Source organism: Micromys minutus (assembly GCF_963924665.1).
Source record: "Micromys minutus genome assembly, chromosome: 24".
In the NCBI taxonomy this organism is placed as follows: domain Eukaryota; kingdom Metazoa; phylum Chordata; class Mammalia; order Rodentia; family Muridae; genus Micromys; species Micromys minutus.
Window position 1 is genome coordinate 11,285,240 of NC_137959.1, and position 288,358 is coordinate 11,573,597.

The 288,358-nt window shown below is 44.4% G+C and overlaps 3 protein-coding genes across 6 annotated transcripts; 1 reads left to right on the forward strand and 2 right to left on the reverse strand.

Moving 5' to 3' along the window:
* Positions 1-16,482: 16,482 nt before the first annotated feature.
* On the reverse strand, positions 16,483-79,054 carry LOC308436050 (ATP-binding cassette sub-family C member 12; the record flags this gene model as incomplete). 4 transcript variants are annotated; one of them, XM_080936833.1, is made up of 29 exons in its annotated part: positions 16,483-16,569; positions 16,664-16,828; positions 18,125-18,238; positions 19,032-19,110; positions 20,275-20,434; positions 20,861-21,050; positions 23,217-23,306; positions 27,296-27,452; positions 35,168-35,305; positions 37,507-37,733; positions 38,416-38,613; positions 40,753-40,856; positions 41,775-41,864; positions 44,650-44,718; positions 44,815-44,890; positions 44,996-45,130; positions 48,027-48,230; positions 49,915-49,987; positions 52,371-52,495; positions 55,545-55,616; positions 60,273-60,551; positions 62,165-62,272; positions 64,659-64,807; positions 68,793-68,940; positions 69,379-69,552; positions 70,797-71,033; positions 71,314-71,461; positions 74,100-74,255; positions 78,936-79,054. In XM_080936833.1, 29 exons carry the CDS (start codon positions 79,052-79,054, stop codon positions 16,483-16,485), a joined length of 4,071 nt encoding a protein of 1,356 aa, XP_080792959.1. The 4 variants fall into 4 exon arrangements, with proteins under 4 accessions (XP_080792959.1, XP_080792958.1, XP_080792957.1 ...); XM_080936832.1 differs by having other exon boundaries at positions 27,296-27,482; XM_080936831.1 differs by having other exon boundaries at positions 16,483-16,587; positions 27,296-27,482.
* A 41,102-nt stretch (positions 79,055-120,156) lies between these two features.
* On the forward strand, positions 120,157-199,976 carry LONP2 (lon peptidase 2, peroxisomal). Its single transcript, XM_080936972.1, has 15 exons — positions 120,157-120,471; positions 129,286-129,520; positions 130,879-131,010; positions 133,050-133,172; positions 134,507-134,670; positions 135,897-135,991; positions 139,761-140,019; positions 151,882-152,023; positions 156,977-157,127; positions 158,690-158,816; positions 160,792-160,925; positions 191,552-191,694; positions 195,882-196,089; positions 196,458-196,648; positions 198,887-199,976. Exons 1-15 carry the CDS (start codon positions 120,239-120,241, stop codon positions 199,106-199,108), a joined length of 2,559 nt encoding a protein of 852 aa, XP_080793098.1. The 5' UTR covers positions 120,157-120,238; the 3' UTR covers positions 199,109-199,976.
* Positions 199,977-204,615: 4,639 nt separating this feature from the next.
* On the reverse strand, positions 204,616-225,312 carry SIAH1 (siah E3 ubiquitin protein ligase 1). The gene is made up of 2 exons (XM_080936973.1): positions 225,126-225,312; positions 204,616-206,631 (listed from the first exon to the last, which is right to left on the reverse strand). Exon 2 carries the CDS (start codon positions 206,627-206,629, stop codon positions 205,781-205,783), a length of 849 nt encoding a protein of 282 aa, XP_080793099.1. The 5' UTR covers positions 206,630-206,631; positions 225,126-225,312; the 3' UTR covers positions 204,616-205,780.
* Positions 225,313-288,358: the final 63,046 nt, after the last annotated feature.

The window sequence follows — 288,358 nt, forward strand, 5'->3', positions numbered from 1 at the left end:
CATACTTCAATTGCGGTGTGGAAATTGAACTAAGGCCTTGTGAATTCACACTCCACACACAACTTGAGCTGCTCTGACAGAGTTAACCCTTCTGCATTGAGTCTGCTGTGAGAATTGGTACCAACCCCCACACCACACGATACTGACAGGAAAAGAGACTTTGGAACCGAGTGATTATGTTGGGAGAGTCAACCTCTGAGAGGAATGGAAGGAGGCAGGGGACCTCTCCTCAACCACTCAGTTAGAGCAAGACTGATTCTAGGCCTGGGAAGTATTCAAGCGATGTAGTAATGCCTGCAATATTTCAAAATAGGATGGTTTTTGTAGTGGGAGATTTTGAAATGTGCCCTGCTGTCAAATCGCAGGCCGTTAATAAAGGTGGTTGAGGATATAAGAAATCACCCATGAAACACTGGGCCAAACCCACATTAGGATTCCAGTCACCGGCAGCATACACCACCCTCTGAATTTCAATGTAGTCTTGGATTCTTTGCCTCCAGAAGGACATGGAAAGTGTTTCTGCAACAGTGCACTGAATTGTCCCAGGAAACCTCTGTGGCAGTCCACAGCATGCACAGAGTTCTGTCTGAACTCACCATACACATGCTTGGGCTTCCCATTTTATATGAGATGGGATGTGATGGGTTTTGTTGTTGTTGTTTGTTGGTTGTTTGGGTTTTTTTTTAAGATTTATTCATTTTATTTATATGAGTACACTGTAGCTGTCTTCAGACACACCAGAAGAGGGCATGAGATCTCATTATAAATGGTTGTGAGCCACTGTGTGTTTGCTGGGATCTTAACTCAGGACCTCTGGAAGAGCAGTCAATGCTCTTAACCACCGAGCCATCTCTCCAGCCCGGGAGAATGAAAGGAGGCAGGGGACCTTTCCTCAACCACTCAGAGCAAGACTGATTCCAGGCCTGGTGTTTCTAAGGAGAACTCTCCTAACCTTTTCTGGTGTTCTTCCTACTTCTGAGCATCTGTGCTGGGATGACCCCTGCCCCTCCAAGAGGCCATTGCATAACAGACAGCTCTTTAAATCAAAACCCAGAGAAAAGAGGAAGCAAGGGAAATAAAAGAAGCAGAAGGAACTAGGAATGCTGGGGGGAGGAGGGATGAGCCTGAGGTGCTTCAAGGGCTAAGAAAAATGAAGGAGAGAAAAAGAAGGGATATGCTGGTGTGGCTGAGGTCTACATTTGTGCTCCTTGTGTTTAGAGATATATGTGTCAAGGACAGGCATGACGGCCTTAGGATGACTTTTGATGCTGGGCTGGATTCTCTTTGCCTCCATCTCGCCTTAGGGCTGGTTGTTGAGGATCAGAGTATCAGCTTTAAAAGCTGTATACTCAGTGGTACATCTTGGTCTGTAAGCAACTCTACCCACCCACATGCAGTGTGGCTAATAGCCAGTAGAAATGGGCTGGTGACTTCCAGCAACAACCTGTTCCAGATTGTCTTTGGGCCTTCCCTGCTCTTTACTGGCAAGCCAACTCCAGTGTGTTCCGGCTTCTTCTCAGTGGTCTTCCCCTATACTCTGCAGCAAGGGCTCATCCACTGTCTGTTAATTCCTGGACACAGGATGAGTTTTAGGTCTCAGGCTGGGGAAGCATTAGTAAGAACTGAGATATCTGGAACTTACCATCAAGAAGATGAAATGTATTAACAGAAATTCCAGACAGTCAGAGAGACTCTTAGATAAATTAAAAATGCCAGAAAAGACTTTTTTGGTCAACAGCCAACACATGGTGATTTGACACAGTCAGAAAGCCTATGGGACTCCAGGACCTTACCACAATGAACTGTGGTTCCTCATACACTTCAAAGGTCAATCTCTTCTTGGCTCAGTTGATTTCTTTCAAATGGGCTGGATCCCTGGGCACCACCTTTCTTGCCTCTACATTAGTTCTAGAGACTGAAGCCACAGAACACAGACTTCTTTAGGTCTGAGATAAAATCTTCAGTGGCTTTTAGTTGGTCTACTCCCCTTCCTGGCCATCTTTTCAGATGTGCTTTCAGTACTTGTTCTTGGGAAATGCCGCCGCTGGGCTCTGGAAACACACTGACAATGACTGCTCTGGAAAGGCCCCGGTACAGCAGGGAAGACTGGTAAAACCGAGAAAATGCTATTAGGACAGGAACTCAGAAGCTACCTGAGACAGAAACGAAGTCAGGGGAAGGTGGGAGGAGTGGGGAGAAGAGGTGGGAAAGACTTTCTTGGAGAGTGATAGCTAAGGTAATTTTCCATGGTTTGTAAAAGGTTTTAGAGCAGGAGAAAAACACAGAGAAGACTCTAAAGTCTTGAATGTTTCCTAAGCCTTCTTTACTTACTAAATTGCCCTCCCCAAGCAAACCCAAAGAATGTTACTTCTAAGGGGGTCTTCACTATCCCTATCCACTCTTAGGCTTCTGGAATGAAGCTCTTGGCCCTTCTGTAGAAACGTCTCACATGTTATTAGTATGTTTCTATAAACCTGCCTCCTGGATGATGGGGAAGGTTCTGTATCTGGATCATCTCAGGGACCTAGTGAACCACAATGCCCAGAACTTAGTAGCTTCCCCAGTACCTATTGGATTTAAGTTATCAAATCTTGAGACAGCTTCCTGGTGTCATGACTTCTTTTCAAGTGTCAGCTTGGATAGTGAATGGCACTTGCTATGTGATGTATGACTTAGAATTTGTCAGGCTATGCTATTGAGACCAAGTCTCTACCCAAGAAAGATAATTCTTAGGAAGGTGGGAGTTCACCTGTCAAGAATGTGTTTCCTCTCCACTCTTCTTATCAGTCAGTAATAGAATAAAGAGGAAAAGAGAATTCTTAGACTGCCTACTCATAAGCTCTGGAGGTTGGGACTCCACCATTTAAGATGTCTGTGGCCAGAGTAGAAGATATCTGTGGCCAGAGTAGAAGAGTCATCGAGAAGGGTTCAGAATGGCTCTTCCTCATGACCATCAATGATAAATTGTCATTTACTTGAGCCTTACAAAAACTTGCAAAGAAGTTGCAAAAAAACAAAAACAAAAGACAAAAACAAAAACAAACAAAAAACAAAACCCTCTCCTACCAGCAAGGGTGGGGTGGTGGGGTAGATGGAGTGGCCTGTGGAGTCTACAGGTAGGAATGTCAGTTTGTCTCTCTTCTGGAAGCAGAGGAGTCACCAACTGTGCTGTCTGACCTGGGACTAATTCATTGTTCTGGCTTCAGTGAAGTCACAGGAAACTATGAGACCTGGAGATGACAGGAAGCACTGTGATTCCCTCACCGCTCCATGGAAATGCTGTAGGGCCAGCCCGAATGGTCCTGCTTCCTTTCCCTAGTAATGGTACTGTTGCCATCAGCAACACGGCGCCACAGTGCCGGGCCAGTACTTCCCACTCCTGCGGGTATCCGACCCTAGGGACCATGCTGCAGAGATGAACTGTAAGGCATGATTATGTGGTGCCATATTCACTTCCTGTCCACATTTTCTTTTGTTCCCAGCCTTATCCTCTCTGGTGCCAACTCTGAATTACTGCCACGTTCTGTGTTTTCATTTAATCAGCTAGCTCATTGTGGAGATTGCTGTCACCAAGGGCTTCAACTGAAGAGCTTTAGATAATCATTCTCAGTGTCTTCCCACCTCTCCCTAACACCTCTTCCCACCCACCTATTATCCTATGCATCTTCTTCCTGCCCCTAGATTTGGACTTTTTTTTTTTTTTTTTTTTTTTTTGAAAGTCAATTTAGTTTGCTTTCCGCTTGGGCCTACAAATGCAATGAATTTCAATGCTACTGCCTTTATTAATTCTAGGCATGCTACAGACTGACTCAGGAGATGCCTGTCCACCCACATGGTTCACTTTTCAGAAGGGAGAGAGCAGTGCCTGGCTTCTTGATGTTTCTGCTGATTTCCCTTCTCACTATCTACAGCGTGTTAAGCTTCACTTCTGTAGTTTCTCTCTCTAACCTCTTCTTGCCTGTTTGCCTTGGCTACGGTCTCTATGATTCTGCTTGTTAACAATAGGGGTAGTAAACTGCAGCAGCCTGTCTGTCTGACTAATGGAATACACCGCTCAAATCTCTCATGGAGTCTCCCAGTCTATAAAGGGCAGGGGAAGACAGGAGTCCTCTGCTCGCCGATGTAGGAGCCCTTATTGCTCCCTGGAGATACTGATCTCTGGATCATGTTCTTGCCTTTCTCCTTGGCCTTGTGTTCCTTAAAATGTTAAGAAAACTTAAAAATCCTTTTGACATTTCAGTGTGAGCTATGTGGGTTTTTTTATTATTATTATAACCAAAATACATGATAAAACTGCTCAAGATGGGAAGGACTTATTTCTGGTCATGGTTTCGGGAGACTGAGTCCACCGTGATGGGGAAGGGAGTGGCAGGGCAGAGAAGCTAACCGCACGGTGGACCAGGAAGCAGGAGGGAGGGGTGCAGTTCTAGACTAGCTTTTTCCACATTAGTCCACGGGACATGGGATACTGCTACTCACTTTCAGAGTGGACCTTCCCTCTAAGTTAATCCTCTCTAGAAATGCCCTGGGAGACGCACACAGAGGTGATCCTGAAGCCGAATACGTTAATAATGAAAATTAACTATTACAAGCTGGCCTCTGTCAGAGGGGACTGTAGCTACTGTGTATCTACTCAGTTACCTATGAATTCAGGGGAAAGTTATTTTCAGGCAGGAAATTGGGGAAAAGTGGAGATGGGGAGGGGGAAGAGACAGAGAGGGAGGGGGAAGAGACAGAGAGGGAGGGGGAAGAGAAAGAGAGGGAGGGGGAGAGTATGAATGAATTCAGATAAATACTGGCCAGAAATGTAGAATAAGAGGTATGGGAAGATTAAGACTCCAGACTCCAACCTCCTTCTATACAAATGTCTCTCCTCTGTGAGATGCTGCCTGTCATGAAGTTAACAGATGTGGTGGAGAGTACGTAGCCGCACACTTTCAAAATTCCTTTCACTTCTGAGCTTTTATCGCTTTATAAGTGAATGCTAGCTTTGAGAAGTTTGACTATGGGCAACTTATTTTTATTATTTACATTTTTAAACACTAAGTGAAGGACAATGATCTCAATTCAAGAAGTTGCTGTGGTATAAGAGGAAAGAAGTAAAAGAAATGAAAATGTTCCCTAGTATTTTTTTAAGAATCTGAGCTGAGCTGAGTTACTGAGACTATCCGTCTGTTCCACCCTGTTTCTCTGTCCAGCCTGTAATGAAATAAATAATGCATGAAAAATAGAACTGTATTGTTCAGGGGTCCAGAGGCTGGACATCTAAGATCAAGACAAACTGGGCCTATGTCTGATATGGATTCTTCTTCATAGATGATGCTGCCTACCAGCTGTCTCGTGGCTAAATGGCAAATAAGGTTTTGCACAAGGGTAACTATGTGAGTTACTTTTATGTTGTACTGATAAAAATGCCTGGCATACATACCGTGAAGGCAGACTGATTTTAGCCCATCATTTTGGTTGCCTCAGTCCATCATGGCAAACTCTATTGTGTCTGGGCCACGTAAGCATCACAGCATGAAGGATACAGAGGAGCACAGTCAGTGACCTCACAGAGAATGAGGCCAGGGACCAGGTACAATCTTCAAGAGCATGCTTCTTCCTCCAGCTACGCCCTTCCTACCTCCTGGATTTCCTACCATTACCTAAAATAGTGCCACCTACTGAGAAACAAGTGTACTTTGTGTGAGCCTGTATATTTTATATACAGAACACAAATACCTATCCCATAGGTGAGGGAAGACAGGAATGTTCAGCGTGACTTCAGATAGCAGCACAACACCCTCACCCATCAGCAAAGTCCACACACTCACTGCACTGCTCTGAGAATCAATGAGGTGATCTAAAACAGTGTCTGATGATGGCAAGACCTTGGGGGTACGCCAACAGCCTAAGCAATGCCCTAAGATAATCAGGGAAGGGCTGAACCTGAAACTGTACTTAGCTCCCCCCGGCCCCATTAGCTGACCTAGGCATCCAGTGAGGGTCCTTTTCCCCATTCAAAGCACAAAAGAACAACATGCTCTGGCATGGTAATGGGATTTGGTACATGTGGTTGGGGTCAGCAAGCTCCGGGGAGTCACCCTGAGTTAGCATCCTGGGACAAACCAACAGCAGCAAATCCACAGGCTGGATATTGAGTATATAAAAGGGCCAGTATATTAAAGGATTAGTTCTTAGAGTTACAGTGTTGAGAGTAGAGTTATCTTCAAAGGTAGAGGCAGATAGAGGTCTTTAGGTCAGTGAGGAGGTGCCCTTGAAGGAGTCTGTGGGTCTGTGATTTCTGTCTACCATTTTTGTCAGTTTCCAGACCATTAAGTTAACAGTTTTGCTCTGTCTTCCATCCCCAGCCATGACCGACTGTTGCTGTACCAGCAACCCAAAGCAACAGAGCCAACCAGCCATGAACTGGAAGCTCCAAGGTTATAAGCCAAAATAAACATGTTCTCTTCATTAATCGATTGCCTGTGGCATTTTGTTGTATTGATGAAAAGGTAACACATCTGCCAATGAGAAAGGTACTATCTTTCGAAAAAGGAAGGAAGTCCAAGGTGCACAGTAACACATTCTGGCTTTCTCTACTGTGCTTTCTTCTGTGTTGGCCTCATTTTTAAACAGGTTGTGTCCCTGTGACATTAAAAGTGGCATCTAGAATCTCAAGGCTTATAAAAAAAAGTCTAATTTATCCACTATCCAAAAGGGTTAATTTATCTCCCCTTCTTAGTGCTAGATAAGGTCTGTTTTTGACAGATAGCACAGCATGGGTTTTATGTTCAGCCCAAATTTTTCATGGTGCCACAGAGATATGACATTCTAATTGGCCTGGTTTAGATCCCAGGCCCACTCTAAGGAAAGCTGGTAGTGTCGGCAACCCAACTTCAAGCCTAGAGATGGGCAGTGATCATCTCCAAGGTCCTAGAAACTTGGAAATGGTGGGTGTGAGTTGGAACTCAGATTTCTTTGACCGCCCCCCCTCCCAAGACAGTTGAGAGTTCCCTGAAATACATTTTATAGTTTTATGGTCATAATTTATTGACATATCCTTGGGGGGGAAATATTAGGAAGGATCAGGGCACTGGAGGACTAGGAAGAGGAAGAAGAAAATTCTAGAAAGAAAACAGTTCCATGTCTAATTAGCCTGATCCCACAGAAGAGTCTAAGTGGAAATTGCACTTTACTATTATCCCCAAATTCGGGAGCCAAACCAGTGTGCTGGAGGTGCCCTGCAGAAACAGGGGTGTTTAGGCCTACCGCCTCCCCTGGGAAGAACTGAATGTTCCCAACCATAAGGATCATGAGTGCACTAAAGCACACTGCACCAGAGGCGTGGAACAGAGGGCCACTCGCGGTGTTTGCTGGAATCACAAAGCCCATGCCTTCTGCTCCATGCCCTGCTTCCCGGGCTCCCGTTCATCCGTCTAGACAGAGATATGTTGTCTTTGCCCAGAACGGGGACACTTGGCTCTACAATCCCTACACCAGAGAACGCCGGGGAATTTAATGAGGATTGTAGTGCCATTATGACCACTTCAAATAATCCGTTTGGTTGCCAAGGCAAATGCACTCTCAGTGTAGAGTGGCCTGTTGTTTCCTAACAGATCCTGCCATGCAGATGATCTTTGATTCGGTCACTGCAGAATCAAAGCAGGAAACTGTTTACATGGCTGCACGCCCCAGGGGGGATTTGGCTCTCCTGTCTTTCTACCACAAGCTAGTCAAGAATGTCTTGCTCCACAGGGGTGATGGCATGCACCATTAAGGACTGACAAGTGCAGTTCTGATGTCTCCCTCCACCAGGCTCCCAGAGCTTCTCCAATGCCTCTCTTAGCCAGGGACAGGCTTTTCCAGCCCTTGTCACTTACAAAGATGCTTCTCCTTTTCAGAATCCTACCAGTGTCTTCTGGCCTTATCATTCTCTCTGATTGTTTATTTAAAGTGCTAGGAATCAAACCCAGGACCTTGTGCACCCTAGACAAGCACTCTGTCCCTGAGCTACATCTCTAGTCTCACACCTCCTTTTAAAAACGAAGGCAAGAGGCGGGATCAGAAAAGCAAATGATCAAGCACAATACTACATGAGTGAATAAATAAATAAATAAATAAATAAATAAATAAATAAATAAATAATCGACTTTAACCATCCTCTGACAATTTGCTGCATATGCTTTGACACCTGAAAGTCATTTATTTGATATGAAAGGTTGCCTAGAGAGAATTGTTCTGTTCCATTCTGTTTTGTTTTCTCCCTTCTAGAGAGCAGTCTGAGGCAGAGATTTGTGGGAACAACTGTAAACTGAAGGCTAGGATCCTGCTTCTCCCTGCCAGTCTTTGAATGAATTTGGGACAGTTTCCAGGTTAGAGAACCATCTCCCAACTAAAAGTGGTACCAGCATACCATCTCTTCAAAGAAAGGGAAGAATCATCGGTCCCTCCGTGCAGTTGTTGTTTTGTGTTAGTTAGTTGTTGATTTGTTTGGGCTTTCTCTTCTGTTTTTCCTTTTTGAGGCAAGGTATCGTTCTATATCCTGGGACAGCCCCAAACTCATAGTCCCCCTTCCTCAGATTCCTGAATGCTGGAATTACGGGCCTGCACCAGCATGCCTGGTGCCCACGAGCTGTTTTAAAAACTTAATCATAGGCCTCTCAGGTTCTTTGCCCACAGCTAATAATTACAGTTTGTATTTAAATTGACATCATGAGAATGTTCTTTAAGAATGCTGCACACAATTTCTCTTTAAAAGCAATCAAAGTGGGGGAACAATGTGTATTGCTGCTAGTCATTAAGGAAACACAAGTCAAGTCATGGCTTCACTGACCTCTGGTCAGCATAGTCTGAGAAACAAAGGAAATCCTGATGGAGGCACAGCGAAGTGAACCTTAAAGATACCTTGATAACTGAAACAAGCCAGGTGTAAAAGGACAGACATTGTATGATTCTGTTCACCTGAGCAATTAGACTTCAAGTTCATAGGGACAAGAAGTACAGAGCACCCAAGTAATGATATTTATTTTCTATAGCTACAACTAAATGCCAGAAAATGAACAATTTACAAAGAATAAATGTTTATTCAGTTCATACTTGGGTCAGAGAGGGGGCACATCTATTAGAGGGTTCCTTGTTGATGGAGACATTGCAGTGATCTATTAAAGAGCAGAGCCTTCCTGGCCTGCCTCTTGAAATGAAAGCATGGGATTAAATTTCAACATGACACCAGCCGGGTACCGGCCTTCAAAGCACAGCCTGCAGGGGACATTGACTGGCGGTCAGGGTTTAAGTACAATGAAAGGCTTTGAACATGTCTGAACAACAAAATAAACTTAGTGCTGCTGAGCTGCAGTGCCTAAAATGATTGAAGTCCCACACATTTCACAAGAACAACTTAGGGGCTATTTAAGAATCCTCGAGCATGCTTCTAGCTAGATAAAGGAGGCTGGAAGATCTAGATGTCCATGAAACATAGGGTCAAGACCAATATGTCCACGTCTTGCATTAAGATGGCAGGAGCTGGTTTGACTTGGCCCCTTCATGCTGTTCCCACCACAGCTCTTCATCACGAGCCACGAGCACGCACGCGGTGACATCATGTGGGGCGGCTCTTGTGGAGAACATCATTTATTTGAAGATCTTAGTGTTCCATTTAGCCTCACCCAGAGGTGACCTTCCGCACAGAGCCAGAAGAAAAGTGATTTCTTTGATCGTCCATCTGACCCAGAGCTGACCTCTTGCATTTTTTCAATTCATTTTAAATCATGCTGTACTGGCCCATGTGATTCCAACTCCTAGCAAAGAACAGCTCATAGTTTTGCTGATGATCCTGGGCCAACTTCAGAACGGTGTTCACTTGAACAGGAGAAAATCTGAGCTCCAGCTCTCTGACCAGGGGCAGTGGGGAAGGCAGAGCAGGGAAAGGGCAGAACAAAATTTTTGGAGCGAGCTATGAATTGATGTTAAAATGATGCCCCTTTAGGCCACATCTAAGTTGGAAGAAGCCAAATTTAACTACAGAGGAGCTGTTGTCTTTTTTTCCCTCTGGTCATGCTCAGCAAAGTCCAAGGAGGGACCTCCAGAGTCCTCTGCATTGTTTATGATCCTTGGAGCTGCATGAAGTCTAACCTGAGGTAGCTTGAGTTTTGGGGGGTTTGTTTGTTGTTGTTGTTGTTTTGTTTTTAATAACAAGGCTGGAGGTAGGGTGACCGTGTGGTTGATAATCAGCTTGTCAATGTCATATACAAGAGCCTGTCCCATTGCTCCACATTCAGAAACTTCAGATCATGCAACAGCTTCAGAAGCCCCACGTGGACTGGGTAAGAGAGGGCGAGCCTTCCATGACTCTCCCCCACAACCTACATGTCTTCTCACATGCTTAAGCCAGGAGTCAATGAACACACTTCAGAAAAAGCATAAGAGGAAAATGCTTTGGCTTTGAGGTCCTACACTTGGTATGAGCACCATATTCCTCATTGCTCAAAGCTGTTGGAGAGATTACAGCTAAAAACAAGTTTGGATGCTTTCCAATAAATCTTCATTTCTATAAAATGTGATCAGCTGCTGTTGGCCCGTGGCTGTTACTTTGCATCCCTGTCCAACTATCCTCAAACATGAGATACAACTGACCACAAGCCACCTCAGGAGCCATTGGTTACTAATTTATGATGACAACGTAAGTGGCTTTCTCCATTCTCTGTTGGCTTCCATTGAAGATATTCAAGGTTTGCATTCATAACCCAGTTGGCAGATGAAGAATTATATGTTTCAGCATTCTAAAGCTGAAACACCAAGATAAACAAGAATAAGATTTCACAGAACTTACTTCTTAATGAGCATCCAAGTAGATGCCAGGAGAGTGCAAAGAACTTGGCTCAACTTTGTTCAAATTTATACATTCGATTGGAGAAACCATGGATTGCGGCGAGTGGGGACAATGAGCCCTCTGTCTAAATCCGTGCTCTAGAAATGATCCTCATTTCTTCTAAGTTGAGAGTCAAGACTGAAGATATGGACACCTGGCCAAACCCTTTTACTTCTGCTCAGAGAAGGATATCACAGAGGTACTGTAGCAGAACCAAGACCCAAACCTAGGCTGAGGTAGGTTGTGATACTGTTTGGGACTTTTGCTGCGTCTCCAAAGAAGAGCACTGGTTCTAGAACCTCCTGCAGGAGCAAGCTAGGTTTCTGGGACCCACGGTCCCGCAGGTGGAACATGTGCCATACATTCATCAGAGTGGCTCAGGAGTGGCCTCATGACTTGGGTTGCCCATAAAATGGAGCTATAGTGCCACATCTTGTTCCTGATTATCACACCTACCTGTCCTCTGCCACAAAACTCATGATATTCCAAGCAGAGTCTTCTCTGTCAGCCTGATTGTCAACAGTGAAGAAGATAAAGGACAAACGTCTCTGACCTTTGGTAGACATGCCACATGAACAAGACATAAGCCATCAGGATATGGGGTCGTTTGTTACCGCAGCATAATTGAATCTGAACGATGCGTGGGCTTTTCACCTCGGAACAGTGATTTTCGTCAGCTGAAGGTCTCAAGTTGCCAGCAGAATAAAATGGAATTTAACAGAACAGATGCCACAGTGTGGATAAGTAAGTTCCCTAATGGGTCCATGGTTTGAACAGTTGGTCCTCTCAGTTGGTGGAAATATTTTGGAAGGTTCTAGGACTTCAGAAAGCAGGGACAAAGCCACAGGAAGTGGGTCTCTAGGACTGGTCTTTATGGATATATTATTCCTGGATATTCACTTCCTTTCCTCTCCTGCTCTCTGCTCCCTGGCCTGCTGTGAGGGGAACTAAGATGTTCCACCGCACCTTCCACACAATGATAGACTTTGATCTAAAATCAGCCTTTCCTCCCTTAAACTATTCCTGCCATGTATTTTAAAACAGTGATAAGAAACATATTTAGTAAAACGTGTTTCAGGGCAGCCTGCTTGGGATTCAAATTCTAATAGTGGGGCAATCTTGGTGACTGTATCAGTTCCTCAGCTTCCTCCTCAGTAATATAATTCTAGTACTGCTTATTTTGTAATAACCGAACACAATAGACTAGATCATTTATAAACAGCAGAAATTGATCACTCATAGTTCTGGAACTGAGTGGTAGTGCCAGATAGGGCTTTCTGCCTTATGATGTTGACTTTCACATGCCTTTCATGGTTAAAATGGTGAGCCAGCCTTTCTTGTACAGACACTAATCCCACCCATGAGGTCTCTGCCCTCATAAGCTAATCTCCTTACATGCCAAGGCTCTTAATATCATTGTACTTCTGATTAGGTTTCAAGGGGCATTAACTTCAGACCATGGCAGGTAGATATATATCCCTCAAAGACATGGTAAGGATTCAAGAAAGCACACCTATTCTGAAGACCATGGGATAGTCAGCATAGTCTGACCCTAGATAATATTTCAGTGAAAGTAAGTGGTGGAGGTCAAGGGCTTTCATGGAAACCATCCCATGTTCTATATGCCAACAACCACATTTGCAGAAGTTACCCCCTGACCTTGTGTGATCCTGACAATTGTCACTGTCTCAGAGCAGGCCAGGAAAATGGGCAAGAGGGCTCAGGAGCAAAGCCCCTGGAATCAGATTGACCAGCATTCAATTGCTACCTCTGCCCTCTCCTTCCTGTGTGCCTGGAGCTAAACTCCTCTCCTCGGGAAGCCTCATCTTGCATTTCACGAGGTGAGGTAAGGATTAGGTGAAATGATTCATAAAAAACTGCTTGTCATGGTGTCTGGCACACTGCAGAGGCTCGGCAAACATCGGGATCAATATCAGTATTCTCTCCTGCCAGCACAACAGGAAGAGCTTGGGCAGACGGGAGCCACAAGGCATGAGTCATTGCTTACAATGTCTAAGTGAGCTACTGCCCTGGACCTTGAAAAAAGCCTTCCTTGAAGTCATAGGCACACGGTCAGACTGACTTGGAGAGAACAATCAAGCATCCTTCATCCACATAACGTGCCAGTTATGACTGGCATGGGTTCCCACAGCCACCAGGAATGGCCCAGTCAGACTATCATGTCTAAGAAGTTACTGGGTATCCATCAAGAAGCTATGCAGCCTGTCCAAAGCCCTGTGAAACTAGTGTCCCTTTACAGGAGGGCCACAGTTGTCATAAAGTTGTCTGTGAAAGGAATCACCTAATTGTGTCTTTTTCAGCCCCCTTCTTTTTAGCGTGCCCTACCTGCTGATGGTAGGATTCGATGGAAATGCCTGTCAAGGGTTTTAACATGCTTGATTAAGACCTTTACCTGGACCCAACTGCACTGGCTTTCCCTCTAGTCTAGCCTGTGGCCTGTCTGGACATCAGATGCAGAATTGCTGGGTGGAGGTAAACCACCAGCTTTTTGCCACAGTGGTTGTTAGATTGGGTATTATTTACTCTTCTCATTGTGACCAAAATACCCAGACAGGAAGTAACTTAAGAAGATATATAGTACATTAGAGTGAAGAACACATGGACTCAGAAAGCAGAGTCAGGGAAGCCAGAAAGCAGAGAGATAGTGAACTACAGCTCACAGCATGTTTCCTTCTGGTTCAGTTCTGGGTCCCAACCTGTGAGTCATTGCCCCCTACATTTAGGATTTTTCCATCTCAATGAACTCAATCCAGAAAATCCCTGTCACACCCAGAGGTTTGCCTCCTAGATGATCTAGATCCTATCAAACATGACATTGACCATCACAAATCTATCCTGCCGACTGATACTCCTTTGATCCCTGGCCCCAATAGGCTCACTATCATTTCATTATGCAGAATTCATTCATTTCAACTTCAAACATCCCCATAAGTTTTGAAAATTACCAAAAAAAGAAAGAAAGAAAGAAAGAAAAAGAAGTTCAAAGTCCAACTCTTTAGAGATTTAAGGCAATCTCTTTATTCTAAACATAGCTCTTAACTCTGAACCATGCAATGGTTGCACTGACTACTGAACATGACTTAGAGCCACCTGGAAAGGGTAAACCTCAGTTATGAAACTGCCTTGGTCAGACTAGCTAGAGGCAGGATCTGGGAGGACTTACATTGATTGAGGATTGGCGTGGGATGCTCCAACCCACTATGGACAGCACCTTCCCTAAGCAGACGGTCTGGCTCTAGAAAAAAGCTACAGAAAGCAAGACAGGGAATAAGTGATTGAGCAGTGTTCCTCCTTGTGTTTCCTCTCCAACTTCTAGCTGTGATGGAAAACCCATTCCAGATGAACAAACAGCATCGCCAAGTTCTGCTGCCAGCTCAAGATGAAGCCTGGCCCCACTGGGCCACAGTTTCAGTGGCCTCTGGTGCTGATCCTAGAGATACTTCCCTAGGCAGTTGTTTGAGCAGGAAGCCCCTTCAACATTCTTTTCAATTCATGTGCTCTCCTTTCAAATGAATGTTGTTTTCACATCTGTCAATTTTTCTTTTCTTTTCTCCATGCAGAGCATGTATTTTGCTTTACTAGTGTTTCGTTTTGTTTTGTTTTGTTTTTTACGAATTAATGCTGCTTTCAGCTGCTTTATCTCCAAGTTTGAGCTCACCCCTTTCCCCTCCGGTAACCTGCACATTTTTCATGTATTTCTGCTCTATTTCTGTTTCTCTTTCTCACTGTAGATGTAGATAAGGGCAGTAAATAGTAACCATGCCACAGCATGAATGCTACCCTTTCTTAAGAGTCTTTCCATTAAACAAATCAGTCCATTACTTTCTGATCCAATCTCATCTAAGTTCTTAGGGAACACATACAATGCATGATTCGTCTTTGCCTCTAGCCCAGTTCTCTGAACTTCCATATACTGTGCTCCTTTGTGTTGACAGCCTGGTCTTCCACATCCCCACTGGGCTGTCCCATCAAATTCTGCTTACTTCATTCCAGGCTCTCTCTAACTCCAGATTCCAAATTCTTCCACATCCCTCCTACAAACCAGTTCCAAAAACCAGCAAATGACATGGTCAGAACTATCCCTGAAACGGTAGCTTCAAATTCTCTGTATTAGCTCCTTATCTCATTGCTGTGAACAGAACACTTAGCAAAGCAACTTAAAGAATCAAGAATTTATTTTTGGCTTGTAATTTTAGGGGATGCCACTCATCGTGGTAAGAAAAACACAGCAGCAAGGGCGTGGGGCAGCTGGTCACGTCTTCAGTCAGGAAGTAGACTCAGATGGAAGCTGGTACTCACCTACCTCTCTCCTTTTTATTCAGACCAGATCCCCCAAGGCCCATGAACTGTTGTCATTGTGTTTAGAGTGGGTCTTCCTGCCTCAGCACCTACCTGATGTAGAGTTTCTGTCACAGGCACTCCCAAAGTCTAACTCCTAGATAAGTCTAGGCCCTGTCAAGTTGACAACCATTAAGAACCATCACAGACTGTCTGATGGAAATTCCTAGATTAATCTTCTACCATGCTGGTGAACTTGAATGGCAGACATAGCAGGCCCACTGTGTTTCTTGAAGGTTCCTAAGTGCTAGATGCAGGGTAGTGTGTGGCCAAGGTTGAAAAGGAGCTTTGTTAACCACACTGCTACGTGCTGTACCTGAGGTGTGGTCTGAGGCTGGAAAAGTGCAGGGGACCTCATGCAAACATCACAAGAACCTGTCGTTCTCACCAGAAATATAAAGAGGGCCTTCAATCCAAGGAGTGGCAAATGCCACTCTGAGTTAGTAGTATTCACACTGGGACTACTGCCTAGGTCCTTCCTCCGATCCTCATAGAAGACCTTGAGGCTGGTGAACAACTGCATAGATTCATTGCCGAGCCAAGGGAGAGGGCAGTGGGAGGTCTGCGAGAAGGCATCATTTAAAGAGAGACAATGTCAGTAAAATAATTGCAAGGCAACAATTCAGGGTCACTTGGTTTCTTACTGCATTTTAATGATGGATAAAGAAGATATAAAAATGTCATTCATTCAGAAACCCTAGTGTTTTGCTTTCTGGTTATTTTAACAGATCAACTGCAACATACAATATGATTTCTTTGGGAAAAAAAATCTCATGCCAAACACTATCATCAGTCTTCCAATGCTATAGATCTGTGCAGTTACTGCTTGCCACATAGTTAGCCAAGAGTGGAACGAAATTAAACAGAAAGAAAACCCTTCTCTTTTGTCTGGTAACAAAAGCGAGGAATGCTGTCATCTCCAGCCTTGGGCGTTTTTTCAACTCGTTTGCTTTTACTGCTTTTGGACAGAATGTTAGAATGTTCCCATTCTCGGGCATTAAGCAGCATTGGTGAGGACCATGAGGGACCCTTGGGGTTTTCAGAAGTGAGAGGCAGCTTCCAACCCACCAGCTTCCTCTGCACTCTTCCCTGTCCAGAACCAACCCTGAGTCTGCCAAGGGAGGTGACCAGAAGAGCAAGGGACACATCTCAGCCCCAGCTCACCCTGCCCTCCATGGGTGGGAGGGGCTATGGCCAGGGCTGCTTGACGTTGCCTTCAGGCTGCTACTCTCACACATCCATCGTCTCCTCTCACATCAACCATGGAACCTTTACAGTCCAACTTCTGCAGCTAGTAACATCGCAAATGCAGAGTCAGACTTCTCAGCAAGGACTTCAGGCTTGTCAAACTCAACCACCTGAAAATCAGAGAAGAACTGAAGTTTTCAGGGAAAGAAAATGGACACACCATGACGCCCTAACTGGGGAAGGCATTGAGGAGGGGACGCCAACCTTTCCATTTTCCATGACCAGGACAAGGTCACAGTTGAGAACCGTGTTCAGTCGATGAGCGATGGTCAACACTGTGCAGCTCTTGAAGGCCTCTTTTATAGTGCTCTGAACAAGGCTGTCTGTCTTGGAATCCATGGAGGCTGTAGCTTCATCAAGGAGAATGATCTGTTAAGGAAGAAGCAATGTAAAAGCCAAAGCTGTGCAAAGAGGAAAATGTATAGCCTTGGATCTAAGAACCTGGGAATCCTGCAGTTGAGACTGAGGGCTGCACCCCTTCTGCCTATTCCAGCATCTGCAGGCCACCTGCATTCCCCAGCCAGAGACCTTCCCTGTGTCACATCTGCAGCTCTCTTAACTCTACTGCTTGCTTCTTGTATAGACAAGTGGGAACACGCCAGGCACTAGACCTACCAGATCCAAGACAATTCTCCTATTTCAAGATTTTTAATGTCCTTATACAAATTTAAGGTACGTGACAAGGAAACCATTTTGGGGCTAAGGGGACCATCTTTCTGCTTACCAAAGTGCTATTTGGATTTTACAGTTTGGAGGTTTAACCTCAACCCCAAGCTTTACATAACCTCGCCCACTTACCTAATTTCCTCACATGAGAAGGGTCCATGCCTTACACAAAGCCACAGAGCTCCTTCACAGTGAGTAGTGTTACCACTGGCCTTAAATGGTTCCTCTCTCCTCCTGTGGACACCTCTTAAACCCCACAAAGTGCATTCACCACTATGAACCTCAGCTAAGAGGATTTCTTTCTTCCTCTCAGTTGCTATGTTGTACATGCATGTGTCTTTGTGTGCGTACATTCATACACAGACCCAAGTGCAGACAGAGTCCAGAAGAGGGCATCAGATACCCCGGGCTGGAGTTACAGGCTGTCATGAGCCACATGGTATGAACACTGGAAATCCAGGTCCTCTGGAAGGGCAGCAAACATCCTCAGCCACTGACCCTCTCTCCAGCCCCCAGAAAGTGAGATTTGTTATAGGTTGGGGCTGGAATTTTTTTCTTCCTCAGAATCTTTAAGTAAGGATGGTTAAGTCACTTGGAAAAGTATATATAAAAATTTCAAATCTTATATCCTAGAATTCTGGTGGCTTTCTTGGATGTTCTAGGTACTGTGCCTGAGGATTCATAATTATCCAGGGACAAAGAGAAACAGCTGAGAGCAAATTTTTCAAACTCAAGTCTCCTAGGAGTAGAAAGAATACGTAACTGGGACCTGCCACGGCGAAGCCCAGATAAGGAAGGCGCTGCTCCAGGAAATGGCTGTTATTTTTCCATTTTTACCCCTCACAACTTTGTCTTACGAGAAAGTGATCGGCTTTTAAATTACTGCAATGTTCTGCCTTTGCCGAAAAAGACAAACTTGTGTCTCTGCCTCCTGGATTGAGCCGCACTGCAGGGAATATCCAAAATTTGACCAATCCATTTTCCAAGCTGTTTCCTTACTTTTGAATTACGAAGAAGTGCCCGGGCCATACAAAGCAGCTGGCGCTCCCCTACTGAGAAGTTTTCCCCGTTTTCTGTGACTTCTGCCTGTAATTTCTCTGGGAGTTTCATTATCTGTAAAACACAGAAAATGATGCATTTATCTTGGTGATCTATAAACTCATCCTATACTGTCTTATCGATCGCCCCCACCCACCCCTTGCATTCATCAGCTTGCTTTATTTTACAATGGGAAAGAAAGTACAAAATGGCAGTCACTTCAATTCGGCAAACAAGCAGCAGAGAAGGCGAGCGAAATGTTAGTAATGTAAAGCCACTGTGACTCACGGAGAAGGACAAATCACCCGTATACTTCTAGGGAACATTTAGGCAAATGGAAATGGCCTGTGGGGTTGCAAGTCTTCATGAATAAAGCACAAAGGAAATGGAAGAATTTTCGGGAAGGCTGAGACAAAGTCTGTCTATCTTCAACAACTGACCAAAGTAGCTCTGGGAGATGTTTGCCTTGGCACCTTGGGGACACTGACCTCAGTGCTTAACTGGACAAGCTCTTATGTCCCAGAACTCAAACCAGCCACACTTGCAACAATCCCAGAACAAGCTATATTTATCACTCTTCAGCTCATCTGCTCTGATAAAGCCAGTGAGGGCACAGACCAAGTCATCCACTGTCCATCACTTTGGACAGGGACAGACCTGGGTTCGAATCTCCATCCCGCTACTCACTGGCATGGACACATTACTTCTTTTGAGCTTTAGTTTTGACAATCAGGAACAGGGAAGAATTGAAATTCACTGATGTATGTCACTCATGCAAATAAACCTGGCCAGGTGCTGGCCCTGGGGACAGGTATCTGGAACAGTGGTGTTGGGAACGGACTCATGCTGAACAGCCCCAGAGACCTACTGTGTCTCTCATGAATGTTCTCTCCAAAACATGCCAGAGCATCTCGTCGGTATGACTCCCCAAGGGATCCAAGTTGAACCTGAAATGAATCAAAGGAAAGCACGTTGGATCCTCAAGGATGATGCAGTGAAGAGAAGAAAAAGAGAGGATGAGAAGCAGACAGGATATCTGGAAGCCCATAGTGGCTCTCAGATGCTGTAAAAGGTAAGAACACATTCTCTTCCCCATAGCATGTTGGGAGACAAGAAGAGGAGGGGTGGAAAGAGCCTATTCAGGCCAGACCCCAAGACCAAGGACCCACACACAACTCTGTGGTGGAGCAAAGACCTTGGAGGCAGGCAGGAGTGAGGAACCCCAGCAGGCAGCAGAGCAAACACAGCCACACCATGGTCTGCTGCATCAGTGTAGAGCAAAGCAGTTCTTGGCAAAGAAAGGACAAAAGGAAGAAATTTGGCCCAGCATGCCTTTCAGCCTCAGCATTAAGAAGCAGGGCTCCAGATTCCAGGCCCCACTGAGGGATGTGAATTGAATGTTTTGGGATGCATCCCTCATGTGATCAGCTTTGAGTAGGTACCGTCTCCCTACTATATCCACTGCCCAATGAGAGGACTTTTCCGTTTCCCTAGACAGTTCAGACACTCGGATTCCCCTGTGCTTAGACACCAGAACTTGAGACTGTGTAAGTCACAACCTTCATCTTCTTATACTTGATCAGATTCTGTTCTGTAGTGGGAATGAATTAATGCACTTGCCGAAAGCCTGCTGCACACACAGGCCAGGGAGCCACTTAGTCCACTGTGCACGCTGGGGCACTTTTCAGAGTGCTCACTGCTAAGCCTGGTGTGATGCTGGAACACAGGCATAAAATAGAGCTGCTTGGGCCAACTGTGCTATCTGCTCACTCTATGTGTAATAAAATTACAAATACTGGTATTACAAACATTATTAAAGCAATTAATATCACTACTAATTATGTGTTGGTGCTAATAATGTAATGATATAGTGATGATGTTATATTAATAATGATATAATGTTTTAATAATATAGCTTCTGAAATGCCAGCAAGGCTCAGGACACTGTTCCCCAGCTCCTTCTAAAGCTTTGCTGAAATCCAGACACCAGCATCCCAGTTCCCTGAGCTTAAGACTGCCAAGAACAACCATGGCCCAGCAATTTCTCAACTACTGTTTGGCTCAGTGTCACCGTCTCCAAACAGGGATGTGCAATGATTGACAACAGCTACCTTACTGTACCTACAAACAGGACAGGATCCTGGGGGATCATGGTCAGCTTGGTTCGGAGGTCTTCCAGACCCACGGTGCAGATATCCACCTCGTCAATCAAGATGGTACCGGAGGCTGGTTCCACCAGGCGGAACAGGGCCATGCCCAGTGATGATTTTCCTGGGGACAATAAGAGCAGGAACAATGGATCCAAGACCAGCTTTAGCCTCCATCACATCTAGGCATTTAATTAAGGGGATTTTTAATACAATGAAACTGGCTCTATGTGGATGACGCTGCAAAGTAGACATTGCTTATGCTGGGGGACAAGGCTGCCCTAACACTATTAACCTGCCGGTCCCTCTAGCACACAACTCATCTTCTGGGCCCCATTCCTCCAGAATTATTCTCATTTAATTAATCTAAAAACTACTGTGTATTTGCTTCCGACTCTCCACACCCGTTCAGCCTGAAACCCTAATTTACAGTAAAAAGATTTGTGGGGGAAATAGCAGTCCAGCACTCATTCGAGTTGCTCTGAAATGGCTTAAGTGGCACATGGAGAGCAAATCCAAACAAAGACACAAATGAAGTATCTGTCCTCACCAGAGCCTGTTCTTCCCACAATCCCAACTGTCTGCCCACTTTGGATGTTCAAGTTCAGCCCGTCAAGAACGAGAGGGGTGTTGTCTCTGTATCTCATCCGATAATCCTTGAACGTTATCTCCCCACGGCTGGGCCAGTCCTTGGGACAGGTCCCCACTTTGTAGGTGTGAGTGTGTTCAGGAACACAGGTCTGAAAAGCAGAATTAGAACCACTGACCACCTTGACAGACACTTGTTTCCACTGGCTTAACTCACTAATTCCACAGCCGTCAGCACTGCTGCCTGTGGCGGTAAATGAGAACCCTGTACTCAAGAAACAGGGCTTCTGCTCAGCGTGGTGCTAAACGCTCGTAATGATAACATCCAGGAAGCTGATGCAGGAGGATTGAGTTACAGGACAACAGAGGGTACATGAGATACTCCTCACCAAAAAAAAAAAAAAAAAAAGGTCACATCTCAATGGGAGCACATCAGGTAATACAAGAGAGTGTTGTGGCCTAGGCAGGGTGGTACACTCTGAGTCTGAGGTCAGCCAACTCTACAAAGTGAGTTCTAGGACAGCCAGAGCTACAGAGAGAAACCCTTTCTCAAAAATCAAAACCAAAACCAAAACAACAACAGGGGAAGTATTGTAATAAAACACAAAAGGTGACTTATAGGGCAGGTGGCAGCAAGTAAAATGAAATTATTTAAGGGCTGAAGAAGGCATCTCTGAGGGTATGATCCTGGAACTGAGGCCTGGAATACAGAAGAGAGAACAGCTACCAGGATTTCTGTCCAGAACCTTCCAGACAGGAGAGATGAAATTGCAAAGGCCCGGAAGCCACCACAACCTTGACTGACCCCAGGAATAAAAAGAAAAGTCATGTAGACCTGGACCCTAATGAAGGATGAATAATGTGGGGAATGCCAGACGGCTTGCACTGGGCCTTGTGGACCCGGGTTGGTTATCAGCACAGTGACCGTGAAAATGTAGGACAAGTCCAGGCGAACACTGAGACGTACAGAATTCAGTCTAATCTCAGTGTCTACAAAAGCCATTGTGGTGCTAAGAACAGGAAGATGGCAAAGAATGCAGAATGCCAAGTTCAAAGATCTTTAGACATAAAAAAATGAACTTCTTCCTCTTCATAAGCATTGCTAAAACCCCACAATCTAATGAATACAAAGTGGGCTCTGTTAGGAGACCAGCCCTTCATTTCATGTTCTGATGACTCTCTCAACAACAAGGAGTCCCCAGTGCTCCACGGGGCACCTGGCCAACCCAAGGCTGTAGTTAATAAGTAACCTCAATTAGCTGAGAAAAGATTTGCCTTCTTAAGGGAGAATTGTAACCCTTAAAAGATTTGGAATTTACTAAAGTAAACATAATGAGCTGGAGAGGTGGCTCAGCGGTTAAGAGCACTGACTCCTCTTCCAGAGGTCCTGAGTTCAATTCCCAGCAACCACATTGTAGCTCACAACCACCCACAGTGAGATCTGTGATCTGCTGCCCTCTGCTGGTTTTCTGAAGACAGCTACAGTGTACTCACATACATAAAATAAAAAATAAAACATATTTTTTAAAGAAACCAAATCTCACTAGCCATGTCTTTAAGTTTGAAGAATCTGCTTATTTTATGCCCTAAATGTTTGTAGTGTTTGTGAATTAGTGCCTGAGATTTAATTTAAAATGTATACTTGAATAACTAGTTTAAATGTGATTTTAATTCAAACACTTTTCTGCTCATATAGGAAATGGTCATGGGGATTTCAAGCCCCTTTGCCTTCACAGTGAGACGTATGCACACCAGGAAAGTCTGTGCATTAAGCAGATCATGGAGACATGTTCAAAGAAAAACTATATGTGTTGAACTCTAAATGTTTTAGGGCGTTGCATCAACACTGCCCAAAGGCCCACAACGGTGGCTGCTGTGTTCAGGTAGACTTCTTTTCTCAAAACGATTGCATTCCAGCACTGTGCCAGAAAGTGCCCATGAGGAAGGGTGGAGTGACCTTCTTTCACTATTTTTAACTTTAATCAAATATTAATTTTCAGAACTTGGGCTTGGATTATAGATTCAGATTTTCAGTGGGCGGGTGGTAGATCAGGGTCCAGTTACTAAAAGAATCTCATCGCAAACTGAAAAAAAGAGGAAAAGTGCAAAGTAGGAGCTGAAGGAATAGCTCAGTGGTCAGGAGAGTGCACTGCTTTTCTAGAGGACCAGAGTTTGATTCTCAGCACACACACACTCACACACACACACTCACACACACACACACTCACACTCAGACACTCGCACAAGCACTGAATTTAGATAAATTTTTAGAGAACTATCAAGACATGCCAGTTTCCCACTGTTCCCTCATTCCTTACCGAAATGTACTCCCTCAGGAGCTCTGCAGAGGTGAACTTGGCTTGGGTCTCTGTTCCTGTTCGCACACACACTTGAATCAGTCCACTGAGCTGTTGGGAATAAACAGGTAGCTAGCTATTGGGGTCCCTTTTCCTCCTTGGCCCCTGCTGTCTTCCACTTCAAATTACTGCTGGGCTCAGGCAATGTGGGAAAGAGGCTGGCACTCCCAGCCGAGCACACAGAAGGCCACAGTTCCTGTTGGGATGTTTTGGGTTTAAACACTTCCTTTGTATTTAAAAACAAATGGTATTTACATTTTCTCTCTCACTCCAGATGGTGAGAATCATCCCACCACCTTGATCACTCCTGTGAGCCAGTCCCAACTGCCAGGGAGAGGAGATGCCTGCTGAGAGCCCAATTTCAAGGGCTTTGCTCCTTGCTGCCGCCTGGTGGGTTCCTGAACCCTGCTCCTGCACCTTAACCCACCACATCCGGGACAGAATGGAGACTGAAAACCTCCAGCAGAATCCAGAGAACCATTGCACGCACCTGATCTGGATGTAGGTACAGACCGGGAAAATGGTTTGCCAAGGGGACCCTCTTTAGGCCACGATCTCACAGAATCTAACTCCAAGATCTGAGTATAAGTCAGCAAGTGGGCAGGTGGCAGTATGCCTCCTCTCCCACTGCAAAGGACATGTCTGTACCCAACATCTCTTGAGCCCAAGGATGTTAGCCCGTTTGGGTGGGCAAGGGGGCGCCTCCAGGACCCCAGAGAGCTCCTTTGCAGCTATGGTAAGCACCCTGCAAACCCGGTTGGCTCCTACCAGTGCCCCAGTGAAAGACAAGGGAAAGGTCCATAAAATAAGGGGGAAAGAAGGCAGAAGCACAATTAGACCAGTGCCATTCCAACCTCTAGAAATGTCCCGAACCTCTGAGAGCTGATCAAAATGTGTGATTGTTCCGTGGAGCCCTAAGTAGAAAAGCAACCTTGAGAACAAACACTCTCCACCTCCAACACTGTGAGAGAATGCGTCCCTTTTGTCAGTCACCAAATTCATGGGGTTTGTCCCAGTAGATGAGCAGAAAATGGCTACAGACTGTTAGACCACAGAGTACGGGAGCAGGTAGGAGAAAGTGGGGAAGAGAAGGCTACTGGGGTGTGCTTCTGAGAGTTCAGCACTGTAAACCGCTGAGGCCAGTCTAGGTGGGGACTTCTGCAAGACTATTCAGGTGCACCATGGCTGGCCACTGAGACCGAGAGCTTCACAGTTGTCCCTTGGCATTTTAGGGACTGGGATCCGTGACACCTGGCGCAGCCACCATCCTCTTCCTGATACCCAAATCTACAGATGCTTGAGACTTGAGTGTGAAACGGCATCATGCTTACACAGAAAAGAACCTAAGAAAGTGCGGCCAGAACAGGGGTGGGAGGAGTAAGATGGGGGTGGGGCCCATCCAGGACCTTGGAGAGCTCTCCGCGGCCCCTTACCACCTTCCCTGCTTAGTTAGCATAGGTCTAGGTCTTCCTATTTCTTCTGGAGCAATAGGTACCTGGGTGATTTTCCCCCACCCCCTCCCTCAGAACAAGATGTTCTTCCAGCTGTGTGCTAGAACCTAAGGCCTGGTGGGCAGAAAGCACCCAGATGGCAAAAAAGCACAACCCCTGCCTCATGACAGCTGGTCAGAATGGAACTGTTCAGTGCTTCCAAGAAGGGCACAGATACATTCTGCTAAAGGTGAGATAATCAGCTCCTACGTGCCTAGCACTCCACTTAGGTCTAGAACTCCCACCTTGGCTCAAATGCAGATCCAAGTAAGCTTGAGTTTACTACTGCACCAGAGACAAGCTGCTGATGTTGCACAGCAATTTCTCATCCCTCTAGAGGGGTTTCCTCTATTCTCAAGTGAAGCTTTGCCACGGTGTTTCTGTGTTCTCTGGACAGGACTGATGTCAAAAGGGCCCACAGCCAGCCAGAGAGCAAATATTAACGCACCTCAGGGCATGCAAATTCTTCTCTGGCCCTGCAGGGGTGTTTGGCAACCTTCTCCTGGAAAGTCAATAGTATTGTCCAAAAGTGTGCCCTTAGTTGAGGCAAGCTGATTTTCCAGTAATTAAGGCAAATCTTTCATCTGTTTGATAATTTAGAAGCAACAACGAAGGCATCCACTACCAATGGGGGAATCTGACGGTGTCTCTGATAGGTTCAGAGGAGTCCCAGTTTCCCAGACCCCAAAAGTCAGTCCAAATATACAGAAACTATCTCAACCGGCACAGTAGGAGGGTTTCTGGTTGTCCCATAAAAGCCAGCACTCCTGGGGAACCTGTGAAGCTGGTTGCACATCTATCAAAAGGGGTCATTTCCCTCACCTCTGGTAGAAGAGACACGTGGATACCTGTGGTAACTATTGGCATACCAAAGCCCATGGTGGCATTCAGGCCCCCTCAGAATCACATGTTCCTGTTGCACATTTCAAAGTAAGCCCTAGCCCCTCCCACATCCTCTCCTCCCCTTAACTTCTTCCAGCTCTTGTCTGTCATATCTGCAATAAAAACCTTCCCCTTAACCGTACCATGGGGTGGTCATGTTGTCAGTTTGTATACTCTCTAGAGCCTCCGCCCAAACACACTATTAAAATGATACTGTGGGTGTTTAACAAGGAGACCTTCCACATCCAGTAGATGAGGGAGATCCCAATGCGCGTAAAAGTCGCGCATTTCTGCCAGAGCATCAGATGAGAGCCTTTGCTAAGATGGAAGCAAAAGGCACCAAGTGTGAGAAGGGGCCACAAAGAAGCAGGATGGTAGGCTGGTGCTGCTCTGTCTACAAACAGCTGCTTCTGTGGACCCATCTATGCCTTTCCTCATCTGCCTTCCAACCTCAAATATATGTGGTTCCCCTAAGTGTGTGCACAAGAGCTAACAACCTGAAGAATATATGTGGGGTTCTAAGGAAAAACACACTTTAGTTCTAGTGTTTGGTGCCTATGGCCTCATTCCTACTTTGGAAAAGGGAAGCAATTGTATCTAAATAAATGAATAAAAAAAATTTTCATCCCCCAGCACCTGCAGAGTTAGAGAATATTCCAGAAGGGGCACCACAAAGCCACACCATGAAAAGCCAAACCATCTCCAATCCATAAATAGAAATGAGCTGAGAGATAAAAGAGCCAAGAGCGAGAAAGAGCAAGAACTGGACAAACAAGAGGAAAAACTGATCCTGGAGAAAATAGATAGCAAAATAAAGAAGAGAGAAAAGGGTTTTGGTTGTGGTGGGATTTTTTTGTTTGTTTGTTTGTTTTGGGGGGGTCTGGTATCTGATAATTAGTATTAATATTCCTAGAAAAATAAGAACATATTTCAGCCATTTTACAGAGTCTTTATAGACTTTATGAGAGCATGTGAAAACTCGATACATGAGTACTCAGTTGCCACACTGAAAATTCAAAAGAATGGCTGAGTCACAAAGCTGAGGGAAATTCAAAGACAAAGCGGAAGGAAAGGCCCAAATGAGGAAACAAAAGGAGAAGACTGGGGCCCAGGAGACGGCTCAGCAGTTTTGAGCTCTGGCTGCTCTCCCAGAGGACCTGGGTTTGATTCACAGTCACCTGTTAACTCTGATTCTGGAGCTCTAATGCCCTCTGCTGGCCTTTTCAGATACTGCATCGAATGAGGTCCACAAACATACATGCAAGCAAACAGCCATACATGAAGAACAGTGAAGGGAGTCCTTTATTGTTCCTGAAGGCCAGGGGAATGCTGTGTCCTTGCCTCTTGCATTACTATTATTAAGACCCAAGCAGCCAAGAGCCAGTCAGAAGCTATATTTGTCTCTCCTAGTCCCACTATACTGGGAGCAGCTGTGATGGGGGGGGGGGGGAGGAAGACTGGGGTTCCACACCTTGTCCCAAATGAATCATTCTTCTCCCACCAAACCAGCAACGAGTTCCTGGATGCCCAGCCTACAACTCAAGGCAGTAAGCATGCGTATGGTCAAAGCTGTGTTTTCCTTAACCCTTCTCTGAGTCTCCTGTTACACCCATCTAAAAATATTCCTAATACGCCAGAGGCCAAGCTCAGCCATGCACCAGCGGTTACCTGGATGATGTAAGACAGTGACAAGCCTTTGGATGAAGCGCTGATTGAAGAGAAACTCAGGGTCACCAGCAAGGCCACAACAAAGGTGACAATGTTCATGAGGATATCCATCCTGAGGGCAAACCACCTGAGCGCGCAGTTGAAGTACAGGAGGTGGCTGGAGTTTTCATCATTGAGCGTCTTAAACCTAAGGTCGAAAAATCAGAGGAAGTAAGAGCTCGGGTTTCTGCAACGTTTGACAGGAGGTTGGCGCTACTAACAGAACCAACGCAAGGCGCGTTGAGCTCCTTCCCACAAGGTGACTGCTGCAAAACTGAGCATGTGTACCGAGCCCCTGCGGCTGCTACGGGCATCTATGATTCGCACACATTCAGAGAAATTTCATGTGTCGGTCGACAAGGATGCTGAGTGGGCCCTCTCTCTCTCTCCCAGAGCCCACAGCTAAGACCAAAACGCCAGAAAACCCCACCTTATAGCTTCACCAGCCTTGAGGAATCTATAAATGGCTCCTCTGATCCTAAAGGCAGGGGTAGCCAATGGTGATGGTGGTAGATTAGCGAGGGAGGGCTTTCACGTCCCTTCCACAATCTCCCCTCGCCAAGGTCAATGTCATCATTTGAGCCTGGCAGATACACACACACACACACACACACACACACACACACACACACACACACACACACACACACACGGGAGGGTAAGGCAGAAGGATCAGAAGCCCAAGGCTAGCCTGGACTACATGGCAAGATGCCATTTCAAATCCAACCAATCACCGCTTAAAAAGTGCTGTGTGTTTGTGTGGGGGCAGGGGGAGGTAGATCTCTTCAAAGACAGGAAACTAATATCTTGTGTCCCTGTTTCGTGTCCACTGGATCCCCGGGATTTGCATGGGACAGAATGACAGGGGGAAAAAATGCCATAGCCAGTGGATCCAAAGCAAGACCCGACCCCGAGGCACCCGTTCCCATTCGTTCCCCGGACACGAGCAGGGTGCGTCCTGACAGTCCCTCCGGTTGAGCTGAATGTACAGAGAGAGCACGGCATTCGCGCTGCCTCTGAGACAGGGTGCAAAGATGCTGCCACAGCCATGAAAAGTGCAGTGGGGTGCTGCCCAGCAGAGTGCACCAGGACGTTGAGAAAATACACCGCGAACAGCAATGCCAGGCAGAGCTGGCACTGGGTTGTGTTGGGGCGGGCCTTCACCGGGACACACTGCATCTGTATGGGGAGCTGGGTCAACGGGGAAGAGCGGCAGGAGGGGAGAATGGAGTGTGGCAATGCTCCTTCCTGGTGCTTTCCTTAGTTCCCTTTGTGGGAGCTTCAGAGAACGGGGCTCAAAGAAAAGAAGGTGTTTAAAAGCAAAAACAGAACACCTCCCAACTACAAACACATTTAATTCCCATCACTCGCTAGCACGCATGCGCCCACACACACACACAGGCGTGCGCGCAGAGCACAGCCTACCTGCCGTGCGGATCCTCCAGGCAGAAATTATCAGACTGAAAATTTAGGTGAGCTATGAGAGACATCTCATCCCTTGACCCAGGGACGATTGGTGGGAATTTTGGGAAGAAAGGGAAACGCTTTTCCGAGTGTAAATCCCTAAGAAGACACACGGCTCCTGTTTCCATTCTGATTACTGTTTGGGTTTTGTTTGGTTTTGTTTGCACCAGGGCTCGGTCAGCATGCTTTCCCAGATAGCATGATCTTTCTATTAACATGGTGGAAAAGTACAGTACATCAGATGCCGGAGTTCTCTCAAAGGCAAGCACTACAGGAAGGGCGAGCCTGTCAGTCACCGTGAGGCTGTCTATGGGTGGCTCTTCCCGGAGGAGAAACTATGAGGAAACAAGTTTTGTTTGTCAGAGGGCAAAGAGTTGAATGACTCGATGGACATTCTTTATATTCCAGAATGTACTCCAGTGTATTTATGATGCAGGACTCTAGACCGATAGCATCAGGGAACGAATAGACCAGCGGCGGTGGTGCACACACCTGTAATCCCAGCACTCAGAAGGCAGCGGCCAATAGATCTCTGAATTTGAAGCCAGTTTGTTCTATAAGAGTGAGCTCCAGGACAGCCAAAGTTACACAGAGAAAAAATCCTGTCTCTACTTCACAATAAAAATAAAAAAGGAAGAAAGGGAAGGAGGGAAAGGAAGGAAAGAGAAAAAAGAAAGGCAAAGGAAAGGAAAAGAAAGGAAAAGAAAAAGAATCAAACAAATGAATAACAGGACTAACTGCTGACTAAAGTCAAGATGCAAAGTCCTCAGTAAAGGTCTTTGTCTGAGGGGCCCTCCGTGAGGAGACACTGAGGTCTCAGTTGAGATGAAACTGTTAAGTGTACATCATTAGCCCCTCCTCGACACACTCACCTCTTCCTCCTCCTCTCCTCTTCTTCCTTTACCTCCTCCTCCTCTGCCTTATCCTCTTTTCTTGGGAGACAGGGTATTGTTATGAAGCCAAGGCAAGCCTCAAAATTTAGAATCCCGCTGCCTCGGCCTCAAACGTATTGTGATTACAGGACAGAGCCACCTTGCCCAACATCGATTGTCTTTCCAAGGAAGGGAAGCATCAGTGTGGTGGAGAGACTGAAGGGTTTTCAGATTCCCTATCACTCCCCCATTGACACAGAGGGACTGCAGTCCCCAGGGCCCTGTGCAGTTAGGTAAACCTGTGCAGCTGAAATCCTGCCATTGGGTTTGCAGAAAGCCTGTGTCTCCTTGCTGGGGTGAGCCATGAAGAGTTTCCATGGGGGTCTTTCACTTTCCCTTCCCAAGGCCTTTGAGAAGGAAAAGCAGAGTAGCTCTAACTCCAGATGTGAAAAGAACCCTGTCCCCTGTGTCGTGGACACGCATTAACTTGTGACTTGAGAGAGAATATACATGTATTGTGTTTGGACCAAACTCCTCCACATTCTCACCGTGTATTTGTTCCCAAGACCGGAAAAACTGCAGTCAGGGTGATCACAATGGCCCCTGTCCTTGTTGATTGGTCTTTATTTTGCTTCTTTCGTTTGGTTGGTTTTTTTGGTTTGGTTTCGTTGTCGTTTGCCAATCTGACACAAACTAGAGTCATCTGGGAAGAGGAACCTAGGTTGGGGAAAGTGCCTCTGCATCCGATTGGTAATACGAACCACATCCGGCGATCAATGCTAACCCTCACAGCTTACCCTTGTAATTGCCATGTCCTCTTGAGACATAGGTCCTTTTTCATATGTGGCTTTGGCATTATCTTTGGCTAATATCCACTTCTTCAACAGATATGAGAGTAACTACGCCAGCTTCTTTCCTACTTTCATTCACTTAGACTGGGTTCCACCCCTCAAACTTCAGCATGAGGTGTCCTTAATGGTGAGGTGTGTTTCTTGGTGACAGCAAATAGCTAAGTCTAATTTTCTCAGGGATGGGGTGGTGGTGGCAGTGACGATTTTACTTCTTGTTGTTACTTTGAGATAGGGTCGCAAGTAGCCGAGGTTAACCCAGGGTGACCTTGAACTTCTGCTTCTCCTTCCTCTGCCTCCCAAATAAATACTAGGATAGCGCTGGTGCTGCTGCTCCCATTTGATTCTAATTTTTTAAAAATCCAGTCAGTCATTCTGAATATTTTAATTCACAAGTTGAGGCCATTTGCATTGAAGATTATATTATCAACAGATGTTTAGCAATTCCTCTGATTTTTGAGGCCATTTTTTTCTAGTTGTTTGGATTTTTTTTTCCTCTACTAACTAGTACTGGGATTCATTCATCTATGTTTTCAGGACTCTTTTTGTGGGGAAAGGTGAGATAGGGTTTCTTTGTGTAGCAATAACTCACTCTGTAGACTAGGCTGGCCTCAATCTCAGAGATCTGACTGCTTCTGCCTCTGGGAGAGCTGGGATTATAGGTCTGAGCCACCATTGCCCAGCTGATTACTTTTTTTTTCTAAATATGTTTTTCTTTTTTTTTTTAATTATTTGTTTCATGTATTCTTCAGACACACCAGAAGAGGGCATCAGATCCCATTACAGATGGTTGTGAGCCACCATGTAGTTGCTGGGAATTGAACTCAGGACCTCTAGAAAAGCAGTCAGTGCTCTTAACTGCTGAGCCATCTCTCCAGTCCCCCCCCAGCTGATTACTTTTATTATATTTATATCATTTATATTACTTATAATATAAATGTTTATAAAATATAATAAAAATATTATAAAATAAAATGATATGTTATTTATAAGTTATGTTTATTTTATTTGGCTTAGACCGGCTTTCCCCTTCCTTTGCATGTACCATTCTTCTAAGCATCTTCTGTAGTGTTGGCTTCTCTGTCGGATCAGTCTTAAAGATAGCTTTCAGGACATGGCAGTGTTGGCCAGAGGTCGCTTGCTTTGGAGGCTGGGAGCGCAGCATCCCCTGCTTCCCCAGCACAGGCTGCTGACGTGAAACCTCATGTTCCTCTTGTGGTTAGGCCTTTGTAGGTGAGTTGGCATTTTTGGCATTTTCCTCTCACAAGTTGCAATGTGGTTCCTTTGCTTTGTGTTGAAGTCCTTCAGCGGTTATATCATCTGGGGTTTTGACTCGATCTTGAGTGTAGATGTCTGTTTCCTCCTGGATCAGAGGAATCGTTTAATTTGATCTGTTGATAGCATCCCAGAGCTCTTGGCTGTTCTGGCCATGATCACTCACTATTGCTTTCCTTATTGATCTTAAGGATTTGCCCATCCTTGACCTCCATCTCTCAAGCTCCCTTCCTGCCTCATCATGTCTGCCGGCAAGCCTTTCCACCACGCTCTTATTCTGGCCTGTCTGGTTTCTAATCTTGTTTTCTTGACGAATGTCTCTTCCTTATTAGTAACCTTTTCACCCGTATTGCTGGTTTTCTCGGGCCATTTCTTTCTCTCTTTTTCCCTCTAACTGACCTCTCTGTCCCAGCTTGACTTCATCGGCTTGTTTGTGTCCTCTGCTGAGTAGTTTATTACCTGTTTTCCTATCTTCAGAGGAGGAATTCCAACCTGTGGCATCAGGATGCCAAGCAGTATCATGTCCTCTTCTGTTTCTGTGGTGACAGTTGCATACCTAAAATCTTCTCATTTTATTTGTGGATCTTCATGTGGAACAACTGATTTTTTTTTTTAATTTCTTTCTAGGTTAGCAAACACATAGTACATTTCATTACGGCAGCTGTGAAGATAATGCATGTCCTGACCATTCATCTCCTATGCTCATCCTCCTAACTCAGCAGCCAACCGTTGACGGCTTCAACCCCAATGACAACTTTAGGGAAGTCTTTCCTTTTCCCCTGCCACCACTAGGAAGCCCTGTGACCAGGGTTGTGTCTTGGTAGTTTGCGTTTTGTGGGTCACCACCCATCCTTCTCTTTGTACATCCCAGAGATCCTGTCTGGCGTCCCCCTCTGCTTTTTCTGCTGTAAAAAAACAAGTTCTTGCTCTGACCCATCTTTTCCACAGGGTTGCTTGCACAGCGGCGGCAGCTTCTAGTTGGAAAGTAGCGAGATATACATTTTCTTTCCTCCCCCCCCCACATGGGTATATAAAGCTATTTATTAACAGCAAAGGCCCAGAGACCCATTTCTTCTTGGACACACCCACAATACAGCGCCCCTGCGGCCAGTCCTGGACACAAAGACCCCGAAAGTGGCGCAGCCCCCTATGGGCTCGAATTTTCTTCAGGCGCTCCAGGTCCTCACGCAGCTCGTGGTCTAGACCGTTGGCCAGAACCTGGCTGTATTTCCCCATCCTTCACATCATTCTGTCTGTCCAATAACCAGTCTGGGATCTTATACTGTCGTGGGTTCTGCGTGATGGTGGTGCTCACACACTCCACCTCATCCTCCGTGCATTCTCCGCCATCTTGGTGAGGTCAGTGTCGGCTTTCCTCAACACCACGTGATCATAACTCCGCCCCACATCTTTAATGGCTGTGATGGCTAAGGCTAGTTTCCACCATCCGTCGATGTTGGTGTTGAGTACTCGCTAGATGCCCTGGAACCTCCCAGGGATCAGATCACTAGAGATACGGCGGCAGCACAAGCAGCGGCGTGTTGGCCTTCCTTCTGTGGAAGAGACCCTTTCTTTCTTTCTTTCTTTCTTTCTTTCTTTCTTTCTTTCTTTCTTTCTTTCTTTCTTTAAATTAGTGGTTGTTTTTAATGTTTAATAAATGAACAACATAAGCAGAACTTGATTTAAAGAAAAGGGAGGAGTGGAGAAAACTCAAAGCTGCGTGTGTAGAAGGGCAATGGGAGGTGTGGGGGATGGGAGGACTGAATAAAAATATATTGTATGAGATTCTCAAAGAACTAATGAAATATTTTTAAATGTGTTTATTTCATTGCTATGAAAGTCATGTTCAAAATAACTTTTGAAAAGAAAACATTGTGAGTTGAAAAATTAAAGAATGGGAAGAAATGTAAGTATCCTGTCTGGAGTGCTTAGGACCAGACATCTAAGTATCCTGTGTGAGATGCTTAGGGCTACATATGTTTCTAACCTGGGACTTTTAAATTTTAATTAATTAATTAATTAATTAATGTATGTTTTTGTTTTTGTTTTGCCTGATTTTATGCATGCATAGGGTCTGTGGAGGCTGCAAATGCTTCTGAGATCTAGATCTGCAGCTGCAAATGCTTCTGAGTTGCCATGAGCTGGGAATCAGAATCTAAACTGGGTCCTCATGGAAGGGCAGCCAGTGTTCCTAAGCCATTTCTCTAGCCCTAGTTGGATTTTGTTTCAATTCTGAAATGTTTGTATATGCAGAATGACATGACTTGGAAATGTAGAACAACTCCATGCACAGAACTGGCTCAGGTGTGGTAGCCTGCAGGCCATTCACTTACTTTATTCTATCTCACAGCACTGGGGAATCGAAGCAGGGTAAGCAACGCTCAAACACTGAGCTGTGTCCCTAGACCTTTTCCTTAATTCTCTTAGACTCTCTCTCTCTCTATTCTCTCTCTCTCTCTCTCTCTCTCTCTCTCTCTCTCTCTCTCTCTCTCTCTGTGTGTGTGTGTGTGTGTGTGTGTGTGTGTGTGTGTGTGTGTACTGGCTTTGAGCTCACTCTGTAGCCAAGGGAAGATCCTCTTGCCTCAGCCCCATAAGTAGCTGGGACCACAGGTTTGTGCCACAATGTACAGGCATCTGCAGATCTCTTTCATGCATACTTTTGTTGTACCTGTGTCTTGACTACAGTAAGTCACATGAGGTCAAGTGTGAGATTTATCATGAGGTGAAGTATGAGATTTTTCCCTTTACAGCATGGCAACCAGTATTCAAAAGATTTGAGATTTGGGAGCTTTTCAGATCTGGGATTTTCAATTTATGATTATGCATATAATGTGTACATGAAAATACGACGAAGACTGGGATTTGAGGCCTATAAGTGATTTTTGTGTTTGTTCTGTTTTTTGATATTCTCCTAAATTGAACCCATTTAGCAGGAAATGAAATATATAAAGTTCTACAGAGTTAAAGGTATAGCTCAATAGTGAACTGTTCACCTAACATTGCACAAGGCCCTGGCTCATCCCCAGGATGACACATGCCTGTCTTCTCTCTCTTCTCCCTTTCCTTGTCCCTCTTCTTGTTTCTTCCCCTCACCTTCTCTTCATGTCTCTGTCAGTCCGTCCATCTGTCTGTCTGTCTCTCTCTCTCTCTCTCTCTCTCTCTCTCTCTCTCTCTCTCTCTCTCTCACACACACACACACACACACACAGAGTCATTTATCTTTAGGGGTCCCGAATGCTAGAGATAAATCTCCTGATTCTGCCAGCTCTTTACCTGTCCCCAACATTCCCCCTCTCAATCACAAAGCGGCCGGGGACCTCCCATCTGGGCTGGGCTGTGGAGTGGGCAGACCCTGCCTGGGCCCATCAACTCACTTGCTGATGCAATCTTCCTTTTTGTCATAGGCGTGGATGACACCCAGACCCTGCATAGAGGAGGTGATGTGAGAGAACCAAGGCGACCGGCTGATGTTCTCCACCTGCTTGAGCTCCTGGACCCCTCGATGGAAAATGCTGTGGGGGAGGGGTAAATGAGAGGGTCCAAGAGGGTCATAAGGTGTAGTCCTGGAGAGCTCTCCCTCAGCACAGACAGTTCAGCCACACCTTCCACGTGGCAGTTAAGTCAAAATTAGGGTGAAAACTGGAAGAGCCTGCCACTCCTCTCCAGAATGTCCCGTCTGCTGTGTGAGGGAGAGTCTACTGAGAAGTTTGAACACCGTTACTTCATTTGCCTTCAGACCAGAGTAGTTCCTGTAGCAAGAGTGACACGCATCACAGTAGACAGTTCTAAACTTTGACGAGCCAAGTATTTTGCACAGTGCAGCCCCTGAACACAAGTCAACTAGTTTTTGGTGACCGTGATGGTTTGTATATGCTTGGCCCAGTGTGTGGCACTATTGAGAGGTGTGGCCTTGTTGGAGTAGGTGTGTCACTGTGGGTGTGGGCTTTAATACCCTCATCCTAGCTGCCTGGAAGTCAGTCTTCTGTTTGCCTCCGGAACAAGGTGTAGAACTCTCAGCTCCTCCTGCACCATGCCTGCCTGGATGATGACAGAACCTCTGAACCTGTAAGCCAGCCCCAATTAAATGTTGTCTTTGGCCATGGTATCTGTTCACAGCAGTAAAACCCTAACTAACCAATCACTGAAAGAGGGGTCTGACCTGGCTGCCAGTGTGCAGCCCTCCAAAGATAATTTTGCACATACAAGATAACCTCAAGAACTGTATCTCTGCACCTCACATGGAAGCCCCAAGAGCCCTTGAGTGTGCACATTTGCTGCTATCCTCCAAAGAGGGACCGTAACCTAATTATCCTGTGCTTTCAATAAACCCACTGAGCTCTGAGCTTTCCTCGTTCTGTGGTCGCTCCTGTCTTTACAGCAAAGGATTGAGTATGTGGGGTGGATTTCTTTTAAGCTTTTACTAAGTCAATCAATAGCAATAGAGGAGACAGAAACCAAAGTGGTCAAACAAAGGTACAGCAGGAGTAGATAGAGGTATGAGGGGTCCACTAGAAGCTCTGACACCCATGACGTGCTTTGTATATGTGATGGGCTCTCAGAAAACAGTTTTGACTGGTTATCACAATAAACCCTTGAGTTTGCAAATGTGTGCTTTCCTCGGTGACACCAAGGGTACTGGAGTGAGAGCCAGCTCTGCTGAATCCCAGAGCGCGAGTCTTAATTCTCATGATCACCCCACTCTGCTCGGGTACCCCAGCCACAGTTCACCCCTCAAACATCTGCCATTATCACTGCCTCAGACTTGGCGCATGAGTCTAAGCTGTGACTACTCAACTGTCTCTCTGCTCAGACCACCTTCCTCCGCATACTGTTGTTCCACCATCTTGCGTTGTCCTTTGTTGTACCAATTTCCCTGACACCCAAAAGTCTCCCCCCCCCCCCCCCGTGAAACCCAGATGACACTGTCTTGTAAACACCCCTGTCTTCACCATGGCCACTCATCTCTTCTCCCACCTGCTCCTCTGACACAGGCAACACACATATTTTCATGACTGAGAACTTTAGGGGAAAAAGAACAGGTGCAGCTTTTCAGGGTTCTCCAACTAGCTTCCTGGCAAAGCTGGAATTCTGGCACAAACCTTTCAGACTTAGAGCTCTTTGTTCCCTCTCACTACTCCTCACGGTGTCTGATGAGAAATCCTGCTTCCCCTCACCCCCCCCCCACTTGCAGCTTCCAGTGTCCCTGCTGATGGGTGAATACACATTCAGGAGCCATCCCCACTCCTTTCCACATGTCTCTGAACAAATCAATCCTTAGCTGCAGTGAGAGCTGTTTCTCAAAATTCGAAGTGGCTGGAGATGGAATCCTTGGAGCCAATGGTTAGGAATGAATCGGAAGACAGATGGCAAACCTGCTTACTAGATTCCTGAACCTCCTAATAACTGACCCACCTCCCAGCATTGCCCTGGGGCCAAAAAGCCAGCCGGATGCCAGGTACTTACCATAGCACCTGGTGTGTAACAAGTGCCAAGAATCTAGGATTCTCCCGTCGAGAAGAAAGCTGGTATTCAACATCACCTGCCTCCCAGATGATATATATGGATGCATGCATATACATATATGTATATGTGTGTGTGTGTGTGTGTGTGTGTGTGTATGTACCATCTCCCACCCCCACTCAGTGTGTTTGTGTTGTTGTGTGTGGGGGTGTTAGTTGGGTATTTCCCACTTTCAAACTGTGCATAGTCCTACCGTAAAAGGATGAGGAAGATTACAGCCAGGCCAGCCAGCACCAAAAGAACAACAGGAAACACAGCAGCCATAATCACCAGGATGAACACCACCATAAAAAACTGCTGCAGGAAGTTCTCAGCGTGAAACGGCAGCCTCACATCCAGCTCATCCATATCTTTAGAGAAACGGTTCATTAGCCGGCCTGTGGGAGTTGTGTCAAAGAAGCTCATTGGGCTTCTGACGATCTGAGGAGAGAGGCAGAGTGAACTGCATTGGTGAGTGTTCTGTCCCCATCCCTGCCTCCGGCAGGGCAGGAAGGTGAGAGAGCAGGGCCACTAGACCTGTTTCTCCAAAGCACAGGCCAGGGGAATCAGGTGAGCCTTGAAGATGGAGGGCGGTGCTCCCCATCCTTAGATCACCAACATGAGTGAATTCTGGAAAGACCCTGCCTATGGGTGTTCCTTCCTCTCCGAATCTCAGGTGCCTCCTGGGAGAGGAGAGCCTGGGACTCTCGGAGGAAAAGGGGATTTGGGGCCGCAAGCAAACAACATGCCAAGTCTACTCCAGAAGTGTGGAGCATACCTGTGTGCTCCGGTAAGAAGCCTGGCAACCAACCACTGCTGCCTGCCGCAGCGAAGGACAGCACCAGCCCATTTCCAGACTGCCGCCAGCTGGGGCTCTTAGAAGCAAGGCTTGCATGTCCCCATCCTTCTGGCCCAAGAGTCCATGACGTACCCCTATTGCTCTCTGAAACTGGCTTCCTTGTATGGTACTCAAACAAGTGGAAGACGCCTTGAAAACTAGATGGCAGCCCTCCAGGAGAGCCATCCTGTCCCCAGAGTCTGACACGGTGTTTGCTATGGTGTACGGGCCTGCTTAGCCCTGCGGACTGCAATCCAGTGGGCCTGCAGCCCTCAGTGCCACTACCTTGTTAAACACTCTGTTGTGGAGCGAGGAGGACGCCATCAGGGTGGTGTTGGTGAAGGTAAATCCTTTGATGATGCCAAACATCAGCACAGACACCATGCTTGCTATGTAAACCAGCTGGTACATGTGGTGCTCGGTGTCCTGCAGGATCTGGTCAGTGTTGCAGGCGGTCTTATTACTCTGGGGTGCACAGATGACCTGTAGCGAAACAATAACAAGGAAGTATCAAGAACGGCATGCTATTGGGAGGAGGGGGGCTATTTCAGATATTCTTTCTGAAGAGAAACTCAAAAGAGGCACATGGCTGTTAAAAATGAATCAGGTAGGACTGGAAAGATGGCCCCGTGGGCAAAGTATTTGCCACACATGCATGAGGACCCATGTTCAGATCCCTAAAAACAAGGCATGGTGGCACAGGCCTATACCCCCAGCATCAGGATTTGAAGGAAGATGGGTAGATCACTGGGGCTCAGTGGCTAGCCACCATCGACAAAACAATGAGCGCTAAGACCCCACCTTAAAAATTAAGGTAGAGAGGAATAAGGGAAGATACTCAAAGTCAGCCTTCATCCTTCACTCACTCACACATGGACAAGTGCCTACACGCATGCATAGAGACAAACACATCTTAGGAGAATAAAATTTAAATTCACACCAACAATGAGACACGTAGGTAAAATCAAGTCAGGTCCCTCGGGGGGACTGTCTGAGCTTTGCATGCCTCTACCACAGAGGAGTACCCGAGTGATGGTGGGGAAAATGCAGGTGTGGGCAGCTGTCCCAGAAGCCACCTGTGCCTCAGGAGACCTGCAGTGATACAAGGCCAAGAAGACACAGAAGCAAGGGGGACCTCTGGACTCTAAGAAGCTGGCCTGGCTCCTCCTTAGACAACCCAGACAGGGCAGAGAAGCAGAGACTTGTCCTCCCATCTGCCAAGCTACCCAGAAGCAGCCACCACCTAGTGAGATTCAGGGATCTCTATGTGGGGTGATCCAGTCACTCAATTCTCTCCCCTGGCTTGTCTCTGAAGCCCAGCTGTGGGGGTGCAGCTGCCCTGCTCTGGAGTCCCTAGCAAGAAAGAGGAAGCCTAGCAAACCCAAGGGACTCTCAGATGATTCAACAAATGATGGCTTCATCCCTCCGGGCAAGGGGACACAACATCACCAGCATTTCTGGAGAGAGGCCATCTTCCTCCTGTTGTCGAGAAACTGACAGTTTCATTTTTCTCTGGTCTGTGTGCTAAAAAGTCAAGGATGCCTTTGGGGAGCAGACAAACATGTTTCTTCTAAATGCCACTCTGCTGATTACAGTAATGGGGGAAATGTAAACCAGAGGTTGCTGATGGATGAACGCCTGCAGAGGCAAAAGCATCCCTGGGGGGCGGGGGTTGGGTGATGAAAGGCTCTGCTTTGCAGAGCAGCCTTTGCTGTGCTGTTGGTTGTACCCACAGCATCCAGGGTCAGGAAGCATCACAGAAGGCACAGCCCTGTCGCTGCATGTTCAGTGGCCTGTTGGGGAAACCCAGAGTCTAAGGGATAGATCCACCTGACCCTACATCTGAGGTCCTCTGAGGAATGGACAAAATCTTCATGAGCAGACGTAGAAGAATACACATGTTTGAAAAGCAGATCTCGATTTATTTGCACAGAGCAGGCATCTCACTGCCCTATGATGTGGGAACAGCCTCAGGAAGCTGTATCAAACAGGCTCTCCCCTCCCCGACACACCAAGTCTTACTTTGATGTCATAGCAACAAGGTGTAATCTCAGTGTAGTCTTGGAAGATGAGCAAACACCCTAACACCCACACTCAGCAGACTCTGGAACTCCAGGGCAAATTTTGAAACCAATGATCAACAACTGGGGAAGGTTCCAGCAAGCTGGAGGGAAAGGAATAAATTGGTCCTGCCCAGAACGGGCCCTGGCCAATATGGAAACCCTGGAAGAAATGGAAGGCCCCCTAGCAGCCTTGAAGCACTTCCACAAGCTACAACTATTTCAGGTTCCCTTGCTAAGGCAAGTTGGGAGCATGTCCCTGTCCCTCCTCAGAGGAAAGTTCAAACTGATACTACCCTACCCAGGACACAAGTGACCACACACGTTGGAACTATCATTTTTCAGAACCTGCTTTTTAATTTGAAGATGTGTAAACTTTCAAGTGGTCTGTTTATTAAAAGAAAGAATGAATGAATGAATGGATGGATGGATGGATGGAAGGAAGACAGAAAAATATCTCAAGAAGTTGAATTATATGGTGCAGAAACTAGCCTCGGTGTCTCCAAAAGGGAGAAGGGGACAAAGGGTGCCACTAAGTGTCAATCTGTATTTTGAAACTCACCTGGGAGCCCCTGTCTAGCCAGAGCCCCAACCACCAGGTGCTGAAAGCAGAGCTGCCCATCATCAGGAAGAAGAGACACAAAACCAGGAAGGAGACCAGGTAACCTGCCGGAGAGATGGGGTTGCACGTGTCAGATCCAGTGGCCAATTTGCCTACCCTGAGCCCCATCCTTGGGATTCAGGATAGTCAAAGGATGCAGAGAAAAAGATCACATTCACGTGCTAGTAAGGACACTCATCCAGTGTTCCATTCATAGAAGCAATTCAGTATTGGCTAAAAGCAAGTCAAGAGTCCAGTGTGGTGGGACAAGTCTGTTATTCCACATTTGGAAATGCTCGGTTAGGTAAGTCACAAGTTTAAAGCCAGCTTCCATCTGCACATAAACTCCATCTCTAAATAAAAGAAATACCCAAATACCTAGTCTTGCTGGGAGAAACTTGACATGCAGACAGCTTCTTGTGTAATGAGCTGATTGCTGCTATGCTCAGCAATCAGACCATGTTCGTCTGTGTGTGTGTGTCTGTAAGTCTATGTGTGAGCATGTTTGACTATGTGAGTGTGTGTGTGTGTATGCATGCACAGGAGTGTGTGGGAACACATGGAAATGTTTATGTGTGAGTGTGTGTGCATACATGTAAGTGTGTGTGTACATACATGTAAGTGTGTGTGCATGCATATAAGTCTCTCTCTCTCTCTCTCTCTCTCTCTCTCTCTCTCTCTCTCTTTCTGTGTGTGTGTGTGTGTGTGTGTGTGTAAGAACCACCAATGGCTTCTGGCTGCTGCCCACTCAACTTCAACAAAACAGAACTTGGCAGCTTTAATGGAGATAAAAAATGGCTCCATTTAAAGGGCTGTATTATCAGACTTTAGGTTGTAGGGGAAATGAAAGCCCCGATAAGCAGTCCTAGCATAGCATAAAAAGAGTAATTGGTGATGGGATCATAAAAACACGAGCCCAACAGTTTAAAAACAGATTTTTTAAATGCAAATTAAATCAAGAAACCTGATGTTTTATACCAAACCTCCAGAAGCTTTAATATATGTGTGATATGTTTTCCAGGTCACGATTCCTTCTTGGGGGGATTCAATCTGGATAAGCTGGTGCACAGGAGCTGCAGAGACAAACGCAGGGCCATGAGCCTCGTGGCCCGTGGAGGGGCACACAGTGAGGCCAGCATGTCCCCTTTGCACCCTCCCTCTACTGCTAAGGTCCTTGTCCTGGTGTCCACATGCTTTCTATTTTATATTATGTGGCACTCCTTACAGCCCTGTGGAGCACACTATAAGGAGGGTCAAATAATATAAAATAAGGAGCCTCTTGACGACTATGGTATTCACTAAATGCTTAGCGCTGGGAGCCCAGGGTTGTGCTGGCTCCCAGAACTGAATGTCAGGCAGAAGACACAGATGGATATACACTGTGTCTGTGCCCATTGAGGGCTCCTGAGTTCAAGTTGGGCTGTGTACACTGCTCTGACGGGACAGATGGATGGGGCGACTTTGTCCATGGTCTCTTTTCTACCTCACAGATGCCTGATGAACAAAGTCCCATCATGCTCTGCCTGGGAGCCTGCAAATGTCTTTGGGATGTTCCACTCTCTCCTTAGCTGCAAAAAAAAAAAAAAAAAAAAAAAAAAAAACCCGAGGGAAAGGTGGCATTATGAGGGCACCCCAGGGCACAAATGGTAACTGTCATTTCAGCCTATCCAAGGGAGCCACTGGTAGCCTGTGCGTTTTTCCTGGGCTTGAGAAAATACGTCAGCAGTGGGTGATGGGAGGGCTGCCAGGCCTTCAGTGTGTGCCCTGCACTTTCAGAGCTACGCCAGGCACTTCCCAGCCCAGCGGCTACCCTTAGGACACAGGGTCTGTCTCCAGGATGTTTCACAGTCTACTTCCTTGTCCAGAGTAGGGTCGGTGGTGAGTAACGTGAGAAACAGCCGTCTCCTTCCCCACCCCCCACCCTGACAGGAGGTCGGGTGATGAACAGCCCGGAGCTCTGAGACTCACAAGCCATAAAAATGGGTTCTTTCCAAATGTGCACACGCCACAAGCAGCATTAGCAGTGACAGATTCCAGTGACTCAAGACTTCCTTCGTCATATTTTAATGTTCTAAAACCCAGATGTGCCTTCCACTTGATATATACAGTGACGGGAGCTTTGAAGACCAATAGTGACGTCAGTGTGCGGCTGTGTGGACTTGGCTTTTGTCATTCACTTTCTTGCTTTGCTTCAGAAACAGTATACGCCGTGGTCATCCAGGCAAACCTCCAACTCATCATCTTCTTGCCTCTGCCTCCCTTGTTCTGGGATTACAGGCTGTGTCACCATACCTAGCCAAATGTGTGTTGTGTGTGTGTGTGTGTGTGTGTGTGTGTGTGTGTGTGTGTGTGTGTTTCTTGCTACATATTATTCAGGGTCAGAACTCTTACAGGAAGCCACCCTATTGTGATCCCTGCCCCTAAACAGGCTGAAGCCTAGAGTTTGTGCCCTGGGAACAAGAGAGGACTAGCAACCCTCTAAGGATGAAAGGGTAGCCTCAACAGCTGGCCCTGATCAATCTCACTCTCATGTCTCCTTCCTCATCCTCGGAATGTTCTCACAACCTTACCTTCAAGCCCTCCACTCTCTCCCATCTTCTCATCACGTTACCAACAGTAAGCTCCTACGCATCCCTGAATGACCAGTGCAAAGATGGCCCTTCTGTGGAGCCTGCCCCGCCCCCAGCCTGTTACTCCTGCATCAGCTTCCTTTTATCTTTGCCCCACTTGCCACAGCTACTCATTGGCCGACAACCTCCACCAGGCTATACATTAAAACCTGGGAACAGAGTGCCTCTTCCCTCCCATGTTTCAGGTATTCGATGCAATGCTTACAGCCATGAACCTGATCCAACCTCAGTCCTTCTGCGGCTTTGTTACCTGTGAAGACTTGGGCTCTACATCATTTCCACATGCTGCTTTGACCTCCCAGGAAGGAGGGGACACTGTAGACCTGACTTCCGAACGTCACTATGTTTCAGGCACTTTGCAGGCCATTTCAAAGACAGTTTCTCGTTTAACCTTTGCAAGGCCCTCTCTGGAGTTAATTCTATCATGTCCCTCCTCTATAGATTAAGAAGCTAAGGTTAAGAGTATCCAGTTTTATGACCTGAATAGCGATGATACCAACGGATGGACCTGCTGTCATGGAAGGGGAAAGCTCAGAGACCTGGACCCTACAGAGAGCCACAGGCAACTCAGGAAGGCTGAGAGCAGGAGAAATCGCCTCCCCCAGGGAAGAGCATACCAGTGACTTATCCAGTACCAAATGGCCAGTCTGAAAACATGCATGCAAGCAACATTATGTGAGTTGAGAAGATTGTAATTTTACATTTAGAAATACACACACAACAACAACAACAACAAGAAAAGCAAAAGAGGTCACAAATTTGAAAGAGAATAAGTGTGGGGTGCAGAGGAGGTGTTAGAGGAAGGAAACAAATGAGAAATGATGTAATTATATTATAATATCAATTAATTAAAAAGAGGGGACAATTTCTTGCTCGTGGTGGCCACGAAACAGAAAAAATGAATGTGCTAATGGGTATATTCACTTCCCCCTTTTTTTCCATCTGGGTCTCAACTTAGGAGAGGGCACTGCCCTCATTTAGGATAGGTTTTCCTTGTTGGCTACTGTCTCTGGAAATGTCCTCAGAAAGAACCCAGTTGAGGGTTTTAATATTCAAGTGGCTTCAAAGCCAGATCAAGCTGGCATCATCATGCGTGAACTCACACTATGACATGCCACAGTCCTCAGTCCCCAAAACAATAACCACTGTGTTTCCACTCCTTGATGCAGATAATGGGTGCCTAGCTTGTACGCCCACGTACACAGCCAAGGGAAAAGATGGTAAATACCTTTTGTGTCCACAAATTCTTCTGTTTCGGGTTCTTTTCCTTCATCTTTCTCATCTCCTGAAGCCAAGACTAGGATGAGAAATTGTATAATCAATAGGTGAAAAGGTCTGTGTCCACTCAGGATCCAGGGGCAGTGAAAGAGAGGGGACTGTCATCTGACTGTACCAGTGTCTTCATCCCTCTGAGCTGGGCTCTCCTTCAGGGTCTCCACCATAGCTACATTGTAAATGTGCTCTGGATCCTGGAGATGAAATGAAATGACTTGTGAAAATGAGACGGCAGACCTCTCCCAGGCAGAAACCCATGAGGTGGGGCTCTTCATCCCACTCACCCAACTGAAGTTTACCTTGAATTGCAATCCCCGGAGGTTGTGAATCAGCTTTGCATAGCGCCCTCTCTCTTCCATCAACTCCTTGTGGGTGCCCTTTTCACAGATCTCTCCATCTTCTAACAGAATGACCTCATCACAAGACTCCAGGAACTGTGGAGACAGTACAACCGTCCACAATGCCACTGCTGTCCCAGGTACACTGAATTCCTGGGGTTTTCAATCCTGCCATTATTAGCATCGGGAGGCAAATAATTCCTTGTCTTCGGGGGCTGCCCTGTGCATTGTAGGCTAATTTCACAGTCTCTCTGGTCTCTATCCACCAGTAGAATGCCTTTCCACAGTTATGATAAGCTAAAATGTCTGCAAGCATTGCCAAATGCCCTTGGGGCTGGGGAGGGCGAGTGAGAGCCACTGAGCTAGTCCCCAGTCTCTTCAGTACAGAAGCTGGACTCTGGCTGCCTCAATGAGGCAACAGAAACTGTCTTTGCTTTTTCTCTCTAAATGAGCTACCCTGCTGAGAAATCTGATTGACTTGTGGAGGCCAAGGTTTGGGAAAAATAGAAAATATGATTTTTAGTCCCGTCAGAAGCCCCAGCCCACTGAGCCCATGGAATAGAAACCAAGTCACAGGCCACAGCCCACCTGCTTTGACATTACAGTAACTACGTGAGCGATATTACATGTCCCATTTTACCCAAAACTCTTCACCCTTCACATCCACACCAATCCTGGGATTAAAGAATTCTGCTGAGAGGGACTCACTTTAATTTTGGAAGAAGAAAGAGCACTCCTCGATTGATCCCCCCAACAAAAGGCAGACAGTCCCCTCCTAGAGGCAGGCATGATGCTGTAAGACTGAGAACCATTCCCCCTAAAGAAGTAAGCCATCCAAGCTGGGCCAGGGTCCCTGTTTTGCACTTCTCTGTTCAGGGCCAAATCCCACTTAGCTAAACTCAGTTCAAATCCTGAACACAAAGGGCTACCAATGATGGCTGTATGGGGTGGGTGGTGCCCAAATGCTGCAACCAGCACAGTGTTGGTAGCTTGAAAAGTTCTAACGTGTCTCCCCTATCCACAATTTGGACCCTTCTCCAGGCAGCCCAAACAGGGTTCTGTCCCCTATTGCCCAGTAGAGACACACCTTCTGCTTCTGACAGAACCTTTCCCTCTAAGACAGACTTGGGCCTTACACATCATCCTCTGGTGTTTCACAGCCTGATATTACATCTTATCTCCCAACCTCCGGCTACTCCCAGCTCAAAAGCTGGCTGCTCCGTCAAGCCATTGGTTCCTTTCACGTGAGGAGAGGAAGCACACAGGCCCACTACTTTCTGCCTGTGTGGGGTCCACCACCCAGATTTGGAAGGGCCCAGCAAAGATCCCTTTGGCCAGCCAGCTGTTGGCTCACTCTGGTGATGCCAGGTAGCTTTGTGTAGCAAGCGCTCAGGATGCTGAGCTCTGAGTAGATCCCAGCAGCTAGTCAGACTGCTGGCCTCGCTGTGTTTCCTCAAGTAAACAGATGCGTGGCTGTCCTGGCCAGCTACTCAAACGCATCTGAGGTCAGAGCAGCTAAGAAATGTTCTGGAAAGCCCCAGGGCTGCAGTTTGAGCCCTCCCCTCCCCCACAAAGAACAGATAAAGAGTGTGTATCAAGATTATGGTGCCACCTGGTGGCCTTCTTCATCTCCCAACAAGCAAAAAGTGAGCTAAAATGACCTTGGAAAGGCGTGATTGCTCAAGACCCTGCGAAAACAGATTGCCTAAGATCATACCACCCGCTAGTGAGTGTCAGTGATGGACTATGGTTTATCTTCCGTGAGGGATACTGGAGACCCCTCTGCCTCACACCCGTCGGGACCAAGGCATCATCCTCTAGGGCCCAGGATTCCTCAGGAAGACAGTTCTCTTGGGGGCAGGCTGATGCCACAGACTAAATCGTCACAGGCCAGGACTACGACTAACCACTCTTAGAAATTTAGCTAGGCCAGACAGAGACCATGTCTAGGTAAAACATGGGATTCCAGACTGAATCCAGTCAGCCTTCTCTACCTTGGCCCTGGCCTGCAGAAGACCTAGGAGTTCTGGTCCAACTAACCCGACTCAGTCTTTTCTAGAGTTGTGGCACACTTGCTAAAGAAATTGGATACCCTCGTGTACAAAATTCTGTGGAGGATGGGGGCCTGGGTTTCCTGGGTCTTTGAGAAGGCCCTCTCTCTTCAAGGTGGTCTCCTGGCCTCAGCCAGAGGGCAGCAACATACTGGCTGCACAGTCCTATAGTTATGGCAACCTTACTTCCTGTGTCAGCCTCACCAGCTCCATTCCCCTTCGCTGACAGGCAATGAGATCTATCTCCTGCGCCACAGCAGACCTGCTGAACAAGAAGACGGGGTCTTCTGCACCAGTGCCCCAACTGGTCACCTCCCAATGTCTGTGGGAGAACCCTGAATTATCTTGGGTAGAGAAGGGGCTCTAGATTCCCAACAAGCATTCAGAACCTGCATGTGGACCAGGTGCAACAAGGTCTGTGACCAATGTAGTCAAACCCTCCAGTTCACATGACATGAGCCCTGTCCCTTTCTTCAGCAAGATTCATCCTCCTAAGCCAAAGGGAGACTACCGTCTGAATGGGAACAGGCTCTAAGAAGGCAGGAGAGATCTGCAGACTCAGTGTTGCCTTCTGGTCCTGGCCCACAGAGCCTTTCCTGTGTTAGAGGAAAACTGGGAAGCTGGGGCCCCTCATCACGAGAGCCATGATTTTCTGGGTGAGAAAAGAAAACAGAGTTTTCATGACCCCCAGACAAGGAGCCGTCGACCTCAGGCCCATCAAGTCCCTATTGGGGAATGGGACTTGTCTCTGCCTGGCTCCCCAGTATCCCAGATCTCGGAGCCAACTGATCCTAAAGACTCCTCAGTGTCTCCTACCTTCCCCACCCTCTCCGTCCCCCGTCCAGGTAAAGCCCCTTTCCGCTGGGAAAGGCATATTTAGGCAGAATAGGAGTCTCTTTGAACATCAAGTGTTGCGCTCCACCCAAGCACGTCCCAGTCACCTGCAACTGATGGGTGACCAGCACCACAGTCTTCCCCTTGAGCGTCTTCTTAATGCACTCTTCAAAGACGTGCTTCCCCACGTGGGCATCCACCGCCGAGAGCGGATCATCCAGCAGGTAGAGTTGACGGTTGGCATACACAGCACGGGCCAGGCTGATCCTCTGCCTCTGTCCCCCGGAGAGGTTGACACCCCGCTCCCCAATCTGTAGACCGGGATAATGGAATGGCAGCACCCACCATTAAGTCTGCCTGCCACCCCAAGGTCTTTGTATACCAGGAGCTTCCCAAAGCCCCTCGGGATGCTGGGAGACGACACACGGGCCGGCAGTGTCCACACATAAGCACACTAGACAATGCTGACTGGAAGAATGCCATCTCCTCCACTTCACAGAAGTGCAGTGCCGACTGGGAGCAGCTCTCTCTGACCCTGAGTAAGGGGTGCCTAGCACATAACAACCACTCCCCAGTGCACAGTCGATATTGATTAATGACACAGAGGAGGGGGCTTTTGGTTGTCTGGTTTGGTTTGTGTGGTTTTTGGTTGGTTGGTTTTTGGAGCAGGGAACTTTGGAAGAATGTATAGTGGACAGTGAGAAGGAGAGAAAACGCCTGGGAGATGGACCAGGGACCCACCTGTTCATGGCTTTGTGTGCAAATGTGTGTGTGCCATGAAGACACCATCAATCCCTAAGACCCAGCAACAGATTCGAGGCATGGACTAGATGCTCAATAGACATTTACTGCAAGATGAAAAGTCTAGGTTATGTTTTTCTGGGAATCCCATTCTCCTGAGTACAGAGTGGATCCCACTGTGCTCAGATGCCCAGATACTGAGCTGGGTGCTGGGTGCTGAGTTCTGAGTACTGGATGCTGAGTGCTGGGTGCTGAGTGCTGAGTTCTGGATGCTGAGTGCTAAATGCTGGGTGCTTGGTGCTAGGTGCTGGGAGATGAGAGCTGGGTGCTAGATGCTGAGTGTTGAGTGCTGGATGCTGAGTGCTAGATGCTGGGTGCTGGGATTTGGGGGCTGGGAGCTGAGAGCGAGACAAGAAAAGTGACATGTGAACCAGGAGCCCACATTTTAGCATCGGGCACTAGACAGGCAATGCAAAACCAGCCCTCTACATATTCAAGTGCTACCCAAGAAGCATTAATTGCAGCACTTGGTGACAAACTGCTGCTCACTGTGGACCTCCCAAAGTCTTCCTCTGAGGAGCAGCACTAGCTCCTGAAAGTCTGGGAGGCGGCCGGACACCTAAGGGTCATATACCTAAGGTATATCAGGCTGTACGGATATAACTTGAAAGGGGAAGCCGGAGCCACACACTTGTGCTATCACGAAGGCCACCGGCTCCTGACAGGCAGAGTGAGGGACTAGAAGAGCTAGTTCTTGGAGATGTCACCATGGGGAAAGCTTGTCCAAGAGACTGGGAAGAGAGGGGGTGGCACAGACACTCTGGCTCGCCTGAGTCAGCAAGCTCAACCAGGACCAAGCCAGCACTGTGGACAAGCAGCCTAGCAGCAAGGTCTGAAGGTAGCTCGGCATTCCTGGGCTGCAGAGAGGCAGAGAGCAAGAAGGAGCCCTGTGACTCCAAACTAAGTGGAGTACTCCGGACCACTGTTTTGAGGAGAGAGATGGACCTTGAGGTTAGGGAGTGACTGCTCAGGAACTCTTCTTGAGGTTAGGAAAGGGTTGGAAGTGGTCTGTGGAAGTGACCATGAGGAGTCAAATAAAAGTAGGCTTGGGTCTACCTCCATTTGGTGGACACCAAAGAATCCATGATAGGCAGAAACCAGACTCGGGCAGCATCTCCATGGGGCTTTCTGCCTCTGTGATGTGTGGACACGGACCCAGGGTCAGCTGAGGAAATGGGGCTCCGGTCTGTTTACCTCAGTCAGGTCTCCATAAGGGAGGCTGTTCAAGTCCTTCTGGAGGCCACAGACATGAACCGTGTGCTGGTACCTGTGGGCACAGAGGTCAGAACAGTAAAGCCAGCACAGAGCACGGATGCCTAGACTGCTCCCGAAGGAACAACCATCATCGCTTGTACAGAACAAGGATCTCGCTGGCACTGTGCTCAGGGCTCTCAGGAAAGCTGCCTTGTCCCAAAGACCGTGCCTTCTTGACCCCTGAGGTGTTGTCTCCTTGATGTAGGGTTGGTCCCTCCCCTTACAGCATTCATGTCATGCAGGGGAAATGACACTAGTGACTACAAAACCCTGGGGGTGTCAACTGCTATCGTTGCTCTTTGAGTCAGAAGGGAATCAAGATGTGGGCTGAAGTTGTTGAAGATGGCATGGGGGTGGTGTAGGGGGACACAGAGCTGAACCAAGGCCAAGAGTGGAAGAGAGAGTGCATGTGATGGGGCAGCATAAGGTCACATGATTATAAATGTCAACCCTGGCATCTGCTAAGCCCCTCCTGCTCCGTAAGCAACTCTGCCCATCCATCATCTCTACCACGTTGGAGAGAATTAGATGTAAGCACAGAAGACGTCCCTTCCAGGGAAAGAGAAAAAGTGGGAAATGGACCCTAGCTCTGGAACTTCCAGGGATGTTCTGTTCCTCAATGTCACCCATTCACGAGCCTTGGAGTCAGACTTATAGTGACTTGGCTAACTCTGCCCACCCAAGCTGCTGGGACGAGTTCCTTGTTTGGCTGGGCACAGCTCCACTCGGCCCCTGGTAGAAGTCCACCTCTGGCACCGCAGTCTAGTTGTGACGCAGGGCTCCATGGTAAGAGAGAAACTGCTATTTGGCTGTTCCCGTTTCCTCTGTATCTCAACCCTAGATGTACTCACAGTGAGCAGACCAAGGTGTCTCCAAGGTGCCTTGGTGTCTCCAAGGCACCACAGGGGCCCACAGCCTCAGAATCTGGCCACTGCTCTGAACAGTGGGTTTTCCCAGCGGCACTCACACTTCAACCCCATCCGAGCAGCTACTTGTCCCTACACTGAGCGGGAGACCTTTGTCCCACTTGACAAGCTGTGCACCTCGACTAAGGATGTTTGGTGACTATGATATTCTGATAACAACCTTTGCCATATATCCCCATGACTACAACCTGCTCCACCGTGTCTTCCTTGCCCGAGTGGACTGAAAACCTCTGCAACCATGAGCCAAAATAAGTCTTCCCCCCACTAAGCTGCTTCTTTCTGGCAAGCCATCATACGACGACGCTACAGTAACTTGTACAACCACACTGGAAACATATCTGGGTTCTGTCTGGTGCCCTGCAGAAGGCAAGCACTTGCTTAATATTTGCTGTCTTCCACCTCCTTGTTGGTAAATTAAGTAACTGTCCTTCCAAGCCTGCTTCTGTGGAAACAAAAGGCATTCAGGTAGGGATGGCGCAGGAGACAGCAAAAGGGACTGTGGCCACAAGATGCTAAGCAGAGCGGTTTGGCTCCTGCCAAGGACTCCCACCCCTGATCACATGTGAGCCTTCTGCTGAGGTTATCACAGCCAGGAGAGAGGAGAAAATGTGTCCCGTCCTTGCTGGGAATGCCCTTGCTGGTCAACACCAGCCCACAGGATTCAGAGTCTGTGGGCTCAGATAATAAGAGAAGTACAAACTACAACCGATTCTGACTCCTTACTTCAGCCCCACAGTGTATGAGAAATTTTTGAGTGACCCTGCTGTGAGGTAGCCTCAATGTTATTAAGTGATACTGGAGCCAGAGCACAGGTCCAAGACTCAAGCCGAGTGGAAGTCAGTTTACACCTCTGAGCCTCAGCTTTCCCATCAGTAAAATGGGAATATAACACCTGGGTCTCCCTAAAGGTATGGTAATGGAACGTACCTCAGACCAGCTTGCCTAAGAAGTCACTGTTTTCCAGAGCTTAAAGATAATGAGCCAACACATATCAAAAATGTATTAACCAGAAGTTTGAGCTTATCTCATTAGATCGTTTGAGGACACTAGCAACGATATATCCGGATCGTGCCCGTGTGGACTAATCGTGTCAGGATAGACGAATTGCATGCCTTCTGCTCACGATCTCCAGCAAGGTCTTAGCTACTCAGCCTGACTCTAAATTGCAAGGTTCATTTTTCAACCAGGGAGGCAACATATGCCCTGCTACAGAGAACCTCGGAGCATATGGTACTCTACCCTGGAAAGGAAGTGACAACCACACCCTCTTCTCACCAGGCCATGAGGCCACAGGTCTGCAAAACATACCTCTTTTGAACTTTCGTATCAGAAAAAGAAATTCCAGTTCCTAGGCAGACCCCATGGATGCTTCATCAAAACTCATTAAAGAAACCTTTCCTCTTAGTAACCCATTCTTAGTGGCCCGAGAGTCTGAAGCAGATGGCCCAACACATCCCGGGTTAATAATACCTTTGGTGGTTGTACTTCTCTCCAAACAGAATGTTCTCCCTCACATTTCCATGAAAGATCCATGCTTGCTGAGAAACGTAAGCCAAAGGTCCATTGACAGCCACGACCCCTTTCTGTAACTGCATCTAGAGCAATGATAACCAGAGAGCCCTCAGAAAGCATGCTCTAGGGTTGTTCCCAAATGCTCTTTTACTGCACACGCATTAGTCACATAAATATAAAGAGGGGGGCTGAAAGATGTCTAGTACACACCCTGTAAGCCCAAGTGTGCTCTTGAGGGTCTCTAGGTGGGACACTTTCAAGGACTAGGCAGGAAATTTAGGGAGCAGGCAGTCATGAGTCTTGCTGCCAACTGGAGGGTACAGAGACTATACTTAGCCCACCCCTGGGCCAACTACAGCAAGATACCGTAAGAATGGATGAGCAACTAAAGGTCCCCTTCCACTAGGTGTGCCAAATAGGTCCATCTCTCCCTAGGCAGGTTCCTGGGAGCAGAGCACAGTCTATCCCCCTGGGTAGAGGCCCCAGAATGCCCCACTTAAAGAAGTAGCCCTGGTTCAGTCACATGGCAGGCCTTAAGGGGCCAGAACTCTTTTTTTTCCTCACAAAGAGTGGAAAATGCACATCCATGTGGTATTTGGGATTTTGGTAGAATTAAGCAACCCATTTAGAAAATACATGAGTTTGTGACACTGAGTGTCACATTTCAGCTGACCCTACAAAATGTGTTTCTGACAGTGGGGAACAGTATCAGTGATGTTAGAATCGAATGCTATCAGGAGAGGGCATCTGTAGGGCTGATGATCACGGGGTAGTGGCAGTGTGGCTGACCAGGGAAAGTGTCACATGATGCAGTGCTATCCTGTCAATGGAAATGGCTGGAGGGACCTCGAGTTAGACTTGGGGAAAAGGTGACATTAGAAAGAGCAGTTGTATGCATAGCATAGCAAGTGCCTCCCCAGGAGAGTGCTAAGCGGGCTGACACTGTAATTGTCCTGAGGACTCGGCTCTAACTAGCATGTATGATCCCTTTTCTAACTGTTCTTGGCCATTTTGTAGATGAATAAAACAAGGTCCGGTGGGGCTCAGTTTCTTTGTCCAAGGGAAGATGGTCAAAATGTGACTGAGACAAAGTGGTGGGTCCTCCCAGTCAAGGACCCCAGGTCAACCCCCCCAGGCCAACCCCCCAGGTCGTGGAAAAGTGACTGATCCCCTCACTGCTTCGTGGAAAATGGGTTCTGTTTTCTCCGGGATGCTCCCGAGGAATGAAGCAGAGGGCAGAGGTTAAAGGGAGGCAAGTTTCCTTCCATTACACATCAACACACTGAGAAAAGGAACTAGCTGGGGGCAAATGAGCTTCCCAGAGCATAAACTGGGCCATCTCTGACTTTGTTGAGAGACCTGTGCTGATAGAAAGTGGGGCTGGGTTCCAATGTGTCACTGACTCTAGGGCCCTCACAGAAACACACATGCGTAGCCCCAGAGCCTACCCAAACCAGGCCTTAGGAAGGAGAGAAGTAGTAACTCTCCTGCACAGGGTCAAGGGATGTAAGTTGTTGCGTTTATGTAGGAAAGCAGGCACAGGATAGAACGACGCGTGTCATTGGACGAGAGGGAAGGATGGGCAGGAATAAAGGTTTAGAGAGAGGAAGAGAGGAGAGGCAGAAGACTCGAGGAGAAGCCAAGATGGAAGCAGACGTAGAAGTTCCTCTCTGTGCATCTCTGCATAGATACAGGATGTTACGGATATTTTATAAGAGATGGATGTGTACAGGATGATCTGACTCGTCTAGGCATTATAGAGTTTATATCATACCAGAGTTTATTGCCTGGTGTTTTCTTCCACTCAGCGACTCAACGACAAGGGAATAGTGAGAGGGTAGCCAGCCACTGCTGGGACCAGGGGTAGCAATGGGGAACGTGAGAAGAGTTCCCAGTTAGTAGAGAGGCGGCCAGGAGAGAGAGAGAGATTAACCAAAGGGTGGCTGCCAATAAGATAAATATATTGTTAGTTCCATATGGCCTACAGGTGCTGGAACTAATAATGCCAGGGAGCAGTGTGGCGAGGTGCCATGGTGGAACGGCTTGCAGACTGCCTGGGTCAGAGAGTACCTTGGGGACAGCATGGAGCCGCTGAGATAAATTAATGTTAGTTCTAGATGGCGCTCCAGTGCCAGAACTAGTGTGGGGGAGACACAGCCAGGAGATATGCTAATCAGAGATAAATTAATGTTAGCTCTCATGGTCCTACGGTGCTGGAACCAATGCCAGGTGGCAACCGCGCAGGTCAGAGAGAACGAGGGACCAGCATGGAGCGGTGGCCGGTGGGAAACAGTTACACTCTTTGTACTGTTTGCTGCAGCAAAGGGATGCCAAAGAAGTTGATTGCATTGTCCCTTACAAGCTCGTGCCCCCCTTCTAGTGAGGCCTGCTGAGCCTGGTTTCTCTATTCCTTTAGAGGTTGCCCAAATTCTTTCAACAATGGAAGGTAACCCTAGTCAATCAATCTTTCCTTTAGGAACAATGGTAGACCAAAAGAGGAGATGGTTCTCCAATCTCCTCAAAATTTGTTTTATTCATTTAGGGTGAAGCTTGCAGAACACAGCGACATGTAGTCTCACAGCCAGATGCAGCAGAGACAGGACAAGACTTAGGAACCTCCCTCTTCCTATACAAAGTGTCACACTGCCCCCATGCATTCATCCAGTCTTCCTTTTTACAAGGCCCTTGGTCAGGTATCTGGGATTTTGGAAACAAGCAATCAAAAATTCATCAAAAGTCACCGTGAGTCCCAGTTCCTTCGTTCTCTGCCAAGCTGCTTTGCTGGATTTTATAAACCAGGACAGCCATGGGAGAAGCCACAGATGTAATAATGACCCAGCGTTCACTTATACCAACATGGAGCTGGGGGCAAGGAAGCAATTACTGTTTGACGCCTGTCCTCGGGAGGTAAACCCAAAGATGTGTGGAAAAATCCCAACCCATGTCAAGCCAGGCATGGAGCTGCCAAATGCATCAACCCAAGGGACTCACCAGCATCCTTGACAATGACCCCCGCAACTCCCCCCCCCCCCCCGTGCAGCAAAACCTGACCACCGTTCTACAGGCTGCCCTAGCCCTGCAAAGTCCACAGTCCTGTCAATGGAGTCTCTCCAGTTCTCACTGTGCACTCACCTGTCCTAGGAGAGCCGAGATGAGGGAACTCTTACCGCTTCCAACATTCCCACATATTCCCAATACCTTTCCCTGTCAGAGAAGTAGAGACAAGACAGTTACTCCCCCATATTCTTGGAGAGGTGGGTGGGTGGGCTCTATAGTGACCAGACCAGGCAGGACAGAGGCTATTACTTTTGCATCTACAAGGTGACAGCTGCAGCCTCCAGCCCCAAGCCTAGTGTGCACAGCTTGTAAGGATGCGGAGATGTGGGTCTTAATTAAGTGACCTCCCTCCTGCAGCCAGCAAACTACCCAGAGGGCTTTTGGAAACCTGGAAATCCTGCTCACACATCAATGTAAAACTGCCTTGTGCCAGTTTAGGAGACAAAGGCCCTGGGCACAAGGGTTGTCCTGTGCCCAGAGACCTGGAAGTCACTCTAACAGCAGGTAAAGGATATGACCCAGGGGAAGGGGGAGGGGCACATGGAACATCCTTCAAATATAGAGAACCGGGTGATTTCAGAAGTCTAATTTTTTTATGAAATCTTTCATCATAACAAGTCAATTCAGAACAGCAAGTCATTTCGCTTACTCCACCGGATGACTTTATAGCTGAACTTGTGTCAGCTCAGCGTTCAGGCTGTCACTGAGTACTTGTGATGTGCCAGGCATTGCTCTGAGCACCGGCAGTTGCCTCACCCTGACTCCAGGGTCCCGGAGGAGGCACTTTCGATACCAGTGCAGTCCTAGCCAGTCAGGATGAAGCCAACAGGTGGAGCCCGAGTTGGTCCCCACAGAGCTCGTGTGTTAGCTGGAAATGGACAGAAGGGGGGGCAACTGAAATATGCAATTTGTCAAACGTGTATTATGGAAGGGGCAATGAGTGGGCAGATATGGAGGCACGGGGGAAATTTACTCAGCCGGTGGGTGCATCTGCCGGTGCTGGCCTGAAAACACGAGCTGAGTGAGAATTCGGGGGAAGGCAGATTGTTTGGGAGGTGCAGGTAGCACCCGGGCGTAAAGAGCGTGCCCAGGTAAAGAATGACGTCATAAAGATAAAGCCCTTTCTGTTCAGTCGGCCCACACAAAAGGCAAATGAAGCTCCAGGCTTCTGGGAAGCTCAAGCCACTTCCGAAAAAGTGAGCTCAGGTCCGTACAGTACCCCAACACCCCCTTACTCCCTGCAGATGACTGTCAAAATCCTAGTACTCTAGGATGGAAGATGGGTGGCCACATTTAAAGGTCCCGGCCCACGGGCCCATGAACAGCACTTGTCACAGGTGGCCCTGCATAAAAAAGCTGAAAGAGGTAAGGCAGGGGTCACACAGGTCTCTGGGGTAACCGATAGCTTGTCGGCTTCTGTGTTTCAACAGAGGCTGCATATGGGGCACTCTAGAACATTTTCAAGTAGCCGCGATGCAACCCTGTAGAACAAAGACGTATTCGGTATGGGGCCAACGATGGCTCCTTTCCAACCCGCAGCTAGATTGGATCTGCTCATCACCTCTGGCATACCCAGCAGGAGGGTTGCTGTCTGTCAGCAGTTACTTCTCTGACTGGTCTTTATGGGATGCCACACATCATGCTAGGCAAACCAGGATCAGGACCGACGGAGTCACCGCCCTATGGACCCCACAGTGTTGGCGCAGCAGGTCTGTGAGGCTGACCCTTTAAATCACAGTAGCACTTCCAAAATGATGAGCCTAGCGACGCATGCTCAGTGGGGGCCAGCTTCATGTACGCTCCCTGTAAGCCTCTGCTGAGTCCGGGCCATTCCCTTGGGCCAGGCAAGAGCCTCCTAGGCCCATTCTTTTCAGAACAAACCCAGGAGTCTCCATCTTCTGGGCCGTTCATTATTATTTGCTCATTTGCTAAACATTATTAGCAGCCTGGTACCAGGCATAGGCTCCGGGCTAAGGGCGTAACTCTGAGTAACATCCCTGCCCCCATCTCATCCTGAAGAACAGCGTCTCGTGGAACCGTGGAGCTAAATTTGGAAAAACTTGGATGGCCTGAATTTAGAACTTTAGAGGGTGACACGTAATCTAGCCATGATTGTTAAGAGAGAAAGGAGGGCAACGGTTGCTAATGGAGTTGTAGCTTTCTATGAGCCGAGTGTTTTCTATGCAGTTCCTCTGTTCCCAGAACCACCTCGTGAAGTGGACATGGTCATGAAAGCCCGTGCAGCAGCCAAGGAGACAGACTCTTTGAGAGCTAAGGTAGTGTGCCCAAAATCAAGTAGCTGGTAAGTGGCTTGCATCTGGAAAGGAACCACGTCACAAAATTCGGCCTGCACCTCTGTCACACCAATCCAAGCATTACCATGCACGGAAGACAGGATAGAGCAAAGCTAGCGGAAGGCTAAGACGTGGCTTCCTTACATACCAATTTCGTGAGCCTGTCTGAAGAAATTAGGGTGCAGGCGCAGGGGAGGGGAGGCTAACAAGAAGGCAGTGATTTTACTAAGCAGGATACAACTGGGGATTGAGGTCAGCAGCACCCAGCTCACCAAACATTAGATACTGTTTTATTTGTTTTTTTTTTTTTTTTTTCCGGGGAGAATGTGGCAGATGGTTTCTGTAGCTGTAAGAGGGACCAGTCTCTGCCTTTGGGGCTTTGAGCACTTTGGCTATGGAGCCTCTCCATCTGCAGTGTGAGCATGGAGGAAAGAAGGCAGTGCGAAGGGAGATTACTAGGCACAAGATTAACGTTGAGCCTGCTGCAGCAATATCAGCAGCAACTTAGGGGTGCCCACCAGGCTCCCAGTGCAACAAATGCAGACAGGAGGGGCAAGAAAAGGCCAAGGGCTAAAGTCGCTTTAGCTAATGGTTCTGTAACTCCCTCTCTTGAGGGAAGGACGGACCATGGTACCTGGCTGGCCGGTGAGCACTGCACACACACACACACACACACACACACACACACACACACATGCATACTCACACACACTCTTTGGTGAGTAAGGGTATATAGGCAAAGAGGAGAGGGAGCAGAATACAGACGAGAGTCTGAGACGGGAAGATGATGAGTTGCTGAATAGCCTGGACTTCATAGTGAGATGCTGTCTTCAAACAACAACAACAAATACAGAGCTGGATACCATATGTGTGCAGTCTTTCTCCATTGCTGGCTATGTGACCTGGCCCTTGTTACTTAGCTACCTTGTGCCTCAGTTTCCTCAGACATAAAATGGGGTATGAGTGGAATAGCTTTTAAAAAGTTAAGTGTGTGATGGGTTATTGTCTCTCTTAACATTCTAATGTGAAATTAGAAACAAGTCTCAAGGGGCTGGAGAGATGGCTCGGTGGTTAAGAGCACCGACTGCTCTTCCAAAGGTCCTGAGTTCAATTCCCAGCAACCACATGGTGGCTCACAACCATCTGTAATAGGATCTGATGCCCTCTTCTGGTGTGTCTGAAGACACTGCACACTATAATATACTCATATGAATAAAATAAATAAATATATCATAAAACACCCTTAAACCTAGTCAGTTTGAGTCACATGAATTGGACCATCCATTGAAGACTGTAACTGGTAAGGGCTCAGGGTAGGGGCTTACATAATGCACAAAATACTTTGGATTCTACCTCCAGCATCTTTGGAAAACAAAAATTCTAACTAAAACAGTAATGGTTGTATAATCCAGCACTTGAGGCAAGAGGGTGATTAGTTCAAGACCAGCCTAAGTTACATAATAACACTCCTTCCCAACAACAAAATGAAACAAAACTACTGTGGTTCTAGACGCACAGAGAATGAGTAGCAATGGAAACTCTTTAAAGCTTGAGGAGGAAGCTGACATGCTCATGCACACTATGATAAAGTTGGACAGGGGAGACAGAAGACCTGATGGGAGACATCCCAGCTCAAACTGCATTTTATGGGGCTTGAGAAAGCCACCACTACATAGTACAAGGCAGGGTGGAGGCCTTTAAAACCCATACCTGCTGATGCAATTTGGATGCTAAATTCCCCTCAAGGGGGCATTAGTTCCTGTGATAGCTCTGTTACTGAGTAGTGTTGACTTTTAGGAGCAGGTACCCTATAGGGGTGTTAGGTCATTGTGGCCATGCCTTCAAAGGGGACTATGGAACCTCCATCTTTTTATTCTGTTTCCTCACACATGATGTAAGAGATTTGTTCACTACCCACCCCAAGCCATGATGGACCTTCGCTAGAGGTCCACAGCATGTGAACTGTATCCAAAACACAATCAAAATACTTTCTTCTCTCCCTCTCCCCCTTCTCTCCTTACCTTCTCCCTCTCCTTTCCTTCCTCTCTCCCCTCTCCTCCTTCTCACTTTCCTCTTCTCCCTCCCCTTCCTCTCCTCTCCTTTCTCTCCTACCTCTCTTCCCTCTCCCCTCCTCCCCCCTCTCTCTCCTCTCTCTCACCTCCATGTACATTCTCTGTGTAAGCCAGAGTGTAGTTTTTTTCCCTCACAGTCACCCTTTGCCTCATTTTTTGTTGATATGAAGTCTCTCATTGAACCTGGTCTGTCTTTACTGACCATTGAATCCCAAGGCTCCCTGTGTCTCTGGCTGCCCAGTGCTGGGACTACAGGTATGCACGGTGGTACCTGGCTATTTATGTCGGTGCTGGGGCTCGAAACTCAAGTCCTCAGGTTTGCATGACAACCACTCCATCATCAAGCCACCTCTCTAGACGCCCAGACCTTGGCCCTTCATAGATGAATTGCCCCAGGTATTTCATTATCACAATCCAAAGCTGACCGACACACTCACCCTTCTCACCACAAAGCTGATGTTGTGTAGCACTGACTTGGGGCTGCCTCTTTGCCTCTCTGGGCTGGCAACTCCCTGATCTGACAGACTCTGCTCACTGTATAGCTCTGGCCTCTGTTTCTTGAACTTGTGTCTCTTCTGATCTTGTGCCTTCAGTGGGTCACTTTTCCTGTTGACTTCTTGTTCCCATGTCAGGGTGGCATTTGCTAAAAGCAAGATAGTATCTGGGTCTTCTGGTTGGGTGATGTAGGATGGGGGACTTTTAGCTATGAGAATTTTCTAAGATTAAAGAGACAACAGTAAATGGGCAGATGTCATCCATTTGCAAGAATCCTCCCAAAATACCTTCTAATGACCCCAAATTAGAATCTTGGTATTTCTACCTAAAACTATCAGGACTGATCAGAAGTTACTCCCCAGGAACTCTGCAGCAAGAAGAGCCCATGGATTCAAACTGTCTGGGATGGGTATCTTTTAACCCTGAAGCCTAGGTGGGTTGCCCACATCGGAGAACGCTGATCCAACTATTTCTCATTCCCTCTGCAAGGCAGTGAGCCTTTGCCATGGGGAGTGGCCTTCAGCGTGGCAGACACACATGAAAACAAGGTCCATTTGTCCAATTTCTTTGTCCTCTCCCTGACTCAGCTCAACAAAAACACTCGAAAGTTGCTAAATGGTACACGGCAGACCTGGTGGGGTGTCGGGGCACAGTAGAAACACACATAAACAAGCATAGCTCTCGACCTTGGAAAGATTGTCTGTGAGAAGGGGGCATGCACAGAATCGTGCACTGAAGGATGACAAGAACACAACCTTGTAGTGACACAGAGAAGGGACATACGATTCCCCTTCCTCAAAGTCAATGTGTTTGGTACCTAGCTGAGTCTGTACGGGCAAAAAAAGAGGAGGAGGAGAGAGCAGGGAAATGAGAGTCAAGACCACAACATGGCAAACAGGGAAGATGCAGAGCACGGTCGGGTGATTTGGCACGGGGTGAAATAAGCCATGTGGGACGCTCAAGGCAGAAGTGGGATGCTGAACAAGGTTGGAGAAATGGAGGGGCCAGTGATAAGGGCTCAGGTGCAGTCCTGGGAGAACAGGGGTCCATAGGTGCTGATCAGGTGTGTGTTGGTGGGCAGGCCAATACTCTATCTAACAGGTCTTTGGGAACTGACTGTAGTAACGATCGAAGGATGACAGTTTTGGGAAAAGCAGACTGGCCTATAAATCACGCTGAGTTCAGAAGATGGAGACCTCAGTGAAGGTGATGGTTCAGTGCGGAGGCTGGGGATTCAAGAAATCGCGCCCTTCTCTGAATCCAAAATGCCTGTACTTGTTTTCTACTACAGGGATATACAGAGCAAACGAGGGACTGTTGATATGCCTGCCTGTAAGAGGCAACAGTCTATCTACATTCCAGTCCTGGCTTACAGGAGTGCTCTCCCTGTTGAAAAGACTGGGGTCTTCATAGGGCTCTACTCAGAAACAAGAAAATGGGGAACCCAGGATGCTTGATGTCACTCCACATTTCACAGAGAACCAAGCTGCCATTCTGTGGTCAAGAATGTCCTCATCACAAGACAAACCAGGGGCTGAGTCAGTACAGAGCCAGTAACACTTCTGGAGAAAATGAGAATCACACCTTGGATGGGTTGTGTGTGGAGGGGGGTTAGGAGCACAGTTTCTGTCATGTTTCCCCTCCAGAGCACCTCCTGAAAAACCTTGATCATCCATCCTCTCCTCTGCCCACCAACTCTCTCCCATCTTTGTGTCCACGCAGCTGCAGACATGACCCAGCCCTCAATAGATCTGAACCCCATCCCCATTTCCAAGCATCACCCACCCACCCCAAAAATGAGATCTCTTCCCTACTCACCCAACATTACTTATACCTTCATTCTCCTTAGAGAGACACTGGCTTCGGCCACTGCTTTGACCGAGAAAGGCAAGATTGCAATTGAAAACTTCATTACATTAAACATGGCAATCACACTGAATGCCTGAAGGAGGAAAGAGAATCCAGGGTTTAGGACTGCAAGCTGCTTTGGTTCCACGCTGCTCTGTCCATGGGGGTAGGGAGGGGAAGGTGGTAGGTATGCTTACTAACAGAAACAGAGGCACAGTTGGGATTCACAGAGGAATGCTTTTTTCATTTCATGGCTCAGAAACCATGGGTTGGCGAACTGGGAGCAGTAGCTTTTTAATTTATTTTGCTTTGGGAATTTTCACAAAAAAAAAAAAAAATGTAGGGAAACATATACCTGTTTGCTATCCAAAGGTAGACTGTCTCTCAAGTGAACAGCTTCATACCTAGCCATTTATACTGTATCCCTAATTCAAACCAAGACTGCTCATTCAAAGCCCTGTCCAGATTTGCCTAACTCACTTTCACCTAGGCCAGTCAGAGGCATCTGACCCTCCGGGTGCACAACACACAGCTTCAGAGTCACTGACTGTAGGGTTCTCCCCACTGAGCCTTATCCAGTATCCCTGGATATTGGCGCTCCTCGGCGAAGACACACATTCTTCTTTCGGCTGGTGCCCCGGGAGGCATGACTTCATCTCTCAGACACCATCTTCTCACGTGTCTCACTTCATCTAGAGGCCCCTTTCTACCCCACTTAAGAAATTAATAACGCAGCTTCCTCTGGCAAATCCCATGGCCGCTGCTGAACAGGCCCTGTGGACGCGTTCCAGGTTTGAGCTAATTCTACGCTGCTAAGGGGATAGCATCAAATGCTTCCATTGCATCTGCTCCTACCTCTCTAAATCCAAAAGTACCACCTTGGCACAAAAAACCACCACAACAAAAAACAAAAAACCAAAAGCAACTAGATCTCAGCAGACAGTACACAGGCTACCTGGCTGACCTGGAGGCCCAGTCTCAGGATGCCATGACCCTAACAGGGAAAGGGAGCCAAAAGAATTCTGAATTTGGGAGATTGATTTTGGATCTTGTTTTCTTCTAAACTATCATGTCAGAAAAATGAACACCATTTGGTTTTTTTTTTTTTTTTTTTTTTTTTTTTTTTTTTGGTTTTTCTTCGATGCGATAGAACTAGAGGGTGCATGTGTGCACAAGCGTGTTTGGGGAACATCAAAAGCAGTCACAATAATCGAGCAGAACTCTGCTCAGGACACTATTGCCACTCATGCTGGCTCTGGGCTCGTGACCAAGTCCAAAGCTATACAGTGAGAGTAAAATGGACCTGAAGAGCCTGGTGTGACAATGCCCCTCTCACAAACAAAAACAATGTGGGGGTCGATGGAACTAGCAGAGGATGGCCAAGCAGAAGCTCCTGATTCTCCTCACGATCCTCCACCCCACCCTGACATCCTTGCTTGGGGGTGCTATGTTTCTTCTAGGAACGTAGCTATACTTGATTCCTTGCCCCCCCCCATTCCTCCCTTGCTTTTGCTGACTCTCCTCCAGCTACTTGTCCTGCAGACGCTTGGTTTACTACCTTAGCTGTGTTTTTCTTCAATTAAATCCAAGAGCCGTTTTCCCTCTAGCTCAACATTCCTTTATCTTTGACTGTTCTGTTCCCTTGTCAAAAGCTCTCATGTTTCACATTCATCCCACTTCCCCTCAGAGGCGTCAGCCCACATCCACGTGAGCTGGGTGAAAGCAGGTAATGTGGAACCTCTGAGGGCCCCTAGGTCCCCATCCCCACGATTCCCAGAGCTTCATGCAAAGCTACCCACTCACCCCCTCTTCCCAGACACACTGACAGGAACTACTACCAGGCTGCTTATTGTCAATGAAGGCAAAGCCTGGAATGGCCAAAGGCTGGGGAGTAGGAGAGCCAAGAATTAAACAGATTAGGCCCAGCTCTCAAGCTTGGAAGAGCCCTGACTCTGACCCCAGCCCAGTCCCCCTGATTTCTCCCTACCAAAGAACAATCTAGAGTCCCTTGTTTATAGCACACACCACAAGAGGAGCCAAGGAGCCAGGTGCTCTCTAGGTCTCCTGCAAACCCCACCCCCACACCTGTGGCCCCCACACCTGTGGCCCCCACACCTGTGGCCCCCCTACCAATTTACCAGCTGTGCTCCACGCTTAACAACCACCTCTGCCATGCACGGACAGAGTAAGAAGAGTAGGGCAGATCCTCCTGAGCTCAGCCCCGGCACTGCTGTGCAAATTGGATCTGAGTGTGGCTTATGACTCAGTGGTGCAACGCTTACCTAGAATGGGCTCAACCCCTAGCACCAGACAATTAAATCTGAGTCTAATCAATGAATCCAGTGAAATATCCTGGCATCGTTTGGTATGTTGCAACTGGGGGTCCTGATGGCTAGCACAGAAGAGGTGGAGAGGGGTTTCTCACCAGGGGCTCACCAAAGAGAGGGTGCAGAGGTAGCCTGGTTAGAGGTGAATCTTACCACCGGGGCAGTGAGCTTGCGTTTCAGGAGCACGTGGCAGGTGAAAGTAGACACAATGGCTATGATGGACACAATTGGAGCCAGGGCCGAGTTCCCGCTTTGGACGTATCCAGCCTTTTCCAGTAGTTTTCTCTCTCTCTTCCTTATGTCTGCAAAGGAGAAGGCATACGGGGAGCGACCTCATTTTACAGGCCAATCCCAGCTTTAATAAATGCTCCCAGGCTGGGGGAAAGCCTCCGCAGGGAAAATGTTTGCCACAAAATTTCAAGGACCTGAATTTGGGCCCCCCAGAGCCCCCATAAAAGCTGGGTAGGAAGGGTCATTGACTATAATCCTGAAACTCCGGAGACAGATCAGGGATTCTCTGGGACAAGCTGGTAGCTAGACTAGCCAGAATCAGCAAGTTCCAGGTTCAGTGAAAGACCATGCCCCAATAGACTTAGTGAAGAGTGATCAGTGAAGGTGACATTTGGTGGCCACCTCCACATGCCTGCACCCATACATATACAAGCATGTATACATACTGCATGCCGCATACTTGCTTAAAGAGAAAGAAAAGTGTTTTTGCTTGAATGAGAATGGCCCCCATCGTCTCATATGTTTGAATGCTTTGTCTCTAGGTGACGGAACTGTTTGAGAAGGATTAGGAGGTGTGGCCTGCTTGGAGTAGATGTGGCCTTAGGAGTGGATGCGGCCTTACTGAAGACGGTGTGTCACTGTGAGTTGGCTTTGAGGTTTCAAAAGCCCATACCAGGCTTAGTCTAGCTCATCCCCTCCCTGCAGCCTACAGATCAGGATGTAACCTCTCAGCTACTGCTCCAGCACCATACCTGCCTGCCACCATACTCCCTGCCATGCCAATCATGGAAAAAATCCTTTGAAACTGTAAGAAGCAAGTTCCCAATTAAGTATTTCTCCTAAGAGTTTCCTTGGTCATAATGTTGTAGAAATAGAATAGCTAATGTTATTAATGAAAGTGTATGAGTTGTTTCTGCCTGATTTTGCAAATGAAGATGAAATAAAACATATTGGAACCCCAGGACATGAACCTAGCAGAACCAGGATCTCAGTGTTCCTAGCTGATGATTTCCAAGGTCCCTGCCAGCCCTGATACTCCATGGATTGAGTCACAAATTCAGATGCTACAGGAGTCAGACAAGGACTCTCCATGACAGGAATGAACACAGTGAGACAAAACAAGAGTGCAGAACACAACAGAATGGAAAGCTCACATGACTGGACCTTCAACTACCCAGACTCTGTGGTTGAACTGTTATGTGCTAGCTCCCTAAGTTTAGGTGCAGGGAAGGGATTGTAAGTATCTCAGAGCCACAGGTATATCTGGTAGCCTGGAGACAGTCCAAGAGTGGCCCCTGCCAGGAGTCCCAGGAACAGACACAAAACTTCAAGAGAATGCCTCCTCTTCACAAGTCTTCCCTGATGTTTATAGTAGTCAGCCTAGTTCTAGCCTCCTGTGCAGAAGCACTTTCACGTGGGCACTGTGGCAGCACAGCGTTCTTACATTCTTCTAACTACTGTGACAAGGAGAAGACGGTATGGTGCCCTCTGAACAGAACAGGACGCTCTCAGCAGGAGGCATTGTCTTCCTTTAAAGTGTTGAATCAAGGGCTCTACTGTCCATGTGCCCTTCTCCTAAAGAATGCACAGTGTCCACACCTTTGCTCCTACCAGGGGGGTTCCCTTGAGTCCTCACCCCCAAGCTTCCCTCAGGCCCTTTATGGTACTCTCCCAATTTACCTTACAGAATGGTCAATCATATGCTCAGTCATTTGAGAGGCTAGTTTGGGGTCTGCTGTGACAGGTGCTGTGCCAGTAAGCAGGGTCCCAGCCCTCTCCCAGTGAGGCAGATAGGTAATAAGGAAAAGCAGAAAGAATTGCCTGCAATTCCACCAACTTAGGAGGAAGACTTGGGGACAAGCATGGGCTTCAAAGCTGGCTCCAGGCTAGCCCAAAACACTGTTGCAAAAGAAAAACAGCAACAATGATAACAACTGAGTAAGATGATTTCAAATTGTGTCTGGTGATCAGAAAGAAATAACCAGAGCTAAGGGATAAGGGGACACTGGTTATAGGTGTGACCAGGTTTGGAACACTGGTCCAGGTGGCCTCTGGAAGTCAGAAATGGAAAGGGGACCCAAGATCAAAACGAAGTCAAAATGAGTGTCTAACAGAAGGCCAGTCAGTACAAAGGGCCAAAAGCAGGAGGGAACATGGATGCTGCTCTAGAAACAGACAAGGGTCCTCATGCCTGGAGTAAGGTGAACAAAAGCTACTAGAAAACAAAGTCCCCAGAGGTCAGAGCGACTGAGTCAGATGAGGGCTTCACTACAAAGATCTAAATGAGGAAAGAGACCGCTCAGGGATTTCTAGCAGGGGAGCGGCATCGGCCGCTTCTGCTTCGTCTCTGAGGGGAGACTGGCTTGGACCAGGTGGCAGTGGAGTGTGGAGAAGCAGATGGGATCTGGGTAAGTCTGGAGCTAGCAAACATTGGGCTATCTCCAAGCTTAGCCGGGCCATAGTCCCAAGCCTTCACGGCGGAAGCCCTTTCCTTCCTAGCCATCTGGGTAGCTCCCCTTTGTCTGCAAACAGTTGGAATTTGATCTAGAGTCACCAAACCAAAACTGACTTGCACCACACCGAGTTAGGCTAAGTTGAGCTAAGTCCAGTGGAATCAGAATAGAAATTAAATTATATTGAGTTAGGTTCAGAGTGTGAAGGAAATATTTCTGCATTCTTTAAAGAAGTCCTATTGAATTGCTGATGTTCCAGATAAGAGCTCTCTCATCTGTGAAGGAGAAAATACGTTTTCCATGTTTTAGGGGCAAGGTTTGGTTGTCTGGCGTTAGCTCTCTTTGTTTTAGTGTTTTGGGGAGGTTTTGTTTTGTTTTGTTTTGTTTGGAGTTGAGAGACGCAGTGTCTCACTATACAGCCCAAGCTGCCACAGACCTTGAAATCCTCCTGCCTCATACCCTGAGAGCTGGAAGTACAGACAGCACATGGGCTGAAGCAGGTTCTCTAGAACCAGTCTCTGAAACACAAACACAGATTCACCCCAAATTTGTGCTTATGAGTAAGTGTGAAGGTGTGACTCTGGTCCTGTGCTGATGCGTACGTGTGAAGGTGTGACTCTGGTCCTTGAGTGACCACCACCTGGAGCTACATCAGCAGTTCTGTAACTGTATCGGCAACCAGGATTCACATTTAGAGTTGATTGAAATAGTCTTTTTAATATCACCTCAAAACAAAACAAAACACTACCAACACAAAACAACCCTCAACTGCATCCTCATGCCAGCTCAAGAAACACTATGTGGGCCACATAAGTACAATGAAGTCACTGTGAACAAGGAGGAGATGGATCTGGAAGGGGGTGTGTGTGCATGTGCGCATTTGCATGTGTATATGTGAATGTATACATGTGAGTGTATATGTATGTGTGTACATATGTGTGCGTGTGTATATGTGTGTATGTATGTGAGTGACTATGTGTATGTATGCGAGTGAGTGTATGCATGTGTGTGTGCGAGTGTATGCATGTGTGTGTAAATATGTATATGTATATGTGTGAGTGTGTTTGTATATGTATGTGTTTGAGTGTATGTGTGTGAGTGTGTATATGTGTATCTTTGTAAGTGTGTATATGTGTATTTGAGTGTGTGTATGTGAGTTTGTATGTATGTGTGAGTGTGTGTATGTGAGTGAGTGTATGTGTATGTATGAGTGTATGCAAGTGTGTGTGTGTGTGTGTGTGTGTGTGTGTGCATATACGACTGTAAACATCTAGGTCAAGGAAGCAGCCTGACACAGCTTCTTCACTGTTCCAATATGTTTGTGGATTATTTTTGTAAGGGTAACTAGCCAGCACCAGGCTCCCTGTGCCCCAGAAAAAGTGAAACCATATGCCACTCACCCTTGGGTTCACTAGAACAGATGCCTGGGTCTATTACAAAATCACTGCAATCCTTGGGAAAAGTCTTTGACCTACAGAGCACCTTAGGAGGCCCCCTCAGCACTCCGCCCTGCTGCAAGGCCTGGCTGCAGCAGAACTTGAAGAACCCTTGAAAAGTGCACTCCATTCAAGTAAGTGCTTTGCAGAGCAGCTGCTCATCTTACCGTGAATGGTGTTTATAAAAGATGTCTCCCAGGCGTACATTTTAATCAGCTTGATGCAGGTCAGAAACTCATTCATTGTCTGAACCCGCTTGTCTGTCACTGAAATTGCTGATTTCCGGAAAGCTGAGTTGAGTTTGGCCATAAACATCTGAAATCGAGATACAAGCAACTGTGTTCAGGGAGAACTGCTGAACTGCACTTGGCCTAAAAACCCAGGGACCGGAACACAAGTGCCAAACAAAGTTCTGAGGAGACTTGGCTGAGAGCCTCAGTCCTTCCTCTGCATTATGGTGGCTGACTTGGCCTGCAGGAAACCACTGGGAATCTGTCAGGTGATATAATGACATGCCAAGATGCAGGGCAGGAAAGGAGGAACTTTGGCAGGCTGCATAAGCTTCCCTCCTCCCCCAGAACACTCAAATTCAAGTTCTCAGAGAGTGACAGTGGGCCAACTGAAGACAGAACACCTGTGCTCTTAGAGGGCTGTGTATGGGCTTCGGGTGTATTCCCTCAGTACAACTCAGCGAAGGCGTGTATGCCGGTTGCAAACGTCAAGTGTTCTGCATTGCACATCCCCAAAACTTACCTGGATCGGGATGAATATGAGATACACACATATCCCGACAAGAGCTGTGGACCCCAGAATGAAAAAGGCATACACCGCACAAACGACCATTAGGATCGGGATGGTGGCTGGCAAGGGACAAAACAAGGCAGCCTCAAACAAGGAATAACTATCACTTGATAGTATATTGAGTACCTAGGAGGAAAGCAAAGAGGTTCAGGCTTAGGACCCTTCACGAAGCTCTGATTGGCAGGAGGCGGGGTCAGTGTGATGAGTTGCCTGGTTTCTCTCTGGCATGACTTTGGAGGGCTAGTTTCTTAGAATAAAAGACCCCAAAGATGAGAGCTGCAAAGGCTTACAGGGGTGTTTGCGGTAGCATGCTGAGATGTGGTCTATGTCTTTATTAACACCAAATGATCGCTCTTCTGACGGGCATGGTGACGGAGGCATGTGAGCCCAGCACTCGGAGGTTGCAGCAGGAGGAACTTGAGTTCCAGGCCAACTTGGGCTCCACAGTGAGACTCTTGTCTCCAAATCAAAGAAGGAGAGAGATAAAGAAGAAAGGGAGGAGGAGGGGAAGGAGAGCTCTCTTCCAACTTTGTGCAAAGACTGTGGCCCTGTGGCTGAGGGATTGCAAGTAACATGTAAGCCAAAGTAAGGAACAGCGTCTGGGGAGCATGTTTAAGGAGAGCTGAGCTCAACCCTAAGGAGACACTTTTTTTTTTCTCCTTTCTCCTTCTGACTTTCTGGAAAGGGTTAGTTAGGGTGGTTGGATCTCTTACAACTGTCCTGAACCACTAGGAGAGACTTGTGGCAGGGAGGAAATGTTGAAGGAAGGGAAGTCCTCAAAGCCACCCTCCCCCAAGCCCTGAATTGCCTTCTTTCAAACTCCTTTCAGATAAAGGGAGATAAATTCTTCTTCTTTGCTATTAATTTTTTTATAGTCTTGTGTATCCCCAGCTGACCTCAGATTTGTTAGTGTAGCCAAGGATGACCTTGAATTTCATCCTCCTGCCTCTGCACCCTATGTGCTGGAGCATGCAGGCAGGAACCATCACACCTGGCTCACGTGCTGCTGGGGCGAAGCCAAGGGTTCTGTACATGTTAGGTGAGCACTCTGCTAACTGACCTCTGTCCCCAGCTCGTATCCTTCCATGCAGAATCTACTCTGTACAGTTTTCTTGCCCTTACAGGTAATCAAAGGGGTTGAATGATGCCACCCTCTTTCCCTGAGCCAGCTTTTCAAATTCCGCAGCTCAACGGTGAGCCCTCTTCTGTATGACTTCCTCTTGTGTTGTCTTCAGTCCATTACCTCGCTCAACAGGGGATTTGTTCACATCCAGGTAGGATGTGAACAGCGAAAAGGAGGCAGCACAGCCCACACACTCACAGAAACAGGACCGGCATGTCAAGTGTAAGCTCCTCCCAGCCTAGCTTACCTCGCCTGCAGAGATGTGAGTTAATGTCTTGAAGGACAGCAGGTTTTCGAAAATTAGCGTGGAAAGGGCCACCTTCAGTCGGATCGCCGTGCGGTAATTTATGGCCCAGGCAAGGGCCCAAAAGAGGACTTTGGTAAACTCGGTGGCAAAAAGGGCCAGACACAAGCAGATGCTGATCCCAACGTGTCCGGAGGAGATGCTGGTAATGTGCTGGAGGATTTGGTGAATAAGAACGGTCTGTAAAACAGTTCGGTGGAGAGAAGTGAGTGCCACTGGATGGAGCACCCAGGAGGCCCCCGGTGACAGACAGCTGACTTCACGGGCAGACAATTCTCATTCATTTCAGCCATGGCGGCTGCTCTTGACAAGAACTGGCTTTCTGGAAATTCACCCCCAAGGAACACAGAGATAAACATGATGAACTGAAGCCACTGACTCGGAGAGAAAAGGGACTGAGGACATACTTTGCCCAGCTGGGGGACCTGGGAGACGATTCAGAAGAGCCAAGCCCACTCACCGGCCCTAAGGCGGCCATGATGATGCACAGGATGTTGGCTACGACATCCATCAGCACTCGGGTCCTCTGGAACTTCCAGACCACACGGCCCAGAGAGGCCTGTTCAGGCCCTACCCTTTCTATTTCTTCATCCCAAAGGATTTGGAATCTGCAGTGAAAGAAAGGGGGAGGGGGAAAGGAACAGACAGTCTATGTCACCAATCAGCTGGAACAGCTTTGGTGGGCAAACTCTTGCAAGGGTGCATGGCTCAGCCCTCCACCCAGTAATTGATGCCTTTGGGAAACGCAGCATTTCTCTTTCTTCTTCCTCCGGATAAGTAAATTGTAGGGAGACTGGTGGAGGAGGGTGGTGCTCAGCCAGAGCTGTTGATAATATCTGCACTAGGTGCCTCCTCGACCTCTGGCTACAATACCCTCAGGCTACTTCTTCTTTCATAAGAAGACTAGGGAGCCATGTGGGGTCATCGTGATGACATGATTTGCATATCTGAAAGATTACTTGGTGGCTGTGAGCATGACTGGCGGAGTTAGTCAAGGCAAAAGAAAAGGATCAGACAGGACATGGGGGGGGGCGTCTGGCCAGAGGCACAGTGCTGGCAAGTTAAGAGGAGATTCAAGGACAGGTGGTCAGGGGGGTGACAACAGGACTTGGTGGTGGGCTAGATGTGGGAGGGAAAGAGACTGAGGACCAACCCTAGAGCCCAGTTTCCCAGTCTTAGCAACTGTGAGAAAGGAAGAGTATCTTGAGGTTTGGGCTGAGGGTCAAGAATGCCACTGTAAGCTCTTGCCTACTAAGTGTAGCTATAGAGTCAACACACAAGCAAAGAAAAATGAAACTCCTATATTCATATAAACCCAGATGGGATACCCTGCACTCTAGATACTGAAACCTGTGGGGTATCCAAGTGCTGCTGATGCTAGGCTTGTGGAATTCAGATCCCAGAAGAGAGGTCTGGGGCTGAGCTGGGCCTGCCAGTAAACAGCATTTGTTTGGTACTTAATCTCCTGGCCTGGGAGAAATCAGGCAGGAAGGCAGGGCAGCGTGAGAGAACAGATAATCTAAATTGATGTTGGGAAGAAAACTATTTTTTAAAAAAGCTTAATGAAAATCACTAGCTGGAAAGCTAGGATTAAAATCTAGCACCCCACAGACCCTGATCTAGCCCCTCAAAGCTCAGAAACCTTCTCAAGACTGTAGGCAAGTTAGCAATAACTGGGATTTCTTCAGAGCAGGGATGAGAGGTAAGGCAATTCTTCCCCCAGAATTGACCGCAAGACTTGCACTCAGCCTCTTGCGTATATATTCCAGCGTGTGCTATGCTTTGGACTATGTGGTCAAAGTTAGAGCGACCTCCAGGAAAAAAAAAAAAAAAAAAAAAAAAGATGGTGGCTTTGAGGACCTTCCCTTGGCCAAGACTTTAGAGGGCCTCAGAAGCCATTTCAGTCCAACTATTAGAAAGAATGAAGTTTAGGACTATTGAGTTGCTTGCAGTTAAAAGCACTGGTTGCTCTTGCAGAGGACCCAGATCTGATTCTCAGCAACCACGTGGCAGCTCATAACCATTTGTAACTCCACTTCTGGGGGACCTGACACCCTCTCCTGACCTCTTCTGGCAGCAAGAGCGTACAGGATGTTCATACACGTGCAGGCAAAACACTCACGCACATTAAAGGCAATGAGTGACTGAGACGATGTCTTCCTGCAGATGTGAACAAGTCTGTACATTTCCAGTCAGCCACACAGTGTGTTCAATTTTTTAATTAATTGTTTATTTATTTATTTGATGTGTATAGATATTCTGTTTGCCTGTTAGCTACACACCAGAAGAGGACGTCGGATCCTATTACAGATGGTTGTGAGCCACCATGTGGTTGCTGGGAATTGAACTCAGGTCCTCTGGAAGAGCAGTCGGAGCTCTTAACCACTGATCCATCTCTCCAGCCCCATGTTCTATGTTCTAACTTCAATATAAAAAAAACATAGCCTAGACTTGAGGAGGCAGAGGCAGGTTAATATCTCTGAGTTTCTAGGCCAGCCTGGTCTACATAGTGAGTCCTAGACTAGCCAGGACTAGACAACAAGAGCTTGTCTTATATTTTTTAAAAAGGAAAAAGAAAAGAAAGAAAGAAAGAAAGAAAGAAAGAAAAGAAAGAAAGAAAGAAAGAAAAAGAAAGAAAGAAGAGGAGAGAAACGAAGACATCTTTCTGCACACAATGACACAATGGTTGCAGGGATTAGAAAGGATCAGGCAGGGTCACCAACATATTAATGGTGTCGGCCTCTGGTAAAGGAACAGAAACATAGTTGGAGAATAGTTCCACTGTTTAAACATTACTAAATCACATCAATTAGTTGAGATCAATTGTATACTTTTACAAGTTAAAATTGGCAAATATGGGTATTTTGTAATATGGACATACAATGGTGACATTAAAAAACAAAACAAAAAATAAATAAATAAAATAGAAATGATTACCTAGAGCCTCATGCAACAGCCTAGGTAGGACCCAAACAGCACAGAGTAAAGCATGTCCCAAACTGCCTATCAGCCGTGGTACTCATACAGTGCCCCACCCTCCAGCCTCACATTATAGTCCTCTATGTCAGCATTTCCCCAGAGACTGAGCCAAAAAATGCAGGCAGTTCAAGCCACATCCCAATGAATAGCCACTGAAAAGAATCAGCAACCCTCATGAGGGTCTGTTTCCACGGGAGTATCAGAAGCAGGTGAAGGGACTCTTCAAACCCCTCGCTCACAATGCCATTCCCTTGCTGACCCTGGTACCTCTTGGCGTTGACATCAGATGAGTCATAAGGAGATAGTGGGGGCAGGGTGTCCACAGTCAGTGTGTGCTTGTAACTTCGAATCATCACAGGTGTGAGCCAGGAAAATGTGGCGAAGGACAGCAGCCCAGCATCATCCACAGGATTGGGTGCCAACCTAGAGCAAATTATACTCTCAGGGTCCTGGATGTTGGGCTCCCTGCCCTCATACCCTGGCTCTAATTTGTGGTCACAGCTACACATGGAACCTGGGACTTGCATTCATTAGCAGGAGAGCAGATGGTGAACGTTCAGGAAACACGCAGGTCAGCTGTTAAACACGGCCAATATTCAAAACTGAGTAACACACATTTAACTATAGTATCCTAAATCAAAGGTAATCATGCCCAAAACTTAGTGCTTCCTAATTATTTTACATTTTTGCTTATAATCCTTGTGACAGGACCTTCCCCAAATGAATAAAGATTTCAGGGGACCAATCACTGGGCGAGGAGTAGGTGGGACTTCCAGGTTGGAGAAGGAAAAAAAAGAGACAGAAAAAGGTGACTGGATTTTGGATGGGGGGGTGGGGGAGAGCTTGGAGGATAAGACTAAAAAGCAAGAGGCCCCTGGTTTAGATAGTGGATCTGCTGGGATTCAACCAGAGGATTTAACTGGGAATGGCCTACAAATTAAGATGATAGTTGCTGCGACCAGCAATTGTGTTACCTGTTGATTCTAAACTAAGATTGTGTGGTGTTTTTCTTCAGGCGGTGACTTGGCTGAGTTCCAAAGGGAAAGATACACAGCAAAAGGTAGGTTTGTGAGTTCACCCCAGCAAGTTGTGTGAATTTGGATGTGTGGGGCTGGTGTGGCAGCAACCCGCCATGGGGACATTAGCAAGTCAGGTGAAGAGATTTTGGATTTCTGGGTCTGTCCTCTGGCAGCAGTGTAGTCGCCTTTTCATTATTTCATGCAATAGATGGCACCCAACGTGACAGGCAAGAATCCACTTGAAATTTAAAATTCTTAGCTTTTAGTTAGAAATCTAGTTAGACATTTGGAAGTCTGGCTAGCAAAGTAGAGTTGAGTCAGTCACATGTTGACTTAAGATGGGGACCCTGAAACAAAGAGAGAGGGCTCTGAGGTCCCCCGCTGTGAGAAGAGACAAGATGGCTGCTCTGGGTCAGAGAGCCAGAGAAATGGAAACTGCCTACTTCTTGGGGCAGATATTGACTGAACTGTGAATTTATAAAATTTTGATTATTTGCTTTTAGGATAGACTGGTATATCTGAATCACGCGGGGAATTTCACCAATGGTTCAGAACAAGGATAGGGAAAATTAGTCACTGACTCCAAGTAGAGATTAGTGATAACTGCTGCTATGAACAGGTATTAATTAATAGAAGTCTGTGGCCCCAGGAAGAGAGCACAACAGGTAGATGGTATATTAAAGTCTGCAGGAAACTCATTCCCTAATGTGGGCTCCACAGGAATTTTGGGTTTATATCCTGGCATGACAAATTTAAAAGGCCTAAATGGGCTCATACGGTATTTGTTTAGCTTACTCCGTTTGCTTTCATTGTTTTTATTATTAAAATGGGTGTGATTTTGAGTATTGTGGTTGTCTTATTATTCCTTGGGGGGCACAGAGCAAGCTGACTTGGGAGAAGGGTTTTGTCTTTGTGTTTTTAGAAAAGGTTATTAGGCTCCAGACATCTTCCAGAGCTGTATGGATCGAACTTGATAGAGGGAGACCCCCGGAAGAACTAGATTCAAGAAAATAAAACAAGAAAGGAGCATAATTTTATCCTAACCAGTCTGTACACCCTACACAAACTGATAAAATCCATGTAGATATGTTGATGATACTTAAATGTTGTTTTGAGATTTATATATTGCAGAATGTCCAGCTTTGGTGAGTCTCATTGTCAGACACGATGAACCGACCTGCTTGAACTCCTGATCTCAGGGACTTTCAGCCAGATCCAGTCAGTACAGGCATCAGAGACGATAACAATCATTGGTGTGGCCTTCTTAAGGCCAAACAACTCCCCCATTTCCCTACCCCCCCCTCAAAGATATCACAACATGCACATACAGCTGGAAGTAGTTATGAAGAGTCATCGCCCCGGTTCCCTGGATTTGGGGCCTGGAGGTGGTTATTCTAATTTTTTAGAAATGGTCATAATTTAACAGGGAGAAATTAGACAAAATTGATTGTGCAGCCATAATCCCATTTGGCAGAAATAATTGCTACTAATTTGAAACTATAATTTCTCACATTAGTACAGAATTTTTTATTGGCATAAATTTTCTCAATTGTTACAAAATTTTTTTAAATTACAAGGTTTGGACCCAGTCCTTCTATAAATGACACTACAAACTGATCTGAGATGATTAAGCATATGAGTTAAGGGCCAGATAGAAAATTCTTGGCTCTGAGTTAATTACTAGGGTGTTTGCAAGATAATTCTGTTAGAAATAGCTAAATGTCGTTAATGGAAAACAATCCAGTTACTTTACATAGATAGTTTTCAAAAATGTCAGAAATCTGCAGAATGTGACATTTGATAGTATTTATTCATCTGTTGAGACACAGCTGCTCCTAACAGCTCCCCTTTTGTGGATTCAAAGAAGCAGCTGAGCATCTCCACCTCCAGGTGAGGTTGTACATTGTGGCCAGGTGTCCCCTAGGCAGAAATTGCGTGTTTCTCCTACAGACCTGTACTGTTCTTGAGAGAACACAAATTACAAGTTAGGACCGCTTAGTTGTGCTGAGACAGAATAAGCTAGTCCTTAATAATTCCTGTCTCACTAAGGTCTGTCAGATTCCTGGGCCAGAAGGCTAAAGACCGATGCTCCAAATTTCCTGACAATACAGGGGACTGCATAGGTAGGCAGCTGTCTCTACAACTTCTCTCAGTTCTGGAAGACGTGTTAGGCTCTCTAAATCTTCAGATAATATTAATCATTCTCAGATGGATTTCTGACGGGGTTGAAAGACTAGTTATACTCTCATAGCCAACCCAGACTATTTAACATCAAGAGAACATATTTAACTATATTGCTTTCAGATGGTATATAACATATGGATTTTAAGCCTTTCTTAAGTTAGGATAAATAAAAGAGTGTCCTATTTAATTGACAAAATTGATAGACGTGTGTTAGGTGTATTTTGTTCTTTGTAGATTACGGAGTGATAATGGTTGTACTCAGCTTATATTTAGAGAAAAGTTCTTTTTTAATTGGTTAGGAAGGGTGAGGTATGGTTGTGCCTTCCCCTAATGAATAAAGATTTCAGGGGACCAATTGCCAGGGAAGGAGTAGGCAGGACTTCTGGGTCAGAGAGGGGAAGAGAAGAGATGGGAAAAGGTGTCTGGGTTTTGGATGGGGAAGCTTGGAGAACAAGATGTAACAAGCAAGAGGCCCCCGGTTTAGATGTGGATCTGCCACTGGAGGATTTAACTTAGACTGGCCTACAAATTAAGATGATAGCTGCTGTGCCCAGCGATTGTGTTACATTTTGATTGTAAACTAAGACTGTGTGGTGTTTTCCTTCAGGCAGTGACTTGGCTGAGTTCTAGAGAGAAAGGCACGGCAGCAAAACATGGGTTTTTGAGACATAGGACCATAGTGAGCCAGGTGGAGAGATTTTTGGATCTCTGGGCCAGAGAGTCTGCAGGGATGAGAACAGGCCAGGCAGTGTGGTGACCTCCTTTTATTATTTCACATGACAAACCCTTAATTTTTTTATTGGACTGTATTTCACAAAACACAAAATGTTGCACGAATTTGCATGCCATCCTACATGGGGTCCACACTGACTGTCCTAATCTTTAACAAACCTACTGTTAACGCGCTCATTGGCATCGCTGTCTCTGTGTTCTTCGTTCATTCACCATCTTTGTTTTAATACCCAGGAGTGAGGGGCTACTGTACATCTCTCCTTCTTCACATTTAGTGGTCACGTTAATAGCAAGGATATGGTACTTACACCATAAAAACTCAAAAATATATGGAGTGAATATGGTCAAACTGGAGTGTGTGTGTGTGTGTGTGAGAGAGAGAGAGAGAGAGAGAGATAGAGAGAGAGAGAGAGAGAGAGAGAGAGAGATGGGGGGGCAGAAACAGACAAATGGACTGAGAAACTGTTGAAAACAAATAAAATTTAAGACATACTGTAAGTCCAAGAGATGCCACTTGGCCTTCTGTTACTCAGCAAAGGCAGTATTGTCTGGTGTTGTGGCTAATGCTATTTATTATAAGATAATAAATAGGCTGAACTGTTGAGCATATGTGCTTGGAAGTCACAGAACCCTCAGAAGCACGCACACCTTGCACAGCAAATGCCCGAGTAAACTTGCCAAGACGGTATGAGCTACCCAAATCATCGCAGCCCAGGTTGCTTTATTTTACTGTAATGTTACCTGTAAAATTGTAAGCTGGGGGGGGGGGGCACTGCTTTCTCTCAGATGGTAAGTGGTGAGGCAGTTTATTAAACATAGAGGCTGACTGCTGAGCTGCAGGCAAATGTTTTAACCTCTCTCCAGTTGCCTCCCCATCAGCTAAAGACGGTACCAGAACTTTTAGAGTGATTGTGAAGAATAAAGAAGCCGGACTAAATTAATTAATTAAAAGTTTATAAATGCCGTGAGCAGTCCAAGCACAAGAAAGGTTCCCATAACGTGAGCTGGTATCTCACCAACCGAAGGAAGAAGCAAGAAGTTAGTGATAAATAAACGAGGGGACAGGTGGATAAAAGGACAGACTTATGGAGCAGCATGTGACAGGCAGAGGCTGAGGACATCCGTGGGAGCCCTGCCCCCGCACACCCCACCTCTCCTCTTGGCTCACCTTGCATAGGGTCGAACTGGGATCATGGTTCTCAGGCTGGGATCATATCTCTCAGTGAAGGATCTCCGACGGCCTCTGCGGTCCAGGTCTGAGATAAGGTACGGCCCTTCACCCACCATCTTGATGGTGTCCTGGAACCCTAGACTCTTGGCTTTGAGATACTTTAACTCTGCAATCAAGCATAAAGAATGCCCCTGAGAGGTGAGGACACTGGAGGGAGAGCCAAAGGCCATTGTTTCAGCCAGACTTCTTTGCTTGCTTTGAGCCCTCAGACCTGATTTTATCCATTTGTCTCAATATCTAAGAAGAACTGTGGCCAGATACCACCAAAACCCTGTAACCTATATTTTGAGACCCCCTCCAGTTGAAAAATCACATGTCATTCCTCTTCTGTTTTTATGTTGAGTTGGCTGAGAACCGTAATTAAGGAGCAACCCATTGGGCAAGGCTGGTTCTCAGCCCAGCAAGACAGCCTCAGGAAAAATGGATTTACTTTCTGGGTTTGGGTGAATTCTGTTATACAGATGCCTTTCTTCGGATACATCCGTGTCCCCTCCACCTGGATACCCAGAGGTGCACAAAGAACTTCCACAAGGCCACCCCACAGGATTAACCATGACGAAACAAGTTCCCGCTGATTGTGTGGCCAGTGCCCCCAGTCAAAACCCGTAATCCAGATGGTGAGAACATATTCTGTGACTGCTGACCTACAAATCAACTGCCTCATTTGTGGAGTTTCCTGCAGCAGGTTTTTCATATCCTAAGGTCCACTCCTTTTCTGAGCCCTAGCTCTGTACTAGCCCTGAGTTCCCACATTTCTCGCCACAGATACAAGAAATAAATACCCCTTTATTGCTAAGCTATGTTGAACTTGTTTCTGACTGTCTTAAACAGAGGCTGTACCCATATTGTTACTTATACACAGGGCTCGAGTTTCAGTGATTTCTCCCTGGAAGTTCTCACGGTTAAAAAGTAATTCTCATCAAAGGTGTTAGTGACTGACAAATGACTGATAAACCATGGGATAACCTAAGCTAGAAGTGTCCCTGGGATGGACTCTTTTACAAACCCCTCACTATCATGGAGAGAAAACTGAGCCCAGGAAAAGGCCAAACGACCTCCTTACTCTGAGAGTGAGCTGTACAGTCCCATCTGTGACAATCCAGACATTGAGAAACTGAAGCTTGCTTTGCCCAAGCCTCCAGTAACCTTGGGAATTTTTCTTATTTGTCCTATATTACAAGAGGCATGCCTTTGGAACAATAAGATCCCCTCAGGAAAAAAAAAATTTAAACAAAGAAACCTTTTCTATTGAAACAGAAAAAAATCTGAACCATGAAGTCAGATGGGCGAGGCATATTCTCAAGATCTCTTCATTCTGTTAATGAGTATTAATGACTGGAATACCACAGACACAGCTCCGGAATCCTAATTCAACCAGGAGACAGAAGTTTCCAAAAATTGCTAAACCTTCTGCTGATATGGGCCCTGACCCCTCCACATACACAGAATCAAACTCCAGCCAGGTTAAATGTGTTCATGTCTCCTGAGCAAAGTGCCAGCCCCCACTTACCGCTGCTGGGCCTTTGTACACACACACACCTGAAGCAATCCAGTTCCTCCTTCCCTTGACCAAGTCCTGCTCAGATTCAGGTCTAAATCACAATTCTCCTTTGTCAAGGACTTCTCCTTTTTTAGCTAAAAAGCCTGTGGCTTCATGTCTGTCTGGTTAAAGGTGTGCTTTAACACCTAGCCCCTCCCTACACACATGTGGTACAGGTATGTCCACTGGGATTGATAGTGACAAGTATCTGAGAAGTTTAAAATAAAGGGAGGGAGGGAGAGATGGAGGAGGGAGACACTAAACATTAAATAGACTATCATACAAATACCTAAAAAGCAGGTATGGAGAAATGAGGAATGGAGAAATTAAAAAACAAACAAACAAACAAACAAACAAAACATAAGAGAAATAGAAGATAAAAAAACAAGCCAATAGATTTGAACCAAATCATACCACAAATTATATTGGCAATACATGAACTAAGCATCTCAGTTTTAAAAACAGACTGTCAGGCAAGAAATAAGATATGCTGTTATGAGAGACATGCTTTATACATAATGCCACAGCTATGGGTAGGGAGTGCCCATAATCTTTGGCTGTTTAGAAGGCGGGGGTAGAAGGATCATAGGTTCAAGTTCTCCATAACTTAGCACAGCCTTATTTCAATGTAAAAGTAACAACACCACCAACAAAGGAGACATAGTTCAGTGTGAGCGCTCCTTCCTAGCATGCCCTAGAGTTAATCCAAAGTACCACTGAATACATAAACACATAAGCAAAGCAACTAGAAAAGGAAAACTCCAATGAGACAGAAATATAGAGAAATGCATTAATGACTTTCAGAAAGGGAAGTATTTCTTAAAGCAAATGTAAAACATTAAAGTCTTGCCTACAGCCACTACCCTGAAATGACAAACTTGTTGATCAGAAGGCATCATTTGTTAAAAGGTAAGAAAAAGAGAAGCAAAGAGTCGGTGTAAGTACAAGCCTTTAACTATAAAACATTAGTATGCACCGCTTATCAAAGACTTCAAAGGCCAATAACGGATAAATACTCAATTAGGAAGGTAAACGGAAGATGTAGCTAGGCAGTTGGCAGAGGAGCTCACTTAGCACAGGAGCGGGGTGTTGTGGCACACAGCTGCAGTCCCACACTGAGAGGACAAGTCAGGACTCAGTGTGAGGTCAGTCTCTGCTACACAGTAAGAGCCTGTCTCAAAACAACAACAACAAAGTCTTTTGAAAACACACAAGAAAGCATGCCTGGCCCCAAAGTCACAGCAATGTTTAGAACTACGATACTAGCCATTTCTGATTCTTCAAGCAGACAATATCACACACAATGCCTAAAGGCCTTGGCACAGGTAAGGCACACAGCCACTCTTAAGCCCGGCTGGTTAGAAGGTAGAATGTAAATTGTGCCGATAGTTTACAGATCAATTTGGCATTACCTGGTTGGTCAAGTTCAAGACTATCTTAGCAACATAGCCAGTAACCTGGCATCCATATGGCAGGTGACACCGGCTCCCTGCTTACACAGTTGTACACAGAGTAGCCTACATTTTGCCGTCTGCTTCATTATCTCCTCGGAGTCTCTGACTCTGTCAGCCTTTCTTCTCTCATGCTTCTTGGTGTCAACACTGAAATGCAATAGAGAACACACACAGGCAAACAACCCACAGAGGGTGAAACCTCACGGGGGGGGGGGGGGACAACTTTGATGGCCTCTCCAAGAATGTTTGCAGCAGCTGTTTGACACTTGCAATGTACACAGATAAGAAAATAGCTTAACAAACTGTATACAGCGAACACAGTGTATGACCACTTAAAACTAAAGACAAATGAAGTAGACTAGCACACATGATAAAAGCGAGAGAGAGAGAGAGAGAGAGAGAGAGAGAGAGAGAGAGAGAGAGAGAGAGAGAGAGAGAGAAGGAAAATATGAGACAGTCTGAGCAAGCAAGTTAGCAAGCTGAACAATGCTAAAGGCTTGAGGCTTTCTCCTACTTTGTAGACAGACAGTGCCAGGGCCCTTGGGTGGAAGACCACGGATGCTTCCCACTAGGCTTCCCTTATCAGAAACCCCTCCCGTGGCAGCCTTTTCTACCTGAACGTCCAACTCTGCAGCACTCTCCTAACCGTTCTGGACTCACTAAACCCTCACGCTCTGGTCTCCTCAACCAAACCCAATCCAGCTCTGACCGAACAGAGAGAAGAGCCCAGGCCCTGGTGCCCCCTCTGTTCTTCAGCCACGCCCTTGTTCCTGCTACGGCAAGAGTGATAGTCATACCGAGTTCCCCAACTAACCACCTCCATGGCCTCTCAGTGGCTTCTTTCTGGGCCTTTCCCATGTCATTCCCTGCTCACAGTTTCCTGATTAAAAGGAGGAGAGCTTATCAGGGAAAGAAGACAAAAAAAAAAAGAAAGAAAGAAAGAAAGAAAAAGAAAGCAAACACCAAGAGCCCTGAAAGCAAGCAAGCGCCAATCATTTCAAGATAGAGAATTACAGACTCTAGGAACTGAGAGAACCAAGAAGAGACAGGCACAGCAAAGAATCCATGAGAACCCCCTCCTGGCCAAGGTGACATCCTTCAGTGACTACTCTAGACACCTCTCACATTGTGTTTATGTAGGAAATGTATAATCTGATCTAAAGGGATGCCCAGGCATACACATAGTAGCTCTCTGCAAAATCAGCCCAAGCTCTTGAGAATCTTGGCATCATGGACGATGAAGGAAGAAAGTGATGCTCCTGCTTAGAGGAAACCAAGGACAAGGGAGCCAGTGTGGCATGCTGAACAAGAAAAAAAATTAAAGGACATGAATGGGACAGCCGAGGACAATTGGCTGAGCTAATACTGTACAGCAACATTAGGTTAAAGTCAAATACCTCTATTTTGATTGCTGGATGATTGGAGATACTTATCATTTTGATGATTCTGGTTACGTAAGAATCCATATTCTTGAAAAATTAGTATTCAGAGGGAACGCAGCAAATTATGTGAGACTTTCAAATGTGTCAATAATGATAGTAAAAGCCAAGCATCAGGACACACACCTGCAGTTTTGGTATGGGGCACAGGCACGGGGCACAGGCACGGGGTCCAGAGGTCACAGACAGCACTAATAAATAATGCATGCGGAGAATATTAAAGTCATCCTGGCCTCTTGTTGTTTTGTCTGAGTACAGCTGAAATTTCTTATCATTATTCCTGTCATCTTTCTGTGAACTGAAATCATTTTAAAATGAGGAGGCAAATGCTTTAAGAAGTAATGCTAGAGGGAACGTGTTGTTTTCCTTCTGTGAAAACCGATTGCCATTTCCCTGTGAACCCTGGCTACGGTCTGAGGGATCGGGCAGACCACACACACACACACACACACACACACACACACACACACACACACACGCCTCTGCTTTTTGAAGGCAAATCTTTGTGTTTAGTTTCATCTTGTTTTCCTTTGTTTTCGGCTTATGCCCAACCTCTATTCATCTCTTATCCAGGCTCAACTTCTGCCTCTTCCATCTTGACCAGAGCCGTCATCCTGCCTTACACAGGACTTCTGGTTTCTTGTTCACCTTTTAAGTGGTGAAGGCTCCTGTCAGCAGCTAGTCTAAGAGGTCAAACATTCCACGATGCTCAACACAGAAGGCCATACATAGAAAATTGGTGCTGTGAGGTCGTTTCCTTGAACATCCCACAGGCACTGCCGAGTTACAATTTCCTAAGACAGCCTGGAAGCGCTGCAGCTGGAGCGGTATTTTACTAAAATTGGCAGCCCAGGGTGAGGGGGAGTGAGAGTCTTCAAATCAGGAAGTGTGCTTTGGCTAACGGCTCTCTCCCCCGTCTGGCGTGCCATCCTTTGCCAGGAGCAAGAAGCTGTGTAGAGTGAGGATTCTGCTTGCCAGCAGTCGCAGAGAGGCAGGAGCAGCTGATAGAACTAGGGGACAGGCAGCTCGCTGGTCAGGGACCCTGCAGCCTTTATTCATGATGGAATGGATACCTGGGGACTGGCAAGAGACTGAACCGGACTCTGAGCTCCCTTTCTGAATTCAGGTCAGGGTTCCTAACCTAACTTTAATATGCTGGGCAGGCAGAAGCAGAGAATGCTCTACTTAGAACAAAGAATGCAAGCATATATGATTGAGAAATCTGTTATATATGGTCAAAAAAAAGTATTAAGAGTAGCACTTAAAAAAAGAAAAAAGAAAAGACTTCCTGCTTTGCCAAAAATCTTAACAGCTTTCATGGCTATAATCAGACACTGCAAGAAGCAGGCACTGGTGCTTCGCTGAGCCACAGCCTACAGCTCTGCTGCAGGCCGCAGGCTCTGGGGTTCTGGGTTGCTTAACCTTTACTGTCTCATGAGCACCGTTGCTCTCCTCGTACTGGGTCCTTGACTCTGTTCAAAGTGGGGGGGAGAAAAGATATCTAGAGGGTGGCTTTATAGGAAACATCTACACCTACTCTTGTGCTCTCAGACTCCACCTTGTTTCTCTAGCTCAGACCTCTTACAAGGGCACACTTCAAGTTAGCGGTCTGGTGTTGCTTAGCATCCACAATGGCCACCTTCCTCGGTACTCCGTCCATCCTTTGCAGCTACAGCTTTTACCTGAAAACCCTCCCAGGATAAAAAGCTATGGTCCTCATGTCTCCCCATAAATTCTCTTCCACCTCTCTTCCTCCCTCCCTTCCTCCTTCCCTCCTCCCCTCCCTCCCTCCTTCCCTCCTCCCCTCCATGCCCCCCCAGTCTCATTTTCTGGTGCTAGGGTTGAATGCAATACTTTATGCGTGCTACCCAAATACACCCCAGACCAATAAACCCATTATTAATGTAAAGTATCTGATGCCTCATATCCCCGCTCTCAACTTCCTTCAAGACCTGAGCTACCTACATACAGTTCAGAAGAGACCCTTCAGGTAGCTTTCCTCAGATCTGGCCCCTCACTTCTTACTGCTCAGCCATATTGGCTATCCCCAGCACCCTATGGTTAGCCAGCCCACAGTGTTAACCTTGAGTAAAGAGGACATCACAGTTGGGGGCTGATGGGAGGAGAGCCAAGGGAAGGTGAGGCCACAGATAGGCAGTACAGAGGCCAAGGGAGGTCTTCTCAAGTCTGCTCAGCCCTAAAGGGCCGAAAATGGTAGCTGGTGGTGGAATCTCCGAAGGTCATCCACATAGAGATGGTCTACCACGACTGAACAAAGAAAAGAGCTCCCTCCCATTTTAACCCTATCAGAACCACACAGTAATGCCATGTGAAATCAAGATCTTTCCTCAAAAAAAAAAAAAAAAAATACTCTTTTGGTTAAATTGTGAACTGTGCTCTTTGAGCATGTATGTGTACCTGTGTGTGGTGTTTGAATAGGTCTGGCTCCCATAGACTCATGTGTTTGAATGCTTGGTCCATAAGAAGTGGGTGTGGCCTTGTTGGAGGAAGTGTGTCATTGCAGAGGTGGGCTGTGAGATCTCCTATGCTCAGGCTATGCACAGTGCGACTCGATCTGCGTATGAATGAAGATGTAGAACTCTCAGCTACTTCTCTAGCACCATGTCTGTCCACACGCTGCCATCTTCCCTGCCGTGACAATAATGTACTAACCCTCTGAAACCATAAACCAGCCCCAATTAAATGTTTTTCATTATAAAAGTTGTGGTCAAGGTGTCTCTTTATAGCAATGAAACCCAGACTAAGACACTGTGCATGCACAACTGAAAGATCTAACACAGATGCTCAAATCCTGTCTCCTTTTTATTTTTCTTTTACATTCCACACGGCTCCAAAACTAGAATTGTCCCAGGCCTCTTTCATCTCTGGAAACCCCAAGCCAGGGCAGACAAGGTCACACATGTGCGGCGCAGTCTGACCTAAAGATGGGTCGCAAAGGCCCCTCATGACTAAACAGAGGCCACTAGTTGCAACAGAGATGAGCTTTACCTACACAGGGAACGGACAAGTTCCTAGGATGAAATAGAGAGGAAGAGTGACCAGAGGCCATGGCCCTTGGCCCTTCTTACCTAGCTTCCTCCTCTATGGACCTCAGGTTTCCTTTCCCTTGTGCCACCTGCTGGGAGCCCGCCTCTCCAACTGCCCCATTCAACTGCCACTCCCACCACACCTGAGGAGGGAACTCTGAGGGAGCCAACATTCTCTCAGGCCCACATTAAAGGGCACTGCCCTATCCCAGGACTGATCTGTAGGGCACCAGGCTCCTGCGGGGAGCGTGAGAGCTCACAAGGCAGGCTGGCCTAGCCTCGAGTCCAGCTTGTCACAGCCTACCACTGCCTATGAGGAGATGAATCTTCCTCCAGCCCCGATCCCACCGCGTGATGAAACTGAAGAGCGGAGGTCTCCCACAGTGGCTCCAGCCCAGCTCAGCCCAGCTGAGGTCAATGCCTACATCCCCTTACTGTCAATCTAGGCCCTGCCCATTTCTGGCTCCTTGCTCCTCCCCCCGAAAAGACAACTGTATAGACCAAGAGGGAGTAAGAAACCAACCTATGAAACAGAAATTCTCATCCATTCATTGTTTTACTCATTCATTTAGCAGAAATCAGAGACAAATTGAGTCCACACCCCCCACACACACACTAAACAAATGCTCAGCCTGAGACTATACTAGCAGCTCAGTCTTGTGCCGAAGACTCTAGAGTGAGAACTATATACCTGAAGGCAACAGGCTTAGCGGATTCTTTGGTGGCTTTTGTATCTTGCCCAGAGCAGGCAACCAATCACAATGTTGCAGATGGGAGCAGCGTGGTATTGACAGGAGGACCAGAACCCCCATCTTAGAAACAGCACACCTCGATTAACCTTCAAGTGCTATTGGTCAGCTCATAAGACTTCTGCCAAGCACACTTGACCTGTAGGGACACCTCTTGCTGTGGTCCTGTTGTGGATTAGCTTTCCCAGCACTTCAGTCACCTGCAGCCAACTGAAAATTATTATTTTGGAAGACTCTAGAAGCAAACATTTCACATTTTCTTTTATCGGAGCCCGTTCTGAGGAGTGCGACGACGCTTGGACCACCCTGACTGCTGACATCGCTGATGCAAGACACTTAGTAACTGGTTCAGTTGCCAGATCAAGTGTCAACAGAGTCACCATGCTTATGTTCAAGGGAATTCTTATTTCGCTTAATCATGACCCAAAGTGCAAGAGCTGTGATGCTGGCAATTTTATTACAGTGCAAGAATCGTTCCATCGTATTATTACCCGTCGTGGTTATTCTCTTACTGTGCCTAGTGCCTGCATTTAATCTTTTCATGGAAAGGTAGAGGGGAAATAAAAGAGGGCTCAGGGCCAGGTGTTGTCTCGGGCTTCCACTGGTGGGATCTTGGAGCATTTTCCACAGAGACCACGGGGGTCCACTCTATGTAAGACCTGTCAGGTCTCTGCTTTGCTTATTAGCCAATTCCTCCCTCTGCTGGCTGCTTCTGGCCTCTACATTTCCTTCAGAAATCTGGTTGGATTTCTCTGCCGGCAATAAACCTGATGTTTTCCTCCGTGCCCTGAAGGGAGATGGAAATGTGGCCACCGGACAACTGGGCACTAAAATGGACACTTGAAGAGGAGCATGCTGGACCTGGGCAGGTTCTCTTTCCAGGTGCCTGGAGTACTTCGCTTCATGTGCCTCCCTCCCCTCTCTATGAATGCAAATTGCTGCTAATAATATCTCTTGACATTTATAAAGCCCTTTCCTTGATCTTCACACCAGCCTCAGAATGCCTCCTAAGCCCAGCCAGACTCCTTTTCAAAGTCTTCCAAACAGACCCAGATATGGCAAGCTTCCCAAAGGAAGATGCCCAGTTTACCTCCATCTCCACCGATTCTGAAGCAGAACGATACCGAGGGGGTGTGGATCTCTGCATAAAGGAGCAGAAGAGATGAGCTCCCACATCACTGAGCATCTGAGCTCTTCCAAGATCAGGGAGCAGAGACTCAGACGAAGGAGCATGCCTGGGAGAATGAGACAGATGAGAATGCATCTCGGATGGAGAACAGTCAGGCATCCCTGCTAGAGCCTGGCATGGTGGCACACACTATCTCAGCAAGAACTGGGCCAGGCAGGAAGATCATTAGTTTGAGGCCAGCTGGGATACAAACCAAGACCTTGGGATGAAAGAAGAGAGAACAAAAAAGGAGGGAAGGAGGCAGTAGAATTAAAAAAAAAGGGGGGGGGGATACAGAGAGGCAGAGAGGCAAGGACACAGGGAGGCAGGGAAAAGAGAAGAGAAAGTAGAAGGAAGGAAAGGAGGAAGACAACCTTGCTATATTTTCTCATCCTTTTAAAAATTCTAAATGTATACTGCTAAGCTAAAGATCTTAAGCCCAAAGATGTCTGGAATAAAAGGATTTGTCAACTGCTAGATACACTATCTAAAAAAAGAACCAGGTCCTGGACCAGTGTCTGAAAGTTTCCTAGCAGCAAGATAAGCATCCCCTGGAAAAATGTCTTCCATGCAGCAGAGTTGGGTAGATGACACAGAATGGGAAGCTTGGGAGCAGAGCATGGGTCCTTAGAGTTACCATTCCCCATATTTGATGTTTGCCTGTCCCTCTGGTCTTTTCTTCAGTTTTAGATTCAAGCTGCAGACAAGTCTGTTCAAAGCCAGTGATGGGGATCTGAGCAAGACACTACTTCTGCCAGAGTGGGGGTTCCTCTCTCAGAATTAGATGAATAGTATTGTTAATTTTTCCCATGCCATGGGCCTCTTTGATATTCTAATGTATTTTCAAAATATTTTCCTTTAATGTCCAGGACACAATATGTAGAATTACAGATAACCAACTATACTAAAGAAGAGCTATGATAAAACAAGGCTGATATTATGAAACATAATCGAGTGTGTTGACACTCTAAGTAACACAGTCTAGGAAGAGGCCTAATGACCGCCAAGAGTCCAAAGCATCGATGCACCTGAGGTTTGTGAAAACTGGGACAGCCAAATGAGGTGTTCGAATGCTTATTGAAGAAGCCATCCTCATGAGGGTCATGAATATGATGCATTTGGTTACCTCCATTACGGTAAAGGGGAGAAAAATGCTAAATTCCCACTAGTAAAAATAATGGCATAATTTTTCTCTGTTCTAGCCACAGACACATGAACGACAGGTCAGCTTCTAGACTGGCAATCTGTGAGGCTGTTCCCGACACTGGCATGGCTGGAGTCCACAGATGATCTAGATGAGACAAGGGAACAGAATGGGCATATGTTCGAGGTGTGTTAGGATTTTTTTTTCTGACCATCCCCGGCTATATTAGAACTCACTCTGTAGACCAGGCTAGCCTCAAATTCAGAGACATCCACCTGCCTCTGCCTCCTACCTGCTGTGGCTGAAGGCTCTGGGCCCCAGACCCAGCCTTGGGTTAGAATTTGACAGTCTGAAGAGTTGGCACCAGAGTAGCACATGGGTGGGAACTGCTTTTGTTTTGAGAGCTACCTGCTAGGCTAGCAGCCCATACATTTAAACCCCAGCCACATGAAAGTGAGGATTGGAGAACCACAAGTTCAAGGCCCACTTGGACCACATAGTGAGTTTGAAACCAGCCTAGGCTGCAGAGTGTACACACCCTGCTTCAAAAACACTGCAGGGTGTTCACACTCTGGGTGATTTAGCTGCTGCAGACTTTGAGAATAAGCCCAGAAGTAGAGACTGCTGGACGAGGTAGGGGCTGGGGGTGTAGGTGGAGCCCCATGGGTCCCTGGCAGTGGCCTCTTTTCAATCCTCTGAATTTCCAGTCCTGAGTCTACTGAGCCTTCCTGCATACATTACTGGGAAGAACCTGCCATCTGCTGGCAAACTAGAGGAAAACAGGATGGCTTCGTGATCTAGGCAGGGAAGGACGAGTAGGAAGCGTGAAGGGGGAGGACATTCTGTGGTAACAGAGACCATTGCCACAGAGTAGGTCTGGAATGGACAGATATTTTCTATTGACAGCTCTGGGTTGGCTCTAGAAGGACCCAAAGGGTTCCTCTTTGGGACTCAGAAAGTAACAAAGGGAGATAAAGAAGTTGAAGGGGAAAATAACAGGGCAAATAACTATTAAGAGAGAACAGGCGTTCACAGCCAGAAAACACCCTACAGGGAGAAACAGGTCTCCCTGGAGACATCTCCGGACAGAAGAGGATAAAAACGCTGCTGTCTTTGGTGTAGATGATGTTGTTTGGTTCCGAAATTATCTGGCCCTCTGACAGAGCTGTTCCTTCTATACTGACCCCATCCTTCTTACCCCAGTAAATGTTTGCTTGCTGCTGCTCTAGGGAACCTCTGCAGCAAGTCTCAGCTCAGCTCTTGGTCGACACCTCCTGGCACCGCTCTGGAACTGCCTGCTGACTTGCTTACTGTTTACTTAGTGTCTCAAGAGTCCAAACCTCTCAGGCAGGGTATCATTTAACCCTAACTCTATCCCAGTGTGAAAAACTGTGGGGAACTATTAGCTTAGTTAATTAGTTTTCCTTGTGGAATTTTAAGGTACTTGGTGATCACAATTTGAAAACAAATAAAAAATGCTTTGACACATTTTTTTCCCTAGAGATCTACCTAAAAGGTGAAAATCACTTTTTTTTCCTATTCCAATATCTATCGACACCCTTGAGGGACCTGCTCATAGCAGAAGCCTCTCTAAGTCTAGAGAGGGAACCCCTCCATCAAATCCATATGACTTGGAGCTGATCCTGTCCTCCCCCACAGGAATTAAGATTTGACTTGGCCTGGCAAATCCAACTTCTAATCGCTTAACATTCTTGGTTCAAAGATAAACATGTGACTGAGCTAACCCAATGAGAAAATACCATACCTTGAAACCTTGACTGGATATTTCTGAACTTGGTAGGCCATAGGCTTGGAGCTTGTGGTCACTGTGATGCCACCAAGAAGTGGACGGTAGCCAGAGTAGCCAGAGTGAAGCCAAAGGAAAGACGGTGTCTACAAGCTCAATGCCCTTTCTACACTGGCTCCAACCCAGAACTTTTCCTGAGAAAAATTCAGTGTGAGAGAGGGGTCTTCTTCAGAGGCTATTAACTGAACACACCTAAATGTGGGTGACACCATCCCATAGAGGGGCACCCAGACAAAATAAAAGGTGGGGACAAGGAAGCCAGCACAGTGCTGGCCTTCTTTTGTGTTTACTGTCTACATAACATGAGCTGTTCTGCTCCGTCGTGGTGGGCTGACATCTCTGAGGCGCTACAATCTAAAACAAATCCTTCCTCCCTTAATCTGTCTCTGGTCAATATGAGAGTTGTCTGGATGCTCATGATGGGATAGTAAGGCTACAAGGGTGTCATGAGGAATGGGACTAAGATAAACAGGCAATGGACATTAAAAATAGACCAATCTAAGAGCTACATCAAAGTCATACAATATGAAAATATATATTATAACCCTTTTCCAGGTGAAAAACAAGAAATGTCCTAAGCCCTTTATAATGTTCGGCATGCTAAGAATGTCTTTATGTGCCAGGGTCTAGGGACCTAGGTGGCTTCAAGATGGGAGCACTCACTGGAAAACCAAGGCAAGATCAGAGGGTCAAGGCTTCCAGCTGAACCCTGCAGCCTCCTGGAGGGGGAGACAAACCTGAGTCTGAGCTGATCATTAAGAGCTAAGAATAGGATTACCTATGCTACACACTAAAGCTTCTGCAGGAATCCAAAAGGCTAGGACTCTCAGGGAAGGATGGATGTAGAGCAACTTCTCAGAGAAGGAGTGGGAAGCCTACATTGCGTCCTATTCACCTGCCCTGGTCATGCTCATTATGAAGTGGTAGATACGGGTATTTCCCAGAGTTCCCTGGGGAAATTAAGGAAACGCAATGACAATTTTAAAGTAACCTCAATTTACAACGGTTGGTCAGAATACGGGCAACAGGTGATGCTTGTGATTGGCATCTGGGCTGAGAGCCCTGTTTGGCCAGGGCCCTCCATCAGTACAACCGCCACTCTCTCCAGAGTGATGACCTCAGAACTGAACCGGGTGAGAAAAGGCCTAGCCGACATCTTCAGGAGTGTCTGCAGCATAGCTAGCCCCTGGTGGAGTGTCTTAGTTAGGGCTCTATGCTGTGACAAAATACCCTGACCAGAAGCAGCTTGGGGAGGAAAGAGTCTCTTTCGCTTATACTTAATGCTTCTACATCATAGGCCATCATCAAAGGAAATCAAGACAAGAATTCAGAGCACAAACCTAGAGGCAGGAGCCATGGAGGGGTGCTGCTTACTGGTTTGCTCAGCCTTCTTTCTTCTAGGACCCAGGACCATCAGCCCAGGAGAGATATGAGTTCCTGTGGGTTTGATGACCAGCAGAGAAACAGCCCCAGTGATGTAAGAATAAAATTAGTTCAGCTTGACTTAGTTATCACTGCTTCAAACTTCGAGAGTCTGACACCAGATAACTAATTTCAGCCATATTTAAGCACAGCACAATTTTGGGGGGAGAAAGTTCTCTGATAACAGTGAACTCAGTCCCGTTAGTATAACAGAGAGTGAGACATGTTTACACAGTGATTCTTTACAAAAAGGAAACCTGACTTCTTTTACAAAGATGTTGACTCAGAGATAGTGCCCAAGATTTAGTGGGTCTATGGAGATGAGTGAGGTAAACATAAAGCCTGTGGGTGTTAGGAAGCCTAGGCTGTTCCTCGTAAAGCACAAATGATGTCTCTCATAAGGATGGGTTTTATGGCCTAGAAGCAATGCTCAGGATTTAGGTGGAAAGGATCTGGGATAAATAAAACATAAATTCTGGGGGATGTATGTGAAGCCTGAATCTACAGATAGCAAAGGCTGACCCAGTTGTAAACCACATTCTCTCCCGAGCATTCCAGAACAGATGACATCTTCTTTCTTTGGAGACGAATGTTTATCTTTTCCTGACTTCTCCAATGCTTATCTGTGTACACAAGAACTTTTGGCCCTCTACATGGCCCCGCCCACTGGAAGCTGGGCCCGCCCACACCAATCAATCATCAGCCGAGTTCTCGATGAACAATCAGGCTTGTTCACATGTCAGTTTGGGAGGAGCGTTTTCTCAACTCAAGTTCCTTCTTTCCAAATGACTCTTGTTTGTGTCAAGTTGATCTAAAACTAACTGACACATGGAGAGACCTCATATACCTCCAGGACACAAAATGGCAGCTTCTGTGTTCTACTGAGGGCTGGAGAGTCGGGAACATAGCTTGGTTTATGCCATGTCACAACAGAAGTCAACTCAGGCCTCCTAGGGAAGAAACATCCCTGAGCAGGAGCCTGAACAAATGTGAGACCTGGACCTCTGTCCCTCTCTGCAAGGTTGTGCCTCCACCCCATTGTGTACAGCTTTCTGTGATCTCTGCCTCTGGGCTCATGTCTCACACAGCCCCAGAGGATTTCCAGACACTAGCACATCTCTCCAGAGCCCTAAATGGCATCAGGGCAGCTTCACCCTGATGGTGTTTATGAGTGTGTTCATGTGTACAAATGTGTGAGAATCGGTATATGTGGAAGTTAGAGATGACAAATGGGAACCATCCTGAACCTACCTGTCTTCCTATGAAACATGGGCAAGATGCTTAAGTTTTCTCAGCCTGCAAGAAGGCCATGATTCAGGCTGCTATCCACGGAGCGCTTGGTCTTGGTGAACCTCTATTCTAAATGTTCTCTATGTCCCAGCCCTGATTTCTGTGTGAATCTCTTACAAGTCTAGGATTTCAGAACTTGAATTACTATCCTTGTTCAGTCGAGATCCCCAGCATAGAGTGATTGCAGATTTATCCCAAGTCACACACTTGGTAACAGTACATTACAGACAACACGTTCTTCACCGAATTGCTGGATCTCATGCAGAATGAATGGTAAGCATCGTTAACTATGCCAGGCTAAACCCTGGCTGGACAGCTCCTGGGAACCTTCAGAAACTAACTGTCCTGTGCATCTGTGGTCTTTGATCTAGTAGGCTTGAGATCTTGAGCCTCCACAAGCTTATTCTGTCCCCACAGTGGGGGAGTGACTTCGTGTACACAAAGGATTCTACCTCACTTGTCCAGCCTCTGAGCTTTGCCCTCCTGGGTCTCACCAGGACCCAGGCTGAGTAGACACTGCGTTAAAGTGCTTCTGGTAAACCTAGGTGTTGCCACAGTTGGATCTGAGTGTTAGCACAGAGTGTGTGTCTATGTGGCTGAATTCTGCGTGTGCAGGAGGTATGTGTTCAACAGGAGGCAACTGTGCAGACATAGTTCAGGGTCACGGCAGGGGGCTCCTGGGAAGCAAGGACACTGCTTTGGCACACCCAATAATTTCTCCATGCTGATGAGAAGCCAAATAGAGGAAAGGCCCCAAATCAGAGGTTAATGAGTAAACCTGAGGGGAGGTTACCCTGCAAGCCCCAGGGTGCTCTGCTGACAGCTGTACCATGGGATTCAGTGGACACTGACCCTTGCCTGGCCACTCTAATCTACGCCTCCTCTCACCTACCTAGCTCGAGGACATGGAGAAATTCAAGCCCCAAGGCACAGAGCTCACTAATTCCTCTCCTAAGGAACAGTAGCTAGAACTTCACTCCCCAACCTAAGCCCGGACTCTTGACTATGCTTCCCTAGTGTGATGCAAGTAAAAGCCAGGATTTGTGTGAGTGACACAGAAGGAAGGGATCCCTTGGGGTGAGAGCATAAGAGTCTGAAATTTGCTCCCATGGGGGGAGGGAGGCTGGGGGGGGGGCTGAGCCTGCTTGGGAGTCTTGAAGGTAGTGATGATGAAGTAACAGGAGCAGGCAAATAAGGGAGACCGTTGGTCAGCAGGTCTGAGGACCCTGGCTGAGCCCAAGGTCATTCCTCACTGCCAGTGCCTTCTCAAGTTTCATCATTTCTCCAAAAACAAAAAAACAAACAAACAAACAAAAAAAAAGGTCTGCCCCTTCCCCACCCCAGCCTCTTGTTATAGGCATTTTTAAGCTCACATGGGTTAAACTGCTGATTTAAGGAACATCTGATGGCCCTCTACTTAATTTGGCAGTTGCTAGTATGTTTGCTGTTTCCCAAGCCTCTTCTAAGCTCATGTGAATTAGTCTTTTTCTGACACTCCTACCTGGAAGAGACCTACTAGTCTGGCTTTCACATGCCACCCCTCACAATTTTCTAAATCAAAACACAGGTGACAGGGGTTCACTGTGTGGCCCCAGCTAACCCTGAGCTCATTATTCTCCTGCCTCAGCTTCCCACGTTCTGGCATGACGATCATGAAGCCATCATGCCTGGCTCCTATATATTGATTAATAGTGCATTTCCAATATTTGGGTTATGGTATTCTAGAATTAATACTAAAAAGAAGCCTTTATCTCACCCCTAAATTATACAGATGAGTCTGATATGTCAATTATATATTTTTCCTAAAAAAATCAAATAAACTTTTGTTTACTGAAACAGAAAGTGTTGGTCTGCAACCCAAACAAAACCATCTCACTTATAGTTAGAGTGGGCACAGGCCATCGGCATCAAGGTGCTTTTAAAGCAAACTCCCCCACACGCCTCTCCAGATTCTGTCAGACCCTTCCACGGTGATGAATCACCCCCACTTTGAGGCTTTCCCGCGTTTAACATGACATACGTGGCCACAGTGTAGTTTCTGTGTCAAGCCACTTGGCTGGCCTTCCTGTCCATGACCACACGTGTGTCTTTACATATTCCATTGCTTCTGTTTGACATGCATCTTCCCATGATTCATGCTCACTCACCAGGACCTCTCCTGAGTGTCCTATCCCTCATGGCAACTCCAGGTCTCAGCTCCAACCTCTCTCTGCCTCTCCTGCTGCTTTATGCCTTAGGCTAAGGACTGCACTTACTTGCTTGCCTGTCTGTCTGTCTGTCTGTCTTTGAGGCATCCCTGGCTGGCTGGCCAGTGCCTGGCCTGACTGTGTCTGCTAATTGGTAGGGGCTGAGCACATATCAGGGCCTCTGTAGAAAGAATATATAAATCTCCTCTGTACCACCCTGGTTACTCTCCTATGCCAACAGAACAGGAGCTGGGACTCTATGTAGCTAAGATTCACTGGCTCCCGTGCCCAAATCTGTTTATGTCTTTAAGAAAAAGAAAATCTAATTTCATTTTATCAATAGTCATTATGTATATATACATATATATAACCACTATATATTATAATATATATATTATGTTATATGCATTGGTGTTTTACCTGCATGTATGTCTCTGTGAGGGTGTAAGAAATCCTGGAGTTACAGACATGCGTGAGCTGCCATGTGGCTTCTGGGAATTGAACCCATTAAATAGAACTCTGAGCAGCCAGTGCTCTTAACTGCTGAGCCATCTCTCCAGACCCAAACAGCAATTCTTAAATATGCATATATAACATTATATGCACATGCCACAGCGTTTTTTAACCAACAGAGTTCCCATTTTTACTGTGCACATTCCTAAACAGAATTTATCATAAAAACAAACTTTATGTTCATTTGTTCACTACCAATAGTATAATCTTTTTCTTTTTTCTTTAACGTTACAACAGTTAACACAGAGGTATAGCTTGAAGAAAACCTTTAACGGTTTTGCAGGAGAGATTCATTCACTTTTGGGAGCCTGTGTGATGTATTCTTGCCATTTAGCATTTGCTGACTCAGTACATAGCCCAGGTTGACCATGAACTCTTGGTATTCCTTCTGCCTTGACTTCCTGAGTGCTGTACGGACTAGTGTGCACCACCATACTTGACCGAATGATTGAGCTTTTTAACTTGATTCTTGACACCCACCTATGCATTGGTCAAACCTCCCATTCTGTTCTTCCCAATCTCTCAGTTCCTTCCTCACATATCTGTTGGTCCCTCTGCCCCCACCCCAGTTGCTTCTCCTCTCTATCAACTCCCCTGTAAGATGCTTTTTTTTATTTTTTGAGACAATGTTTCATTGTGTAACCCTGGCTAGAACTCACGATGTTGATCAGTCTTGAACTCAATGAAGTCCACCTGCCTCTGCCTCCCACGTGCTGGCACTAAAAGCATGTGCCACAATGAACTGTGCTTTTCTTGTTTTAAAGATAATAACTTCACTGATTTTTTAAATCTTTTTCAAGGTTACTCCCAGTTGCACATTAGGTTTTAATAATCTTTTAAATTGTTTCAAAGTATCCGTTTTTTTTTTTTAAGTAAAAGAGTTGCGTTTATCAAGAATCAAGAATTTGGACACAGGTAAACAGTACATTTTTTAAAAGTAAAGTTGCTTTTAGGCTGGCCATGTAACTCAGACTTAGACCACTTAGCACACAAAGCTATAGCTTTGACCACCAGCACAACCAAGAAGGAGCTGAATAGTGTAGACAGAGGTAAGTGCTTTGAAAGGGCGTGTGAAATCATGACAGAAATGTGTGCACTATTCTAAAATAAATGACAAATGATCATCTTTGTTAGGACACTCGCTGGTCACCAAACTCACATGACACCTATGCTCGATTTTCTAGCAAATGCTAGCTAGCATGAAAGTGCTAGTCCATAGTCCTAGACCAGAAGACCCTGATCTACCACATGACCATGACAACTAAGGTGCCGAGGTGACAGACCCACAAGTACTCTTCGTGTTCACAGTTGCATCCATAAAGAAAAAGGTAGACAGACACAGAGGATGCCAGGATGCAGGTCCCTTCATTAGATAAGTTTTCTTTAGCAATTTATTACAGGTTCTTCCTGCTTCTAAATGACAGCCAGGTCTCCCAGAGAGGGAAGAGCCATTTCACAGAGGCCCAACCCTACGATCTCAGCAGTAAGGAGGAAGAGGAGCCGGGAGGTGGGCAGATCCTGGGGTAGAGGGCAACATGAGATTACCTCAACTCACTAAGGGTTGAAGATGTAGATTAATGGCAAACTGCACTGCAGTCTTTAACATTAGTAAAATAATAATTAAATGTACAACACACACTTTTACAAAAAAAAGGTCAAAATGCAACTAAAACAAATGTCTTATTAGTTGTTAAAAAGTCTGTGTGCCATTGGTACAACATAGCTCATGTAAATCATTTTCACTCTGACTGTACATGAAAAAGTCACAATAGAAAATAAGTCCATTGGGTTTTCTCTTAATGGCAGGACAGTTTTCCATGCAAGGAGAAGCTATGCCAAATATTTAAAGGTTTGGGGTATTGCTGTTGTTTTAAAATCCACATTTGAAAACATCTCGTTCAAGTCACAGAATGTTTCTCAGTAGACAACCCAACGCAGTTGTAATTAGCCGATTTAACTTAAGGAGACATTGTTTTTTTCTAACTTTACTGGATTTTGGAGGAGGAAAGAAGTCATAAGAATAAGAACAGGGTCTAAAAAGGGAAAGGGGAGCCGAGGAGATAAACAGGAGTCCCATCTCCTCAGCATCAATTAGCAGACAACCACTCAGCTCAGCCATGTCAACCACCAAGCAATACAAGGTTGAGTTGCTGAACTGTATCCAAGCAGCTCGTTTAGACAGTGAACTTGGCAACAGACCGGACTTGACATTGGACAAAGACTTCCCACTCCTCCGGCCTCTGAAGGGGTGTAAGATAAAGTCCAAACACTGCATAATAACAGGTGAGATCCTGCCGAGGCTCCGGAGTCCTTTTCTCTGGCCTCTTAGTCCACAGGAACCACTGCTGCCTCCTCTTTTGCTAACTCCTTGTTCCCTCAAAGTCTCCAAGCCCTCCCTGATAAAATGAGAGTGATATTTCCTAGAGTCGGGAGGCTTGTACAGCTCTGAAAGCACACTCAACCTCTAGGAGCTGTGCAGTTTTAAAAGGTCAGGACTATCATGTGCATGCCTCGTGTGACTAAGAGCAGCATGCTCACCCAGGCAAGCATTCTATCAGTATCAGCTCTCGGTATTTCCTACAGATAGGACAAGTCACGTACGGTTGCCCAAGACCAGTGGTTTCGACACCACCACCACAATGCCACAGAACCAGGGTTTGAGCAGTCTGAGCTAAATTTACCTGTGACTGCCCTGCCCCTTCTTGAGGCACATATCAATGTGACCTCTAATAGCCGGCAGCCAGGAAGTTACTGGAAGATCAGTGAATATTTCGCCCAAAAGGGCTCCAACCTAAGCATCTAGTTTGGTGTCCTTGTTCTACTGAAGTTAGAGGATGGAGAGAGGTTTATTCATTTACTTAAGGTCACTCAATAGGAAAGGTCACTACTATGACCTAGATAAGTCTCTCTTGGGTCCCCCACCCCATTACACCCCTTGTCTTCACAGGGGACCTTTCTGAAAGCCCATGGCACCAGATGACTAGCCACCCTCAGTTCTGCAAGTGTTTCTCAATCCATTGTGTGGGCGCTATGGGTTTAATAAATAAACACATCCTTCCCAGGCTCACGTGGAAAGCCTGGCTGGCAGAGGTGGACTCTTGGAAGTGACTGGATCATGTGTTCTTAGATCTAATGGGTATAGTCCTACCTTGATGGAGTCAAAACTTCAGTAGACCATTGAGGAGTGGGAAAGAATGCACGTGGCTCTGAGAGTGAGTTCTCAAAGGCTCTATCTCACCTTCCACCCTTCCTTTAATCTCACTATCTCCGCTTCCTGGCTGCTGTGATGTGGGCCACTCTGAACATTGTGTCCTTCCTGCTACACAAGTCTGAAACCTATGAACTGTGACCCAACACAAATAACTTCTCCCTAAAGTTGTTGGAGTCAAATGCTTTGTCACAGGGGTAAAAAGTCTGTCCAGGAGCTAGAGAGATGGCTCAGCTGTTAAGAGCACTGACTGCTCTTCTAGTGGTCCTGAGTTCAAATCCCAGCAACCACATGGTGGCTCACAACCATCTGTAATGGGATCTGATGCCCTTATCTGGTGTGTCTGAAGACAGCAACAGTATATATATATATATATATATAACAAATAATCTTTTTTTAAAGTCTGGCCAGCAGAAAATAGGAACAGAGAGAAGTTAGCAGCATCTATTAAGGCTAATATTAATGAAAAGCAGAGAGAGGGGTTTTGATTTAATACAAAAATACAGACTTGTTACTGTATTTAGAAGTGTCTTCAAATAGCTCCCTTTGAGAGTGTCCAGGTTCTATCAACCAAACAGAGCTCTCCTTTAAGTAGAGAAATACATGGGGGTCAGGAACAGTCTGCCTTGCCTCCTGATGCGTCCAAATGCATTTAGTTCAATTAGAATCATAGTTTTGTTTCTGGGATCTTTAAAAATACTTGATATAAAACAATCGGAAATTTCACAATCAGTAGAAGAAATTAAAAGGCAAACAAGCCGATCTCTCAGAGATTCCCCACATTCCTGGGACTTGGAAGCAGAGACACAAACCCTTGTCAGTTCTGCGTGTGGAGAGCCTGGAATGCTGAGGATTGGCCCAGTGAGGAGGGGCGGGAACTGCAGCTGCCTCTGGATAACAAACAGGAAAGATGAGTGGTTAGTTGGTTAAATTTTGCCTTTTTCCCCTCCCCCATTCTTGGAGTTAATTTTTCAGAGATTTACTTTTTCTTGTGATTATTTAAAACTATGAAGGCAATTTAAACATCAAAGACTGAAGAAAGGAAAGTATTTCAAATACAAAGCATTTTCTATTTGAAAGTTACTTAAACATCCCCCCGCCAAACTAAGATAACAGGGGTCATGGATTTGGACAATGGCTACTTTAGCATCTTAGTGTGGCGATTGGGGCTTCCTATAGGACAGGCCCAATAGAATGAATATATGTTAACAGAGGACTTATGGCTCTCCTCACACTGGACAGGCTGAGAACCCAGTAGTTGCTCAGCCCATGATGCCGAATACCTCAGTAGTCACAATTCAATGCTGAAGGCCTTAAAAAAAATCTCTGGAGACTTTCAGTCCACATCGAAAGGCTGGAAACTCTAGGTCCTGATGCCAGCAGAGGATGTCATAATGGGCAGCGGTGGCGGCGGCGGCAGCAGCAACAAGGTAGATGAGTTTCCAAACAGGATGAATGAACTCACCAAGGAGACCCAAAGGCAAGCAATACATAAAGAACAAGAAGCTTTTTCCTCTGACCTTACAACTGGGCCACCACTGAAAGGTGCAGTTAAGATTTAGGGTGGGTCTTTTCACTTTAATTGACCTAATCAAAAAATGCCTCACAGGCATGCCCAGAGACTAGTCTTTTAACTGACTCCAGATCCAGAGAAACTGACAACCAAGATTAACGTCACATACCACGAGGTCAACCTCGGCCACCAAGAACAGATGCCAACCCTAAGCCTCAGAGAGCATTTTCCCTCCTGCTCCTGGCTTGTCCGAGAGGTGATGAAAGTCTTTGCTTCATCCTCCCAAGACTGAACTTCACATCAACATAATTTGCATTCAGACTGTGAGGAACAATGGGTTCCCCCTTTCTTACTGGGAACCCTTCTCGGTGTACTGGGGTACCATGCTAATTACTTCTCTAGTGCTGTTATATAAAACATTGCAATCAAGGCAAGTTATAGAAGAACACGTTTAGTTGGGTGAACAGCTCCAGAGGGCAAGAGTCCAGGATGGCAGAGCTATGGAATGGAGCTTGAGCTAGAAGCTGAGCGCTCATATTGTGAACCAAAAACAGGAGACAGAGAGAACTGGGTTCCTCGTGAGGCTTTGAAACCTCAAAATCTGCCCCCAGACTTCCTCCACCAAGTCCACATGTCCTAGACCTCCCTAAACAGTGCCACTGCGTATTCAGATGGCTGAGACTACGCCAGGTGTTCTTACTCAAACCATCAATCCCTATTCCCCACCCTGGGCCGCAGTCTCCATTTGTTTAGGAAACGCTCTGCTTTTGTTTATTTCTAACTGAACCTTGAGCTGATCAATTTCCAATTTATCCTTCAAGGAGTCATTATCTCCTTCAAGTAGCCTTTCTCCACCCCCAACTTCCTTCTGCCGCCTCCAAATGGGGGCTGAGTATCTTTCCTGTTCCTGTTCCACGAGCTCTGTGCCATACCCAGTAGGAAACATATTCCTTAGTACATCAGCACCATCTTCTTTATGACTATAATAAGCCCACAATAGCCCAAGTCTGGTACTGCTTCAGTCATCACCATGAACCTAATGACCATCAAATCTGCCACTGGTAATAGTTGATGAGTGATAGTTTTGAGAGAAGGTGTGCTGCCCTGGACATCTCGATGCTATGACCACATCAAGGACATGAATTCTGACATAATACTCCTGAGACTTCAGCCTTCTCAGTTGTCAGATGCAGGCCTCACAACCCATGCAAATGGCACTTGGGGCAATTATAAGCTGCTATACATAACAGTGCTCAGCCAGGACATCATGCTGAGGAACACTGAACACTTAGCAGGAGAGCTCAGAAAAGCTGTCCCCGTTCTTATTTGCCTAGTAGCCTAATGGACCATCAGCAACTTGTGGTGCTCTGTAAAAGCTAAACTACAGACACAGAAAATCTGTCAGTGATTGACAAGGACCTGAGAGGAAAGAAGAAGAAGAAAAGGCCAAACCAAGCATTTTTAGGACAGTGGAGTGAGTCTCTATGATGTTACAATGGTGGGTACATACATTAGCCAAAATGTATATGTGAACTCTGGACTGTAACAGTAGACTGTTGTGATATTAGTTCATTGACTTTTTTTTTTTTTTTTTTTTTTAACAAATGTTCGTATTACTGCAAGATGTTGAGATGTTGAGAATAAAAGGGGAGAGCAGGGTATACAGAAATTATCTTACTTTCAATCAGTTTGTTCATAAAACAAAACCTGTTCCCCAAATAAGGTGTATTGATTGAAAAACAGAAGTTGTGGGAGGTTGGGAGACAGCCTGGGCTCAGCACCCACACCTGTATCACACCCTCAGAATTGTGCAAGGTGGTAGACACCCTTTCCATGGCCTTAGTGAAGGTTCCTGGGGAGCAGGTCTATGCAGATTGTTGACATGAGACTGAGGCTCTGTACCAGCTGGGAAAGGGACAGCAAAGGATTGCCCAATATACTACCCGGGTTTGCTGTCATCCTGGTCTCTTAGTTGCCATTGATGTTTTTTTAAAAGAAAAGAGTAGAGGGGCAGACCACATGCATGCAGAGAAATGTGGTGGGGTAGCATCTTTCTCCCTAAGGTCATGCAAGATGGAGGGTTTGGTAGCAGATGTAGACACACGCTGAGCCCGTAATCAGTGTGAGTGCTCTCTTCCCTTGCTTACTCTCTCCACTGCCCTGCCATGGACTAGGCCCCCACTGTGCACTTCTTGGATCTCAGTCGTGTTCTTTACACTGTGATACAAACAATGCAGAAATTCACGTCCCCGTGGCCCTTGTCAGTGCGCTTCCAGGTTAGAGCCTACCAAGGAGAGGGGCTCACAGAGAGTCTGAAAGGTGGAGGGTCGTGGAGAAGCTCTTATTCCTTCATGGCAACTGGAATGTGTGAAATGCAGTTTTGCCAGCTGGTGTCCATTTGTCCGTTTGCCACTTCAGCACACTCTCACCACTGACCACTGATGACCACATTCCATCTCCTCTATCCCCTCCAGTGGGAATGGAAGCCTCTCACTGGCAACGCTAAGTCCCTGGAAGTTCTAAATGCCTAATGTGACTTCCACTGTTGAAGGGGTCGGTTCTGAGGTTAAAGTCCTGTTCCCCAATTGGTTCTTGACTTGTCAGTAAAGAAAGCCAGGGGGAAATTGCTGGGCAGGGGTGGGGGGGGAGAGAGATGCAAGGAAAGAGAGGGGGCTTTGCTGCCATCCTTTGGAGGGAGAACACAACAACCATGTGGGGTCCCAGGGGAACATAGGGCCCATGGCCACCACTACAGGTGGTAGCAATTAAAACCACACACAACACAACACAACACAACACAGCACAACACAACACACTCTCCTGTGCATTTACTATCCAACCCCAAAGTTAAACTAAGTGGGAAGTATGGCTCAGAATGTTGTGTTTCTCGGGGTCCTAAGCCAGGGTCCTTGCCCTGTCTAGACACAATGCCCTCGGAGACAAAAAGAAAATAGTACCTACCTACTCTGTCATGTGGTCAGAAACATAAACCTGCCTGACACGGCACAGCACACCAAGCAAGGCTCTAGCCCTTTACCAGGGAGCACATTTTAAATGAAGTTCCCGTAAAGAGGCTAAGCCCAAGCTAAAGGGAGAATTTCTAGATCTCCTAATTAAATTGCTAAATTTCTGTTTGCCTAGAGTGCACAGTTCCCAAGTTTCTGTGAACAGAACCCTCCTGCTCATCTCAAGAGGACTGCGGTGGGGTGATGGCCTGTTCTGCAAAGCTGGAGGTCAGGGCCAATAGGGAAGCCAGGCATGTTTCAGTCCCAATAGCACTGCCGAAAGGGCTCAAGGAGTAAGAAATCTCCCCTCAAAAAGCCCCAGAGATGCAGCCTGCCTCATCATCTATGCCAGCCAGTTGCTCAGGCACTGGAAGCTGAAGGTGACAAGAATTAATGATCCCACCATGGGAAGGAACATTATGATGGATATGCAACCTAAGAGGAAGGTGAAGGGATGCATGGGTACCTCAGGAAGGAGGAAGGAGGAAGGAAGCTACTGAAAGAGATGCTTACCCTACTACACCAGGCTGTAGATCATTGGGTGAACCCACCCCATCCATCTTGAAAGACTGGGAAAAGCTGGACAAAGTCAAAGAGTCCTGAATTCACGTCTCAGCTCGGGGTCTGGCTCCCAGCTGTGTGATCCCAGATAAGTTATCAAATGTCATTGTCATTTTCCCCCCTTGCCTGTAACATGGTGACACCCCTACCAGGCTCACACCATATTGTAGACACTATGAGATAAAATGTATCAGGCCCCCTGATTTCCAGATGAGGTTGTTCCCCTTCCACAAAGTCTGATGGCTCACTTTTAGAAATGGGGATCAGCCACCCTTTCTGTGAGGGATGCTATGCACTCTTATGTGCCGTAATGCCTTAGAGAATGAGTCACAGTGATTATAAATGGTGGGTAATTTATGTCATCTAGAACACACATAAGAATTCTTACTTGACTAAGGATATTTTCACACTGTGGACACAACTCAAATGTTACCCACCAAGCTCTGCAGTTGAGTCTGCCCTTCTTAGTGCATCAGCTGCTGCTATGTGCAAGGACCCAACCTCTAATCTTCATTTTTCTCCCAATTAATTTCCATATAAGGATAAATATAGCCCTTTGTCTATTATTTTTCATTACATTTGTGTGTGTGTGTGTGTGTGTGTGTGTGTATACACAAATGTAGGCATATAATGGTAAGCATGTGGTTGACCTGCAGAATTTTACTTTTTCCTTCCACCACGTGGGAACAAACTCAGACAATGAGCTTGGCATCAGGTGTCTCTACCTGATAAGCAGTCTCACTAGGCCATTGATTATTTTTTTTAATGCCAGAAATTCTCGTCTCTGACTTTGAAAAGGCCTCTCTCAGCCCAAATGGGTTTTACCTAGGGACTAAGGTACTGGACGGTCTACGGTACAAAGGCCACTCTCAAATTATCATCTTTTGTCAATGAGGAGCTAAGATGCAGGTGGAGGAGGAGTGACCAGAGCAACAGAAGACTTCTGAGAAAGTGAGTGGAATTTCTGAGAATGAAGGCGTCTAAAGAAAGAGGAAAACCTCAGTGTTTCTTGCCCGGAGCTATGTAAAAGTTTATGGTAGAAACTAAACACAGACGGGGCAATTGCTATTGAAATTTCTTAGTTCTTGGGGCATATCATGAACTAAGCCAATGGAGGGGCACAGTCTGTGTGTCCCTCTGGCCCAGCTGAGAAGATGACCACACACTCACTGTTCACCCAATTAGGGAGGTGGTCACACTAAAGTTGTCGAAGCCAGATAGCCCCGTCTGTCCAGCTCTGACCTGTTCTCTTGGCTGCTGCCCCGGGTCACTCATAAGCCTCTGACCTTTGCTAGCCTTCCGCCTTGCTGTAGTTGCCGGTCTCCTCGGCTGATCTCATGCTGGAGCTAATTTAACAATGCTCTCTTTGTTCTCAGGTTTCTAGAACCATCTAATGGCTGTGCTGTTAACCTTTCGCCCATACTGCCTACAGAAGACTAACTCCTGCCTGCCAGCGTGGCTCCTGCGATGTCTCAAAAGGAAACAACCCCAAATTAGAGAGACTCTAGGTGAAAGGACATTGTTTGACAAAAAGTGAGAAAAATGCCGAGGCAAATCATAAGACACGCAGCTTCATTTGTGAGGCATTTTGTGTAAGTTTTCAAAGGTCTGTGCTTAGGACATGAAAAGCAAAAACCTGTCACCTAACTCAGCACATCTCAAGGATCATAGCATGAGGATAAAACAGAACAAGAGCAAAAGAGTCTGTCTCCTCAACGACAGAAAATTTCAAAGATAGATCCTATCATAAAAATTAGTTAAATGTTAGCATATTTAATGGCAAAAGGAAAGAAATCAAATGAGTTGGCGATGATGAGTTTATTGAGCAATGTGTGGATTGTGTAACAGAAGCAATAAGCCCTGGAAATGGAGGCTGCTTTATAACTCAGTTCCTTTTACTAGATGATGACCAGGCAAGGTGAGGAAACAGGACCAGGTATGACAGAAGCATTGGGGTAAAGTGACTAATTTAAAATTTTAAATTGTATGCTGTAATGACTGATGCCAGTATTGATGCTGCAAATGTGGATGGCTCAACTTGCCTCTAATCAGAGGCCTTGGTGGAGAAAAATACCATCACTGGATAGATAGCTTCTTTGGTGCTACTAAAAGACACTAGAACAAGAGATTTATATGAAGCAGTAAAAACCATGTTAAGGTAATTTTCTCTGTTCATTGCCAACATTTCTGACATAGTAACTGATGGTGCCTTGACGATAGGAGAGAAAAGACTTTAAACGTTAATAGATGGTACAATTGCTGCCCCGAACTCACATTTAATGAAGTTTTATTCTATAATGATCAAGGCAACACATGCGCAAAAGCATTCAACATGATAACGTTGTCCAGATCATCATCACGTCTGTGAATTTCATAAGAGCCAAGGGACTAGAGCATCTCTAAGCCTCACACTGCATAGTTGAGCTTCAGGTGCCAGGAGAGAAAGGCATCAAAATCTTCTGGTGGTGTGCCGTGGCTTCTTGTCACTTGTGAGGACTGGGGCTGATGAGCAGAGTGACATCAGCTGAGACAGAAGCACATGCTGACACATGGAGGACAGGTGATGTTTTGAGGGTGTATAAAAGAACTCGATGGACAGTGATGGAGGCTGAGCTAGGCTTGCTGGGGGAGCCGGCTGTGCAATGCTTGTTGGTCTCTTGTCTTCTCTGATCTTTGCTGAGAGAGGCATAGCTGAGAACTTCTCCTGGGATCCCTCCGGATCCCTCCCAGTTGACTCAAGCTGCGGCTGAGGTCTGGCTGTCTCTGCTGGGTAATGCCACCATTGCTGATTCGTGTTTGCTATCCCAACTCTACTGGACTAGACTGCTGCTGTATCTGTGGAGTGTCTGCAAGTGGAGCAAGCTGTTGCTGCTGACCTATGAACTGAACTGCTGATTTCCAGACAACAGACAGGGGTTGATCAAAAGAACCTATCTAAACAGGTCCACTTCCCCTATACCCTTTCTTTTCCACTACCTTTGAAGGGTGGTGGGCTACAAGGGAGGTTAAAGCATTTAAGAGCCATCATTAAAAGTAGACTTTGAAAACATGAATGTTACACCTAAGTAAAGTTGGGAGAGAGTAATACTGTAGAGAGAATATCTGTGTATTGTGTGGATGCATCACCTGCCAATTGAAATGCCTATGGCCTATGACTTGGCAGGACATAGAAGTGAGACATCTGGGAGGCAAAACAAACTCTGCGGTAATGCCAGGTGGGAAAAAGATATGGCAAGACCTGAGCACTGATAACTAGCCACATGGCAGAGTGTAGGCTAGAATAGATGAGATGCTTAAAGTTAGATCTACTCAGAGAAAAGCCGAGCTATATGGCCAAGGTACTTGTAAAGATATTTTGAGTCTGAACCTTATTTTTGGGAGCATGGAGAAAACAAGAACCAGGGCCTAACTTCTACATAATACTACTTGATCTTTCGAGAGGGATCTTATGTGGAGAAATCATCAGAAAAAAAAATGTCACAATGGGAAATCAGACTGCCTGTGTGGGGCCCTGGCTATGTTCCCACTGTCAGAGAACGTGCTGGTCAGAGGGACACCAAGCAGGACCTCCTTCCTGCTCCAAAGCTTCCCCAGCTCTGGTGGAGCAAGGCTGCCTCTCTCCTCCACAGCTCCCTCTAGAGCACAGCTTCCAGAAGGAGAGCCTAGAGCTTGCCCTTGAAGCAGTGCTTCTGGGAAAGACTTGACTGCTCAGAGAAGAAAGTGTGGTGCCCCTCCAGCTTCTAGGGAGGCAGCCTGACATTTGGCACAGAATCCAATCTGAGCTGCAGTGTTTTTCAGGCCTGATTTGGGAACAGCAGTGGAGAAACTAGAGGTGCTTAAAGGAGCAGGCGGTCTGGACTTCAGGCCACTGAAGCCCGTCCCAAGTACCAAAGAGAAAGCCAGAGAATTCCATGCCAAGATGCTTAGACTTGGTCTTGTGGGATAGTAAACACTAGAGGCCTTTTTCACGTCTTTCCTCCTTTCATTCTCAGTCTTCACATTGCTACTCCTTTGGGACCATCAAAAAAATAAGAGACATTTAATTATGGCAAAAGTACAGTTGTGAGGTAGCAATGAAAGTAATTTCATGGTTTGGGGGTCACCACAACATGGGGAATGGTATTAAAAGGTTGCAGCATTGGGGACTTTGAGAACCACTGTTTTAAACCAATTCGTACCATTTGCAAAGCGGTGAGCAGAAGCGGAGACACATTGAAAAGTTTCCCTCTCATCCTTGACTCTTAGCTGTTTCCCTAGGAAGCAGTCATCAGCATCTTGTCTATTTATTCAGAAACAATTTATCCATATATGTGTTTGATACAGCATATACATGTTTTTTTTAATTTTTTGTTAGACTTCGGGATTTTTTTTTTTTTTTTTTTTGTTCATTACTGTTTTGAATTTGAAATGGGGTCTTACTACATAGTGTAGACTAGTCTGCAACTTAGTATAAGCCCAGACTGCAATCTCCTCATCTCTGGCTCCTGAGTCTGGGGTTACAGGTGTGTACCATATATGGTTGGCTAATATTACTTTAATAGCACCTTAGAATTCTACGGTAAGGTGACACCACAGGTCATTTAACAGGTACCCTGGCAATGCACACCTGGTGTATGTTTAGCCTTTTGTCCTATAAGCAGCACAATGTGAATTTTCTTGGGTGTGGTTCTTTCCATTCTTGGGTGGAAATTTCTACACCATGAATATCTACCAGTAGATTTGCTGAGCCAAGAGCTTAATATGCTTTTATTTTTTAAGATATTTTAAAACTCCTCTATGAAATTTCTGAGTCCCCACAAAGCAGTGGCAAAGTGGGACCTGTGTTCTGAGATAATTTCCTGGAGACAGTGGGCAGGGTGGACCTGAGTAAGGTAGCAGGGACAGGGGCCTCAGGCATCTGCGAGAATCATTCAAACAAGATCACATACTGCCAGTGTCAACGGAGACTGGGAAAGAAGGATACAAGATAGATGACAGACAGATTTATTCAGGGCTGGACCAATTTAATGTGAAGCATCAGGAAGGAGCACTAGCCTTACTGGGGTGTAAGTTGGGGTGATCCTGTTAACCTGGAAGTGGCATAGGGAAAGAGAAGTGAGAGGCTCTGGCGGGACCAGCAGGTACTTGTGAGTTGGTACTGTACATGATTCTGTGGTGTTCACAGGACAATGGATGCCAGTTTAGGCACCTTATTCTAGGCCTTTCTATGTCAATGGAGGCCGCTTGTAAATCAAACAGTACTCAAAAGATCTGTGATCACTTGAGCTAGAGGCTCATGGCAGCATTCCAGACATAGTCTACAGGCTTCTGTCAAAACCTCCAAGTGCCAGTGAGCAGGCCAGCCCTAGGGGAACACAACCAGGAGCTGGGGGTGGGGGACCTGAGCACAAAGTGACCTGCAGTCCCTTGGCTGAATCCTTTCATTATTCCATTCGCCTACCTTCAACTCAGGGCAAGCCCTGCCTTCAACTAAAAAATGCAGACAAAGAGATGGGGAGATGGCCCAGGTGTGTGTCCCTAGCACCCTAGTAAAATTCGGTAACTCCAGGACTATGCCAGTAAAGGATGAGAGACCACTAGAGTTGCTAGCGACTAGCCTAGCAAAAATTATGGTGAGCCCCAGGGACAACAAGTTTTTTTCTCAAAGGAATAAGTCAGACAGCAACAGAGGAAGTCATCCAATTTCTTCTGCCCTCCATGTGATAATGTACAGGTGCAAGTACCTGCATACATGTATACATCACACACATACACACACACAAGAAATCAGAAATGACCATGTCACAGAGTGTATATAGATACTATCTTTTCAAAATTGCCTTTGATATTATGTGTTTCAGTATGAAGAAAACTTAACTATATAGATATAGATATTACATATATTTTATATAGATAGATAGATAGATAGATAGATAGATAGATAGATAGATAGATAGAAGTGGGTAGAAAACATGTCATTGTGACCTTTTTTATTCTACTCTCTGACTCCTCATACTACAGCTGTGCATTCTGGACAAGGATAGTCACTTTTTGCCAAAGTGTGACTTTGGATGGGATGGAGGGAGAGCAGCACCAGCAGCTACATGGGCCTTCTGTGATGCCAAAGGCAGAACAAAGATATTTGAACTAGTGCTAGTGTTCCACAGGCCAACTGAAATATGTAAGATGAAACCACCAGGGTAAACTGAAGAACCAACTAGGAATGAAAGCTGTACTTTGTTCTGGGTCCCAATATTGATTTTGTTGGGTAACAGCACAGTTACCTCCTGTAGGAACTCAGCTTTTAAAAAGTGGGAAAACAAAAGGGAGTTTGGTGATATACTGCTTACTCAGCTCACTGCTGTTCCCTTATGGTCTCCCACAGTGCCCAGCAGTAGGTTCTACAAGGTTCTTGCTCATGAACTACTTAATGAACAAATGAATGAGCATAAACAATGACTATCTCCCTGATGTGCCATAGGCTGCTGTGGAATGGTGGTGGAGGTGAAATGACTGACCGGGAATATAGAGCTGAAATCTGCTGCAGGTCTAGCATTTGTGAATGGTGGCCCTTCAGAGAAATTAACCTCTGGATATGGAACCATGTCACTCTTTGGGATCGAACCTACTAAACAGCAGATCAGTAATTAAGAAGTGACTCCTCAAAAACTAGGCTACTCTCTTGATAACTAAAATAGAAAGCAAGGCAGTATTGTAGAACTTCATTTAAAACAAATATGGCCGACGATGCACATCATAGAGCCCACTTGAGAGACTGGGAGCAGGGGGACAATGTCTGTATAGTAAACAGGGATTTACTTGCCTGCTCCTTTACTTCCCAAGCAATATAATGATTGTGTATACAATGTTTGCATTGCATTAGGTATTACAAGTAATGTGGAGAAGACTTGAAGTCCCTTCTAAAGATATATGTAGGGTAGGATTTTGGGTTTTTTGTTTTGTTTTGAGTAAGAGACTTGAGCAACCACCATTTTGGTATCCCTGTGTGATTGGGGGGTCAATGGTTTTGGGATCAATTTGATCTTGGGAATCAGAAAAGACTCTACTGTTGTTTTTAAAGTAAAACACAGGGTAGGTAGAAAGAGATTAAAGATGGTGCTTGTGATAAGTTGAACAAAGAGGGAAGCGAGACACACAGAAGATTGCATTTCTTTCCTCTTGTTGTAACCAAACACCTAACCAGAAGGAACTGAAGGAGGATTATTTGGGCTTACAGTTTGAGGGGATACGGCCACAAAGGTGGAGAAGATGTAGCAGAAGAAATGTGAGGCAGAGGGTTACATTGTGTCCTCCTGCAGGAAGCAGGGAGAGATGAACAGTGGTGTTCGCTGGTGCACTCTCCTTTTGTCAGCCCAGGATCTTCAGCGATGCTACAGCTCACACAAGCATGTCCTCCCACCTCAGCTAACAGAGTCTTGAGACTTTCTCATAGATCTGCCCAAGATGTGTCTGCCAGGTGAGCTTAGATTCTAAGACACAGTAGTAACAACTACAGGCAAATAGAAAGATGGGGGTAATGATCAAGGTCCAAGTTCCTATGCTGGTGATGATTTTAAAGACATGTACCACAGGTAGACAAATCAGAGGAATCCATGCTTTGTGCTTGGATGCGGTAGTAGAGATGGTCAGATGATTCGATAAGATGTGTCATAAGGATGCATTCGGCATCAGGGAATCGTGAAGGCCAGCATACACTGTTACCATAGTGTCTTTTACTCTTCTCTATACTGGGAATGTGCTTGGCCTCAATTCCCAAGCTCCAGGGAAATTACTTAGAGAACTTTTCTTTAACCACCCTGGACACGTTGCTCCCAGACTTACATCTTTGTGACAACTTTTCCTCACCATAGGCCTATCCATGAAGTCATATTCTCAGGTAGCCACAGGGGAAAAAGCCTGCCATCCCAAAACTTGGTAGGATGATGCAGGAGGCTTGGCTAGGCTACAAAGAACCTGGTATTTGCACCCAGCATTGAAGCCTCTGCAATTTACTTTTTGAGTCCTGGGATCTAGATACAGCCTTTGACACTCAGACTGGGTTATGCAGTAACCAGACAACAAACTCACATATTGTTTTGAGAGAAGATTCTCTGTCTTTATCCTATTCTACTCTTTTTTAACAAATCACAAAAAACTCTGGCAGACTTCAATTATGGAAGACTGAGATCCTGCTGTGGCATTAAGCTGTTTACTTGCTGCACAGGGGTAGAATGTGGGCCCTTCAGGAATGGTAGGTAAAAAAGAGTCCGTTTAGGTAAGAGACGTACTGTTCACTCTGTAAGATTTGGGGGTGGAGTTAGTTTTCTGGTTACATGCATAGCCTAGATCATAACACATTGAGGCAAAAACTGACATGACTCAACCCCTTGAAGCTCAACAGACTTACTACTATGAGGTTTGTTCACACACAAAGACGCGGAAGAAGTGGGGGACAGAGACAGAAAAGCCCAGATTGCAAGTCATGCTCCCTGGCAAGTTGCTGCACCCGTGGAACTTTGGCTAAGTGTGTCTGTAACTAACCTGAAAGTGATTGGTCATTGTCCTAGCATGCATCTTTGTGGCTGTGATAAAACACCGATCAAAAGAAATTTGAGGAGACGGGTTTTCTTTGGCTTCCAGATTATAGAGTTCATGGTGGAGGAAAGCCAAAGCAAGAGCTCAGGGCAGAAACCTGGAAGCAGGAAAGCCATGGGCAAGCGTTGCTTACAGGTGTGTTTTTCCTGGCTTTCTCACCTACCTTTGTTATTTATCCTGGGCCCTCCTGCTCAAGCGCGTGCCCCCCACATCAATAAGCAATCGAGAAAATGCCCCATAGACATGCCCAAAGGCAATCTCAGCTGAGGTTCTCTCTTCGCTGGCAATCAAGACTAGCGAGCCATCACAGTCAGCGTGTGCAGTCAGTCCAGTGTCAGGCTGCTTGAAACTTTGCCTCACATTAAGGAGCAAAAGTAAAATGCGAAAAGACACATGATGGTTGTATCTGCACTTGTCACTAGTACTACAACACTAGTAACTATTGAATACTTTCTAGTATTGAAGATCCCCCACAACTATTCACACGGTAGTTGCTGTAGACAACATTTCTAAATTTAATTTACGTTATTAACATTTCCTATACTTCCTGTTTAAGCCCACATGATAAACAAAATAATAATCAATACTTTCTGTGTACCCTTTACCAGTTCCTACATGTCAATATTCCCACAGTGACTGATTTCAAGGAAGCAATTAAACCCTAGTAAATGTAGGATAGGGAAGAGGTCCTCTACACTGTTACTATCATGTGGATGTGAGCTTCAAAACTACAAATAATATTTTACTATTAAGTAATTAGGAGAAGGTAAAATTTAAATATTACCTTTCATCCTGTCTTGGTTTTTGTTTTGGGTTTTTTTTTTTTTTTTTTTTTTTGTATGTTTGTCAACTTGACACAAACTATAGTTATCTGGGGAAATACCTTAATTGAGAAAACACCTCCATCAAATTGCTACAGGTAACTCTATAGGACATTTTCTTATTTAGTGGTTGGTGTAGAAGAGCCCAACCTATAGGGTACAGTGCCACACCTGGGCAGCTGGTCCTGACGTGTATAAAAAAGCAAGCTGATGTCTAGCAAGCTAGCACATGGCTTTACTACCAGCACTTGGGAGGCAGAGGCAAGCAAGAGTCAGCTTGGTCTACAGGGCAAGTTCCAGGCCAGCACAAGGCTACATAGTAAGACCTTATTTAGAAAGAAAAGAAAACTTGTTTAGGAAGAAAAGAAAGCTGAACAAGCCAGCAAGCAAAGTTTCCCCATAGCTCCTGCCTGAGTTCCCTTGGCTCCCGTCAATGAACTGTGACTGGTGACATGTACACCAAATGAACCCAAAATCCAGGTTGTTTCCGGTCATGGTGTTTATTACAGCAATAGAATAACCAAAGCTACCTTTGTTTTGTTATAGCTCTAAGTTTGATATAACTTACTTAAAAGTAATATTTGTATTATAAAACTAAACTGTCGAATTTCCTCATGTTTTGGTGACCAGTTTCCATGAGTCAAGGGAGGTGCACGCTGTAAACCTGAGCATGTGGTCAAATGCAGTAGTGTGCGTCTGCAGTCCCAACACTCTTGTTTCAAGATGGGAAGCAGAGACAGGAAAATTACCCAGAAGCTTGCAGACTAGCTAGCTTTCAGTATGCGCCACAGTGACAGAGGAAAGAGAGACCCTGAACTAACTGGAAGGCAGGAACACTCCTAAAAGTTACTTTCTGTCCTCCGCACGGGTGTGGTGGGCACTTTACAAATAGTATCTTTTAAGTTAAAAATCACTTTCATAATGTGATTTTCTTCCTTTTATCCAGACATCTTTCAGAAATGTGCTCTAAGTGCTCTATACACTGATACTGCTGTGCCTGCACTACAGTTAGCTTCCCTGAGGTATAGATGGAAGGAAGTCCCTAGCCGTGGCAGCAATTGGGACATGGAGGCAGGATGTGGGAATTCAATCCCAGCCTATGCAACAAGTTTAAACCAGCCTGTATTACAGGAGACCCTGTGTCAAACAAGAGAGAATAAAATAAATTCAAAGTATAAGCTAACCTAATGGATTATCCAGGTTGTGAACACCTGGGAATCATGGGAATGCCTTGGAAGGGATAGATTGTCAGCAGAGAGGGAGAGGTGAGGCCCAGCAATAACCAAGTGAGTTATTCAAAAAACAAAAGCCTTAGGGCTTTTACAGTCCCATATCCTCCTTGCGGCTTCCTCCTCCTGCCTGGGGATAAGGATAGGCCACGTTCCATTCTCCACCCACAGGAACATTCTAGAGTAAAGAAATCCTCAGAATGTACTGATTGACCCTCTGAAAAGCCCCAGGTAAAGTTCAAATGCATGTCATGCTTGCTAGCCAATAGATTTAAAGGTCAATATGCTTAGCCAATAAGTTTGAACCATAACCTTACTGATGTAACCTATGTAACCCTAAAAAGTATAAAAACTGTTTGTTATAGCCATTTGGTGTCATCTTCCAGTCACTCACCAAGAGGGGCTGATTGAGGGTTGACCCTGACGATCCGGAAAATAAAGTTCTTGCATTTGTGGTGTCTCATTCAAGGAAGTCTCCAGGTTTTTAAGGCTTGATTTGAGTCTTACAATACTTGAAATCCTAACCCTAGATCTTCAAAGACAATGAAGCCAATGGCCAGATGGACAAATCAACACCTGGATAAGACTAGGACCATAGGAAAAACTCAGGACCCTAGCTGCTCTGAGCCTGAACCTTTGCTCATTAGATAACAAAGTTAATTACATCACTGAATCAATAAAGGTCCTAGAAAGGTAAGCTTAGACCTTTATCTTCCTTGCATTAATTAACAAATAACAGATCACAAAGAAGAACAATTTCTTAGAGACCAAGTAAAATCAGAATTTCTTTTGCTTTTTAGCTGTAACAATTTGACAGTCTGATTTATTCCATCACCTGCAACAGCCACAAATGATAGTATATGCCTATAATCTCAGTGCTTGGGCACTGAGGGAAATCATTTCTCAAAACAACAACAACAACAACAACAACAACAACAACACACACACACACACACACACACACACACGAGTGATATAGAATATCCTGACATATTTGAATGGGAATATCATGATGATACCTATGGCTATGTTTGCTAACTTAAAAGGTTAAAGGCATGAGCAGTTTAGGATTAGATCTTGTCCTTCCTGTCACCTTCGGCCCACCACACTATCAACCTTTCTTGTTCTTTGGCACTGTCTTTTGCTATGTTCCAGAAGATGCTAAAAAAAAAAAACAAAAAAAAAAAAAAAACAAAACAAAAAAAACAAAAAAAAAAAAAACAGTGTCTGTCCATCTTGTTGCCCACTGAATCCTTGCGTATCAGTCTTTCTGGCTTCTCCTCTGTTCTAGGAACTGGGAAGCAACACACACACACACACACACACACACACACACACATACACACTGGCTCCTCTTATTACTACTGCATTTTTTATCTTTCTTTTACTTACTCTTTTCTGGAAGTGTCATTTATTTGTTGGCTTGTTTTTGTCAACTTTTATGGCATATAAGCACTTTGAAACAAACCTTGAGCCTTATCTATGCTGTTCACTGATGGATCCTTGCACCTAGCAGAGTACTCAGTATAGTGTCTCACAGATATTAGGTTATATATCTAATAACACACACTAGATAAATGATTGAAGTTCATGCAAATCCTGTTAAAGAAAGGGCCAAGAAAACCACGGTTACTAAAGACATCACATGTGGATTTCTGATGTTCTCTCAAATGGGCTAATGCACATCATTATAGAAACATGTGGACAAGCAAGCAACTTTAATGTGAGCCCCTTATGTGTATCAGCTACTTTTCTATTGTGATAAAACTCCATAACCAAAGCAACTTATAGAACAAAGGGTTTACTTAGGTTTCAGTTTCCAGAACATTAGTGTTCATGATGACAGAGCAAAGCACAGTAGCAGGAAAAGAAAGCTGAACGCTTACATCTTGAACCAGAAATACAGGCAGAGAGAGTGAACTGGGAAATGTCTGGGGTCTTTAAAGTCTCAAAGCTTGTTTCCAGTGACATACTTCCTCCAAGGCTCCCCCAAACAGTGCCATCTGCTGGGGACTAAGTATTTAAACAGTGGAGAGGAAGGGGGACATTTATCATTCAAACACTATGCTGTACCACACCATACCTTTATAGTGCAATGTGAATTTGCATTTTTCAAACGAAGTATAAAGTAGACACGATGGAACATCTATAATTCCAGCGCTTCTGGCTGAGATCGGATGACTTCAAGCTGGAAATGAATCTCGCGTAGAGAGACCTAGAGTGGAATGATTCATAGAGTCATTGTATCTAGGGTCAACATCAGAATGAAGTAGTCGTTTTCTGGAAGTATTTAGACCTTAAAAAAAAAAATCATTGTAGAAAATGGTGATTGTTTTTACAGCCTTTGCACGGCTTTAGTCACAAGAAGGTCCTGGAAAACCTAAAACATTTTGCATTGTTGGGTACAGCAAACAGTGCTGGATTTTGAAATTTGAAATTGCAAGGCTTTGGTGCTTCTTCAAGAAACACAGAGATTAAACATGGGTTTTGGTATGAAGAACTTGTTTTACTCTAAAAACAACTTTTGTGTGATAATCACATGCTTGTTCACAGCTGTTTGGGGTTCAGTCTACCAGAGGCTGGACCTCTCGGCTACCTGCAAGTCCGTATTTCATCCTGGAGTGACTCTATTTTTTTTTATCGTTTTGTGTGACTCAGATACCAACAAATACCTTGTCCTAAAAGACCAAGAAAATAATAAAAATCAATATAATTAATTTACTAAACATAAAATAAGTCCAACAGAACACGTTGTTGCTTCTAGAAAATCTGCATGATAAAAAGAAGTACACAAGTATTTTCAAAATATGCCCCAAAGTTTTTAAGATGGTCATAGAGTTTCCTCATAAAATACCTACCATGGTCCTATCCCCAGGACCATTTTAAAAAAGACACTAGGAGTCTCAGAGAGTATAGGGCCTCTCCAGATAAGACTCTTAATAAAAAGGTAAGCTTTTGTGGATCTGGGCCATGTATACTTTTTTCTTCATATCACTCCCAGAGTCTATCTCAAGATATCTACACAATGCATACACAAAAGGAATGATGAGTGTGTTACAACCAAGACTATTACCTACCAGTTCATCCTTCCTCTGGATCTCTGTGACTCAGGGTTGGGTTTCTGTAAATCCCACCCCTCAATTACCTGGCAGTAGCCAGGTATGCGCCGCCCCAGTGGCCTGACACTATAAAAGGAGCTGCTTGCCCCCTCCTCTCTCTCTTGCAGCCTTGCTCTCCCACTCCTACCCCTCCTCTTCCCTTCCCCCTCTGCCTCCATGTGCTCATGGTCAGCCTCTTCTCTACTCCTCTACTTCTCTCTCTCCTCTCCTCTCCTCCCCTCCCCTCCCCTCCCCTCCCCTCTCCTCCCTCCCTCCCTCCCTCCCTCTCTCTCTCTCTCTCTCTCTCTCTCTCTCTGCCTCTATTACCCTCTTAACTCTCCCATGCCTTGAATAAACTCTATTCTGTACTATAACGTTGTGTGGCTGGTCCCTCAGGGGGAAGGGATTCCCAACATGGGTCCCTCAGAGGCATCTCCCTTGACCCCAGGCCTCGCTGCATCTCCATGGGCCATATGTCCCCCACTTTCTTCATCCTTCTCCTAACATTGGTGCTGAAACCTGGGATATCATCTTCTAACAACATTCATGCCATGACTTTTCCTTTCAGTGACTTTTCCTTTCAATGGTGCCCTGTCATCTTTTCCTTACACTCAGACTACAACCTCAATCTATCATCCAAACTGAGACCTTCAAAATAATCGAATGCCCCTTTTAAAGTATGTTTAAGATATTAATGAAATAAAACAAAGATGGAAACAATATCACAGACAAGAAACCTAGGAGATAGGCAAAATGAAAAATTATGGATGATAGTAAAACACACAAGCTGGGAGGAAGGTCTGTGGATTAGGTAATGGTAATACTAATTTCCTGGTTTTGGTAATGAACCCTGGTTATGCAACATAATAGGGAAAACCGAGTGAAAGCTATATGGCACTAGTTAAAATATAAAATCTATTCAATAAAAAAAAAATTCCTAGTGCAGACGGTCTTTCTCAACATTCCTTTCGAATTTAAATGCAGGCAGTGTTCATGCTGACTGTCCACCAGGTTTTCTTCTTGACCTCTGTCATCACAGGTTCAGAGAGAAGGGCAGGGCGAAGCGACCGAAATTGGGCTATAGGGTCCACCGTATCTCTGGGCCAGCCGGAAGCTAGGTGTTTGATGTATTTGAAGTATAAGGTCCAGCTTGGGGATGCAGCCAGAAATTGAGGGGCCTGAGTCTGGGGGCGGAGCCAGAAGCCGCTACGTTTCGGCGCCGGAAAGCCTAGTCGCTCGGGCCTCGGGAAGAGTTGTGGGGGGGCCCGGAAGCAGCAGCACATGGGCTCGGGGGCGGGGCTGAAGCGGCAAGGTTTGAGCCTGGGAGCCAGGGGAAGGGGCGGGGCCGGAAGCGTCGGCACTCAGGCCTGGGGGCGGGCCGAAGTGTTCGTTCCAGTGGCCTTGGAGTCTGAAGTGTAGAGCTCTTCGCTCAAGTCCTCCTGCTGACTGGTGTGGTGTGAACGGCGGTGGCCATGTCCTCCGTGAGCCCGATCCAGATCCCCAGCCGCCTTCCACTGCTGTTGACCCATGAGAGTGTGTTGCTGCCCGGCTCCACTATGAGGACAAGTGTGGACACGGCCCGCAACTTGCACCTGGTGCGGAGCCGCTTGCTCAAGGGCACGTCGTTGCAGAGCACTATCCTAGGAGTCATCCCCAACACACCCGACCCGGCCAGCGACACTCAGGACCTGCCACCACTGCACAGGTAGGCCGGGCACTCGGAGGCCTCCGGGCCCCGCGCTCCGGAGGCCTGTGAGCATAGTTGTGTCTTAGTCTCCTCAACGTGAAAAGTGGGAGTGACGCTCTTCACCAGTGACCGTTACTGAGCCAGATAAGTCACAGAGCAGTACCTGACACGGGTAGAAACTCTGTGAGGTTTATTTCCCGCCTGTTGCTATTGATAATCTGATTTGAATCCAAGTTCTACAGGGCCCTCTTCACCGGCCAGCGCCCTTGCTGTTTACTTCCCCTCCCCCTCCCCCATCCCACCTTTCACCCTGTTCCCTTTCTTTCAGTCAGCTTCCTGTCCTGTCCTCCAGTTGAAACATAATCTAGAGATCCCTTCCTTTCCGGTTCATGCCTAAACTACGCAGCTAACTTTTGGGTGCTTTGCTTTATACTTTATGTTGGCATTTTCCTTAGGGGGTCCCCCAGTACAGCCTTCCTATCCTCTGTGGCTACTACAGTCACAGGTATGACTCATGTCTTTATTGGACAGAACTAGTCTACAGTATGTCTTAGCAGATGTCATCTTCAAGCTCTTCTCTCGCGTCCTTGGTTCCGTGTATTGTGCTGAAGGCTAGTGGGACTGACTACATTACTTTGACAACTTGTAGCATTTCTTCATGTTTTCAAAGGAGAGTGATAGCTCTTTAAAAACCAAATAAACAGTAAAACATGAAACAAACCCACAACTGGATAGTAGTTTACATTGTATCATCCTGAAAATAATTGACCCCCATTTAAACTATTCTTGGCTATTGCTTAAATAGGTTTGGACACTAAAGTTTCAATACTTTTCTTTTTATTGGATATTCTCTATTTACAAAAGTTTCAATACTTTATTGCAAAAAAAATTATATTTAGTACTAGTCTCCTAACATTACCTCAGTCCTTAAACATCTTATTTCTCCCATATTTTTACTTTTCATTTTGATACTGAGTCTCAGGAAGTACTCTGTGCTGACTTTGAACTTGTAGCTCACCCAAGTACTGAACCCTTGATCCTCCTGCCTCACCCCTCCAAGAAGTCAGTGTTTGTTAGGGTCCAGCCTCAACACAGGATCGGAGTTCTCAACTCGAAGCAGGGATATCTAGAAGGCGCATAATAAATAAACACAGGCTACTTTTGGATACAGACTGACAGGCAATTTTTCAAAGCTTAAGTTATTCTCTTCTCTCTGCTTTTTCTCTCTCAGTTGCTCACCCACAGCAGCTTGAGGCTGCACACACTGCCTTCTCTTGCACACTTTGCTTTTCTCCTTTGTGCTTTTCTTTTCTCGAACTCTCACACACACGTTCGTTCCCCTTTCACTCTCACACACACTCTTCACACACACCTCACACATTTCTCACACATACCACATGCACTCTCCTTTCACTCACACACACTCTTCACACACACCTCACATTCTCTCTTCACTCACTCTTCACATGTTCTTCTCATGCTCTCTCACACACACACACATACACACATACACACATGGTCACACATGCTCTCATACTTACTTTCTCTCTAGCCTTTCTCTTGCCCCAGTCTTTTGTTGATACTCCAAAAGCAGGTATTAAAAAAGACACTGTATAATCACTGTCAAATCAAACTCCAAAAGAATAACCACATCCCACAAGGAATCAATAATGACAATTGTTCCTCAAAGTTTCAAGCTTCTCCTATTCTCAGGCCTGTGGCCAAAATAATAATAATTCCAAACTCATCATTATTAAGTAACTTTTAACTTACTGTACTTCAGAGCTCCGAGGTCAGCTACTTGTATTTTCCTGTGACACTCTAATGATAAATGACATGGGCAAAGCTGCCAGGCCATGGCCAGAGAGAATCAAGTTAACCCTTAACTCAGCAGTTCCTCCAGTTTTCTGCTTCTGCACATTGCACACGATGACTCTCCTAAGAGTCCCGCTGTTTTGACTTAGTTTTACTAGTATATAATTTTATGCATATTAAACTTTCTTATTCAGGAACCACTCTCAAATGTTGTGCAAAACTTATTTCATATAACGTCAATAACTTTTTCCTTTCTTGGGGTCCTAATGTTGGCTCTAATTTATTTTCCAATAATTTCTTCAAACTTTCTTTGCAAGTCAAGCATTAATCTGGAACTACCATTGTGCAATTATTACATTGTTTCCAAGATGAGAGCACACAGCACGCACCTGGGCCATTAGGACTGTGCTGTGCCCCTGTGCCTCAATTTCCAATTGTTTAAGAATCATTACATCAAGGAACATCTAGTTTCACAGAATCCACCAGAGCAGAAGGAGAAAGAAATAGGAAAGTCTGGTGTAAGGATTAATTATGCACACCAGAGCCAACTGAAAAAGCAGTTGCGAACAAATGAAATCTATACAGCTGTTGTCGAGGGCTAAAGTTAGGAGAAATGGGAAGAGCTGTTTTTTTTTTAACAAAGAGCTGCCACGAGCTACTGAGGTGTCTCCATCCCGGCCTACTGTAGGCAGTCCCTTATTTCAGATGGTGGGTCCCATGGAGGGATGTGTCTCCTGCTTTTCAGGGTCAGATGCCATCCTTTTTTACAAGGAGCTGCCATGGGCTTCTGAGATGTCTCTGTCCCAGCCTACCGCTGGCAGTCTGTGTCGTGGTATGCTGTCCCAAGCAAGTGTTATACACCTGTACTACCATGTCTAGCTTGGTTCATTTCTAATGTGTGCTGGATAGTTTTATGTCACCTTGACTCAACTTACAGCCATCTTAGGAAGGAGCCTCAATTGAGAAGATGTCTCTATAAAATCAGACTTTAGGCAAGCCTGAATTTATTCCTCCCTTTTAATTCTTTGGTAGATTAAACAAACCTGATCAGACATTGAGATGTTGTGCCAACTAGTTTTATGTCACATTGACACGGGCTAGAGTCATCTGAAAGGAGGAAACCTCAAATGAGAAAATGTCTTCATAAGATACTGTAGATTTATTTTAAGTCGATACATGATTGGACAGTGGAGGTAGGCAGAGAAAAAGTAGGAAAACGGAAGAGAACAGGGATTGAGAGAAATCAAGATGGAGCCTAGGAAAGCAGACTTAGATCCTGGTGGCTGTAATCGGACATAGGCAAATATAAATATTTAAAGAGATTCTGTAGGTCTTTATCTCATATGGAAGGGGCAGTTTGTATCTTTGTGTATTGGATGTAATCTTATAGTGTAGAGGGTTTGTGAATTGAGGATCTATCCTATAAACCTATTTGAAAAGTTACCGGGCTTTGAAGTGATGTTTGTGACAGTGATGGAGGAAAGAAGACGCCAGAGCAGTAATTCCACCCGGGACGGAGGCAGCAGGGCAGGCGGAGTGAACCACCCAGGAAGGAATTGTGGGGAGAGGGCAGCTTGCGGACCGAGTGTCACAGTCCATGTGCACGGCTCCTTACTAAAAGCAGGCCCTTGGAGTGAGATGGAGTGGGGGGAGAGGGTGTGATAAAGAGATAAGTCATTCTTTTTTAATATTTACTGCAACAAGATTCTCCATAAAATGTAGGGCATTTATTTTTTTAATTAGTGATTGGTGGGGGAGGGCCCAGTCCACTGTGGGTAGGGCTACCCCTGGTCTGGTGGTTCTGGGTTGTATAACAAAGCAGGCTGATCAAGTCACAGGGGAGCAAGTCAGTAAACTGCACCCTTCTGTGGCTTTAGCATCAGCTCCTGCTTCCCAGTTCCTATCCTGTTTGAAGTTCTCTTCTGACTCTCTCTGATGGTGTACTGTTATTTGGAAGTGTAAGTAAAATAAACCCTTTCCTCCAAATTGCTTTGGCTGTATTTCATCACAGCAGTAGTAACCCAAGGACAGAAATTGGAACCAGAGCAGACCTGACCATGTTATTGTAGGGAGAATTGTGGAAGGACTTTGGAACTTGGAGCTAGAAAGCCCACAGACTGTTCAAAGCTTGTTAAGTGTTTCTGTGGCAATTGGAAGGTAATGTTGAGAGCTGTGCAGATGACGTGGAGGCCTGGCATATGAAGTTTCAAAGGAAAGCAAAGACTCAACTGGGCCTTCTCTGTGAAGAATCTGGCATCTGGTCAGCTGGAAATGAAGACCTGGCTGCAGTTAACGGGAGACCAGAACCACTAAGGTTAAACCTTGCTTTACTGGGACAGTGGATGCTGGTGAGCTGGTGCTGAAGAATGAGCTGTGATTAAGAACACACCAGCATCATTAAGGTGAAGTCACCTGGGAGCTATTTCCTCAGAGTCAGACACAGAAGCTGTGTTCCAGAAGTGACTGAGGTTTTACCTCATGCTGACAGCTAAAGTACTGGTTTTGAAGGCATGAAGGGGTTATAGAGAGCAGCTGAAGCTTGGCCCTGTGTGGCAGGACTGAAGAGAGCCAGGAGAGGCTCTTGATGAAAGCCGAGCCCAGTGCTGTAGAGAAGTCAGTACCATGGGATGAAAACCAAGCAGCAGTGTGGAGTCAGCACGAGCATTGGAATGCTGTGTGTGCTGCAGAGGTGCTGGAGACGTGGCCCAGGCTCCTTAGAGACCAGAAGATGAGTGAGTCCCAGATAACTGGACCTTGTGCGGTTTATACCTTTGTAATTTGCTTTGTTCAAGTTACCACTGCTCTGGCTCTTCCCTCTTGAAGTCAGAAAGTACTTCACTTATATTCGGTTTTACAGGAGCCCACAGTTGACAGATTGAAATTTTAAAAGAGACTTTAGGTTTTAGAAGAAACTTAAAGAGACTGAATTTTAGCATGTTTGAATTGTAAAAACTGCGGGACTTTTGAAGTGTGTATAATGTTTTATATTGTGATGTTGAGGCTAATGTGTGGTCTTAGAGATTTACAGGAAAGGAAAGGAACGTGACACGTCTGTGCATCAGGCTGACAAGGCGTCGGTTGTCCTGTCATGTCCAGTTACACCGCCTTGACACAGGCTAGAGTCATCTGAAAAAGAAAAGGACAGAGTCTCTCAATTGAGAAAATGCTCCTGTAAGATCAGGCTGTAGAGCATTAATGATTGGTGGCTTACCAGTTCGTATTCAGGACCAGGTTGGGTGGCTCATAACTTCCTGTAACTCCAGTTTGAGGGGATCTTGTTGGCCTCTACAGGCACTGGCATACACCTGACATGCTTGTAGCCCCCCCCACACACACATACACATACATGTAAATTTAAAAGGAAATTTTAAAAGAAAAAAGTAAAGCTAGTCATATTTTCGGTTTGAGTTCATAGATTTTTATTTTATTTTGGCAAGGTTTCTGAGGGTTGCTAATTGCTTTCACATAAGTGCAAATAACAGTAACTATAAATCTTCCTTGCCTGAAACCAATCAATAATTCAAGTGATGTGGTAATGTTCACATTAATGGGTAATGTTCATGTTGATGTTCACATTAATGTTCATATGGTGCCTTTGTTTTGGGTAATTCAGAATTAAGTGGCAGTGCTGTTGGTTTGTTTACATTGCTGGGGAATTATATCTAGGTCTCAGAATGTTAAGCAAGGCACGCTACCACCACGCCACATCCCAGTCCAATCTTTACATTAGAGTTACTATAAATGTCTTCAGAGTTTTCACCAGACCATAGCTATACTAGAAATATTGTTTGTTACTTGAGAAGTCTTTGTATAGAAAGATCATACTATATTCCTCAGAGTAGATTCTGAATCTTTTCTGTTATTGTTTTCAAATGCCCTGTGCTTTCAAAGTGTGAACATTGAGCTAGCTAGTGTTCACCTGTTTCTGTACACAGATCTCTCCTTCCTACTTTCCTCCTTTTCTGGATGCTGGTAATGCCCAGAGATAAATGCAGGCCTCTGTTCCTGCTTAGTTTCCTTACAACCTTCTAGTGACCAGCCCCAGTGGGTCTAGCAGAACAAATTTGCTCTTTTGTGTTCCCCACCACCTGTTTGCTGGCTCTTCTGTATAGCACAGCCCCTTCTTCATGCTTAGTATGCAGGCGTGTTGCTAGGTAAGAGGCTTTTAAAAAGTAATGGGGAACTTGGCTTTCATGCCACCGCTGGACTGCCTGGATCTCTTTGCTTAGCTGAATTGTGTAATGAGTGGCTGTGTGTGACTTCCTGTTTGGTTAGTGAAAACGGGGCGGGCAATCATTTAACACTGTTCCCACTGTCGGTCATTTTTCAACCTCTCATTTTAAAAGCTTTTATTACTTTGAGTCTGTAATTCGGGACATGTTCTCCATGCAGCACATGTGGAGGTCAGAGAGCTTGGGAGAGTCATTTTTCACATTTCACCATGTGGGTCCCTGGAATTTAATGCGTTAAGCTCAGCCACAGGCACCCTTACCCACTGAACCATCTCACTGGGCCTAACTAACATTGTTCAGGGTCCATGGATGCCTTTCCTCAGAGTGCTGGTCCCCCAACTCCTTTTTAATCTGTTGGCTTTCTTACCCATGTATGAGACCCTAAGTTAGTTTCTTTGACATTTGTATAACCAAGCATACTTACTTAACTGACACACAGTTTCATAGCTAGAAAGATACATTTTTACCCATACATCACTCCTACTTGCACTTATCAATATTCTTGGGCTTTAAAGAAATACTGTCTGATAATGATAAAATTTTTGGATTTAATATATTTTATATTAGCAGGTGTATAATGAAGAATCTACTTAGGTCTTCCAAAGTCTTTATGTACTAGGTAGTGCAAAATCATACCATCCATTGTGGTGAGATAAGGGTGAAGATTGTTCTAAGACCTAAGTCAGGAACTCCATTGTTGACGGCATCTTTGTACTGTGGATAGCCACTTTGTTTTCCCAGTTTTGAATCTCAATTAATCAATTGTCACAAGAAAATATTGGCACCTTCTTATGGGTAATGGGGGGAATATAGCAAAATGATACTCAAGGAAGCTTTTTATAATGGCAACGCATTCTATACCCACCCCTAGTGGCGGAATTGTGCTCTGAACAGGTAGTTTAAAATGTAGATTTCATAAAGGGTATAGAAGAGAGAAGTGGAGAGCCCTACATTTCCCCAGTTTGGGCAAAATTGAACTAGCATCATTACAGAAAAGTCTTAGAGGGCTGTGGATTTTTAATATGAGTAGAGGGCTTGTGTAACCAAACTGTAATGACAACAAAGGTCACATGTTTGGTAGGTAGGGCAAAGTTTAGATAATTCCATTCCGCCCTCACCTTAGAAAACTTCCTTTCTCGAGTATCTCATTTAGATTTTCTTACCCCTTCAGAGAGGGTTTTCAGATACTTTTGGAATACCTGGATTGTCCAAGGCAGTTTCCAGACCATACAAACCAAAGTCCCTCTAGTCAGACCTGATGTGGAAAAACATTGTGTAATGTTTTATAGAGTCAGAAGGTCCATTGCAACTGGGAGCTTTAAATTTTCTTTGACCTTTAACAAAATCAGAGCACTGAGAAATGCATTTGTCTCAGGGCTGCTGCCTAAAGGGAAAGGCACCACTCACCCAGAGGTGTGAGTCTGGGCCTGAAGCTGTAAATTCAAAATAGAACTTTTGGTCATATCTTAGAAGGTATATATTTAGTAAAAGGGCAGGACTGTTTAGAAAGATGAGTTTTGTAGATACTTGTGTGTGATAAAATAGTCTGCCAAAAGCAACTTCAGGAGGCCAGAGTTTATTTGGCTCACATTTTGGGTAAGAAAGTCAGGGCAGCAGGAACTTGAAGTAGCTAGACACATCACATCAAGACGCCAACAGCAAAGCTTGCTTGTTCTCGGCTCATTTTCTCTTGTTTACACAAAGCAGCATCTTAGACCAGGGATTGTGGTGCCACTCACAATGGGCAGGCCTTACCTCCTCAGTTAACTGAATCAACTCTATCTCTCACAGGCCAGATATCTCTTGATGCCTAGAGTCCCATCAAGGTGACATTTAGATTAGCCATCTTGGTGACCAACAGTGTAAAGACAGCATATGTATTGTATTAGGAAATTAGGAAATTGACTAGTTCATTTGCTTACTTACTTTTCCAGATAAAGCCTGGAGATAAGTAGTGTCTTAGTTACTTGTCTATTGCTGTGTCCAAACACTGTGACCAAGGGAATTTGTAGGCTTTATCTGGACTTGCAGTTTGGAAGGGAAAAGAGTCTTCACTACGGTGGCGGGAAGCATAGCAGCTAGCACCAGGCAGGGTGGCCAGAGTACCTGAGCGCTCACTCTCAAGCCACAAGGAAACAGCAAGAGCGCAGTGGGGGTGACAGGAGGCTTCGAAACTTCAAGCCCACCTCCAGTGATTCACTTCCTCCAGCAAGGTCATACCTCCTTTCCAAACAGCATCACCAATGGGGACAAAGTATTTAAATGCCCAAGAATATGGGGGACATCTCGTTCAAACCAACAGAGTCTACTCCACAGCATCCATAATCTCATGGCTGTATCATAATGTAAAATTCACTCAGTCTAACTTCAGAAGTCCCCCTAGTCTTGCACAGTCTCAAAATACTGTTTTAAAGTCTAAACTCCAAAATTTCTTGAGACTCAAGGCAATCTCTTAGTTGTAATGCCTTGCAAAATCAAAGAGTGAATTACATCATTCCAACATACAGTGGCAGAGGATACATATCACCCTATAGGGAGGAAGTGGGGCATAGTGAGGGAATACTGTACCAAAACCCAGCAAACCAAACACCAACATTTCTAGCTCCATATTCAGTGTCAAAGGCTTGGTCCATCCAGCTTTGCTGCCTCTCACAACTTCTAAACTAACCTGGGCTGGTTCTACTTTCTGTGGGCAGCCACCACACCTGGCTAACTAAGCACTTTTTGAAGGGAGTTTCTGTTCTGCCATGTTAAGTGTAATGCCAGTGTTTTGTGTCTTTTTCAGAATTGGAACGGCTGCCCTGGCAGTTCAGGTTGTGGGCAGTAATTGGCCCAAGCCACACTACACTTTACTGATCACAGGCCTGTGCCGGTTCCAGATTGTGCAAGTCCTAAAAGAAAAGCCATATCCTGTGGCTGAAGTGGAGCAGCTGGACCGACTTGAGGAATTTCCCAATACCTGCAAAACCAGGGAGGAACTGGGAGAGCTGTCGGAGCAATTCTACAGATACTCAGTACAAGTGGGTGGCTTCTGCTTTCCCTTAAGACCTTTCCTGATGGCTCTTTGTTGTCTTGGGTCTATTGGTCTTTGTTGGGTAATGAAGCTGTAGGGCTGTAGAGCTGCATATATTGAACCAGTTTTGTGCTATTTTATAGTTGGTCCAGTTTGCTTTTGCCTTGGGTTGTACTTAAATCATCCTGGGCATTATTGGCCAACTCTTTCTAAAGGTGTTCCAGAAGATATGACTACATATAACCTCAGTGCCTCCCAGCCTGGTCGCTATTAAACGTAAGTGATTAGTGTTAAAATGAAAGTACAGTAGGCTTGTTACTAAAATACTAGTCAGAACAAGAAGTTACATTGTTTCGGGGCCAGGTCATACAGCACAGGTTAAGTGCCACAGTGGACCAATTTTAAGTATGGTTGCACCTTGGGCCTGCTAGAATCCCAGGAGGGAAGTATGCTGTGGCTGTGCATGACGTAATGCACTCCTTAATTCTAGATGTCAGGGTTTTCATCAGCTCTAGATAAATCACTTCCTCTCTCCACCTTGTTTTACTTAAAAACCATAACAAAAAAGCAAACTTATATCATGAAAGTAGTTGGCTGCTTCTCTGCTGCTGTAATCTCCTTCCCTGACTGAATCGGTGAGGACTAGCTGGTGTCTACCGTCTGATTCTGGACGCCACTGATGACTGCAGTGTGGAGCTGATGTGCACAGCCTGTGGTGCCTGCATCTGACGGTCATTCTAAGGAATGCTCGCTCCTGATGTGGTAAACAGGAATAGAAACATGCGTTCTGTTTAGAGTCGTAACGTGGGGGCTGAAGGGAGAGTGTACTGGAAGAAAGAACTTATGTGAACCGGAGTAGGCAGTGTATCTTAATGGTGTGCCCAAGGCTGGGGAGAGTTCCTAAGGATAAAGTTCAGATTTCCAAGTACTGTAAAGACTCTTTACAAACTTTGTCTTAGGCCTCTCTTGCCTCAGCTCTAGTTACTACATAGAAATCAGTAGTTCTAGCCACACTGTCTGGCCATAAAAAAAGCCCCACAGTCGCCATTTCTTATGAGCTTTGCCCTGTTCCTCTTTCTCTGGATGGTAGACTGCTGTGTGGTGTTCCAGTTGTGTACCGTCACTGCTCACCGTCTTGTGTTGAAATATCCTACAGACCTGGAATACAAACCCAGATCCCACCCTGCGGCTACTCTCCTGCATGAGTGGCAAATTGTTTCTAGTCACAGGGCTAGGGGAATGGCTTGAATTTTGGTTTTGGGACGAATTCTTTGAATTTTTGTTTTTATGTATTTTTTTCTACTGACTGTTTTAGTTGACACGTGCCACTGCCCCATTTCATTATACTCTTCTTTTTTCTTTTAGTTGGTTGAAATGTTAGATATGTCTGTCCCTGCAGTTGCTAAGTTGAGACGTCTTTTAGACAGTCTTCCAAGGGAAGCTCTACCGGACATTCTAACTTCAATTATTCGAACAAGCAACAAAGAAAAGCTCCAGGTATGTGCCCTTCTGGAATGCCCGGGGTGGTCATTTGTCATTTAGATCTGGATAATTGTTCCATTTTCACCTTTATAAACACATTCTGTAGACTTACAGAAGTAATTAAAGTGCTGTAACTTAAAAATTACTTCTAGCAGGCATCTAAGCTCCTAGGAGGTACAGGCAGAAAGATCAGAAGTTCAAGGTAATCCTTGCCTGTATATGGAGTTCAAAGCCTGCTTTGGCTACATAAGACCCTCTCTCAAGAAAGGAGGAGAGGAAGGAAGTGGGCAGTAGAGAGAAAATATGAACTGGTTTTCAAAGGTGATTATTTTTACCAGGTATAGCACATACCTATAATCTCAGCACTGTGGGTCAGTAAGTAGTTCAGACCGCATAGCCAGACTGTGTCTCCAAAACAAAACAAAGTTTATGTTGTTGTTTACACAATCAGTATTTTAATGGTGTATGACCAATAGTAGTAGTGGTCAGTTTATAAAAACAAAAGAAAGAATTATTTTTTTATTTAAATTTAATTTTTAAAAAATTTTCAGAGGAGTCAGAGATTGATATTGGGTGTCTTTCTCCACCACTTCTTACTTCTTTAGACAAGTCTCTCATTGAATTGAAGCAAATTGATTGGCTAGACTGGCTGACAGTTGTGAGGCTCTTCCCTTGCCCACCAAGTGCTAAGGTTATAGAGGTGAGCCAGCATACCCAGATTTTACATGGTTGCTGGGAATCCAAACTCAGGACCTCAACTGATACCCATGCCTGGCTGGGTAGAGGTACAAAAGGTAATAGCATGAAGGAGCAGGCATGTTCAGGGTCACCCGGCCGCAGCATTAGTGAGTATGTTACCCTGATGGAGTACAGAGTAGCATTTTGAGCTGGAGAGATGTGCAAGCGTGGGGACCTGGGTTCAGAGGCTTAGCACCCGTGTCAAAGCCAGGCATGGAGGTAATGTGCGTCCATAGCTCCAGCACTGCAGGAGATAGAAGGATCCTGGGGCGCACTGGCTAGTGAGTCTCTAACCAAAACAGTGAGTTACTGGTTCACTGAGAAATCCTGTCTCAAAAGATAAGTTGGGATGAAATAGAGGAAGACATCTGACATTGACCAACTTTGGCCTCCATCACATGTGTGCATGTACACCCCCACAACCCCCTCCCACACCAATACATACCATACATATTACACAGCCACATACACAAATTAATATTTTGACTCTAGAACTTGCTGAGATCCAAAATATGCATAGACTAATTCTCAGAAACAGTTGACATCAGTTACGTTTGTCGCTTTCTTTTCAGCACTAGGATTGAACCCAGGCTCTCACACATACTAGGCAAGCACTCTACTGTTATTGTATATTATCCAGCCCTATTTTTCTACTTTGTGTGATTAGATAGTATCTTTTTAAGTTGCTTAGGCCCATGAGGTCACTCTAGTCCAGGTAGGCCTTGAACTTGAAGTCCCTGTACCTCAGTCTGCCAAGTAGTTGGGATTCAGGCCTGTGCTGCCAGGCCTGGCTATGTGTTTGGTTCTCAATTGTGGGATACATGACTTAATTTTAAAATAAAAATCAATATTTTTGTTCGTGTCTTGTGAAAATTTTGCCCATTTCCTCTTTGCTGACAATGTATTTAATTTTGTGGTATTGGCCATGACATAGCATTATTCTTATCATGCTTGTTAAAAGGAATTGATGTGGTTCTTTTAGTTTAGAGGAATAGACACTGAGAATTGAAGAGGCTGTGGCTGGCTCAGGTGTACCAAGTGTGTGAAGTAGCTTGGAGGTAAGAGGTTCAAGATGGAGTAGAAATGAGGCCCAAGACAACACCTAGTGCCTCAGAGCTACTCCTTAGATAGCTGGACCTCAGCATCTTAGTGACACTGCCCAGGCCCTGCCTACCACACTGATAGGGCCACAGCAGGGCCAGAGCCATGAGGATTATAGTTTTACCTTTCTTGTAATTTAAGGCCCTAATCTACCTGCTTGTATTTAGAGGATGTGCTTCTGGGAAAGGTGCTATTAATCGAACCACACTTCCTAGATCTTAGATGCTGTGAGCCTGGAGGATCGGTTCAAGATGACCATACCTCTGCTTGTTAGACAGATTGAAGGTCTGAAATTACTTCAGAAGACTCGAAAACCTAAACAAGACGACGACAAGAGGGTAAATCTTATTCTTTTCTTTTTTGGCAGGGTTTTTGCTCTATCTTCCAGGCTGGACTTGAACCCAAGACAGTTAGTTCTCAGACTCAAGAGTAACGCTATCATAGGCATGTGCCACCCTACCCAGCTTATTCTCTTACTACATGTTTCTTTCTGTAATACGAGATTTAGGTTTTTTGAGGAAAGAAATGCTTGAAAGCCAGGTGTGTGTTTGCCTATTCAGCTACTAGAGAGATGAAGTAAGCTGATCCCTAGAGTGTAAGAGATGGGAGTCAGCGTGGGCTGCACAGCAGGAACCTAGTTCAAAACAAACAAGCAAACAAACAAAAGCTGAAAGAATTTGACAAGAAAAAAAGACGAACTTCATTACTTCTGAGACAATCTTGCTGTGTCTGGGGTAGTTCCTTTAATTGTCTGGACTTTCTTTTAGCATAAAAGCCTCAGCCTAGTCCTTACCAACAATCCCAAAATGATAGTATATTATTTTTGTCTAGTAAAAGTTGAAGTTAGTTCATGATACTAATGAGGTGAAAATTCAAAGAACACATACCATACTTTTAAAAATATGGTGGCAAGATTACAAGAAAAGAAAATCTAAATAGAAAACATTTGAGGGAGGGAAAGTCTTTTTAATTGGCCCAGAAAAGGGTTTGGATTGGAGAAATTTTAGCATGACAGTAGAAGCCAGAAGTTCACTGAAGCACTGTTATTGGTCAGGGAGCAGGGGTGGAATTAACAACCCCTGGCTGGAGATGCAGAACATCATAGGAGGCAAGTAAACAAGATGACGCTCACCCAGGATGGGTCAGAAACAGATGAAGTTGAAGTTAGTGTGGAAGGATGGAAATGCTAAGAGACATTTGCATGTGGGACGGTAGCTACTGAATGTCGGTGGCAATGCTTGTGAGAAAATGCAGAAAAGTGCACAGGACACCTGTACTTCCCAGTGTTGCTTGTAGTTGCTTCATGTCTGTGGTGTGTGCACTTTGCAATGTATGCTGGTCTGCTTTAACTTCTGTGGTATGAATGTGTGCATCTGCCTCCTAGTAGTTCTGAAACTGATTTTCCCAGAGATACTGACTAAGGCCCGGGGTGTTTATGCAGCACCCACTGTTGCCTTGCCATAGACTAATACTTTCCTCCCCACTCTACTTTCCCTCACTCGCTCTCTCTCTCCCACTCCCTCATCCTCTCTTTCATGCTCCTTTTATTCTTCCTTCCTTGTTTTATTTTTAATATTTTTGAGACTGGGTTCACTTTGCTGCTACGCTGCCCTTTAATTCTTAGCCCTCCTACCTCAGCTCCAAGTTGTTTTGATATATACTTTCTACTTAGGTTATAGCAATACGCCCCATCAGGAGGATTACACACATCCCAGGAACCTTAGAAGATGAAGAGGAGGAGGAAGACAATGATGACATTGTTATGCTGGAGAAAAAAATAAGAACATCTAATATGCCAGAACAGGCTCATAAAGTCTGTGTTAAGGAGATAAAAAGGTAAAAGTTCATTAATATTTTTCTTTTGCTTGTTAATGTTAAAAGGTATTGCTTATGGAAACTTGGCTATGCTACCTCGAGTCACAGACTAGAAGCTGAGTTATTGTTTATTCTTTCTCCTTTCTTATTTCTCAGTTCTTAGGCCACCTATGCTTCATTGCTGACTTTTGTCTTTCTTATCCTTTCTAGTCCTTTTTCTTTTAAATTTTTATTTGTTTTTTATTTGGATGGGTGTTTCTGAGGTAGACAGAAGAGAGCGTTGGATCCCATGGGACTGGTGTTACAGATGGTGGTGAGCCACTATGTGGGTACTGGAAACCAAAGCCTGGTCCTCTGGAAGGCAGCCAGTGCACTTAGTGACTGAGCCATCCCTCCAGTCCTACAGTCCTTAATTCTCTGGTCAGTGGAATGCTCTCCCTCTTTCTCCATTGTTTTGCATAGCCTGAGTCTTAAACATTTATTTTCCTCAGGTTTTTTGGAAAGGATCTTTCTGTGTAGGTCAGGCTGGCCTTGACTTTTAACTTAATCCTCCTGCCTCACCCTCCCAAATGAATAGACTTTAGGCATATAGCACCAGGCTCATCTATGAAAACATCTGCAATACTCCTGGATTAACATCCTTCTCCCTAATCTCTTCCAGAGACTGAGAGGTGCTGTGTGTGCTCCTGACATTCTGCTCTCACATCTAACTAGTGTGGCTATCGTTTCAGTGTCTAAAGAATTGTCCAAATCTCTTCCTGTAGTTACAGTGCTGTGCACAGGTTAGCCCTGGGCCTGTGGCCATTAAGCATGTGCTCTACTACTAAGGAATATCCCACCTCTGTTGTTCTGTTTCTCCTTAGACTATAAATTCCAGAGGATGGCTGTAGCTGGAGCTCAGCAGTAGCATTTTTGCCCATCACATACAAGGCCTCAGGTTCTTTCTCCAGTACTACAGTGGATTAATTAGTTAATGCTAAGGGACTGGAGACATTCAGTTTTTTCCTATACAAACAAAGTAAACGAAACAGTTGACTTGTATATTCAGGATAACCTCGGTTTACTAGAGCACCTATTTTCTGTTCATGAAAGAACAAACAGCTTGTGGGCTAGCTCTTTAAAATCATTGTTTAGGTTTGAAAAGTATGCCTGGTAAGGAGACATGATTAGTTTTTCTCTTATTGTGGAATTACTGTGTCCTTGAACCTATTGGCTACATGTTTTTTTTTTTTTTTTTTTCCTCACAGACTCAAAAAAATGCCTCAGTCAATGCCTGAATATGCTCTGACTAGAAATTATTTGGAACTTATGGTGGAGCTTCCTTGGAACAAAAGTACAACTGGTGAGCTCATGGTGCCATCTGCTTCTCAGTCAGCCACTCAGAAAACTCATGCAGATTTCATTCCGCCCATTCCCTCCGGACATGGCGGTACATGCCTGCATTTCCTACACTCCACATCAGGAGACTAGCTCAAAACCAAACAAGAATAAATCATTTTACTTTTACTTTTAAAGCACTTTACTGAGATGTAGTGGTAAGTTGCACACATGATTATGTCTTTATGAAATTCAAAATACCATTCATGAAATCATCAGTATCATCTGAACCGTAAATACACCACTGTTCCCCAAAGTCAGCGCCCACTCACTGTGTCCTAATTCATGTGTGGCAGAGAGACAGTCAGAGAGGGAGAGGTGGTAAAAATGCAACAAATGCTTTTAGCAACGTCTTTAAAGTATTTTATATGTATAGATGTTTACCTCCATGTATGTCTGAGCATCACATATGTGCAGTGCCCAAGGAGGCCAAAAGAACTTTGTCAGATACCCTTAGACTAGAATTACATGCAGTCGTGAAAAGCCCTGTGGGTCCTGGCTTTGAGCCTGGGTCATCTGAAAAGCACCTAGTTCTCTTAACTATGTTACATCTCTCCAGCCCTCTTCTTAATACATTTTAAGTTAGTTTGGTTTGGTTTTTGAGACAGGATCTCAGTATGTAACTCTGGCTGTCCTGGAATTCACTGTATAGACCAGGATGGCCTCAAACTCACAGATCCACCTGACTCTTCCTCTTAGCAAATTTTAAGACTACAAAAACATTGTTAGCTTAGAGGTACTGTACCACATAGTAGATCTCCAGAACTCACACCTGTCTAACTGAACATTAAGACCGTTTTACTATCACCCTCCCTGACTCTTCCTCCCCCAGACCTTGGCAACCATTGTACTCTGCTTCTGAGAGTTGTAAATCCCATACAGTCTGTCTGTTTTGGCTTATTTCTCTTAGTGTATGTAATGCACTCTGTTGAAAGTAATGAGATTTCCTTGTTTTTGTTTTCTTTTGTTGTATTGTGTTGTTTGTTTTTTAAAGCTAAATTGTAATAGTTTCATGAACATAGCACATTTTCTTCATCTCAGTGGACATTTGAACAGTTTCCATCTCTTGTGTATGATGAATATTAGCACATTGCAGCTTGAGTTAGTATGTAGGTACTCTCCAAGGTCCTGATTTCAGTCATTCTTTTGGCATATATCCAGAAATGGGGCCTGCTCAATCATATGGTAGGTTTATTTTTAATTGCTGAGAAACCTCTGTACTGTTTAATTCTGGAGTTACAATTTATATTCCTATAATAGTGTATGAAGATTGCCATCTCTCCATATCTTCATTATCACTTGTTACAATGTGTTTTATTGTTCGTTTGAGATGGGGTCTCACATAGACCCGTAGGCCTGGAACTCACTGTATAGCTAAGGAGGATCCCCCTGCCCTCCACCTGTATTGGACAATACTAAGACAGGCTTGTGCTCAAGTCTGGCTATAAGTTGTGGTGGTTGTCTTCCTTCTGGTTTTTTTGTTTTGTTTTAAAAGATTTATTTTATATATATATATAAAATACTTATATATATATATAAAAGATTTATATATAATCTGTCTGCATATATGCCTGCATGGCAGAAGAAGGCACCAGATCTCACTGTAGATGCTTGTGAGCCACCATGTGGTTACTAGGAATTGAACTCGGGATCTCTAGAAGAACAGACAGGGCTCTTAACCTGAGCTATCTCTCCATCCCTCGTTTTGTTTTAAGTAGCCATTCTGACAGGAACAGGATGATACTTGTTTTGCTTTGTTTTAGCAGGGTCATGATGTATAAGCTCCACCTGGCCTCAGATTCATGACAGTGCTCTTTCCCCAGCATCCTGCATGCTGGAACCGCAGGAACCGCAGGAACCACAGGCATGCACACACACCCAGCTCTTGACTTTGATGACTTACTCCTGATGTCACTTCAGAATTACCATTGGCAAGAACAGCTCTAGGGTTTTTATTCAGTTGCATGCACTATCCAGTTCTCCCTACAGTATTTGTTCAGAGAGGCTGTCCTTTCCCTAGAGCACAGTCTTGAAAGCATCACTGAGTTAGTTGGCCCATATGTATGGGTTTATCACTGGACTCTTTACTATTCCATTTATTGAATATTCGTTATTATGCTTTCAGATTATTGTATAATCCAGTGAGTCTGCTTAGTGCTGTCACTGTGCACATAGGTGTGCACATGCGCAACATACCAATGGCAACAGTCCCAAGGAAGAATTATGTCCCCTCTCAGTACCCTGGGTCAGCTCCAACCTCCTCCCTGTTTCCACTCTTTGCTCGTATGCTGTGGGGCTGCTCATCTCTGGGTACCTAACCTGGGTCAGTTCAGGCTTCCTCCTTTCTTGGTCATTAGCTTCTACCCCAATGTTTGTGGAATTTTTATCATGTAAAGAAAGTGAATTTTGTCCAATACTTTCCTGCATTTATTGAGATGATTATATGGATGTGTCTGTCATTCGGGTGATGTAATAATATATTACATTATTGATTTGCATATGTTATATTATCTGTGTAGTCTCAGTAAAACACCCCATATGGTCATGGCATATGAGCCTCTTAATGTGATTTTTAGTTCAGTTCAGTATAGAAAATTGGTTAAGTGAGTATGGATAGTTGAATAATAAACTATAAAGTACTCACAAAGTGTTGCTGGAATGTATATTTTCTATTGAAATTGCTTAACAGATTAAGTGGGGGAAGAAATGCACTTTACAGAGACCTCATAAAGTCTCATTTTGAAAAATACATGTGTAATCTCACACATCACCTGAAACAACACATTCAAACTATTAGGGGAGTGAGGTCACATGTGTTTGTTTTTTTCTTTTTCATTAGCGTCAAGATTTGGGGGTGAGGCATATATAATAATACTACTAAATAAGAAAGATATTCTTGAAAATTTTCAGGTTTTGTTATTACTGGGAGGGGAGTACTGTCTGGATGACTGTAGGGAGCTGGCTCCCTCCTTTCACGTTTATGTGGATTCTGGGTTGTCAGGTGTGTCCAGCAAGCACTTCTATCTCCTGAGCCGTCTCTCTTGCACCCCCTTTTTCTCAAAAAAAAGAATCCTAGCCCAATTAAGTATATAGAAACTATGTCCCCCAGAGAAATAGTGTATATGTAGAAAATCGCTGCAAGTGACATGATTTGAGCATGGAACTTTAATGGGTGGATGTCTCTGGAAACACTACATCTTAAATGGAACAATCAAACAAAATGGAGGAGTCTGACTGAGCCATTTTTCTATAGCTCATGACTGAAAGCAGCTTGGGGAGGAAAGGGCTTATTTACTTCACACTTCGTCCAGAGAAGTCAGGAACTGACGCAGAGGCCATGGAGGAGCGCCGCTACTGACTTGCTCCTCATAGCTTGCTGAGCCTGCTTTCTTATAGCATTCAGGACCACAAGCTGAGGGGTTGCACCACCAGCTGAGAAGAGATGGATTGGGCTCTCCATATCAACCGAGAAAATTCAGCCCAGGCATGCCTATGGTCCGATCTTATCAAAGAATTCTGTCAATTGAGGTTTCCTCTTCTTAGCTTGTGCCAAGTTGACAAAAGAAAAAAAAAAAAAAAAAAAAAAAAAAAAAAATCCAAACCCCTAGTTAGCATAATACATTATCCAAATCTGTTTTTGTCCTTTTTTTCTGAATAATACTTTTTGCAAAGCTTGAAAAAAGTTACTTAAAAATTCCAAGTGCTGAATTAACTTCTGTTGGATTGCTTAACAGACCGCCTGGACATTCGGGCAGCCCGGATTCTTCTGGACAATGACCACTATGCCATGGAGAAACTAAAGAAGAGGGTTTTGGAATACTTGGCTGTGAGACAGCTGAAAAATAACTTGAAGGGCCCAATCCTCTGTTTTGTTGGCCCGCCTGGAGTAGGCAAAACAAGTGTGGGGAGATCGGTGGCTAAGACTCTGGGTCGAGAGTTCCACAGGATTGCACTCGGGGGCGTGTGTGACCAGTCTGACATTCGAGGGCACAGGTAACACTGCTTTCAGCCTCCTTTCTGATGCTGCCTTTTGACTTAACATTGACATTTGTTTAGTGGACTAACTTGTGTATCCCTCAGCCTTGTACAGTTCTACTTGAATAGAATTACAGGATTGTAATTTACTCTGTGATTGGATATTATGTTGACTTTCTACTTGCTTTGGCCTAATAGCATTACCTAAATAATGATCATAACTCTTTTAGCGTTTTAACGAACAGTTGCAGTGCTATGGGCGGATATGAGGTGGTGAGTAATCTTAGAGTAAATTTATTCGGCCTGTAGTCTTTCTTTTATGAAAACCAGGCTGCACTAAGGAAAAAGGTTAGCATGACTATTACAGCTTACTCTTTCATGTTGACTCATTTTCTATTTAAAAGAAATAGATTATAAGAATGTTTTATATGATCAACCTGCACTGTTATAGTCAGATATGATTTTCCTTTCCATTGTTTGGTCTGTAGTTCTCCCGGTGGACCTGATTGGAAGGGGCTCTAGGGAATCCTAGGTCTATATGGTCAGAGACTCCATATGAGAACACACACCTAGAGTGTATGTGTGCATGTAGAGCTTCTGGGGAAGCTGCAGTGTACCTCAGCGGTATAGCCTAGCATGCAGAGAATATGAAACATGGAAACTCTGACCTGTTAGTGAAAGAATATGGTTATTTTTCATGTCTTATTTTCCCAGTGGCCTTTTCACAGGGATCACTGACCTTAGGGAATGATGGGAAACTGAAAAGCTCTTCTCCAAGAACAGTTACTTTCTGGGTCTGCTGGACCACGCCTGTAACCCTACCACTGGGAAGTGGGAGCAGAATGGCTGGAAGTAAGACTAGACGTACTCCAAGATTGAGACCAACCTGTGCTACACAAGACCCTGCTTTAAATAGGGAGGGAGGGAGGGAGGGAGGGAGGGAGGGAGGGAGGAATGAAGGAAGGAAGGTCTAGTCTCTTACTTGTTCATTAGTGAAGAATATCCATTTAAAAACATGTGAGGATTCTAATAAGGAATGAGGGAACACATCAGACCAGGGGAATTGATTTGAGTCACTCTTTCTGACAGTTGCAGATTGTTTTGTTGCCTAGACTGTCTTGTTCTCCTGAGTGCCACTAGAGGCTTGTAGTCCCCTTTCATGATGAAACTGGCACCCTTACTTGCACACCAGCCACAAAGAGTTGGGCTGAAATCTGATTTTGACCAAAAAACTCATGAGGCTTACCCTGGCCAAGTGACTTGATTTGAACTCTCTGTCATTTTGGATTATTTCTTTTTTTAAATTAATTTTTACTGTGCATTTGTGTTTTGCCTGTATATATGAGAATGTAATTATGAGACAGCTGTAAGTTACCGTGAGTGCTGGGAATTGAGCCTGGCTCAGCCTAGCTCCTTTGGAAGAATACTCGGTACTCTTAGCCCAATGGGCCCTTAAACAAATTTTATTCTAATTTTTACGGGATTATTTTCTTTTATACTGAAGCACAATCCTGTGTGTCTGACGGGGTTTAGGTGGTGTTAGGGAGCTTATGTTGCTGTACATGATAGATTGGAAACTTCTGTTTTTCTTCTTCCATAGCGCTAGAAATTCTGTAACTGCTCAATGCTCAGCACACAGGCTTGCAAGGCGTATCACGTCCACAGACAGCATTGGATTTAAACACATCTCTATTAATTTTTTATTTATACATAAAATTTGTCACTGTTTTGCAAGTGTGTATTCTTTAAAACTTAGCTTTGTTATTATTTTAAGTCTAATTCTCAGGAGAACAGGTCTAGGTTTATCTGATTTTAAATTATATTCAAAGCTATTTGTTCCTATTCTTGGTGTTACTATTATGTAGCAGAATTGTGCGAAGAATTGTTTCTTGCAAGTAGTGAATATATACTATCATGGGTCTTATCACTGATTGTGTGTGCTTGTGCGTGTGTGTAGGTGTGTTTTGAGATGAGTCTCATATAATCCAGTGTGGCCTTGGACTTACTCTGTAGTAAACTTCTTAAACTAAAGATATTCTGCCTCTACCTCCCAAATTTTGGGATTACAGCCATCCAAGGTCTCATCCTTTCTTACAGACGTTATTGAATTTAAACATATTTCTCTTCTAAATTTGTATATGTAAATAAAACTTGTCACTGATTCACTTTGTGAATTGTGTGAATATATTGAGAGCTAAACCAACGGAAAATTAAGATTTAAGATCCCCATTGCCTAAAATCCTGTAACTCTGGGTTTGTTAGAAACGGATGGTAGAGACTATGATTGCCATTCTCCTCCAAAAGATGCTTAGGCTTGTTCGGAATTTAGTTGGACTTTAAATACACTTTACTGGTTGGTATTTATCTATGTGCTAAGCATGTGGTCTCCATAGTTTATTGAATACTATGGCAGTCCACCCTTGTGCTTTTGGGGATTATAGTCCCCTCTTCTAAATTACTAAAGTCCAGTGATAGCTTGGATTGTTTGTTTTTGAAAACCTGTTGGAGCATCATGCACAGTGGGGTGAGTTTGCTGAGAAATGGAGACAGTGAGGACAGAGTGTGGGTCCATGTCCCAGTGTGGACTGAAGGTGACTGGAGTGGCAGAACGAGCAGTGGTTCTGTGTAACAGTGGAAGCCGTAGGAAACACACAGCTCTTGGCATTTGAGAACTGCGCACATGCTCTCCGGCATCATGGGAAGTTGTGTTCTTCCTTAGCAGGCAGCACTGCTCTGCAGTCGGGATAAAAGGAAGTTCGGTGGCCGCTTTGTGTTGGCCCCTCACTTGGTCGTCATTTTCCCGTGCATGGACTTTCAGCCATTTGCTAGTTGTACCTGACTATAGAAAAGGAAGGTGCCAGTAAGTCAGGGATTGGTTTTTAAAAACAACCAAAGACTATATTTTTAGTAGTTGAAAAATGGATAGTTGAAAGGGAGACAGAGGAGAAAAAGAACGGTTTGGTTTATATTTATGTATTAAATAGTGACCTGGTGAGAAGGAACCTTTTGTTTTCTTCATCTTATTTTGAGTGGCTTAAAGGAGGAATGAAGGAAAACTTAGCTTTTAATTCACTCAGGCAGTTTTATATCTGTGCATGTTTTTCTGTCTGTAAGTCACAAAATACCCATTCCCGTTGCTGAGTTTTCGTGTTTAATGAGTTATCAGAAATTCAATATGAAGTAATTTCCTAGGGGATGAATTTTATGAAATTGTGTTTGCATAAATCTGGATTGTTTTCTTTTTACTTTTTCTATGCGTATGTGTGTCTGTGTGTGGGCTGTGTGTGTGTGCAGGTATGTGTGTTCTCATGTTATGAGCATGTGTAAATATGTGCATGTACATGTGGAGACTCCAGGTTGATTGTTGAAGGAGTCTGGCCAGCTTGATTGTGACAGACATGGCTCTGGCAGGCTTTGCCCTTCTTCCCTTAATCCTTTAGCCTTGCTAAAACCCATTAAATTTCTAAAGTCTATTCCTTTATTTGGTCACTTCCTCCTCTTGAGGCTGACTACCAAGGTCCAGCTATCAAAGTATTGAAGTCTAGCGATCAAAAGCCCCCTTAGGCTTACCTAAGTAACATACCCAATTATAAAATTAAATGCCTCATTCTAATGTGGGTTTCTCCTTTTACTTTTTAATCTGCCATTCTATCCAAAGGCTGTCCTTTGTCCTCTGAGACAAATACCCTTTCTCCCTCTCCCTCGTTCCCTTCCCCTTTTCCCTTGTCTCTTATTCCTGCCTTGTCTGTCTAGAGCAAATAACTCCCTAGTGCTGAGAACTTGGTGTTAGGATCCTAAACCAATACTTTTCCTTTCAGTTGTCAGGATCTCTTTCGGTTCCCTCCCACCTTATTCTCTGAGGCAGGACCTCCCCGTGACACCTGAAGCAGAGCTTGCCACTACAGCTAGTTGTATTAGCCAGCTTGCCTCAGTGGTTTGTCTCTACCCTCTGAGGGTGACTGACAGACAAACGCCATGTCATTGGGCATTCCATGGGTTCTAGGGACCTGCACTCGGGGTCTCGTTTGAACAATCCAGCTGTCTCACAGCCCATCTGCTTCTTATCAGTTACTCTTTGATTTAAAAATAACATTTATCCTTACAAAAGATCTCAAATTACTGTTGATACTGACTTTTTGAAATAACTTTGCTACCTACACGTACAGACAATAAAGTAATAAAGTTCTGTTGCTGCAAGATATCAATGGCTCAATTTTAAAAGATGAAAATCCCGTGACTTCTATGTTGACAAATTTTCATCTGTAACTGAAATAGGAAAGTTATAATAAGCCATCTATTTCTCTACAAGACAAAACAGACGGTAGGTTTTTATAACTGAAGTACAGTGGATATACTCCTTACCACCTGCCTCTGCAATAGCTTTTCTAACAGAGCTTTACCATAAGCCCCCTTTGTGTTTAATATTGACTGTTAACTTGACAAGGTCTAGAATCGTATAAGGGACAAACCTCCGGGTATGTGTGCAGAGGAGTTTCTTGGTTGTGTTAATTCAGGTAGAAAGACCCAATCCAAATGTAGGCATCACCATTAGAATGAATAAAAAGTGGGACAAGCATGGTGATGCTGGCCTTTAATCCCAGCATTCAGGAGGCAGAGGCAGTCGGATTAATGTCGGTTTCAGGCTGGCCTTGTCTACAACGTGAGTTCCAGGACAGTCAGAGCTACATAATGAGACCCTGTCTTAATAAATATGTAAATAAAATAAAAAATGATGGATCGGAGTGATGTCTCTCTGCTTCCTGACAGCAGATGTAATGTGATGAGCTACTTCACACTCCAGGTCCCATGCTTTCCTTACCTTTATGGTCTATCCCTCCACTTGTAAGCCACAATAAATCCTTTTATTTTGCTTTTTGTCAAGTTCCTGTTATAGAAAGGAGAAAAGTAAGTATTGACCAGGCCCAAGTTTAGGGTTCCCTAATTATATATATATATATCAGTTGTGAATGTTCTCTTCTTGTATGAACCATATGATACTTACTGTTCCCTTTTAGTGATTAAACAATGTAGGTCTTTGGCATTTCTAACACACCTGAAAATAGCATACATACAGATGGAGCATCCTTAATCTATGAATCTGGAGTGCTCCAAAATATTAAGAATTTTTGAATGCTGACAAGATGTCCAAGTGGGAAACTATACACCTAACTTCATACACTGAGTCTCCATCAAAATATAGGTACTCTTACAGAGTAAGGGGTGGCTTGGTGGTTAGGAGCACTGACTGCTCTTCCAGAGGACTTGTTTTTGATTCCTGGAACCCATGGATGGCTCACAACTGCCCATAACTCCAGTTCCAGTGGATCTGAGACCTCTTCTGGCTTCTTAAGGCATTACAAATATGGAACACAGACATGTTCAGGCAAACTGAACATATACAATAATAGGAAATAATTTTTAATGTAGGTTTGAAATATTGTATAAATTGCCTACAAACTATGTGTTTAAGGACTTTATATGTAAAAGTATGAAACATAAGTGTATTTTGTATGTTGATATGGATCCCAGTCTCAAAACATCTATTATGTATATATGCAAATATTAAAAAAACAAAAAAAATTAAACCCAAAACCATTTCTGTTCTCGAACATTTTAGATGTAACAGTTAACGTGTGTGTGTGTGTGTGTGTGTGTGTGTGTGTGTGTGACACAGGATTCATTGTGTATCTTGAGCTCCTTTGCACTACTACCTTATGATTGTTTGTTTATTTGGCACAGCACTAAATGTGGTTTCTGTGTGTTTTGGGAATTTATGTAAGATTAAAACCTAATTATATTTTGTAATTCAGTCCTTTAGATAAGCCCAAATTCTCTTTATAGAGACTTAGAAATGACTACCAGAAGAGTAACAATCGAATTTGTTTAGACATGATACATTTAAGTCACATTATTTTTCTAAGGGTCATCAAAATGTCTTCTAAGCTTACTGCTTTTTCAGATGTAAAGCAGAACTACCTATCAGCAGTGTGGGTAAGCGGAGTTTCTGAAATGAAGGCTGTTCTTTCTCCTCACCCTCCCTTTACCAGATAAGCCATTTACGTCAGGAGGTAAATGTGCACACACCACTACCAGAATGTGAAAAAAAATTAAGGAAAAGTAGTCAAGTTTTTTCTTTCATACAAAGACAGTAGCTGTCAACTCTTTTTCTTGCTTGCTGGACTTTCATTGGAGATTTTGTTTTAAAGATTTATTTTTTTAAAGTATGTCTGTGTGGGTTCATGCATATGAGTACAGTGTCCATAGAGGCCAGAAGATCTTGAGCTACAGTTAAAGGTGGCTGTAAGCTGCATAATGCTGATACTGGGAACCAAACTAGGGTTCTCTGAAAGAGCAAGCAATACATTTCCTTAACCACTGAACCATCTGTCCAGCCCCACATTGGGGATGATGGTGGTGGTGGTGATACCAAAGCAACAGAATTGCAGTATTAAGTTTTCTTGGGTATTTCTATGTGTGTGGGTGTTTTGCCCATCTCCCCAGCCTCCAGATGATAATGTTTGTAAACATCATTATCGTGGTGTGCCTTGTAGATGATAAGAGCCTTTAAATAAGCAGAGTGAACACACTGCTGAGACTGGTCCTGACCTCCGCCAGCCACCTGCCTGCCTTGTGTTAGATTTGAAGCAGCCTAGGCTTTTGGCATCATGATAGGACTGATTACCATGGGATGTAGTCACATGATACTGGAGTAGTCTTTATAATTGTTTTGATATGTAAGCTTTTTGGGAAATGAGAAATGCTAATCTTATAATTTAAATTTTTGATGTATAGAAACAGTTTGGGTTTTGTATATATTGCATAGTAGCTGAGTAGTCCTAATTAACATGGATTACAAGCAGCAATGATTTTTTTAAAAGTTGAATCCGTGTGTTTTTCTTTAAATAGTTTGATTTACCACATGTACTCAAATATATTAGAATACTTTTAAAGCATTTTTTAAAATTTTAACTGATCCATAAAAACAAAATAGGTAGTTGTTAGTGGGAGACTATGTAATGTTTCCACAGAGTTCCTGTTTCCTTACCTTATTTATTGGGATGAGAGGGTTGCATGCAGTCTTCCTATGCTAGGCAAGCCCTCTGCAGCGGAGGCTTATCTCCAGCCAGACTCATGTTTTCGAATGGACATGCTTGCTTCAGTTCTCCACAGTCATTCTGTGAGGCTGAAGTAGTCATGGGAGCGACGGCCGCAGGCTCGCTCTCACCTTCTCTCATTCCCACCTGACGGCCGCAGGCTCGCTCTCACCTTCTCTCATTCCCACCTGACGGCCGCAGGCTCGCTCTCACCTTCTCTTATTCCCACCTCTGTGCTTTCTGTGGAGGATGCTTTAGTATTTTTAACTTATTAAGAAATGACGACTGTTGCCTGGCGGGTGTGAAAGAGAATATTTTTATTTGTGATGTATGCATTCTCACTGCCCATGTCCATATTCCCCAGGCTTTATCAAAGTATATTGTGTCTTCATAAGTGAATTACTTGTGCTGCCATAACGTTTGATCGGACAGAAGTCAGTCCTGAATAGAAAAGTATATGCAAACCGTTTGAGCATATGTAGACACCCATGTGCTACATTTTTAATTTTAAAAAGTATAAGTTTTTCTCCTCTAATAACTACAAGTTATTCATCTTTCTACCAAATAACCATTTATCTAACCAGTTCATGTTAGAATCAACGTTTTCTCTGCTCATGGAAAGCTGTACACTTTCCACTATGTTCGAAGAACTAGACAGTTCGCACGAGTGTCAGTAAAGGTGGCAGATGTGGTGCCACATAATGTAGGGATTCTCTACTTTGATGTGAAGTCACAGAGACATTTGCAGTGACGTGTCAGCTCTCTAATCTCATTCAAACACTTGTCACCTTAACAGTGGTGACTAGATCCTGGAAGTTTGTTCTGATGGTGATGGTTATCTTCCTGACTTGATTTCTAGACGAGTGGCCTGGCCGAGGAATAGTAGCAATACTGTATGTGCCTGGTGCTATTAAAAAGACATTTCATAAAACAAAGTCAGACCCAATTTCAATTGTTTCTACTTCAGGTCATGGTTCCTGATCAAAGTCTGCTGTGTCAGGCCCTGCTAGGTGACTTAAAGAGCTTCTTTCCCAGTCTTCATGATATTGGCATTGGCACTGCTGTCCCATTTTAGAGGTGAAGAAACTGAGTCTTAGGTCAAATAATTTGTGCCAAGTACCCCTTTACCAGTGGCGGTTTGGAGGCTGTAAGGGAGAAAAACGCTAACAGCTGTATATCAGCCTATACTCTGCAGTAGGACTCAGCTTCTGTGTCAGCTGCCCACTTGCTCAGGGGTTACATCCATGATGAACTGGGGTGTCTGTGAGGAGCAGACAGGTTGTAGAGCCAGTCGGTGTTGTAGGCACCGCATTATTGGAAGTGATGGTGTGAGAGGAGTTGAGGAGAGGTTTCTGGAACTGCTGGGGATTCAGCATGAAGGTGGCTCATGCCTATAACTCAGAACAGCCGCCAGTGTAAGGCTACCCCAGGTACATAGTAGATTCCAGGCCAGCCTGGGATACAGCATGGGGCCTTGTCTCAAAAACAAAATAAGACCGGAAGACTAATCTTTCCCATCAGAGAATTTCTAATAAATACATAGGCAAGGAAAGTAAGAGAAGGGTATTTATGGATTAGCTCTTTAAACTGTAATGAAATACTTGAGACAAGTAACCAATAAAGAGAAGAAATTTATTTATCTCACAGTAGTCCCGACAGCACTGGATAGGCTCTTTCAAGGACAGTCTGACTGCATCATATCATAGGATCTAATAGTGGAACAAATGATTACACTGATACCAGGAAGCCTGACACAAGGGTGAAACCTATTTGTAGTCCTTTATAATAGCTGTCTTCTAAGAATTAACTCAGAATTTGTTAGAAATGTTTTAATTCCTTTATTAGAAATATCATGTCTTCACAGTAGACCCTAGTTTTAAAAAGTTTGACTAAGTCCTGATATGACCACATGGGGACCTAAGCTTTACCACATGGGTTCATGTCTGTACCATAATGGGGGAACATGTTAAGAACATTAAAGAAAGCCGGGCATGTTAACACATGTCTTTAATCCCAGCACTTGGGAATCAGGCGGGCAGATCTGAGTTTGAAAACAGCCTGGTGCACAGAGTGAGTTCTTAAGACAGCCAGGGCTCCACAGAGAAACCCTGTGTCAAAAACAGTAAAGAAAGCTGCTGGAGTAGTGATGAAAGATGGCCTGACCTCTATGGGCCCCCTGGGTCCCACCCCGACCTGCTCTAGTATGGAGCCGGGAGCACTCTCCACACGGTTCCCTTCCTAGCTCACTGAGCCCACCGGGTTGCTCGTTCCTCCACTGCCCGGCACAAGCATGACTCCAAAGCCCGGTAACCTTTCAAGCAGGTTTATATGTTAAATTATCAAACCACAAACCCTCTACACAATAAGCTTACATCCAGAACACAAAGATACAAACTGCCCTTCTATATGAGAAAAGGGCCTATGGAATCCCTTAAAAATATTCTTATCTACCTAACGCCAATTAAGTCCACCCGGATGTGAGTACTCCTTCTCGAGCTCCATCTGCACCCCTCCTGGAATCTCCTCTTCCGTTTTCCTAGCCTTCTCTCTCTGCCTGTCTGTCCACTGTTTAATCATGTATCACTTTAACATCAACCCACAGAAAACCCGTACAGGTTTTGTAGGATCTTGATTATGAATGAAGCAAGAGAGGGTTGGCTGCTGGCGGGGAAGCTGCTGACCGAGAGACTGATTAATCTCAACTGTGGACAGATCCGTTTGGACTTCTTCTGTGGTCTTGAGGAGAGCGAGGAGTCCCAAGGACTTGTTGGCTCGTACTGCTCTAGAAAGGGTCCTGGAGTAGCATTCTCTCCTCTGACTTTAGGTACAGAGTTATAAGTACTTCTTTTTGAAATCCTATCAAAAACATAAAAGGAAGAAATGGTCCTTACCTCCCCACTTCTCAAAAGAAAAGGGGAGGGGCATTGGTGGAAGATTCTGGTAGGAGATGGGGGGAGGGGCTGCAACCAGGAGGGAAAGTAAATAAATAAATAAGTGGGAAAAAATCAAAATGGCCCTTAGAATTTGAAATGTGAACAACTTTCTTTTCTACTACACTTAACAATCAGAGTAGAGGCGAGCCTGGGTTCACTAGAGAAAGAACTTGAAAAAGTTTACTGACTTCTCCTGTTGTCCTTTCCATATTCCATTCTCAAATGTTTATTATTAATAATATTTAATTTTTTTAAAAATTTTCACAAAATATATTTTCTGTTTTAACTTCAATTCCTCCTAAATTTTTACTTCCTTATCTACCCAACTCTATGACCCTCCACTGCAAAAACAAAAGTAAAAACAAAACAAAAAATGAGAAGCAAAAAAACCCCAACAAACCACAAAAATGAAAATCAACATAAATGAGCAAAAAAAAAAAAAAAAACAAAACTGATAAGACTAAGACCAAAAAAAAAAAAAAAAAAAAAAAAAAAAAGAAACCCCAAAACCAAAGCATAATGAGACAAAATGTCTCCAAAAGTACCATTGATTTTGTCGTATTTAGCCAACTACTCCTGGGGATGGAGCCTGTTTAATATACCGAGGGAGAAAACATTTTCCCTTTGCCAGCAGGTGTCAACTGCGATGACTTCTTGACTAGGGTGGAAGCCTGAAGGGGTGTCCACACCTCTCGGCGGGCTTGAACCTGTGCAGGCCCTGTGCCTGCTCCACAGTCTCTGTGTCCCCATGGGCATCAGTCCTGCTGTGTCTGGAAGGGTCATCCATCACCTCTGCCTTTTAGGAAAGTAGATGGCAATGATGTTTATGATGATGATTATCATTTAAAATAAGGTCTTGTTTATCCCAGGCCAGCTTTACTTGCTATACAACCAACGATAACCTTGAACTTCTGATCCTCCTGCTTAGCTTGGGTGGTGCAGGGGATGAAACCCAGAGCCTTGTGCTTTGCTAGTCAAGTGCCCTACATCCCCAGACCCCCTTTCTGAAGCCTCAATGTGCTAGTTTATTGTAAACAGACACTTTTGTGTCTAGCTCCATCACTGTTCATCTTCCCTGACAAAAGCCATTTCTGTGACAGTTTTTCAGGCTTTCTTGCTTTTTGAAAGGTCCCTCTGTTCTGCCCTACTTTGTGCAGTCAGGTGGCCCAGTTGAGGCGTGCTCTGTAACTCAGCTCTGCGGTTGGGTGCGTCATGATGTGACTGCTGCTGCTCCACTTACTGCTGGACGTTCCCTTGCAGGCAGACAGCCCTTGCAAACCTCTCAGAAGCAACATCTGATATCTGCCCGGTGGGGGCAAGGCTATAATAAAATCAGTAGAGAGCTGTAGAAAGCTTGCCAGCTCAGTGAGGGAGAGGCGCCTCTTTCGGTTGTGTAAATATGCTTACATCTGCTGTAATTACATAACAGCTCTGATTCAAATGTGACAACACAGCCTCTAACATTTGCACTCGGTAATACAGGCCTGAACTGAGTCACACCAATTAGTACATGTGGGCCAGGAATAGACCAGGATAATGGAGTCTTGGTATAAGTACCATTTACTTATTATAGTTAATATATTATTGCTTTTAAAATCAAGAGATTTGTATCTTTCTCCCTCAACGAGAACTGTATGACTTACAGTTCTTCCAATGCCATGGGCAACTTGCAGATAGTTAGACTCAAGTAGGAAATTAGAATGAACCTGCCACCTTTTTGATATTGTAATGGTTTCACATACATAGAGCTTCCTTCCTGTGTGCTGATAAGGGCTAAGGACTTCAGTCCCAAAGCCTGGCTTCTCGGTGTTGGTTCGTCTTGATCCTCACTGCTGTGACTTTGCTCTCTGCAGGCGCACCTATGTGGGCAGTATGCCTGGTCGCATCATCAATGGCTTGAAGACTGTTGGGGTTAACAATCCAGTGTTCCTTTTGGATGAGGTTGACAAGCTGGGGAAGAGCCTGCAGGGGGATCCTGCAGCTGCACTGCTTGAGGTAAAGTCTAGAAGACTCTCTATGAAGTCATACTTGAGTATGAGTGAGCGTCATATCTAAGTCATGTATAGATTAGTGTGTAGTTACAGGAAAAAACAGTAGACTCAAGTCTGGAGCTAGTTACATCTGCATAAAAATCACAAACTTCTTTGTGATGTCTTTCTTTTTCATTTTTATGAAGTAAAATAAGATCTTAGACATGGCTTGTTATTCACACAGCAGTATTAAGTTTATTGTGAAGTGTGTGAAGTCCTTTCTCCCAGGCCCATCCTACTCCTGTGCTTTAGCCTCCAAAAGGCTTTGTTAGTTTGCTGTTTTCTAAACAGCTTGACTTGTCCATGCACAGTGGCACATGCCTCTCTGATTCTTTCTATTCAGGAGACTGCAGTTGGTGCCAGGCTAGGCTACATAACAAGATCCTGAAGAGAGTGAAGTAGAGGCTGGGGAGGGGCGAAAGAGGAAGCTCAAGGCTGCAGAACACAACTGCTTCATCAGGGCTGGAGAGATGGCTCAGCGGTTAGAGCACTGGCTGCTCTTCCAGAGGTCCTGAGTTCAGTTCCCAGCAACCACATGATGGCTCACAGCCATCTGTAATGGGATCCGATGCCCTCTTCTGGTGTGTCTGAAGACAGAGATAGTGCATTCGTATACAGAACTGCTTCATCTGTATGGACTCTGCTAAAGGAAACTGAGATTTTTGACTTTACTTTTTTGATTCCACGTTTTCCTTTATAAATTGTTATCTCTTTTTTAGTTACCTCATTATTAGTCGTTAACGTTTACAGATATGTGGTCCCTTTTCAGAGCTGAGCCAGGCAGGAGTTCTGTTCCTTTTGTTTTCTTATACCTGCTTTTGAAAACAAATTTTCTCTCTTCCTTGTACTTCACCAAGTGTTCTGCTCTCAGGACTGGCAGGCACTCAGGTGTTGTAGGTTTTACGTTGTAAGTTTTCCAGTTGGAACCAGTTGTTTTCTACCTTGGCACATGGATCTTTTCTATGTTGTCCTTCACCTCCCACCATGTTGACTTCCTGGCCTCCCCAGTCTGTGTTTTGGTTTACCTCACTCTGTGTTATTAATTCAACAGGAGCATCTGGAGAAAGCTTATCTGGGTGGTATTTTACAAATGCAAAATTTAAAGCAACTTTATGTTGCCTCGGGCTTCCCTGATAGTCTGAACGAGTCTAAAGTTCTAGTTGGAAATAATTTCTCTGTAGGGTTTTCCTTTACCCTAGTGACTTTCTGGTTTCTAGTGTTCCATTGGTAAGTCTGAAATCACTGTTTCTGTCCTGCCTTACTCTGAAAATGTATGTGGTGGTCCCTGAGAGAGTTTTCAGATGGCAGGAAAAACAATCAGGGTGACGTAGAAATGAGGTTGGGATCAGCCTAATTTAAATTACTGGTGCTGGGTCAAGACTTTGAGTCTGGCCTCAGTTCATATATTTTTGCCATATTTAAACATAGCACCGTTTTGGTGAAAATTTCTCAGATAACAGTTAACTCAGCCTGGTGAGTACAAGGGTTAAGACTTGTTTACATTGATTCTTTTTACACAGTACATATGGCTTCATCTATAAGAGAACTTCTTGTTGACTTAGAAAAAAAACATACTAGGGGTATCTCCTTCAACCTGAAGACTCAAAGTTTATATACCACCACAGTAGAAAATAAGTTCAGATTTCACTAGCAAATGGTGGGCAAGGAGGGCACCATGAAACAGAAGGGGAGTCTTACCTGGGTCACAGTTCCTTGTCTGATCATACATGGCATGACCTTACAGCTTTCTAGATTCAATAATAAGTACACTAGAGCTTTAAAAACAACCAGTGAGCATCTTATTCCCCAGGTTTTTTAATTTTTTGTTCATTTTGTTTTGTGTGTGTGATGCCCAGATAGAAGTATAACCCTGCATGTGCTGTACAGATTTCTGCCACTGACTGCATCCCTAACCCTCATACAGAGGCTTTTTTTGGTCACCATGTTAGTCCTAACTGGTATTCCTGTATCAAACAGCTGCAACACTAAACAGTTCCATTGGTTGCTGAATAGAACTGATTGTACAAGTATTCTCTTAGGTCAAAGAGCTACTCCAAGAAAATGCCATGTGAGCTAAATACCAGCAATTCTCCAGGGATGAGGCTAGAAAGCTCTGATTCTGCTCTGCCCTATGGAGGTTGCTAGGCTACAGGTTCTCACGTTTTTCTTAGTTACAAACTGGCAGTTTCTTGGGCTTCTGTCAACTTGGGAAAGGGAGGTAGGGTTAAAACAATATTAAATACCATAGCACTGGAACCATTTGCAGGAATCCAGTGTTTTCCTGGAATATACAGCTCTCAGCCTGTTCTAAATTGGAATGGAACATCTGAGGAGATCGGTTTGGCCTTTTTTGTCAGCGGGCTGGCTCGTTGCCTTTATGGAGAGGCAGCTTTTTAGAGTTCCTGGCTCTGCTTCATCCCCTTAGAATCATCCCAAATGATTTTAGTGCTTGCCGTTGACACTTTTATTGTGGTTTATCTCTTCTTTAGACAGCATGTATCTTCAAACTACTCTTTTTCAAAGATCTGTGAATTGTGTTTTGAGTCCCTTCGTATTTGAAGCCTATCATCTATGCCATAGCTTCTATGTGTTCTCTTCATAAAATATGGTAAAATTATGTCCTCACATATATATGTACACATGCATAAACATGTTTACTTGTACGCAAAACAAAATGGGTCATCTGTTAAGGCCACCACAACAAAATACTAGTGCAGATGACTTCTAAAAACTTGACAACTTTGAAGGCTGGACTTCTAAAATCAGATGTTGGCATGTGTCCTTCTAGGGCCTCTGTGGATTTTGAAGGTCTGTCATCTGTATCTGGATAGTTAGGGACACTCTGTTCTTAAAAAGATACCAGTTAGATTGCATTAGGACCTTCCTCCTACCCTCTTGTAACCTTGATTACCTCCTTTAAAAGTTCTGTGTCCAAATATCCACAGGGTATGTGCCACCCATTAGTGTGATCAAGAAAATCCCTCACAGGAGTATCCAGTGGTTTCCTTTAGTTGATTTTAGGTCCAGTTAGGTTGACATCAATATTAACCATCACACTCACTGAGTAAATCTTAAGGGGAAAACATCACTTTATCCTAACTGTCTGACTGTGTGAGTATTCTCAACCAAGAACATTTCATTAGTGTGCCTTTCTTTGTAGAGTGGAAGTACTTTTTTGTGTTCACTTCGGCAGCACATATACTAAAATGGGAACAAAACAGAGATTAGCATGGACCCTGTGCAAGGATGACAGGCAGATTTGTGAAGTGTTCCATATTTTTCTGTATCTTTTCTGTTTTATAAAATAGTCCTAATTTCTCCTAGCTTTCAACCATTAGAAACTCTTTTAATAGTTCCTTTTGAGTTGTTAGCTCTTATTCTGTAGCCCTGATAAGACAAGTAATTTAAGAGTCTTTTATAAATAAAGTTTACATTAACTATAAAAAGAGAAAGTACTTTATTGATTTTACAATATTAAACATTAAGTCTTACAGAATAAGAGATTAGGATCTTCTGAGAAATGTGATCTAGAGAGATACAATGAGTTTCTAAAACTCAAGATGTAAATAAAGGGCTTTGACTTAAAATTAACTGGTGGCTTTGTTTTTGTTTTGTAAGATTTATTATATATATGTACACTGTAGCTGTCTTCAGACTCACCAGAAGAGGGCATCAGATCCCATTTCAGATGGTTGTGAGCCACCGTGTGGTTACTGGGAACCACTGAGCCATCTCTCCAGCCCTGTGGCTTTGTTTTTATAAGTAATACTTTAAAGGGAATCAGAAGCAAGAAAAGGCTATTTTAGAAGACTGAATTTGGCATTTTGGGTTTTGTTTTTTGACTTTTTTGAGACAGGGTTTCTCTGTTGTAGCCCTGGCTGTCTGGGAACTCACTCTGTAGACCAGGCTGGCTTCAAACTCAGAGATTTGTCTGTCTCTGCCTCCTGAATGCTGGGATTAGAAATGTGCACCACCACAGCTGGCCTCTGATGAATATTTAAGTCGTGAAATTTCCATTTTGAATATGTATGCCCTAGAGAGTTCTGGGTAAATGTATGTTGAAGGTTTAGGGCAGGTCTGAGGATGTGAGTGCCTTAACCTGAAGTACATGAGCAGTAGCCTGGAGATTATTTCCTTAATACAGAGTTTTTCATTTTAGGAAACTGATTACTAAGGGGCAGGGAATTGGCTCCAGTGACAAAGGCACCTGCTGCCACCCAGACCCATGTGATGGAGGGATGAGTTCTACCGGCTGTCATATAACCTCCATAAGGATGTTGGGGTGCACATGCTGGTGCACACAGACACAGAATTTAAAAAATTAAACCAAATAATTAAGGCTAATTATTAAATTAGCTATTGCATCAGGTTAACTATTTTGGGGTGTTATTGGTGTTTTAAGAAGTCAGTTTCTAAAAAAAAAAAGAAAAAAAAAAGAAGTCAGTTTTCCATTGTGTTATATAAGAATATAGTAACAATTTGTAAAATTGTTTTATGTGGATTCCCCTTCCTGGTAAAGGATTTCTAACCGATATTTAGATAATGTTTGAAGAGGAATTTACTAATTATTCATTTACCTAAGAATTTCAAAATAATCTGCCTTTTACTTTATGTTTTAGCTGTGATACCAGAAGTAAAAATGGTTTGGCAGGGTAGGTAGCTTGTGGTCCACGTGAGCTGGTGGTAGAGATCCGAGGACAGCTCAGGGCAATGTTCAAGTCCTTGTGTTGGTGTGCCCTCAGCAGAATGTGTGACATGTTTTTATAAAGGATTTAGAATATGGGGTGGTTAGGTTTTTAATTATTCCTATGTTTATCAGCTAACCATTGAACAGAAATGTCAGCTTGCTGATACAGTGAGTGGGTTTTAGGTTGGTGTTAGAACTGACTTTGTTTAAATGTTAATCATTCTTTCCTAGGTGTTGGATCCTGAACAGAACCATAACTTCACAGACCACTATCTAAATGTGGCCTTTGACCTTTCCCAAGTTCTTTTCATAGCTACTGCCAACACCACTGCTACTATCCCACCTGCTTTGTTGGACAGGATGGAGATCATTCAGGTTCCAGGTATTTCATAAGTTTGTAGCCTCCCCTCTCCTGTGAGCATACCCTTTAAAATCATGCTGTGGAGTTTCAGTTGTCCAGAAGTTAATTTGTCACTATTTAATCTTCGAATTCTGCACAAGGAGTATAAACTGTCTTCTCTGTAGAGTCAGTGTCAAACAACAGGAGTGAGTTTGTTTATACCATGACAGGTAAGAGTTAGTATATGTTCTGGAAGACATCAGGAAAGAGCCAGTGTTGACTTCACATTCAGCTGCAATGTTACCTTCAGGGATAATAACTTCTTAGAATGTCAGATACTCTTCTCTGAAGCAGTTCCCAAAGTTACAGATGAAAAAGACTTATTTATACAAAGCCAATATCTAAAACTCAGTTACAGCTCCCCTCTCTATCAGGCTTTGAAGGTTCTGCCTTTTTTATGGAAAGATATTACACACTAATTGACTAACTCTCCCCTGGTGACTGGCCTCACTCTCACCTGAAAGCTCATGGTGCCTTCAGACTGCTCTCTCCTCTCAGAGATGACGTCAGACAGTTAAATGGTTGTGGTTTTCAACCATTTCTTTTCCTCACTGTAGTGTAAAAAAATACCCTTTTAAGTTACACTCAAATCCTTACCTTTTCACTTTACTTAATTGCTCAAAATTATTTTGTCATTAAAAAGATCCAACATCAGTGAGTATTCACTTAGTGAAAATTGGGTAGAGTCTAAATATATTAAATTTTAATTGTGCTAATGTATTTTTCATTCTAAACATTTTTACTCCTCTGTAAATGTTAACTGGATTTCTCAGTTACCTGAAACTGTGTATTTACATGGCTAAAGTAATGGATGAGATTCAGTTGTCCAGAGGCGACGCATGAAGGCAGGCAGTCCATGAGCTGCTGTGTGAGGCAATCAGAGATGAGCTCTGTGGTGCTGCCTCTGCCTCCAATAACTGTGCTCATCCTGTTCTCTAGCCTGTGGATGTTTTCAGGCCTCTTCTTCCTGCCCAGGAGGTGTTATCAACCCATATTCGAAGCCATTGTTTATTAGGTGGGATTTTTTTTTTCTTACAGAATTTAAAGATAAAGTAAATCTGCTCATTCGTGCTTCTTAGTCAATAAGAACATAAAATCTCTTAATTATGTTGTATATATTTTTATAAAATGTGAAGGTAATTCCAAACTGATTTGGTTTAGATTTCCTTATTCTGGTTATATTGCTAAATGAAGTAATACTTAAGCTCATTCTAAATCTCACATCTAGTGAATTGAATTTAATCCATTAAAAACTGAGGCAGAGGCTAGAGAGAGTTCAGCTTAGAGCACTTGATGCTCTCACAGATAACCAATGGTGGTTCTCAACACTTACATAGTGGCTCACAACCGTCTGTAAATCCAATCCCAAGGGATACTACATCCTCTTCTGATTTCTGTGGGCACCAGGCATGCACATGGTACACAAACATATATATACCCAAAACATTCATACACATAAAGTGAGTAAATCTTAAAAACCAAAGAAAATGTGGCGATGTAGAAGCCTGGTGGATACTTAGAGAAAAGGGTCTCTTCTTTTTCAGGGTACACACAGGAGGAGAAGATAGAGATTGCCCACAGGCACCTGATCCCTAAGCAGCTGGAGCAACACGGGCTGACTCCTCAGCAGATTCAGATCCCCCAGCTTACTACTCTGGCCATCATTACCAGGTCAGTCATCTTGAAGATAAGGATTTTTTTTTTTTTTTTTTTTTTTTTTGAGACAGGGTTTCTCTGAGTAGCCCTGGCTGTCCTAGAACTCACTCTGTAGACCAGGGTAGCCTTGAACTCACTGAGATCTGCCTGCCTCAGCCTCCCAAGTGCTGGGATTAAAGGTATGTGCTACCACCACCCAGCTAAAGATGGGATCTTTAATGCAGGTCCGTGCACCGAGGAAACATTTGATAGGCATTCTAGAGCGTGAACTCCTTAGCATCTGAAGGCACTGCGGTAGCTGTGCCTAGCTCTGGAAAAGAGGTTCACCATGAAGCCATCAAGCAGGGACTTGTACTGTACCACGGCAAACTAAGGGGTTAATAGAATAGGTCAGAACCAAGCTTGTAAAAAATATAGAAATGCCCTTTTATGCCCATGGTAGCATACACCTTTAATCCCAGCCCTTGGGTCCAGAGGTAGGCAAACCTCAGATCTTCAGAACAAGTTCCAGAATAGCTAGGGCAACACAGAGAAAATCTGTCTTAGGAGAAAAAGCAAAAACAAAACAACAAAAACAACCACAAAAACCCTTAAGCTGCTACTTTCAGACACCTTTTTCTTTCATTCAAACCTTTTTGTTCCTCTTCATTAAGAGATTTAAAATAAAAATAATCCTTAGAGTTTTTGATGTTAGGACTTAATGCTAGAGCGATAGAGACTGTTCTTTCCCAAAGTTGCTGCCAAGTATTTAAGTATTTAGGTACTGCATTCATTTTCTTAGCAGGGGCTGCCATGATGGCATACGCCTTTAATCCCAGCACTGGAAGACAGAGGCAGTGGCCAGCCGGGCCTACAGAGTGAGTTCCAGGACAGCCAGAACTATATAGAAAGACCTAAACTCTTTCCTCCCTCCCATCCCCCCACAAAATGAATAAAGTATTACTTCATCTTATTTATATGTTATGTGTTTGAATGAAAAATAGACACTGTTGGGAATTTATGTTGGCCATAGCCTCTTACAGTTTCCCTGGCTCACTATGACCAATTGATTGCACACACCATCCAAACAACTTGGGTCTGCAAGAAGTCCAGCAGCCCTTTCCTAGTAACTTGTTTTCAAGAGATGTGAAGGTCTCTCCATGCTTGCCGGGCTCTCACTCCTTTGTGATCCGTGCCAGCTTTTCTCCAGGTCTCTTTAGTTATACTCAGAAAGTAGGTCTAAACCGGACCCAAGAGTTTCTTTTTCCTAATTTGTTTTGACATATACTGTGTGGATAATGCCAGAAGAAATAAACTGAGTGATTAGCCAAAGTCTTCCAGAAGTGACATCACTCTGGGCTTCTAACAAGCCACTGAACCTTTATGCTAACGTCTACATCTGAAAAGCCAGTGATTGAGAAGAGCAGTCAGTGCTCTTAACCTCTGAGCATCTTTCCAGCCCTAAGGGTTTTTAAAATTTGTGACAGTGTACTAATTATCCCAGGCTGGCCTCCATCCCATGAAGATAACTCTTGGTCACTCTAACCTTCTAAGTGTTGAGATTACAGGTGCCACCAAGCCCTGGTCAGTTTCTCTGATTCCTTCAGCAGTATTTCAAGAAAAATAAATTTGGAACCAGATTACATTGACAAGTTGTGATCAGTAAGCTCCTTAATATATCACCAAGAAATAAGTGGCATTTAATGTACTGCCAATTTTGTTTTAGGTGTATTGCATAGCCAAAGATTTTGTTGTAGATAAAGGGTAATCAGTTGGAGATTATGTAAGGAAATAGTTATGGCTGAAAAGACACCTTAATGTTAAAAAACAAAAAACCAACAACAAAAAAAAAAAAAAAAAACCCACTAATTTTAATGAGATATGTTATGTGTGAAGATGTATTTCTTTTTAAATTAACCTTCAAATCTACATTGTTTCTTTAGGGAACTGGCTGTTCCTCTTTTGCTTATTTACAGTGTTTATCCAGAAGTAAAACATTTTATCTTTACAGATACACTAGAGAAGCAGGAGTCCGTTCTCTGGACAGGAAGTTTGGGGCTATCTGTCGGGCTGTTGCAGTGAAAGTTGCAGAAGGCCAGCATAAGGAAGCCAAGCTGGAGCGTTCAGATGCGACTGACGGAGAAGGTTTGTGCCTTTGTTCTGGTATTCCCAGTCTGGCAGGAAATGGGAATAGTGCTACCAGTGGAGCAAGGAAAGTATCATCCTTGAAGCAATAGTGTGTCCCCTGAGTATGGAATAACACGAGGTGTATGGGTTTCTCAAGAGTTAACTCTTCTTCAGTATTCTTCAGTATTCCTATGAGATAACATAGTGATCTTCTCCAGATTGCTACAGTGGGTATACTTTACATTTGGTTTGATGTTCTCTTTTTGACTGGTGCAGGCAATTGTTACATCCTTAAATAATTTAAAATGAAGTTATTAGAAGCTAAATGTGATCACACACATCTATAATCTCAGCACTCCTGAGGCTCTGGCAAGTTCAAGGCCAGCTTGTTCTACACAGTAAGAGCCTGTCTTAAAAATACCAATGATGAGGAGGAGGAGCTATCTAAGTCTGCCAACACACATCTCATATACTAGAAGAGATTCATGTGTGTCTCTCACACTGCTTCTTTTATAGGTACATAATTAAATATAAATTTCTCTGAATAATTCTGGAGGTCATGCCCTAAGGAGAGTTTCCCTATTGCAGTTATTCAAATACATGTGTTTCCTTTGTTTCCGGTTAAAGTATGTGGTCTTCTTGCCAGAGGAGATTGAGATTCTAAGGCGATTCCATCATCAAAGCGTGTTGTTATGTGATTTGCCAAAACTTGCTTTTGTGACATTTAGTGGTAAGGAATTAAAACTTACTTCATAGGAAACAGATTTATTAGTTCTACCATTTCCAAACTCTTCCCAGAATGCAGTTAGGTGAGTGTGAGAGAAGAGCCGTACTGCGTGGTGGTCTTGGTAGACCAGATGTTGTTTAGGTGCACGAACAGGTAGGTATGCACATGACCCTCTTGATTCTGTGTGATCTTACCTGCTCTCATGTTGCTCAGAACCTCACTGTTCATTCTTTCTTGAGAATAAACCTCAATTTTAGCTGAATTGGACTGATATAATTATACTATATAGAAAAGGAATATTGAAATCTAATTGTTTCTTATAAGGATATAAGACTTCTGTTGACCTTTGTATGATTTGTGTCTCCCAAGTTCATATGTTGGAAACTTAGCCTCCAGTACTCTTGTGAGGTGGGGACTTTTAAGAAATGATGAGAAGCTAGGTAGTAACTCAGTGGTGGTGCACTTGCATGGAGCCATAAGGCCCTGGGTTCTATCCTGAGTGAGTCGTAAGGCTCTTTCCTTGTGACTGGATTAATTAATGCACTGCCTTGAGGAAGTGGGTTGCATTCCACAGTAGTAGATTCCTGGTGAATGGATGGGTTTGGGCTTCCTTCGCCTCTGCCTCTCAGGAGCTCACTTGTCATATGATCCTTTCTGCCACACGAGCAGAGCCTTCCTTGGCGTGGTTCTTGGCTCTTAGGCTTCTCAAGTGTCCAAAATGGTGAATCACACGCATTCCACTCACAACTTACCGAGGCCGTGGCATTCTGCCATTGCAGCACAAAACAGATGGGGTCAGTTCTCGCTCATACTCTCAGGGATACTGCAATCCCTGAGCCTTTTTAGGATTTCATAGCTCAGATCAATCTGTTGTTGATAACCCTCTGAACTCTAGACACTGGGGTTGCTGCTTTCTCTAACCAGCCTGCTGTTTTTGTCTGTTTACATTATATTTTCCAAAATTTGTCAGCATCCCTTTATCAGTCACCTTTATTCTTACCTCCTTGTGCTTAAGACTTTTTCATTTCTGATCGTTTTAGTAGAGGTACTATGAAGACATATTCAGACTACACTTTGTAGAAATTGTAGTTGTAAAAACTGTCCTAGGCAAGTAAATGCCTGTGAAGAGAAGGCCATGCGGAGGCAGGGCACGGCTCTCTTGCCTCGTTAGTTAGGAGTTGTGCTCTTCCTGCACTGTCTCGTGCTCAGTCCAAAGCCATCTAACCCTTTGTCTTCCTGTTGGATCTGATACGATTGAAAAGGCAAAGTGAAATGTGTCTATGTAACACATTTGGAAGTTTATGTTTAGGATTTAGATGGTGATTTTAGAATTTTTAACACATCCAGAGGTGTCAGCTGAATTTTCCTCTGTTATAATGCAGATTAATGTTTGTATATATATATAACCATTAGCATATTTCTAATATTTTTTCTTAAATTATCTTTACAAATATCCAAGAACTTGTTCAAGAAGCTTGGGAACTGTTTATGAATGTAAAGTTTTTTGTTGTTTGTTTGGTTTGTGAGTTTTTTTGTTTGTTTGTTTTGAGACAGGGTTTCTCTGTGTATCCCTGGCTGTCCTGGAACTCACTGTGCAGACCAGGCTGGCCTTGAACTCAGAGATCTGCCTGCCTCTGACTCCCAAGAGCTGGGATTAAAGGCAAGTGCCACTACACCTGGCTTGAACTTAGAGTTTGTTTGTTTGTTTGTTTGTTTGTTTTAAGATTTACTTATTTATTTTTATGTATGAGTACACTGTAGCTGTCTTCAGACACACCAAAAAGAGGGCATCAGATCCCATTTCAGATGGTTGTGAGCTACTATGTGGTTGCTGGGAGTTGAACTCAGGACCTCTGGAAGAACAGTCAGTGCTCTGAACCACTTAGCCATCTCTCTCGCCCTGAACATACAGTTTTTATGAGAGTATTTACTTAGGTTTCTGTCGTTGTTGTTGTTTTCTTTAATTGCAGGTCATCTTGTACATGATCAAATAGCTGAGCAAATTTGAGTAGATGAGCTATTTCCTAAGGCACCTAAACTCATTCTTAATTAAGAAGACATTTGTTTTAGGTTCCTTACCAGAGGCACAGACATAGCCTAAGGGTTCTGATATTTCTGATATCATGAGACAAAAGACTGTCTTCAAGAGTTAATAGAATAATTACAAGGAATATCATAATTAAAATATATAGTATATTGTATAACTATAATAAATGGTGTTTATGACCTCCAACAACTCAAAAGGAACGTTTCTACAAAAGAATCTGCATTGGGTTTTTGTGCCAGAACACTCAGTAACTGAACATTTCTGATTAGAAAATGATTTCTTTAAAGTAGGAGTTATTTATTTAAAATAATTGCTTCAGAAATTTCAAGTAATTCCCTGGGTGAGTTACTTTTAATGTTAGAAATAAGGCTGGTCTTAGGGTTACTGCCAGGAAGAAAAGTAGCTTTGGGCCACAAGCTTCAAAACAGGCAGAAACTGCCAGTGTTTTTAATAAGCTTTCTGGACAGACCCAGTAGCTCTGGTCTATGAGCAGCTGTCTATGTGGGATTGTAGTGCAAATTACTCTGGACACACAGAAATGGAGGAGTCGAGAAGGCAGATGAGGGATATAGTTGGTTACTGTCAAAAATGGAACATCGGTGTTGAGGTAGCTGTAAAGCAAGGCCTTCCGTAAAGTGTTAAGTCCCGTCTTTCTACATGGCATTGGGTATTCCAGGTTCTTTTCCTCCCTGGGGTATTAGTTGGGTTGAATAAAAGCACATAACTAAAGTTTTACTCTGATATTTGCCTATCTTTTGCTAAGACAAATATTCTATATGTTCATTTACATATTTCAAATTGTCCACTTTGAAACTCATGTGATTCATAAATCTTTCTCACATTCTTCAGTAAATACTGTGACTTGCGTCTTGGATCTTGGGAACAGACACATACACATGGCAAAGTCAGATTTGTCTCTATTTGTTTGCAGTACTAGAGATTGTACCTAGAGCATTGTACATGTAAGCCACGGTCTCTATTCTAAGCTATATCCTTACCTTTTTTTTCTCTTTTCTTTTTTTTTTTCTCTTCTCTCTCTCTCTTTCTCTCATTAAGTTGCCCAGGCTGGCCTTGAACCTGCAATTCTTCTCATGAGTAGCTGGAGTTTCAGGTTTGTGCCACCAGGTCTGATAGGCATTGCTTACATTTATTCATCCTAGAATTTCCCAATCTTTTCAAAAGTGTGGACTAAGTTCTTCCATCAATTTAAAAAAAAAAAAAAAACTATACCTGTCTCACTCTTTTTTTAAAGAATTATTTATTTTATGTATATAAATACACTGTTGATATCTTCAGAAACACTAGCAGAGGACGTCAGTTCCCATTACAGATGGTTGTGAGCCACCATGTGGTGGCTGGGATTTGAACTCTGGGACTCTGGAAGAGCAGTCAGTGCTCTTAACCCCTGAGCCATCTCTCCAGCCCTCTTTTCATCTCTTTTAAATCTATCTTTTTCCCTGTTTTCTTGACTATTCAACATGGATTTAGGGTACCTGTCTGAGCAGTTTGTCATCTGACCCAGCTGTGAGTCTTGTCTGTCCCCTGCCAGTTTTAGCTGCTGCTGCTGTTGGGTGAATATAATGGTTGTCTTCTGTTTCTGTTTTGTTTTACTTTATATCATGTCTTCTGTTTATACGGAGCAGTGTGTGGAACCTAGGATCTCGAATACTAAGCCAGCACCAGGTTCTACCCCAGCCTTGTTTCTTGTTCTTCCTCTTCATTTTTTTAAAAATTTATAATGACAATCATTGCCTTCTAAAAAGGGCGACATTTTCTCCTCAGAAATCACTGGGGACCAGCAGCCACTCTTGTTGATACTATCAGGACTTTGCTTTAGACTTCTTGTTGGACTGCTCTATTTCTGGTTTAGCCTTATTCCTAAAATGTGATCTTTACTGCTAGAATGTGTTCTGAAAATCAGTTCTTACTGCTGATGTGACCCTTCCTTGTGAGTTCTCGATTGAGACTAGTTGGGCCTTCACTTTCCAGTTGTTTTTCCTTCTGGGTTTTTAGAATCCACCCTAAACATGCTCTAGTTAGGAGCCAGTCACATCTGGAAGGATTTTCCCAGCTCCTCTGTCAAGGAAGTCAAAGCTGTTTTGACAAATGACTTCTCAGAGTCATTTCAACTAAACCCTTCAAGACTGACAGCACAGCTCATCTTCTAAGCATTCTCAGGCTGGAATGATGCACAATTCTAGCCCATGTCCCCAAATAAGGAAGACGGAGAAGAGATATTTCTAGGTCTAGAGGGTTGAAGCTCATGTCTAAAGTGCACACTTGGCCAAACTGCAGAATTAGGGAGGCTAGGCCACACACCACTCAAGTGATCCTGATTTGATTCAAATCCCATCATAGACACTCAGCAGACACTGTTCCCTTACCTCTGTCATCCAGTTAGCGGGCTCCTCTTGAAACTTGACAGCTCCCAGTCCACAGGATCTTAAGAGCTCTATTTTCGGAAGGAAAGAGCTAGTGGTTGGACCTTATTTCCATGAAGACAGACTTATCTTCTCATAACAAACTGCTGAACCCTCTGATCACCTCAGAATGCTGTCTGGTGAGGCCACAGCCTCTCTCTGAGGAGGACGGTGTATAGTTGAGTGTGGATCCTGTTTTGCCTGAGGTGCATTTTGATTTGTATTAGTCCCCTGTCCTCCAGAAGGTATACTGACAGTGCCTCAGCCTAATGTAAATACTGTGTCTTAAACCTTAGTGCATCCTTCCTAGGTACCATCACAATTTTTAAAAATACATCAGAATAAAAAATTTGATTTCTGTGCCTTACAGCTCCTCCTTCATTCACTTTAATTCTTGTAACCACAGCCTTGCCTGTAGGCAGGAACGGGGTAGGTGAATAGAGAGTCACCCACCCCCTGAGCTCACATACTTAGGGCAGATGCCCTCAAGTGCTTGGTGTGTGATTCCTCACCCCACTCAATGTGTTAGCTCTTCTCATGTTCCTGTTCTGCAGGAAGAGGTGGTCCTGTGATGGGCTGCTAGCTGTCAGAGGTCTTTGTGGTCATTTCCTACCATTGACTTCTCAAGTTGAAAACATGCTTTGAGTATTTTACATGTAGGTCCCTCCTAACCAAAACAGGAAGCTGTTCCTGCAGAAAAACCAGGTGATTTTTATTTTTTCAACTTCCTTTCTGACTAGTCTCCAAATTTGAAGATTTCCTTTCTTGCTTTGTTACTTTGTTACTCAGTTACTTTCTTTTCAGCAAGCTACCCACAGACTAATTAAAACTGCCAGGCATTTAAAAACTACTTATAAAGCTACTTATTCGTGGTTTTTATGGGTCAGGGACCCAGGAGCAGAAAGAGTATATAAGTGTCTGTGATTGAAAACTTGTCCTCAGCCCCAGTCACAAAAGAACAGACATAATATGCAGTCACTGATAATTGGATACTGGCCCCACAAAGCTCTGAACACCTAAGAAACAACTCTCAGACCATATGAAGCTCAAAAAGAAGGAAGGCCAAAATGTAGAAGCATCAGTCCTTCTTAGAAAAATAAGTAAATAAGTGTATAGCACCCTCTCAGAGTGGGGTACACCTAGACCTTAGATCATTAATAACTCAAGAGCTAAGAATGCAGCCTTGTGGCAATCTTTGGTACTTAAAAATCATTATGTTTAATCTTTACACACCAAGAAAACTTCGACTATTTCCATGTTACATTTTGTTTTACATGTACTTTATGCTTATGGTAACTAGTAAATTTTCAATGCACACCATCAAACCTTTAAAAAAAAAATCAAGTACTGAACAAAAAATATATTCATGTAGTTTTATGCAAAATGCTTTTAAAATCTGTACATTTATATCTGTTTTTAAAAATAAAGTAGTTTAATTTTTTAAAAAGTAAAAAAAAAAAAAAAAAAAAAAAGTCTTGTCCTCGGGTTGTGGCACGCTCACCTTGGGGATAGCAGCTCACTCACAGTTGTTAGCCAAGTTCAGCTCCCTCCCGACTGTCGCCTAAAGTTCTTTTCTTCTCATGGGGGCCTTTCCCTGGGCTTAGAACTTAGTAGCTGGTCTCTCACAGTGGGGCTGTAATATGTTATGTAAGAAAGGTAGGAAAAGTCAGAGGCAGAATCAGCAACTTTTTCTAATACTGGTACCGCATTCTTTGGGTTGCACATACCGGCTGTGACAAGCCGTGAAAGTGGCTCTGTAAAGATGTGAATGCTGGAGATGGGGATGGGCTATTTGGGAGCCGTCCAACAGGCCCTCTCCCACCAGCCTATTTGTTTATTTTTGCTGACGGACCAGCCTGTCTCCATCTTAGGCTTAAAAGCCATCTTATAGTCAAGACAAACTAGGTTCATTTCTGTTTATGATTAAGCCTCTGAATCTCAAAGACTGGGCTGTGCCCCACTTGTAACCTTAACTACAATGGCTTTGTACTGACTGTCCCAGAAATGACAATCATGTCTTTGTTTCAGGAGGTTGTTAGGACTAACTTGTTATGATGCTCTGATCCTTTAACCCCGCCTATTTTTCCTGACAAGTCTCTCATTTAGAAACTCCTACCTCTGAGCTCTGAGCTCTACAAAATTCTTGTCTTCCTCACTTCCAATGCTGTCGCTCCCCCCCCCCCCAAACCCTGCCTTAGAGGAAGGCTGCCCTTGTACACAAATGTAAAAGCTTGCTTTAATTAATGTGGCGATAATGATTTTGTGTCGGGGTAAGAACCATTTCCTCCCTTTTTTTTTAAATGCAACTCTGCCTTAATTGCATGTGACCCGGAGGAGGGGCTAAAGTAAATAGAGGAAGACTAGAAGAAGGGTACTCCATCAGTATAGATTCATGGAAACTTACATTTTTCCAGTGGTGGCTTATCAGGGTAGGAACACTTACATCCCCATAAGGAAGCTCCATAGATTCATTGGATCCCCAGTGACATTGGTGGAATTATATCTTGGGTTGTCATTAGACCTCCCGGAGAAGGAGTGGGCTCTGCTTATGTCTCCCTGAGAAGGAGTTTAAGCAACAAGGACACACAGATCTTCTTCTTTGCATCCTGTTTAGTGTATGAGCACCATTTGTTGCTGTTTTGAGGGTTTGTACATTTTATTTCTGTTGGTAGAACCCCATTTCCCAGAGATTAATTAGTTTGTGGAGAATTCTAAAGAAATCCTATCTTTGGGTGTTGAGAGGGTAGAAATTTCTGTGACACAAAAGCAGTAAGAATAGGTTTGGACCATTGTTAAATAGCCTTGTTGGGGAGTGGGGGCTATAAAGACCTGTAAGTGAATGAATCTTTAGCAAAAATTGAGACAGTGTTTGTCAGCTTTCAGTGTGGATCTTGTTCTTCTTTGAAGACATAAAATCTTCATCCGTGGGGCTGGAGAGATGGCTCCAAAGTTAAGAGCATTTGCTGCTCTTACAGAGGAAGTAGATCTGCTTCCCAGAACCAACATTGTAGCTCACAACCATTTGTAACTCCAGTCCAGAGGATCTGATACCCTCCCCTTACCTCTGCAGGAACCTAGCACAAAAGCGGTAGACAGACATATGCAAACATATGTCTCATAATAAAACTATCTTTAAGTCCTTTTTATTTTAGTGAAGGAAAAGTAATCAGAAGGCTTTTAGTTAAATCTAAACATCCTCAAACATTTTCACCTGTCTTCCATGCCTTTCTTTCTGGGTGCATTTAGAATGAAGAGAATAATCTGTGTGTCTGCCTCCATACACCGAAGTACATGCTTTAGGGCTTGTAGTTTAGATTGCTGTAAGTCTCAGAAGTGAGGTTAAGTTTCTAGACTAGTGCCTGGGTCTAATGGTAATGTGATGAGTCACCATTTCTGTATTATTATGGGAGCTGAATAAAGCTAACCTCCATTTTCCTAATCTTCAGACTGGACAGCTTTGAATTCCACCTGTTGCCAGCAAGTTTGGTCATTGAGAAGCTGTAACTTCCATTATCAGAACATTTTAGCCAACACTTACTCAAGACCCAAGTCACACAAACAGGGCATGGAAGTGTGGATTCTGTTTCACATTTTCAGTGTTGGAAATCTTCCTTCGTCTTGTCAATTTTTTCCTGCCCTTTGATTATATTGGTAGCTCAGAACAACTGAAAATCTGCCTCGGTCATGGAGCTGAGGTTACTGTTAGGAAATATGAATTTTAGAAACACTTTCATTTTTTCAAGACACTTGGTTTGCTGGTAAAGCTTGGGGGCGTTTGTAGCCTTCTGCAAACTAAAATTATAGTTTCTAGGCCCAGAGAATGAAAGCTTCCATGGTAAATCCTTTGTGTCTAGTGGCAGTGTGTATTCAGACACTATTTTAATATTGAAGTGAAATATATTATTCACAGAGGAACACTGTGGGCCACCATGAGCAGTCGGCAGAGCTCTGTGGCTAGAGCTAAGGCCACCAAGCAGGAGGTGACTGCAGCTTCAGGAGAGAACTGTCTTCCCCAGAGTGTTCCAGCTCTCTGACAGACACTCTCAGACGGTCCTTGATGATGTAGCTCTCATGTGTTTTATTCCCTGTGGATAAGATCTTATGTACATTTTGGGGTGGGGTTGGGGTCCAAAGGCATATGATTTCTATTGGCTTGGTCTGAGATGTTAGGGATGCCTCATCTGCACGTGGAGGGCTTCAGGTGCTTCCCTACATGACTGATTGTCACAGTCCTCTCCATGGGGTGTCATGGTCACCTATTCCAGGACAGAAACCTGGTTGGTAGTAGATGGGGTTTCTGAATCCACTTGACCTTGCCAAGTTTTCTGTCTGATGGCTTTATCCACTGCCCCATACCTCATGTCTGCAGTGATTTACCAGTTGCTCCCATATGGGTACTATATGGAGTATAGGACTCAGGAGAGAGGTTGCCTATGTATGCAGATGGGATGGGAGCTTCAGTGAAAGGAAAATCAGCCCCTCTCAGCTACAAGAATACTTGAGGTTCTATTGGGCTTCTTAGATTTGTTGAATAGTCTTCATAGCTAAACTAATCCAAACAATTGAGAATATCTTCTAAATCTTCACCAAGAAAATGAATTTTGTTAAGTAATTCTTTCAGACTCTTCAAGAAACTGAGGTAGATTCTTCTGGTACCAAACAGGACTATGTGGCTTGGAGTATATTGGTTCATCGGTTCCTGGGTCTACTGGGTCAGCTGGCATTGTTGAATGGTTACTGTAGCTGTGCTCCAAGGCAGATCTGCAGATTGACTAGAACTTGGAGCAAGTGTGTAGGTTCCTGGTTGAAGTAGATACATAAAGAGCTCTCTTGATGTCATGGCAGTGCTGGTTTCACAAAGTGGTTTCACAAAGGCAGCTCAAGTGTGCCCTGTGTTTTGAGTGGAGTCAACATCTGTGCCATCCCTTCTCTCTTCCCCGACCACCTGAGTCTAGCTCATTTCACTTAATTTGATGATTCATGTTGATCCATTTTCCAGCAAACCACACAGTATCATTCTTCTTAAACTCCACTGTGCGTGCTACAGTTCGTTCACCCATTGACAGCACCCAGGCTGGTCCCATAGCTTGGCCAGCGTGAGCAGCTCCGATGCCTATGGTGTGTGAGCTCCTGTGGGGAGCAGAGCGGCAGCACTCAGTAGTTGTACTTTGTTTGGAGGAGCTGCCATGTTGATTTCCATACTCTCTAATTACCTGCCCACCAGCATTAACTAGATGCCAGTTTTAAACTTTTATGTCAACATACCGTCTTTTTTTTTTTTATAGATACTATGGCTTTAAAATGGTTTTAATAAATTGAAACAAAAATTAATTTACTTAGACATCTAAATTGATATGAATGATATAGGTGGATTACAGATATTTTTAGTTCCATAATTATTACTCAGATTCAAATATGATTCACCACCATTACTTACAGCTGTACTGCAGTGATTATTGTGTAGGTTGCTTAGTGGGCAAACAGAAATAAAACATGCTTAGTAATAGTTAGTTCTACTACCACCCCAAAATAATGAAGAAAATAAAAACAGTAAGAAAAAAAACCTGTTACTAGTATGGAGGTTCTTTCGGATATTTAATCGTTAGATTTCTCCATTTATTGCTAGTTTGAGTATATTTTTATATTTGAAAAATATTTTTAAAAATTTTAGAGCATTGTGTTTATGTGTGCATGCATATATGCCATGCCATTGAGCGCCAGTGGAGATCCGAGGACAATTTGAGGAATTGTCTCCTTCTTCCAAGTGGGTCTGGGGGATGAAACTCAGGTCATCAGGCTTGGAGACAAGCATCTTCATCTATGCTTTTTAAACTGCTCCTCCTCCTCATCATCATCATCATCATTGTTGTCATTATCATTTCCATTTGTATTTGGAACTCAGGCCTTGCTTATTTACTAAGCTAGCCCCCAGGCCCTTGGCTAGCTTGTTTCTTTCTTTAAAAAACAAACAAACGAAACCTTTGAAGCCCAATGTGGTAGCGCAGGCCTTCAGTCCTAGTACTGGGTGGCAGCAGCAGGCAGATCCTCAAGGCCAGGCTTGAGGTAGGTACAGCCAAGGCTACACAGAGAAACCCTCTCTCACAAGTGTACAGGCTCAAATGCTTAGTCTGCTCTGGCTAGTAACCATTTCCTTTGGCATGCTTCTTTAGATGAGGAGAGGGTTTTCTGGAAAAGATTAACTTGAAATTGACAGCACAAATTATGCAGCTGGATATATTCAGGATTTTCCAATTTTTAAAAATCTGTTTTACCCTTTCTGGGTTCCCCTGTAGATATCTTCTGTATTTAATTGTCTGGGTTTAAGACACATGATTCTGCTATCTTATTGTCTTAGTTTATTGTTTTAGTTTGGGTTTTACTGCTGTGAACAGACACCGTGACCAAGGCAACTCTTTGAAGGACAACAGGTGAGGGTACCCATGGAGGCTTGAAGAAATTGTCAGATCCCTTGAGCTGAAGTTATAGGCCGTTGGGAGTCAGCCCACGTGGGTGCTGGAGCTTGGCCTCAGGTCCTCTACAGGAGCAGTGTGTCTCTAACTGCTTAGCCATCTCTCAGCCCGCTCCATCTCACTTTCACAGCAAGGCTGATTAAACTATTTTATAGCACTCCCCATGCCACAACAAGATCTGAATTCATGTAGACATGTGCACACTGACAGGGTGAGTAAAAAGTCAAAAGACGCCCAAGGGTGAACTTGCTCTGAAAGCCTTCAGTTGAGGAGCTTTTGAGGTGATCATACCCCCAAACCAAAAGGCTGTTGCTAATTTTCTGAAATCCTAGAATAAGATCTTACGCTCCAGGTTGGTACTATTTTAGTGTGCTTTTTGTTGCTGTAATAAATGCCAGGACTAAAAGAGCTTGGGGAGGAAAGGCTCATTTGGCTCACACTTGGATGTGACTTACACTTGGATGTGACGTAGTCTGTCATCAGGGAAGCCTGGCAGGGACTCAAGGCAGAAACAGACCACAGAGGAACACTTCTTACTGATTTGCTTTCTCTTGCTTACACAGCTTGCTTTATACACCCCTAGGATTATCTGCCCAAGGGTAACACAACTCACATCAAGCATTAATCAAGAAAATGCTCCCACAGACCAGTTTGATATGGGCAGATCCTTGATTGAGGTTCTTTCCAGGTAATTTCAGTTTGTTTCAAGACAACAAAACTAACCAGCACAAATGAGCCTTCTCCACTTGACACACAAACTGACAGTTAAGCCAAAATCATTCCTTTCGTTGTCCTTAAGATCTTGCTTATATTTATACGATAATATAAAATCGGTATAACTTTTCTAAGTTCTATGATCCTTAAGAACTTCAGTGATGTAAAAGTCTTAACTCCTCATCAAAAATCCAGTCAGTTTTTTGACTATAGGCTCATGTGACTCCAAAACAAGTTGCATACTTTCTTATTTTAGAAGAACTAGAGTATAGTTAACCAAAACAAACAAAACCAAAAGCCAACAGTGGGAAAAGCTCAGTGTCCCATAGCTTGGGCTCACTACTCAGCTCCAGAAGCTTAGGCCTTCTTCTCCAAGTCAGTATCCTCTGTATACACAGCTTGTCTCATCAGGCTAGCTCAACTACATACCTGTCACCATCCTTGGTTGTCATCCCATGGTCTTGGCATCGCCAGTGTGCTGAGGTATCTGCCCTACAACAGAGGCTGCATCTTCACCAGTGGCCTCTTTTGAGCCCTTAAAGTGCCAAGCCTCTGTGGCTCTCCATGGCCCATTCAACCCTGAAGCTTTCGTGCTACCAAAACCAGTACCATGTGGGAGGCACTTACATACACATCACTCAGCTCAGTGCCAGCTTGAGATGCATCCATAGCCTGCTCTGGGCCACAGCTTCTCTGCGTTGACCCTGAGGAAACGCTTCCCAGAAGATTTCCTGTCAGTGACTTTGGTCTCTTATTAATGGCAGATTATTCTTTAGCCCAAGTGATCTATCCAACATCATTTGTCACAGGAAAGCAAAAGTTTCACTTACAGTGTGTCTCATGGAGGATCCTGATAGAGTCTTTGCTTCCCTCTAACACTTCACAAGCCAGGCCTCCATTATCTGTATATTTCTCAGCATTCCATAACAGTTAAGCTCTAAGCAATGGCTTTTCCAGCCTAAAGTTCCAAAATCCTTCCACAATCCTTCCCAAAACCACCATGGTCATCATGACCAAAAGCAATCTGGGGGATGCAAAGGTTTACTTCAAATCACAGTCTATTGTCAAGGGAAGCCAAGGTAAAAACTCAAAGCAGGAACCAGGAGGCAGGTAGTGAAGGAGAGACCATGGAAGAGTGCTGCTTACTGAACTGCTCTCTATGGCTTGCTGAGATGCCTTATTCAGCCTAGGGCCACCTGCCGAAAGGTGCCACCACTCACATATCAAGAAGATGCCCTACAGACACACCCACAGGCCAGTCTGATAAAGGCAGCTCCTCAATTGAGGCTCCTCTTCCAAGGTGACTCCAGTTGTATCATTTTACAAAAACTAACCAGCACGGCTGCTCTGCTGGAGGAACCAGCAGCAGTTGAATGGGGAATGACAAAGCCATTGTGGCCAAGACAGGCCTAGTGAGTTACTCTGAAAAGAAGTTTGATACCAGGAGAGTCCTCTGCTAGGAAGCACAACATTGTAGGATGCCTAGAATTTGATTGAGCCACAGACTGGATGCAGTTCTTTCCAAAATCTAATTGCCTTGGTTGGAGGGTTTGATTTTGAAACAAGAGTTTACTACCTCACTGTGCGACTGAGGCTGGCCTCAAACTCACAGTTCCGCCTCTGCCTGCCAGTTGCTGGGGTTACAGCCATGCATCAGCACACACAGTGCAGCAGCCTCTTTGAAAGAGATAAAGAGACTGTATTCAAATCACTTACATTGAAAGAATGATTAGCTAAGCTTGGGGAAGAAGAAGAAAGTCATTTTTCTTTTTTGGGTTTGTGAGAATGAGTGAGGTTTCTGTGCACATGAAATCCCATGTTCAGTTCTTTGGATGTACGCTGTAGGAATGGAATCACAAGATACGTGTATTTTGTGTCGCAGTTTTTAAAGAACTGACAAACTGTTTTTCTGGCTTGCTGACTTCAAAACTTGGTACACTGCTGTAGGAATTGAAATAGTGTTATTCTAAGAAGAGAAAGACAGACAGCTGTAATAGAACGGAGACATGAAGGATAAATGCTAGGGGACTGAATCGTAGTTTAGCAAGGCTTCCAAGCTCATTCAACTAGGAAAGGATGCTCTTCAACAAATGGTGTTGGGAAAACTTGATATCCATGTACCTCTAAATAATAGTTTGGCTAGGAATCTTTACACCAAAATTAACTAGAAATGGACCAAGCTCTAAAATGAAGAGCTAATGCTATAAAACTTAATTTTTAAAAAACCCCGGTAGAACTTTTAATGATATAGTTGACAGCGGGTTTGTGGACAAGACACCAAAAAGAGGGAACAATAAAAGGAAAGTAAACTGACCTTCATCACAGTTGAAATCCTGTATATTGGCCTGGGAAGGTAGCTTGCAGAGTAAATGTGCTTGCTACCAGGCCTGACAACCTGAGTTCCATCCGTCCAGGACCCACCTGGTTGGGAGGAGAAAACGGAGTTCTGCAAGTTACTCTCCGATCTTCATACATGCACTGTGGTAATCATGTACCCACCACACACAGCAAGAATAAATAAGTAAATGCAGTCTTTAGAACAACATGTATAAAATGACACTGTTAAAGTGAAAGAAGGGGTGGTGAGAGGGCTCAGAGTAAAGGGGCTTGCTGCCAAGCCTGCTCTCGCACCTGAGTTCAAGAACTAGGACTCACAGATAGAAGAAATGAACTGACTCCTGCTAGCTGTTCTGTGACCTCCATTTATGCATAACGGCATCCACTTTATCTACACATATCCACATGTAAAATTAATTTAGAAAACTAAAAAAATGAAATAAAATTTGTGAGTCATATATGATAAAGATTGATGCCCAGAGCATATAAAGAACAACTTAATTGCATAGAAACAACCCAATTAAAAATAGGCCAAGTATTTGAGTAATGTTTCCCTAATGAAGATGTAGATGGTCTGTGAGCACATAAAAAGATGCATACTATCATAGGTCACTAGGGAAATGCACATCAGCGCTACAGTGAGGTCCACTTCGTACTTAGTAGGGCAGCTAGAGTAATTTTTAGGTCATGTTAGTGCTGGCAAAAATGTAGAGAAATTAGGACAACTGTGCATTTCTGTCAAGTGGCACAGCCACCCTAGAAAAAATCTTAGTGAATTCTTCAGAAAGGTGAGCATAGAACCGCAGTGTAACCCAGCATTTGTTCCTGGACACTGTATACTCCTAAAGGGAAAAAACACCCATGTTTATATAGTGAAGTTCGTAGTGTTTATATAGTTAAGTTCAATTTCTATAAGCTAAAAGGTAAAAACAATTCTAGTGCCCACCATCAAGTGAATTGAGAAACAATGTGATATGCAAATGTAATGGAATGTTATTCAGTCATTAAAAGGAATGGGATGATTTAGCAAGTAACCATGTGTTACAGTAAATGTTAAAAAATAAAATAACTTGATCTCTTTATCGGCCCTGAGGTCTCACTCCTCAAGCCTGACCCTGATATGGAGCCACACGCACCTCTGTCCCGTCACTCAGCCTGAGCTACCCGGTCCGAGCCCCCATGGCCCAACCCTGACCGCGCAACTCTCTTCCCTTGGTGGTCTTCCTCTGCCTGCCTTTCACCTCCGACCCGGGTGTTTCTCTACCCCAAAACTCAACACAATCACAACTCTATAGCCGATAGCTTTTCATACAGATTTATATATCCAACTCTCAATCCACAAACCCTCTACACAACAAGACTGCATCAAACAGACAAAGATACAAACTGCCCTTCTATATGAGATACTAAACCTATAAAATCCTTAATGTTCATAGCTATTTAACACCAATCAATATCACCTGGGTCTAGCTGGTCCTTGGGAACCTCCATTTTGCCATGACCTCACCCTTGTCCTCTGACCTCCTCGGACCTCTCAGCCCTCACCACCTCCCTTGCCCTGCCCAGTCACTGGCTTTCCTTTATTTTACTAATTAAAATGGGAAGGTTCAGTTGGAGTCATGTGACTAGGCAGCCCTTCTTGGGGAAGTGGAATTAACATTAAAATACCAACAGCTTCAGGACAATCTACAACCATGCTTGCCAAAAACAACTTGAATCCAGTCCTTAGAACCCAAATGGTGAAAAGAGAGAACTGGCTCCTGCAAGCTGTCCTCAGACCTCCACAGGCACAGCATAGCACCCATTCACACCATCTCCCCAAAGGGCCATGCAGGACTACACATGGCCACTCTGTGAGTATGGCTTTTGTGTGGGTTCTGTGGATTTGAGCCCAAGTTGACAGCCTTGCAGAGTAAGCACTTGGCCCACTGAGCCATCTCCCCAACCCCAACCTCTTTGGACACAGGGTCTTAGCACATAGTTCTGGCTGGTCTGAAACAAACCAAGTAGACTAGACTGGCCTCAAACTCATGGAGATCTTCTTCCTGCCTCTGCTTACTAAGTGCTAGAATCGGTGTGCCACCATGCCCAGTAAACCCCTAAATTAAAAAAACAAACAAACAAAACAAATTATACCCATCATTCTTAAGAGTTAAAAAAAGTGTCTACTCAGAAAAGTCTGCCACTCAGATGCAAAGTCTGCTTCCTGGAGTGAAGGGGTCCTATACCCCCACAGACACAATCCATTTTTATCTCTAACAGTGTTATGCAGTTGTCAGACTTGGAAGGTAGATGAAAAGCTGTACAGACAGCTTGAGGGAAAACAGAGCACATGCCCCTTCTCTTCAGACTCATTTCCTCATGTTTTTGGGGTTTCACCTTGTGATCGTCGCAGAAGTGCAGTGGTTTGCTTTCCATCACTTACAAAAGTCCTATAGAAGCTGGGGCTCAGTGCTGAAGCATTTCCTGGTGTTCATGGGGCATTAGGTTTGATTTCCAGCACAGTAAGAAAACAGTGCTGTGTCCCTCTTTTCTCTCCCTCCCTCTACCCTGTCTCTGTTGCTGATTCTTTTCTGACTCATGGCCGTAAGTGGTCTCACCGCTTCTGCTCTCCATGTGGTCTGAGTGCGGATGCGCTCTGCCGTGTCCAGCCCAAGCAGCCTTCTCTAGATTTACCACTGGTTGCCTTGCCTTGTCAAGGAGCCTCTGAACTCCAAGTGGCTTTTCTAGACTGGACTGTGAAGATCAGTCTGGCTGGGAGCCAGGGGCCTGATACATCTGTGGTTGCTATGGGTTTCAGGTGACTTGCTTCCCCTCCCAGGGTCTGTTTCCCTGGGTACAAGACGGAGAACTGAACCAGCTCAGGCCATCTTTTAAGATCATGCTTCTCTCTCGTGTGCTTCTTGAGTTTCCAGTCTTACCCAAATCTCTAACCTCAGGAGGTGACCTAGGTGTTATCAGAAAGCTGTTGCCAAAGGACATGATGTCGTTGTGATGTAAACAATAACATTTACCGGCTGTAGGTAATAATGTTTAGTGCTCTTGTACACTGTTGTCTCTGCCCTCAGACACTGAAATTCTGCTTCCCTTAGAAACAGATACAACTTTCATATTGTCTGAACTAATATGCCCAAAGACCACAAAATGTAGACGTAGCTCTTGAACTTATGGAACTGAGCTTGGATAAACAGGATAGAGAGTAAAAAAAATAATAATAATAACAAAGATTTTTTTTTCCCCAAGCTGAGATGTATGCAAGTGTCCATTCCCCGGGCTGTCTTTTGGTACTCACACCGCAGCTCTTCTCTTAAGGGAATAGGAGATAATTTATTTTAGAGCCATTATGAGTGACCATGGCCCAGGAACACAGATTATGTTGCCTTAAATTCTATGTTGCAGTGTAGGAGTAGTTTCACAGGGTTTTTATTATTATAGAGAACAAAGAAAACTTTAAGATACATTGGTGGTTATACTAAGAGGCAGATACATTAAGATGGGGGATTCTTTTCTGTAGACTCAAGATGTTGTCTGATGACATTTGTAGCTCTTGGATTAGTGGAAGCTAATTTTCCAGTGAGTGGGTTGATTGCTTCTAAGAGTTTGTTGTTGTTAATCACAAGATGCTAGTTCCGATACAGAGTATGGCAAGAAATGGCTGTTCCAGAAAGCTAAAACTATCCCAAGATAAAGTAACTAGCCTCTGAACCTATGGAATGCCAATCTCCACAGTACTGAAATTCCAACTGGTCTGCAGACGCAGACTCCTTCCAGGAGGTTTTTGTTCATAGCCAGACACAGCTTCTTTTCAGGGATTTTTGTTCACAGTATTAAGCTTTCCACACTCCTGGCCTACAAGGCAGATCACCTTAAGGAATACAAGTTTAATGGAAGATTTGTTTGAAAGGCAGTTCTCTGGGTTTTTAGAGATCTGCTGTAATTTCTTGAGGCTTTATACCCTATAATCTTTGTCTTTACCTCATTCATTAAAGACCGTTTCTTGTAACCCAGGCTAGCCTGAAACTCATTGTGTGTCCTTGTACTGTGCACACTCTGACCTTCACCTCCTGTGCTAGGATTACAGGCATGTGTCACCACTTTTTTCTTTATACATGTTGCATGTGTGTTAGAGAAGTACCTTACCTACCAACCGAGCCATGCTGCCAGCTCCTCGCCTTTCAGTACCTCCCCTGCTTTGCCCTTCTCATGATTTTTCCATTGCTCCAGGACCTGCGTTTATCAAAATCATCTTCTGTGGCAGAGGGAAAGGTGAGGGAGACACTGGCCTCTCCTCCCACAGCTCCAGTGCCTGGTCCCTGGGAAAGTCACCCACAGCCTACTCTGCCTTGCACCTGTAACGCCCAGCATCCACGCCGGAGCACGTGTACCGTGGGCTTCCCTGCTGCCTAATGCGGTCCAACGCCTTGATTTTTCTCTGACCTCTTGGCTAGATCCTGAATTAGTTTCTTAGACCATAAAGTCTAAGATAGTAAATCAGTTTTTAAAACTTCAACTTCCTTTTGGTTTCAAACCAGGTTAAGTGAGGGAGTGTGTGGGATGAGGTTGACCTAGCTTTTCCCTACTCACTGTGTATGTTGACAGTGTCAGGTGTATAGACCTTAATCATAATCCACCGCCCTACACTCCTCTCCCATCCTTTCCGCCTCTCACACTTCCCCTCCCTGCTCTCACATCCTCTTTTTTTAATGCAGAGTCTAGTCAGTGCTGCCTGCTGGGACGCAGACTGCTCTTTTGTCTTGCTCTTATGCAAGTAACCCTCCATGCTATGTCCCAGAGTGCAGTGGCTGTGACCTGTCCTTAAGACAGCATTTCACAGCACAGAGTTTGATGTATACATCCGGTGTAGGACTGAGCACTGAACATTCATTATTCTCAGCACTCTGACCAGTTAACGTTTCTGTACTAACTGTTACCCTTTGCAAAAGAAGCTTCTCTGGCCAAAGTTTAACGTGTCATTTAACAATAGTGGTAATTTACCTACAAGGCCTATCACCTCTCAAGCCAGGGACTTCTAATTAGGTTTACAATATCAGGCATAAATTGCTTTCTGAGGAACAGGCTTCAAAATCCAATCAAAACGTTGATGAGTATCCTGTAACTTCCATGACACACTTGGACTGAGAAGCAAATCTCTTCTGATATGCCTTAGTTAAGAATCTCGGTTGGTCTGATAAAAACTCGTCCAGAGCTTTTGGGGAGGAAAGGGTGTGTTTCCCTTCCACTTCCATATCACAGCTGGTAGTCAGGGCAGGAGGAGTTCAAGGCCAGAATCCAGAGGCTGGAACTGAGGAAGAGGCCATGAGTAACACTGCTTACTGACTCCTCTGTATGTCTTGCTCATCTGGCTTTCTGGTACAGCTCAGGCCCACCTGCCCAAAGGGTATGGTAGCATCAGAGTTGGGTGGGCCCTCCCACATCAGTCATCAGTTGAAAAGATGTCTGAGAGGCTTTGCCCACAGGCCAGTCTGCTGGGACCATATTCTCAGGTGATGTTGTCTCTTCCCTGGTAACCCTAGTTTGTATCCAGCTGGCAAACTATTAACCAGGCCAGTACTGTAGCTTTCAGGGTTCAGTGCTGGATAATAGTACTGTTGACTTCTCTCCCCCAGCAGCCTGCATAGCAGCTACTGGCACTGTATTAACAAGCCAACAGGGAGGAAGTATTCAGATGAGTTCCAGCTTGGTTTTTCTATGTCCTGAAACAAAAATATTCCATGTCATCAGCAGTGATGGTTATGAGGACAGCCAGGCACAGTGACAATCGCCTGTGTTGTTCGGGGGCCTCTGATTCCCTCCCTTGCCGTTAACTCAATGGGACGCGTTCCCCATCTAGCTGGAACTGAGATTTTGATTCGATAGCCCATGTCCTCTGGAATACTCGGCTTTGTCCATTTGTGCAGAGTGTCTGTGTTCAAACTCCTTTTTTTGTTTTAAATTATGTTTTAAATTTACTTATAAACTAGTTGGTTTTCATAAAGGTTTCTCATAAATCCTTAGTGTTGACTAACTGACCCTCACTTCCTCCCTCTCCCGTCCGCAGTCTTCCCTCTGTTACTTTCATAGACTTGTGTCTACTGTCCCCTTATCCCTTAAGGCCTCTTCCTTTCACTGTCACAGTCACCCCCCCCCCCATTTATAAGCTTCCTGACCTCTATAGAGACTCCAGATTTAACACAGAAATATAAAAGTTCAAAGCTAGGATCCATGTGAGAGAGAATATGTACTGTACACCATCCTGGGCTTGCTTAGTATAGTTTTGTAGTCCCACCCATTTTCCTATATCTTTTACAATTTCATTTTTTAATACAGTTGACTCAGTTTCCATTGTGTATATGTGCCAACATCTATTATTCATTCATCAGTTGATGGATACCTAGGTGGATTACATTCCAGCAAAGAGCATGGATATACACATATCTCTGCAGGGGAATATGGTACCCTTTGAGCATATGAGTTACATATTCAGTAATGATAGCTCAGTCATATATGATACATGTATTTCCAGCTAAAAGTTGCACCACACTGAATTTCACAGTGACTGTATTAGTCTATATTCCCTCCAACTGTGACAGGGCTCCGCTTCCCACACATCCTAATCAGCATTTGTTGTCCTTGTTTTCTGGATGTTCGCCATTCTGGAGTTGAGTCAGAATCTCAAATCAGCTTTAATTTTCATTTTCCTCATGGTTGGTGGTGAAATACATTTTAATATGTTTTAGCCACTTGGTACTTCTTTTGAAAACTCTATTCGGTTTCATGTCCCCTTTTTTTATTAAACGGATTTCTTTTAAGAGATCATGAGTGCCATATTATATCATTTCCAACCCTTCATCTTCCCCACCAGATTTTCCATGTCTTTCCCACCACTTCCCTTCAAGATCGCTGCTTCTTCCTTTTTATGTATACATACACGCATGTATACATACATACATATGACTATATACATACATCCTGAGTTCTTTTAGAGTTGTTCATGTATGTGTATTTAACAGAATTCTTGGGGCTCATCAGGAGGGCTCATTCTTAGAGAAGACTGATTCCCCTTACCAGCCATTAATTACTTATATCTCCATCTGGGTAGGTTAGGCCATTGGAGATTGTTCTCATCTAAACTGCCATGGGAACTGCTGATTGTTGTGCAGGGATTGTTTAGGCAGCCTTACTTTGAGATGCCATAGGTCCAGCTTCCCTATCATACAGAAGACATTACTTATCTCACAACAGACACCCCGATCCTCTGGCTCCTGCGATCTCTCTGCCTCCTCCTCTTCTCTGTTCCCTGAGCCTTAGTGCACAGGTTTTGTTATAAATGTATCTACTTGGGTTGGGCACCTTTGTGGATTTCTATAAGAGTCTCCTGCTGCTGCAAAAGAAACTTCTTAATGAGAGATGAGAGCTATACTCATTTAAGGACAAAAGGATAAATATTTAGAATGCAATTGGAATGTATTGGTTTAGAAAAGTGGCAATAGCTAGTTCTCCTCTAGGTCCCTGACCTCAGCAGGGAGTTGGTTAGGTTTACAATAAGCATGACTCCGTCCAGTTGAGCAGGCCTTTGGTCTAATTAGTCAGCTGCTATTGCATTATTTGGAATACCTTCCAGGTTGGTGATTCTGTGACCTAGTTCTTTGTTGGGCTGTTTGTTTTCTTTCTGTTTAGTTTCTTGAGATCTTTGTATATTTTAGACACTACTCTGTTGTCAGAATCATAACTGGGAAAGACGTCCTACACCGTAAGCTGTCTCTTCACTTGACTATCTGTTGCCTTTGCTGAACAAAAGCCTTGTAATCTTACAAGATCCCATTTGCTGATTATTGGCTTTATTCCCTGAGCAAACAGAGCCCTATTAAGAATGTCTTTATATAAAGCCAGTGTCCTGATGTGTCCTGGTTACTTGTTCCTGTAGCACTTTCAGAGTTTGAAGTCTCATGCTGAGGCCATTGATCTGTTTATAGCTGATTTTGTGAATGGTGAGAGATGAGGACTTAGTTCCATCCTTCTGTATGTCTATCCAGTCTCCCAGCATCACTGACTGGAGATGCTATCTTTTCTCCAGTGTATTTCTGGCTTCTGTCAGAAGGAGGCTGCAGTTTTATGACCTTACACCTCAGTCCTCAACTTCATTAACTTATGTGCCAGTTTTTGTTGGGAGTGCCATGCTTTTTTGAAAATTAGTTTGCTATATTTTGTGCGTGCGTGAGTGTGTGTGTGTGTGTGTGTGTGTGTGTGTGTGTGTGTGTGTACATGTACACATGCCATGAGGCATATATATTTTAGGAGTTGGCTCTCCTCTCCCACTCTGTAGGTCCTGGGGATCAAAGTGGCAGATACTTCTTTCTGTACCATCACCTTCCCAGCCATGCTATTCTTAATATCATGTCTCTGTAATATAACTTAAAATCAAGTATGGTGTCAACTCCTATTGGTTATTATGTTTATTTACATTACAAATGTTATCCCTCCTCCCAGTTACTCCCCTCACCCCCGAAAACCTCCCACTCTTCCCCCACTCATCCTCCCTCCACAAGGGTGCTTACCCACCCACCCACCCACCCACTCCTACCCTACTGCTCTATTATTCCCCAATGCTGGGGCTTTGAGCCTTCACAGGAATGAGGGCTTCCCCTCCTATTGGTGCCAGACAAAGCCATCCTCTGCTACATATACAGCTGGAGCCATGGGTTCCTCCATGTATAGTCTTTGGTTAGTGGTTTTGTCCCTGGGAGCTCTGGGGGCTCTGGTTGGTTGATATTGTTGTTCCTCTCATGGGTTTACAAACCCCTTCAGCTCCTTCAGTCCTTCCCCCAATTCCTCCATTGGGGTTCCCATGTTCAGTCCCATGTTTGGCTGCAAGTATCTACATCTGCATCGGTAAGGCTCTGGCAGGGCCTCTCAGGGAACACCTACATCAGGTTCCTGTCAGCCAGCACTTCTCAGCATCAGCAAGTGTCTGGGGTTGGTGGCTATACATGGAATGAACTTCCAGGGACTGCCCCTCCCTCAGTCTCTGCTCCACTCCTTGTCCCTGCATTTCCTTTAGACAGGAGCAATTCTGGGCTAAAATTTTGTGAAGGGTGGGTGGCCCCATTCCTCAACCAGGGACTGTGCCTAACCTCTGGATATGGTCTCTACAAGTTCTCTCCCCTTCATTGGGTATTCCAGCTAAAGTCATCCCCGTTGGATCCTAGGAGTCTCTTGCTTTTCTGGCATCTGGGACTTTCTGGTGACTGTCCCCCACCCCATTCCCTATCTCTCCTTGCTACACATCTCTGTTCAATTTCCTGACCCTCTGTACATTTTTCCTGTCTCCTCCCACACCTAATCCTTCCCTCCCCCCTTTCCTCTCACCCTCCTTTCTTCCTCTCACATCCATTCCATAATTATTTTGTTTCCCCCTCTAAGTAGGACTAAGGCACTCACCGTTTCCTACAGGATTCTTGTGCTCAGGATTACTTTAGCTTTTCAAGATCTCTTATGTTTCTATATGGATTTTAAGATTGTTTCTCCTATTTCTGTGAAGAATGGCATTGTAATTTTGATGATGATTGTATTGAATCTATATATTGCTTTTGTGAGGTATGACCATTTTCACAGTATTGGGGTTTTTGGTTTGTTTTGTTTTGGTTTTATAAATGAGTCTCACTCTGTAACCCTGGCTGTCCTGGAACTCACTCTGTAGACAAGGCTGGCCTTGAACTCATAGAGATCCAACTGCCTCTTCATCCTAAATGCTGAGGTTAAAGGCACTCACCAGCACTTCCAGTTCTCTCCAGTTTCTTTCAGCTGCATTGTAAAGTTTTACTGTGGAGTCTTTCACACACTTGCTCATATTTATACCAGTATACTTTTAAAGACTGTTGTAACTGGGGTTGTTTCCTGATTCATTTTTACTTTGCTTTCCATTGGTATATAGGAAGGCTAATGATTGTGTGTGTGTGTGTGTGTGTGTGTGTGTGTGTGTGTGTGTGTGTGTGTGTGTGTGTGTGTTTTGATTTTGTATCCTGCCACTCTGCTAAAAGTGTCTATTAGTTTTAAGGGCTCTTCTGGTTAGAGTCTTTAGGTCTCTTACATAGAGAATGAGGCACTACAGTGAGGCACTTGGATTTCTCATTTGCCTGTCTGTATCTATCTGTTCTCTTGCTGCTAAAGCTATGACTCCTAGTCTTACTACGCTGTAGTTCATACAAATAGAGAAAGCAGACAGTAGTGGAACTGCTTTGAGTTTCCCTAATTCCACATAATGTTGGCTGTAGGTCCGTCATATACGTTTCTCCTATTCTGAGTTTCTTCAGAATTTTTAATACGAAGGAATGTTGGGTTTTGCCAGGTGCCTTTTCTGCATCTATGGAAGCAACCATGTTGTCCTTATATCATATTTAACACTTATTGATTACATGTATTGAACATGGGATTGTTTCACAGTTGCCTCTTTCAGTTTACTTTTGGGGTTTATATATTTAGTGTCTCACTTGTGTCAGAAGGGGGTCTTTTTCTTCTCTGGTCATGACGATTTGGTATCCTAAATACCACCTGTGTCTAGATTGGCATCTTTTTTCCAAATTTTGACAAATTTTGTTATGATATTTGTTTGCTGTGACAGAAAGAGTCGCTGTGCAGACCTGGCTGGCCTGGAACTCTCTCTGTAGACCAGATGGCATGAGACTTACAGAGATCTGCCTGTTTCTGCTTCCCAAGTGCTGGGATTAAAAGTGTGTGTCACCACGCCCAGACCGTTAGATTGTTAATGTTTTCTGTGCCTCTAGAACCATATTCTCCTCCTGTGTCTATTACCCATACAGCTAGTCTTTTCTGTGTGCCATGTGTACTTGGAATTCCTGCTGGCACCTTCTTATTGCTTTATTTTTGTCCTTATTGGATGGTTTCTCCACCCTGTCATTAAACTCGGGTATTTTGCCTTTTCCTTGATCTGTTCTATTGGTGACATTTTCCAAAGAGATTTTCATTTAACTGGTGTTTTGTTTTGTTTTGTTTTTTTCTCTTTACTTCCCTTGTGTCAGATTGGTCTGTCTTCAGTCATCTGTCTTGGTATAATTCTTCCATAGCTTGCATTCTGTTCCTTGTTTTGTCCAGCTGTTTGGTTCTCATTTGAGTGCTTATTCTCTTATTTTTATTTTTCGAACAGTCTTGCAGTCGTTATGTAATTCTTTTGAGTTCTCTAGCTGACAGTTCACCTAACTCACTCTCACCATTCATTACTGTTGAGTTAGTAATTTTTGGAGTTGGTTTTGGTTTTTGTGTGTCTTGTGTTACTGACTAGTCATGTACACATCTGTAGTTATTTCTTTGCTTGGTTTATTTTTTATGAGCTATATTCTTTCAGTTGACATATTTGCAGTGTTCATGTGAGACTTTAATGTGGCAGAATTGAGTGTGCAGTTCAGAAAATAGTTCCTTAGACCAAGAACTGAGGATGCCTGGCATCACCTTTTTTATTGTTCCCTAAGTGGAATATTAACTGTTAGATCAACCACCAGTGTTTGGTTGATACACCTACTTATGCAAGTATACTTACACTTGTTATCCAAGTCATACAAACCAACTAAAAACATGAGCCCATTGACCATGACTATTAAAGGAGGAGGAACCAAGGACAGGATGGAGTCTACGAAGACTTAAGACTAGTCATGGGAGGTGCTGGGATAGCTGCTTTTAATTGGTGATAAACACCATGACCGAAAGCAACTTGGGGAGGGAGGGTTTTCTTAGATCTTACAGGTGAGTATCTCCACCCTTGATCCTGTCGCCTGGGTTTGGCTTTCTGGACCTTTGGGCTCACCTAACACATTGTGCTGCCAGCCTGCCCACAGCTGCACTATTCTCTAAATGCAGCCTTCCTCTGCCTGATGTTTCTGCATCTCCAGTATCTGAGGCCATGCACCTTGTTGTGTCAGTGAGTGGTCACCATGCTGGGGCCTGGATAGTATGCTGTCTTTGAGTCTCCTCCACCTCAGACTTAGACCATCACTCATGACTTTAACCTTACTCAAAGTTTTTGGACACAGACAGATCATAGTCACATTCTTTGCCAGAATGTAACGGAGGGCCTAGTGCAGTTCTCAGTAGCCTTTGATTTTTTTTTCTAAAACCTCATGAGCCCATCTCCCTCTCTCCACCTTCATATTAACACTGTAGTTTTCCAAGCTTCCATCAGAATGGCCATAAGCTTCAGCCTTCTATAGCTTCTCTCTCTGACTGCTCCGAACTCTTCCAGATTTCTTCCACAACCTCAGCCCTATTTGTTACAACTGCTCCACTTTGCCAGATTTCTTGTGGGTACCGAACAAGAAGCAAATTAAAGGAGCAGAGGTTTCTTTTGGCTCATCCCTTGAGGAGGCATCATCATGGTGGCTCTGTTGCAGCAAGAGCATAGTAAATGGTTCCATCTGCCAGTGCTCAGAAAGTACGTTTTAATTATGGGACATTCTTAGTCTAGATATGCTCTGAGCTTCCTAGTCCCTAAGGACCATCCTTTCTACAGGAAGAGCTCTTACCTCTGCTCCCGTTGTATGCAAAGCACTGAGCCCAAGACTACACTTGGAAAAGGCCAGCTGTCCCCACGCATTGGCTCCATACTGCCTTGACTTCCACCCGTGTGACCTTATCCCCTCTAGTGACAGTAAAACGAAATCCAGCTGCAGCAGCTCCACCTCAGCAGAGCTCACAGAGTGTGTCACAGCAAGGCAGCCGACAGCTGTCTGAGGATCTTCCTTGCATTCTGTGATCGGTAACCTTTCCTCCCTGTATGACGAGTGATCCCTACTCTCTTTTCTCCTCTAAGAAAGATCTAATGGTGCTGAAAACAGCCATTTCACAAGCCATGGGAGAACCAACAATTGTCCATTTTTTTGTGAAAGAAATACTTTGGAGGAAGTTAGGAAGATCAAATAGACTTTGTAGGATCTGTGGATGATCATGGTATTACAGGTATGGTTATGAGGACAAATGTAAGAAGACTTCACACTTCAGATCCTGTGCACTGCACTGTGGAATCTGCAACAGACTTGCTTTTTACTTCTTCTAACCCCATAGAGATATGTAGTGAGGGTCTTAAGATTTTGCATAGCTCAACTTGTTCTCTTGCCAACAAGTTTCTGATTTCCTTTCCTGTTTCCCATGAGTCATGTGTTAAGAGAAGGCCAGAAGAGCCTTCACCCTAGAGGTCACATTGTGTCATTTAATGATCCCCTCATAATGACTCCAGTTAGCACAAGAGAGTAAGTGTAGGGTTGCTGCTGTCACACATATTTGATAGTCACTTTGGAAGAAAAATGAAGTGGGAAGGGTGTCTTAATTTCATGATCTGTAAGAGTAGAAGAAAGAAAAAGAAAAGAATGGGGAAAATCATAAAAAGATAAATATAAAAAATGCAATCTTAGCTAACTGTAAACACTGTATATTTCTTATCGGTGTGCACAGTAACTGCACAGTAACTACTTTCAGTGCAAATATGAAAGGGGTCACAAAAGATGAAACCGTTTAAGTACATTGTAAGATAACAAGCCAGACAAGACCAAAGGGAAGCAAGACTAGTGTTTTAGTTTGCTTTCTCTTGCTGTGATAAACACTGTCCAAAACCAGCTTGAGGGGGGAGAGGGTTTTTTTGGCTTATTTGTCTGCATCACTGTTTGTCATCACAGGAAGTCGGAGCAGGAACTCCAGCAGGAACCTGGGGGTGGAACTGAAACAGATACTGTGGGAAACGCTGCTTACCATCAGCTTACTTTCTCATTCAACCTGTGGCTACCTGGATAGCAGGTGGTGGGGTGGCACCCACTCACAGCAGGATGGACCCTCCCACATCAATCATTTATCAAGAAAACAAAACCACAGACATGCCCACAAGCCAATCAGATGCAGGCAATTTCTCAACTGCGGTTTCCTCCTCCCAGGTGGCTCTAGTTTGTGTCAAGTTGACAAAAACTTATCAGCATAATAGCTGTGAGACAGAGAGGCACAGTTTTCTACAGTTTTAAACAATTTTTATGCCCAGCATGGTAACACATACCAAATTCCCAGCCTACAGGAAGGGCAAATCTCTTTTAGTTTGAGGCCTACCTAGTCTGTATAGTAAGTTTCATACCAGCCAGAGATACAGAGTGAGAGTCTGTCTAAAATAAGTGTACTAATTTAAAAACTGTGGGGGGGGGGGGCTGTGTGTGGGTGGGTGTGTGCAGGCACACAGACACCAGAAGATTTCTTGTTCCATCATGTGTGGCCTGGGAACCAAACTTGCCTATTAAGTCATCTCACCAGCACCATGCAGGTTTGGGGCAGGGTCATTTTCTTAGTGGCGTGTTTGTGTGTATGTGTGTGTGTGTGTTTTGCCTTTTTTGCTTCCATGAATGTCTGTGCACCCCATGTGTGCCTGGCACTCAAGGAGGCTAGAAGAAGCATTAGATCCCCTGGAACTAGAGTTAGAGAAAGTTGTGAACTGTCATGTGGGTGGTGGGAACCAAGCCCAGTGTTCTTAACTGCTGAGTCAGCTCTCCAGCTCCCCTGACCCCTACAGTTTTAAACTTTAACTCCTTTTGTGTCTGATTGCATGTCATGTAGTATCTTTTATCTGGTAAATTATAAAAAATGATTGGGAGAAGGGAGTAAGCTCTGAGCTCAGCATAGTTCAGCCCCATGTGCTAAACCCAAGTGAAAACAAGGTCTTTTTACTTTAGCATTTACCGTTTAGCAGCATGCTCCAGTGTGGAGAAGTACCTCATACTAGGCTTTTATATCTTTCACCGTAGCATGCCAAGTAATTTACGGGCAAGTAATGACATAAAGGTTGAGTGTTATCCTTACAAAAGAGCCACTGCTGACTAGATGCCGTGGCACATGCCACAGTCCCAGCACTTGAGAGTGAGAAAGGGGATGGTGAGTTTGAAGCCAACCAAGGCTACATAGCAAGGCAAACGTACAAATAAGAACCACACATGACTCGTGAAGGTTCTGTTACCCCGGGTTCACATTGCCCGTTAGAAAGTGGGGCAGGAGCCTAGTTAGAAATGGTGGCACATGTCTGAAATGGTGGCACTCAGGAGGTTGAAACGGAGGTTGAACATTTGAGGCCAGCGTCATCTACATAGAAAATCTAATCTGCAAAAACATAAAAAAGAACATGGACACCATATCAAACTCCCCTAAGAGGGAGCTGGGTTTGTCCTGAGGCCCAGGCTATGCTGATCCAACAGAACCATACAAAGTAATGTATTGTCTGTGCCTTCAGCGTCTGGTCTCACTACACAGATATCCCTCGTCTAGGAACTGGCTATATAGACCAGGTAGGTCTATACTCAGAAGTTCACCTGCCGCCTCCCAAGTGCTAGGATTAAAGGTGTGTGCCATGTGCCTGACTTCTTTATTCTTGAGACAGTCTCGACAGCTGCCCAGGTTACTCCCAAATTCCCTGTACAGCCCAGGCATGCTTTGAACTGTGATTCTCCTGCCTGAGCTTTCCAAGGACTGGGATAAAGTTCATCTGATGCAGCCTCAGTGGTATTACTTTGTGAGATATTTGTTGACTATAGACAGCATCTTATTTTTGTGGCCTAGGCTAGCTTGAAACTCACCATGTAGCCCAGGTTGACACTGAATTTTCAACAGCCTTCCAACAGCTTCCCAATTGCTGAAAGGTTTAAACCTCTACACTCAACCAATCATTCTCTGTATTTTAAAAGAAGACAAGTCAAGTTTGCCTCTTTTCACAGAGAAAGTAGACAAAGTAAATGCAATTTCAAATACTCCCCTAAGGACTTTGAAAGACCAGTTTCTCAGCCTATGTACAGGTAAAAGGTCTGAGCCTATAAACACATAGCGGCTGAACTGGTGGCACTCACTGTGAATGGATTGTCAAGCCAACAACTTTCTTGGAACTTCTAAATAAATGTTTCTCTTAGGTTGCAAAGAACATGTGTTGGAAGATGCAAAACCTGAATCCATTGGTGATGCTGCAGACTTGGCCCTGCCACCTGAAATGCCAATTCTGATTGACTCCCATGCCCTGAAAGACATCCTGGGGCCACCACTGTATGAGCTGGAGGTGAGGATTCTCATGTTTGTGTTTACACTGGTGCTTGCTTTGCTTGACCTCAGACAAGTAGAGTTGGGGTTTCTGAGGCTAAGTTCTGTCCTAAGTGGAAATTTCACTCTGTAGTGCTGCACTTAAGTGCTTTCTGTGACACTGTGGCTCTTGAAAGGAAGCCAGCCACCCGAGCCATGTCCTCTTCTGGGCAGCCAGGGTGGCTTGACCGGGTCATCCCTCCACTTCCTGATGCTCAGGCTCATTGGTTTGCCTGTGCAGAAGTGTCTCTTCTGTGTGTGCATTTTAATCAAGGACGTCCTGTTGTCTTGCCCACCGAGGGCTTGGGAAGGAGGCAGCAAATCAGCCCTGATCCCAGCTACTTGAGAAACAGACTACCGCCAGTGCCAGACCTACGGTCTGCTGGGTAGTCATTCCTCAGGAGCTAAACTGTGCGCTCTAATCCTGCTACTGTCTTTGTCTGCTTTCTTCTTCCCTACGTCTCAGAAGGCCTGGGAGCTAGGATGAACTGAGGCAGCAGATGGAAGTAGCTTATAAAATAGGTGTTGAAGGTATTGTGTCATTTGTGGTGTGTTCAGGAGCATTCGCAGGTAAATTCCCAGGAAATACCTTTGAAGATGTCTCGACAATGAGATCTGTTAAACTACATAAGGCAGTCTCTCCAGCTAACTTTGAAGATCACTTCCCCAAGGCTTACAAAGGGAGAAGACAGACACCCCACACCCAGCTACCTTGTTCTTGTGTAACTTTTGAACTGGCTGTTGAAACTAATGAGCCTCCCCACAAAGCTCCCAGTTACCAGAACAGTCCTTGTTTATTTTTACCAGTGAATCTGAACTTGAATCATAAAACCAAAGATGTTATTTGGGTTGTTAAAATTTTCCTTTCAAACTGCAATTTTTTTTTTTGAAGATTTATTTATTTAATGTATGTGAGTACACTGTGGCTCTCTTCAGACACACCAGAAGAGGGCATCAGATCCTATAGCAGATGCTTGTGAGCCACCATGTGGTTGCTGGGAATTGAACTCAGGACCTCTGAAGAGCAGTCAGTGGTCCAATTCTCCAGCCCATTTAAATTCTTAAGGTACCATGGATTTGAATTTTTTTAAAACAGAGCTTGGGGGCTAGAGAGATGGCTCAGCAGTTAAGAGCACTGGCTGCTCTTCCAGAGGTCCTGAGTTTAAATCGCAGCAACCACATGGTGGCTCACAACCATCTGTAATGGGATCCTATACCCTATTCTGGTGTGTCTGAAGACAGCTACAATGTACTCATAAATATAAGATACATAAATCCTTTAAAAACAAAAAAAAAAAAAAAAAAAAACAAAAAAAAAAAAACAGCTTGGTTGTGGCTGAGAAAAGCAGTTGGTATACCCTCTCACTGTTATCACTGTTTGAAGTGAAGACTTCATGAGTGAAGATGGGGATTCTGACCAAGTTGAGTGGCCTCTTCCTCTAGACTGTCCATAAATAGCTCCTTCCAGTGTTCTCTGAGTACCTAAACTAGATTAAAACAACAGCTTGACATGTTCGAGAACCCTTCTTAGCTGATGCTGGGTGTGGATGTGTTTTTGCCATTCCAGGAGCTCTGGCAGGGAAACAGCAGAAAAAACAAAATGGAATTGTAAGCATGTCTTAGCAGCACTCTGATGTCACCTGATTCTCCTTACAGCATCCGAGCTATTACATGTGAATACGTCTACTAACTTGAATGTAAAGGGAGACTCCCTTGAGTAGTCTGCAAACCCTAGTCTTGTTTCAAGCCTAATCATCCTCTCCGCAGACAAGGGCCTTGCCTCCAGATTCCCTGCAGTCAGGCACTGTGGCTGTGCTCTTGTGTCTCTTACCTCGAGGTTCTGTCAGTCCTGGAGCACATTCACATTGTTCCCTCTAATGCCTGCCAGAGCATGACTGGGATGCCATGGCTCCTTGAGAGAGCACTGAAGTGAATGTAAAGTCCTGGTGGGTCCATGTCTTTCCCTAGACTAAAGGGGTCACACGGAAGTCTGTGACCTAAAAGCAGTATAAAGTTGGCCACAATGAGATATGCAAATGCTCTTTAAGTGTTGATCTTTGAAGTATTAAAACCAACAGGGCTAGAAAAACAACTCAGCAAGTTAAATTACTGCCATGTCTGAGATCCAGACAGGGTTCAGTTTCCAAGACCCATAGGTGGAAGGCAAGAACATATTCCACCAAGTAGTCTTCTGCCTTCCACACGGCCATGACATGTGTGGAACGTTTTCTTCCTTCCTTCCTTTTCTCTCTAAAAAAAAGTAATCTATCTAATATTAAGCTTTTCTTTAAACACCTTAAATGTTTCCTCAATCTGCATGTTAGCCTAACTGGTATATGAGTGGGAAGATACAAATCAGCTTGAGGACTGGGTTAGAGCTCAGTAATACACTCCTTGCCTAAACACACACAAAGCCTTGGAAGACGGGAGACCTTGGGATACTTTTATTCTCATTTGTCACATAGTGAGAAAAACTTTCTGAAAAGGTTTATGTGTCTGGTGTGTGCGCACAGTAGGCATGTGGAGGGCAGATTTCAGTAATCAGTTCTCTTCTATCACCATACGGGTTCCTCTGTGTGTCAAAGTTAGGCCATCAGGCTTGGCAGCAAGCACTTTTACCAGCTGGACCATCTCCCGAGCCCAGCACAACTGTCTAAACCCGGTGATGCCACAGATGAATAATCCTAATGGGAAGGTAGTAAGTGCTGGTGGGTAAACAGGGTTTTGAAGTTGTCTTGTTGAGTCACCTTTGTTTTGAGGCAAGGTCCTTCTTGGTTTTGACACCACATATCAGACTAACTGGTCTGCAAGCTTCTCCTCCTTTGCCTCGCATTTCCTGTAGGAAAGCTGGGCTTAGATTCACACTGCCACCTTCTTACATTTCATGTGTACGGGTGTTTTCTCTGGATGTATATGTACCACTTGCATGCTTGGTGCCCATGGAGGCCAGAAGAAAAAATGAGATCTCCTAAAACTGGAGTTGCAGGCAGCTGGCTGGGCTGCCAATTGAGTGCTAGTAGCTGACCCTAGATCATCTTCTCTGCCTGGCTTCTTGAAGCAACATAGTTAATAATTCTGAGGATTTAACTGAAACAATGTGATTGGCAGCTAAGAAAATTTTAACAAATGGCTTATTATGTTAAACATGACTGCATTCTGAAGATTGATTATTCTTTGGGGTTAGTTCATCCAGCCCTGAAAAGAAGCCATGTAATGAAAAGGATAAAAAAAATGGACTCAATATTAACTTATTATATTGTGAGCACTCATCCTCTATTTGTGTTTTTAAACAGCACTGACCTACGTGTTAATCTTTTTTAAATACAGAAGAGAGCAGGTGCCAGTGCTAGAGGAAAGCGTGCGCTGTGAGCTGCCTGATGCTGAAGGCTGTGACATTAAAGGTCAAAGTGTGATAACTCCTAATGATGCCATGGTTCCCACTGCACACACCTGCTAGAAAAAGACTGAGTGTGAGCACCCAGCCCTCTCCCAGGAACCAGCCAGGCTTTGCCATTCCATAGTGAACCCAGGCATCTGACAGCAGAGAAGCTACACACTGGATTGTACTCGGTAACACGCTGCACTGTCCTGCAGCACAGACACCACAGCACAGGCAGTCTGGACAAACAAGGGGGCCGTCAAAAGTCAGCATTGCCGTCTTCCAGCTGATCATACCTGGGGTGTGTCAACCATGGTTTATCACCTAGACTCATAATCCCGGCTAAGCAGCTTGTTCCACTTAAACTGGCATCCAGACGGCACTGCCCTGAGTTCAGGATGTCACCAGAGTGGTGATAGAAAGCTCGTGAGCACTGTCACTTGTCAGATGAGTGTTAGTGAGAGGAGGGTTGTTCTTGAAGCAAACTCGCATACTAAAAAGCCAGCGAGGCTTTGGATATGTAGAGATGCACGGTCCAATGAAGATACCCTGGAGATCAAGGCTCACGTAACCGGACCCAACTGCTCTTGGAAGTTCCTCGCCCATGGGTATAGCCATGGTGAACACTAAATATGAACATCCAGATAGTGAGACAGGTGACTCAAAGTGTCAGGTAATAAGTTGTCAGAAGTTAGTGTTTAAGTTTGTAGTCTTAAAGGACAGTGTGATTAAAATGCTCTGGAAACGATTTCTACATGTTGACATAACTGATGTGTTCATCTCTGAAGGTATCTGAGCGTTTGAATCAACCTGGAGTGGCAATAGGGTTAGCATGGACTCCCTTGGGTGGCAAAATCATGTTTGTGGAGGCAAGTCGAATGGACGGCGAAGGCCAGCTAACGCTGACAGGCCAGCTCGGGGACGTCATGAAGGAGTCTGCCCATCTCGCCATTAGCTGGCTTCGAAGCAATGCAAAGAAATACCACCTGACTAATGGTACGTGGCCTAACTCACTGGGGACACAGCTGGGAAGGAGGGCCCTAGACCATGATCCAGGAAGTATCTCACACTGAGACAGAGATGACACCATTCAGTGAAGTCCAGGGCTTGGCCTCCACACCCTCCAGACCCTAGTGATCATGTTATCAGTGATCTGGCTGAGTCCCTGAACTAGATACAAAAGCAAAACTTTAAAAATACTGAAGAGGGAATCTTACTGTCCAGACCTCACTCTAAGTATCCATTAATATCTTTAAGAATTTATTTATATGAAACATTCATTTTTATGTTTGATCTTATTCAAAAAAAAAAAAAAAACTAGGCTTAATTTTTCTACATTAAAATACTTTTCCCTCCTTTTAAAGCTTTTGGAAGTTTTGATCTTCTTGACAACACAGACATCCATCTGCACTTTCCAGCTGGAGCTGTCACAAAAGATGGACCATCTGCTGGTGTTACCATAGTAACTTGTCTCGCCTCACTTTTCAGTGGGCGGCTTGTGCGCTCAGATGTAGCCATGACTGGGGAAATTACGCTGAGAGGGCTTGTTCTTCCAGTAAGTATAGAAAACAGATTGTGTACTTGTAACTTTTACTTAAATTACTAATTTTAAATTTGCATAAATAGTAGCTTGCTTGCTTTCTGTAAAAACTTTGGTTTAAAATAGAAGTTAAAATTTTAATACCTGTAACTAACTTATGTTATTTTAAACTTTTGGTCAAGTAAAAGAAAACCTGACCATCTCCCAAGTTTCCCCATTAAGTGTGCTATAGGAAGACGAGCATTTCATCTGAAGGTCTGCAGTCAAGCGCACTGCATCTACATAAAATGAGACTGTTGGGCTTTTAAGCTCATTGCACACTTTTTGAAGTTCCTTTGAGACCTCCTAGCACCTTGTAGAAATCTTAAGAGTACCATTATTGGCAAGATTTATAGCAAAACAATTTCAAAAAGCCTGTGTCTGTAGGTTCCTGCATGCAAATGCTGTGGAAGCTCACAGGCCTTAAGGATTAGGGCTTTCTGTGACTAGGTGCAGGACTTATCTGACAAGATGAAAATCCTCTGCCAAAGTCCTTACACAGATGGGTAGATTGGAGACTCACCAGTCGTTAGGATCACTAAAGGGCCAGGCACTCCTAAAACCAGCAACCCAGGGCGATTGAAGCAGCATGGGCAACTTAGTGAGACTGTCTCAAAGTAAAAAGAAGCCAGAGACATGGCTCAGCAGCAGAGGACTTCTTATTAGTCTTGCACGCAAGACTCGGTTCAATTCCTAATATTGAAAAACAAACTACTAAAATTATTGGACTCCAATATTTTCATTTAACCATGTAAGGACTATGAAGAAAAACAGAATTATATATATATACTTGCTAAAGCTGAAGTAGAGAGAACCTCTTGGATTCCCATATCCAGTATCCAATTACAGTAAACAGGAAAATGGAAGAATAGTCAGAGAAGTAATGGAGCATATCCTGGAGCAGAAGGTAGCTCAACCTAAAGACTGCACCGCCAGCAAAGATGTTATTGGAGTTTTCACCTCACTGACATTGTAAACAGTATAACACACACACAGTCTTGCTGTCAATCAAGTGTGAGTGTAGCATAGAGTTTTAATACTGGAAGGAAGCAGTCTGTCTGTCTGAGCAGGCACCCCAGAAGAGCGCAGTATGGGGCTGAGTGACGGCTATGCAGGAAAGCCTATAGCCTAGCCAGTTAGGTGTTAGAAGGCGTGGAGCCTGTCGGCAGCCTTCGCGTGACTCAGGGTCTCTAACTGCAGGCCACAGTCACCAGGGTGGCTGAGGAAGACCTGTTTCTACATGATGCATAGGGAGCTTCACCCTGGGGGCTTCCCAGTCTGTACAGATAACCTCAAACGGGGTATCCTGCTTCCTCTAGGGCAAGTGATCCAAGATAAATCCAGGCAGAAGCTTTCTTTTTATACCTTAGCCTTGAGATTCACATAGCATCACTTCCAACACAGAATGCTTCACACAGGCAAGCGACAGAGCCAGGCCCACACTGGGAAGGTAATTAGACTCCACCATTTGTGAAGGAATCTTTATGGGTGTAGGTTTTTGTTTGGTACCACAAGAGAGGCCAGGACTTTAATCCCAGAATTGGGGGCAGGGAGCCAGCGGTAGACACTCTCTAGGAGTTCAAGGCCAGCCCAATTTACAATGATACTGTCACAAAACAAAAACAAATACCCTACCGGAGTCTAGTTTGGAGTGTTCTCATTATTAGGTGGCACAGAAGCCTTGCTGTGTGGGAATAAAGACAATAATCCTGTAACACAACTGAGCTTCCTATGTAAGAGCAGTTGTTTTGTTAACTTAAAAATCTTTATTTCTTAAAAACAAAAATGGTATGTACTGATAGCATGATGTTCATACATGTACACATTATATAACATTTAAGTCAACATGTTTATTTCCTCCATTTGTCATTTCTTTATGGTAAAATCTTCAAACTCCTTTCTTGTAGCTAGGAATCGTATAACCAAGCTATTATAATGCTGCTACATAACCAACTAAACACAAGGTTGCAAATGACAAGCAAAAGTATCTATAGCCGTCAAGGTCTCAGATTTTTCTCTCATTAACAGTATTTAACATAGAAGTAACACATTTGTTAATAGGCTAACATTAAGCTTTTCAGTCACTTCCTAGCTCGTGCTATCACAAGATGGGAGGTGGGTTTGAATGTCTAAGTCAGTGATGACTCAGTAAAAGGTAGGTCGATCCACTTGGCAGTGAACATAAACCTTGAGAGTTGTCTGTTTGCCTGGCAGGTGGGTGGAATTAAAGACAAAGTCCTAGCAGCACACCGAGCAGGACTGAAGCAGATCATAATTCCGCAGAGGAACGAAAAGGACCTTGAAGAGATCCCAAGCAACATCAGACAGGACCTAAGTTTTGTCACAGCGAGCTGCCTGGATGAAGTTCTAAATGCAGCTTTTGATGGTGGCTTTACTGTCAAGACCAGACCTGGTCTCATTGACAGCAAACTATAAGCCCCTAACATTAGCTGAATTCAGTTATGAGGCAAGGCTGGTTTGAGGCACCAATTGAGTAAGCAAAATACCCCTAATTTGTGGAAATAATCAAGATAGCAATGTATCTGTTTAAGTAGTTGTTTATTACAGAAATGTTGGTATAATAAAGTAATTAAATCTAGAATTCCGATCTTCAGTGGGTTTGTTATCCCTGGGAAAGACAGAGGTATTCTGTGGTCCTAGAACAAAGAACTTTCTAGAAATGACCCGAATCCATCTTGGTATAAAGTGGAGATCCAGGAACCCCGCTCACCAGTGTGTCTGGTGTGCTTAATAACTGAGTGAGCCAGGTATGGCACAGGCACACAAGAGAAGCAGAGGCAGATGGATATCCTGATGTTCAAAAGCCAGCTTGGTCTACAGCAAGTTCCGGGACTACTTAGGGAAAGGAAACACTGTGTCAAAACAAAAACAGCTGGCACATACTCTTTGCTGTGGAGACCCACAAGTAGACTTTTATCAGATCCTGGAACCAATCACTTGGAATGGAAACTAGCAAAGACAAAAAACTCTAGGCAACTGTCCTTTTGTTGTGTTAAAGGAATCTAGAATGAGCCCCACACGTGACAATACAGGTCTTCGGCTGAGGGAAGCAGCAATGGGAACATTAATTATATGGGACAGGGGCATGTGCTAGCATTCATTACAATTATTACAATTCATTACATCACAAGAGCTTCGGGTGCCTGTACAGCCCGAAAGTGGGTGCAGCTGTGTGTTCTGGGACAGCCCCTAAACTCAGAATCCTCACTTCTGCTACCCCTTCTACTTGTTTATGCCAAATCCCAAGCATGCCAACTTCCCATGCCTGTCCTGTGACCCAGTCAAAGGAACCACAGGATGAAGGCAGCCCCCTATGTTTACTAGCTTTCTAAACCAAGTTTCTAGCATGTCCATGTGTGAAATAATAGTTTAGTAGTATTGCTGACTCAACAAGAATCCAACATAATGCATTTTTAATTTTAGGGTCAGAATCTTACATTACAAAATATATAGTAATATTTTTGACACTTCCCGGATGAGAACAGGGTCTGCAAGTTACCTAACTCTTGCTCAGGCCTGCTAATAATCTCTGGAGGAAATGTCAGATCCTGGACTCCTTGGGGCACTACACTGTGTAAAAAAGGTCTAAACATCCATAACACTTAGTGAGGTATCAACCTCAGTAATGTAGCCACGGAGTCTCCACACCCAGTGCCTCACCCCATCTGAGGTGGTAACATCTTCAAAGCTTGGGGTTCTCTAGGTCCTGACATCAGCACTGACCTTCTAAATACTTAGGAAATTTCAGAGGGCATCATCTGTGCTGTCTTAAGTCAGTCTTTGTGTTGTTTTTCTTCTGTGTGGCCACCTTTGTGTGTGGGCACATATGCAGAGACCAGGAGAGGGAGTAAGATTTCCCTGGAGCTGGAGTTAAAAGTGGTTCTGAGCTGCCTGGTGTGTCAACTGGGAACTGAACTTGGGTCTTCAGCACGAACAGTAAGCACTCAACTGGTGAGCCATCTCTCCAGCCCATCTTTCCTTTCTAAAGATGCCCATTTGAGGTTTACCAGTAAGATTTATTTTTCTAACATTTTGGTTTATTAGGAAGGAGTTTTTGACTGGAAAAAATGTCCATAGAATTTACCACTTACAAGTACCAAATTCAGGGATATCTTTGACATTCAGTGTTCCTACTGTCCACAACTTTTCAGCACAATTTGAGAAATTGAACACATTCCCTCAATTCCAGATCTGGTAACCACTCTAATGCTTTCTTATGCTAAGTGCTTTAGAAGAGTGACATCATACATGTTTTCTTATGTCTGAAATCTCGCCAAGACTCGGGACCTATAGAAGAGCAGTCAGTGCTTTTAACCACCAAACTTGCCTTTTATGGCTGAACAATCCACTGTATACATATGACACATTTTGTTTATCCATTCATCTTTTGTGACTGTTGGGCTATGAACAGGAATGCACAAGTCCCTGCTTTTCTAATTATTTTGGGATATGTGCCCAGTAGAACTTCTGTGGTGGTGCTGTAGGCAGAATGACTTAAAGTGCCCGTTTTCCACACTCACTAGGAAAGGGCTCAAGAGAACTAGCTATTTTGTGCCCTTATACTCCTGAGCCAGGAAGTTAGTTAGCACTGAGGTGGCCATCTTGGAAACGGGCATATGGCCTTCACCATTCAACTTACCAACATATTGATCTTAGACTTCTGCCTCCAGATCTGTGAGAAATATTTGTCCTTTATTAAATTCCAAACAACTGATATAATTCTGTCCAACTTTCTGATGTGTGTGTCTGTGTGTGTGTGTGTGTGTGTGTGTGTGTAGGATAGTGCTGGGGATTAATTATAGGCCTTGCATACACTGGGTAAATACCCAAGCCCTGAACTACACTACACCACAACCCCAGCTATGGTCCCAACTCTTCACTGCCTTGGCCATACCATTTGGTATTCTCACATTCACAGAAATATTCAGGAATCAAAGCTAAGTAAAGCTGTAAGTACCTTGGTTATCAATTTTATAGCATAGCTTCATTTGGTTCTGCCCATTTATTATTCTTCTGGACTTTTCTATAAACTACAAAGACTAAACCAGAAGCAAATGCCTCCTAAAATATTTAATACCAATTAGTGAATCAGTGACTGTAAGGTTATGGATATTCTAAATTATGAATGATATAAAATATACATGAATCTTTAAAAAACACCAACCAGGTCAGTGCATATGCTAAAACACGATTTTTCTTTCCTCTTCCCTGAGAGCAACTAAGATGTGCATTCTAGACTAGAGGTATATCTCAGTAGAATATTGCTTAGCACTGGAGAGGTCACAGCTTCAGTCTCTTAACACACAAAACCACTTGGTGTTGTGGCCACACCACATGCCCTCTTCCTAACAGTGGGGACGCAAGAGTTTCATTTGTAGTGCCAACTCCCCAGAGTATCCGCTTGCACTACAATAATTCTGATCCCCACCCTGAGCACAGTGGTTAATGACAACCACCATTAATTTCCAATACTTTTCATCGCTGTGACAGAATACCTGAGAAGACTTTTGGGGGCTTGTAGCTTCAGGTACAAGACAGGACAGGCCATCTGCCTGTAGCCATGGGCTTGTGTTGAAGCAGAACACTGTGGTGGGGATGGTATGCCAGAGTAAAGCCGTTCATCTCACAGTAGCTAGAAGCAGCGAGGAAGACACTGGCTTCCAAAACACATCTCCGGTAATGTGGCTTCAACCAACTAGCCCTCCCCAAAAATCTATCCAGCCATAAACACGTCCACTGATGAACTTATCAGTGATCCACTTTCCAGTAAGCCTTTGACACCAGTCACTGTGGAGGATACTTCTTGTCAAGACAAAACATCTCCACCTGCTGAGTGAAGGCAAAAGTATTTAGTACTTCCTATAAAAACTTTCATGAAATAAACTGTACTATTAGTAAGTCTTGACATTAAGTCATGCAAGTGTTAATTCTGACAATTTTTCCAAATATACAATTCAGCTGGGACTGTTGACTAGTTTTATTAAAATAATTCATATTACTCTAACCAAAGGAGAACCAGCAGTGAGCTCCTTCCTAGGAGAACTCCTAACAGCTCCTCAGACAAGAAAAGCAATTAGTCTCCAATTTGATGATTAAAGTCCAACACTAATGCTGTAGTAAAATGTACTGTGCCTTACAACGAAAATTATTCTTTATTAAAAAACAAAGCAAACACAAAAGACAAAACAAATGAGCTGGTCATAGCTTTAATCCCACCAGTCCTGAGTCCAGGTTCTTATGCAGCAAGCTCCAAGTCAGCCAGCCCTGCGGGGCCAAGACTGTCTTCCTTTAAAAACAAACCAAAACAAAAAAGGACTTTTAATTTTATGGAAAGAAAAGTCACTATCAATAAAACTTCACTTGAGATGCACTGCAGTGCTTACTATAAAGCTAAGTGCTGCTGAGTGGTACCATCTGGTTCATGCCTCTCTTGGTGAAAGACTTAACTAGTTTAACTGGGCAAGTAAGACACTGACAACTCCTTGTGTTTTGCACACATCCCCACCATGGGACACTACCTTACAGGCTTCCACAACACTATCCAGGCCTTTGCTTTTGGGGCAGGCTTCTTAGCTGCCTATGCAGTGGTTTACTATGACCCTCCTACAGTCTCTCCTACAGAGCGCTGGTTTGGACTGCCTTTTCTAGGATGATGTATACAAATACTGACAGTACCTGTGAGTAAGACATTCATCTTATTCTTGTTCGTCTAAATCACAGACTGACCCCAGGTATGTTTAGCTTGATCCAGTGTTGGGTTGGTTATGGGTGTTTTTTTGTTTTCTGATATCTAGGATGGTCATGTGGTGAGGGTTATATAACCAACCAACACTTTGAAAATAAATGTGCACAAGAACAAATACATTCATTAACTGTAAAATTAACACAGTGAAGAGCATATGGATCTCCACTGGATACGCCATTTTGAGATTTTAAAGTCTAGGCAAAATACAGTTAAAACCACGAAATGACATTCCCTAGATAGACATACTAAGTTGCTTCTCACCCACACATTATGGCAGTTATCCGTCCTCACAGCACTTGGGGGACTGAGGAGAGATGGAGGATCCAGGATCAACCAGGGCTTGTCTGCACCCGTAAATACACGTGTACACACACACACACACACACACACACACACACACACACACTTTAAAATCTGGTTGTAATCTGTAGCTGAACTATTCTTTTACTCCACCTATAACTAACTACCTAAGCACAGGACAACCAATTCAATATAAGGATAACCTGTATTGAAAATGGCTAACAGAACCAAACTCCATGATCCAGAACTGGAATTAGGATAAGGGAGAAACCCAAATTAATTCTCAGTGAGTTTCTAAGCTTCGGGTACCCACTAGGAGTATAAAATTACCAAGGGCCAGATTTCTGCTGTGTCCATGAATGTATTTAGGAACAATAAAGGCAAAATACAGGGCCCCACTTTGGATGCTAATATCCTATGAAACTGTGTTTCAGGTTAAGTAGTTGTTCCTCATTTAACCCTACACATACTGACCATGATTTAACTCCATTTATCACATTACGAAACTGGGCCCAAGGTCATACAGCTGGCTAAGTAAGTTGGCTAGAGGTAAACTAATTCCTAGAAACTTAAAAATTAGACTGCAGAGTCATAATCATCAATGGAGCTAGGAAATTATAAAATACCTCATGTTTTTTTATAAAGGAAAAGAGTGATCAGCATTAATTAGCCATATTCCTAATGTCCTATGGAAAGGAAAATAGGAGGAGAGATGTCATCTTTTTTGTGATTCAGAATAAAACATACTTCAAACAGTGGCATATGATCTTTTGCTCTAAAATACAAACTGGAACAGGAAAATACCTTTGGACTTTATCAAACTTAGGGCTACAGATGGGGATGTGGCTCAGGGGTAGGGCATTTGCCACGTGCTGGGCCTATATCCAGTCCTCAGCTCCAGAGAAACAAAAAACAAAAACCAAAACCTAGAGCTAAAGTAAACACATTAAATTTTTTTAAATTTGCCAGATAATCTTTTAATGAGAATTATAAAAGACCAAAAACATTTTTTGCAAACTGCCTTTTTTAAAAAACAAATGATTTACTTTAATTACAAATACTGTGTATGTGATGCACTCTTGCAAAACCAATAAATACAAGAACCAATTTAAACATGTGATTTGCCCAAGACATTTGAAGACAGGAAAGCCTGATTTTTTTCTTTTTTTTAATTTATATAAATCAGTTCACTCTCTAGCCTAGCCTTTCAAAGTAAGCCTGACCTGACTCACATAGGACAGTATCGAGAGGGACAAGACCATCCGTACTTGCTTCAGCCTTGACAGATGTTGGTACCTTTCCTTTCTGAAATTCCTATTTTCACAAAAGGGCTGAATTTAAAATGTTTCTAATAAATCGACTGAAGGAAAAGAAAGTATGTACTGAACACAAACTTGACATGAAGCAATTATGAATATCAAAAGACACTAACTTAAAAGGTACAAAAGTGAGAAAAACCTGAATTACAGAAAAGAAAGTCAAATTTATTTAATGGAAAACTAGAATAAAAATTAGCAAATACACACACACACACACACACACCCCAAAAAAAAAAAAAAAAAAAAAAAAAACAAACAAACAAAAAACAAAAACAAAACCACAGCAGCACTATGTGTTGACTCACAAGGGGAAAGCAATGGTCCATGACCACGCAGATGGCTTGTCAGTTAAAGGAAAACCAACCACACATGTGCACATATGTGTGCACACACACACACACCCCTGAAAAATTGTCAACAATACAATCAATCTACAACAAACACAAAGTTCAGAAATATTTTACAATGTTTCCTTTCTTAATACAAAAGATGCCCATCTTGGGTATATATATTTTTCAGTGGTTTACTGTTGAATTATTTTTAAATATATTAGTGTTACTACATGCAACTGTTTCCTGTATTAACAGCTTTTCTTTTTATTTACCTTCATGTCTAGCTTCTACCTACCAGGAGAGTTTTAGGTTGGCAAGCAGATGGGTGCCTTATTCTCTGTAAAGTCAAATGCAAATTTTAAACACTGGCCAGAAATATTTGATTGCCGTTTCAACACATGGAAATAGTTACATTGATGCCTAAATTGCCATTTTCTGCAAAAAGCTGTGCAATGCTGGTATCAAACACTAGGCAGTCACTATTCATAATGGCTGTTGCAATTCCCTCATGAATAGATCGAGGAGTCGCTTCCCAAGTCAATCGCCGCCTATGACCATTTAGCTCAAGTCGATATGCAAAATTTTCAGCTTGCTTGCGTGTTCCTATCAGCTGCACAATTGCAAAGAACTGCTGATGACCATCGTATTTTTCTTGTTTCTCCAAGACTAACATGAAATGAAAGCCAAAACAAGACTGCATCATCACCCAGTCAACAGCACCAGGAAGGTTAATGTCTGTAGCGAGGAAAACTATATCTTCTCCTTGCAGGGTGGTAATGGACTTGTGCTGATGCATCAGGTGGGGCATGACAGCATCCAAGGAGCCTTGCCACTTACAGGAAGCACCGGGGCAGGGGCAGGAGTAAGGCCTGAACTCACAGAGCTCCTCGTGCTCTGCCTTTTCTGTGTGTGGCAGAGTTATTTCACATCCAGAAGAGGCATATTTACAAGGGAAGAGTACTGAGTTGGCCACTTTCTCCATAGCCAAGTTGCGAATGGATCCCAATGGGCCCCGGCAAGTGGGACAACATGTAAGTTTGGGGCGACAGTTGCTACAAACAAGATGTCCACTCTGACACTGAAGAATTGGTGGCAGCACATAGTCAAAGCAGACAGGACACTCGAAAAGACTCGCCAAGTCATTGTTGGATGCAGTTGTGCCAGTCAAGGCAGGTACCCTCTGGGATGGTGGACACTTGGAGGTGCCAGTGGGTAATGCTGTAGCAGTCTGACGGCTCATCTCTGTAAAGGAAAACAAGAAAATAAAAGGAAGCAAGAGAAAAAGTTACAAATATAACACATTTAAAAGTATGTATGCGTACATGTCATAAATACTTGTAAGACATACCACAAAATTTATCGTGAACCAAAGAACAAAGTTAAATATAGTATTAAATCCATATACAAATAAAATAAAAATTACACGCTCAACGTTAGTTTTTTGGAGTTATTTCCAAGATGTTCTATGGCATGTTTAAAATACCCTTCTGCTCTGAAAAGCACTGGAACTCTCTGGGTGGACTACACAGAATATAACCGCACCAGGCATTGTAGCCACGCCTTTAACCCCTGCACTCCAGAGGCACAAACAGAGTTGGAGGTCAGCCTGGTCTGCATACATAGTTTCAAGCCAGGCAGGACCCAGTTTCAAAAAAGATTTCTAAACAATAAAGAACTATAAAACTGTACTAAGAACTTACATACAACTGGGCAGGGTGGCACGCACCTTTACCAACATTTGTGAGGCAGAAGCAAATGGGTTTCTGAGTTAGAGGCAGTACTGCCAGGGCTACAGAGAAATCCCACTTAAAACATCAACAACAAAAACAAAAAAGAATATAAATACAGGGCTAGAGGCTGTCGAGATGGCCCAGCAGTTAAACACACTGCTTGTGAGGACCAAAGTTCAAATCTTACCACCCAAATGGTGGCTCAATAGAGGTATCCAGGGCACTCAAAGCTATACATGCAGGCAAAGCACTCATACACACAAAATAAAAACATCTTGCTTAGAAGAAGAAAACCTTAAATACAATATGAAATTTATTTGGGCTGGATATTTTTCACAAGTCTCCACCTCCCGTCTATTTCTTCTCAAGTCTGAGTTTGCTCATAGCTTCAGGACCTACTGTAGTCCTATGTAGCTCATATGCCAAAGACCATCAGAGCCAGGTCAACTCTTCCCAGTAGCAAATAGCATCATCAATAGAATTGTGCTCTTGGAATGGGGCTTGGGTCACTGGAAAAGGAATCGAGGCCATCCTGTTGTCTACCTGCAGCTGTCTACTAAGTCTTTTTTTCCAAGTCAGCTAGGTATCATTTTTGTCCCCATCAGTCAGTGCCCCCCTCTCAAGGTTGAAGGAATAGAAAGAGGTAGAGAACACCACAGAACAGCAAAGGCCAGGTGGGGGTGAGCAAAGAACTCCCTGAACCAGTGGGTTCCCTTGAGTGTCTGGGGCTTTCACTGTACCTACCCACAGGACTTCTGTCCGAGTCATCTGGAGAAAGGACCAACTAGTGAGGGTCACACACAATAAGCTCCTTTCCCCAGGACTCTGCCTCTGTGGATGGAATACCGCAGGTCATAATTTGTCTCAGAAACTGACAAAAAAGATCAATGTCCTAAAGGTGCACTCCCTGAGACTACAATAAGCATAGCATTTCTGCTGGTTATAATCATCTGCTGCAAAGGCTTTAACATTTCAAAAACAACAGTGGTTACAAATGTAGCCAAGTCAATACAATTGGAATTCTAGATTGCAGTACACAGTAGACGCTCTAAATAAGGGAACCAGGAGCAGCCCTGGAAGTTTACATTTTTCCTTTTGTTACTAAAGCAATACTCTCAAATTCAAAGGGCAAAAAGAGTACTGACAAATGTTTAGCTTGCCTGTGGCCTTTGGTTTCTTCTCCAACACACATACAGTGTAAAAACAAAACAACAACAAAAAACAAAAGCAGAAATCTCCATCACAAGGCATGTAAGAAAAGAAGATTAATCAGCTCTCACATCTGAAGTGTGAGATCCAGGCATCACGATAAAAAAGGGCACTCTGTAATCTGGTTTCCAACTAAGCAAATTCTTTATGCAAATGATTTGTCCATGTTAGGTCACTTTTGAAAGAATGGGTTTGGAATTCCCAAAGTGGTCAGCTTCCCATCTTCCCATGTTAAGTATAGCTCACTCAGCCAAAGGAACACAGTAATTTGAAAAGTGAATCCTTCAGAAACAGTTCTGGTCACATTAAAGACCTCAATTTATATTTAAATACAATCTAGCCAAGTTCATGAGAAAAAATGCTAGACCAGTGCCTAGACCTAGCAAAATACCTCTAACACTTATCAGCCTAAGTTCAGGTTCATGTTACAACATTTTTATTACCTTCCAAACACTGTAGAAAGCATACTAATTTCTACTGAATATGAGCAACAAAATGTGGTCGGAGGTATTACAGCACAGAAAACTCCTACACAATTAGTTACCATGTTAGAAAGGTAAAATGCAGCTTCATCTTGAGCCACAAGCCTCTCAACCAGGAAGCAGACCTACAGTAGGAACCAAGGACAAGTCTGCAGAAGTTTTGACACACCTGAAGCTTGATTTAAATCAGAGTTTCTGTAGCTCCACTGAACCCTCACTGTCAACCTCACAGAGCCAGATAAAGCAGTATAGCCTAAACCAGAATCCACCAGTTCAAATGGTCTAGTTTCTGTCTTAGAAACAGTTGCTTTTATGGTACCTTTCCTCTTCCTGGTCCTGGTTCCAACCGTTGGCAAGCATGTGAGCAGGACTCCCTTCCAAGAATGCAAAGAGCGTGCAGGCTTCCAGGTCATGAGAACGGAGGCTTCAGGTTCCTGTAACCCCCAAGGCCAGCCTGCAGAAGCCCCTCCTGGGCCCTGGGCTCCTAAGCAAAGAAGGCTGCTCACTTCCATTCAGTCTTAAAAAGTAGTTCAAAGGTGGCCTTTTCCCAGGAGAGACAACACCTCCCATGAACTCTAAGATGTGTAGTCTTAAACCAGTGGTCTCCAACAGCTTAACTAACAGAAGGTGGCCAGCAGCTCTGGCGTCCTGCTGCTTAGGCTCCAACACCTGACAGCCTCCAGGGCAGGGCCAAGCAAGAGGGCGGGCTTAGCCTTAAGCCCCACCCCACAGAACACCTGAGCAGCTCTGCCTGGCGCCACCAGCAACAATTGGCAGCAGCTAAGTCTAGTACCTGCTTCTGGACGTCACGATCTCAGTGCTTTCTTAAGGCTCCAGAGTAGAAAACATACATACACGGATGAAGAGATGTACACAGCCAGGCAAGATCCTGAGAATTCTCACGTTTGCATGAAGTGAAAAACATTCTCCCCAAACTCACTCAATACTTCTGGCCTCAACTACAATTTTCCTCAATACTAACTCTGCTGTTTGTGTGCCAGCCCATTTCAAACACCCTCTTCCAATGCAGTGAGAATTGTAAGCACACTCAGGACACAAAACTATACTTCTACCTCCAAATTGAGATTATACCCTCATCTCACTCTGGGAACACTTTCTTTCTTAACTGGCCTCATTAAACCAGAGTAGCTTGCCTTGTTTTTAAACAAGCCTTATTACCCTTGCCCCATAAAGTCCTGTGTTCCTCAGACTTGGACGGTGTCAGCTGGAGCTTCAAAGGTTTAAGCGGGTATTCTATCATGCTTAGGACAACCTTTAATACAGCCAAAAACTGGCAGGCAGCGAGGGCTCCAAAGCTCTTACCCCTTTCAGCAACTTCAACCTCATCCACTTGCCTACCTTTATCCTGTTCACTTTCACCTAACTTTAATCCTAGATTACATTGAATATCTTTAAGAACAGAAATACAACGTGGACTTTCTAAATTATACATCTCAAGCCCATTTTGGCAAAAAGCTAAACAGAAAAAAAAAAAATAGTATTAACACCTTTTAATTTTGTCTTAATATTTGACCACTGTTAGGATTTTTGGTTTGGGAGTGTTTTGTCTGTTTGTTGAGGTAGGGTTCACTCATTAATCCTAGACTGCCACTGAACTCTGAGAGTTCTCAACTCTAAAGATGACCCTAACCTTCTGATCTTCCAGCTTTTACCACCTCCCAGTGAGATTGCTCACCACACATAGTTTAATGTGGTGCGCCATGCCTTTTGAAAAACTAATCAAGCATTATACCAACTGAGCTGTCTTCAGCTCATATACATCTGTTAATATGATGTTTGCCTACATGTATACGTGTGTCTGTGTGTATGTATATATAAATGTATGTATGTATGTATGTATGTATGTATGTACGTACGTACGTATGTATGTGGCTGGCATACCCTGCCTTTACTCTAAAATCCTTCAGGCCAGAGGCTTGGCTGCTCTTCCCCTAGATCCGCTTCCCCATTTAATCCAGCCATTTTAATTACCGGGTCCATTTGTTTGTTTGTTTGTTTACCCGTTACTCTCCTGGCTCTCCATCCCTCACATGGCCAGGCTTAGGGCCATGTCCTGCCTCTGGCTGTGCTCTCCCTCGCCACTATAGCAACCCTTCTCTACCACACCTAGGAGCAATCAATCATGCCCTTACTTTTTTGTTTCATTCATCTGGTGGTGAATTGGCACCTATAAGCTCTCTTCCTAGGAACTCATCCTCTTTGAGCCAAGATGCTGGTATGACTCCTAAGATATGTCTGGATCATTGGTTTTTTACTGGTTCCTGCCATCTATCAGATTTGATCCCAAATTCTATAGCTACTTCTTGCCTTCACATGTTGTAAGCATGCCTCTCCTTGTCTTTGTCCTAATGTCTCTACAGCTCCTAGAGCCTTCAACACCCTCCCAAGGCTCCACCTGGGCACTCAACCTCATCTCTCAGCTCTAACCTGCTGCACTCCTGTCTGGGTCTTCCTACCAGGACATTTACCATCTTCCTTTTCCCCTGCTCTGTGATCTCTCCCTACTGGATAAGTGTTACCCCAAGCTGCCAGCTTTGTAGCTCCTCTGGCCCTACATGGGCCCAGGTCATGTGGGGAGGAACACCTTTCCTCTGTGGTTTGGAAATGTTTTCTTTCTGCCAAGTTTGACATTCAGTTTGGGTTCACCCTGGATAGAAATTCTTGTCACAAAGACATTCCATCCACCTCAGGTCTTTGTTGCAGGGTCTGGAGGGTATGCACAAGAGGAAGACACAAGTTCCAAGCCCTTTCCCTTTAACTTGCTTTATTCATTTCTTTTTCCTGGCTGCTCACCAGAAATAATACTTATAACAAATGGACATCAGCAAAATGTGTCCCAGAGTTGTGAGCCACCCTATCAAATCAGAGAAAGAAGTCTTGTTAAGCCTATTTTATAACCAACCACAGCATATTGTTGGTCAGATATGTAAACTACAATTTGAGGGAGGATAACCTCCAGACCCAGAGCTTAACCTGTAAAGGTCAAACTTCTGGGAAAGAGTCTAGACCTGAATTACAGGACACCCAACTGTTGCTGGCTGGAGAGCCTGATGTGTATGAAACCTATACCTAAGGGTAAGGTTCTTAAGAGTAAAGCAGGAAAGGGATGTTTGCCCTTACTCTCTTTAGCAAGGCAGCAATCACATGGTAAGGAAATAGTAACAGCACAGCCAAGATCCAGGCCACCCAGAGGGGACTTCCAGAAAAGCAGCCTTGGATACAACTTGATAAGAGTCATCCAAAAGGATGAAGAGGGTGTGGTTTGAGAGTAGCATGTAAGGAGAAGCCCATAAAGAGAATCCAGTGCATGGAGGTCAGAAGGATTATAGACTTTTTTCACTTTTCTGTCTTTAAGTACAAGATACCATAACACAGTAAGCATTAAAGAGTTCAGTAAACAAAACAGGGAAAGAGATCCCAAGAAACAGAACAAGTAACATCCTTAATAGGGTTTAGAGTGATTTTTAATTCAAACAAGAACCAGTCTGTCAGAAGAAAGAACTTCCACTATGTACTGAAGCCTAGTGGGTCTGGCCAGTAATCCCAGCTACAGGGGAGGTGAGGACAAGTAAAAGTGAGTTCAAGGCCAGACTGGACACTTAGTGAGATCTTACCTCAAAAACTTAAAAACAAAACAAAACAAAAAAAAAAAAAAAAAAACCCCAGGGTGTAGTTCAGTGGCAACACAGTACTTGCTGCAAACACAAGCCCCAGTCGGTGTACAACGAACGTGCTGGGTGGGGAGGGGGAACACAGAAACCTCCTCCTAGTCAACAGAACAAAGAATATGCATATAGTCAGCCTAGAGAGGGCTAGGAAAATGGCTCTCCATTTTCACTGTAAAAGAAGCAGTTACCCTCTCCTGGAGGAGGGGGACAGGTGAAAAGGACAAAAACAGAATTTTTAAGGAATCCCTTTGAAACATCAAGAGGGCACAGTAAGCCAGGCAAAATACTGTGTGCCTTTAATCCCAGCAAGCAGAGAGGCACAAGACTCTGAGTTCTCTGCCAGCTAGATAGAGCTAGAGTCCCAGTCTCAAAAAAAAACAAAACCCAACCAACCAAAGAGGGCACTGCAGACAGAAACAAGCCTGCTAAACGTTTCATCATCATTGTGAATCCTCTAAGCCTCTTTCTACTGTCTTTCCTCAGCCGAAGGAAAAGTGGCCTGTCATTCATTATTAGCTTAGCACATTCTCTTGTGAGTACACCAAACCCAAGAATAACAAAATGACCACCAGCAGTACTGGGTCCTCAGAGTACGTAGAACCCTGCATATCTCCGGCTTCACTAGTTAGTTCTACTAGACAGCACTCACACACTTTGCCTACTGTAATGTCAAAAATGAAGTATTAGCATCCCCTGAACAAAATACTTTACTATTCCAATACAATATTTTCCCTTCTTTATTCATAAGCAAGTCTAAGACCCACAGTTGATGCCAGGAATTGTGGATAGTATTACACCCTACACATACTATGGTTTGGAGATGACAAAGTTTAATTTAAAATTAGGCACACTTAAGAGACTACCAGTAATTTAATTTACTCTATGTGTTCTGAGAACTTTTCTTCCCTATTAAATCAAGAACTTGTTTAATTAAACTTCTCGATTAATGAAAGTCTCTACCTACTCTTAGATATTAATTGCTAGTATTGATACTCTTCCATTTCTGAGCTACTTGTTTACATTTTCTTTCTCTTAAAACTTGTGTTTTTGCTTGTGTGTACATCTGTGCACCATGTGTGGCTAGTGTCTGTGGAAGCCAGAAGAGAGCTTCAAATACCCTGGAACTGGTAGAGTGACTGCCATGAGCCACCACGTGAGTCCTAGGCCTCAAACCTGAGTCCTATGGAAGAGAAGCCAATGCTCTTAACCGCTGAGCTCTCTCTCCAGCCCCCATTTTAAGTAAAACAAGGATTATTCAGACTCACTATAGTGGCAGGACAGTCTGTCTTAGGTAGACAGCATGACAACTTAGGTGGCTACTACTGACTTCTGGGTAGGTAGCAAGCATACAGTACGGACATACTAGAAGACGCAAGTAGGACAGTGAGCAATTCCATCATATAAATTTGAAACGTATATATTCTCTCTGGAATTTTCCATGTATTTTTGAGAAAGTTGATTACAGATAAATGAAACTTCAAAAACTAAAATGACAGACATAGGGAAATATAATAATAAATGTTTCCCTTTCCCATTTACCAGGAAAAAATGTGGTACAACTTTTCTATTACATCCACAACATCTCAAGAAAGTTTTGAAAAAGGTTAGACAGCTAACTCTCTACATTTGAAGATCTTGTCTTTTCCACTTAGGCTAGGTAAGCTCTACACTCAGGTGTTATTTATATACAAATGAAATGCAGTATGTGTTGATTTCAGGCATTCTTTACCCCTCAAAAGGCTGTTTGTAGGACGTTATTTTTACAAGAATGTCTAGCCACACACACAAAGCATCAATAAATCTGAAATCCTAAATATGACACTTAAATGTTTTGTTTTAAATTTTGGGCCATTTCATATTTCTTGAAATATGCACTCATTAGAAATACTTAACTCGTAAAGTCTATACAAATATCCCCAAATCCAAAGAAACACTAGAATTTGGAACATTTCTCTGGGCTCAATGAGGCAAAGTGGCCCAGACATTTAGCTCTCTGAATAAAACGCTGTGTTCATTTTGTTTTTGAAACAGGCTTTCATGTCATCTAGTCTCTAACTCACTAGGATGATCTTAACCTCTTGATCTTTGCAACCATGGTCAGTTTTATGAAGTTCTGTGGATCAAACGCAGAGCTTCACCCCCATTCGTGTCAGATAAAAAGCACTACCATCTAAACTCTATCCCCAGCTAGGTATTCTGACCTCCAGAACAATCTGTCTGCATGCTGACCACACTGCATGCATTCCACAACTGCCTTAAATAAATTTAGCACACTGAATTTGCTGAGATACAATATTCCAGTACATTTTGTTTGCAAGTTGTGAACTGTCACCAACATATGACAAACTTTACAGATGAGCTTTCTGCCTTGTGTACTTTATTCACAAACTGTATGGTTTCAATCTCACCAATCCTTCTCACTGACCTTTGATTACTCATTTTCTCTCTAAATCCCTGCACTTCAAAGATGCCCACAGCCACTTTTTCTTAAACTGGTAACTTGGATGATTCTTTTAAATTTTCTAAGAACTTAAATTTGCATCTCTAGGTACAGCCTTCACCAGAGTCTAGCCAGGTAAATGGATAAATTAGAAAAGATCATATTGAATGAGGTAAGCCAGACCCAGAAAGACAAACGTTGAAAGTTTGCTCTCTTTCATCTGAAGCTCCTAGCTTCAAGTCTTCAGATATAAGTATAAATAAAACCTGGAGTAACCTCAGAAACAAAGGGACTATGGAGAGGAAGAGCAACAGAGAGGATAGCAGAGAATAAATGATGAATTGGTAGAAGCTGGGAAAACAGGACAGGGTAGGGGACTTATACAGGAGGAGGGAGGTAAACACAAAAGGAAGAAAGACTTAACAGAAAAGCTGTCTGAAAATCTTAAGGAATCATTTACTAACTACTTAAAATTACATACACATATATCTGTGAATAAAATATACACATAATTGAAATGAAAATTTTCTTTCTGGGCTGACAATGCTTCCCTACAAGAGCCACAGTGTAGCTAACATGCAAAAGAAACCTTATCCGGAGTTGTTGGCCTGGGCTACTACTCAACAGACTCCCAAAACATTACAGGCTACTGCTATTGCCCTTTGGACCCAGGACCCAGAGAATCTGAACTGGATCTAACCTGAAAGCCTCCTCTTTGAGGTCTAGCAAAGTGCTCATGCAAGCTTCCAAAGGATGAAAGCATCCAATACTCCTTCCTACCCAGCTATGACACCTATGAGTCACTGTAACCACAAGAGTGAAGTGGCATGCCTATCTTGGTGGGAGCCAATAGCTTTCTAATTGGACATGAAGACTACCCGTCAAGAAGGAAACCATGTCTGGTACTGGAAATCTAGCCAGTTACCTAAGGCTAATAAAGTCTTCATGACTTGGAGAAAGACCTATTACCACTTTACTACACCAACATAATTTCTAATCACATTCTAAATATTTATCCTAAGGGAAATTCTCTTCATAACAGATCATCCCAAATAACTAAAACCAATCAAAATGCAGAGAACAAGAGACTGTGTGATGCCCAGTCCCAACTGACACATCTACAACAAAATTCCTGCACCTAAGGGCTAGGCTTCAGGGATCACTGTGTAAGAGGGAAGAAGTGGAAAGACTGTTAAGAGGCAGAGAATCTGGGAGTGGTGGATGGCACACTTTTAATCCCAGCACTAGGGAGGCAGAGGTGGGTGGATGGTGAGTTCAAGGCCAGTCTGGATTACAAAGGGAGTTTCAGGACAGCTAGGGCTGCTACACAGAGAAACCCTGTTACAAAACAAATCAAATCAAAACAAGAGTGACAGAAAAACAAGTCTGTCAGTTAGCTGTGAGACTGACTCCTAGAAATGTCAGAAACTAAACCCATGATGTCTCTCTCATAAACAAGACCTAAACAATCATACCACCAATGGACATGCCAACATGAAGTAGGAAAATTCAAAGGAGGCCTCAATCCTACAGAAACAACTATCGGCAAATTGGGAAGTGCTGAGGAGAAAAAAAAAAAGAAGAAGAAGCCTCCCCCTGAATTTGTTATCCAATAATACCAAGTAGTCAACTCTGAGATCACATAATACAAACTAAGCATGTTTTATTTATACATTATTTAATATACATAACAAAGAAAAAGAGGCCATGAGTCTAAAAGAGCAAGTCAGGGGTGCATGGGAGGACTGAGGGAGGAAAAGGGGGAAATTATGTTAATTATAATTTTTAAAAAATAAAATTATTTTTAAAAGTTTCTCTATCCGAATTAAAACAAAACAGAAAACAAAAAAATCTGCTTGCAATTTCAGCACACATACCTAAAACAACCATTTTATTGTCCCTCCTTAAAAATATCATGTAAGAATCTAACCATTCCTCAACAGCTATACAGCATCATCTGACCTAAGATGGCACTTTCTCACCTGAAAAACTGATTACAGTATCTTCCTAATTCAATCTTCCTGTCTTTCCATATTTGTCTACCACGCGTGTTCTAAGCACAGCAAGCTTAGTCCAATTCAAATTTATATCACATTATCTTATTCCTTTGCTCCACACCCTCCCCTGGCTGCTCATGCAAGATTGAAAACTAAAATCCTATAAACGGCCAATATGATGTGTCTGCAATATCCTACATCGACCTCTTCTTTCTCCTTACTCTTCCATGGCACATGCAGGTTGTTCTATTGGATCTTGTCTTCAAACACTTTTTTCTCCTAGATGTCCACATGGCTAACTCCTTGGCTTTCTTCAAATCTTCGTATATACATTACTTCCTTAATGAGACAATCCTCGGTTTTTCTATTTTGAATTGTAGCCTTAATCTGAGTATGGTGGAGCATGTCTCCAATATGAGAGGTGACACAGTAAGAACCTTATTCAACGGAGCTAGAGGCCCAAAGGTTAAGAGCACTTGCTGCTCTTCCAGAGGACCCAGGTTCAATTCCCAGCACCCACATGACAGCTCACAATTGACTGTAATTCCAGGGGATCCAACATCCTCACACAAAATACATGTAGTCAAACACCAATGAGTATACATACAGTTCTAGAAAAGAACTGATTTCTGCAGCGTGACTTCTAACTTCCATGCACACTGTCATGCCACATGGATATGTGAACACACCCCATACACATCATACATACATTAAAATATAATTAAAAAAAAAAGATTTTAAACAAACAAAAAACCACCTCAACTTGTGGGCTGAAAAGATGGCTCAGCAGTTAAGAGCACTGACTGCTATTCCAAAGGTCCTGAGTTCAAGTCTCTCACAACCACATGGTGGCTCACAACCATCTGTAATAAGATCAGATGCCCTCTTCTGATCTGTCTGTAAAACAGCTAGTGTACTCACATAAAATAAATAAATCTTTAAAAAACAAAACAAAAAAACCTCAACCCATGCCCTGACTACTAGTCCCTCTTTTGTGCACTCCTACAACCTTTATACATCTTAACCCTCTTCTCTCCTTACTTCTCAACCCTCTCTAGTGTTTATTCCTTAGACTGTTATTACTTACCACATACTATACAATTTACTTACATTTATTGTTTCAGGACCATTCACACTTACCTGGGAGATGAAATTTGTCTAGTCCCACAATGTACCTCAAATACTTAAAACAATACTTGGTACATACAGGATAACCTCAATAAATATTTCCTGGATGGGTAAGTAGAAAGCACAGAAGCACTGCACTTTTGAACAGCAATATGGTGTTACTTTTTAAATTCTTGAAGAAAATGATTATCCTGAGACTCACCCATTCAATCACCTGTCTAGCCTGGCTGCTGCACACAAGAGTAGTGAATGTAGCAGGGAGGAGGTCCATCCACAGCAGGAAACCAACAGAGAGATAAGCATAAAATAGTCAGCTAAGCTTCACTGGCCCAGGGTTAAGATCACCCTTGGCTGTTCTTCCTGAGCTGGGTCAAGTTCCCAGCACTTACACAGCAGCTCACATCTGTCTAGAACTCTAGTTCCAAAGGATACAATGCCCTCTTACAGTCTCCTCAAGCATCTGGTGCATGCAGGCAAAACACCAAATACTAAAAATTGTAACCCTTGAGAGGGCTTCTGTAAAGCTGAGTGACAGAATGTTTGCCTGGCACGGGAGAGGTCCTATGTCCCATCCCTAACACAGTAAAACAAGAATCTTGCAGAAGCTAGGCATAGTAGCTCACACCTGCAGTCTCACTGCTTGGGTGGCAGACACAGGAGGGTTGCCGTAAGTTAAACAGACAAGACTACACAGTAAATTCCAATCTGGGCTACACAGCTAGACCTGTCTCACAACCAAACAGAAACACACAAAAACCCTGCGAATTTTACACTATATACAAAACTTTTTCAACCAAAGGGAAAGTTCAAAAAAGTAAAGAAGTGACATATACAAATTTGTTCTCAAAGATTTTAGTCTTAACTCTTGGCAGAAATGTGGGGAAGTACCCTTGGGGACTACTTAATGTAAAAGGCTCTCACAATTAAGCAGTTTACACCGGAATAGTAAGTGTGTATCTGTGTTCCAGCCTATTTTCTTCCAAGGGTCTTTCTTCTGATTTACACATTGAAAGGTATATGAACACAAATGCCTATAATTCTATGTATAGAAGGCATAAACTGAAACGAGCTCTTCCTTAAGAAACGGGTTTAAATGTGGTCGAGATAATACAGTACTGTGGTGCATAAGACTATCGTATATTATACATGTAAGAATCAACTGGTAAATGTCAGTTGTCTGGGGATATGGCTCAAGGGTAAAGCACTTCTCTAGCATGTCTGAGGCTCTAGATCTGATCCCCAGCACCACTCAGCAACAAGAATAATAAGTAGAGGGAGGAAAGGTATAGAACAGAATCAGCACAGAGGACATGGGGCAAATGAACCTACAATCACAAGTAAGAATCAAGTTATGATATTTATGGCTGGAGCTGGAGGGATGGCTCAGTGGTTAAGAGCATGTGTGCTCTTGCAGAGGATCTGAGTTCAGCTCCTAGTACCCACACTAAGCAGCACACAACAGCCTGTAACTCCAGCTACAGGAGGTCCAACATCCTCCTCTGGTCTCTGACAACACAGCATGCTCATGTATAAATCCACATAATTTGAAAATAAGTAAATGTTGTGAAGAAGAAACCCTTCTATAAACTGGAGTTGAAGAGATGGCCTGATGCTTAAGAGCACTTACTGCTCCTACAAAGGCATCTCAACTCCTCATAACTCCAGTACCAGGAATTCCAGCTACAGAGTGAGAGCCTCACAGAGAACCAAAGAGGAAAGAGAAGAGAAGAAAAGAAAGGACGTATTTCTCACTGGCAGCCTCTGTTTATAAATACAGATTGGTTTTCCTCCTTTCTGGTCCACGTAACCAAACCTCTATTCAAACAAACAAAAACTGTACAAATAAAAATACAAATAAGTTCAATATGCTGAACTTAATTAAAAATCTTTGCCAAACAATCACTTGGTGAGACTTTATCAGCATTATTTAAGCTGCTGTTACTGTTGATTTATAGCAAAGCTCTCAAGCTCTTGATCATGTGCTCCTCCCCACTGCCCCTACCCCACCCCATCCCTGACAAGTACTGGGATATGACATCATGGCTGGTGACCTTGTCAGAAACAAATGCCACAAGAACTAAAACAGACGGGAAGGAGCACAAGCGGCATTAATCCATTCATAAAAAGCTCAGAACCAAGTAAATTCCATCTGTGGCATTCAAAGGCAGGATATGCCTCCTTTGGGGAGTGGTAATTAAGATGAGGAAAGAGGGTTTCTTGTTCTGGTAATGTTCTTAACCCAGGGGACTGGTTACAATATGGGGTTCACTTTATAAAAACTCAAGGCCTACACATGATTTGAGTACCTTTCTATATGTATTTATATAAAGTGTCAACAAAAAAAAGCTTACATTTAAGAACCAAATTGCATCATTCAATTGTTTTAGTATTCCCCTAGGATCTCCTTGAACAGCAATCGGGAGTCATCAGCTAGCAGTTGGTAGCAGCTCCTCTTTCTCCCTCCCTCAGATGTTTGAACCTATTTCTGAACCTCTGACAGGCCACATACAATATTCCTGCATTTACCCAGCATTTCACCTCACCTTTCAAAAAGGACAGCAAAAAACACCAAAGCCAAAACTGCTTTCTCTTCCCCCCCATCAAGCTTACACACTAACTTTTCTCCCTTGAGAACTCAAGAACTCCTGCCAACTTCCCACTACTAACTACCCTTCCCTCTTGGACCAGGTCTCTCCAACTCAAGCAAGCATGGAGCACTTGCGCCCATCTAGCTTCTAATACCACTGTATACCTCCATTTTCTTTCTGCCTCAGACTTCATAGATACTCAACACAGGCACATCAGAGCCCGACTTTAACTGCCATCCTGGCTCATCACACCTCCTCCAGTCGTTTTTATCTTGACAACACAGCCCACAGTCATTCTACCCAGAAATCGTATTCCTCCCTTTCCCTAACTCTCATATCTAATGCATCAGCAAGATCTGTAATTATGTATCCAAAATATACCTCCAATCCATCTACTTCTTTTCATCTTCAGCACCAGCTCTTTAATCCAGATCATAATTAGCTAACAGATTATAAAAAACAATCAAGTCTCCAAACAACTAAACCTTTCAAAGTCAGAGAATTACATTATCCTGTAAGTAAACCTTTTTGATTTTCCTTAATACTCTTAAGTGCACATTCCTTGCTGACAATAGAATCTGGCTCACCTGCCTGCTTCCTCAGCCCATCATTTCATTTCAGTGCCACTCTCCTGGCTCCTTGAACACTCCAAATCCCTGCAGCCTCAAGGACCTTTACTAGGTTGCTCCCCTGCTTCAAAGGGCTAGCTCTAGTTCCTCATCTCCCTTCGAATGTTACCACCCCAAGCAGCAGCTGTCCCTATCACCCTGTCTCTACTTCAGTACCTTTGACTCCTTTTATAGTACATAAAATAACTTGTAATTTTACTTCTAGAATGTAACTGATAACATTTAGAAGTATTTTACTGCATTTTTAATTATTTAATCTATGTGTACATTGCTTTGTAATGGAGAAGTAGGCAGTATATCTGCTCAAGGACCTTAGGTGTGTGTACTGTTCAATCTGTTGGTCCAGGAAGCACACAGTCCATCAAAAAGGAAGCAACAGACAGGGCCAGCTCAGGCAAATGACAGATGACAGAGCCAGACATATCAGGCCCATCTCTTAATGGCCTATCCTTTCAATGACACAATTACAATGGTACTTCAAGAGTAGGACCTGGGAGGTCCAAAGCCTAATAATACACTTAGCAGCTTTTCACATGGTACTGAAAACTAAGGCTCAGAGAAACTAATCCCAAACTAGCAAAAACAAACATTGAAGAGTACACACAACCACGAAGTACCACAAAAATGTACAGTGCTCAAGGAACAAAATAATCTAGTTTACTAGGGTAAGGCTAGAAAAATCTATTTAAATCAATATAAAAATGCCAGTCATTTAGCATTGATTTATTCAGCACCAACTATATGCCTACAGAGTGTGGAGCAAGCAGATGAACAAGGCTAAATCTCAGAGCTTACAGCCTATTTGGGGAAGCAAAGAACCAGAGAAAAGCAGTAGCTCAGGAGATACTGCAGTGGAGACAGAGTACATGTCTCCATGTGGGCACATGGAGAGATGGCACCCAATTCGATGTGGGAGGTTCATGAAGAGCTAATGATGACCTGATATTATGAACTGAGTAGAAGAGAAGGACCTGGAAGCACACAGTCCATCGAAAAGGAAGCAACAGACAGGGCCAGCGCAGCCAAGGCTCTGTACTTACTAACACATTGAGAGCTGTGGGACTACATACTGAAGACCTTTCCAGTCAGGCTCATAAGTTTAACTGGAAAGCTCATTTACACTGATAACACCGTAAGACCTGCTAAATTAGGGCTGGAGAGACGGCTTAGTTAAGAACACTTGTTCCAGAAGACCCCAGTTCAGTCACACATTATCAGGCAGCTCACAACTACCTGAAACTCCAGATTCAGATTTGATTGCCCTCTTCCAACCTCTGCCATCAGACGATTACCAGTAACTATAAATATTGTCAGATTTGTCCTTTTCTGGGGAGGGAAGGAATTCTGACGTTTTCATAAAGATCTGATGAAGGCAAGGTCTAAATGAAATACATCAAACATTTAAATATTTTACAAGGGCACTAGAGAGATGGCTCAGCAGTTAAGAGCATGGACTGCTCTTCCAGAGGTCCTGAGTTCAATTCCCAGCAACCACATGGTGGCTCACAACCATCTGTAATGGGGTTTGATGCCCTCTTCTACTGTCTGAAGACAGCTACAATGTACTCATATACATAAAGTAAATAAATCTTCAAAAATTCACAAATCACATATAAATTTCTATTTTTAGTTTAAAGATCTGAAACAGATTTAGAGAATTTCCAGTCTTTAAAAATTGAGTGTCTCAACTACCATAAAATGTTTTAAGCAGTCATCTAAAACTATGCAAAGTCACTAAACTTGTTTTGTTACCTTAATTATGTAAGACTGGTTTTCAAAATACCTTGCACGTTGAAAACAAAATCCTACTCTTCACAACAGTGGTTCATCCAGGTACTTCCCTACACTGATTGATTTCTATAGAATAGCATATTCTTCTCAATTGCAGACATTAAGAATACAGTGATTTTTGTTTTGTCAGTTTTGGTGACATGGTTTCACTAGACTGCCAAGACAGACCTTAAACTTTTCTATTCTCTGGTCTCAGCCTCTCAAATGTTTGAATTCTGGGCAACTAATGTGAGTTCAGGTTTCTACCACAAAGTCTAGCTTTCTGATGTAGGAATTTCCCCCCAAGGCTTAAGGGAGCAGATATTCTGAAGCAGAATAAATTAGTTGTTTCTAAATGTAATCTTTTTTTTTTTTTTTTTTTTTTTTTTTTTTGGTACTATCCAATCAAATCTGCAACTCCCCAAATTTGCTACAGTTTCAGTTTTAAATACTGTTACACAACTGGTAAAAAAAAATATGACAAAGGCTTAGACTGGTTCACACATAATAAAGCTAAAGCCCACTTTAAGTAAAAAGCTCTGAACAAAATCACGACTAAACTATCCATATTACAAGTTTGCATCGTTATTTAATTTCAAAAACAAAAAAGTATGATTAATTTATAGAATCCACTTTTAGAAATGAACTTCCTCTACCAGTCACAAGCTTGTCCGATAGGTAAACACAATCCCCACCACGTGAGCCAACTGCTCCCAGTTACTGTGCCATCCCATTTGTCACAGCAGGCTTTGCTCTTCTGCAGCTTCTAAAGGAGACGGTGACACCACAGGTGACTACACTAATTAAAGGGAGTCACTGTCCTACTTTTCCAAGTTAGGTAATTGAAGTCCTTGAAAGTGAACTGATCCATAAACTAAAACTGCTAAAAGGAAACTTCATTTAACTTTCCAAATTCCACAGTGTACATATCTACCGTCACATCCCTTATCACTCAAATCCCAAAATCCGATCATCTCAGAAAGCATGCCATTCTGTCCTCTAAATCCTTTCATTTGTTTGTTTAAACAGTAAAACCCAAATAACTAACCCGATTTGCTATAACCCGATTTCAAACATTTTGGTCTATGTACTTGCAATGAACCCATGCCAAAATAACTTAAGCGTATGTTATGAGGCCTTCAGCAGTAGTCATTTACTCTTAAGAGCTTAGCACTTACTCAAAGAGCTCTCTGCCCATCAACTATCTCCCATCTCATCGGTTCTCAACAGGCTTGAGACAAATACTATCCATTAGACCCATTTTGCAGATTAGGAAAATGAAGCACCAAAATCGTGCCCAAGGTCACAAACCGGTGGGGCAGGATTTGAATCAAAGCAGGAGGGCAGAGTTCGGAGCCCATGCTCCAAACGCTTTAACGAGTTAACATTTCACCCTGGACAAGTCACCTATCAAGAAATAGTAAATGCTCAACGCTAGAATAGCAGTGAGATCCCTGTCCTACATCCACGTTCAGGGCTTCCATGACTTTGACAAATCAGCTACATGGCCTCGTTTTCCGAATGCACAAATGTGACTCTTGTGCCAGGGTAAACAAATTCAGTATCTTTCCAGGAACGGACTCTCCGCAGCGGCCCAGGGCGTGCACACTAAGTTGCATCTGGGAGCGTGGAGGAAGGACCCCGAACTATCCCGCAAAGGAAGCTGGGCGGAGCAAGGCTTAAGCTTAAAGGCTGGAGCGGCCCAGGCGGGCGTCCGCGCGCTCGCTCACGGCGACATAAACAAGGGAGGCGGCTGCGTTCTTCCCCGCACAATAAAGACGCGGGTCCGGGGGAGGCTGCCCTCCCGGAGCCGGCGAGGCAAGGCCCGACCGCGGCCCGCGCAGCGCGCGGCTGACCTCCGCCATGTTGGCCGTACACCGGGCCGCACAACAAAGACTGAGCGAGGGCGCGGGCCGTAGCCTCGGCGCGCCCGCCCGCCCTCCGCCTCCCCTCACCGCCGCTCTCGGCTGGGCCCGCCCGGAGAGGCCGAAACAAAGGCGCCGCGGCTCCGCAAGGGGACCCGCCAGCCCTCCCCGGACCGTGGCCGGCTCCTCCCTCCAGGCCGCCCGCTTACCTGTGGGCGGAGAGCGCGCCGCGGACCCCGGCCCCGTCTAACGCGCCCGGTCGCCAGCTGCCGCCACCGCTGCCACCGCCGCCACCGCGGGCCGCGCCTCCACCTCTCCCGACGCCGAGACCGACGGGACACCCTGGGCCGCCGCCCTCGAGAGCGCGCCCGCCCGGCAGCCCGGCTTCCCTGCCGCCGCTGCCGCCGCCGCCCCGCGCGCTCTCGAGCTCGCCGCGCGCCCCCGCTATGTACCACACACTGCGGCGGCCGCCATGAGCGGGCGCGCGCACAGAGACCGGTGGGCGGGGCTTCCCGCGGCCGCGCATGCGCAGAAGCGGCGGGCGCGCGTAGGGCGCTACTGGTTCCCGCGGTGGCGGTTGGCGTCGAGACGCTTCGGTTACCGGAGCTGCGCCCCGAGCATCCTCGCGAGGCGGCTGTGCTGTCTCGGGCCCTTCCTGGGGGATTGACTGGGTTTGCGCCGGCCTCTCTCCGGGCCCGCGGCCTGTAGCGGTCGCCACCACCCCACTCCTGGAGGAAGAGAGGGCCGCGCTCCCTTCCCGGTAGGCTAGTTGAAAGCTGGCCAGTTAGAAGCACGCCTTTAACTCTACTAACCCACTCATCTGGGAAGCTCCTCGTTGGGGGCTGTCCATCCTGTTGCTTTAGATTTAAAAACGGAGCCGGGCACTAGGGAAGCAGAACCAGGATCTTCACAAGTTTGGGGCCCGTCTGGTCTATGTAGGGAGTTCTAGGACTTCACGGTGAGAACCTGTATCCAAAATAAATGAAGACCTCATCTTAAGGGCTTGGGATGCATTCGTGAGGAGTGCTTGCCTAGGATAAGACTCAGTCTCCAGTTGCCAGTGGAAGAGTAGAAGCCTTTAAATTCGATTCTGGTGTGAGATCAAGTGGAGGTCAGAGGACCACTTGTGAGTGATGGGAGTGGAGCACAGCACGAGTACTCCGCCTTGATGGCAGGCTGAGCCATCTCAGAGTCCCCTTCACAGTCTTTTGATGGATGCCTCTGTCTGACTAGGTTAAACGAATGTCAGGCGTTTACAAATCTAGAGAGAATTTTCAGGGAAAAGCTGTACAAATGCAATGCTGTGAGAAAAGTACTTTTTATATGGGTTTTGAGAAACCAAGAAAATCTCCTCTTGGGCATCCCATCAGCACAAACTCCGCCCCTTCCCCCACCCCCCTATATCCAGAACCCAAAATTATTCTCAGAGGATGTTCAGCTTTCCTCAACATATTTGTAATCCGTGCCTGTGCTGATACTGCTGTTCCCGATCTAATGGCCTTCTTCTGAGACCAATAGCACATCCAAACAGTTGAGAACATTAATAAATGCACCATATACTACTATTCTTTTGGTCCCCAAAGCTCAAAAGCCAGATAAGGAGCTTGCATTATGTAAGTCCATGAAGATTGTCGATAACCCATCATAAACTGTGCTTAGTCATGAAACTTACCAAGGAGGAAGTCAATACATTAACTCTCGTATTTGTTGAACAAATGATAATCATCATACTAGTCCTGAGAATACTGAACCATCAGCTAGGCACTTAAATATTTATTGTCTTGTAGGAAACAAACAAATGTACTCCCTACCTCTGTGAGAGAAACAAAAATCTGAAACAAGTGCCTGGTACTAATGAAGTATCTAACTCAGGTGTGAGAGAGCACAGGAGTCAAGCACAAAACTGAAAGACAAGAAGGAATTAACAAGATTGGGGGGAGGCTGTAAAAGGTGAGGACACTCAGGAAATAGAAAAACAAATCAGAAGACAGCATTGTGCCGGTCCACTTCTCTACTATTGACTTTTTGCTTAGGGCGTGGGCTGAGGGTGTAAAGCTGCAGGGTGCTTAGACGCCTGTGGAGTTCAGAGAGAGCTTTGCTTTAAGGACCAATATTTCTCAGGCTGTTGACACCAAAAAGGATTCATGGAGGCTTCTGAAGTTTGAAGTGGGTCATGGCTAAAGGGTGGGAGTTTTATCTGGTGGAGAGGGAAAGGTTTTTTAAGCAGAAACAGTTTATGGTGTGAGATTCAATCTCAAGTGAGAACGGTAAGAAATCTTTAAAACCAAAAGCAATAGGAAAGGAATGCACAAGCCTAATGGGGGTGGTGGGAAGGACAAAGCTGATAGGGAGAAATCCCTGGAGAACATTTCTGTTTAGGCAAAATGAAAGCCTAACTCAGGAGGTAGCCATGAAAATGGAGAAGGGATCTTGGTTGAGCTGGGGTAGTTAAGTGAAAATAGTATCAAATGCTACTTTTAAGCACCTCAGTGCTAGAATCACATTACTTCATCACTCCCCACAAAAATTCCATAAAATGAGAAAAAAAAAAAAAAAAAACTGACCAGGCATGGTGGCATTTGCCTTTGGTTCCAGCACTTTAGAGGCAGAGGCAGGAAGATCTCTGTGAGTTCAAAATCAACGTCTTCTACAAAGTAAGACCAAGACAGTCTTGAAAATCAAAAAGAAAAAACTTCCATGAAATTACCACCATTGTTGTTCCCACTTGATCTAAAGCAAGTAAAGCACATGAAAAATCACTCAGGTGCTATGTTTCAGAGTCAGGACCCAAACCCAAGCCAGGTGGGGATGTTTGTAGACCTCATACTTGGGAGATTGAGACAAGTGGATCACCAAAAGTTCAAAGCCACTCTGGGCTACACTGGAAGATATTGTCTAAAAAATAAACCCAGTGCTCTGATTGTGCTATTCTAAGGTGCCAGCAGGAAGCAAAATGCAGGCGTTTGAGGGTTTTGTTTTGCTGTGTGTGTGTGTGTGTGTGTGTGTGTGTGTGTGTGTGTGTTTGTTTTTTTTTTTTTTTTTTTTTTTTTTTTGAGACAGGATTACTTTGTATAGCCCTGGCTGTCCTGGAACTCACTAGACCAGGCTGGCCTCCACCTCAGATATAGCTGCCTCTACCTGGAATTAAAGGAGTGTACCCAGCACAAGACAACAGGCTTTAAGTGGAAAGAGCTTAGGGCACACAGAAGCATGAAAATGGGAACCAAGAATTCGAATTCAAGGCGGTCACAAGTCCCTTGCCCCTCGAGGAGACCCCAGTGTGGCAACATGAAGGCAAGTGTTCTGAAGTTACAGGTGTGAATAAACTAATGGAAAATGAACCTAAAAAGGGTTTTGGAGTGGACATTTTGAAGTTTGGCAATATCATTATTGTATAAGTTAGATACATATAAAATGGAATTATAGAATATAATTTTGAGTAACAATGGCTGAGGTAAGAGTTCATTGCCAGCCTGGACTACATTGTAAATTCCAGGTCACCATAGAATGAAACATTGTCTCAAAAATAATACCAAGAAAAACCACACAGCTCTGATCTCAACAAACTGCCAGAATAAAATAGAAAACGTGGCAAGCCAGGCACAGGGTCTTGCTCCAGTTTCTTGTTCAAAAGTAACCTAGTGAGACTGTTTCAAAATTAGAAAAGTCAGCCTCAAGTGGTGGCAGGCCTTTAATCCCAACACTCAGGAGGCAGAGGCAGGCAGGTCCCTGTAAATTCAAGGTCAGCCTAATCTTCATATCAAGTTCTAGACCAGCCAGAGGTACAGTGAGACCCCTGTCTCAATAAATTATAAAAACTTCAAAAATACTGAGTTTGTAGCTTAGTGGTAAAGCACTTGCCTAGAATTGGTGAGACCCTGGGTTTGATCCCCAATACTGAAGGAAAAGAATATATAAAACAACTATTTTTTTTGCTCTTTAGAAGAAACGTGCAATTCCTTTATATAAGACAATCAACAGAGTCAGGTCAGGAGTGAATGTTGCATTTTCACAGACATTGGAGAGGAGTCATGTAGCCTTGACCTGGGTTTTAGGATGCAGGTCTGGAGAAAGAGTCAGCAGCCGGAGGAGTCCACTCCCCACCCCCAATCTCATTTTGAACACAGTAACAAAGTGAGAACCTGCCATTGTGGCAATTAAAGTTTTTAACACTCTGTCTCAATCTCTGCCCTCCCCAGGTATCTCCTTTCTCCCAATAGCATTTGTCCATCTGAAAATGACAGCATCTGTCTCCATCAATGCTGACAGACAGCCAAGAGCCTTGTAAATTACCAGTCTTTGAAGTTGCAAAGTCCCCAGGACAGAGTGTTCTCAGAGATGCCAAAGGAAGGCTAGTCCCAAAGGGTCAGCATTGTTACATTGGCACCAAATGCTGCTCTGCCTCCAGAATTCTCTCACAGTTTTCCTCCTGACTTGTGGCTTTTCCCTCTAGTTGTTTCAAACTCTCTTCTAGAAGTCAAAATTCTCTTCCTTTTATTGTGATTCCTTTTTATACAAAGCTAATCTCAAGTTAATTTCATCTCAGGATTTTAATGAGATTTAGGGAACCCAGTTGGCTAAGTCCAGGTGATAAGTATGGTAGGAAATGAACCTCACTATTATAAAGTAAACACACCCTCATTTTAAAGTAAAATAGTAGAGTATATGGCATTTCCGTGAAACTACAGAAAAGCACTACTTGACTCTGTGCCCTGCTAGGGTCAAACCCAGAACCCTTCTTGCTACAGAAACACTGCCACTAAAGCCACATTGCTGGACCAGAAAAGCATGCGTAAACGACATTGCCGTAAAGAAGGGGATTTCAGGCCCTGTGAAGAAAATATTTGAGAATAAGGGTGCCTGGTGGAGCCTGTTAAGTGGCAATCACATTCCCAGTGGGATGTAAAGCACCTGGCCTGTAAGGCCTTTTATAAGGGGTTCAGTGACAAAAATGACTCACTTTCCTCCTAAGAATAAAGTGCTGTGGCGCCCATGACTGTATCCCCATTGAGGGCTTTCTATGGATCCAGGCTACCCTGATAGTTAATACTGGTCAGATGCTCAGTTTCTGGCACCGTCTCAACAAGAAGTTTTTCTGTGATGCCTGGTAATTTTCTTAAGAAATGAAGTAGGAGCAAGTAGAATAAAAAAAAAAAAAAAAAAAAAAAGGGTCCTGCACTGCCAGCCCCGCTCCCGATCTCTTCCAGAGACAACATCTTGCCATATAGCTCACATTGGTTTCTTGTAGCCTCCTGTGTGCTGGGATTATAGGTCTGTGCTGCCACACCCAGCTTCTATTTACGTTTTAAGTACTCTGGAAAGCCTGTAAACCTGGCTAGGTAGGTGTGCTGACTACTCTTAAATCCTCTCTGGGCTGTAGAGCAAGTTCAAGAACAACTTGGGATATATGAGACTCAGTCTCAGAAAGAAAAACATACAGAAAGGTGAATTCAAGCTTCATGTATATAGACACAACTCAGATATCCAGAAAGTCACCTCTCCAATCCAGGGCGATAGCACGGTAACTTTCAAGCCACCTCAGCCAGCATGACTGTCCCTCCCCAGCAGCCTGCATTATCCAGGTTCCAAGGCACCGACCCTGGGTTTACTCCCTCTCTTGTTTGCTGTTTCACTGCTTAACAGCCCTTTTTAGAAAACCGATTTCTCATTCCTCTCCTCGCTGAGCCACTAAGGTTCGGTGCGTCACTCTGAGAAGAAGAATCACTGGTGTTTAAAGAAGCCCGCTGGATGGCTGTCCTCTATTGCCAATGCAGTGTCCTCTGCGTGTGCTAGAAAACTAGTCCCTGTCAGACCGAACATGCCACTCCTGTCCTCCCAACATTTGAGAGGCTGAGACGAGGCCATCAAGCTGGAGGCCAGCCTGAGCTATATAGCAAAACCATGTTTTAACAAGGAAAGGAGGGATGGCAGGAGGGAGGCAGAGAGGGAGGGAGGAAGGGAGGGAGGGAAACACAAAAATGGTGTCAATTTGACCAAACCAGCCAAGACTTTACTGCTGCTCTCCAGTGTCCGAATGTCTGTCGTGTGACTATAGCCGAGCACCTCACAAGATAACCACCTACTTATAGGTCTCCAGCCTTCCAGGTTTCCAGTCAAGTATTGTGTCTTTCACCCTGGAAAACGCTTTCCTTTTTTCTCCTATTTTTGATATTTTCTAAATTTGTGTACATGTGTGAGTGTGTACTTGGCAAGCTGTATGTGTGTGATCAGAGTTCTCTTTGTTCACCAAGTGGGTTCCAAGGATTGAACTCAGGTCCTCAGGCTTGGTTGCAAGTCACTGGATCTTTTCTTTTGAGACAAGATTCATTCTCTTGCCATGGCTACCCTGTCTACACAATGTAACCCAGGATGACTTCACACTTACAGCAATCCTCCTGTCTCTGCCTCCCAAGTGCTAGGATCATACAAGCAAGAGCCCAGTTATGTTATCTCTTTTTATGTATGGTTCACATTTAGGACACACTTACAGTGACAGTCCTGGAGTCATATTCCCATTCCTCTCTCAAAGCTTCTCTCTCCCATCAGTTAGCTAGACACAGAGCCATTCTTCCTCCCAGATTCCTACCAGCTGGGGGGGGGGGGGGTTTAAGGCAGATCCCAGGCGTGTCAGACAGCCCTAAAGTGGAGAAGAAACAATGTTTTCTTTAACAGGCACAACCTTCTTATTCCATTCTCTGAGATCTGAGAACCATTAAACAGCACCCAGGAAAGACTCTTAACAGTGAGAAAAGTTGGAGGAATAACAGGTGTTCAAGAAACTCTGGAATGGTCAGAAAATGCATAAGACCTCAATTATAGATGACTGTGGTCTTTTCTCCCTTTGATGTCATATTGGCCACCACATTTTGCAAGAAGTTAGAAAGTCATATTTTTATTATTTTGTCATTTTAGTGGTTCATGCAGACAAGTGCTGTTGACAATTACTTTCCAAATGTCATGTTTTGGCGGTATGGAGTCTCATTTTTTTATATAAAATGTTTATTCTCCCATAATTTCATACATATATGCTTTTCCTTGATTATATAGCCCCTCATATTATCTTCCCCCGCCTCACACCCAGACCTTTCATCTCCCCATTAAGTTCTCCTCCCATTTTCATTTTGTTGGTTGGTTGGTTGGGTGGGTAGGTGGGTGGGTGGTTAGTTGGTTGGGTGGATGGTTGATTAGTTGGTTCATTAACACCTTCACTACTTTTATATTGCTGTGAAAAAATACCATAACCAAAGCAAGTTATAGAGGATTTATTTGGGCTTATGATTCCTGAGGGCTAGAGTCTATAGCCATGGATTAAAGACAAGGCAGCAGGAGCAACTGTTAGGTAGAGAGTGTACGGGAATGCTGGGGAGGCTTTTCCGCATCAAGCTTGCACCCAGTGAGACCCTGCTTCCAACAAGACCACACCTCCTAACCCTTCCCAAGCAGTTCTACCAACTGAGGACCAAGTAATCAAACACACAAACTATGAGGGCCACCCTCATTCAAACCACCATAGTTGATTTTTTTGTCCTATTAGGTTCAATTATATGACTACAAAGGGAGGGCTGGAGAAAGGGCAACTTACAGGTGGGTACACCAGCAGCCCTGAACTGCCCAGAGCTCTCCAGAAAGGGGTGGAGCCTTATGAAACTTCCCCTCATCCATAATGGAATCTTGAAGAAACCAATTTTGTGCTTGTAGCTACTCTTGCTGTGAGTTCATGAACATGACAGTCGTGTTCAAAAGAGCTTTCTGTAGCATTTCTTTCTCTCCATTCTTACCTTCTTTCCATACAGCCCCACAATGTTTCTGCCCCTGAAGGGAGTGATATAGATGACTGTTTAGGGCAAAGCTCTCAAAGCCTCCTATCCTCAGGACTGGGATTGGTCATAAATTAACCATTGCCCACTACAAACAAATTTATGTCACCATGGCTAGGTGTAACACTAGGAGTAACATTAATCAGTAAAATATAAATATTTAGAAGGAAGTTTGATATTATGACCATATAACAACAGTAAAGTGATCTTTCCAGATAGGGAGATTCTAACCAGGTTTCTAGTACCAGGCTATTATGAAACAGGCCTCAAATCCATTGGGGGCAGGGATTGGCCACATACATACACTGCAGTCATGCTTCTGTTGCATCAGTGGGTGCATCTTGCCTAGAGGATTGCTTCTGTAGTCCATAGCGTTCACAGCTAGATCAGACCCTGGGGAACTTTTCCTCCCTAACAGCCAGCCTGTGTAGCATTATGAAAGCTAATCAGCAGGGAGGATACCTCTAGCTCAGCTCCAGCTTGCTTTCTCTATGTCCTACAATCAAAGTGAGTGCTGTCTTTAGTACTAGGGTTTCATCTTCTAGCCCAAGTGGGTTACCATGAGCAATGGAAACAGCCTGAGTGGTTTGTGAAGGTGGGGATTCTTCCTGGGACCTCCTTGACCAGTAAGGAGGCATCCTATAGACCACATTGAAACTTTTGTCTAATAACCTAGGGCTTTTGGAAGCATTGTCTTTCCATGTGGAGTAAGTAGTTCCTTTCAAACTTCCTTATATTTTCTTTTCAGTATCTAAGAAAGTAATAGGATTCAATGTGGCCTTTACAGATCTTTGGTTAACCTTTCTACGCCCTATTTAAACCTTTTCACTTCCAGCATTCCCTCCCTCTACATTGATGTCACTGTTGTATTATCTCCCTACCTCTCCATAGCCCAGGCTGGTCTTGAACTCACTATGTAACCAAGGGTGACCTTGAACTTACAGTCTTCCTGCCTTTACCTCCCCATAGCTAATGTTATAGCAGTGGTTCTCAACCTGTGGGTCTCAGCCTCTTTGTGGCTGAATGACCATTTCATGGCATCATCTAAGACCATCAGAAAGCACTGACATTTACATTAGCATTCACAACAGTTACAAAGTAGCAACGAGATAATTTTATGGCCGGGGAGTCAACACAACATGAGGAACTGTATTAAAGGGTCACAGCATTAGGAAGGTTGAAGCCACTGTGTTACAGGTTTGCACCACCATGCATCAGTTATGTGGTGCTGGGAATCAAGTTTAGGGCTTTGTGCATTCCAGACAAACTATCAATAGAGCTATGTCTCCAGTTCCCACTTTCATTTGAGTTACTTTAACCACATATAGTTGACTCTCCATATCCCTGTTCTCTATATCATGGGTTTTTTTTTTTTTTTTTTTAACATGGTTCTGTTTTTGAGATGGGGTCTTCCTCAGTAACCTAAGTTAGCCTCAATCTGTTAACCTACCTGTCATTGCCTCCTATGTGCTGAGACCAAAGGTGTGCACTACCACACCAAGCTTGGATGATTTTCTTGTCCTTACATGATAAATAATGCAGCATATTAACTGTTCACATGCATTTCATTGTATTAGGCATTTGTCTTAGTCAGGGATTCTATTCCTACACAAAACATCATGACCAAGAAGCAAGTTGGGGAGGAAAGGGTTTATTCAGCTTACACTTCCACATTGCTGTTCATCACCAGAGGAAGTCAGGACTGGAACTCAAGCAGGTCAGGAAGCAGGAGCTGATGCAGAGGTCATGGAGGGATGTTCCTTTACTGGCTTGCTTCCTTCTGGCTTGCTCCATTTGCTTTCTTATAGAACCCAAGATTACCAGCCCAGGAATGGTACCACCCAGAATGGGCTACGCTCACCCCACTAGATTGAGAGGATGCTTACAGCTGGGTCTCATGGAGGCATTTCCTCAAGGGAGGCTCATTTCTCTGTGATAATGCCAGCTGATTTCAATTTGGTGGTAGAGTACCCAGCGCACCCAGTCCTTCAGTCACTTCTCAATAGCACACAAATTAAGGAAGTAATCTCAGCTGTAGGGAGGCTAAGGAAGAAGGCTGAAAGGATTAAGGCTGGCCTGAAATGCAGTCTCAAAATAAATTAAAGTGTAAAAGGGCTAAGACTGTAGCCCAGTGACAGAGGGCTTGCCTCGCATTTTTAAGGTCCCAGGCTTCATCCCTGGCCTGTCACTAAATAAATACACAAGAGAATGTGTACAGATTGTATGCAAGCAGGCCCTTTGTAAGAGCATCTGTTCATCCTGGTACCTGGAAAATGTCTTAGGAAAATTTCCCATGGATACAGCTGATCACTGCATTATTTTTTTCTTTCTTTTCTGTGAGTGTGTGTGTGTGTGTGTGTGTGTGTGTGTGTGTGTGTGTGTGTGTGTGTATGTGTGTATGTGTGTGTATGTGTGTGTGTGTGTGTGTGTGTGTGTGTGTGTGTGTGTTTGGTGTCTTTCTCTGCTGTCCACGCTGGACTGGAACCCATAAACATAGCACAAGCTGGCTCAGAATTTACAACAATCCTTCTGCCTCAGTCTCTCCACTGTTGGTGCTGGGATTACAGGCCTGCCCCTACAATGCCTAGTTTTATATTGTTCTGGGGTTTTTTTGTTTTGTTTGTGCTGTTTTTATAGTTAAATATAACAAGGACAATCAAAATTCCCCCCAAATACAGTCTCTATGATTACTAAGAAGAAGGCACAGAAGCCATTTTTTGAAGACTTTCATTAGATATGTACACGTCAGAGACGATGAAACTTCCTGTGACCTGCCTGAGGTGGGTGCTGGGAATTGGACCAGGGTCTCTCAGAAGGAGCAGCCAGTGCTCCTAACCACTGCTGCCATCTTCCCAGCCACTGTCTTAACTCATGCGTGAATCCTTAATCCCAGTACCAACAAACAGCAGGCTGAAGCAAGAGTTTGGGGATTTTTGAAAGCTGCCTGAACTACACAGGAAAACTCCAAGAAAACTAAATACAAGGAGATGGATAGGTGGTAGAGCACAGGCCTGGTGTCTGTGAGTCTGGATTCAACTCCCAGTGTAAAATAGGAGGAATCGTCTAACCTGACTTTTCAGTAATGTGTTGCATTTCTTTTCTTTCTCCTTTTCTTAATAAAAATTCAGCCCTTAAAGCTCTGCTCAAAATACTCCTCAGGATTACATCATTACATTTCAATGAGCCAAAAATTCTACTTCCCTCTATTACGCAGAATAATAAATAACTCTTAAGGGCTAAAGACTTCAAAGCACCTCACGAGCATTTAATTAATCCTCTCTGGTGCCAAAGAGGACACAGACATTCACAGAACTTCAACTGACATTGTTCAATTTGGCGAGACTTCTGCTGGCTTCGAAAGCCGTGTCTGTCCCACGAAGGTTATTTGGGCCCCCTTGCATCAGTCCCCTTACCTAATGAAACCTGGTAATCCAAGCTGTTCCAATTGCCATCTCCTTAGACTCTGGTAGGGCAAGGGGAGCTGCTGAAAGCCTGAAGAGAAAGGGCAGTGATTCCTCTGAGAGCAGGAATACAAAGCGCATCTGTGGGGAACCTGTGAGATGGGGCGCGTGATTGAGGCCGGAGCGATTGCATCAGCGTCTGGTTGACTCCCTGGAACTGGGGCAGGATGGTAACCAGGCTCTTCTCAGAACTCAGGCCCTGAACACAGGCAGCCAGGCTCCACTGCGCTCATAGCTTACCTCCTGTGCGTGGGAAGCTCCTGGCCACCCTTTTCTCTCTATTCAGACTAGCTTCCTGCGGAAGGTCTAACGAAAATAGAGCAGCCATGCCCAGGAGACCCAGTCCAGAGGTGACTGCCTTCTCATAGCCTCCCCACCCCCATCAAACGCTAGTCGGGTTCTTAACATTCCCACCACATGATCTGTTACACAATGTCAGGAATGACATCAAATCTTACTTTTTTTTTTTTTTTTTTTTTAGACTAATATCTTGATATGTAGTCCAGACTGGTCTTGAATTCCCTATAGAGTTCAGGCTGACCTTGATCTCTTGGCAATCCTCCTGCCTCAACCTCAAGTTCTGGAATTCCAGGCTTGTGTCACCAAGCCCACCTTCAGATTTTTTTTTTAAGGCGTTAGTATACACGAGCGTTTTGTCCACATATATGAGTGTGTGTGCTTGGTGCAATTAGAAGTCAGAAGAGGGTAGCAGATCCCCTGGACTGGAGTTATAGACACTTGGGAGCCACCATGTTATGGTGGGAATAGAACTCAGGTCTTCTGCAAGAGTAACAAGTGCTCTTAACTGCTGAGCTGTCTCTAGTCCCCACCTTTAGATCTTATATTCAGTTCTGGTGCATAGAGATTAAGAAATGTTTATTGAGTGCCTGTTACATGTCAGGCATTCGTGGAAACCTGGATCTGGTAAAGGGTCCATGCCACAAGTGGCTTCATTTTCAGAAAATAAATACATTGCAAATCCACTGGTGGAGGCCACAGAGAAGGGGCACGTTTATCAGGTGCCATTCGTTCATCAGGAGTGGGAAGGAAGCATGCGTTGGTGTTTCTGCTTTGTTTTGGTGTGAAAGATCAAACCCAAGGCCTTGCACGTTAAGCAAGCGCTCTACCATGGAATTCCATGTCCTTTTTTTTTAAATCCTTGTCAGAATGTTCTGCCGAACCACAGATCATCCGTACTGTATCTCATGTCACATGATTCTTAAGTCACTTCACTGCTCTGTTCAAATTAAAGGACCTGATAGCAGGAGTTAGCAGAAGCCCTCGTGAGCTCTGTACAACCAAGCCAAGACCAGTTTCTATGTTTTTAAGTGGTTAGGAAAAAATAATCACATTACCTAGCACACTTTTTAGTGTTCACTAGTAACTTTTTACTGAGATGTGGCTACACCCACTCATTTACATACTGTCTACTCTGACAGTTGCTACAATAGCAGAATTAAATACCGGCTTCCTGGACCATGCTGCTTGCCTTAGCTAAATATTTACTCTCTTGCTCTTCATGGAAAGCTTGCCAACCTCTGCTACAGAGTAAACACATTGATACAAGCCTTTGAAAGCCTTATAGTCTTATCGTTTGTCACAAACGAATAGTAAACTAGAAAAGATAACTTTAAAACCGAAGTACAAACAAGTAGTGGCTAGAAAAGATAAGTTTAAAAGGAAGGTAAAGGGTAGGTACATCCTCCAGGGAGGCCTCAAGAGGCACCACTTAGCACATGGGCTAGGTAAACGGGCTGAGAATGACAGTGACAGTGGAGTAGTTCATGGTCTATTGTGGACAGGGTTAAGGGCTCTACATACTAGGTGCTGTCCTAGCCTCCAGATGCTTGGTGACACCTCTTGCTCAAAGTCACACTAGTAGAAAAAGACGCCTTCAGGATATTTACCAGGTTTTGGAATTTCACGGTTATGGCAACTTAAACATTAACCCACCATAATTTGACATACTTCGTGTTACCAAACCAAAATCCCTTTTCTTGATCTGATCTCAGAAGAATCAGTGGACAGGGTCTAGGCAGGGTGTGAGCATTCACAGAGTCCTGCTGTACTGGGATACATCTGTGCAAGCTAAGCAGGAAAGAGACGATGCCGTCTAGGGGTGCACAGACAGGTTTATTTTCTCCTCCAATTAAAGATCTAAATCTTGGGGAGTCTGGCTGAGCCATCGTATGATATTGGGAAATCCCTCATAGGGTTCTTGGTCTCATTTAAAAAAAAAAAAAAACAGATTTAAACAGACGCTTGAGAACAGTTTATTAGAGTTTAGAAGAAAAGTCTCAAGGCATGTAAGCAGTAAATCTCACAGTTGCAGGAAAGAAGGGAGTGGAGATGCTAAGCCAGTTTGGAGAGCCACTACATGGCTGCAGGCAGGGACCGGAGCTCAGCAGAAAAAGAAAGGGTATCCACAGATTCACCTCCATCTTAATGTGCTGACAAACCACAGGGTCATCACTCAACCAGTCTCTGAGGGGAGCCTCTAAAGGGCTCCTTAGGGGGTTTTAAAACATATGTAGGTTCCCCCCAGCCTCAGAAACAAAAAGGAGAAGGAATAGTTATGCCCTTCTGAATTAGTACTCAGGAAGGCAGGCCAACCTAGCTGAACATCATAGATAAACAGAAGACCTGGGTATCTGGGTATTAACCAAGCAGTAGTGGTTGCACACACACACACACACACACACACACACACACACACACACTACAATGTGCTTGTTTAATAAAAACAAACCTGTAAGGGGAGTCACCTAGGATGTCACCTATGGTAAAGTGCTTGTGTCGATTTTGCAAGGACATGGGTCCAGTCTCAAGCATGACAAAACAGATATCTAAGGAAAGAGAAAGGTCAGAGCGTAGCCGGAGGCTGTGAATCTCAGAGACTAGGAATGGTGATGAGGTTGGCAGAAGGAATGGAGATATGGTTGGTAAGGGTTCTGTGCAGTCTGAAGGCAGAGAACTGCAGCCTCACACAGGAGGAAACAGTGGGATGGAAGTTGAGAAAAGAGTATGCTTTGGGGTATTATCTCCTTAAAGAGGATGGTTAAGCCAAGGCAGCAGCTATAGTTTGGATGCAAGTGTCCTCCAAGGTCCATGTTATAAATGCTCAGTGTTCAGGACAGCGTTGCTGGGAGGTAGTAAAATCTTTACTATGAGGAGCTTAGTGAGGGGTCTTTAGATTATAAAGCGTGTCCTTGAAGGGCACAGGGTACTTCTTCTTGATCTCTTACTCTCTGGCCACAAGAAAAAGAAACTTTACTCTTCCAGATGCCTCTGGTGTAATGCGCAGACTCGCCACAGAATGCTAAACCAATCGCAGACCGAAGCTTCCAAAACTGGGAACAGGAAAGAACCGTTTTATAAAGCCATAGCTCAGGTACTTGCCGTCAGTACAAAAACCTTACATGGAAGCCAGGAAGAATTCCAAGGGCAAGATAAAGGGAAGAGCGACACAGAGAGGTCTATAGTTAGGGAGTGGGAAACTGCAAGAGCCGAACTATAGAGAGCACAGGAGGAGGCGGGGTCTAGACCACAGCGCTAGCTGGACAAGAAGCTGGGCCAAAGGGACTTGTAAAAATGATGCGGTCGGTGTATTGCTAAGGACACAGGGAATAGGAAAGGCGGGGTGGAAAGGGTGGTGAGAAACTTAAGGCCCAAGAGAAGCAGGAGGAGGCAGTAAAAGGGAGCAGGGAGGCCTTACTTAGTCTTTGCAAGGCCGAGCTTTCTGGACCAATGGGACGCTTTATAAACACGTCCAAAAAGCCAGACAGAGTGCACAAGCCTGCCATCCCAGCTTCAGGAGGCCGAGGAAGGAAGCACACAAGTTCAAGACTGGCCTGGGTTCTATAAAAAATTTCAGGCTGCCTTAGATTACATGGCAAGACCCCTGTCTCAAAAAACCAAACAAGCACCAAAACCAAACAACCCAAATCTTCCTTCTATCAGCTTTCTTCTGTGGAGTATTTTGTCACAGCACCCCAAAGGTAAATAAGACGACTAATTTGTCAGGAAGGCAGGCTTTCTCCACCACCACCCCCTCCTCCTTAAAGCCAATCCAAAAAGAACACTTGCAAAACATTTCCCCAGCTCTTGTATTACACCTCATATTAATGTCCCCTTTCCTTCCCTTCCCTTCCCTTCCCTTCCCTTCCCTTCCCTTCCCTTCCCCTCCCCTCCCCTCCCCTCCCCTCTCCTCTCCTCTCCTCTCCTCTCCTCTCCTCTCCTTTCCTTTCCTTTCCTTTCCTTTCCTTCCCTTCCCTTCCCCTCCCCTCCCCTGCCTTCCCCTCCCCTCCCCTGCCTTCCCCTCCCCTCCCCTCCCCTCTCCTCTCCTCTCCTCTCCTCTCCTTTCCTTTCCTTTCCTTTCCTTCCGTTCCCTTCCCTTCCCTTCCCTTCCCTTCCCTTCCCTTCCCTTCCCTTCCCTTCCCTTTCCTTTCCTTTCCTATGTGTGTTATGTGTGTACGTGCACGCATGGGCATGCACTTGTGCTTTATATTTTTGGATGGGTACAAGGAAAACAATTTGGCCAGCATCATATCACTTTCATTCTTGTTTGGTTTTTGATTAGATATAAGGATTCCTTAGATTGCCTAGGCTGGCCCAGGACAGCAAACATCCTGCCTCAGCCTCTGAGCATTGTAATTGCAGGCACATACCCTGTGTCTAGGTATTTCTTCTCTTTAAATGTCTACACATCTTTTCGCTGTATCTGAATGGTATAGAAACTATGACTCCCGTGAGGTTTGTTTCAGCAGTGTTTCATTAAAAAAAGAAAGAAAGAAAGAAAAAGAAAGAAAGGAAGGAAGGAAGGAAGGAAGGAAGGAAGGAAGGAAGGAAAGCAGTCAGGTGTGGAGGAGGGGCAGGGGATAAGACTTCAGGCTAGGATTCCAAAGGTCTTTTCAGATTGCTTAGTGATGTACACGGAGTTTGTGCTGTAGCCAGGATTAAGACACACAGAAAGTTCCTGAGGCAGCCACGCTGCGCTGGACGGCCAGCGCTCAAGGATGGTCCCCCATTTTGACTTTCATTTTGAGCCTTGTTATGTGTGTCCATTTCTAGTTGCTTTGAATCCTTATTTTCTAGTTCTTAAAGGGAGGCTACAGGATAAAGACAGACTAGGAATAGAAGCCCAGATGTCATGTGTTGGGGATATCTATGACTCAAATTTTTGTTGTTGTTTTTGTGGTACTGTGACTGGAATTCATAGCCCTCTCATGCTTCACAAGGATGCTACTCAGCTATGGCTCTAGAAGCCCAGATCCTGCAGTTTTCATTTTTTCCTTCTTTGTTTCCTCCTTTCGTTTTTCTTTTAGCCTCTTTCTTTCCTTCCTTCCTTCCTTTTTTCTTTCCTTCTTTTTAAACACGGTATCTCTATGTATTCTTGACTATCCTATAATTTACTATATAGAACAAGCTGTTCTCGAACTCACAAAGAAAAATCCGCCTGCCTCTGCCTTCCAGTGCTGGGACTAGAGACATGTCATTCTTTCTATTTGGTTTACTCTAGAATGTTTTAAAGGCCTCAGTGTGAAGATAGTTCCTTGATCATTAGTTTCTAGCTGTTTCACAATGACCTTTTTTAAAAAAGAGTATCTCAAGTAGCCCAATGGTACCTCAAACTCACAATATAGCTGAGGATGTTCGTGAACTCTGTTCTTCCCGACTCTGCATCCCCAGTGCTGGGGTTGCGGGAGTGGAAGAACACCACAGACAACTGAATGCTTTTCTAAACACAGAGGAATCAGTGGGTTTCTGTGCCAGGTCTATGTGCTCCTGTCTCTTACCAGTAGCAAAATCCTCTACCAAATAAAATAAAATTTAGTAGAAAAGCAGATATTTACATTGATAAATTGGAACTGTTTCATCATCCCTGCCTGACAAAGCAAGTTTTTGGCCAAAGGAAACAAGCAAAGTTTGTTATAGTTATAGGGGCTGGAGAGGGGGTACAGTCATTAAGAGCACTGGCTGCTCCTACAGAGGATACAGGTTTGGTTCCCAGAATTTACAAGTTGATTCACAACCACTTGTAACTCAGTTTCAGGGAACCTGACGCCCTCTTCTGGCTTCTATGGATACTGCATGCACGTGGTACACATACATACATGCAGGCAAAGACACGAACACATAAAACAAACAAAAATAAACGTAAGGAGGAGGAGGAGAAAGAATCCGGCTATGGTGTGGTTATATATGCCTGTAATTTCAGCATGGAGGCAGTAGCAGAAAGATCAAGAGTTAAATCCAACCTCAAATACTCAGGGAGTTTGAGGTTATCCTGTCTACTCGAGACTGTCTCAAAAGCAAAAACAGAAACAAACGTAAAGAATGGCCCTTGCCTCTAAGCCCCACAGTCAGAACTGAGGGAGGGACAGATTCATTCTGTCAGATTCAGAGCTGTCCTTTGCTGGTGTGGGACGTGTGGTAAGGTCTGAGAACCATGCAAGGTGCATTTCATTCCAGCCTTAGGCATGGCATTTTGAAAAGCCCAGAGTAGGCAAAGGTCTTGTTAAAGAAAGTCTTCAGTTTAGCCCCTCCCCCCCCCATGCTCTACCGCTGAATTATATCCTAGCCCAGAACTCTTTAAATAACTCTTTGTGTGACCTTTCTAGAACTGTGTTAACACACCCCCCCCCATTATGAAAAGAGTCCCAGTTTCCCCTGGGTATTAAGAGATTCGGCGGAGCATTACACATTTGGCATCCTTCAGACCTTGGACTAGGGCCTTGAACTCAATGCAAGGATGCAGTGAAATCCAGGTGCTGAGTGGAAAAGAAATCGATACTGTGCCCTCTGTATTCCTGGCTGGGCCGGCACAGGAGTTCATTAAGAGTCCATTAAACTAACCGGCACAGGCCCCGCTGGGTGCTCCCAGTGGGGTACAGTTTCTCAGTCCTCTCCAGAGGAGGCTCTCAGAAAGCCTCTCTTCATCCTAAGCAAGTGGGTCACAGGGACCTACAGAGATGAGAGTAAAGTGGGGTCTGGAAGCCAGCAGGGAGAGCCAGACAGGGCAAACACTTTATATTCTGAGATTCTCTATGTGACCAGGGAATTTCGCTGGGCCCTGGTTCTGTGTTCCCAGCCACTTCTTCATGGGGTAGGACGTCTAGAAAGATTCAGAGCAAGCCAACTTATGTTACCACAGTCAGGACACTACAGGTGCCATACTCTTTCTCCCATCCCGTAAATAAGGAAATGTGTTCAGAAAACGTCACATGCCTCATCAAGGCCATTGTGTTTAGATGGTGATTTTGAGATCTATATCTGCCTTTCTGTTGATCTTCCCCCCTCTTTCTATTTTATGTGCGTTTGTGGTTTTGCCTGCATGTGTGTCTGTGTGAGTCACAAACAGTTGAGAGTTATCATGTGGGTGCTGGGAATTGAACTCAGGACCTCTGGAAGATCAGTCAGTGCTCTTAACTGCTCAGCCATCTCTCCAGCACCCTCTGTCCCTCTTAAATTATTTCTGATTACAAGTTCCAGACTGACAAACCTGTTAAAGACAATAGCCCAACCCCCATTACTCCGGGCTCTCAGAGCCTCTGTCACGTCTTCAGGGCTCACAGTCTTGCCTTCGACAGCAGATCCTGACCCACTCCATCTTGTAACTGTGAGTATGGACTGAGGCCTTGCTTTGGGCTAGGACGCTTCTGACCAAGGCCAGCTCAGCCAGTCAACAGGTTCTCCAGTGCACAAGTGAGGATTAAAAGAAAAAAGACAATTAGTCAAAACTATTACATGACCCCAGCCAGTTCTGAGGCTGAAGCGGCTTTTTTATTTTCCAATCGGCGTTTAAACCACTTTAATGACACGCAGAACAATAAGATCAGTTCTGAGTCAAGGAACAATCGAGGCAATAAGCAAGCATTCTCTAAACATCTTTTCTAGGGGCCAAGCAGGAGGACAGGGACAAAGGGACCGCCACACATGCTTCCGCTGAGCCTGCCCTGAGCTTCAAAGGAAGATGTTCTTAATGGGGCCTGATTCCCTGACCGAGGTCCAGAGTCAGATTTCTGCCTTGAGCTTATTTCTTTTGTCCTGGTAAGGTCAAATTCTCACCAAGTGTCTAGAAGCAAGTGGCCCCAAAAAGCTCCCCCCACTCTTCCATTGACCCTGTGAAGCTCATTACCCTTTCTGTGAGGTGGGCACCTTCTGAGCCACTCTTCAGACCTAGAGGACCCATGGGACCAGCAGAAAAAGCTCAAGTAGGTTGGAATAAGAGGCCCCCTGTCTTACACACTAGGACAAATGACTGTCCTTTAAAGGGGATTATGATTCCCAGAGGCTGACACATGCTCCATAGCACAGTCTGGATCAGCTACGAAGCACCACACTCCAGAAACGAAGCATGCGGTATCAGTCTAATCATTCCTTTCCACAGCCCATCCTGCAAATGTCGGAGACTGTTTGCTCTCAGATACTGTCTTATGGCTTCCATTGTGAAGATACATCATGACCAACGTAACTCCTACAAAAATAATTTTTTTTTTTTTTTTAATTTGGGGTGGCTCACAGTTTCAGAGGTCTGGCCCATTATCATGGCAGGAAGCATGGCAGCCTGCAAGCAGACACGGTGCTGGAATTCTCCATCCTGATCTGACTACAGCCAGGCGAGACTGCCTGCAGGCAGCTAGGAGGAGTGTCTGTCTCAAAGCCCACTTTCAAAGTAACACATTTTCTCCAACAAGGCCACACCACTTAATAGTGCCACTCCCTGGGCCAAGCGTATTCAAATCACCACAAATACTGACTATGATTACATCCCAAGATGACTCTGACTGCATGTGACCAATTTCACAATGGTCCAAAGCCTAGGGCATGAGGATGGGGAGGTAGGTGGCCCTTTGAGCAGGTGTACTTCTATATATCACAAGACCCAGACTTATCTAACTCTTCCGATGGATCCTCACATAACAAAGCAAGGTCCAGAATTCTGCCGTAGGTGATAGAGCCTCTTGTCTGAGCTTTACATCGCTGGATAATTCTAATGAACTTGGGTTTATATGTTATGTTTTTGAAGAGTACTTTTAATTTGTTTATTAATTTAGTTCCTGGAGCTAGGGGTGTGGCTTAGTGGTAGAATTCTTGCCTGGCATGCAGAAGGCCCTTCCTCTAATCTCCCCCTGATTACTTTTTCACCGTTTCTCCTCCTCAACCAAAAAGCTCTCTTTGACGCTGTTGCCGCTTCTCCGTATTTTTCTTACTTTTCTTTAATATTCAAAGTAGTAGGTTTCATTATGACATCTTGATAATACATTATACTTTGCTCTTAGTCACATCCTAATTATCCTCCCCCCATCCTTTCCTCCAAATTGCACAGGTCCTTGAGTAACAGAAACCATCAGCAGAAACAGACTCTCACTCTGAGGACAGATCTCCAAGGAGGCCTCGAGTAGAAAAGAGGCTCTGCCCACCACCTTGTTCCAGATGCTTCTCAAGGGTATTTGTGTGGTGAGCAGCCTTTGAAGGCAGAGATAGCACAAGAAGTGGGGCCTCCTTAGCATCGGAAGATAGAAAATGCATCTCACTGGCCAGCAAGGGGGAGGACCTGAGATCCTTAATGCTGGGATGCCTCTGCTGTAGTGTAACAGGCTGCATCTGTGACTGTCACTTGGCCCTGGGCTTGGAGAACTGATGGGAGAAAAATCTGATAGCTTTTTAAATAAAACTCTACCTCTGTGAATCTATAGAGTAGGCAGTTGGCCTACCGGTGAGGTCATATGCCAACCCTTCTATACTTCCCATCAGGCCGGTTCCGGTAACATACATTTGCACACTAACACTGCCAGCACCCGGGCCAGCAGCCCTGCAGCCCACAGGACCACGCAGTGGAACTGCATTAGCATCTCAGTGTCTATAAGCTCTGCAGTACAATGATCTCATCCATGTCTCCCCATCTTCAGAAGAGGGAGGACAGTCTGGAGCCTCTTCCTGCCCTTTGTGCCCCCTAGTTGGTGCCCCAGTGTATACAAATTCTCTTCCACAACCCTAGCAGAGTAGCCTGTCACTAGTGAGGATGTTTCTGTTCTCATGGGACAGAATGTAATAACCATGCCTATTTAGTTGTATGGTAAAGCAATTTCGAACACTAAAAATAAAATGTAATTCATTATAATGTCAAAAATAAATCCTAATAGCATATTCCCCTTCTCCTGTTTTATAAAGAGATTAGTGTCACTGAGACATTTTATTCTGAAGGGAATCAATAATTGGACTGAGATAAAGAGAAAAAATTAATTCAGTTTTTAAAATCCAATCAGGGAGGGAAGTGTAGCTCAGTGGTAAGTGAGCGTGTTTAACACGCTCCACCTCAGCAAACCAAATTTGTTCTTTCCTGTCTCTCTACCTGCCTACCTATTTATAATGTTATCTATATCAAATATGTAGGCACACACACACACACACACACACACACACACGAGGTACAGGTATAGCTCGGGGCTAGTGCACTTGCCTGGTAGTATAGAAAAGCATTGGCCCTTTTGCTGAGAAGGTGGCTGGTACACAAATGGAATTAAACCAGAGCTAAGTTTGTAGAAAAGGTGGAATTTAAGGTCTGGACACAGGAGGCTGGAGAAGGTGGTGAAAGGAACAGAGGGTAGTCTGAGGGACTCGTTTGGGGGGGGCACAGAGGAGTGGGTGCATCTGGAGACGGTGGAGCTGGAGCTGGATTCATGACCCAGAGTAAAATGAGGATGTGGCCGGGGACTTTGGAATAAATGAATAACCAGTGAATTCTGCGGAGTGTGGGCTCCAGGTACCAGCTGGAGGGTGCTGGCCACACAAGGTAACACATGAGGAACAGAAAAGTGTTGGGGGGGGGGGTTGAAAGTTACAACAGAGGCACCAGTGATAAGATGGAGAAAGGAAAGAGGCCAGAGGAAATCCACAGGGAAATTGTGTTCCCCTCTGCCCTGGTTGTGGAGAGACACGTTGAGTCTCATGCTTTCAATGGGTGTGGCAGAGGGCCTTTGCCATCTTATTTCAGAACAGTAACTCAGCAAGGGTACAGCCTCCGCCCAAAGACTTCGTCCCGCCTTCTGAACAGATCTGAGGGATGCAACGCTGAGTCACGGAGTTTAAGGTGTTAAATGTGGGAAGCTTTTGTTCCCGTGGGTCTAATCAGATGTCACTCTAATAGCTAGCTATTAGAATCTGAGGTCCTTTCAGATCGGGCACCTTGAACTTTTCTATCCCATTTTCTAGCTCTCCTCCGTTCTTCTTTAAAAATGCTACTTTAAAAGACCAGGGTGGTCCAGAACCTTCCTGCTTCTATCTCTCAAATGCTGGGATTTTAGGTGTCTACTACCACACATGACTCTTCCTTTTCCTTTTTAAGATTTTTTTTAAGTGTGTAAAGGGGATTTGCCTGTATGTATGTACATAGTGACTTTAGAGGCCAGGCAAGAGTGCTGGGTCCCCAGAACTGAGGTTATAGACAGTTGTCAGATGCCATGTGGAGGCTAGCAAAGGAACCTGGGTCCTCTGAGAAAGCATCAAGTACCCTTAACCACTGAGCCATCTTTCTAGCCTTCTTCCTTCTTTTCATAAGAACAAATGGACAAGTCTGCTTGCTGGGTGAAACTTTTGAGAACCTTGCCAGGTGAAAGCCTTGTTCTGGTGTCCGTGCAATAAGCAGGCGTCACATTCCATTCTAGCAAAGGTGACACTTGGTCTGCGTCCACACTTGCTCCAAGGAGGCTTGCTTCACTGTCTCCTTTGACAATCAGCTCGGCGACTCCACCTCTTAAGTCCCCAACAAACACCAACACATCAGAAGTAGGCCAAGGGTCATGGTGCACACTCTTGAGCAATCGTGAGGGGAGGGCAGGGCAGCCGTGTTCTCCGCCCTCAGCATTCCTGCCTCAGATCCACCTCAGGTACAGGTGAGGTGACTTCCATGGGGTCTTTCAGAGTTCAAGGTGACATCCAGGAAGGGGGCTTTGCCCTTGAGCTCATACAGTGAACCTGGAGCCTTGCATTTGCCTTGGCACTCACAGAAGAATCCACTGATATTTCTCCACACCTCTTATGTGCTAATTACAGAGGTTTGTCCACACACGTGACCAACCTTCTCTGCCAGCTCAGAGGCAGCCTCTGCTAATGGAAATACTTTGAGGTAGCCAGGGTAAGGATATCATTGCACAAGCCTTGCCTCAGCCAATTTTTTTTCCCACTAAAAACCAATTGTTACTTAGCAACCAAAGCAATTTGGCCCAGCTCAGAAAATTATCCATCCCTAAATAGTACACTAAGGTAGCCTCGGCCCGCCAGCTCTGTCTGGAGGCCTTGGAACGTGGGTTCCTTAGAATGAAGTGTTGCTTGTAATCCTTGACAATTTTGCTAAGGTGGGATTAGGCAACAGACAGATAAAGAAATGCATTGTTGACTAATGAAGGTGGCTGGTTGTTGAAGAAGGAGTGTTCTGAGAGCCAGTTAAACATCATTCCTCCATCTTTCCCAAGCCCCATTGTGCACTTCTAATCACAAAAACCCTGGATCAGACCAGTGGGCAGCTCAGGGAGGGGTAACACTTAACACCTCTCCCTCTATGCAGTGGGGGCCTTGAGGTGTGGTTATGGCTGTTTCCCTGAGAGGCAGCAGATAGAATGGGCAGCCTTTTGAGCTTGTTCCAGGACTTTCTCTCAATACCCACACTGGCTGGGACCATTTCTCGAATCCCTTTGAGACTTGTCAAATGCTATCCTCCTATTTTGTTTTTGAGCTGAATTGCTAAAATAGCTTAATTTTGAGCTTATTATCAGTGCAATAGAGTACTCTCAGATTCTTAGGAGATTGGAAAGGGAAGATCGGAACAGTGAATTCGAAGCCTGCCTGGGCGACTTAGTTGATCCTGGCTCAAACTAACAAAATGGTAGTGTGGAGCTGAGGGCGTAGTTCAGTTGGTAGAGTGCTTGCCCAGTGTGTATGGAACCCTAGGTCAAGTCTCTGCCCCACATTAAACTGAGCACAGTAGCACAGGCCTGTAATTCCAGTACTCAGGAGGTGGAAGCAGAAAGGTCAGAAGTGTGAGGCCATTTTTTACCAAGTGGGCTACAGGATACCCTGTCAATAGATAGATGATAGATAGATGATAGATAGATAGATAGATAGATAGATAGATAGATGATAGATGGATGGATGGACGGACAGACAGACAGACAGATAGGTAGCTGAGGATGTAGCTCAATGGTAGAGCACCTCCCTAGCACTTGCAGGGCCCTGGGCTCAATTGCCAGTTCAGAAAAAAAAAAAAAAAAAAAAAAAAACTAAATTAGTGATTCACCCAGTCTAAAAACCTTGCTAGTAAGTAGAAGAGGGTTAGTGAAGATGATGATGATGATGATGAAGATCTTACCTTCCTACTGGGAATAGTAGACAAAGTTTGAGGGTGCCATTTGGGGAGCAGGTAAAGGGACAGAAAAGAAACTGATTCTAATGAAGATGTCAAGCAGAACCACGTGCAGGCAAGATAGATGAGCAGAAGTGTCAGTGTGAGTCTGAGTGGAGCTGTACGAAGTGACATGGGGACAGGGTGACCAGACAGTCCTCTCAGTCAGGCTGCGAGGATCTGTTTCATCATATAGCTATTGGGGAGCCAGAAAGAGTCCAAACAAACAAGTAGCTAGGTTTGTGTCTGGGCAAGACCATTCTAGTCACTAAGTTCTAGAGGGCTGGAGAGAAGCCAGAGAGGCTTCAGGGAGCAAGGGACGGGTGGTTGCAGAGACTCATGCATGAGACAATCTTTGCTTTGCTCATGATCTGGGTGTAGTAGGAGGGGAAGCTATGGCACAAACCGTGAACTAGAGAGAGAGGTAAGAGCTCAGGACAGATAAAAATACCTTGGGGCTGGAGGATGGCTCAGCTGGTAAAGCATGGGTCCCACAAGCATGGAGACTTGTGTTTGAATCCCCAGAAGTCTCATGAAGAGTCAGGTGCAGCTGGGCAGGTGGCACATGCCTTTAATCCCAACACTCAGGAGGTAGGGGCAGGCAGATCTCTTGTGTTCAAGGCCAGCCTAGTCCATTGAGCAAATTCCAAGATAGCCAGGGCTATACAGAAAAACCCTGTCTAAAAAAAAAAAAAAAAAAAAAAAAAAAAAAAAAAAGAGGGCTCAGTGGAACTGCTCTTCCAGAGGTCCTGAGTTCAATTCCCAGCAACCACATGGTGGCTCACAACCATCTGTCATGGGATTCTATGCTGTCTTCTGGTGTGTCTGAGGATAGCATTAGTGTACTCTTATGAAATAAATAAATTAACTTTTTTTTAAGAAAATGAAGAAAGAAAGAAGCTAGGTACAGATGAGAGGCAGAGAGAGGAAGAGGATTCTGGTGCTCACTGGCCAGTTAGCCTAACCTACTTGGTGGCATTCCAGGCCATGCAAGCCTGATCTCAAGGAAAAAGGTAGAATGTACCTTAGGTTGTCCTGACTTCTATATACAGTTATATCATACCTGCACATGTATACCTTCACACATGCTCATATACATGCATCCCCACACATATACTTCCACATACACACACACACACACACACACATACATGTATGTACTCCTTACATGTAAATTCACATATATTCATGGACAACCCCTCCCCCCCAACACACACACATACGACACAAATGACTTGTTTGAGCACCAGCTAAATGCCATTCACTGACATGGTGTAAAGAACTGAATTATGCCCCTTCTCCAAATGTATAGGCCGAATCTCTGATTCTTAATGAGACATTAAGAGATGGAGTCTTTGGGAGGTGACTAGGTCATGAGGGTGGTGTGCTCACAAAGATTGGTTCCCTTATAAGAGACCCAGAAAGTTCTCACCAGCCCTCTTCTTCATAAGTGAGGATATGGTAACCTGTTAGCTGCCTGCTACCCAGAAGAGGGCCCTCACTAGAACCCAGCCTGGTGGCACCCTGATCATGGCCTTCTAGTGTTCAAGAACTGTAAGAAGTAAGTTTGCTGTTTATAAGACACCTGATTCATGGCCCTTTGCCATAACAATCCAACTTAAGAGACATGGTAAAACCTAGACTTGTGTGCTCAGGATGGAGTTGGAAAAAATATCAACAATAAACTTTGAAATGCTTGTAAGAAGTCTGTAGAACCCCTTCACATGCTGAGGGGAAGTTCTGAGAAAAACTTCACAAGAAGGCAGACTTGTGTTCTCTGACTTAGCACCTCCTGTGGTGGCCTCTTGCCCACAAACCTGGTTTGACATGGCTGTGTTCCTAAGTCACTGGACGTCCCTCCTCTACTCTGGCCTGTGACTTAAGGCCCAAGGCTTCTGCAAGACTTGTACAGAATCAACCCAGTGAATTGATTCTGCAAAGATTTTCAGACTGTTTATAACTTTATATTCTTTTTGTTTGGAAAGCTAATGTTTGTTGTGGTAAATACTAAAAAGTGGAAACCTTCTATCCCATGCTAGTGCCGGCTCCTGAGGGACCATCTGGCACTGTGGGGATCTCTTACTTGGAGCTCCATGCTGCCTCTAAGAACTTAGGCAAGGTTCACTTCATTGCCCCTGCTGCTTCTGTCCCTGGTAGATACGGCCACCCTGGCGTGTCATTTTCAATCACTGTTCTCCACCACAAGGTACAAACATGACTTCACAACTATTAACTTATCAAACAGGTTTATATATTAAATTCTCAATCCATAAACCCACTCCACAATAATCTTACAACTAATGGTCAAAGATATAAACTGCCCATCTATATGAGACAATAGACTCTTAGAAACCCTTAGAAATAATCATGACAACCTCATCAAGCTAGAGATACACTGAGAGAAACATACATGTCGGCTTCCATCTTCTCCCTCTGTAAATCTCCGCCTCCCTCCTCCTTTTCCACTTTCTTAGCCCTTTCCCAGCCTCTCTATGGTCCAATCATGTATCGCCTTAACATAAACCTACATAGTAAGAGTTCAAATACAGGAATATAACATAGCAATAACTTCCCATAGAAAATCATCAAAACAGCAAGGTAGTGCCTCTCCCTCTGACGGGCTTCTTAACCAGGTGGTGCACCTGGAGTTGTATATCCTAATAAGCTCCAGAATGCCAGCAGGCTACTCAGCTGGCAAGTACTCCTCCCTTATGAATCACTTAGGAGAAAGTTAAGATGGCCTGAAGTTCCAAGAAGGTATGGAAACCACAGCTTCGAGAGAAAGGAGCTTGCCCCAGGCAATCAGCCAGCTCTGCAATGTGCTGGGCTACCAGCCAGGGCTGCATCCAAGGCTAAAGGCACAGCCAGAGCTGGGAATGGAGACTGCAGCTACTTTTGATTTCTCAAAACTAGTAGGATATGGTGGCTCCCCTGTAATCCTGGCACATGTGGGATTAGGCGGGAGAGCTACTGTGAGTTCTAGGCTAACCTGGGCTGCCCAGTAACACTGTCAAACGTGGTGGTGCTTGCCTGTCTTCCTAGCATTTAGTTCAGTAAGAATTGAGAATGGAGAATCTAACCAGACTAGGCTCCATAATGAGGCACAAGACAGATCAGGCTCTATAGTAAGATTCATATTAAAATGACAAATAGAAACCATCTCAGACCGGCAAGATAGATCAGCAGTTAAAACACTTGCTGCCAAGGCTGGCGACCCGTGCGACCCGTGCGACCCGTGTTCGATCCCTGGAACCCACATAGCAGAAGGAGAGAACTGACTCCTGAAAGTTGACCTCTGACCCCTTCCCGTGCACTGGGGCACATGTACGTGTGCCCACATTCACATGCACATAAATGTAAAAAGGTAATCATTTTCAAAAGCCACACCTCTGTCATGATTAGACAATACACACCCGTGACAAAAATACAAGTAAACAAAACTCCCTTCTCAAAGTGCCTGCAAGGAAAGGGGATTTTCTTCCGTCCCTGTTGTTCATTGTTGGAAAACGCTCTGCTTCCTTAGCTCAGTGACTCTTGTCATGTTGGTGCCATGCTGCTCGGGCTATTGTGGGCCTCCTCCCTCGCAGGCAGCAAACGCTGAGCCATCTGCCGCAGTGTGGCATTCTGAATGAGGAGCTATGCTCCAGCTATGATGTCTGCAGCCAGGATGGAGGCCCATGCATCCATCCATTGCTCATGAAGGGGAGGAGCAGTGACTTAGGCCCCTTGCTAAAGGCATGAGAATTCTCAGGTGGTTTGTGGGAGCAGAGGAGAGTGTGAGCTTGTGAATAGCACCGATACTGTAAGGACCTCAGCTTTCTCTACCTCCCTCAAGCACATAGAAAACTAGACGCAACTCTTACCATCCAGGATAACCCTGGAGACAAACGCACGCTAAGACACTTGGTCAGGTTGAGTGCTGTCCATCAAGTGTGGGAAGTGCTGAGAAGGGTCCTGGTAGAATGTGCCGCACAGAAGCAGCTCTCTGGCAAACGGGTCTGGGGATCCAGAAAGGCTTCTCAGAGAAGTTGACATTTTAGCTTAAATTTAGGATAAGTCAGGCAAAGCGGAAGGTATGCTGAGAAGAAATTACAGAGCTAGCTGTGGTGGCACACGCCTGCCATCCTAACACTTAGGAGGTGGAGGCAGGAGAATTATTGAGTTTGAGGTTATCCTGGTAGAGCAAGAACCGATCTGAGTGGGGTGAGGGAGGAGGAAGGGGGAGCTAGAGAGGAAGGCAGGGGGAACTTGTAGCTTAGTGCCTGCCTGGCGTATTCAAGGTGCTTGGCTCCAGGCTGAGGCACTGGGTTAAGAGGCTATGGACTAGATCGTTGGCTTTCTCTAGACAGGTGTGGACATGTCACCTTGTTGGGCCTGATGCTGCAGCCTGGAGTGGTGTGAGGGAGGTCAGAGGTCTCATGGTTCCCAACACAGGTCAGTTTCCACTGGTGTCCGACCCTTGCACTCTGCAATCCTCTCTGATATGCAGTGGTTTTGACACTCAACATTCTTACTCCGCAGCCTTATCCTTCCCACCAAGATCTCTGAGATTACAGCTCCAGTGACTCCCAGAGCCAGGCTGTCAGCTTTATTTCATCCCCGCCATTGGGGTTGCTGAGGTACCTGTAACATCCTCCCCAGCCACAGGGAGTACATTAGCATCCGTGAAATGTTCCAATTAGTAAAACTCCTCTGAAGAGGGGTGGGTGAAGCCAAACCAAATATGCACAAGTGTGAAATGCTTCAATGCTAGCAGCAACGTGTTTAGAAGGCTGTCAGAGATACAATGCTGTTTCTACCTAGGGCTTGTAGTAATCCTGAAATATTTAGCATCTTATTAATATCCAGGAAAAGTCTAACTCATCACAGTGGCTCAAACACTGACTGAGGCTCTTCTCTGGGCCGCACTTAGCCCCCATCTTGAGGACACAAGGATGAACGGGGCTCAGGTTTTGGAGCACAGCGTCTTCAGGGAGGAAGGTAAGTTGAAGCCTGCATGGCAAATACTAAAAAGGGAGCTTTAGGAGCGTCTGTAGACGGGGCTCCAGGAGGAGATCCACGCAGCTGTCCACTGCACAACTTCAGGGCACTGTTCATACAGACCCAAGTGTTCTCCAGGGGGCTCATGGACCCAAAAGGCTCAGTGGTGAGGCCAATTGCTAAAGGGTGATTAGACTATGAAGATACTGTATTAATCTTTGGGTGGCTATCTTTGATAGCCTTGTCGGGAGGTGGTGGTGACTTCCAGAGGTGGGCCTAGTTGGAGGAAGGAGTGTGTTCTTATAGATAAGATCTATAGGCTAGAGCTTATCCTGGGCACCTTTCTTATCTTTTCTGCTTCCTGCGTGTGTACTGTGCATTTCTGTCTATTTCTCCTTTCTCCTCGATGCCGTCCCTCAGCACAGGCCCAGAAACAGTCGGACCCACAGACTATGGGCCGATACTCCAAAACCACGAACCGAAATAAACCCTTCCTCCTTTTAAATCGTTCATGTCAGGTTTCTGTCACAGCAACAACAAGCTAACCAACACAGAGAGTTCAGCAAATTTTCTGCCAACAGCTAGGTAGGAAGAAATCTATGCATATGGGCCAGGTCGGGCTCTTTTGTAATTGCTCAGACTGTTTCTCATAGCACAAACAGCCAATGTGTAAACCACTTAGGCTGTCCTTGGATGACCCTGACGTAGCAACATGAAAATGGTCTCCCCTGGAGTCATGCAACATGCAGGCCTTGCCTGGGGGTGACATTAAGCAGGCTTCCTTAGAATATTTATTTCATTTTAGTTATCTGAGACTGTGTCTATCTTTGTGGTCCAGGCTGGCCTCAAACTTGATACGGTCTTGCTTCAGCCTCCACCTGCTAGGATTACAGGTATGTGCTACCACACCCAGCTAGAAGACTCTAGTTGCACTAGGATTTAAAGTGTAAATGTCAACCAGGTAGACATCTCAAGGAAGAGACTGGAGCCATGGGGAGCTGGATAGGCAAAGGCATGAGATTCGGGATCTCATATCCCATGTCAGAAGCAGAAACTCTGTCCTGTGGGCAGTAGGGAGCCATCTGAGGCCAAAAATGACCGACAGAGATTGTATTTCAGGGAATAGAATGCAAGACATAGATACCTCTTCAGAGGCTACGCACCAGGCAGAGAAGAAATGGTGAAGACCCAGCCAACAAGGGCAGGAGAATTAGGAAGGAGAGAGCACGTAAGATGCTCAGCACCATGAGTTATTAGAGAACTGTCAATCAGGATCATCATGCTGTGCCACAATTAAAAAGACAAGTGATAATAGCTGGCCACGAATCAGAGCAATTGGAAGCCTCCTTCACTGCTGTGGGCAGTGGGCGATGGTGCAGCCACTCTGGAAACCACTCTGGTAGTTCGGGTAGTCAGCAGCTACACGACCTCACAATTCACTTCCTAAGTATGTACCAAGGGGACTGAGGACACATGTGTGCATGTTTGTGGATGGTTGTGGAAACATTGCTCATAACAGCCAGAAAGTGGTAAGCCCATCGGCTGATTGATGTAGAGATAAAATGTGGTCCACCCATGCAATGGGATATTGTTCATCAACCAAAAAGAACATGGCGCTGTCACACTTTAAGGTGTGGATAAACTCTGGAGACACTATGCTGAGGGAAGAAGCTGGTCACAAAATACCACATTCATGACTCTGTTACGTGAAAAGCCCCCAGTCAGGAAGATCTGCAACAGGAAGATTAGCAGTGGCCTAGGCTGGGGGAGGGGAACTGGAGTGGGGACTGAGGGGTCACTACTAAAACATCTGGAGTTTCTTGTACGGATAAATAAAAAGGTTTAGGGTTGGCTGTGGTGATTGTATCAGAATTTCAGGAATATGCTAAAACCTCTGGAACTATATTCCCTGAAGGGTGACATGTGTAATGTGTGACTCAGGCCCCAGTACAGCTGTTTAATGAGATGACATTAATGTAGCCCAAGCACTACAATCCTCTCTTGGCATCTCCCTAAATAAATCACGGAAGCCAGTCGTCTTTCGGTTGTTAAATACACACAGGTTTTTGTAATTTAGATTTTTTTTGTGTGTCTTGTTCATTTAATTTGGTGCATATGGTTTTCTTTTAATCTTAGAAATGCTAGTCCAATAATCACTTAAAAAAAAAACATTTTAAAAACCACTTCAGGACAGAGAGATGACTCGGTGGATGAGGCAGAACAGAAGATCCGCCGCTGTGCCCAACAACCTGAGACCCATTCCTGGGACCCACATGGTTGAAGAGAACTGACAGATACACACACACAGAACACCAGACCAAACCAACCCTTCTATGTAATAGAAAATGTTTAAGTCTAGACCACTCTAGACTATAGGATATACATGCACCAGAATAGTGCCAAAATACTCTTGGGCTTTTGTTTTCCATAACCTTCATACCCAGCCAGCCTCAGAGACCTCTTTTTAAAACATTTATTTACTTGTTTGTTTATTTTTAATGTGTGTGCTGCGTGTGGGCACACAGGCCACAGTACATGTGTGAAGGTCATTTCTCTCTTTTGCCCTTTATATGGGTTCTGGGGTTGGGACTCAGATTGTGAGATTTGTACAGTAGATACTTTACACACTGAGCCACCTCACTGGTCTTCAAAGACCTAGTCTACTGTCTTAGTTAGGGTTTTACTGCTGTGAACAGACACCAAGGCAACTCTTATAAGGACAACATTTAATTGGGCCTGCCTTATAGGTTCAGAGGTTCAGTCCATTATTACTAAGGTGGGAACATGGCAGCATCCAGGCAGATATGGTACAGGAGGAGCTGAGAGTTCTACACCTTCATCTGAAGGCCACTTGTAGAAGACTGGCTTTCATGTAGTTAGGAGGAGGGTCTCATTGTCAACCCCAACAGTGACACACTTCCTCCAACAAGGCCACACCTCCTAAAAGTGCCACTCCCTGGGCCAAGCACATTCAAACCACCACATTTGCTAACATATTTTGGTCTTGTTTCTTAAGTGGTAGTAGCTTCACTGATACAATTTGTACAGCCTTGTTCAACCAATTGGCTTTTGGTATGCTCATAGAGTTCTGTCTGGTTCTCACAATCTTGTTCATCACATCTGGAAGAAACTGGTGCACATCAGAAGCCACGTCCCTTCTCTCCTTGGTCCCCCAAGTCCCAGGCGACCATTGATCTGCTATCTGCCCATACTACCGTGCCATAGGTAAATGGTCTTTAGTTTGATTCCCATCACACAATATTTTCAAAGTTCTTAACTGTTGTATCGGACCTCATTCTCTGTTAAGATAAATCATATTTTGTTGAGTGCCAATACCACATTCTATCCACCGGTCCACTAGCTAATGGTTCTCCCCACTTTGCGTGTATTATTTGTAAAGCTGATCTAGAGTAGAATTGGAATTGATGGGTCAAGTGTAATCATGTTGCTGGCTCATAACAATGATGTTAAGTTAGACATGCAACAGAAATGGATCTGAGAGTCCACTGACTCCAGAGAGAACATGAACTCTCTTTCCTGCAGGAACTCAACCGTCAGAAACCTTTCACCCTTGACTAAGGACACACCCAGAAAGACTGCTGAACTAACACCCATACTGTCATCATTTGAAACTAGAGATAAATGACCAACAGAACTGTGTGCATATGTATGCACATACCTGTGCATGTGTGTGCATGCATGTGTGTGTGTGTAAAATTGTTAAGTGTACAATTTAGTGGCATTAAGTTCTTAATATTGCACATCTATCTGCATTGTCTATGTCCAAAACTTTTCCATCAACACGAACAGAAACTCCAATCTTCTTATAGTAATAGTAAAAACTCAAACCCCTCATTTCTTCAGTCCTGCCCCTGGTGACCTCCAGTCTACATTGTGTGAGTTTCCCATGCTAGACATGCCACATAAGTGGATCATACGACATTTATCCTTTTCTGAATCCCAAACCTCAGGGTTTGACATATATATTTTTTCCATAATTTATTATGCATCATTTCTTCCTTCTGTAGGTTTTCTTTTCACTTTTTTCGATACTGTCCTTTGATGCACAGAAGGTTTTCATTTGATTAAATCTGTTTTATCTGTTTGCTTGCAACTTTGTTGCTCTGAGGGCTTTTTGCCACCTTCAGGCTCTCCTTTCCTAGAGCCAGGGCACATAGAGTAAACAGTTTACTGAACAGCGTTCTATGTAGAAACACTTGGAAAGCCGCATGTTTACACTATTGGCTAAAACATTTTAATAGAGACTTTTCCCATTTAACAAGTTCACTTCTTATTGCATTAACTATTTGGTTCCCATCACAGTGGGCAGTTCAAAGACTGTTTGCCTGATCCAGAAAATATTGTTCTTTCTAAAAGACCTACCCACACACTGTACCCTCCCACAAGGGGGAGGTTGCCCCTGGAAGCCATATCTGTACCTCGTGATTCCATGCCAGCTCCCAAGCTGGACAACCTGCTTCTGTTTTTGTTCCTCTCTTCTCTTCTTCTTTCGTTCTTTCTTTTTCTTTTTTGCCTTTCTGCTTTTCTAAGACAGGGTTTCTCTGTGTATCTCTGGCTGTCCTGGAACTCTCTCTGTAGACCAGGCTGGCCTTGAACTCAGAAATTTGTTTGTTTCTTCCATGAAAATCAACATCTGAGATGAGAGTTTTCCTGCAGCTTCTGTTTCTCTGTCTGTTTACAGGGACACATGAGAGCCACACTTCTCTCCAGGAACTGTTCCTTCTCTTCAGGTTTACCTCAGCCCACTGCATACCGGTGTGACCCTTTAAAGCACTGTTTATTCTGCTCCTTTATGGAGGTTTTCCCCTCTGCAACCAGGAGAGCTGGGGAGTGAGCTTCAGGGGGCGTGGCTTAGTGCAAATCACAGCCATGCAGGAGTAAACACGAAGCGTCTCCTCCGTGCTGTGCTCCACGGGGAATGAGCGAGTATGTACAAGGGAGTCGAGAGGCTTGTGATCTTAGACATGATCTAGAGGAGGCAGCTGACCCAGAGGGTGACTCTCCTCTCTAATGTGACCTATTTTTAAAATGTACCTCCTTTTCTAAAGTTAGTGTGTGAAAACATGAGTCTTGGTATGATGCACTCGCACGTGCATGTGCTATTTCACACATGTTCACCCCATAGCTTTCACCTTTACACCTCATAATTCTGCACATTTGATTTTTGTTTTTCTAAAGCTGGCTGATTTTTCTTAATAGAGTGAGCTCCAGTTCTATCACTCCCCTGAGGGTAACAAGATTTCATTCGTTCCTTCATTCCTGATTAACTCCCCTCCCTGGTGCTTGTGTGTGTGTGTGTGTGTGTTTCTGTATGTCTGCCTGCCTTTCTCTGTCTCTCTGTGTATGTGTCTCTGTCTCTCTATGTCCCTGTCTGTCTATCTGTCTCTTTCTCTCTCTCACACACACAGAGACACAGACACAGACACACACACACAGAGAGAAAGAATCTCTTGTGCGATGTATGGAAACATAACCTGTTATTAAAATGCTAGTGGAAATGAGCCAAAGATAATGGCTTAGGTATTCATGCAGAAGAAGCCTCAGAGTTATTATGTCTGGAAACTTAAGCATGGGTGGAAAAGCCTGAGATTACACACACAGACACACACAGAAAGACACACACACACACACACACACACACACACACACTGAAATAGAGAGGGGGGCCGACAGACACACACACAGTGATTGGGGTGTCACAAAGTCGAAAGGGGTAAACCCAGTTGTTTGTTTGTTGCTTTCAAGGCTGTTAAGACTATCTGGGGGCCATTTTCTCCATTATCCTTTGGAAGTAAGAACACTCTTCAAGAGTTGAGCCACAGGAGTCATGGTGCTTCGTCACAGCAGTGGAAGAGAAACTGGCACACAGTCTGAAAGCACATCAGAGAAAGTGAGAAAGAACCCTCATTCTCCGCCTTTCCTTCAACCTGTTTCAGGCAAAGCCACATGAAGCTCCTTTGGGGGGAACTTAGAAATGCAGCCTTTTGCGACATAGAGTAGAGCATTAGGAAGAGGGGACTGACTTCCGAGCCTCTCCAGCAAACTAAGGCTGCTAGAGAAGTCACTCACTGTATGTTATGTTCATCCAGAAAAGCTCCTACCATTGAAGGTGTAATGAGGTCCCAAGGACATGCGTCTAGCCTCCTACAGTGAGTTAGTGGTGACCGCAGCTTGTTGGACCACAGAGCCATCTGCTTGCTCATATGTGTACAGCCAAGGGAACCCTGACTAGATAGGACAGGGACCGCCTGTGTACCAGGAGAGTGGGGACAGAAACAAAGTACCTCACAATTAACACATGGAAGAAGTTTGGTTGGCAAAAGAATGAAAATATTCCCCTAACACAGATACATGTAACCGACAGAGCATGCCCTAGGAAGGCCTGCAAGATACAAACACCCACAAGGAAGGTGCTATGGAAATGACCTAGAAAACACCATGAGCCTTGAAGGCCTGTGCTTTTGAGTAGATGCATTTCCTTGCTCATTATTGTTGGGGTACATTGTGGGAGGGCGTGTCTCTGTATGTTCAATTGTTAATTCTGTGCTTGCCGAGAGCTAAATGCTGCAGGATCTTGGTATATTACTTCTATGGCCCATCACTGGTTTCATATTTCTTTTCTTTCTTTTGCTTACAGTTTTTAAATACATTTTTGTCTTTATCACATAGGAAGTTGAATAATGTGGATGGCAGAAGTTAGAAAGAGCTGTTTACAATGAAAAGAATCTACCGGTCTAGCCAAGCAATAACAACCAGTGCAAATAAAAGGCTTTGAACAGTGGGTACATTTTGGGGAAATTGATAACATTTACTTAATGAAATTGTATTTATATTTCTGGAGTTTCTGTAAAAGAGGTGACCACAGTGAGATGACACGTATGACCAGAAGCAGGGCAAAGGTTACTAGAGTTCTAAGTCAGGATCCCAAGCCAGATGCTTGTATTTAGAGCCCACTACAACGGTCTAATCTTTCTCTGCACGTTGCTTTGGAGGTTGATGCAGTTAAACTGCATGTAGCTTAGGTAGATTCCCTCCAGATAATGATATACTGTACCCCACTCTTGAGTTGTTATTCCACTCAGAATCACCCTTCCTACTTTCTTCCCATAAGATCTTATTTCTTCTCTTTCCACTGCACCCATGCAGTCGTTTCTTAAGAATTGGAAGTTCAGCAATATTCACTTTTTTTTTTTACTGTTTGTTTTTGCTTTTTGTTTTTGTTTTTTCTTATAACTTTATTTTTAAAAAAGAGTGATACATGTACAGATTTTAAAAAGCATTTTGACATAAAACTATATGAATATATTTTTGTCATTACTTGATTCTTTTAGAGGTTTGATAGTATGCATTGAAACCTTACTAGTTTGGTTTCATATTTCTAAATATCTTCATAACTTCTAAATACTCATCCCTCTCCACCAGCGTAAGGCAATCTAGAAGTGTATCTGATTGGTGTAATAAAGCTCTATGACCAATAGCTAAGCGGAAAGTAAAGGGAGAAAAGAGAGAGGGAGGGGGAGGGGAGGGGAGGGGAGGGAGGGAGGGAGGGGTTATTCTCCAGTGGATATAGAGGAGATGAAACAGATCAGAGTTGATCAGAGAGACAGGGATAGCCATGTGGTGGGTCATTGTCCGATTAAACCAGGATTAGTTGGGTTAAGCCAGACAGCTGGCTGGAAAACTGCCCTAGCTAAAATGTCTAAGCCTTAAAATATTAGAAAGCCTCTGTTTTATATCCCTGGTGAGTCCGAGAAAGTTCCACTATATATTAGCCCACTTTGATTCTCAGGAAGTTACAGAGTTGTACCTGTAACATCCCGGCTGGGACTTTCAGCCTCCCAGTGTGTAGGCAGACCGAAACCTCTTCTTTTCTATTTGTTTAGTTACTTAGTTTAAATCAATGTATTTGTTTTATTTTATGTTTATATGTGTTTGAGTGTATGTGTATCCAACACACAAGGACAAGGTCCATCTCCTAGAGGTCAGAAGAAATGTCCCATCCCCCAGAACTGGAGTTACAGACAGTTGTGAGCCACGATAGAAGTGCTAGGAATTGTACCTGGGTCCTCCGCAAGAATAGCCAGTGTTTTTAATTACTGAGATCTCAGTGCTCCAAAACATACTTAATTTTAAATAATAATAATTATTAGTATCAGTGTGTGCGTGCATGCTTAGAGGCCAGAGATGGTATCACTCCTCAGAACTTGATTTACAGGTGTCTCTACATACAATTATCTGCTTGTTACTGGGGTGAACCCTGGTCCTAGTGATTTCACAGCAAATGCTCTTAACCATTGAGCCACCTGCCTAGTTCTGGCCTTACACACACACACACACACACACACACACACACACACACACAACAACAACAACAACAACAACAACAACAACAACAACAACAACAAAAGGGGAGTGTAAAAAGGCAGAAGTTACCAAAGGTGGCAAATACAATTTCCTCTGCTCACCTCTAAGCTATATGTGTCCTTGAATACGACAGAGGGACAGGTGACCATGGCAAAGCCCCCAAGGATGCTCAACCCAGAGTCTTTCTCTGCTTAAAGCTTTCAACATCCAAGTTTGTCTGCCTCTCACCTCTGTCTGATTCTTTGATGGCGGGTGAATAGGTAGGTCACGGAAGCGAAGTCTGTGAAGGAGCTTGTGCTTGCATCCTGTACCCATGACCTTGGCGTGAACTCAACTTCTCCAAACCCCACCAGCCCTGCTGCACCAGGGTAAATGTCTTCCTACAAAAGAAGCACCCGTCCTGTGTTTGTTTCCTACCTTGCGAATGCAAACGGAAATGAGACAATGATGTCGAAAATAGAAGAGAGGAAAAATCCCAGGGAGCTGTCTGCTGAGGCCACTGTTCCTCCGTGGTTCCCCACCCCCACCCCCTTTGCTCCAGCAGCCCCTGCCTTAGCTGAAGACACCAGCAGGCTCTATGGTCCATTTGGCTGCTCTTGGGAGAAGTATCTAGACGGGACTTTTTCTGCCTTCCTCCCCTTTGGGCTGTTTCATTTCAAGAATAGAGAGTAAACAATTGTGTGTTTGTAGAGGTTTGCTTTCTTTCTTTCTGCTACTGGGGTTTGAACCCACAACCTTGTGCGTGCTTAGCACATTCTGCAGTGCTGACCTTCATTCCTCTCTCATTAGTAGATACTCACAGCGCTCTGGTGGCTTCCTAAATTGAACACACAACTGCCTGTAAGTCTACTCCTCCGTGTACTGTCAAACATGTACAGAACGGTGTCCTCTCACTGCATACCGTGCTGACTCAGTCATTCACCTAGCACACCTCCCTCTAAGCCCACAGTGCAGCACACAGTACTGGAAGAATGAATAGTGGCCCAGATCCCTCTCAAATGCCACCTTTAAGAAAGAGCAAAGGCAATCCGGTATCAGTTCTTGTCAAGTCTGGATGTCCATGTCTGGATGCAGGTATGTGGCCCATCCTTGTCCTCAAGGCGCTCACAACCTGTGCACACCCAAATCCCATCCCTAGCTCTGTCATCAGTATGTCCCTCAACTGTCCACCAGTAAGAAGGACCCATGTTGAAGAGCCAAATGGCCAAGAAAATGAAGAAGTTGTCAACTGTGGTGGCACCTGCCTGTAAATCTCAGCGCTTGGGAGGCTAAGGCAGGGGGAGGGCAAGTTGAAAGCCTGTCTGAATTTTATAATAAAACCTTGTCACAAAGTGAATACAAACAAACAAAAAAGAAACTGGAACAACTGACCTTCCCCCCTGGTAGTGAGAGGGCAGGCAGGCCCCACAGGCACACCAAAGGCCCAGGCTGACCAACTCAGCTACCACCCAGGCCCAGATCCCGAGCTTTGGGTTGGTCTACCACAATATCCATCCCACCTATGAGCTGCTGGAGTTCACGAAGGAGCCAGTCCTGCAGAACAAGAGTCACAGGATCACCATGACTCTGGGCAACAGCAGGATATCCAAGGAGAGTCTCATCAGTCGTCCAGTATTGATGGTGTGTCAGAGACCAATGACCTGTTGCAAGAACATTTGCATGTATATGTGTGTGTGTGCATGTATATATGCATATATGTGTATATATATATATATACATACACACATATATATCTAAATATACATATACACATATATTTATACACGAATGAGACACTGAAGCTTCCAATGCCACCATGAGAGACAAACATGAGATGAAAAGGTAGGAAGGACAGAGGACTGGAGATGTGTCTATTCAGTGGAGAGAGGTGGAACTAAGGATATGACAGCTGTGGCCGACGTGAGGGAAGGGTGCTGTAATATTATGTTAGGGGGAGGAAAGGCAAAAGAAAAAAAGAAACTGGAGCAATTATTACAATGCCCCACCTTTTCCTCGGTTTGTGCCGTTTCCCACCCCCATTCAGTTCACGGTGTTTAGTGGCAGTTACTACATGTATGATCCAGGACAGTGTCCAAGGCAACATAGGTGCGCAACAGTGGGTCTGACACCCACCAGCTTCTGGAGACTGGGCCTTGCGGTGGGCTGGGAAGTAAGTCTCAGGGACGTTGGTGCTGGTGTGACCGGTTAGTAGCATTTACCAAACTGCCAGATGGGTGATAAATTTTTCATGAAGCATCAGAATGGATATTGGATAATAGATAACGCAGTGGTGGCAGACACTGTGGTGTTATATATATCCCTGCAGCAGCCACCGCCACCACCGCCGAGAAGGGACCCAGCTCTGGACGTCTGAGGGATATTTCCCTTCTTTTCCTCTCAGTGTAGCCTGAGTCACAGTAGCTGGCAGGGGTTCAAAGGTCCAGTCTGAAAGCCCAGCTGACATCCAGGAACTTGGTGAAGCCTCTGGAAGCCAAGCATCCGAGGTCTTTCTCTAGGTGGTCAAGGAAAGGCAGGGGACTATTGAAGATTCCTTCTTACTCGGCTGGGCCGCAGCACACTTTCCTGGTCCCTCTGTTGGTAGACATGACTCTGATTACTTCCCCGTGGCTGTGCTGGGTGGGTGGAGACATGGGATGAGATTCCAGCATCCTTCACCAGCAGAGGGGAAGAGGTTCATTGTTTCACAGGATGGGAGAAGTTGACGGCAGTGGTGTTATTTATAGATTAAGTGATGTCCTCCTGCTTCCTGCCCACAGCCTGAAATCCCCAGAGCTTCCTTCTAGACTCTAGCCCCCTTCCTCTCCAGAGCTTCCTTCTAGTCTCTAGCCCCCTTCCTCTCCAAGCATTCTTGTTTGGTTTTCTTTCCCTTTTTAAAAAATTTGCGTTATTTTTCTTTTTTGTTTTGTTATATATTTTTATTTTTATTTTAAGTATATGAATATTACCCTACAAATATGAATCTGTACAATGTACATACCCGGTGCCTGTGGAAGCAAGAAGAGGGTGTCAGATCCCCGGGAACATCAGTTACAGACCGCTGTACGCTTCCATATGAATGCCAGGAGCCAAACCTGGGTCTTTGCAAGAGCAGCAAGTGCTCTTACTACTGAGCCATCTCTCCAGCCTTGTTATTTATTTGTTTTTTTTTTTTGCTTTTGTTTTGTGTTTTTATGGATTTTTTTAGTTGTTCTTGAGATAGAGTCTCACAGTGTAGCCCATGCTGGCCTTAAACTGATAAGAAATCTTCTTCCCTCTGCCTCCCAAGGGCTAGGATAAAGCAGATGCGCCACCAACCTCAGCTGCCGTTTTAACAATAAAATATAGATTTCCTTAGTGCCAGATTCCTCAGAAGTTCAAAAGGGCCATTGAGAAGTAATAATTCAGCCACCTAACAAGTCGTTTTTTTATCTTTGGACTCTGTAGCCCAGGCTAGCCTTGAACACACTAAGCACCCAGGCTGGCTTCATACCTGAAATTCCTTCGGTCACCTAATAATCCAAGGCAACATTTATGGGGCTGACTGTGTGCAGGACCAAATGCACACCTCGTTCTTTCTCACTGTTACTGCTGTAGTCAATCCAAGTAGGCCTTCTTCTCCCAACTTTGCAGATGAGGGGTAGCAAGCAGAAATCGCCTTCCTGGGGTCATATAAGGCGTATAAGAAGCAGAGCCTGGTCCCTCCTCCACAGGCACACAGCTCAGAACTCAGCTCCAGCTCCCTTTTCCAGGTGCTGGTTTGTGGGTGGGGGCTGACTGTCAGATGCAATGGCTGTCAAAGGCAGCATAAAGTGGGTTTGTTTGTTTTGCTTTGTTTTAGTGTTAAAAGCAAACCTGCAAAGCTAGCTTATTTTTGGCTCTACAAAAATCTTACAAGCAAGATAGCTTTGCCTGCTGGTCACCTTCCACCATTCCCGGGCACGGAAGCCAGGTCACGGCCAAGGAAACACAAGGAAAAACAACATAAAGTGTTTGCAAGGAAGACAATGAGAGCAGTGACGATTGACCTGAAAGGCCATGCCTGCCCTACTGGACCCCTTCCCAGTCATGGGGCAGCCAGACCATGTCGGGGGGAAGCCAACATGCAGTCACATGGGCTGAGGGGCCAGGAATGCCTCACTCTGTGGTTTGAGTTGCTTGTTTTTGTTAGAGGGAGTTGAGTTTGCTTTTTTGGCTTTGTTTCATCATCAGGAAAATATTCAGGCCCAACCGAGATGCTTTGGACCTCATTCAGGCGGCTGAGCCCAGAATTCTTGATGCCTCAGGGGAAGCAATGAAAGTGTGTGTGTGTGTGTGTGTGTGTGTGTGTGTGTGTGTGAGAGAGAGAGAGAGAGAGAGAGAGAGAGAGAGAGAGAGAGAGAGAGAGAGAGAGAGAGAGAGAGAGAGAGAGAAAGGGTTCCTTTCTTGGCTTTTGCCCTTCAAGGACTATGCTCTGTGCAAGCATTAAGGGCTGTCCTATTGTTTAAAAGGGAGCACAGATGTCCTGGAATAGGCTGTGAGAGGACACTTTTGACCCCGTGCTCCATCTAAGTCTCAGGTCAGAGGCAATTCTGAAGCTTCCTAGGATGGGGAACAGGGGGTATTGCTAAGCACTCCCATGTTTCTTATGAGAGCTCTATCTATAGAACATGGAAGAGGGTCCTTAACAAGCTATGAGGACATCTGGGTCATTGTGACCTTGACAACAATCATCTGGTAACATCCTCCCAGAAGTCACGGGCAACCCTGAGAAAGAGGTGAGTACCCGAAGCTACCCTACATGGTATGCCAAATAACATTTCCAGAGAAACAAAACAAAACCCCACATCTGGGATTAAAGATTCCATAGGTTGACTGATTAGCACTTTCCTGGCTGGAAGGTTGGAATGTTGCAGATCTAGATCCAAATTATCTCTTGTCTTGCTCCTAGCGGTTTACTGCTGACTCCTAAGTTTGATCTAATATCCTTTCTTCTCTCGGTTATAAATCTTTGAACTATACTACCTGATAGGTCACTAGCTTCCACCAACTCCAAAGCTAAGAATGTCATCCGATAGCATCTGAGACCACAGCTGAGACTTCCTACTTTGTTCTATCAAGCCTGCCTGTGACACTCATCAGTGTATTTGCTTGTCATTAGTGAACTGACTTAATGGCTTTCCTTTTAGTGACGGATAAAAGCTCACATACCCATGTCCACATCAAACTTACCTTTTGAGGCAACTTGAGTCTAGGTTCCCTGGCCATAGTCACTCATGTTCAGCTCGGAATAAACAACCTTTGTATTCTATTTAGGGTGAGAGCCATGTTTACATCAGCATGAACAAAAGGCGAGGCAGAAAAAAAGCTAACGAGTATTGCAACAGGTTTCTTTCCTCCTGGACAATAGGTTTGCTGTCGCCAGGCATGGTGGCATTTCTCTAGAGAACATTCCATTGCTCTGAGGAACTTGGGATGGCTCAGAATAACCATGGAGTCCGGGGAAGAGCAGCCTGTGTCCACATAGCACAAGTGAGCTTCCTAAGGGAGCCTCCACACCACAGTCTCTTCTGAAATGGATTCCCATCTTACAGCATCCTGTTTGCCCACTCGAAGTGTTCAGGTTGGATAGTCACACCCCAGACAGCAGACACCTGAAGCTAAAGGGCACCAGTTCTGGTGTGTGAAACTCAGGGCTCCTCCTGTGTTATCTGACCTTCTTTCTCCAGTTGTTCCCACACCGTTACCTGCCAGGACTTCTGTCCCACTTGGCACTCTGGCTGTGAGTGTGCTGACACACCTTGCCCTCACCTGCCCTGTCTTCATCTTCCACGCCCTTCCACATATCTCTCAGATGCCATACCCTGACGGTTCAAAGTTTAGCTGAAATGTCAGCTCTTTGTGAAGGTCTCCAGGTAGAGCTTTAACCTGTGCTCTCACTGTGCCAACTTCAGCTGGTTACCATGGTGGCACATCACTATGAAACTTGCCCGTTTTCATGTCTGTTCATTTCGTCACAAGGCTTTCAGGTTTGGGGACCTGAAAGGAAAGGACTGCTAACTACTCTGCTGTGACATGGGTATTTGTGTACAGGTCATAATATTAGCATTGAAGATGGTCTTTCAAAGAAGGGAATTTTGCCATGTTTTGCTTTTAGATACAGATATATCATCTTTTTATTACATACATACATTTTGCCTCCAGGACATGTAGAATCCTGCTTTAAAACTTTGATGGCCTCTGACTCACAATTCTCTTGTCTCTACCTCTGGGTTGCCAGAATCACAAGAGTACAGTGCTACCTCCAGCCAGGAGAACAACTTTTAAGATGCTCTGTCTTAGAATGCAAGCTCTAGTGGAGAGAGATGCCTGGTGGCTCTTAAGATCAGACTCCTGTAGCCACAGTTACCCTGGCAATCAGAACTCCAGGGACATAGTGCAGATGTTTCCCTCCCCTCTGGCTTTGGTTTAAGCACGTCCCCCACGGAAGCCATTTGAAGCTAATAGCATCATCAGGAGACTCCCTATGTGCAATGTTGGCTTCAGTTTAACACAGGGTTTTCTCAGCTGGTAAGTTCCACTGGGTTTTGGGATCTCATCTTTGAGAAGCTCCTGGGATCAGACATTGGTTCTAATATGGCCTCCTCGGGGTTGTCTCAAGGCTTGTGGGAGGAAAGGCTTCTGAATATCACTCAAGAGCCAGGGAAGGCAAGATTGAGGCTCACATCTGAAATCTTGACTTGGCCTATCAACAAAAATTCTCAACCCAGATCCCCCTACACCAGCTCCTCCCAGAGCTTGACGTAATTGCTAATGTCCCATTTTATAACAAATACTTTGAAATTCCTTTATTGTTCTGAAATTAAACATGCATGACTGAACTATAAGAGAAGTAAACCTGTTTTTCTTCTAAAATCACAACACAAAATATTTTTATAAGTTCCAAGATGTAGGGCCTGGTATAAAATCCAGTAGTAGAAGGCCCAGGGTTCAATCTCAACACTACAGAAAAGGGGGGAACTCCTTCTTCCTCTCAGCTTCCTTGATCCAAGTCAGTTCTGGCACCATCCATCTAAAGATGGGGACATCTCACAGGTTCAGAACTCAACACTTGATTCCTCATCTCCTGCTACCAAGACGACAAGCACCCTTTGATGATAAGTCTTTAAACTCCATTCCTCTATCCCTCCTCAGAACTAATGAATTTGCTTGCATGGCTCATGGAACCCAGAGAGATACATTCACTATTTTATTGCAAAGATGGATGAAGAATGCCAGGGCAAGGCAGATGTGAGGGACTCTCTGAGAATGTAGGTTTATGTTAAGGTGAAACATGACTGGACAGTGGAGAGGTAGGCAGGGAAAGAGGCTGGAGGAACCGAAGAGGAGGCAGTAGGTGGGGATTCTGGAGACAAGATGAAAGCCGACATATATGTTTTTCTCAGCACATCTCTAACTTGATGAAGTTGTTATGATTATTTCTAAGGGTTTCTAAGGATCTAATTTATCTTTTCTGGATGGGTAGTTTATATCTTTGTCTGCTGGTTGTAAGCTTATTGAGTTTGTGGACTGAGAATTTAACATATAAACCTGTTTGATAAGTTAATTATTGTGGAGTCATGTTTATACCAGGCGATGGAGAAAAGTGAATGAAATCAACATGCTTGGGAGACTGTAGGCCACCCAGGTCAGAAACAACAGGGGTGGTGGAGAGTGAACCTCGCTTGAGTTCTTAGAGGCAACATAAAGCCACCAACTTAGAGATCCCCATAGTGTCAGATGGCCCCTCGGGAGCTGGCACTAGCGTGGGATAAAAGGTTTCCACCTTTTTAATATTTACTGCAACAGGAGAACACCAAAGGCTTCCATGTGCCTAGCAATTCCAACCTGCCCTGTTTAGGTTTTTGAAAAATTAATTGCTTTTATCTATATGTGTATGAATAGGTTAAGTGCATCTATATGGAGGTCAGAGAACAACTTGTGAAAGTTGGATCTCTCCTTTCACCATGTGGGTCTCTGGGATTTTACTCAGATTGTCAAGGCTTGGTAGCAAGCACTTTTATCCCTTGAGCCATCTCAACAGCCCTGTCCTGTAAGGACTAAGGAGGCTTCTTTGTGTAGGCTGACTGCTTATGTTATAAGCTACTTGTGAACATTTCTACTTTCAGCTCCTCCCATCTCTCAGGGTTTAATGTCCTAAACTGCCAATCATGCTTAGCTCTTTCAGGTGACCCCTCCTACCCTGAAGCTATATGCACTGGGGTAACAGAAAAACAAACAAACAAACAAACCAAAACACCCATCTACATCTCATAATATCACATAGACATAAAACCAAGCTATATATATAACATGAAGTAGCATGTATTTAATATGTAAATGCCCTGGCCCAACACTAGAGTGGAACCAGGAGAGTCAGTGCGAGCATCTCTGAGCAGTTATTCTAAATGTGAGTGTTCTTCTGTTATGTGATTTCTCTTTTCTTTCTTCTTCCTTTCTTCCATTTCCATTGTTTATTTTTGTCCTTCTGTGGTAGGATCTTGCTTTGAACCTCTTACCAGCACAGAACTTGCTAAGAGCCTAGGTTGCCCTTGAGTTCCTGGTCCTCCTGCTTCAGCCTACAAAGTGCTGGACTTTGTAGTTGTATGTCCTGACCCTGGCCTAGCTTCTTTTAAAAAGTAATTTCTAACTGGAAAGCAAAAATTACTTGTGTGTGTCATGTACAGTGTATTTCAAAATATATGCATACCGTGGCACTTATAAGTCTGGATGACTAACATGTATATTACCTCATGTTTCATTTCTTTGTTGTGTCAGAATTTTTTTTCTTTCTTATTTGAAACAGGGTCTTGATACATAGCTCAAGTTGACCTTAAACTCTTGGTAACCCTTCTATCTAAGCCTATAACCTGATGATACACCAACTATCACAAACCAAGCCCATAATACCAACACTAGAAAGGCAGAGGCAGGAAGATTAAGAATTTGAGGGCAGCCTTGGCAAACAGCAAGTTCCAAACCAGCCTGGGCTATATAAAGAGTCCTTATGTCAAAAGACACAAACCAAACCAACCAAACAACCAAAAAAGAAAAAAAAAAAAAAACCCAAGGAAAAACAAAACAAATAAACAAAAACCAACAAAATTACCACAAACGTTGTTGTTGCTTTAATCGTCTAAGATCTTACAAAGTACTGAGCCAAACATATGATGGTGGCCCTCTGTTAGAGGGTCACTGCTATGACCTTCTGCACCCACAGACTGCATCCAAGAGGAGCAGAGTGCTCTGGTACAGGCTTGTACTCCCAGCACTGGGAGGCTGAGGCAGGAGGATCTTGAGCTTGCGGTGAGCCTGGAATACATTAGCAAGACCCTATTTTAGAAAAAAAAACAAAAAACAAAAAAACGCATTACAAGAGCTAGAGAGGGAGTGTAATTATTTGGTAGAGGATTCACAGCATGAGGCTCTGGCAGCCCTGGTGCCACAAGAAAAATGTGCAGAAGGGAGGTTGTGTGGAAATGTTTGCAAACACTGGGCCATTTTATACAGGGACTCAAGCACCTTTGTGCTTTGATAGCTGTGGAGGGTCTGGGTGACAACCTTCACTCCCCAACCCCAGGATGCAGAGGGATGGCTGAACATTTTTCCTGATTTATAGGTAACTACAATCCTTGAAATGTAGTACAAATCAATACTGTAAAATATTTGCTGCTTATATGTAACATAGAATTACATAAAATGGATAACCAATAATTAAAAAAAAATAATTTGCTTATTTTTAGCCTATGAACATTGGTGTTTTGCCCACATGTATGAGGGTGTCAGATTCCCTGGAACTGGAGTTACAGACAGTTGTGAGTCAACACTTGGGTACTGGGATTTGAACCTGTGTGCTCTGGAAGAACAGTCAGTGCTCTTAACTATTGAGCCATTTCTCCAGCCCCAGTCAAACATATCTACCAAGATGTGCATAATCTGAGGCAGTTAAGAGAAGTAGTCAAAAGTCTGACAGGGAGAATCTTTCAGTAAATTTTCACAGCTGGTGTGCAGCTCACAAAGAGATGGCAAAGACAAAACTATAATCACGGTGACAAGCCAAAATCTGTCCCTGACAGAGGCTACTGCTGGCTAGCTCGTAGAGAAATGGGTGCAGAGAGAGAAAGTAACCACCCAAGGAGGATTCTCCAATATCTATGCCCAACTTATGCCATGGGCTGCACCCTAGTTCAGTGACCTCCTGAATGGACTCTGTTCTGTGGAACTTAGTGGTCCCTGCTTCCCCCAAGGCCTCTGTCAAACAACAAAGGAGCTTTATGCCATTCTAGCCAAAGTGGCTTTGCTTTTATTTTGTTAAAAAGCCAGAGTAATAAGCATTTGGGGGCACTTACTGTGAGCCAGGCATGGCTTACATAGAGCACACCAAAGGCCCATAACCAACCACCAGCATCCTTCCCATCTAGGAAAGGGATGAAATGAAGGCTGAGGAGCCTTCTGAAGCCCCAGGGCCCAGCTTTCTCTTTCTGCACCTGAGTCCCACCTGCTCCGCCTGTTCACTTCCCTCGGGTGATTTCTTTGAAAAAGGATTTTTGCTGGGAAACCACAGCCCAGCCTGCGGGAGGCCACCTCAGCGGGGAGTCAGTCATTTGGCCCAGAGGAGTATGGCTAAGACCAGAGTTGAGTAACTCCTGCGGTGGCGGTGGAGTGGCCTGCCAGAGCATTCTACAAATAAGCATCCAAGAGATCAACCATTGCAAGAAAAAAGAAAAATACTGAGAAGCAAAAACAAACAAACAAATAAATAAATAACTACAGCTGCTATAGGATTTTGTATGGAGGCTCCTCAAACCACTAAAATTAGAACTACTATATGAACCATTTCCTGGTGTACACTTGAGAGAGTCTAAGCCTGTGGTTCTGAGCCTGAGGGTGACCAACCCTTTCACAGGGGTTATCTATCAGATATTTCCCACATCCGATATCTACATTATAACTAATAACAGTAGCAAATTTGCAGTTACAATGTGAGGAACTGTATTAAATTAGGGAGGTTCTCAGCCTCCCTAATTCGCAGCACGAAGTATAGTATCCAGTCCTAAATGGTGTGTTTCCATCAAGTTCCTCCCTCAGGGTTCAGGAGAAGAAAGGGTGCAGGAGCCAGTGGGGATGGAAGACACCAGGATGACAAGACCTGGATACGACGGGACTGACACACATGTGAACTCACAGACTGTGCTGGCTCAGGGCCGCACAGGTCTAAGCCAGATGGGGTCCCAGCACTCAGGGGAAGTGGACTCAACCCCCATCCCTAACCCAGAAGCTATCACCAATGGGAACTGCCCATAAAGGAAATATTGGTTTTCTCCAATGGAGTCACTGGGTACAGAGCCCGCTCTTAAGGGAGGGCCTCATAGCTTGCAGCAGATAGCCAAGGTCAAGCAAACTCATTGATATATTTAGAGGTTTTAGACCTCCCTTTTTAGACCCTATAGGTTCTTTGTTTATATATTACGGCTTCTGATTTTCTGTCTGTGTGAATGCGTGTCTCTGCACTTTTATGTGTTTCTTGTGGTTTTTCTTTGACTTTGTCTGTTTGCTTTGTCCTACTCTGATTTGTTTGTTTTTAACTTAATTAATTTTATTCCAAGACAGGGTACTATGTAGCCCTGGCTGTCCTGCAACTCACTGTGTAGATCAGGCTGGCCTTGAATTTATAGAGATCTGCCTGCCTTTTCCTCCCAAGTGCTGGAATTAATGGGGTACACCACTGTATTCTACTAGTTTATGAATTTTATAGATGCCTGCTTTTAATGAAAGAAAGAGCAAGAAAGGTTGTGCCTTTGGGTTGGAGGGAAGGTAGGGAGGATCTGGGGGAGGGAAAACCAGGATCAGAATACACTGTATAAAAAAACCCTATTTTCAATACAAAATTGTCTTATATATATATCATTATAATCATGCATGAAATACAATATAATCGACATATGCTAATAGGATAAATTCCTATTAAAAACTACCTATCCATAATCTATTGATGAAGTCATTAACAAATTATGAATAGCTTCAAGTTGTATTTGAAATAAATTTACTTACACAGTGTATATATTTGTGTTGATTGTATTTAATAAAAAGTAGGTCCTGTGGAGGCTTGATGCCTCCATGTAGGGGGATGCTGGAGGGGTGGGGTGGGAGAGGGTGGGTGGGTGGGGGACCACCCTGTAGAGACTGCGAGGAGGAAGGAGAGGGCAATTGTGAGATAGGGGCCTCGTAGAGGAATAACTGGAAAGTGGGATATCATTTGAGATGTAAATGAATGGAATGATCAATAAGATTGGTATATTATGAAAAATATCTTATGCCGTATTTTGTTATAATTTGCTAGTACACACACGAGTGCAAAAATGTCATAAGAATTCACACTAGACATCATTTGCAAGGCTTGTTTGGCCAAGTGTTGTGTATTTCCCTTTCTCTGGTGCCATAATCTTAGTCCATTTATCTGTCCATCTATTTACCTTTTGAAACAGGGTCTCCCCGTGTATCGCAGGCTGTCCTGGAACTTTTGATCCAAATACTGGGACCACAAATATGCACTGTCACATCTGGCTCTTTAGTTCTCTTATTGATTGTAACAATGACCAACACGGGACTCTACCAACAACTCATTTAGATCTCTTCAGCTGTTACCACTTTCCTTAAAAATTATTTTCATAATTTTGTGCATGGGGTGATGGTGGGGAAAGTGTCACAGCCCATCTATGCAGGTCAGAGGACAACTTTGTGGAACTGATTCTCTCTTCTACCTTTATGTCGGTTCCCAGGATCGAACTCAGATCTCCAGATTTGTGTGGCAAGCCCCCTTACATGCTGAGCCACCTCACTGGCCTGTTATCAGCTCAATTCCTAGGCATCAGACTGGGAGGCCAGCTGGTGTTTAGTTAGTCACCCTCATTTTATCAAGAAGAAAGCCCACGTTCAAAGAGGTCCCTCAAGTCTTCCTCTCCTCTATGAGGATGTCTGGGCACGGTTGGTACTCTCCAAGGAGTGGTTTCTCAGAGCAGCCACAGGCTGCTGGCGGAGACCTCTGGCTCCAGAAGAGAGACAAGGATGTGGGCAGAGCCCCAGGCAGCTGCCAGGTCTCAGTTCTGTGCGGCACCCTGGGGATCCCCTTCGGTGGCGCCTGTAAGCCTGCCTGGTCTCTTAGCAACCGTTGGTGACATAAACAATAAAGGGGTTTTGAGAGCTAGGCTGTATAGCTTTTCAGAGCTTTTGTGGTCTTCAGAAGAGATTAGCTTTTTCTCTTGTCGGTGGATGTCCTTGAACCCAAGGTGGGGCCCATAGGGCACAGGCAGGTACTGACCTCTGTGACATTCTCCAGCTTCTCTGGTCTTAGTGGACCCTGTCCTATTTCTAAGCTTGAGCTCAGAGTGCACAGAGACAGTGTTCTCTCACTACCCTCAAGCAGCAGGGCTGGAGGTGTTGGATCTCAGGCATTCTTGGCATTTTGATCCACCAAGTATGCAGGCAGGTGCCAAGTCTCTACTATCAGGGGATGTGACCTCAGAGCTTGGATGTGTTTGAAAAGCCACTACCCAGACTTAAAGGTCCCATTACCCGCACCTGTCACCCAAGCTGGAAAGCCTCCATCCTTCCTTGCATCAGACCTTCCAGAAAGGGGCTGAGGCTTCTGGAAAAGCAGACTGAAGTCTTAGGATGGGATATATATTGGCTATATTTTTGTCAGTTTGACAGAAGCTAGATTCACGTGAGAAGAAACCTTAATTGGAAACATGCCTCGGAGAGACTGGCCTATAGGTAAGCTAATTGGGCATCTCCTTGATTAATGATTGATTTGGGCAGGTCTAACCCACTGTGGACCAGCACAACCCCTGGGAAGGTGGTCTCAGGGTGCATAAGAAAGCAAACTGAGCAAGCCATGGGGAGCAAGCCAGTAAGCAGTGTTTTCCCATGGCCTCTGCTTCAGTTGCGGCTATGACTTCCTTTCTTGGTAGACAGTGGGCTGTAAAATGAACTAAAACCTCTTCTCCCCAGCCAGGTTCTACATGGCTTGGTTCCGAAAACCTGACTGAGGCAATGTGGGGACAAGGGAATGACAGATACAGGAGAAACAAGAGGTACACGTGACCATAGGCTTTCCCATTCACGCCCCAGTTCTTGAAGTAATGACTCTGAGATTTAATTATATATGAATAAATGCCTAGTCCATAAGCTTGGGCTTGTTCTCTGACTCGCTTGTAATTAGCCCACTTATTCTACTCTCTGAGTGCCACCTGGCTGGTTACTTCTTCTCAGTTTCATGTGTCTGCCTCCTCAGAGTTGGGTATGAATTTCTTCCCTCGCCTGACTCTATCCCAGAGTCCTCTCTCCCTACCGGAACTCCCACCTCCTATTTTCTACCTCAGCACATTGGCCAGTCAGCTTTTAATTGACAGGTGATGCTTCCATACAGTACACAAGAGATTCTCTCTACAGATGCGCACACAGAAAGGCTGGGATTTGATAGGCTATGCTCATGATGAAACACACCCCAGAACTTGGTGTGTTTATTATGTACAGTACAATGAGGAGATGCTAGCTGGTCTATGCAGGAGGTCTTCGTAAAGAAGGAGTCCAAGCTGCTGTGACCAGGAGAAGGAAGATGTTTGTGAGTGTTGGCACACAACCAGCCAATCATTTATAAACAAACACTCTTACTTAGACCAGGAGTGCAAGCGCTCTTATGCCAATCTCTGGGCCTTCCTTACCTTGGGAAGGCTTTGCCATCTCTAGGAGTCCGACACATTGGGGTCCTTTACATAGCTCTACTTGTGGCAACAATACATATTCACTCAGGGTCGCCATACCCCACAAGCTTCTTTTGGTCATGATGCTTATCCTCACGACAGAAATGCAACTAAGATAGGACAAGCCCTCAGAATTCCAAAGTCCCTTTCTTGAGTGTTTTACTCACTGGAATCTAAAAACACAGCTTGGGTAGAATGGGGGGAAGGCAAGTTGGTACAACCTGAATCAGGGTCTGGAAGAAATGCTCTCCTGCCCCCAGGGGCTGATAGGTCACAGGGAAAGTGGAATAGATCCAATAAGAAGCGTTGATGTCACACTCAGCTTTTCATGTGTGCTGGGAGTTCATGCCCTGGACCTCATGCTTGTATAACGAGGGCTCTTACTGCCCCCCACCCCCGCTACCGAGCCACTTCCTTAGCTTTGGGACTGTGTTTCAAAATAGATCTCATCCTGAGTTTTTTCCTTGTGCTCTGCTCCTTGCATCGGTGAGGTGGGCGGCCCCCTCCCTCCCATTCTTCTACCTAAGTACACAGGAGGAAGCAACGACTCAACCTCCTGAAACCGTGAACCAGAATAATTCTCCCTGCATTAGTGACAAACTGACTGGCAAGCCCCCAATCCCCCCCCCCCAGAGAAAACATCTTAAGGAAGAAAGAGTTTATCACAATTCGAGGGTATGCATTAATCATGCCAGAGAAGTGGCCAGCCACCACCTCTTCCTTCCGTGTCTCTGTTTTCATCTGAGAAAACGGAAGTGGTTGTCACGTTCACTTTGAGGGGACAGTAGTGAGAGCAAATGAGCCAAGAGCTGTCCTCCCACACAGGTCGGTTCATACTGACTCCATCGCTCTTAGGGCTGTGCTGGCTCCAAAGAGTCAGCATAAACTCCGCCACCCTCCTTGGCATAGCTCCCTTTACCATCCTGCTTGCCACAGATCTGTCAGGTCTAAGTTTCTCAGTAAATTTGGTTGCTAAGCAATAGTTTCTATACTGACTAAGCATTTTAAAACTTACTCTGTGTTATTATGTGTGTGTGGGTATATTTTTGTCTGTACAAGTGTCTGTGTACTGTGTACCTGGTGCCCATGGAAGCCAGAAGAGAGTGTCAGATTCCTTGGAATTGGAGTTACAGTTTGTTATGAGCTGCCATGTGGTATTAGAAATCAAACCCAGATCTTCTAAAAGAGCAGCCAGTGCTCTTAACCACTGAGCCATCTCTCCAGCCCCCGAATATGTCAGTTCAATAATGGAAGAAGAACCACCCAGGCCCTGAAAGGCCTTTTAACACCCTGTTCTACAGTATTACCTGTTTCTTCTTCTTCCTCTTCTTCTTTCTCCTCTTCTTCCTCTTCCCCTCTTCCTCCTCTTCTCCTCCTCCTCTTTATCCCCTTCTTCTTCCCCTTTATCTTCTTCCTCCTCTTCCTCCTTCTTCTTGTTCATGTTTGGTCTGGCCCTCTGAGGGTCTGGAGCTGCCTAGTACCTGGAGGGCAGCAGGCAGCCATGTCTGAGAATGTGGATACATTTGAAATCAACAAGTTCAAGCGTAACTGAAGCCCTAACCCACATTAACACAAGGCATCTTGTGATGAAGAAGCACAGAACAATCTCTGCAGCTGTTCACTCACTGACCACTTGCTTTGTTTCTGCTATGCATTGCTGAGATATTTTAGACCCTCCAATTCGATAGACAGCAGCAACCATGCAGAATGAAAAGTGGGTTGAAGTCTGCAGTTTTCCAGCTCTCCAGCAGCGGCTCATGGTCCTGCCGCAACTCCCACTGTGCGAGTATGGTGATTCTTCAGGCTGCAAGATGAAAGAAAAATGGAATGTTAGCTGAACATCGTTGAGAAACTTGAGCTGGGATGCTTGTTCACAAAGCTTGTGCCACAGGCACATGCTGGAAACTGTAGGTACATGACTTCATTTCCTTCTCCAGAAGTACGTGACATCACTGAAGCCTTGGACCAGGCTATGCTCTGGCTGCTATGATTGGATCTGGCCCTGGTCTTTGCTTTTACTTTTCCTTCTAGGATATATTGGTTTGCTTCTCCTTGTATAAGTTTGTAGGAAATAAAAAACAGCAACTACCAGTGTCTGTTACTTGCTTCTTTACTCATTTATTTTTGAGTCAATATTTAGCAAAGTGGCCCAGGCTAGCCTTGAACTTATGACCTTCCTGTCTTTGCCTTCTGAGTGCTGGGCTCCCAGGTTTGTACCTCCAAACTCTGGAACAGATGTCCTCTCCCACGAAATTTCTCCAGGTCTCCTTTCACTTTTAGTTTTTCAGCTACCAGGTCCCAGCTGCTGGTAATCCCATTATGATACAAAAGGCATTGTTAACAGGCCAGAGAGCCAATGGGTTTTAGGAGTCAAGGACCTGAGATCAAGACCACCTGTTGATTCATCAGTTGGTTGTAGGGCAGGGACTGAACTCAAGGCTTCAAATGAGTTAGGCAAGTACTACACCAAAGAGCTGTCCCCAGGCTGGGCTCGGTCACTCTACCAGAGAGGTAGTATGGTGGGCCTGTGGTTGGTGTGGCTGGGATGCTTTGAGCCCTCACTTCAGCTTCTTTGTGCTTCTAGATTCACGCCATTTCTAGTTTCTCCAGTAGGTGCCCAGCTGCTTACTGGTACTCTCAATGTGAAAAGCCATTTCTTTGACCGTAAGGAGCAAAGTCATGGCAAAGTCAATTTTGGTGGGAAGAACCCCAGGACAAGATTTTGGCCTCTGCCACCTAACCGAGGTGAAAGGCAGGCACCAGAGACAGGAAATGCCTATCATGGTTTCAAACAAGATACCAGTGGGCCAGTGGAAACACTGCTCCTTCCTGTTATCTTCTGGGAAAACATTTTTTCCTCCCATGGCAGAGTTTCACTGTGGATCCCCAGCCTTCGTTAATCTAAAAACAAAACAAACAAACAAAGAAAGAAAAGGAAGGAAGGAAGGGAGGAAGGAAGACTGCCTTCCTTGTTGTCCTGGGCAGCTAAGCTGACAAATGCTGTGTGCTGAGCAAGTCATGGAAGACAAGCCAGAAAGCAGCATTCCTTCACAGCTTTTGCTTCAGCCTCTGCCTCTAGGTTCTTCCACTGCTGTTTCCAGCTTTGACTTCTTTCTAGTGACAGACTATTTCTTTCAGATAAAAAAAAAAAAAAAAAAAAAAAAAACACTTTCTTCCCCCAAGTTGCTTTTGGTTATGGTGTTTTATTACAGCAACAGAAACCCTAACTAAGACAACACTAAAATCTATACTAGACCTCCTAGGGGTGCCTGTGGCTTAACGCTTGACCAGCTGATACATTCTGATCATGAGTTGTCTGCTACCTGGCTATCTAGTCCTGCATGTAACCCCAGAGCCTGGGAGACAGAGGTCAGAGATCTCAGCAAGTCCCAGAGAGGGCTGGTCTATGTGGGGAGTTCTTGGTCCTGAGGCTTCATAAGAGCTAGTTTCAAGACAACCAAAACCTAAAAACCTGTTTGAATTGCAGCACCGCAGAAATTCAGACATGCTTCCTACTCAAATAGCTTGAATATATCCTATGGCCTGTGGGGTGACAATTAGCCTTATGCTTTGTTTGAACAAAATCAGCACAGAAAACTTCAATCTGCATATGGCATTTTCTCTAATAAACCATGCTGAATAACATTCCTGCTGCAGAACTTAAGAATTCAGCTCCAAGTACTTGCTGCTCTTGCAGAGGTCCCAACATGATATGGTGGCCCACAATCCTCTGTAAACTTCGGGTCCAAGAGATCTGATGCCCTCTTCTGACTTCCAAGGGCACTAATTGTGCATATGGTACACATGCATACATTCATGCAGATAAAACACACATAAAGTAAAATGAATACATCTAATGAACTTAAAATCCTACTGAGAAGGACTTTTCTTAACTCCTGGTGGGACTTTCCCACAGGTGAGGCTGCTTTCTGTTCTCAGAGGAACCCCTTTAAGAATGCCCTGGCTCCCTGACTGTTAAGATGTCTCAGGTTCCACTGTTTGCCTTACCTGAGTCCCACCCCACCCATTAGGTGCTCTTGTTCCTTTTGGCGATGAGTGTTAACTTTTCATCCACAGAATCAACTTAACGGAGGAACCTTCACTCCATCTCAGGGCAGCTGAGGTCTCAGTGCCCAGCATAATGGCTCTACCATCTTTAGGCTTGTAGCAAGTGAAGGACCACCTGGCAGAAGATATGAAGGAGGGAGGCTGAAGATGTACTCATCACAGAAACAACCCATAGACCCATTTCTACTAACTAATTGTCCTAATAGGCCAATCGGTGTGATGTCATCAATGAGTTACCCATGAAGGGGGTCAATACCCTCACAAAGCAGTCACCTCTCAATGGTGCCACCAGCTAGAGACCAAGCCTTTACCATGGGGGTTTTGGGGAGGTTATGTAACCGTTTTTTTTTTTTCTATGTCCGCCCCAGTTCCTGTAAAATGACACAGAGATTTATTTATTTATGAATTAATGCCTAGACCTTAAGCTAGGCTTGTTTCCCAACTAACTTGTAAATCGACTGACCCACTTACACTATTCTATGTCTGCCAGTGGCTAGTTTCATATGACAGACTTTCTCTGAACCTGGGTGGAGAACCTCCTGTTCCTGACTCCTTCCCAGAATTCCTTTCTCTCTGCCCAATGTCCCGCCTTCCATTCCCTCCAGCCTTTCTATAGTCCATTCAGCTCTTTATTGACGGGTGACGCTCTTGCACAGTGTATAAGAGAGTATCCCTACAAGGCTAGTTTGCTTCCACATTGTAGCAGGTTGGGACTTGGCTTATGCAGGGCTTATTGATACTATAAAATGACCCCAGAGACACAGCTTTATTTCATGTTGTTGATAGTCAGGGGCTTCAGTAAATGACATTGTCCCCACCATTTTTCAGGCATGAGGTTTAAGTTGAATGATTAAACTCTGATATGTGTATGTATGTATCTATACAGCTTTGCATGTGCACGGCCAGGATTGACAGTAACAATGACAGCATAGTTGGTGCTTTTAGTACTTTTAATTTAATTTTTTGTGTATGCATGTTTTGCCCGCATGTTTGTCTGTGCACCATGTGTGTGCTAGGTGCCTAGGGAAGTGAGAAGAGGGTGCCATGTCCCCTGGAACTGGAATGACAGTTCTGAGCCACTATGTAGGGGCTGGAAATTAAACTCAGATCCTCTGGAAGAGCAGCCAATGCTTTTAACTGCTAAGAGATCTGTCTAGCCCATAACTCATCATATATGGTTTCTTTCAAGCATGAGATAGAATGTATGATGTTTGTCATATGAATCACATACATATGCATTCATGGGAAGCTATTGAACATTAGTATGTCCAAGTGTTTGAGTTAGCTTCCCTACTTTTCTCAGTGCTTTAAAAATGGTTTTCAGAGAGAGAGGGGGCGACATGCATTTGTGATCCCAGTACTCTGGACACAGAAGCAGGAGGATCATTAGTTCTTTGAGCTCATTTATAATCATGTCTTTAAAAGAGATGTCTATATCGAAGTCTCCAGCTCATGAACTCCCTTTCCCTATTAAACACACTCTGATACATCGCCAGTCTCCACCATTTCCACAGAACTAGTGACCCTGCTGTGGCCACCACTCAACCTTCTGACACTTACTGATCTATGGCAAGCATGCAGCAGCAGCTCCTCCCTCATTTCTTTCTCTTTCTTTTTCCTTTTCTTCTCCTTTTTCCCTTTCCTTTTTTTCTCTCTCCCTCCCTCCCTCCCTTCTTCCTTCCCTTCCTCCCTCCCTCCCTCCCTCCCTCCCTTTCTTTCTTTCTTTCTTTGTTTTCTTCTTTCTCTCTCTCTCTCTCTTTCTTTCTTTTTGGTCTTTTCTGTGGAAATGGTGGAGACATTGTTGCAAGTAACCTGGGCTGAGTTTGAGCTTGTCACAACCTTGAACTCTTGAGTCTTCTGGCCCCACATCCCAGGACAGGCTTCTCTCCCTCTTTCTTGCAAAGCTCTCTATCCTAGACTTCTTGAACACGGACTTCGGGGTTTGTTCCTTTCTCCTTCTATCACTGTTCAGACTCTTTTGTTCATTATTTTTGGGTTCTCCAATTCCTAAGCCTCAGGACATCCCAGGTGTTGGTCTTCAGGATAGGTTGACTCCACTGGAAATCACAACATGTTTTATGACTTTGAATATAAACTGACTGTAAATACCACTTGTCCATAGATTCTGTCTCCAGTACAGACCAGTGCTTGACTTCCAGACATGTTATCAGAATTCCTGATCCACAACCTTGACTCTTGACACTTCAGAGTTGAAACCTTCCACACAGAGAAAATCTCTTGATTTCCTCCTCGATGAAGTTTCCCTTCTCAGTCAGCCTTTCCTGAAAAGGAAGTGTTGGTGCTGATACAGAGCCAGGCTGCACTTACCTCCTCTTTCTCCTTATTCCCCCCATTTTAGAAAAAAAAATAGAATCAGCTAGGCAATGGTAACACACACACCTTTAATCCCAGCACTAGGGAGGCAGAAGCAGGCAGATCTCTGAGTTTGAGGCCAGCCTGGTCTACATAGTGAGTTCTGGGACAGCCAGGGCTACAAAGAGAAACTCTGTCTTGAAAAAAGTAAAGCAAAACAAACAAATCAATACTCCAACACTCTATTATTATTACTATTGTTGTTGTTGTGTGTGTGTGTTATACCCACATGCCAAGATGTGCATATGGAAGTCAAAGAGACAACTTTCTCACTGCTTCCACCTAGATGTGGGTTCCAGGGCTGAAACTCAGGTCTCCAGACTCAGATGACTAGCAACTTCACCCTCCAAGCCTTCTCTCAGGCCTATTTTGTGTTCTTCTAAGTACTTCATGACAGTAATTCATTAAAAGCTCATGATGCTATATAACCACCACCACCAGCACCACCACCCACCACCATTTCATGGCCTAGCAAACTGAGGTATAAGGAGGTTAAAGGTCCAGATACAGGGGGTGACCCATAAATGATTCATGATTGGTGCACGAGGGAATGACTGAGTGCATGATCTCACCCATGCAATGATTACAGCACAGGGATTCTGTAATTGGAACATGTGTACTCGAAGTCGCTAGGATGCAGAGACAGCTTCTATTCAAGGTGGCCCATGACACAGGAGCACCTGGGGACATTGTTTCTTCTCACATCTTTTCCATCTATGGGCCTCTAGAGGAGCCTCAGGATGCCCTGCAAGTTAATTATTTTTTCTTTGCTGTGCTGAGATCAAACCCAGGGACTGGAACCTGCTTGGCAAGGGCTTTACTACTGAGCTCCATCCAGCCCTGCCTAGGAAGTTACTTCATCTGTAGTAGGGCTGTGTCTGACCCACTTTGCTAGCTGAATACATTGTTTCTTTTTACTGATACTGGGTCATCTCTTCCTACATACTTGAGACAGACTAACCAATCATCTATTTAACTTAAAACAGTAGAGCTTTTCAGTAATGCTATTTCTTAGTTGAGGACACTAAGTGGCCTTCCAGTGGGCTACAGTTTGGTTGACTCTATCCCACTGACATGGGAAAGGAAGCTGTTTATGGAGAGCCAAGGACACAGGAGTGGAGAACGCACCTGCACAGTCCCTGCTAGCCAGCACCTGTCGAGCTAGGATGTTGCTAGCTTCCATGTGCACATCCCAGGTCTTATCTGTGGTTATGTTCTGACCAAATGAGGTTCCAAGGGTGGATGGGCAGTCAGGATTGCCCCTTCTTGGAGCTCTTGGTTTGCTTTGAAATGTCTGAGGACAGAGATGGTGAGATTCCCAGTCACCAGATATTCGGACTGTAGGCAGCACTTCCCCTGGTGAGGCCAGACTTCCCCTCCAGCTCCTCCTATCCCTTCGTACAGTTGGTTTGCCCACTGCAGCCAGTGTGGTGTTAGCTGTCAACAGACTCCTCAATGGACAGCTGTCACTTTATAAAGTGTCACACATTCCAGCCTGGATAGTGACCAGTCACTCAGAAGCCACTTTACTTCAAATAGGCAGAGCTTTGGACATATACATAGCATTAAAGCTTTTACCCACAGTGCTGACAATGCCTGTGGTTCAGACAACTAGAAAGGCACCAGCTCCTCCTTCCTGTGTTCCCTTTTCACGTGTTTCCTTTTCCTGAGCACCCACCAAAGCTGCCAGCTCAGTGGCAAGTGATGACCTAGCACAGCATCTGGGCTGTTGCCATTTTTCCTGGACAGTCTCACCAGTGACTTGGTTGAGTTCTTTGTTTTGTGTTTTAAACAGGTAACAGGCAGTGAGGGAAGAGAATGGCAGGTCTCAATGCCACACATCGGACCCAGGAGCTGCTTGTGACAAAACGGAATTTTATTTATTTCAGAATTGAAATTAAACGGGCAAACGGAATTCACATGTGAACTTTACCAATAGCTAACAGGTAAAAACAACTCAAATGTCTATCGGTGAATGAGTGGACTAATACCAACCTGAGGTGTAGCCATCCATAAAATGGAGAATTACTCAGTCACAAGAAGAGATGGGGTACTGACACGCGCTACCTCAATGTTAGTATGCTGAGTGGAAACAAAGGCACGATGTGACAGCATTGTATCCTTCTATTGATGTGAAATGTCATTAACAGGAAAATCTAAACAGATGAAAGGACAAGAAACTGGGAACTGGTTACTTCTTGTGTGTGGCTTGCTCTTGGTTTGATGAGAATATTCTAGAGCTAGGTAGCGGTTGCACGAGAAAATGCCAGGTGTCAGCAATGGGTGGCGTACTTTCTGTGAGATACATTTTACCACAAAAAGTCTTCCTAGAAATCAAAACAAAAAAAACAATGTTCAGGAATGTGTGGTCATTATCTCCAATTAGCTTTTACCTTTCCTTCCCAAAAAGAAAATGAACCATGTAAAATGTTAACTGTACAAGTATCTATACTTGTTGGAACTCTTTAAGCTGTAAGAACCAGAACATTCCACTAAATTTCACCTCAGTTAAAAATTGGCTGATCAGTGCTTGAGTTGGCCTCATAGACCCTCAAGCCTGAACCGTTAGCATGGTACTGGGGCACATGCAAAGTTCCACATTCTAAACAGGAAAGAAAAACAGCAGCTGATCAAGAAAGACTGAGAACAAAGGGAAAACTGCATGTGTGGAGACGTGATCTCACTGCCCACAGGAATGCTTGGCTGACACACGCACAGGTCCTCTGTCGAGTGCGCTTGGTCAGCTCTGAGAAGTACATCACAGTCACTTAAACCCTGACAGAATTCCAGAGGGATTCAGGTGTTCCGTGACAGAGGTCAGGGCATGTTCCCATCATGCTGTGTGCCTGTGTGTGCATGTTGTCTAGGGCTAACCTCCCAGCCACAGGAAGCCGGAACATAACTTCGATTAACAATCTGTAAGCCGTGTTGAGTGGCAGAGGCAGAAAGATTGCCAGTTTGAGATCAACCTGGGCTCTGGAAAGAGACACTGTCTCACCCTCCCTTCCACCCAAGCCCTCCATAATCTACTGTTGAGCAGCCCAAAATGACAAATACCCATTGCCACGCTATGTGTTAGAGGCACAGATGGAAGGGACAGCAATGACAGTACTGACCGGACACACGCCATCAGATACATGCTACCACCGTTGCTGCGTTTGCTGCACAAAAACTGCATGTATAAACTCAGATAGCTGCATATAAACTTCATGTAACTGCATATAAAGCACTGTGTGCTCAACAAGGAAAGATTCTTCTATTTAAACTAGAAGTTGGTTGCTCCAGGAATGGGAAATAGAAGCTTCCATTAAGCCAGAGTCATACAGATACAGTTGAGGATGCTTGCAGCTAACCATCGGACTGAGCACAGAGACCCCAATGGAGGAGCTAGAGAAAGGACTGAAGGTGCTGAAAGGGTCTGCAACCCCATGGGAAGAACAACAATATCAACCAACCAAATCCCCCAGAGCTCCCAGGGACTAAAACACCAGCCAATGAGTTCACATGGAGGGACTCATGGCTCCAGTTGCATATGCAGCAGAGGACAGCATTGTCTGGCACCAATGGGAGGAGGGGCCTTTGGTTCAGTGAAGGCTCGTTTTCCCAGTATACGGGAATGCTAAGGCTCTGAGGTGGGAGTGGGAGCATCTTCATAGAAGCAATGGGGGGGGAATGGGAGAGGGGAGGAAAGGGGATAACATTTGAAATGTAAATACGGAGAATATCCAAAAAAATGATAATAATAAAAAAAATACCCCATAACTGATACATACATCCTTCACTGTATGACTGACTGGTCGATTTAGTAAGAGGCAATGATAGATAATCTTAGAAAATTTATTTTATATTCCTAATTTGAATCAGCTAGTTTCTTCGGGAATCCCCCCTCCCCATTGAACTGGAGTGACAAGCCTCCCAGTTCTTAAGTTCCTATTACTTCCTTTCTGACTCATTCATACCATGTAGAATAGGGCTATATGAACAAAATGTCCAAGGCAAGTGGTGAAGTGGGGGTGTGATTTGAAGCTCCAGGAAAAGAAATTGTTAAAAAAAAAAAGTAATTTAAAAACATTCTAGACCTCTACAGTGAATGTCTATGTTATCATGATATAAATGGGAGTTGTTAAATTTCCATCTTTGAGAGCTGGAGAGATGGCTCAGTGGTTAAGAGCACTGTCTGCTATTTCAGAGGTTCCGAGTTCA

What these genes read in the sequence shown, in the direction of transcription:
- LONP2 (XM_080936972.1), top strand. Translation starts at nt 120,239, where the DNA reads ATGTCCTCCGTGAGCCCGATCCAGATCCCCAGCCGCCTTCCACTGCTG. An exon ending in GCAACAAAGAAAAGCTCCAG is followed by an intron (nt 131,011 to 133,049) that starts GTATGTGCCCTT and finishes CACACTTCCTAG; the next exon opens with ATCTTAGATGCTGTGAGCCT. An exon ending in TGAGAGGGCTTGTTCTTCCA is followed by an intron (nt 196,649 to 198,886) that starts GTAAGTATAGAA and finishes TTTGCCTGGCAG; the next exon opens with GTGGGTGGAATTAAAGACAA.
- SIAH1 (XM_080936973.1), bottom strand. Translation starts at nt 206,629, where the DNA reads ATGAGCCGTCAGACTGCTACAGCATTACCCACTGGCACCTCCAAGTGT.